This window comes from Canis lupus, chromosome 1 (genome assembly GCF_011100685.1).
Source record: "Canis lupus familiaris isolate Mischka breed German Shepherd chromosome 1, alternate assembly UU_Cfam_GSD_1.0, whole genome shotgun sequence".
NCBI classification, from domain to species: domain Eukaryota; kingdom Metazoa; phylum Chordata; class Mammalia; order Carnivora; family Canidae; genus Canis; species Canis lupus.
Window position 1 is genome coordinate 43,823,856 of NC_049222.1, and position 288,358 is coordinate 44,112,213.

Genomic DNA, 288,358 nt, shown 5'->3' on the forward strand with positions numbered 1-288,358 from the left:
TGGCCTTCTGTTAGCATTTGATTATAGGTGATAATAAAAGTAATTCGTTTTGCCACTGCATGTTGTGGACTACCAGCATCTTGCTTACCAGTGACATTATTGCTCCTAAATGTAATCAGATCAGAGAACTAATTACACATTCCCATTGTAAGTTTCTGTTCACCAGAAGAACTTCTGATGCCAATAACAGTATCAGTCAGTGTTCTGTCAAAGAGGCAAACATCCACAAATATCAGAGAACAAGGGATTTGTTATGGGAATGAGATCTCACACAATTGTGGAAGAAGTTGGAAAATAGGATTTTTAAAAGACCTTTCAGAGGAATTGGAGATTCACAAGATAGTCATGAACCAGCCCTTTTTTCTGTAGTCAGCCACATCCAGGTACCAGACTTGGACCGTAAAAGACACATGATGGAGTTCTGGCAGCATCATGTAAGCAACTCAGAGTTCCAAATAATTAACAATTTGCTTGCAGTTTTGACTATATGTACTGGCATTGTTCCATTGCTCACAATTATAAACTACTTAACATGTCATCATGTATCCATTTTGGCAGAAAGGAAGTTGCTTTGTGTAGAAAATATTTTTCAATTCTCATGTGGGAGTGAAATTATATAAATATTTATTTCAAAGGAAATGAGTAACCACAGATCAGTAGGTTCATTTCATTTCGCACTGGTATTTATTTCATTTTTTCCTTGCTGAGCTTAATTTAAAAAATCTTGTGTAGAGAAGTTCAGTGCAATTTAATCAGCAGGGAAATGCATTTATTATGGAGAAAGCATTAAGAAACAAAGAAAAAGACTGCTGGGAGAATTTATTTTAGTAATTCCACCCAGAGGGCTAAGGTTAAATATTCAATTTATACTCAACAGGGAGGAAGCAGTGAATAAAGGAGGTGGAGTGACTTAGTTAGCAAGATATTTTTGTGGTACAAATACTCCATGTGAAATAGTCATATTTGTTTGGAACTGGGACTGGAAAATACCAGCACAGAAAACAGAGCATTGGGGAAAAAAAATCTAGGTCCATTCTGCAGTTAGGAAAAGATAAACAGATCATCTTCAACCTGGTATTCTAAGATGTGAGCAAAATGTCATAAGAACAAAAAGAAGTGAACTCTTTGCCTAAGATAGATTGCAAAGAGTCTATCAAAGGGATAACATTAATTGGAACTTGGAGAATTAGTAAGCCTTTCCTTGCTACCACTTAAGGAGTGGACAGTGGTGTCCTAGGTATGGAGATCAGCAGGTTCAATATTATGGGGGTCATTGAAGATTCAGCAATGTGTTGGGAAGAGGGTAAATTAAGATTTAGAAACATTTTGCTGGTATGCAATAAATGGTATGATCTGGGAGATGAGCTGATGGTGTTGCAGAGAGGGGAGAAGGGATGAGAGGGCTGGTTCCATAATGATTTCTTAGGAGTGTCATGAAAAGGACTTTTGTAGACTAAACTAGGAGAGCTGGTTGGAGAAAAATTAATGAATATATCTAAAATAGTAAATGATCAAAATTTATAATATTTTAGGAAACTATAGCAACAAAGCAGAGAAAGGACAGGTTTTGGAAGAGAAAAAAATTGCTGGGGAAGATACAACTCTATCTGAAGCTTATGCAAGAATGAAAAATTGTGAAGATATATTAGAGAGAGGTGGGGGATGGGCATTTGGAGACATTTCAAAAGAAGGATGAGAGAGAGAATATTATGGCTTCTGAAGTTATAGAGAACTAGAGTTAAGTACAGAGTTATGGTACGTGAAAGATGTATAATTATATAAGACAGAAAAACCAGAATTAAATTAAGGTTATGTCACAAAAGGCTAACAGAATTGGAAGGCCAAGTATTTTGACTCTGAACTTCTCTTCAGAAGGAAGAAAGGAAGAAAAAAAAAGGAAAAAGAGAAAAGAAAGAAGGAAGGGAGAGAGAAAGAAAGAAAAAGAAAGGAAGAAAGAGAAAAAAAGAGAAAGGAAGAAAGAAAGAGACAAAGAAAGAATCAAATCATTGGAGAAATTTTGAGAATGTAAAATTGTCTTAAGTGTTAAGTGGTGATCACTGTTTCTGAAGGAATTGAGGAAAAGAAGCAGAACTTTTTTTCTGAAATGTATAAATGAAGGTATATCTCAAAAGAAATATACAAAGCAATTTGTAAAAGATATGATGCTTCTTTCACTTCAATTTAGAAGGATAATACAAACACAAATTCAACCATATATTTAAAGAAGTGCGCCTACTCTGAAACTATCCTTTCAATCTGACCAACTTGTTGATCCTTAATCATATTTTTTTCCATCACAGGATCAAATTACACACTGAACTTCTATTCAGTTATTTTCACTTAACATTATTTTGTTTATTCTCACCCATATCATAAAATATCCTTCAAAATAACATTTTAGTAATGTATAATATTTTATTTCATATGTGGATTATGATTTCTTGAACCTTTCTCAATTATTGGAACTTTGTGTTATCTCCTAGCTCTGGTATTATAAAAAACAGCTGATGAGCATCCAAATACAACAATCTAAAACCGTTTCTTAGAGGAATTTTCTTGAAGTGGAATTTCTGAGTCAAGGGATTAAATATATTTAAGTCTCTGGAAATATGATGTCCAATAGTCCTCCAAAAATACGTTAACACCTACAAGCCCTTTTGCAGTGTGTGAGAAGGCCTATATCACATGCATGCCAACTCTCAATATTAACATTTAAAAAATATTTATCAATTTGGAAAGCAAAATGGATATTTTCTTGATTTGTTTGTTGGAAATGCTTGTCATTTCTTAATATGCTTGTTTATCATTTATATTGATTGTATGTATTTTATCCAATTTTCTAAAAATTGCATCTAATGTGAGCACCAGAGACATTCACACATTATTTTATGTACATCAGTAGCACAATATTTTTGAAATATATTGAGAAGTGTTCTGCAGGGAGAAGAGTACATTTGTGTTTAAAACATTTCATTTTTTAAAAAGTTACTTAAATTTGAATAACCAGTGGGACAAATTTAGAAATAGTTACTCAAAATATTTGGAATACAGATGTTGTTTATTACTGAACTGCATATATATGGCATGTTGATTATATGATATGTAAATATTAAATAATTTTATGAGTATATTTTTTGATATAGACTATCCGTATTCTTAAAAGATAGATTTGAAATACAAAGCATATGTTAGCAAATTTAAAAATTTAAAAATACAACTTACTGGGGAAGTTAGGAAGGCAGAGTGGTAGGGGGACCCTGGGCTTCCCTCATCCCTTGAACACAGGTAGATCAGCATCAAATAATTTTGAACAATAAGGAAGTTGATCTGAGGATTAAGAGAACAATATGCACAACTGGAGGGAGAGAACATGGTGGATGCAAGGTTCAAAGACATGAATTGCAGAAGAGAAATGCCACGGTGCATGAAGAGGAGGGAATTCTTTTTGTGGAGAGAAGTCAGGGAAAGAGGGAGAGAGCAGAAGACAGCACTGGGTAGGGTTCATGCAAGATACTGTGGTGTGGGGATCCCCTGGGTCTCACTAGGAGAGAACATTCCCCCTCCTGAAGTACATTTAGAAGAGGATATATTGCCTCTCCAAGGACAAAAGGCCCACTAGGTGCCATTAAGCAGCTGTTCAATAGCAGAGGACAGGGTAGCATGCAGAAGGCAGAAACCTGATCACAGGTTTTCACTGTGCATCACCATAGACTCAGGGCATCCATACAGGTGTGTGACTGTTTTTCTGAGACAGAATGGTGCCAAGTGCTGTGAGGCTCTCCTTCAGTGGAGGGGAGCAGATCCACCCCTTGCTGAGTCCTTGAAGACTTGAAGTTGTGAATCCCAGCTGCTGGGCAGAGATAAAATGTAGGGGAACTATAGCACCAGGCATGTGATGGCTGGGGCACAGATACGTTAAGGACAGGGAACTGGTGAAAGACTGGGACACAGGTGTGGGAGATTGCTTGCTTTTCTGTGATGGCCTTCTGAACAGCAGCCCCTGTGAATCCATCTCTTTAGGGACAAGAGAGCATGGTGACACCGTCTTCCACATACCCTGCCCACCAGCACCGTCAGACTTCAGAGAAACACAGCTCTCCCAATGGAGGTTAGAGTCACTTACACCAAACCCCACACTCCTGAGCCCAGCAGGGGCATCTTTGCTAGGAAAGGTCTGACTGATTCAGTGCAGTGAGCCTCTCTCTTAGGAGACCAACACCAGGCTCCTGTGTGTAACAACTACACTGATCATAGTGTGCTTCAAAATGTCAGTTTCAGTTCTGGTGGAAATAGAATCAAGCTGGCTTGCTCCTTTGCTTGTTTGCTTGCTTACTTGCTTTTATTTTTTATTTATTTTATTTTATTTTATTTTATTTTTATTTTATTTTTGGAATTAGGCTTATTGTTTTTGTTCATTTGTTGGTCTTTTTGTTTCCTTTTCTTGTTCCTTAGATTGGGCTTTCTTTCTTTTTCTTTTTTTCTTTTTTTTTTTTTTTTTTTTGAATTGGGTTTATAGTTTTTTGTCTGTTTTTTTTTGTTCCTCTTCCTTTTCTCTTTTCTTGGATCAGGCTTTTTTTTTTTTTTTTTTTTTTTTTCAGGCTTATCTTAAAAAACAAAATCAAAGAACACTAGTTAAAGGTCCAAACACTCCCCAATGCAAGTAAGGAGGAACTCTGCAAAGGATGGACCTCTGGAAAAGAACAGTTAAAACACCACAGCGGAGTACACACAGCACACACCAGAAACACTTCCTGAAGTGCCTGAAGTGCCCTGGACAATGTATGACCCCTTCTTAATATAGTATTACTCTCAGGAATAGGAAACAAAACAAGTTTTTATAACATACAAAGGACAGAAACCTAGACATAATGACAAGGTGGAATTCTTCCCAAAAGAAATATCAAGAATAAATCACAGCCAGGCATTTGCTCAAAACAGATATAAGCAATATATCTGAACAAGAATTTAGAACAGTCATAAGAATACTAGCTGGGCTTGGAAGAGGCATAGTAGACACCAGAGAAACCTTGGCTGCAGAGATGAAAGACCTAGAAAAGAGGCTGAAATAAAACATGCTATAAATGAGATGAAAAATTGACTGGATGTAATCACAAAGATGGAAGAAGCAGAAGAACAAATAGGTGATATAGATGATAAAATTATGGAAAATAATGAAGCTGAGAAGAAGAGGGAAAGAAATCTATTGATTGTTATTATAGACTTAGGGAACCCAGCAATTCCACAAAGTGCAATAATATCTCTATCATAGGAGTTCCAGAAGAAGAAGAGCAGGGAAAAGGGGTAGAAAGTTTATCTGAACAAATTACAACTGAGAACTTCCCAAATCTGGGGAAAGAAACAGGCATTTAAGTCCAAGAGGCATAGAAAATTCCCTTCAAAATCAAGAAAAACAGCTCAACATCAAGACATATCATAGTGAAACTTGCAAGATACAAAGATAAAGAAAATGCTGAAAGCAGTTAGGGACAAAAGATCCTTAACCTATTAGGGTAGACACATAAGGTAAAAAGCAGATCTGTCCACAGAAACTTGACAGGTGAGAAGAGAGTGACATGATACATTTAATGTGTGAAATGGGAAAAATATGCAGCCAAGAATACTATCTCCACAAGGCTGTCATTCAGAATAGAAGGAGAGATAGAGTTTCCAATACAAGCAAAAACTAAAGGAGTTTGTGAAAACTAAACCAACTCTGTGAAAAATATTAAAGGGAACTCTTTGAGCCATAAAGAGAAACAAAAAGCAATAAAAGACTAATTTTTAGACCCAAAGACACTTCCAGATTGAAAATGAGGTGGGTGAAGAACTATCTATCATGCTAATGGACATCAAACAAAAGCTAGAGTAGACATTCTATATCAGAGAAACAAGATTTTAAACCAAAGACTGTAATAAGAGATGAAGAAGGGCACTACATCATAATAAAGAGATCTATCCAAGAAGAAGATCAAACAATTATAAATATTTATGCCCCCCCCCAAAAAAAATATTTATGCCCCCAACTTGGGAGCAGCCAAATATATGAATCAATTAATAACAAATTTAAGGAAATTCATTGGTAATAATTCATCGACTGATGAATGGATGAAGAAGATGTGATATATATATCTTCATAATATATATTATATATATAGATATATATATATATTTCGATGACTTATCACGTAGTCATCGAAATCTCTGAGTTTATTATGATACTGCAGCCTGTGTTGTTTCATCTAATCCATTGCTTAATTACTGTGTTGTTTTCCTATGAATGATTACATTGTAGTTAATATGTTAGCATGGCAATATTTTCAGATAGGTTTTTGTTTGTTGGCAGTTTGGGGGGGTTTGGGGGTGGTTGGTAATTTTTTGGAGTGTTTGCATGGAATCTCTTACTTTATAATGATGGAGCTGCTTTTTTTTGTCTTGTGATTTTTTTTTTTGAAGTGAGATTTAACTTTGTGTGTGAATAGTATATTATATCCATCTTGGGTGTCTTACTTGTACTGTATCACATCCTATACCTTCATTTAATTCTTAATAAAGTGTTTATTTGTTAAAAAAATATATTATGTAATATTACCCAGCCATTGAAGAGAATGAAATCTTGCCATTTATAATGACACAGATGGAATGAGAGATAAATATGCTAAGTGAAATAAATTAGTCAGAGAAAGACAAATACCTTTTGATTTCACTCATGTGGAATTTAAGAAACAAAACAGATGGACATAGTGGAAGGGAAAGAAAATTAAAATAAGATCAAAACAGGGAGGAAAACCAGAAGAAACTCTTAATTATAGGGAACAAACTGAAGGTTACTGGAGGGGAGATGGGTGGAGGTTGGGCTAAATGAGAGATGATTATTAAGGAGGGCATATGTTTTGATGAGCACTGGGTGTTGTATGTAAGTGTTGAATAAATTCTACTCCTGAAACCAATACTACACTATACGTTAACTAACTTGATTTTATTTATTTATTTTATTTTTATTTTTATTTTTTTAATATTTTTTTTTATTTATTCATTCATGAGAGACACAGAGAGAGAGAGAGGCAGAGACACAGGCAGAGGGAGAAGCAGGCTCCATGCACCGGAAGCCCGATGTGGGATTCGATCCCGCGTCTCCAGGATCGCGCCCTGGACCAAAGGCAGGCGCCAAACCGCTGCGCCACCCAGGGATCCCACTAACTTGATTTTAAATAAAATTTTGGAAGAAAAAAATAAAAATACAACTTCAATACTTTGTTTCTAAATTGCCAAATTGTATTAGCAAAAGATTTTTTAAAAGTAAGAGAAATAAGGTAAATGTGTCATAAATTCCTTTCCTAATGTAGGTGGAATCAAGAAATACAATTCTGTTCTTAACAGTGATAACAAATTATTTATAAAAACTTGAATGTTGATATTAATAGAGGTACTACAAGACTGTCTTCCAAAAAAAGCATATAAAATAAATTTAAAGCATATAAAAATAGCATATAAAATATAAAAAATATAAATATAAATATAAAATAGCATAAAGCATATAAAAAAAGCATATAAAATAAATTCACCTAAGTGAAACGTACAACATAGTATCTTAAAAACAAATAACAGGAAACAAAATAGAAAAATGTGAGTTAAAATAAATATGCATGCTATAAATTCCATAATTGCTAGAGCCAATGCTCATAAATTGAATTTAATATTATTTATTATGCTTCTCTATGGTATAGAGCTGTTGATTCACTATAGTCATTCGTTAGGAAAAAAAAAAAAAGGATGCCTGGGATGCTCAGTGGTTGAGCATCTGCCTTTGGCTCAGGTCATGATCTCGGGGGTCCTAGGATAGAGTCCTGCATCAGGCTCCCCACAGGGAGCCTGCTTCTCCCTCTGCCTATGTCTCAGCCTCTCTCTCTGTATCTCTCATGAGTAAATAAATAAAATCCTTAAAAATGATGATTAGTACACCTGAAACTAATGTAACATTGTGTGTCAACTATACTTCAGTTTAAAAAAATGTTATGTTTCTCAAACATGTTAGGTGCATTTCCAAAAAACACCAATCACAGCAGAGCTTATGTGGAAAATAGGGTTGGTACTAGACCTCAGAGAAATTTATATGCAGCTTTTTAACCTCTAAAAAACATTAACAATCCTAAACAATATCCTAGAACAGATTAAACGACATTTTAAGATCACATAAAGAAAAATATCTAGTGATTTTTGTTCTAATTTGTTAGAGTAAATGTAGAAGTATATCATTAAAAAGAAAGAAGAAAAACAATGAGACATTGTGCATCTTCTAGTGAAATGATGCTGTTCAAGTCCATTCAATTCTACATTTATCTCCTAGTGTATAGGAATTGCAGGAGACCAAAATCATGTTAACTTCTTGAGGCTCTATCAATGAAGTCTAGAATTTGGAAACTAGTATAGAACAATGGACCTGATTTCTTCAACAAAAAATTCACAAGAATAAAAGAAAAAAGAATGGAAGACATGAGACAATATCAAAGAATTTCAACCAAATACATTGAATAAACCTTGTACTTCAATTATGTCAATTATTAAAAATAATTATGAAACAATTGGAGAAATTCACTTATTGGGTATTTGATGATATTAATGAATTATCATTTTCTCTTTAATTATGAAATTGAATTATGTTTAAAATCTGACTATATTTTTAGAAATTCAGATTGAAATGTCTACGCATGTAATTATACAATGTTTGGGACAAGTTTCAAGATGACTTGGTGAGAGGGAAATTGGTAAAGATACAGATAAAGCAAAATTGGCCACATTTTGACAACTATTGAAGCTTGGTGATGAATGCATGAGGTGTCATTAAATTTTACTATACACTTTTGTATGTGTTTGAAATTTACCATTAAGAAACTAAAGAAAAGCAAAAGAAGGAAGAATATTGGAAATGGCATGAATGAGAGTGCAAACTATTGAATTGTGGAGACAAGAGGAATTTTACCAACTACACACAATGCATTTTGCTTCCAAAGAGAGCAATATTTAAATTGAGCCAAGAGAAGGAAACTGGGGTAAATAGACATTATGTATAGTATTCATATGCAGCTTGCTTCATTTAGCTATGTTGAAATACTTTTCACTCAGCTGCTGTTACTTGGTTGCCTCGATTTGCTCATTATGAATGAAATAATTCATGGTGCAGAAACACACTTTAGGAGAATAGACTGCATGTAAGAAAAAAGCAGAGATGATGACAATTAAATTTGTATATAATTAAAATGAATTGAATTGGGCAGAGAGAATCATCCATTTCACCTTGACAAAATATACAGCCCTTATTCAGTATAAAAATCACAAACACGCATATCTTGTGTCTTATCATACTAATATATAAATGCAGATTATGTCCCAACCAATTTATTTTTCAGATATATTCCTATATGTTTTTTGATATTAATATTCCTTCCAGTAGCTTTTTAAATCAAACATTTCAATTTTTGAGTTATAACTTAATTTCCATGATCTAGAGGCTGTCTTTATTTTTCCATATAAAGCTCATGTATTACATAATGCTTGAGACTTCACATGTAAGAAAATTCTTTGTCATTTTTATACACAAATTATAATTTGAACCTACCTAAATTCCTGACAATTACACTTTTCTCTCAAAATTTTACAATATTGTCTTATTGTCTTCTGAAACTTAAGGTCGAAAAACTTCATTTTTGTACCTGTGAAGGTATCTTTCCTAATAGTTTTAGAATTTAAAAAGTTCAGCAGGCTATACTGTACATATTGCTTTTATTCACCTTACTTGTTATAGGAAGAGACAGTTTGATCACTGAATTTTGTGATTAATGATTTCAACCAATTTTCTTTTCTAGGAATTAGTTGCAATTAGTTGCAAGTTGAATTTTCATGATTTGTAAAAATTTATGCCTTTCCTTTTGCGATTATTTATCACTTTGTTCTTTATAATATTTATTCAATTTTTTATTTTTAAAGATTTTTTTATTCTAAATTTTTTGAAAGGTCAAATGTGTTATTTATTTTCTGAAAGAAACATCTACAAATACTTGGACATTAATTTTACCATTTAGTTTCAATTCATAATACAAGTTAAACAGCATGATATTAACACAGAGATTACACAAATGCAAACAATACAAAAAGTTATGTTTTGTATTTATCATGCGATAGAAAGCATAACTTGTATGGTCTAATAATGGGTCACGATGCTAGTGGTGGAAATGCTTCTTTAATTGTTATATTGAGCATAGATATACAAAGGTATGGAATAAATGAATTTGGGCCCAGTATAGTATTGAATTATGTCACATGAGTATAGTTTAAAAAATCACTTTATCAGTGAGTCAGTACTGTAGGTTTGCTAGTGTGAATTTATTAATTGACATATTCATTAATACTGATTTCTCAATACCTCTAGCAACCTGTTTGCCAATCACTAAATTTTGACTGGGAACCTTAATGCCCAGGATCCTTCTATCTATTGTTATTGTTAGAGATTTCCCATGTATAGTAATAATTACAGTATTTCCTTTTTATTGAAAAGAATATCCAAGTGAGTTTATTTTTTAACAAAATACATTTCTTAAAAATATAACCTTAGTACAAAAATGAATTAATTATGGTTCAATAGGAATTTACATTCTCTTTTTCCCAGAACTTCATACTCTATGAATTCTCTAATACAACTATGAGTATTTTATATTATTTCAATTGACAATTCACTTAAAGAAAATTCTTAGAATGTATTCTTATCTGCTTTGGGAAATGAAGGCAGTGTGGGTCTTCTGAAATGGATGTCAAATAGGGGTAACAATGTCCCCAGTTCTACCTCAGACTTGGATACTAGAGATTTTTGTGTGTTTGTACCATTTGTGCTTTCATCCAGTTAGAATCTGAATTTAAATTTGGCTCCAGTAATATTGACTATGATTTAAGAGACAATAATGAATTTCTGAATCTACATTTCTTCTTTTTAGAAATGTTCGTAGTCATCATATATCACAACGCATAATGGAAAGACTAGCAAATAAGCACTTAATGAACACTTATTTATTATTTCTGTTGTCATGGTTATTTATCAATAAGTTTATTCCTAATATAGGAATAAAATTTTTGAAACTGCGTAACTCTTTCCATTCTCTGCTCCAAACTAATCCATGTTACTATAACTTGAGAATTCTATTTCACTGCCCTACTTTATAACATTTCTCTGTCTTTTCATTCCATCTGTTTCCAATATGTTTCTCACATTTCTTTTGCTCAATATGTTTGATAACTGTTGATAAATAATTTTAAATGATGCTGGAGCAACTACACACTAAATGTCAACAGAGACAAAATACAGCAATTGTTAAGGACAGGTTGCGTTCATACTCTTTCATCACTGGATCTGGAGTTGCAAGAACACTACTATAAAATAGTGTCTATTATAATTTTATTTAACAAGGACAATGAACAAAGTCATAGCAACATATCCTGTTTCAAACTTTTTAGCATTTAAATCAGGAAAAAATATTTCTTAATCAGGCCACGTTACCCAATTGGGAAGTAACCTAATGGGCAATTGCCTGGATATTTGATACAAAAACAGATTGCAAAGACTGAGAGTTGAACTGGGAAATGCAACAAGGTAATTTATTTGATTCGTGATTTTCTCCTTAACTATTAAAGAGCAAATTATTCTGATGTTAAGCACTTGGTGAAGCTAAGTGATGCTTCGCTGTACATTGTTTGAAAAGGTAAATCTACCTAAGTGGGCAAATGAGTCTTTGCTGAGCCCACAGGGTGACTTGAACATTCTCACTGCTTTCCTAGCAAGAGGGAGGGGCTTCACTCTGCTGTACCTAGAAATTCAGACATACCTCCTACCATGTGCCCAGTGCGCTCTGTGGATGTAGTCTCAAACTTGCTTAGAAGCTTAAAAGGTGAAAGATTACATTCATTTGTAACATCCAGAGCGTTATGCTTTATGATGTAATCAATAGATTTACCATGAATCAAACACTTGATAAGAAGTATAGCAGAGCTATTAAGACAACAGGCTTGGGGCTCAGATAACTATGGTTCAGTGTTGAGACCCAACCCTTACTAGTTGTTTAACCCTGGGCAAAATGCTCAACCCCTCAAGCTCTCATTTTCCTTACTTGTTAGGGACATCGACTCCTACTTCATTAGTTGATGGTGAAAGTCAAGTGAAAAGTAACAATGAAATTCTCATAGGTCTTGGCACAGAACAAGTGCCTCTAAATAACAAGCTCTGTTTTTTCTAGATGTTTTAAATGTTTAAATAACAAACAACACAATGTATTTATTATCCTCACAAAACAGTTTCATGTATTTTCACTTACTTGCAGGAGTTGAGAACTCCTACATCTCCAAATCACATTCCAAACAATGGGAATAAGAAATGTTACTCAATAAATAATAAATAAATAAATAAAAAATAAAAAAAGGAAAGAAATGTTTATTAGTGCTAATGATGTTTAGTATTTTTTGATTTTTTTAAAAAGGTAAAGCATCTTGCTGAAGACATGACATGACTGTAATTAAGACTCAGTCTTTTAAGCATTTATTTTTGTTCTCGTTCTAGAACAGGAGTAATAGAGACAGGCAAAATAATATTCCTAATTAAGTTAATTACGTTTAGTCAGTTCATCATAAGGTGCATACATTTATCTCTGCACTGCATGAACCTCAAGGTTACTTACTGGAAATTACATGATTCTGATTCACAATTAAGAAATTGGGAGCAAAATACATTTAAAGTTTGCCTAGACACATTTTGCTTTGATTTGATTTTAATAGATGTCTGGCAAGAATAAAGCCATGGTCCTCTATTCACGCAACAATTTCTAACAGTCAATAGGACCATTTTGATATATTTCATTATCCTTATAAATTGGAAGGAGATGTTTGGACCTGCATGGAAATGCTGATGGCAGAGAGCTCAACACATCTGCATTGACTCATTCAGCTTCATTCACCATTCAGACTGTAGGAACCACCTTTTACTGGCAGTCTTGCCACTTTAGTTTCCATTTAAATTGGCATATTTATTCTAGAGAGGCATAGCATGCTTGCTCTGAAACTTGATATTTATCCTGTTTGTATTCTAACGTTTTTCCATGGTACAGGTAGGAGTACCTTCAGTATCACAGAATAGTGTATCAATTGTAGAGATGTTTTCAAGGGAGAAAGAAATAAAGTGAAATCATATAAATAAAAATCTCATAATGGTTGGCATATAGGAAGACCCCCCAAATGACAGCTACTATTATTTGAAGATATTTTTATTATTTAAATGGCAAACAATACATCTATATTATTCTTGCCAAACAAGTAATCTAATATTTCATTGCACTCACAAATAATTCGTATATAATAAATTGCACAGATGCCCAAAGGGAAACATTACAGAGGATAAATTGACCATTGCCTTTTTCTTAGTCCTATTTGATAAAGAAATATGGGCCTTTAGGTTTGTTTTACTCTTTTTCTTTGTTTTGTTGGCTATAACCATACTAAAGGATTCCATTTTTTGAGCCTGACTTACTGAAGTGTAGTTCTTTACAAGATAAGACCAATTAACAAAGGAAAAGCTCATGAACAGATGCAACAATTCCTGACTGAATTTATAAACCATTTTTTTCTATATCATAAGGTTTGTTAATGAATCATTATTTATTGAGTGCCTTCAGAATGTTTATCTGTATCTTTGGCAATATATTTAATTCCAATTTGGCTATATGGTGCTGGAGTATGTTATGCAAAAGGAAATATTACTTTGGGTTAGGAGACATATTTTGGTCTTTCTCAGAGTTCTTTAGTTTCTTCCATTGTGAACCAGACGGAGCATATTTTCTATAAGACAAATGTGTTCTTTCATTTGTGGCCCAAGTCTAACGTATCATTAACTTCCTTTGAGCTATTATGTTGGTCTTTTCCAAAAGGAATAATTTATTACAAATAGGAGTAATTCATTCTTAATTAAGGTCATTAAATTACTAACATTTTAAATAGAAGTTAATAGATGCTTGAGTTGGCATTTTAAAAAGTGCACTATTAGTTGATTTTAAGTTAATGAACTCTATTAAAGAAGTGTAGCAGCAGCCAATTCAATTTAAATCTTTATTAGGGATTAATTCTTAGAGGGACTTGCCTAAATCTTCAGTTGCATGACCTGGAACATGTTGTTTAACCTTATGAACCTCATATTTCTTGTAAACAAATTGGTAAAAATAATAGTTTTCCTAAAATGGTAATTTTGAGTATTATACCAAATCAAATAATGTAAAGCGCTTTGCACAGGTGCCAAAATATACAGTCAATATATTATTTGCTGATGGCTAAAAAGTATCTTTAGTTTAGTCCTTTAAAAAATTTTCAGGTAATTCTCTGAGATAAATCTTACAATACTGCAAAAATAAGAAAGAGAAACAAAAAAACAAATAAATGTTATGGGAGCATGGGGTGGGGAAGGGATCTCTTCAAGCAGCTTCATGCTCTTTGATTACTTCAAGGCTCAGGGTAAGAGCAGGGGGTGGAAATAGAGTTCTATCTTGAGCTACATCATGTTTGAAGTGAGTTCCCATTGAACATTCTTACATACTGGAAACAAAAGCAACACAATAATGATAAAAATAGATCATAATGCAGATTCTAGTTATTACTGTGAAAAAAATATTTTTCAGTGATATCACTGGCTCAGACATGAAAGCTTCCATCGGTGAATCATCCTACATTTTGCTTTGTTAAGGATTAATCTTGCAGTTTTAACATACCATTGCCTATTTTTTTTTTTCTTCCAAAACTTCTTAGTGCAATTAAACTTTCAAGTTCCAGTGAAGGTGGCTGCAATTTCATTATTTTTATGTCTCATCAAATTATTTACCTTGCCGGCATTTACCACCCACTTTTCTTCTGGAATTTCAATTCAAATTCATTTTAAAGAACAAGTGAGTTGCCCTCACTGATGAGGAAAGAATGTTAGCAGGGAAACAGAAGAGAAAAACATGAAAAACTCATTAGAAGAAGAGCATTTGTTTCTGTAATGCCATTTTGGATGTGATAAATTTGATGGGAAAGCACTGATGAAATATACAGGCATATAAATCCAATTTGTAGAAGAAGTAATGGCCATTTCCCCAAGGATTCTGAACTCCCATCTGCTGAATTATGGTACCACATTTGTCTTGCCTCTGCCAGGAAATTCACTTGCAAATGTTTGAAATACATTGATTTCAAGGTAGTCTCCTTTATTTGAGGAGGAGTGTCTTCTATTTTATTACATTTATTTTTGGTCTCTCACTCTGAAGTGGATTGAGGATGGTCTCCCTGGATATGATGCACAACCATAAATTAAGCAAGATGTCCAAATTCTCACGTTTCTTATTCCGCTTTCTTTCCTCTCTTTGCTACCCATTTCTGACTATTACCACCGCATGCCCAAAGGACACCTCAAGAAACAGTTTAAAATTACTAATCTAGGTGTTGTTATGGTAGAGACATTTGGGTGGTTTTAAAATCAGTGTGACTTCACATAATACTTTACCGCTTTACAATATTTAATGTTTAAGTTGCATAATTCTTGTAATAATTTACAAGGTTGTTACTTATGCTAAAAAGAATGCAGCAAATTTGTGATAAAAATTACAGTGATTGTATTTTCATGCAAATTCAGTAAATTATAACATATCCAGATGACTTCTCCTAACCAAGAGCAGTTTGAGGTTGTCAAGGAAGATGTGTGGGGTATGTCAAAAAGATGATCTCTGGATTCAAAAAGACCCAACACAAATGTACATTTCTTCATTTGACAGCCCTGTAAAACAATTCTATGTTCAAGTGGCAACTCTATAAAATGTCAGTAATGACTTTATCACAGGATTAAATGGGGCAGAGTATAAATTACTTCTCCTTTGAGAAAATGGCAAAATCCATAGAATTACCTTCTTGGTTTTATCTGTGGTTTCTAGAACGGTGACAATTGAATCATTCCTGGTGATATGACCATATAAGCATTAACTCCAAGTCAACAGAACCCCTAGCGAGTTTCTTCACATTATAATCCAGGTTCTAGTTATCACTGGAAAAAGGGACACAAGTAACAGTGGGACTTAAATACATGTACAAATCCTTGCTTTATTAAAATATCCCACTAAAATAATAACATGGTGGGGGAAGGGAAAGAATGAGCCACAAGTCTAAGAGTACGGGACAAGGGACTATAGCAAATGAGAAATATCAGTGAACATTCAGAGGTTGGGAAGCAGCTGTGTTAGCAAGAGGCTTTGCAGAGTCAAGAAAGCAGAAACAAGATAACTTGTTTCAGGGCAGAATCTTTGGAGGCTGATGAGTTAGATGCTCTAGCAACCTCAGGATGTGGCAAGGAGTAAGGAAAAACTAGGATGTTTGTTGTGCATCTCCTTAAGGATCCCAAAGTTTTTCTTCACCTGTGCTTATAAGCCTTCTCTCCCATGACAGCAGCACATGTATTCTCTGCATAATTAGAACTAGAAAGAGTAAGGACACAGTGAAGTCAAGACTAATGTATCTTATTAGAAACAGAAATTAGATTAAAGCTTATATACTTTAGATCACTTTCACTGTTTCACTTCCTAAGGATATTGAAATATTCTTCCATGGGAGAACTGAATATATCTACAGAGATGGCTTTTTGGCAGAAGTCCAGTGAAACTTCTGGGTCCTTGCTCAGTCTCCTTCAGTTAAGCCTAGCAGTTAACAAGGTCTTTCTCTAGTACAGAGATTATAACTGACTTTTTAGTGCCCGAAGAAGAGAGAAAAGAACTCTAAGGAAACAGACAAAACTAATAGAAAGGAAAGCATCAAAGAAATGATAATATTCTCTGAAAGAAAAAAAAAGAAAGAAAATCTTGCATCCATTAAACAACTGCTAGTTGCTCTTTTTTGGTTGTTATTGTTTTTTGAAAAGAAAAAAAGAATTCTTAAACATCACCCTCATTATGCATACAAAAGTAGAAACAAATAAAGGTAAAAAAAAAAAAAGAAAGGTCCTTTTAGAAAGAACAAGCAGAACAGGTAAAAAAAAAAAAAAAAAAAAAAAAACCATGGAGAAAAAAACCCCCAAGAAAATTGAAGGATCATCCCATGAAGGCCCAACATCCAAATAATAGGAATTCTAGAAAGAGAATTTTTCTGTAATGGATATGTCTCATCTAGACCTTCTATATCCATCATTATTGCGGATGGACTACTACCCATGCAGAGTTACAAATGGCTGACTTCTTGAGAAGCCTTAACTCCATTTTCAGGCTTCAAGGCAGCATTGGTGTTTTGGGTTATTTCTCTATTAACAGGTGTCCAAGTGAACCCCAGCATAAAAGACAGAGCTTCTATTCCCATCATTATGGGTCAACAGGGTTTCATACAATGGAACTAAACCCAGTTTCCCTAGAGCTCATTGCCACGATCAACAGAAGTCAACAAGACTCCCAGAACCTAGCTTTTCCTTTCTCCCCAAATCCAAAGCTTCCTTGCTATGATCTGTTTTTAATCCATAAGGATTTATAAATACTACTATATCATTTTTTTCTTTTTTTATATTCACCACCTCTATGTCATCTCTTAGCTCTTACACTAATCCCAATAAAGTTCTCCTATCCCCTGTTCTGTTCCTTTTCCCCATCACTTCACAAAATCTGGAGCCTTTTCCACTCTGCCCTCTGACTATCATGGTCCATGATTGGCAAAATCTCATGTATGCTCTTTCTTAAATATGACATGCTAAATGCTCTCCCTGTATGATTCTTGTAAAATAAGATTTTATTTATTTATTTGAGAGAGAGAGAGATCATGAGGAGGGAGGAGGGGCAGAGGGAGAAGCAGGCTCCCTGTGGGGAGCCTGATGCGGGACTGGATCCTAGGATCCTGGGATCATGACCTGAGCCAAAGGCAGACACTCAACCAATGAGCCACCCAGGTGTCCCCATGGTTGATTTCAAACCATTATTCTTACCTCTTACCTAAAATTTTCTATCTTTGAACTTTATTTATTTATTTATTTATTTATTTATTTATTTATTTATTATTATTTTTTAAAAAGATTTTTATTTATTCACGACAGACAGAGAGAGAGGCAGAGACACAGGCAGAGAGAGAAGCAGGCTCCATGCAGGGAGCCTGATGTGGGAATCGATCCGGGTCTCCAGGATCACACCCCATGCCGAAGGCGGTGCTAAACCGCTGAGCCACCAGGGCTGCCCTGAACATTGTCTCTTTAGATTGTACCATCAACATGGTTAATATCATCTAAGAGGCCCTTGTTTTATTCATTATTACTATTTTTGTTCACTGTCATTCTTACATTACTCCTTTCTTCCTATTGATTTAAAGATACATCTAGATAATACTTCTAACAGCTTTGTCTCTTACTTCTTACGACTTCTCTCCTTTGAAAATATTCCTATTCATCCTATTCTAACTCTAGTGGTCAAATCCTAGAACTTGTCATTGTAACTTCAATCCCTTCATAATTACATAGACCTCTTGCTCACTACCACCACGTATCATTTCATCTGATTTCATCCAGTGCTCCAAAAATGCTTGAACCCAACTAGGATTTCTAATTCATTGATACTCCCTCATTTTCATTCCTTGACATTCTCTCTCTCTTCTTTACTCACCTAAATTCCATGATTCATCATTATAATCATTCCTATAACCTTACTTGTTCCTATTCTCCTCCCTGGATCTTTCTTGAGAAATCACAATGACAGCTGTATCAAACTTTCTTCCTGCATCATGCCTAGGGATGAATTAGCATGAAGATAAATTAGCAGAAGATAAATTCACTTTATTGTTCTCTTTTTCATCAGAACCAAAGAGGTACCTGAGTGGCTCAGTTAGCCAGACTTCCAACTCTTGGTTTTGGCTCGGGGTCATGATGTCTGGGTCATGGGATGGAGCCCCACTTCTGGCTCCCCACTCAGCAGGGAGTCTACTCAAGATTCTCCCTCTCCCTTCCCCCCCCCCCCACTCATGCACACTTTCTTTAAAAAAATAAATAAAATCTCTAAAAAAATCAAAACCAAAGATTCAGGTTATTCTTAAAAATTCTCAGGAATCATACCATGTTACTCCAGTATGGTTCATTTATTCTTACATTGTCCTAGAAAACATTTCACAACTTTCTTGCCCTCTGAACTTCTAATACCTCCACCTTTATCTTCATTATCAGATAATCACTTTGCTGCCTACTTTCCTTGGATAATGGAAGCAATCAATAGAGAATTTCTGCAGATTACTCTCTCTCCATCCTTCCACATCCTGTGTTCACTGATCCTATATTTTATTTCCAATTCATTCAACAGATTTATTAGGTACCTCTTAGTAAGTGAGGGCATAGAGATACAAACATGAACAGGCATGGTTCTAGCCTTCAGAAGAGTTCACAGCCTCATTGGTGGAACCAGCAGTCTTCCTGAAAAGGTGGATCCTCATTCTATCAGAGAAGAGATAACTTGATTACCTCTGTCTCTATTATTTGCTCAAGGTTTAGAACTAGCAAACTCCCTTTTTCAACTTTTATCCACCTGATGAAAGGAGAATTAGGTGGAGCATAATTATTCAAATTAGAAAGTATTAAGATCATCTTATAATCATAAAGGAAAAAAAAACATGGCACTGTTAATTACTGCAAATGATTAAGACTGCTGATTGAGAGATGAGTGCCTGCACTTAAGGGCTGGCCGTCCCATGATGATGGCATAGTGCCATCTGCTGGATGCCAATTCTGGATCATGATGTGATCTACCCAAAAAGTTTCAAGAGTTGTGTAATTATATTAACAGTTCTGCTTACGAATAATTTCTGATTTCTAAGCTACCCAAAGATTTAATCTTGTACAAGTGAGCAGAGATTCAATAGGAGAGAAGACATCCAGAGTCTCAAAATGAATGATTTTGAGAGCTGGAAGGGACTGTGGAGACCATCTGAGCCAAACAATATAGCCATATTACAGTTGATAAAACTGGGGTCCAGACACCTTGTATGACTGTTAAGACTCTCATGCTCCACTGAATGAGCTAGCTGACTAGACACTTTATATGACTTTTAAAGGTAATACTATGAGGGCTGGATGGAGCTGGATCTAGGAATCTTAATCAGTTATCTTTCTTCTACATCTATATTTTTTCCTTGTTTTCCAGTTAGCTGACGGATTATATAGTAGGCATTATTATTACATAGTATTATGTTATATAAATTGCATTTGTATTATATAAATTTTTATGGATGACGATGAGAGGTGTTCTAATCTAATTTTCTTCTTCATTTTACTGACAATAATTAGTTTAGAACACCTCCACTTTCCCTGACTCAGAGTCCAGTCATCTTCCTTTACTTAAATGTTGTTTTAAAAGATTATGTCAAGTGTAAAAATGGCTGGTTAATAAGAACACTAAACAAACAAACAAAAACTATGAGCTGATAGTTAAATTGCTACTTTAAATTTCTGGCAGTTTATATTAGCATTATATTTAGTTTTTTAAATAACAAATTATTATATTTTCAAAAAGCTGTGTTTTCTAACAAAAGCTAGAAAAAGCTTTGTTTTCCATTAATTTTTGGAAAAATTGCTTCTTGTTATTGCCAAATCCATGTTACAGTAACATTAAAAAACAGACAGATGCCTCTATATTTTTGTTGTTTAAGGACCAAGTTAATGAGATGGCTATCCTTAGAAATTTGGAAATATGCAGACACCTATCTTTCTTACTAGATCTTACTTGCAAATAGCCTGATGGAAATAGATTCAGATTCTATTTCAAATAATGCATCTTATGAGGCAATAAACATTATGAAAGGAAAATAAATGGAGTAATAACCATATATTTTATTTTATTTTTAACCATATATTTTAAACTAATATGTTTATATTAGTCAATAACTTGTAAAACATATATTCTTATTATTTTATACCATACTAATTATTTAATTTCAAACCAGTAACATCAATTTATTTATTCCACAATTGTTTTTGAATACCTTTCACATGTTGGGGACCTGCTGACAATGCTAGGTGCTACCATTACATAAATAAAAGTGCCCAACAAACTCACTGGGTAGGGATATAGCAGTATGTTGACCATAGGAAATCTCTTGATGTTTTCAGATTTTAGAAAACTTCCGAGTTGAAATGGGCCAGCTGTAGACCTCTAGAGCATGTCTGAGGTACAAAATGAATATGAGGGGAGTTTCCATCCCTCACTTTTTTCTCCTTTCTGCTTATCTCTAGCTATTGTTTTACCATATTAGTGACCAATAAAGGTTGTTTTCTCTAGATAAATCTGGATATAGTAATCCTATTGATAGCTTTCCTTCTATAAGATGGCAATTTTTGTTGTTGTCCAAGGTTTATTGAAGGTAGTATAGCACTGTAGCAGAAAGATGCAAATGGCTCCAACTGGTATCTTGAAATTCACCTCCACTGTGGGCTGAGAGACCTGCAAGCTGGACAGATGCCAAAGTTCAACACCTTCAACATCTCCTTGGTGTCACGATCTATTTCGAAGATCTCTTGATCTAGGACTGAGACCTCAGGAACACAATTACTTCTTTCTTCCCTCAACTCCATCTGCAGTTTGCTGGGGGTCTCTCTCACCCGGCCTCTGTGAATCAACCTGCTGCCTCATTGTGCAGCTTCTCACTGGCAGTAATGATGACCCCCATGCATACCGGCTTGTGGGTGTGGAAGTGGCTGCTCTGGCCCCTGTAGGACTTCTCAGTGATGACCTGTGACACCCTCTTCACGGTTTTGGTGCGCACATTGACAGGTCCCTGGTAAAAGAGCAATATAGATATTTTTATCTTCTGTAATGTTCTTTCAAGAGTCAGTGTGCTGCAGTATGTTACTCATTTTATTTTTAATTTTTTAAGAAAGATGTTATTTATCTGAGAGAGAGAGAGAGACTGGGAGTGGGAGAGAGTATGTGTGGGGGAAAGGGGCAAAGGGAGAAGCAGACTCCCTGATCCACAGGGGGCTGGATCCTAGACACTGAGATCATGATCTGAGCCAAAGGCAGGCCTTAACCCATTGAGCTACCCAGGAGACTCATTTTATTCATTAACTAGGAGCTCCATGAATACTTTTCTTGTGCCTGTTCTGCAAATTTATCCAAGATCAGATGTGTCCTTAACCAACCTTTTGCTTAAAATCTCCATTAAAATTTAAATGTTTCCTTCAAGTTGGTCCTCATAAGGTCACCTGTTAACTACTTACTGAGTTGGACACATAGCAGTTATAAAATTGTAAAGTAAGAGCTGGTTAAAAAGGGAAAGTAAAATCAAAATCAAAGGGTAAGGTAAACAACCATACTTAAATACACACAAGACTACTTTTTTTAAACTGTAAAATATTGAAATGATAATTTGCTAGGCAGACTTCTATATTTTGTTTTTATTGCTAAGTCAGTTCAAGATTCTAATAGAACGCCTCTTGACTGTAATAGAGATTAATGTGCAAACCTAATACTTAACTCCCCAGTGATAAGAAGGCAATTGAAAATAATGGTGGCTGAAAAAAATCACAGGCAGCTAATATCACTGACAACAATCAGAAGTTTTGTAAAATTGTATTTTTGTGAAGCAGACTGCTTGAAATATCCTCTAACAATATATATATTATTGAACTGATCAACTAAAAGAAAGATTCTTTAGATTAAATACAGATAATTCTTCAGTATAAGAGGGCGTGGAGTACAGTAGCTAAAAGCACAGACTTTTGAGCAAAATTATGAGATTTTGGTTCTGAGCTTTTACAGTTTCTGTGTGACCTAAATTGTTCTGTACCTCAGTTTCTCCATTAGTAAAAATTATAGAGTATTAATGCATATACTCCATGCTTCATAGCATTCTTGTGAAAACTAAGAATTGATTTACAGGAATCACTTACACTGATGATGCTTAGCAACTAGAAATCAATATAGGACAACAAGTTAAGTTATTAATGTGAATTGGAGCAAACAAAATATCCAATAGATTTATTTAATTTTATTCACCCTCAAATTTTTGCAGCAATATGGACTTTAGCAGCAATAAATGTTTCTATAAGTGAGATGATTTTAACAACACAAGCAACAAAAAACAAACAAAACCATACAGGTAAGCCTTAATGATTTTAAATTCAAAAAGCTTGGAATTTATTCCTGCCAGTGTGTGGCTTTCAGTAAGTCATTTGACATCTTAGTAAAATGTACCAAAAAATGCTGATCTTTGTAAGAGGCATGTTCTAAAGAGGACATTAAATGATAAAAAATATTAGAAAGTGATTTCATCACTATAGAAAAATGCAAATATCATTATTAAGACTATACAAATATTACTTTGGTTAAATATATAGAAATTCCTCACTCAAATAAGAGATGGCTCCATTTCAGAGATTACCTTCAATGCTATTTAAAAATAATGTCTTCCATTTGAAGATAGTGAATTGAATCTACCCTTACTCTTGTCTCCAACAAATTAAATGGAAATGGCAATGAAATATTTATAAAGAGATGGGGACATAGCAATCTGAGAATGAGACAAAGGTCATTAACACTCAGAGATTTTGATAAATTTCTGAAAGATAGAAGATGGAATCAAATGACAATCTAAAGGTGAGACAGCAACATGGAGCAAACACAGAGAATGGCACATGAAAGCTCTTTTTGTCTCTGGATAAGAAAATCCAGAGTTTGCACTCAGGGTTGGAGGGGAAAAAGGTGATATAATAATGATAATTAATCAAAGGGCTAACAACATAAATACTTCCAAAGTCTCTTACCCTTCCTATCTCAAGCATGCAGCTGAATCATTTTGCCCACTTTAACCGGTACAGAATAATCACAGAAGCAACTTTCTCAAATTATACTCTGTTAACTCCTCATATCAGAGTTATTAAAATTCAATATCAATATCAGACATATCAGTCTTAGTAAAAATTTAGATAGCTTATTCCATTCTGTACCTACTCAATTGAATTTCTGGGGCAGGACATTGGAATATGTATTTTGAACAAGTTTTTTAAGTGGCTTTTCTGCTTCCCACTATATTTTGAGAATCATCACACTAAAGACAATGAACCACCTGACTTGTAGTGGCAAGATTTTCTTTAAAATGTGTGACGAAAGCCTATAGTTGTTTTTTTATTTTGACCGAGATGGAGTCACAGGAACCAGAATTACCCTCGCATTTGGAAACCAAACAGAAAAAAACACCAAAATTTTTGACAAGTTTTTCAGAAATTGGGCATGGCAGTATAAGATCATTGAGAGAGGAAATGCAAAGGAAGTGACCCCTGTGATTGTCTTGGTTTCCTGCCCACTTTACCCACTACAGAGCAGGGAGGCAAACCAACATGGAGCCCAGTAAGAGAGCAAGAATCTTTATAGATCTGTCCAGGGTCGATTCTTGGTCTCATGTAGGGCCAGAATGAGTTTGTTTTCCTACCTGATAGGGAAAACATATTCATGGGGTTCTGGGTGGAATACTCAGTAGGTTTTCTTGCCTCAGTAGTGGGGAAAAATTAGCCCTCGACTTAAGGCTTCTCTGGTCTCATCTAACAATGTTATAAAAAAGACTTGAAAGGATCAGGCAAATTCCAAGTCACTTAACTGCATTTTAGAACAAAGAGGAAAAATATTCATAGTAATACAAAAATGTCAATCACTCAGGAGTTAAAATTCAAAATGTGTGGCATCCAATAAAAATATTACCGTGCATGCAAGACACAGGGAAAGTGCCAGGGTAATTCAGTGGGGAGAAAAGAAATTTTTTTTCAGCAAATGGTGCTGAAACTATTTATAGCCATATGTTAAAATGTCAATCTCAATCCTTTACCTCAAACTTTGTACAAAAATTAACCCCAAATGGATCATTGTCTAAAAACTATAAAATTTGTAGACAAAACCAGAAGGATATAGTGATTTGGTTTTGGCAAAGATTTCTTAAACGTGATGCAGATTGATTTAAAAGATAATACAATGGGCTTCATCACAATGAAATATTTTTATTCTTCGAAGGATCCTGTTTTGAAAACGAAAAGGCAAAGCTATCAACTGGGAGAAAATATTTGCAAAATATTTAGCCAACAAAGGAATTTTATCTAGAATATATACAAAACTATGATGATTCAATAAAACAGTCCAATTAAAATGAGCACAAGATTTGGAGGGTTTCATGTGTGTGTGTGTGTGTGCATGCTCATATGCACATTTACAAATGATGTTGAGCATTTTTTCAGGTATAACTATATTCTTAACAGCAAACCCCTAAAAAACGTACAACATCATTAATCATTCAGGAAATGCAAATTAAAACCACAATAATATACTTCTGTACTCTCAGTAGAATGGCTTCAATCAAGAAGTTTACTAACACCAAATCTTGGTGAAGATGTGGAACAAGTGGTTCTCATTCACTACTGGTGATAATGTGAAACGATACAACCACATTGCAAAATAGTTTGGAAGTTTCATAAAAAGTTAAAATTTCACCCAGCATATGCCCCAGGCATTCCACTTCTATGTATTTACTTAAGGGAGAAAAGAGCTTGCATCCATACAAAAATGTGTATTTGAAGTTCATAGTAGTTTTACTTTTAAAAGCCAAGACCTGGAAACAACCCAATGTCCAACAAGTGACAGAATGAATAAAAAACTGTGATATATCCATGTAATGAAATACTACTCAGCAGAAAAGGAATGGATCATGGATAAGTGCTACAAAATAGATGCAACCCACAACACTTATGCTGAGTAAAAGAAGCAAGACAAAAAGTAAAAACTGTTTGTTTGTTTGTTTGTTTAGAGGAGAGAGAGAGAGAGATAGCACTCATGTATGTGGGATGGGGAGGGGCAGAGGGAGAGGTAGAGAGAATATTAAACAGACTCCATGCTCGACGCAGAGCTCCATGCTGGGCTCAATCTCATGACCCTGAGATCATGACCTGAGCTAAAATCAAGGATCAGAAGCTTAACTGACTGAGCCACTCAGGAGCCCCAATATATGATTCTGTTTACATAAAATTATAGAACATAAAAACTAATCCATGGTATCAGAAATCCTATCAATGATTGACTGGGGCTGGGGTAGGGGTAGGCGATGCAATTGCAAAGGAATATGTGAAAACTATTGAGGTTGATTGATAGTCTTAATTATCTTGATTGTAGTGATCATTTCTATGAGATATTCATATGTCAAAACTCATCAAATTTCCCCTGTGGATATGTAAGTTATTGCATTTCCCCCTAGGTTCCTTTCTAAGGCCAATGTACTCGTCCCTAAGCAACTAAGAATATTGGTTGCTGAAAGGTTACTGCTGTATTCTTCCCAGGGAACTTCTCTCTGGAGCAGAAAAATGCATGGCTCAAAGTTTTAACACCTGGGAGAGGATGGCAGATAGCCAGTAACTGGTTTATACAGAAGTGGGATGTCTCAGCCATCTTACTTCAGCTAGGATCAAATACAACCACACATAAGGGTCAGCTCTTTTGTAGATCCAATCCTTCATTTTTCACTTTTTTATAGTTTCTCTCTTGAGACCACTTCCCAATTCTCCATGTAACTCCAAACTTCAGAGTCTATCACCATGGAACCCAAGCCAAGATATTTGTCTCAGGATTGGTGTAAGAAACAGATATTAAATAGAATTTTAGTTCTGCATCTTTTATAGGATGTCTGGCAATTATTGGTGGAAAATAGGGTATGAGTAGCTCTAGCGCATTGTCATAATATTTACCACTGGTAAAACGCAATGTGTAAATGGTGGAGGGGAATCACTGGCTGACACTCAGTATCTCTGGTGCTTGAGAGGTGTGATGGAAAGGGTTAACTATAAAGGCTATGAATTGGGAGGCAGTTACTGAGTATATTTGATTCATGGACTTCTTGAACAATGATGATGATTCACTGCTGGTCCAAGGCAAACTAAAAAATCCATAGTCTTTTTGCTATCGCTTAAGGAAAATCTCCTGTACCAGGATTGTGTCTGCCTCAATTTGGTACAACTCTGAAGGGTCATCCTAGCTCTGTAGCTCCTAGTAGGATGGGCTGAAGTCTCAGCTACCGCTGCATTGTCAGCTCCTGTTTCTGCTTGGTGTGGCCATGTTCACTTTCTTCCAACTGTATCTCCAAAGAGTATTCCCAAATGAGCCATCTGCATGTGACTTTCTGTAGTCTTTTTTTCCAAGGAACCCGATTCTAGGCCTGCCCATGCTCTTTAGAGCTAAACTGTCCCTTTTCCATCTACACCGAGTTCACCTTCTGTGTCCTTCAGTGTAGCCTTCCAATTCAGGAAGGTGGGCTCCTAGGGAAACAAAAAACAGGATTATATAACAGAAACAAAACTGGCCCAAGCCACCTCTATACAGCAACCAGGCTTCATTCTTAAACATGATTGATACTCAAAGATCTCTAGGCTCTTAAGGGCAGCAACAGTACAAAAACAAGGGAAGAGGAGGCTAAACATTCTAATTGGTATTTTTGGTCTAACAGCGATCTGTGTTTTAATCAGTTTTTCCCTTGATCACCTCTGAGATTGAGCAACTTTTTATATTCTTAAAGTCCACTTGTGTGTTCTCTTCTGTTACTCCCTTGTATATATTATTTGATAATGTGTTGACTGCACTACACATACCTAATTAACCCCAGAGAAAGAAGATTTTGCTTGTTTGTATTGTTCTTGTTTTTTGTTGTTGTTGTTGTTTCGTCTTTTTACTTATTTACCTTTAGAGCTCACTTGGTTTGTTTTTCTCTCTTTTGCTTTATTTTGAACCAATGTTCTTTCTTTAAGGTTGTGTTCTTCATGTTATCATAGCATAGGATGAAATTTTTGATGAGAAGTTCTGATGAGAGCAGTGCCTTTTTTTTTGGAGTTTCAACTAAAAGCAGATTTCCAATGAGTAAAACAATTCAACCTCTCTATGTAATTCTACTAAATGTCTTCCCTTGGCTGTTCTATTTGAGGTCCTTAGTACATAACCAAATCATAATTAATATCAGCGCATATGCTACATATGCCATAAAATGTTCTTCATTAGATACATCTGAGTCCATCAGTGGTATTTAAAAAAGAGAGAAGGAGAGAGAAACAGAAACAGAAACAGAAACAGAAAGAGGCATTTGGGTAGAGTTTATAGGTGTAGGATTGTAAAACAATTTAGAAGTAGTCATTTGGGTACAAAGGATGTGCAAAATAATGATGACTATTAAATATGTCAGATCTAGTCCCCAACTAAGTATTAAGGGAAAAATTCAGTATCTCTAGAAAGGATGGATGGTCCCCTATAATTTATCTAATCTTTATTCCTCATTCAATATCATTGGGGAAGCCATTCATGCAATGAGGGGTCAGTCTTTGTATCACCTTGGCCTGTGATACAAGGTCACAGGCAGATCACTTTTTTAGGCAGATCACTTAACTTCTCAGAATCTCAACTTCTTTGTCTTGGAAATGAGGTTAGCTGTAATACCTGCTTTCTGGAGTAGTTGCTTAGATTAAATTTGTGAGAACAATGCCTACAACATAATAATGCTCTGTGTGGTAAGATATTGTTATCATTTTTAAAATTGCTATGAGGTACATATACTAATGTTTAGATATCAATTTTTAAAGCCGTTTAGAATGTTTAATTTTGGTGTACATGAAAGGGGGTGTTAAAATTAGTGACAAGTTTCATAGAAATCTTGTTTGGTTTTATTTATTCCACAGCTTAGTAAAATTAATATAAATCTAACACACCTGCTGAAAATTAGCTTTAACTCTATACTTGTAAACAGCATCATCCCAATTATCTTAGATAGATTACCACATTTAAGTAATGTGTTTTCTAATAAGATTTGTTCATGTAGACATTGTATTAAACTGGTTAAGAGATTAATTGTCTAGAGTTTACTAGAGAATAGCACAACAGAGACTACTGTGGGTCTATGTTCATTATTTAAGCAAGTTCCAAATATGACTCAAAGCTTCTGTTAGGTTAGATTTAAAACTAGATCTAGATTTCAAGACATATTTTTAAAGATATTATTTTACCTAGTGAATTTTATTTGCCAAATTGTTTATTTCACTTGTTAAAATTGTTTGAAGTACTACTTTGAATATACTATATGTTATATATTATATATCTATTGTTGTATTTGGTTTGTAAATCTCTATGGTGTCATTTATATAAAAGAATGTAGTTCAAACAAATGGTTTTTCTTTTAATTTTATACGGAAACATCTATTTTTGTGGACAGATCTTTGATTTGGGGTTGACATCCTTTTTGCAGCACATAATGTCAACTGAAGCTCCAATTTTCTTTTGTTTGTGGTTTGTATGGAATTTTTGTTTAGGGTTTCTGGTTTTCTTATACTGTGTTGGTTTCTCTGTTGACCTTCAGCTTTCTAAAATATGCTTTTTATTTTATTTTTTAAATTTCACTTTATTTTCTTTAGTAACTCATATAATTTCAGCACACTCTAAAATGACTACTTGAGACATCCATCTCCACACCCTTTTTATGAGATTTAGTTGAAGCAAAATTCAGTGGTGGTAAATAGATGTTTCAGACAGCTGCATTTGCAAAAAGTTTGAAAATAATTAGAGAAAAAAAAAGCAGCCTTTGGAAAAAATCTGCCCTTATTCTTCTCTTGTTTCTAAATCTCTCTATTTTTCAAGAAGTCTTTCACATCTGGAGTTACCCTTGGAAACAAAACTTCCTGAACTTTTACTCAATAATTTATTTCCTATATGCCCCTACTTCAAAGACCACCTTGACCACACTTTCCATACTTCTCTCTTGAATCTTAGATCCAACTCACCATTAGCTGGTTAATAAAGGAGAAAAAAATGTTTGTTGACCTTCAATGGAAGGAAGAGGCAAGGGATGAAAGAAGTCTCTGAATACAAACCATGAACTCCTTGGTTATAGGTATATACACTGGAGAGAAAATTTTGAGCAAAAAGGTGATATTATTAATACATTGATAAAGCTTTGAATAACAGTATAAACTGAAGTATCTTTGCTCTGGTAACAGACTGAGCCTGAGGACTAATAGAATGGAAGAAGTGTTGCAAAGGAGGACAAATGGCTTTCCTGGACAATTTTATACTATGCAATTTTTCTATGAGGGTATTTGCCATTACTGTCACCTACTTCATAATTTTTTCTTCTGTCATCTCACTCACAGGAAACTCTAGTCTTTGACACAGAACTTCACAATATTGCCCATGTGACATACACTAGAGTTTAGTGCATTGAGAGATCAGTGCAAAAGGATCAGTAGTATAATTCTTTATCAGATCTAGATAGCATGTCAGCTAAAATGGCCTGGCTTTTTGGTAGATTGGCCAATAAATTCTTTCTCTTTTCTCTTCCTGTGACTTTTTTAGTATGTGTGGCCAACCAGAGGCTGTTAATAATGTCCCAAGAATTATATGTAGATTTTAGTGAGAAGCATAGACCCCACTTATGCTTATGGTTCAAAATGCACACCAAAATTGTAATTCCAGACATTATCTCAGCTAATTGTGTATTTGTGCTTTGTTTTCTATTTATGTTACTTGAATATAAATATCTCAGAAAAACTATCAGGATGATTGTTAATAAGAAAGCTCCAAATTGGAAGTTTCTATGTTTATGGCTTTCTTAAGTTATACTAAAAAAAATCAATTTTTTATTTCCAAGACTTTATGCAAGTTGTTAAATGTGAAAACATTCCATTTATTGTGTAAAAAGATTTGGTTTGTATATGCCAAATGTTGTTGTTTTTCCTTTTAAGCTTTTGTAATGTTTAAATATATACTTGGTTGGAGATTGTGTTATTCTTTGAGTCCAGAAATGTTCATTAGCATCTTTGCAGGGAGTATAAGTAACCCTGCCATATGCATGTATTTAGTTTCAAGTGGAGAGGGCAAGAACATTTTCAGTGGATTAAAATTATTCTCTATGTCTCAGAAAATCTATGGCAGTAATTATGAGAAGATAGCATAATTATGCAAACCACTTAATGGATTTTCAAAATGGCAGGACACTTATCATTTATTTATTTTAAATATTATGATGCATTAATAAAATGAAAAAGGAATGTTTATTAACAACAGCAAGGCAGTAGGGTACAGAGGCAAAAGGTAGTGGTGAAAAAAATGTAGGTGATGTTTTGGTCCTCAGTCTGCTCAGTCTTATTTAAATTTTTTTTGGACTCCAGGGTATAAGATATGACATTTATTGGTCTTTCCTAACATGGTTCCAAAATGGTTCTTTCCAGAACTTTCACTGTAAAAGGAAGAAAAGGGAAAAATAGAGTGATAGAGACCTAGTAAAGGATGTGTTGATTGTTGGCTTAAGGCTAAATATCTAAAATTAGCCCATTGGAGATTCAGAAAGAGAGTTAATTGGGTTATATTAAGGCCCAAATGAGATTGGACACCAGGTATCTTTTCTAAAAGATTGTAAAATACTCTACCTTCCATTTGTTGGGGAGAAAACATTTTTCTTTACCCTTCAAGATTGTTTTGGCTAGTCTAATAATTAAATTGACATGAAAGAGATTAACAGGAGAAAAACAAATTTAATTATGTACATATGGAGGTACCACAAGATTCTGAGGCTCCCAAGCAATCAGGCAGTTGAGGCTCATACTGTCATCCAAAGCTAAAGAGAAAGGATTAAGGGTTTGGGACTTCAAAGAGTAGGAAGACAATTCACAGGAAGATGAAGAAGAGTAAATATTTGGTAAACAATGTTTGCAGGGCCACTCAGAAGCAATGGGACATAGAAATTTTAGCAAATAGACTTTGCTGGGTTCCTCCCTGTTTACCACACCTAGCTCATATTATAACAGTAGTTATCTATATGATAGTTCTTTTCCTGGAGCAGGTTCTCTATCTAAATTCTTTTATTTTTTTATTCTTTTATTATTTTTTAAGATTTTATTTATTTATTCATGAGAGACACAGAGAGCGAGAGAGAGTGAGGCAGAGACACAGGCAGAGGGAGAAGCAGGTTCCATGCAGGGAGTCCGATGTGGGACTTGATCCCGGGACCCCAGGGTCACACCCTGGGCTGAAGGCGGTGCTAAACCGCTGAGCCACCCAGGGATCCCCTCTATCTAAATTCTTTTAGGCAGCTTGAATGAAGGTCAAGGGTTCTTCCTAAGCCTTTTCTTTTCTTTTCTTTTTTCTTTTCTTTTCTTTTCTTTTCTCTTTTCTTTTAATAATTGGCTTAAAATAATCCAATACCAAAGAGACATTTTGGGGTGGCAAATTTTGCTCCCCTATACTTTGATTTCATGCATTGGATTTATTGAGATAATCTGGGCTATGAAAGAATGATATCATCTCATCATCATTTAATCATCATGATTTTCCTTTATTGTTGATTATGTGCCATTCATAGCTCTTAGCACTTTGCAAGTATTAAAACATTTAATCTGGGGTGTCTGGGTGACTCAGTCAGTTAAGCGTCTGCCTTTGGCTCAGGTCATGATCCTGGGCTGGGATCAAGCCCTGCATCTGGCTCCCTGCTAAGCAGAGAATCTGCTTTTCCCTTTCTCTTCCCCTCTTCCTTTTCCCTTGCTCATGCTCTCTCTCTCTCTCTTTTTCTCTCTCAAATAAATAAAATATTTTAAAAAATTTGATCTTTACAAAAATGAGATAGTTGTGACACAGTGTCAATATTATTATTAATTTATTTTTTGTATAGTTAATTTATTTTCGATTAATTTTTATATAAGTCCTTCACAATGTATTTTAATATTTGAATTGACTTTACAATATCTTAAAATATACTTAGTAGACAATTTTTTAAAAAGATTTTATTTATTTATTCATGAGAGACATACAGAGAGAGAGAGAGAGAGGGAGGGAGGGAGGCAGAGACACAGGCAGAGGGACAAGCAGGCTCCATGCAGGTAGCCCGATGTGGGACTCGATTCCGGGTCTCCAGGATCAGGCCCTGGGCTGAAGGCAGGCGCTAAACTGCTGAGCCACCCAGGGATCCCCTACTTAGTAGACTTTTGATCACTTTTACTGATTTCACAGACCACTTTTAAAAATTTCACATTTTTGTTGTTTAGATCATGATTTTTATTAATTTCTGTTTTTTTGTGGGATATTTAATTGACAGGATTTTATTTATGAGGAAGCATGGAAAACTTCTGCATCATTGGTTATGTCTAAGAATGTCCTTGCACATGGATAGTAGCTCAATTTATTTTTTATTTTTATTTTTTAAAGATGCCATCTATTCGTGAGAGACACAGAGAGGAGGCAGAGACAGGCAGAGGGAGAAGCAGCTCCCACCTGCCCCAGTAGCTCATTTTAAAACTGAATTTTTATAATAAGTATTGCCTACTTGGAATGTGTTCTAACATTTGTCACAGTAGATGAGTCATCAGATAGCCGATGGAGTTTTTAATTTTTTTTGTCTCTAAGTTATTTGTAACTACCTGCATGTTTGTAAACATTTTTCTTAATTTTATAAATTCAGAACCAAACATGTTGACATGGATATGTTATCATTAGTGTTGCTTGGTGCTCAGTGAGTTCTATCTTGAAGTTGCAAGCATTCTTTCAGGCTTTCATGTTGATATGTTCCTTACATTATGAAGCCTTGCATAAAAATTAATGTTTTATTCTTTTATTGTTCTTCTATTTTTAGTTCCTAGCAGTGTACCTGATGTATTTGTTAAAGTCATTGAATTCTTGAATGAATTGTTCTAGCAGCTTGAGAGAATAATATTTAGTACTTTCAAATGGTAATGTGGGGTCTAAAGAACCATCAAGAAACTGAAATAAAAAATCAATTTAAGATGTTTATCTCTCCTGGCCACCTGGGTGGCTCAGTGATTGAGCATCTGCCTTAGGCTCAGGGTGTGATCCCGGGGTCCTGGGATCCAGTCCCATGTCAGGCCCCACAGGAAGTCTGCTTTTCCCTCTGCCTATGTCTCTGCCTCTCTCTGTGTCTCTCCTGAATAAACAATTAAAAAAAAAAGAGAAGTTTATTTCTCCTGTGAGAAGTATGTAGACCAGGTTAGAGTTATATTGTCAGAATGGTTGTCCATACATTATATATCATTAATAGTCAAAACTTCAACAATCATCAATCAATAGATTTTAACATCATCAGGAAGCCCTTGTAGCATTCATTTAGATGCTGCCAGGATTCTGACAATCATGTTTCTATTTCAAGTATTCTGGGCAGCTTTGTTAGAACTTAATTTGGACAAAAGGTGTTCAGCCTGCAAAAGCCTAAGCTAGCCTCTATAAGCTTTCATAAATGACAGAGAGATGCTGGAAAGAGATTATTATTTTACTGGACTTTGACCTAGAGCAGGAAGTTAGTTTCACAAAGGGAATTTCTAATGCTGTCAGATGATAAAATTGACAACTGGGTGCTTTGGTAGGACCTTTCAGTTGTTGTGGCTCGTCTGTTATTTGATAATGATGCTCTATCTAGTTAATTTCTCCTGTTGCTATTGTTACAATTTATCAACATTAAATAAACATATATCTTTTGCTTGTGACTGTTGACATTTTTTATTTTGTTAAACAATCATCTTTACTCTTGTGCCATCTGCTCATATTGGAGGAGGAAAGTGAACAGTGGGTGTAAGTGGGAAAGAAAGGCAGAGAGAAAAATAATATAAAGTGAAAACTACTGGGGGAGTTTTGAGGGGTGGGGGCACAAAAAATTGAGAACATAAATGACTGAGTAAATAGCCAAAGAGAAGATAAAGGTGTTTGTTTTGTATGGTAGACACTTAAAAAGTGCAAATGCACTTTTTAAAAAAGATTATCTATTTATTAGAGATACAGAGAGAGAGAGAGAGAGAGAGAGAGAGACAGGCAGAGGGAGAAGCAGGCTCCATGCTGGGAGCCTGACGTGGGACTTGATACCAGGTCTCCAGGATCAGGATCACACCCTGGGCTGAAGGTGGCACTAAACCACTAAGCCACCGGGGCTGCCCTGCAAATGCACTTTGAAGAAAGAAAAATCTTCAGATAATTACTAAATAAAATTGGTTCAATGAAACACTACTCTTATTATCAAAATAAAAACCATTCCTGCTGACCCATGTACATTTTAGGTCTAAGAAATATATCCTCAGTAAAGAACTATTAATTTATCTTATTTTCCCCATGCTAATCATATTATATGGGGAAAGTAATCACATGGTGGATCTTTTCTGGGGAGGCTGAGTTAATCATCAAGTGTTCTCTAACCTCTGCCTTACAGGTAAAATGATGGTGTAGCAAGAGAAGTAACACATGCCAGAGATATAGCATGTAGGGATTGAGTCTGGTAACATTGCTTAATTTCATTTCCTTTTAAACAAGTCTAATTTGTATATGAATACAGTGTGCAATTACTCCCGTGGTTGACATGGGGAAGGGAGGTATTCACACTCAGAACACTATTACTGTTATTAAAATTTGTATAAAAGAGAATTAAAATATCAGTTTGTCTTTTATAATCAGAAGGATTTATAACCTTTTTTAAAAAAAGATTTTATTTATTTATTCATAAGAGACACACACAGAGAAAGGCAGAGACACAGGCAGAGGGAGAAGCAGGTCCATGCAGGGAGCCCGACGTGGGACTCGATTCCCAGTCTCCAGGATCACGCCCTGGGCTGAAGTTGGCACTAAACCACTGAGCCACCCGGGCTTCCTGATTTATAACCTTTTAAAAATAGTATTCTTCTTACTGAATTTGGTCTTAAATACTTTAAAAATAATCACATACTTACATGTGTTAGGTCATTGATAATGGCATATTACTTTTATCCAAAAGAAGGGAAAATGAAATGCACTTTGATTTTTAGGAAATAGCACATGAGAGTATCATGGCAATATATGCTCCAAGATAGACCTGGAATTCCTAGAATCTGGGAGAGAGTTACTTTGTAAGTCCCCCAAATCTTGAGATATAAATCTATTGGAAGATAAGGGGAGGTGTAACAATGTAATCAGAGCACATAAAAAGAGGGCAGATGTTGCTGGGATTAAAGACCATGCACTGAGAGAAATAAAGAGACTCAAGATAACTGTACCTTCTGATGGAAGCTGGCCCAATTAAGAGGTGATGTGAATGCATATGGAGGAATAACAATATAGTCGACTGAACCCAGGTATCCTAAGTAGAACCCTACCATTCCTGAAACTAGTCAAGTATGGAGAGTTACCAAAATGGGGAACACCGAAGCAAGTTGGGAGTAGGGAGATGAAGAGTCAATTTTAGGTATGCTAAATTCTTGAGATGTGTATTATACAAGTAAGTGATGATTTCAAGAGGATAATTAATTGAATATAAGGAACTGGAATTCAGGGAGAGAGGATAAAAATATGTGAGTTTCTAGCATATAGATAAAATTTAATAAGTCTGGGACAAGGGTGAGTTGAATATGGTACTCATCCCCAGTGCAGAATTTAAGGGAATGGCACCAGTACCTCAGTAATCAAGATAAAGAGTCTTTTAACTTGTTATTTTAAAAATAAAAATAATATAAAAATCCATGATGAAAATAGCAAAAATAGCAAAATGTTAACGTGTCTCAATGGGACTGGTTGTGATTTACTTAAAGAATGAGTTTAGATAGAGAAGACAATTAATCCAAGGACTAAACTCTGAAGCATTTGAATTCTTTTTTTTTTTTAAATCACTGAAGACCTGAGAAGGAACCAAGAAGTCAGGACAGAAAGAACTGGATGTGTTTCTAACTGTGAGGTGAAGGCCCAGGAGGGAGGTAGCATTTACCTGTGTCAGGAGATGAGAGAGGTTGAGAAATGTTCTCTAGGTTACAAATAAAATAAGAAATCATTCATGACCTTGATGAGAACTGATTCAGTGGAGTACTGGGGTCAAAAGCTTAACTGGAATGAAAGAAAGAGAGCATTGGGAGAGGTCAGGATAACACTTAGAGTGTTGTTTTTATTTTGTAGGTTGCACAATGTGACTTTTTTTTTTTAAAGGTGTAAAACAATGATTTTGGGGACACCTGGGTGGCTCAGTGGTTAAGCATCTGCCTTCAGCTCAGGGCATGATCCTGCATTAGGCTCCCTGCAGGGAGCCTGCTTCTTGCTATGTCTATGTCTCTGCCTCTCTCTGTGTCTCTCATGAATAAACAAAATCTTAAAAAAAATTAAAAATGATGATTTTGTATATGTATACACTTTGAAATGATGATCATGATCAAGCTGATGTAACATATCGATTTCCTCACTAATTATCACTTTTTTGTGTATGCGTGGTGAGAACATTCAAGGTCCACTGCCTCAGCAAATTTCAAGTGTGCAATACAAGATTATTAATAGCAACCTCCATACTGTATACTACTAGGTCTCCAGAACTTATGCATCTTATAACTAAATGTTTGTACCCTTTAACTAACGTCGCCCCCATTCTCTCCTCAACCTCTAGAAGTCCCTGGAGACTGTTCAATTCTCTGGTCCTGTAGTTTGACTTTTGCAGATTCCACATATAAGCTTTGCTGTAAGGGATAACAGGGGAGGAATGACAACAAAAAGGGGATTTGAGATTAAAGAAGAGACTTCCTTCAATGATGGAGTTAACATTGTGTCAGTGAAATCACGAGACTTCTACAGGCAACACGGACAGTTGGTAATGTGGGGATATGGAATACAACTATGGGAGTAATAACCTTGAGTGGGTATTAGGGAATAGGGAGCTATTGTGCAGCAGAAGACCTGGCTTTATAAAGGAGCATGGGCCGTTCACTCATTGTAATAATAGGGAAGACAAAGTAATCCCTCAATCCTCACCAGAAATCCTTCTATATATCTTATTTACCAAGTTGAATATTTTAAGTCAACTTCTTTTTTCAAATGATCCATCCATCTGTCCTCCATACTCCATTTGACACAGTACAGAAGTCTATTTTTTATTAAAAATTAAGAAAAATAGAATCTATCAAATGTGAGCTCTCCTTGACTTTTAATCTCTGATCAAACATAATGGAGATAGTACTAATCCTTCTGTCCCCCTAAGAGAATCTACAGTGAAAGTTGTTTTTCCTTCTGAGGTCCATTTCTACCTATGCTATGGATTCCATCCCCTTTGGTCAGCACACACCTTGTTCCATCATGATTCCACTTCTTACCTGTATCTTTATGTTCCCAACTTTTCAAATCCCTCCCTTGCTCAGGTCAGTCCCACACAAAAGAAAATAAATACCTTCCTTAATCCTATATTACTTATAAAAAAATCCCTACATATTGCCTTTTTCCTTTGTAGCTGCTTCTTAAAGAATCTGCACTCATTATTTTCGTTTTTCATTTATTTTTTTAAAATTGAGGTATAACTGACTTCTAATATTATATGAGTTTCAAGTGTACAACACGCTGGTTCAATATTTGTATATATTGCAAAATTATCATCACAAAAAGTCTAGTTAACATTCATCACTGTATATAGTTACAAAAATTATTCTTTTTGTGATGAGGACTCTTAAAAATCTATTCTATTCTATTCTATTCTATTCTATTCTATTCTATTCTATTCTGTTCATCTGTTCTAGTAATTTATAAAATACACAATACCGTATTATTGATTGTAGTCTCCATGCTATACAATATATCCCTGCAACTTCTATGTTTTATAACTGGTAGTTTGTACCTTTTTGTATTGCGCCACCACACCATTCATACTTTGATCATTATCAGAGAAATTGTCATAATTATCATTTAATAATATTATTTGTTATTATTATTAATTAGTTAATAACAACACTATTAGTAGAATTGTGAACTACTTCAAGTATGCTGGAAAGTATAAATCAATAAAAGTAAGTTAACCCACAAAATAATACCCAAACTTAAGAATTCAATAACAAATGATAATCACCATTGTACCCCTCTTCACCTGTATTTCAGGCAAAAAACAGGCAACTCTTTTGAATTCATTATTTATCCATTTCATACACATTTTTTTTTATCTTTTAAGGCAAATCTGTGTATGCCCAGAAAATATTTTACTTTGCATGTCTCAACATTTTATATCAACTTTATCATACCCTGTGCATCCAACTGCAGCTTTTTCTTTTCTCTCAAGTTTGTGAGATTTGTCCTTGCAGATACATGTATCTTCTAGGTGTTCATTTTTACTGTCAAATAGCATTTTTTATAGGAATTCATGGATTGCATTCCAAATAAATGGATATTTGTGTCACTCCCATTTTTCTTTCAATCAAATATCTTGCAATGAATATGTTCAAATGTCTCCTCATAAACAAGTTGGGTGCTTCTCTAGTGCAATAGTTCTCAAAGTGTGATTTGGGGCCTGTGAGATCAAAGTTATTTTTATGAAATAATAAGGTATTATTATTTCTGCAGGGTAGAGTTTTCCATAGGCAACATGACATGTGCTATGAAAACAAATTGAATGTGGAGGCGAATATGAATACTATGGTTTTCTTCTAATAACACAGAAAGTAGAAAGATTTACAAAGATGTAGAACAATGCCTCCTTTTTACTGTTTTTGTTTTTTAAAAATGTAGCTATTTTATGAAAAATGTTATATATATTAATGTATGATTGGTTTACTTTTATTTTTTAAAATTGAATAATAATTGTTTAAAATTTTCTGTTTTTTTTTAAAGATTAAATTTGTTTATCTGGAAGAAAGATAAAGAGAACATGAGCAGGGGGAGGGTCAGAGGGAAAGGGAGAAGCAGACTCCCCTCCTGGTATGGGGCTCAATCCAAGGACCCTGAGATCATGAGTTGAGCCAAAGTCAGATGACTAACCAACTGAGCCATTGAAACACCCCTAAATCTTACGTTTTAATTTTTCATAAATTAAGGTTTTCCTTCCTTTGTGCTATTTCTTCAGAGTCACCCTCTACACAGTACAATCTCTAGCAACCATTGATTTGTTCTTCAATCTCTATTTCATCTTTTCAAGAATGTCCTGTAACTGCAATCACACATCATTTAACACATTAAATATTGACAAATATAATCCTTACAAACAAATGTTCTGTATGTCTATTATGCATAATAACCTGTAAGACTACAAAAAGCTTCTAATATAAAAACAGCCTGATAACTTTTGTTATGGTGTATAAATTTAATATTTGAATTGCTTTGCTTGAGGTATATGCATTACCACATCTCCTAGATGTTGCCTATTTCCTCTCAAAATCAGTATCATATGAGAAATAGTGCTGCTCCTAAGCCTTGGCAATATTTGGGATTGCTGCAGATGTTCAACTGCTGTCACTTTGTTGAGGGCAAACACGAGTCTACTTGTGGTTTGGATTAGCAGTTCTCTCATAATGAATATGATAGAATATTTTGTGATATACCTTTTGATCTTTATCTTCCTCTTCTGAGAACCGACTATATGTTAGATATAACAAAGTATTAAATTATGTGCTATAAAATTAATATTTTGATGTACAATTATCAGAACATTTTATATCTTAGAATAATTCTCTCTCACTATATGTGGACAGTCACTCTGTATGCCTTTTGGAACCATTTCCCAGGGTCCTTGCAGGAGTTTTATTATATTATTTCTATTATTATTATTATTATTTAAAATAACTTTTTTATTGGTGTTCAATTTACCAACATACAGAATAACACCCACTGCTCATCCCGTCAAGTGTCCCCCTCAGTGCCCAACACCCATTCACCCCCACCCCCCGCCCTCCTCCCCTTCCACCACCCCTAGTTCGTTTCCCAAAGTTAGGAGTCTTTATGTTCTGTCTCCCTTTCTGATATTTCCCACACATTTCTTCTCCCTTCCCTTCTAGTACCTTTCACTATTATTTATATTCCCCAAATGAATGAGAACATACACTGTTTGTCCTTCTCTGATTGACTTACTTCACTCAGCATAATACCCTCCAGTTCCATCCACGTTGAAGCAAATGGTGGGTATTTGTCATTTCTAATGGCTGAGTAATATTCCATTGTGTACATAAACCACATCTTCTTTATCCATTCATCCTTCGTTGGACACCGAGGCTCCTTCAACAGTTTGGCTATTGTGGCCATTGCTACTATAAACTTCGGGGTGCGGGTGTCCCGGCGTTCCATTGCATCTGTATCTTTGGGGTAAATCCTCAACGGTGCAATTGCTGGGTCATAGGGCAGGTCTATTTTTAACTCTTTGAGGAACCTCCACACAGTTTTCCAGAGTGGCTGCACCAGTTCACATTCCCACCAACAGTGTAAGAGGGTTCCCTTTTCTCTGCATCCTCTCCAACATTTGTGGTTTCCTGTCTTGTTAATTTTCCCCATTCTCACTGGTGTGAGGTGGTATCTCATTGTGGTTTTGATTTGTATTTCCCTGATGGCAAGTGATGCAGAGCATTTTCTCATGTGCGTGTTGGCCATGTCTCTGTCTTCCTCTGTGAGATTTCTGTTCATGTCTTTTGCCCATTTCATGATTGGATTGTTTGTTTCTTTGGTGTTGAGTTTAAGAAGTTCTTTATAGATCTTGGAAACTAGCCCTTTATCTGATAAATCATTTGCAAATGTCTTCTCCCATTCTGTAGGTTGTCTTTGAGTTTTGTTGACTGTATCCTTTGCTGTGCAAAAGCTTCTTATCTTGATGAAGTCCCAATAGTTCATTTTTGCTTTTGTTTCTTTTGCCTTCATGGATGTATCTTGCAAGAAGTTACTGTGGCCGAGTTCAAAAAGGGTGTTGCCTGTGTTCTTCTCTAGGATTTTGATGGAATCTTGTCTCACATTTAGATCTTTCATCCATTTTGAGTTTATCTTTGTGTATGGTGCAAGAGAGTGGTCTAGTTTCATTCTTCTGCATGTGGATGTCCAATTTTCCCAGCACCATTTATTGAAGAGACTGTCTTTCTTCCAATGGATAGTCTTTCCTCCTTTGTCGAATATTAGTTGCCCATAAAGTTGAGGGTCCACTTCTGGGTTCTCTATTCTGTTCCACTGATCTATGTGTCTGTTTTTGTGCCAGCACCACACTGTCTTGATGACCACAGCTTTGTAGTACAACCTGAAATCTGGCATGGTGATGCCCCCAGATATGGTTTTCTTTTTTAAAACTTCCCTGGCTATTCAGGGTCTCTTCTGATTCCACACAAATCTTAAAATAATTTGTTCTAACTCTCTGAAGAAAGTCCATGGTATTTTGATAGGGATTGCATTAAACGTGTAAATTGCCCTGGGTAACATTGACATTTTCACAATATTAATTCTGCCAATCCATGAGCATGGAATATTTTTCCATCTCTTTGTGTCTTCCTCAATTTCTTTCAGAAGTGTTCTATAGTTTTGAGGGTATAGATCCTTTACCTCTTTGGTTAGGCTTATTCCTAGGTATCTTATGCTTTTGGGTGCAATAATCAATGGGATTGACTCCTTAATTTCTCTTTTCATTCTCATTGTTAGTGTATAGAAATGCCATTGATTTCTGGGCATTGATTTTGTATCCTGCCACGCTACCAAATTGCTGTATGAGTTCTAGCAATCTTGGGGTGGAGACTTTTGGGTTTTCTATGTAGAGTATCATGTCATCGGCGAAGAGGGAGAGTTTGACTTCTTCTTTGCCAATCTGAATGCCTTTAATGTCTTTTTGTTGTCTGATTGCTGAGGCTAGGACTTCCAGTACTATGTTGAACAGCAGTGGTGAGAGTGGACATCCCTGTCTTATTCCTGATCTTAGGGGAAAGGCTCCCAGTGCTTCCCCATTGAGAATGATATTTGCTGTGGGCTTTTCGTAGATGGCTTTTAAGATGTGGAGGAATGTTCCCTCTCTCCCTACACTCTGAAGAGTTTTGATCAGGAATGGATGCTGTATTTTGTCAAATGCTTTCTCTGCATCTAATGAGAGGATCATATGGTTCTTGGTTTTTCTCTTGCTGATATGATGAATCACATTGATTGTTTTACGAGTGTTGAACCAGCCTTGTGTCCCGGGGATAAATCCTACTTGGTCATGGTGAATAATTTTCTTAAAGTACTGTTGGATCCTATTGGCTAGCATCTTTTTGAGAATTTTTGCATCTATGTTCATCAGGGATATTGGTCTGTAATTCTCCATTTTGGTGGGGTCTTTGTCTGGTTTTGGAATTAAGGTGATGCTGGCCTCATAGAACGAATTTGGAAGTACTCCATCTCTTTCTATCTTTCCAAACAGCTTCAGGAGAATAGGTATGGCTTCTTCTTTAAACGTTTGATAGAATTCGGGATCCCTGGGTGGCGCAGCGGTTTAGCGCCTGCCTTTGGCCCAGGGCGCGATCCTGGAGACCCGGGATCGAATCCCACATCGGGCTCCCGGTGCATGGAGCCTGTTTCTCCCTCTGCCTGTGTCTCTGCCTCTCTCGCTCTCTCTGTGTGACTATCATAAATAAATAAAAATTAAAAAAAAATAAAAAAATAAACGTTTGATAGAATTCCCCTGGGAAGCCATCTGGCCCTGGACTCTTGTGTCTTGAGAGGTTTTTGATGACTGCTTCAATTTCCTCCCTGGTTATTGGCCTGTTAAGGTTTTCTCTTTCTTCCTGTTCCAGTTTTGGTAGTTTGTGGCTTTCCAGGAATGCATTTCTTCTAGATTGCCTAATTTATTGGCGTATAGCTGTTCATAATATGTTCTTAAAATCGTTTGTATTTCCTTGGTGTTGGTAGTGATCTCTCCTTTCTCATTCATGATTTTATTAATTTGAGTCTTCTCTCTCTTCTTTTTAATAAGGCTGGCTAATGGTTTATCTATCTTATTCATTCTTTCAAAGAACGAACTCCTGGTTCTGTTGATCTGTTCCACAGTTCTTCTGGTCCTGATTTCATTGAGTTCTCCTCGAATCTTTATTAACTCTCTTCTTCTGCTGGGTGTAGGATCTATCTGCTGTTTTTTCTCTAGCTCCTTTATGTGTAAGGTTAGCTTTTGTATTTGAGTTCTTTCCAGTTTTTGAATGGATGCTTGTATTGCGATGTATTTCCCCCTTAGGACTGCTTTTGCTGCATCCCAAAGATTTTGAATGGTTGTATCTTCATTCTCATTAGTTTTCATGAATCTTTTTAATTCTTCCTTAATATCCTGGTTGACGTTTTCATCTTTTAGCAGGATGGTCCTTAACCTCCACGTGTTTGAGGTCCTTCCAAACTTCTTGTTGTGATTCAGTTCTAATTTCAAGGCATTATGGTCTGAGAATATGCAGGGTACGATCCCAATCTTTTGGTATCGGTTCAGACCCGATTTGTGACCCAGTATGTGGTCTATTCTGGAGAAACTTCCATGTGCACTTGAGAAGAATGTGTATTCAGTTGAGTTTGGATGTAAAGTTCTGTACATACCTGTGAAATCCATCTGGTCCAGTGTATCATTTAAAGCTCTCATTTCTTTGGAGATGTTGTGTTTAAAAGACCTATCGAGTGTAGAAAGTGCTAGATTGAAGTCACCAAGTATAAGTGTATTGTTATCTAAGTATTTCTTCACTTTGGTTATTAATTGATTGATATATCTGGCAGCTCCCACATTCGGGCATATATATTGAGGATTGTTAAGTCCTCTTGTTGGATAGATCCTTTAAGTATGATATAGTGTCCCTCTTCATCTCTCACTGCAGTCTTCGGGGTAAATTTTAGTTTATCTGATGTAAGGATGGCTACCCCTGCTTTCTTATGAGGACCATTCGAGTGGTAAATGGTTCTCCAACCTTTTATTTTCAGGTTGTAGGTGTCCTTCTGTCTAAAATGAGTCTCTTGTAGACAGAAAATGGATGGGTCCTTTTTTTATCCAATCTGAAACCCTGCGCCTTTTGATGGGGTCATTAAGCCCGTTCACGTTCAGAGTTACTATTGAGAGATATGAGTTTAGTGTCACCATGATATCTATTCAGTTCTTGTTTTTGTGGATTGTTCCACTGAACTTCTTCTTAAAGGGGAATTTTAAGAGTCCCCCTTAAAATTTCTTGCAGGGCTAGTTTGGAGGTCACATATTCTTTCAGTTTCTGCCTGTCTTGGAAGCTCTTTCTCTCTCCTTCCATTTTGAATGAGAGCCTTGCTGGATAAAGTATTCTTGGTTGCATGTTTTTCTCATTTAGGACCCTGAATATATCCTGCCAGCCCTTTCTGGCCTGCCAGGTCTCTGTGGAGAGGTCTGCTATTACCCTAATACTCCTCCTCATAAAAGTCAGGGATTTCTTGTCTCTTGCCGCTTTAAGGATCTTCTCTTTATCTTTGGAATTTGCAAGCTTGACTATTAAATGTTGAGGTGTTGAATGGTTTTTATTGATTTTAGGGGGGTATCTCTCTATTTCCTGGATCTGAATGCCTGTTTCCCTTCCCAGATTAGGAACGTTTTCAGCTAGGATTTGTTCAAATACATATTCTGGCCCCTGTCTCTTTCAGTGCCCTCAGGAACCCCAATTAAACGTAAGTTTTTCTTGCTCAGGCTATCGTTTATTTCCCTTAATCTATCTTCATGGTCTTTTAATTGTTTGTCTCTTTTTTTCCTCAGTTTCCCTCTTTGCCAACAACTTGTCTTCTAGGTCACTCACTCGTTCTTCTACCTCGTTAACCCTCGTCGTTAGGACTTCTAGTTTGGATTGCATCTCATTCAATTGATTTTTAATTTCTGCCTGATTAGCTCTAAATTCTGCAGTCATGAAGTCTCTTGAGTCCTTTATGCTTTTTTTCTAGAGCCACCAGTAGCTTTATAATCGTGCTTCTGAATTGGCTTTCTGACATTGAATTGTAATCCAGATTTTGTAACTCTGTGGGAGAGAGGACTGTTTCTGATTCTTTCTTTTGAGGTGAGGTTTTCCTTCTAGTCATTTTGCTCAGTGCAGAGTGGCCAAAAGCAAGTTGTATTGGGAAAAGGAGAAAAAGAGAGGAGAGAAAGAAAGAAAAGAGAAAAATAAAAAAGTAAAAAAGGAAGAAAAAAAGAAAAAAAAAGAGAAGAAAAAGAGAAAAAAAAAGACAAGAAAGGAAAAAAAGGGTGGGGGAAGGAAACAAATCAAAAAGCAAAAACAACAACAACAACAACAACAACAACAACAACAAAAACCACGGGGGAGTATCTTCTGATTCTGTATACTTTAAGTCCCTTGACTTCCCCTGGAACTTGTCCCTCTAGTTGGTCTTCTGGGGGAGGGGCCTGTTGTGCTGATTTTCAGGTGTTAGCACTCGGGGGAGCTTCTCTGCCCCCTGCCTGGTGCAGGGCTCAGTGGAGGTTGTTTACCCTGTGAGGCCCCCGGAGGAACAACCCCAGTGGCTATGGCACCTCTGGAAACCTGGGTTCAGTCCACGCAGTAACTCTGGAGCTCTCCGTCTGCAGGGCCTGGATGCTCCGGGGCAGGGCTGCTGATCTGCTCAGCTCGGGGCAGGAGCGTCCTTGCTGTCCTGCGCCTTGCAGGAGTTTTAAATTATGGAAGAATGCTCCCATATTGATAAATTTTCATTTATTTAAATCTATGATTTGTGCATATTGGTCTGCTATACTCAGAATCCAGTCCCAGGCATATTCTCTGGGCTCCTGAATGTATGAGTTGGCTAATTCCTGAAGTTCCTTCCAAGTACAGTCCAATTTCTCCCTTAGGAAAGCAGGAAACCTGACAGGTTATGGTGAAATATGACACTGTTATTGACAGTGATCAAGAAGAGAGGTAGGAGGCAGAACCTTGGGGTCAGAGGGCTCATGCTTTCCTGAAGTCATGAGGATCTCCATCACATTCAAGCAAGGGAAAGTGCTAGGCTTCTACAGCAAGTGTTACTCATTTCTGTTGACACAGAGCATTAAAGGGAGCCCTGGAATTCAAGAGTTTTAAGTGCAACGAGCCAATTGCTCCTATTCCAAGTGTCAGGGTCCCTTTTTTTTCCAGGCAGGATCCTAACCTTGGCATACGGATTCATGATGTTTCAGATTGTTGGAGCTCTAATGCTGGAACTCTAATGTTAAGTGCTATATCTACCCTTCAGGTTTCTCTGCCTGCCAGGTAGAGTAGGGGAGAATGTCTTTACAAGCTAAAAGGAGACATTCTGATTCTTACCCTTTGTTTTGCCTACTATTTATATTCAGTCATTAGTTGAATTTTTTCTCAAAAATTATCATTTGCACTTATGAATAAATACCCAATGACTAGTCGCAATTTACCCCATAGTTGTCATTTGCCAGATATATGGTAGCTGCTAATGCAGTATCTTGAGCTGGAATAGTATTCAGGTTCACTGCCCCCCCAAATTTTAACACTTGCAATGCTACTGGATGACAAGTGATCCAAACCTAAGTTCTATATTTACCATCTACTTTCTCAGGTCACCTTTTTTTTTAAAGAGAGACAGACAGTGAGAGAGAGCACACACATTCGAGCAGTGGGGAGGGGCAGAGGAAGAGGGAGAGAGAGAATCTTAATCAGGCTCCATGCTCAGCACCAAGTCCCACATGAGGCTCGATCTCACAACCCTGAGATCATGACCTGAACCAAGATCAAGAGTAGGACCATTGAGTCACCCAGGCACTCCTCAAGTCATTTCTATAACCAACTAACACAAATTATTTGTGTTTTTAATTATTTTTTAAAGATTTATTTATTTATTTATGATAAAAATACACACACACACACACACACACACACACACACACACACAGAGGCAGAGACACAGGAGGAGGGAGAAGCAGGCTCCATGCCGGCAGCCCGACTTGGGACTTGATCCCAGGACTCCAGGATTGCGCCCTGGGCCAAAGGGAGGCGCTAAACCGCTGAGCCACCCAGGGATTCCCCAACTAACACAAATTAATTTCCCTGGGAAGCATGTGAGTAATTTATTAGGGAATACTTTTAAGATGATGTCTTGGGGAAAGGAAGGAGGTAGGAGTGAGGAGTGAAAGAAATTCAGTTCCAAAGCAGTCCAAGTGAAAATTTCCTGTCTCCAGCTTAAGCTAGAACTGTCCTTCAGAATTGAGTGAGGAGGCCAGGCTTTTATATCAGTGTCAGCTAGTCACTGGCTGCAAGGTATCCTGGGAGAGTGGCATGTTCTTGGACTTGACAGCTTTTTTCAGCTGAGGCTATTCCCAAAGCCATGTGAGAGCAGAGAGCTGTCTATTCTTGGTTCACCCACAGTTGGATCAACATGGCTTTGGTTCCAAAAGGAGGATCTAAATGGTGCATCACAATGTCCACCACACAAAGCTTTCAGATTTTTCTGTTCTGTTAAGTTAGTATACCACTTTTCTTACCACTTTGCTTAGTGTCTAAAATTTTACCTATTCTTCTCTCCTCTACAATTATCTTTTTATGAGTTTATTCCTTAAAAAAATACCACTTAAATGCAATTTCAGTAGGGTGTCAGTAGTATACAGAAGTAAACACATGTATGTAATATATTCTAAAACCCCCAAATCTGAAGTAGCATCCTGAGTGGGGCAGCATGAAAGACACTGCTCCTATTTCTAACACATGTTGTCTCAGCTTTTATTTCTTTTGTTCAGATCTATGTACTTATCCAGAGGCCTTTCTAGGATATAGCATCACCTTGGGTACATAAACAGGATAGGAGCTGCGCTTGGCAGAGTCCAAGTATTTATCACATTTTCTAGCTTCTAAGGTTGTCAAAGGAAATTGTTACAGTGACAGAGAAAGGTATGCCCCTCTGAAACACAGGGGATGGGGCGGTCCATGATGTAGTATCCCGGAAAACCTTTCCTCCTTAACCATGTGGCCTCCTGTCATTAACACATTCACACACACTCAATCTCTCTCTCTGTCTCTCTCTCTCTCTTCAGGTACAGGAATGGATTTGGATCAACAGGTGCAGAGAAACACTGTTCTGCTATTTAACTGAACTTTCTACTACCTGTTCTGGCATTCTGGGGAAATATTTATTATATCCATATTCAATTTAAAAATGAGGAAGCTCTAAGGCATCACCACACTTATATTTTAGAAAGTAGGTCCTTATCATTTCTAATTTTCCCCCAAAGTAATACAGTTAGTATGAGCTATAAAATTTAGAGCTGGGTCTGCAGCCTATTGTGAGAAAAGTCCACTTGGCTTTAGGCTGCAGTGTATCATTTTGTCAAAAATGCAGCTCTTATACGTATGATCTTCTGTGCTGTGTACCTTCATTTCAGATGAGGGCTCTTACTCAGTTCCCAATTCAATTGTATCTGCTTCGCTATGCTGCTGACAAGCTGGGTGGAGATGGTTTTCCCCAGGATTCTTTTCCAGTCAAAGTACTATCTAGAAATGAAGGAACACTCTCTGAACTCCACATAGCTGGAGTTGATTGCAGAATGAAGCTGCTTGATTTCCTCCCTGGAGGGAAAGAACAAATAATGATGAAACTGTCACTCAAAAATAAAGTGTTAAAATATTTCAGTTTCCTTTATTCTACAAAAGAGATCATTAACCTTAGTGGTAAATTGGCTATTTCACTGGTAAGGATTTTCAGATGGGTAAACTGAAACCAATGGAGGTTAAATCATATGTCCAAATTCACACAATTATTCAGTGACAGAGCTGGGAGAAAAGCCCCAATATTGTGGTCTCTAGAATTGGTGTCTTTCTAATATTAATTGAGCAATTACTGTCTGATTGTTTGCTTGTTATGGTAGATTGAATGATTGGTCATATTCTAATCACTCCCACTTTTTCTTAGTAATTTTTTCTTGTCTGTTATACTGACTTGCCCATTGTAAGTTTCTGCAAGTGTTGAAATAAGGAGACTTGCTCCCTCCCATTGCTGCTACGACAGCCTATCTACCCTATCATGATCTTTTAGGATGTCTATGAACAGTTTTTTTGCTCATTAGCTTCCTGTTCTTTACCTGTATGCCATCTATTACTAATGAAACATGACTCCTATCTTTCAAGACCTTATCCCGCCAGTTCAGGTCCTACTATTACACGTGTTCATGGCTCTGTGTGATGTATATGACTTTTAGAAACATTTTATATTACTCAGCAGCATTAATCTCAAATAATAATTATGTTTTATATTGATTATTAATCATTTGATTGACTGGTATTGATTATTTGATTGATTTTTTTCTTCATGTCTTCTTTCTTTAAACCTCCCTGAAAAAGCGTTTTATTTATTTATTAAAAAAAGATTTATTTATTTATGATAGACACAGAGACAGAGAGAGAGAGAGAGAGAGGCAGAGACACAGGAGGAGGGAGAAGCAGGCTCCATGCCGGGAGCCCAACATGGGACTCGATCCCAGGACTCCAGGATCGCACCCTGGGCCAAAGGCAGGCGCTAAACTGCTGAGCCACCCAGGGATCACCTGAAAAAAAGTTTTAGATCTGTTTTTAAAACAGGTATTAAGAGGCACCTGGGTGGCTCAGTTGGTTAAGCATCTGCCTTTGGCTCAGGTCATGATCCCAGGTTCCTGGAACTGAGCCTCGTATTGGGCTCCCTGTTCAGTGGGGAGTCTGCTTCTCCCTATCCCTCTGCACCCCCCCCACTTATGCTATCTCTTTCTCAAATAAATAAATAAAATTCTAAATAAATTAAACAAAAAATAAAACAAGTATTAGAAGAATGGAGATGGCAACATAAGAGGCTCCTGAAGCTTCCTCCCTTAAATGCACTGGATATACAGTTATTCATGGTGCAATTTCCTCTGAGAGAAAACCAGACACTAGTTGAGTGACTCCTATGCATCAGGTGAATGAGAAACAACCCACACTGAAAAGAGTAGGAAAGGCTGAGACATTTTCACCATAAACCCCATCCCTGGCACAGTACCACACAAGTAGGAGAGGACCCTCGACTCCCAGCTTCTCTCTGAAGAGCAAAGCACTTGGGCCTCATACCTTGTGCCTCATCTTCAAAGGCTCCTACCTGAGGGACAGGCTTCCTAAACACCTAGCTCTGAAAGCCAACAGGGCTTGTGTCCATGTGGCCCACACGACTATAGTAAACAAAAAAGTAGTTTTTAAATGGGGATAGGAGTATACCCTCACTGCTATACACCTGGGCTCAACACAGATGGAACAGGCAAAAACATCCATTTTCTAGTTTCTCCCAAGAAAGGACTTAATCTCATATATTCTCAGCTATAACTTCTAATTCACTTGCATGAAGGCATTGACTGCAATCCTCCCCTTTGGAACACTGATGGGTCTTGGCACACCCTCAGCTACTGGGAGCCACTAAGAATAAGAATGGTGGCTCAGACAATCAATACGAGTCAAGAGACAAGCAGGAGCTTGGGCTAGGCTGATGAGGTTAATCTCCATCACAAAACCACCCTGTCAAAACTATAATGAGATTTCATCTCACATGGATTAGGATGCCTGTTATCAAAAAACAAAAGATGAATTCTGATGATGATGTAGAGAGAGGGCAACAGTTGTACACTGTTGGAGGAAATGTGAGCTGGTATAACCACTATGGAAAACAATATGGAAGTTCCTCTAGAAATTAAAGGAAGAACCACATGTGATCTAGCAATCTCACTTCTGGGTAGATATCTAAATCAAATGAAGTCATTAACTCTAAGAGATACCTGCACTCCCACATTCATTGAAGCAATATTCACAAAATACAATATTTAATATTCACAATAGCCATGATATGGAAACATGTACATGTCCATTGACTGATAATGCATGGATAAAGAAAATGAGAAAGAGAGAGGCTGGTTAAAAGAGACTAAATTTGGCAGTTCTTCATTGTATCATTGAAATTGCTAAGACAGTAGAACTTAAGTGATCTCACCAAAAAGAAAAAAAGATAAATACATGGCGGGATGGATGTGCTACTAAATCAATGGTGGGAATCCCTTCACGATATATACATATATCAAATCATCACGTTGCATACTTTAAATATATTACAACTTTGTCAACTATACCTCAATGAAACTGAAAAAGTAAACATGGGCAAAAAAAAAAAAGTGAAAACGTCGGCATTGTCAGTGCCTAGCACAGTTCATGGTATGCAGAAGGTGAGCAATAAACTTTTGTTATGTAAGCGAATGATCCTGTTGTCTTTGTTTTATTTCACATATGTTATGTTAATAACTTATATTTTTAGAATTCAGGCCCAAATATTTTTTAAAAGATTTTATTTATTTGTTTTAGAGAGGGAGAGAGAGCACGAGTGGAGGGACGAACAGAGGGAGAGGGAGAGAGAGAGAGCAAGAGAATCCCAAGCAGACTCCTTGATAAGCACAAAGTGGGACATGGGGCTCTCTCTTAGGACCATGAAATCATGATCTGAGCTGAAATTAAGAGTCAGAGGCTTCACTGACTGAGCCATGCAGGCATCCCCAGGCCCCAAGATTTTTGTATTTTTCATTCTTTATTATTTGTGTCTATAATTACTTCTTTTAAAAAACACTTTATCTAACATTCTGTTTCCCCAAATTCTTTGGGAATATTGTTCAATAATCAGGAGAGAATACACTCTAAGAAACACAATATGGATTAAATTAATGTCACAGCAATGTTTTGCTAACAGCTCAGATTCTATGCTCTTGGGTTGGAGTAGGCAGGAGGGAGGAACAAAGTGTGTGTCATTGAGGAAGCTGTATATCCTTATAGTGACATTGAAATAGTCACAATCATTACTTTAACAGTATTTTAGTACGCTTTCTGTGCCAGGAATTTTATTGTTAGCATATCTTATTTAATGCAGGCTAACAATAACCATCAAGTTTGATATTTTCACCCACAATTTGCAAATGACATGAGTTGCCTAAGTCCATGCCACTAAGAACCATATAGGTACTCATATCCTGGTCTATCTTGTGCCAAAGTTTCAGTGATTCAACATCTCATACACATTTTGAAACAACTTCTTAAAGTAGTATTTAACCAAAAATTATAAAAATATGAGTTAATTAGTAAATTCAGTAATAGAAGTAATCAGAAGTAATTGTATTCCACAGTCTATATAAACCAAATATTTTTCTTCTCTGTTTTATTTTCTTTCACTCATATTTCTTTCAGGTCCCTGAAGACTGTGGAATATAAGGCTCAGTGTAGAAAAATGAGGGTTAGTGTATGAGTCTACTTGCAAGTTTCTTCATGTCTTGCCTTTATAAATCACTCTCTCTAAAAGCTTTTTTCTCAAGGGAGACTGAGAATTTATAGACTTATTTTCCAGTATTTCTACTGAAAATGTCTTCTACAAGACTCTTGCTTTGTGAATGGCTTTATTGCCACTCAAAAGAAATACTTTTTGATAGAAAACATCACATTTGTATGGATCACAGTTACTTAAAGTCTTTGATTAGAATTTAAGAGCCTGTTCAGTAAAGAAATGAAAAATGAATACGAGAAATAAAATTACAATATTTTACTCTTCTTTGAAATTCTGGACTTTGTTTTTTTATGTATTTATATGTAATTGAAAATTTTCAGTCCTTCTTTCGGTCATTCATTCAGCAGGTATGCATTTGTTCACTTTCGTGTAGACACTGTCCTAGGTATTGGTTATATGATGGCACATGAGACACAGACACACAATCCCTGCCCTCAAGAAACTTCTGTTCAATGATGAGAGTTAAAGAATAAAAACATGTCTATATAAACATATATAGTGTGATTTTAACCATTAAAAAATAAAGTGTTTGATGACAAAGAATTACAGAGAAGGACCACTTGATTTAGAGTAGAAAGGGAATGAAGCTTCAGTGAAGACACTATTTAAACCTGGAGATTAGAAATTAAGAAGCAGTCGGGGCAAGGTCTGGAGAACACAGCATCTGAGATTTTACAAGTACAAATGACTTACAGTGGAGAGTGTCACATTCTAGGAAGAGGGAGCATGACTCATGCCTGGTGATAAAGAGGAATAAGGACATAGGTGAGGCTGTAGATGTTGACATGGTTCTAATAATGTAAGCTTAGGAGTTTAAGATAAAGGTTAGATTTTATGCAAGTGCATGGTGAAAATATCTAAGTGCTTGAGGCAAGTAATGGTATGACCTCACTTATTTTTCATAAAAATTAGTCTTATGGAGAAAATAAAATGAAAGCAAAAGGATAGGAAAGCAAATGGGTAAGGGGTAGAATTTTCCGGACGATGGTGATGGATGGTGGCCTTGGAGGAGGAAGGAAATGGATATGTTTGAGTTAGGGGGAGAACAATTCTACTAAACAACAGAGTAGAATTAGACTACAGAATTTTAGGCATGGTAGTACCTGATTAAGTGGCATTTAGGTACAAAGATGTTTCTAGTGCCTTTTAGAAAACATGAAATAAGCTATTACCCATGTCCTTAATATGTAATATGTGGTTGTTCTAGTGCTAATTATTTTGTTAATGGTATATATAGTCTCTTTCTCTCTGTCTCTGTCTTTCATTCTGTCCACACTTTTGTTCTGTGACCTGTGGCAGGGGACTGGGACTAAAAGGAATCAATAATTTCAATCACTCATTTTTGTTGCTGTGCTTTCTATATAGGGTGAAGAATTAAAGACAATGCTATGTAGACAAATAAAACCTAAATAGATTTCAATTACTCATCCTATTTCTGATTTCCATATTTAAAAGAAAGAAAGAGACAAAATGAAGAAAAAGCAAGGACTAGCAGTTTGTCTTTTAGTTGTAGTGGAGTGTAGTGAAATAGCCAAGCTGTAGTGGTGCCATGAAAAAGGAATTTAAATGCATTTAAGCCTTTCTTCTTCATTTATTATACTTTAGCACTAAAGAAAATTTGTTGTATTCAGTTGAATTTAATTTGTCTTTTATTTTCATTGTGACATAAGTAGAAATGTTTTTTTTATGAATTTATTTTTTATTGGTGTTCAATTTGCCAACATACAGAATAACACCCAGTACTCATCCCGTCAAGTGAGTAGAAATGTTTTTAAATAAAATGCAAGTAATCAACATATAAGTTTTTCTTCTAAAAACTGTAGTTGTTTTCATGAATTTTATTTCTACTAAAGATGCTCAGTTGGTATTTCTGGAGGCTCTTCTCATGTAAGACAGGTTTAGTCTTCAATTTCTGTGATTTCATTGGCATTGACAATGTGTGAAATCCAAGTAGAGTGTGAATATAAACACATTTGGCTTTTGTGTCAAAAGGGTAACATTTTCCCTTTAAAAATGTTTTGTGCTTTTTACCTGGACCTAACTTAATGGCTGTGTGTTAAATATTGTGAGACTGTTTCTGGCACATTAAAGAAAAACCCCAATAGGATATGATGCTGTTTTCAATTATTTGCTTAATATGTATTTAAAAACCTGAAATATGAGAACACTTATTCACAACTGATTCAACTGTGTGAGGAAATATCATATCAGATCCTAGACTGGGTTACTAATATAACAACAAAAGTTCATTAAGCCTGAATGGTTATTTCTGATCTGTCATCATTATAAGGTCATTATTTTGTATCTACTATTTTCTACCATTTTTGCAAAATGACAAAAATTCTCAATTTGTCTTATGTAACTTTTGGGTCATATTAAATTCAAAGACAGTGTTCTGTAAACCCTTCTCAATGATTATCTTACTATAGATGACTAAACTGGTAGGATATGAAACATGATACAAATCTTTTTGACTCCCAGTTAAAATTCAAATATATATATAATGGAATTTTATCAAATGTGGGTTTTTTGGTACAATAAAATGATCATATGCACATAATACTTATTTTATTAATGTGGTGAATAAATAACTTTTCAAATGATAGATCAACTGCATTCTTGGAATAAATTGAACTTGGCAGTGATTCATTAATTTGAATGCATTGTTAGATCTTATTTTCTAATATCACACATTGCTTAATAATTTTGCATAGCTGTTTTTGAATGAAAATGGATATAATTATAATTTCTAGCACTCTGGCTTTGGTTTATTTTTTGTTTATTTTTTTTAACGATTTTATTTATTTATTCATGAGACACACAGAGAGAGAGACACACACACGGGCGGAGGCAGAAGCAGGCTCCATTCAGGAACCCCAATGTGGGACTCGATCCAGGTCTCCAGGATCATGCCCTGGGCTGAAGGCAGTGCTAAACCGCTAGGCCACCGGGGCTGCCCGGCTTTGGTTTAAATACTACATTAGTTTTGTTTTTCTGCTCCCTAACTGATTTATATAAGATTAATTTTTTCCTAAGTGTTTAGTATAACTTACATAAAACTGTGGTAAGTTTGCTTGTTTCTTTTTGAGAGAGAGAGTGTGTGTATGTGAGCGGGGGTGGGATGGGGTGGGAAGGGCAGAAGAAGAGGGAGAGAGAAGCTTAAGCAGACTCCATGCGCAGCATGGAGCCCAGCTTGGAGCTCCATCTGATGACCCTGAGATCATGACCTGAGCCGAAATCAAAAGTTGGAAGCTTAAACAACTTAGCTACCCAGGTGCCCTCAAGCTCTCATATGTTTGAACTCCCCAGCATCTCCAGGACTTTTAGCATCACTTGGTTTATTTTTTCTTTCTTTCTTTTTTTTTTTTTTAAGATTTTATTTATTTATTTGACAGAGAGAGAGAGAGAAAGAGTGAGAGAGAGAGGGAGAGAGCATGCAGAGGGAAGAGGGAGAAACAGGCTTCCTGTAGATCAGGGAGCCTGACGCGGGGCTCTATCCCAGGACCACGAGATCATGGCCTGAGCCGAAGGTGGACGTTTAACTGACTGAGCCACCCAAGGCATCCCAACATCACTTGGTTTCCTCTTGTTTCATCTGTGTCATCTGCCTGCCACACACTCAGCCTCCATGGACATCCGTCATGATAAAGTTTATGGAGGCAGCTAAAATCAAGAGAATGCAAGCAAAGGGCTTGTTCCTCCCAAAGAATGTAGATGACGAAGACGACAAAGTGCCAGAAGATGAAAAAGACATGGAAGGAAAAGTGAATGCCATCCATCAGAAGAAAGGCAGACGGTGCCACAATTCCAGGAAGAAGTGATATTTTCTCAGGAATAAAAGGCTACAGCTGCCATCCCTTTAGAGAACGCACCTGTCACCCCAGGCCAAAGGCAGAATCCACTTTGGCAACGAGGCCAGTCATTCTAGCCGAAGTCACAGTTTTCTCTACTCCCGTTTAGTCTTTTTTAGTTTGTTTCCTTTTCTTCATTTCTAGCTTTTTATTTTTTGTCCCTTATTATGTCTTCCTGTGGTGACTATACCCACCAGTATTCCTTGTAACATAGCCTTCACTTATGAAACTTTTTTGTCTTTTTCTTCAGTTCTTTCTGGAATTGTGTGAGTCCCCTTTGCATCATCTCATTGTTCACTTATAACTCCAAGTACTTTGACTATACTTACTATTTGTTTTCTGTGATGTTTCTTCACTGATGCAATTGTTGTGTTTGAGTTTCCTTTTAAATTCAGGTTGAAATATTTCATTACAACTTTCTGTTTGTGATGACAGTTTTCTGGTGAGTTTTCTTTGACTTCCAAGAGGCTTTGCTTAATGTATTTATTTTTTCTTGAAATGTCTTTATATGAATGCTACTGTTTAATTTTTATGTCATCAATATTTGAATGGATTGGATTTTCTAGACTGGCTTTTAGCAGAAGGATCTATGAAAGATAGGAAGGAGTTGCTTGGCCCTGGTTGCTTGGCCCAAAGGATGCCTACTTTGCTGATAAAATGATGAATAATTTCTTTAATGTATATTGTTTTTTTTCTGTGGCCAGATTTTTTTCTGATCCTGTGATGCTGTGTTATTTCTGGAGGGCTTCTACCAATAGGTATTTCTTTCCTTCTCTTTACCTTTGACTCTTAAAGATGTTACCCCTATAGTCTAAGACAATCCTCTCTCTCTTGGAACTGGTGTTGACTTTGCTCTACCATCTTTGTCCTCTGCATACCTTTCATGCTTTGTTTCCTTCAATATTGCAAGGCTTTTTCTCTATCCTGATTGTTTTAGATCCGGAAAGTAGTGGAGTACTTTTGACTGGAGGGGATTTCTTGCTGATATTTCTTCGCTTTGCTCTCAATAGGGTATCTCAACAATTCCAGTTATTTTGATTGAGCTTGCTCACCAGCTTCCCCACTGTGGCTTCCCATGTCAATTTTGCTGGTTTTAATTGTTTGCCTCTAATCTGAATATAATTTAAAGTTGTGGACTATTTCTTTGTCATTTTCATTGAATTTAAATGTACTTGAGGTTTTATTAGTCTTCCATGTTTTTCTGTATAGACTTGCTCTCTTTTCTGTTTTCCAGTTTTGACTTTGAAGCAGTTAGTGGCCTAACTGTTGTCCTATTGTCTTTCTTTCTGGTCATTCTTAAATTATGTTTTGGTGGTCTATATTTTCATCAAATATCTCTAGTTTTTATCTATTTATCTATCACCTATCACTTTAGGGAAGGATATTTTTTATAATAAATTTATTTTTTATTGGTGTTCAATTTGCCAACATACAGAGTAACACCCAGTGCTCATCCCGTCAAGTGCCCCCCCAGTGCCCATCACCCATTCACCCCCATCCCCTGCCCTCCTCCCCTTCCACTACCCCTAGTTCCTTTCCCAAAGTTAGGAGTCTTTATGTTCTGTCTCCCTTTCTGATATTTCCCACACATTTCTTCTCCCTTCTTTAGGGAAGGATTGATTGAGCTTCTTTGTGTCTAAGAATTCACGTCTTTTATCCATTCTCAAAAATTTTCAACCGTTATTTCCTCAGACATTAGAGTATATTAGAAGAAAAAGCCTAGGATTGTCACAAAGTGGAACTTACACCTCTTTTCTCTTTTACTTAATCTTTGATTAAACGTTACATTTTCTTTCTCTTGTGTTTCTTAAATTGTTTTTTTTTTCATGTTATTTGCCTCTATATAATAAATTTTGGGATATTCCTTCAGATTGATTGTCTAGTTCACTAACTCTTTCCTAGGTGCCTTCAAATTTGCTACAAAGCACCTTTGTTGAGTATAAAATGTCATTTTTTTTTTATAACTTAACAAAATTCTATATGGTTTTTTCAAATGTTCTTGGTCAAATTGTATAGGTTTTTATTCCTTTCTTGTTTGTTAATTTTCTGCCTTAATACTTCAACATGTTAAATTTTATTATTTCATATTATTTATCTGATAATGTCAAAATATGCTGTATTTCTGAGTTACAATATGCTGTTTGTTATTTCTTCTGATTCTCTCAAGGTATATTCTGTATCTGTTTTGTGTTTTTTCCATTATGAGCTCATGTATATTTAAATATAATCTTTAAAGATTTTTGTTGCTTTTCCCTAATGCTTGGATGCACATTTTCCAAGGGTTTCTGTTGTTGTTTGTCTTTTGTTTTTTAACCACAAAGCTGGTAAGAATTCCTGCTCTTAATTTAAATAGTATTTGGCTTGTGTTAGAGATTTTTTTGGGGGGGAAATAATTTTTAACTATCATCCAGAGCCAATGCTGATGATAGTCAGTATGCTCATAGTCTTCTACTAGAGAGTATATTCTAATTTATTCACTAAGTTTGTCACCATTACTTGTCCTTTCTTTATACAGGGGTTCACAGACCAAAAGTTCTACTTCACGCTACCTTTGGCTATTTTTTCCGACTTCTTTAAATGGACCACTAAAACCAAACTCTAAGCATATATGACTGTTTAGATGTCCCAGTCAAGAATCCAGAAGGGCAAACAGCATTTTCTTTGAGTATTTCCTTCCCCCTTCCTTCCTTCCTTCCTTCCTTCCTTCCTTCCTTCCTTCCTTCCTTCCTTCCTTCCTTCCTCCTTCCTTCCTATTTCCCAAGTTGCACAGTATTTCTCATACTATTAAACTAAACTAGTGTTACATTTTAGAAGATTTTTGAATTATTTTATTCAGTAGTTTAGAGTCTTCCATACTGGAAAGATTTCTTTGGATAGAAATTTTACCTTAGTGTTGGAAACTCAACTCTATATTTACATGCTACCATTTTACTTTGATTCTTTAATAAGCTCATTTTTTGGTGAAATGAAGGAAGCATAAAATATATAAAACATGATTTCCTATGACATGCTTCTTCACTTATAATTTATATATTATCTTTTAGGAAAATTTTTAACACAGAGAGATAAACAGTAGGGCAGTTACGATATCTGCATTATACATAAGAATCCCAAACACTATGAAATAAGGCAACAAGATTGCAGACCAATAGAAAGTCAGTCGTTGGCAACTATGTAACGAATTCCCTCTCTTCCCACACTTGAGTTTGATGTCCTTTTATTATCCCTCTATGGTCAGTTTTAAGGCCTATTTATTCTGTTTGGATTTTGTATCTAACATTTTTTTTTCTATGTCCAACATTGTAGCAAAACTTATCTCTTATTCAAAACTGCTGACAGAAGCTAGTTTATACTTCTAGGCTTCTGTTATTTTAGAGGTTTAGCACTGAGAATAGAGTCTTACACAGTCTGGGGTGAAAGTAAGACGTCTCAATAATTGCTACTCTCAGCTTTTCACTTCTCATCTTGGAAATTGTAGGGTACTTAATTATGCTTTAATTGACACTGAAATATAAAAAAGCAAATAAAAAATTCATGATGACCTTTGAGAATAGGGCAGATAGAATGTGGTAAGTACATAGCATTGATTTCTAATCCAAATTGAAGGGTCATAGAGCACTGAAAATGGCTAATGTCATATATGGCTACAAATTATGACTTTTAAAAGAAAGCACACATCAAAGTAAGCTCTAGTGCTTTTTAAAAAATCTTGGTCTATGAACAATTATTAATATTAAATGGCAAATCAATGTAGGTAACAGCAAAGGACAGAACTATAGAGCCTCAAACATAGATTACATGTTTTTATAGTATGTGACAGAATTACTTTATGAGTTAGTGTTTCAAGGAGATTTTATGCCTACACAGATTCAAGGAGCTTATATAAAGAACATATATGAGTCTGACATTCTAAGTGAACACACATCAAAGACACAGGATTCCTGAAGCTACTTCTTGTCATAGGGCACATAGTGAACATGCTTTATCTGTATCCATACAAAAAAGATAAGCTAATTTTCAGATGTAGCTTAAAGGCAGGTTGTAAGGCTAGTACATCAGAACTTTCTCAGATTTTGCCTTCTCGACTTGTTCTCCTTCTCCTTGGAAAATGTAAAAATAACTTCAAATTAATTTCTTGTTTCACTTTGTTCTTGATACTTTTCTTTACATTTTAGAGATCTTGTGTCTATATTAATCTTAGCAAGATTTCCAACATAATTTTTATGCAGAAACTGGTTTGGTGACTGTTTCAAACCCTGGAAATTGTTTTATTTTGTTAATCTTTAATACTTAATGAAGAAATAAATGGGACTGTTTTTTTGAAGATTTTATTTATATATCCATGGAGACACAGAAAGGCAGAGACATAGGCAGAGGGAGAAGCAGGCTCCCTGTGGGGAGCCCGATGTAGAACTCAATCCTAGGACCCCAGGATCATTCCCTGAGCTGAAGGCAGACAGAACCACTGAGCCACCCAGGTATCCCTGGGACTGTTATTGTACAACATTTTCCACACTTTTCTTTCGCCCACCAGTCTCATCCCACTTGAAACCAATTTCCAGTGGGGTACATTCCTAATTCAGTTTCACACATTCATCACTGTGGATTTCATTTTATCATCCATTTCTTGTTAAAAGCAAACAGAAATAGGGGTGCCCAGGTGGCACAGTTGGTTAAGTGACCAACTCAGTTTCTGCTCAGATCATGATTTTGGGCTCCTTGCTCAGCGCCAAGCTTGAGATTCTCTCTCCCTCTCTGTCTGCCCTTCTCACTTGTGCTCTCTCTCAATTTCTAAAATAAAAAATAAATCTTTGAAAAAACAAACAAAACAGAAGTACCTCTATTGCCATCACCATACAATAAAATGATCATTCATTTCTTTAGTGATCAAATCCTTGCATGAACTGATTTCAACATAATTATTTATGGTGGCATCTCTTTTCCCTTCTGATACCCTTCTCTCCTTTATGATAGTGACCTTGGGCTTCTTAATATCTCTGAAGTATAGACAGATACTTGAAGCTGTGCTATTCCATTGATCTGATGTACCTTTAGTTAACTCCCTCTTTGCTTGGAATACTCCTAATCATGCATTCATATGGTTTCATTGTGAGAACTCTTGATTATCCAATATGATATTTATGTGGCACCCTGACTTTCCCTACAACACTTTTTTCAAGACATCATAATTCAGCATACCCTGCTTTTGTGTTACATATGATCTGTTATTTTGTCTCTCTTACTGTCTTATTGCACATTAGTGACATACTTTCCAGCACAAAATAGAAACATAGTACAAGCCTGATGATGGGATTGTCCTCATTGATGACTTTATACTATGAAATGAAGAGGTTATGGTTGATTTAACAATTACCGGGGTACCTGGGTGGCTTAGTGGTTGAGTTTCTGCACAATTTCGGTCCTCAATATCAGATTTCATGTAATATGAAAATGCCAGGTTGTCCAAAGACAGCCCAAACTTTGATCACTCTGTAAGCAAAAGACAGAGGAGATATCTTTGTATTTCTAATATCAGCCCTGAAGCAAGAGACTCTCTTCGTTGTTCATGGATTGAAGTGGAATGTAGAAATGATGGGGGAAAGATCCAGGGAAATAAAAGATAATATCTTTATATTATTTGTGCTATAGTTTATCTCAAAGAGAATTCTAGATAAGTGGTTTGATGTTTGTCTACAAATGTTAGTGAGTATTTGAAGAACTCAATCAGGAATTATAGTAGAGGTAGCATAAATTTGCTTAATTTTGATAAGCACCATCAAACATGTTAGTATTCATTCAAGGAATAGAATAAAAGAATCTAACAAGCAATCTATTGGACATCGGACATTTTATCCAATAGATTACCCTTGGTCTCAGTGTTCAGAGTCCCTGCATCCCTCCATTTGATGGAAGTCCTCCCGTCAGATTTGATCATAAATCTGGCAATTCTGCTATTGGAATATGATTGCTCCTGCCTTCATATGTTTTCTTCTTAGGGTGTTAGATGAAATGCCTGGGCAAGAAAGAGAGAGACTTCCCTGTATCAGTGTGTGGCTTTGTCTGTGCCAACTTGTATTAAAACATAGCTTATTCTTGGCAGAATTTGGTTTAGGGATTACTCTCATTATAATTTATCACTTGGTAAAAAGTTTGTGGGGAAGGACAGTGCAATTCTCAACTGTCTCTACCGCTTGAAGAATATCAATATTTAAACAAAGAATCTGACATTTACCAAATGACTAAATTGACTAAGGTAAATATAGATGAGAGTTAAAACAGTAAAATTTCTTTTGGTTCTGCTGAGATAAAAGCCTTTCTAATTAATTGTTGAAAATGACCATTATTTAATAACAGAATCTTACAGTAAGTAGATCTATGATCTTGGTTATTCTGTATTGTACAGCTGATGTATGCATACATATATGTATATATCTTCATGCATCCTTACACATGGTAATTGACTTTTTTTTTAAAGATTTTAATTTATCTTTTACAGATATCTTTGTCAAATCAATAGACCAACTGCTCTAGCTGTCCTGAACATTCTGTCTTCTGTTGCTGCAGTAAGTGGTGAAAGTTCTGTCCCCATCTATAGAGAGCGCTTTCAGTCTGCTTAGAAATCATCTTCTACCATTACAAAGGAGCACTTTATACTTTGTAAAATAGACTATTACATAAATTGTTAAAACAAACTACTATGCAGACAATATAAGGATATTCTTTGCACATTAGCAATTTTCCAGTTTGGAATTAGTGCCTGGAAACTTGAATATGTCCACTCTCTCTCTTCCTGGTTGCTATTACTATTATTGTCATTTAATGGCCATTTATATAAATATTGTGAAAACAGAATATACTTATTTGTAAAGCTAAGTATTTGCTATTCATTCATTCAGCAAATATTTACAGACATGTGATATGTAAAAGACAAACCTAAAGGTATAATAGTCTTTTACGGAGATAATTTTTACACTAATGAAAACAGCAACAAAAAAATTTATCCGAGGTTTTTCTGGAGAAAATGAAGAATTGAGTCTTAAACACATCTGTTTTTGACTAAGCAAATCCTTCTTGAAAAAGGAAAACATGAAATCATAAATACTAGTCAGTTTTTAAGCTAGAAAAAAAACAGATTTCATTAAAAGGAAAATTTGAAACAATTCTCACAAACCTAAAATATTATTTGTTTTTTTTTTACGACACTATATTGTGAATTACTTTTATTAAACTAATAAGTAACCATAGATTAACTACTCCTATGGCTGAATGGAGCATGTCTGTTAACCAAAAAGGTTGACATGGTCTGTTAAGTGTTAAATTTAACTCTGATAGATTAAATAATAGGTTGTTTATATTGGGAATTCAATGTTTAAAAAGTCCCTAGGCATTCTCTTGCTGTCAGATTGCTTTATTTCTGATATACAAGGTTAACCTTTAGAATTGTAATATTTTTCTAAAGGTGTGCTTTGTTTGGGAAAAAATTATATTGAGCCATAACATTATTTTCATAAAGTTTAGACAAAATCTTGAAGAAAGTAAAGCTGGAAGTTTATAACATTGAATTTTATTTATGCTTTGACAGGTGCCTGCAGGATACCAAGTCTAATTATCTAACATGGAGTTGGTTCAGTGTCTCTGATACTTCAAAAGCAAGCTGTTGTTAGACATCACTGTTTTTGAAGTTTTGAGTTATCTGAATAAAATTAATAGCTGAGTAAATAAGCAACTGAATTATAAAAAGTATAAACAGAGGAAGGTCTACAGGCAAATAGATGATTTCCATTGTTACTTCTCCCATTTTAGATATTATAGAGTCACATTATCTTGCATATTTAAACACATTCAATTAACCAAGCAAAAGTAGTTATTCTGTTTCTTCAAATGAGGTTTGTGGCTAATGCAAACAAAGTACCTATGATAATGTGTAACGATTATATAGTTAGACAAAGGTGCTATGAAGACTTCAAACTTAAAGGCAGTTCTAAGTTAGACAATGATGTGGACTAAATATATTCACTTGGATTTTTGTTTTTGCTTTGTGAAATTAAATTAAAATCACTTACATGTCCTTTTTTATTTATTTAGAAAAACACAATTGAGGTAAAGCTTCAGATGAATTTTAAAGGAGGAATTTTATTTTATACGTATGTCTTAAATAACTTGATGATCCTTATGACCCTCCAAAAAACCATAAGGCTAGAAACATTCAGAGGAGAATTTCAAGTTGTGAAAGTATATGCATGATTTGTATGTTTAAGTTAAAGGGAAAGGGCTGACTTTGATTATAAAGATTTTAGAAAACCACACAATTTACCCAAACTTAGTTTTTTGATACATTAAGTATATTAGTTACTGGTTGCTATATAACAAACCATCTAAACTTCAGTGGCTTAAACAGTATGCATGTATTATTGTTTATGGGTCTTTTGGTAAGTGATTGGGCTCTCCTTTATACTCTGCAGTTGCAGTTGACAGGCAGCTGGTCTTGGGTGTCCTAAATTGGGACAGCTTGGACCATGAGATCTCTCCATGTGATCATTCATTCTCCAGTGTTGGCCACAATTTGTTGTCATGGTGGTAGTAACAGGGTTCCAGGAGAGTGAGCAAAAGTGCCCAAGTCCTTTTAAGACCTAGGCTTGAAACTGGTACACTGCCACTTTCATGGCATTTGATATACCAAACCAAGTTAAATTCAAATCATGAGGAAATAAGTTCTACCTATTGATGGAACTACAAAGTCATATTTCAAAGAGCATGAATACAAAGAAGGATGACAAATCTGGCCATTTTTTTCAGTCAATCTACATGAAGATATTATTGAAAAATAACAAAATGAGAAAGATGAAAAACACATTGATCAATGTTTCTCAGACTTTAATGTGAAAAAGAACTGTCTTAGATATTCATTAAAATGCAAATCCCTGGGCCATCTCCTCTAATATGGTTCTAAGTCTGGATGTAGTCTAGAGATAGTCAGATAGTCAGTCTAGAGATAGGAGAATACCTCACTCCCCAATGATGCTCATGGAGATGGTCTAATGATGAGAAATAAGAAATTAAATAATGGAGGAAGAACTTTGATCCCATAATAATGAGGAGAAAATAATGAAGCAGGTAAAAACTCCTCAAAGATTATTCTTTTCATTTGATACTGTGTTAGTTTTTAGCGCTTAAAGGGCTTCTATGTACATTATCTAAGACCCAATAAGCCTGTGAATCAGGTAGGAATGGGATACATTTTCTTATAGCCATCCAATGGCATTTATGAGACTTAAACATCAGTTTTCTATCATAATAATACAGTGATTTTAGGCTTGTGATTCAGGTGAGCAAACAGAGATGGTGAAGCTAAGAAAGAATCTATTGTATTTATTCTAATTTTGACCCAGTGTGTGAGCATTTGAAACAGGAAAGATTGTGCTTATTGAAAATTAATTTAGAGGAATCGATTAATTTGAATTTTTCTAATTCAAAAATGTAGGGAAAAATTTACATGGCTAGCAATGTCAAATTGTACCTTTAAGAAAAATGGGTAGTGATATTGGCAAGCTATAATATTTTAAAAGTATAATTATTATTATTGAAAAGTTCATTATCACATTTTTGCCCAGTTTTTATGGCATTAAATAGTATTTTATTTTGCATTTAACACAAAAGATTTGAGTTGAGTATTTCATCATGTGGAGCTAAACTCAAGAACTACATTATGAGATATGCAGGCAAATTTCATGTAATTGGTGTATGAAGAGGTCACTAGAGCTATTCAAGGAGTCTCTTAAGAAAGTAAACATAAGCAAAAGTACATAGCAAAAAAATACCACACATAATTTGAAGTTGAAATATTGGTGAGGGCAGCCCCGGTGGCGCAGCGGTTTAGCGCCGCCTGCAGCCCAGGGCCTGATCCTGGAGACCTGGAATCGAGTCCCACAACAGGCTCCCTGCGTGGTGCCTGCTTCTTCCTCTGCCTGTGTCTCTGCCTCTCTTTCTAGCTGTGTCTCTATGAATAAATAAATAAAATCTTAAAAAAAAAAGAAATATTGTTGAGTTACTGAAGAATTCAACACTTTTTAATATTTAATTGTCAAAAGATATGTTCACTTGGTAAAAGTCTAAGGGTACACAAATTTAAGCTAATTTTTGTTGCCAAAAGCAAATGAAAAACTGCCAGTGCTAAAGAGCACTATCTTTTTCAAAGTTAGTAAGCTAACTAGTTTAAATGAATCAGGATTAAAAACTAACAGATTTTAAAGAAGATGTGACATAAAAGTCAGAGTATTTGAATGGCTAAATGAAAAAAAATTACAATGAAATTGATCTTCCTATTACTGAGGAGACAAATTGGAGATTTAAAAAGTGATTCATACTCCTGATAATGAGCTAAGGAAGAATAACTAAAAATTAAGATGAATAATGGGGAGAATATGCAAAGAGGGAAATCTTGTTGGCTCAAGACAATGTCAGAGACAGATGGTTTTTTTTCCTTAAGGGAACAGTAGAGGACTTATAGACTATTTTCAGGTAAAATACTATGCTTATTTAGGTATTTTTTGCTCATGTAACTGTAAATTTTGACAAGGTCTCTGAACCCTCTGCATCTCAGCATTTTACTTTCAGTTTGAAAATCCTGAGATCCCATTTTGATCAGAATTGTGTAAACTGCATTCTTCAGAGAAAATCTAATGATAAACTTATTGATGGGGCTTGACACATATTTCTCTGAGATTGGTTCAGTGGCCATTTTTTAACACCCTTGTTGAATTTTCCAGTCTCTCTATTATTTTAAAAGGCAGACCTCATCCTGTCTTGAGATGTTGTATTAGCTTGCTAGAGCTGCCATAATAAAGTACTACTGACAGGGTGGCTTAAACAGAAATTTGTTTTTCTGTTTCTATTTATTATTATTATTTTTTTCACAGTTCTGCAGGCTAGAAGTTCAGGATCAAGGTATCTGAGGGTTTGGTTTCTCCTGAGGTCTCTCTCCTGGGCTTGCAGATGGCTGCTTTCTTGCTGTGTCCTCACGTGATACTTCCTCTGTGTGTACACATCCTTGGTGTCTTTCTGTGTGTCCTGAGTTCTTTTTTTATTTATTTATTTATTTATTTATTTATTTATTTATTTATTTATTTATTTATTATAGTCACAGAGAGAGAGAGAGGCGCAGAGACATAGGCAGAGGGAGAAGCAGGCTCCATGCACCGGGAGCCCGATGTGGGATTCGATCCCGGGTCTCCAGGATCGCGCCCTGGGCCAAAGGCAGGCGCCAAACCGCTGCGCCACCCAGGGATCCCCTCCTGAGTTCTTTTTATAAGGACACCAGTCCAATTTGATCAGGCCCCACCCTACTGACCTCATTTCATCTTAATCACCTCTTTAAAGCCCTATCTTCAAAAACTATTTCATCTGAGGTACTGGGGATGTTAGGGCTTCAACATATAAATTCTGGGGGCACAATTTGGCTCCACCTTAACCAGCTTGGGATGCTATAACTATAGATTAGGTGGCACAAGCACTTACTTGTCACAGTAACAGAGACTGGAAAGTTCATGTTTAAGTTTCTGGCAGATTTCTCGGTGTCTAGAGAAAGCCTGCTTCCTGGTTTACAGACAGCAGCTGTCCTCTCTTGATTAAACACCTAGGAGGCAGGTTGTTAGGTCATATGGTAAGTGTACACTTAAGTTTATAAGTAACCACTACATTGCTTCCCAAAGTGGTTGCCCCATTTCCCATTTCCATCCTCCATGGGTTCCAGTTACTCCACATCTTCATCAACATTTAGTATGATAAGCCTTTTTAATTTTAGACATTCCAATATATATGTGGTGATATATCCTTATAGTTTTAATTTGGACATTTTAAAATTTCTCTTTTGCCAAATATACATATTTTTGGTTAGTGTCCATTCAAATCTTTTGTCCATTTAATCAGGTATTTTTTATTATTTTGTTTTCTTGTTATTGAGTTTTGGGAATTTTTCATATATATTGTGTAAGGCTTTTTTTCCCCTGAGATATATGTTTTGCAAATATTTTTCCCATTCTGGATCTCTCAACAGTATCTTTCAAAGAGCAGGTTTTTAATTTCATTAAAGTCCTAACATCAAATGTTTCATTTTATACCAACTGATTTTAATGTCTTATCTAAGAAATATTTGTTTAACTCAGGACCACAAAAATCAAATTTGAACCTATTTGCATGACCATATATGCTTCTCTAATGTAGACTTTGATTTGGTAAAATATATTGATTGATTTTCAGATATTGAGCAAGCCTTGTTCCCTGGGATAGAAGCACATAAATGATATTCCTTTGCTAACAAAAAGTTGTTTGAGTAAAATATAATGACATCTGTCCATGGAACTGAGGGCAGAATCAATTGTACCATGGTAAAAATGCAGTTGAACCATTATTTATTTATTAAATTACCTAAATTGGCAAAATTGGTCTGAATGTTTAAAGGAAACGATCCAATTAAATCACATTGCAGATGGACTGATTTCCTGGACAGGATCTCAGCAGAGAAACTTAATCTCAGCTAGCGTAGTATGCCTATTATCATGAAGTGTTTTCTTACAGATATTGATTATTTTTTTCTACTATCTGTCACTGAGTTAGAAATTAGGACTCTGTACCTTTGTACTCCTGTACCTAAATATATTTTCACTCCCTTATGTTCCCCAGAAAATGCAACAGTATGCCTCCAATAAATAGATAAATTTTCATTATCTTTTAGTTATTTAATTTCTCCTTTTGAAAGACCTAATTAATTAATTAATAGTTAATTATATTTGATTTATGAATCTAAGAAAATAGAAATAGTTAATTGGAAGTGTTGGCATATTGCACAAAAAAAGGTTTGACATAACTTATTTAGCTAATACAAAATGACTTAGTTTTAAGCATGCAAATGAACTGTGTGATGATGAAATATGAATTTGGAAAAAATTGGGTTTCAGAAAACTATATGCAATATTTAATAAAATATCATTTTCTTTGGAAAATATTTCCATAGACCTTATTAAGCAGCAGATATAGGAAAAATGATTACTGAACTGTAATTCATAAAATTAGGTGAGTGCACTTAACATAAACCAGTGTTTGATGGGGTTGGTAATTTGAAGAATTTCCAGAGTCATAACCCTACCTTAGAAGAAGAGGTTACCAAGAAACAGAAAAAGAGGATATACCCATCACCTTACTGATTGGACAGTTGAGACAGGCAACAACTTTCTCCAATGCAGTGCTGGAGACTGGATAGCCCTGACATCGTGAACAGACTCATGAACAAATATGCAAATTAGCTACATTGGTCAATGGCACCCAGCACTGCCAGAAATCTTGCAATGTCAGGTCTCTTTCACTTCCTCAAACTTCTCTCCAGCTTCCACACACAATGATACCTAAAGATCTTGCTTCATGCTTCCCTGAACAAAATAGGTAAATAAACAGTAAATTCCATGTTTCCTCATCTCTCAAATTTCTACATCCTAATCTATTTCTGTTATTTATTATTTTTCTTTCTGGTTTTCCTCTTATTTACACAGATAGGTATGGCCCCTTTTCTGGAAGGCACCAATCCCTTCCTTCCTTTATTGTTTATCATTCTCTTTCACATTAGAAAAAACTTCATAACTTTAATTATGCCCACTTGCTCCTGTGACTTCAACTTCTCTCTCTTTTTGAGAAGACATTTCCATAAGTATTCAATATTCAAGAATTCTTGACTCAGTTCCCACTTGCTAACTCCCATTGCTTCTCAAACTACAGATAAGCTTCTGAATTGATTTGTTTAATATGCCATATTAATTTTCTCTCTCCATTCAGTCCAGTTTTTCCAATGAAATACATTTCAGATATAAAATACAGAGAAATATATAATACATATGTTAGCATACACATTGATAATTAGTGCCTCATGGCTGACTGCTTTTCAACTACATTGCCACATATGCACTACCCTCTTTTGTTATTTTAAATTTATTCCCAGAATTCGAATAATTTCATTTGCATATTTCTGTGCCTATCTAGAAATTAGGACTATCTTAAAGACATAACCATAATATTGCTTTCAGATTCAGATCCCGTAAATGAAACTGTGGCATCTAACAGGAAACCGAGATTCTCCAACAATTGGAATGGTGCAGTAAGAAGGATTAAAATGATTTACAGAACCCTAAATCTCAAAGCCCCCTGTTATGCTGCATTGGGTTTCTTTACCCTAAGCTGAGATTCCTTTGTATCTCATTCACTCGGGTAGTTAAACACTAGACAGAGCTCTGTTATAGAAGACTAATAATCCCAATTTGTAAAGTCACTAGGCCAGATCTTAGCTCTCCCTGAGAATTAAACAGAATTAGAATGGAGAAGAAAAAGTTAATACACTCAGAGACTTGATAATTAATGTTAGACTATCTCTCAGGTTATTGATAGGAATGGGTTTTGGGTGGCTCACTTAAAGGAATTTGAACATATTTTAGTTGAGGGTAAATTTGTTGATAATGAGTTCTCCAACCAGAGAGGTTACATTCAATTTATTCAAATGGACATTGATTCTAAGTTTCTGAGTTATTATACAAAATTGAATCTATCGTGGCTCATGTGAAAAGAGACTGCCAGAAATTACTGGTATACAGGCAGGAATTAAAAATCTTCAGGGGATGGGAATATTGAAGCATGACATGCATCTCCTAATTATGTCCACTGAGAAGGCCCAAAAGAAATTCTTCTTGCCAAAAATTTAAGAAATATTTTGCTATTTGGTAAAGGAAACTTATTCTTTTTCTAATGGAAATACAGATGGGAGATAATGCTATTTTTTTTATTATTTAAACTTTGTTAGTTAACATACAAACAAAGTTTCTGGAGTAGAATTCAGTGATTCGTCACTTCCATACAACACCCTGTGTTCATCACAACACACATCTAATCCACGTCACCCGTCACCCATCTAGCCCATTCCCCACCCCCCCCCCTTCATCAACCCTCAGCTTACTCTCTATCATCAAGAGTCACTTATGGCTTGTTTCTCCTCTCTCCTTTTTTTCTTTTCCCTTTTTCCATATGTTCACCTGATTTCTTTCTTAACTTCCACATATAAATGAGAAATACCATATGATCACACTTATATGTGGATAATGCCCCAAAGAGAAAGGGGCCCTTCCGAGTAGTCTACTGTCCTATGAATTGTGAAGTTTTCCTTCTGGCTGGTGGGAACAAGAATTAATCTATTGCCTCAACTCCTTTTGGTTGTCTCTTTCCATAGGCTCAGGTAGCTTCCACATACACCTATGCTCAATAGGATTCCACTGATCTCAAGAGGGACCTTTTGCAGGTTCAAAGAGCTCTTTTTCTGTGGGTATTATTTCTCCTTCCCTGCCATCTGCCCTGTGAACTGTGGCCTCGGTCTCCCCAGACTCTCTGCAAAGTCTCTATCTTCTCCACTCAGAGTCTGAGGGGCTCTTTTCCCTATTCCCCCCATTCTTTGGCTTGGAAAGTCTCTCCAAGCAAAAACCAGGGCATGGAAGAGCCTGTCTCATCTGTTTACCATTTCTGAGAGATCACTGCCTGATGTTAGTGTCTTAAGACTTGTTTTGTATATTTTGTGAAGTTTTGTTGTTGTTTCGAGGAGGAGGGGAAATTTGTTCTTGTTACTCCAGGTCAGAGGCAGAAGTTTCTATGGTTTATTTAAAAGTATGTTGATTTCCAAATATATGGAATTTCCCAGAGGTCTTTCTGTTATTAGCTTCTCCTTTAATTATGTTTTCATCTTTGAATACTTCCTATTACTTCATTTATTTTAAATTCTTAAGCTCTATTTTATCGCCAAATTGTGAAATATGATGTCTTGGTAAATGTTCCATGTGCACTGAAAATAATGTATATTCTGCTCTTGTTGGCTGGCGTGTTCTATGAATGTCAATGTGTTAATGTTCTCTAGAAAAACATAGCCAACAGATGACAAATATAAATAAGATACATATATATCTATACAGAGATAGATAGATAGATGATAGGTAGATAGATACTAGAGAAATAAATATATATCAGCAGGAAGAGTCTGCATGGAGTTTACTTTGAAAACAGAGATTTAGATGATGTCACACATAGCTATTCAGAGTTTACAGTTTGCATCAGGAAACCATGAATCCTTGGAGGTGAGTAAGTGGTAGGGACCTCTCCAACTCTGCAATAGTTGGTCACCTTGCACCAAATGGTAGAGGGAGCCCAAACACCAGATTGCAATCAACTCTTCATCTCTTGTTCTCTTCCTCTACTAAACTCAGGTGGGGGTGAGGAGGCAGGCAGAAATTATCAAGAGAAAAGTAACAGAGTATCTATGGAGAGAAATAGAAATGACATTACCCATTTCTTCTACTCAAGGTTTATTTGTGATAAGCTTTGGGCTGAATAAGAGATTTGATGTAGATCAGACTATACTTTCTAATATCTGAAAAGGGAATTGTTACCAATATCTGAAAGTGACCTAGAAGCGATGAAATCTACTTGTGTTATCATCTAGGTTCAGGGAAAGTAAACCCAACAGGCTGGATTTGAAGATAAACTGAGACAAAAAATTGCTTGTATCATAATCCAATAGAGTCAATAAACCTGGAAATTGTTTATTTTTCCATTATATATTTAATAAATTTGCTATACCTTTATAATTTGATAGTGTTATTATTCTCTTACTATTATTAGGTTTTCAAAATCTTTTTCTGCTTATTGCTGGGAAGAAATAGAGAATAAGTAACAATCTCTGCTACAGTTACTATATTCCCATTAAAATACCAACCAAAGCTTAAGAAAATACACACAGTAATAAATATAATAATAATAATAATAATATAAAAATGAGGCTCAACAACAGTGTCTAAATGAAAATTGGCCACCAAATTTTTGCCAAAATCTGGGAGAACATAGCCATGGAGATAGATGAAGAAATACAATGAGTGAATGTACCATAAGCATTTTTCCCTCTGCCCCAGAGCAGTCCTCACAGTTTGAGAAAGGTCAGGAGATGGACTGGGGATTTCTCCCACTGTTGCCTAATGCCTTCAAGAATCAGAGAACTTGGATCTTCCCCTGCTTTGCTGCTTTATGTTGTTTTATGAAGTGACCAGAATTGGGTCCTGTACTTCTCAATCAGATGTCCAATCAGTATGTCATTTTTGGCATATAATAAGTGATTTTAAGTCCAGTGGGAAGTCAAGGAATTAGTTCACTCTATCTTGAAAATTCATCCCTGTAGTAAAGTTATTTGGATGAAGATGAATGAAACGTGTGGAAGCATTTCCTAAGACCTGTCTGTGACTTTGGCAGAAGGCATCCCTAGAGCTGCTAGTCAGACACCAGTCTAAACCAGATCATGCTTTTCTCCCTTTCTTTTTTTCTTTTTTCTTTCCTTTTATTTATTTTTTATTTTTTTTGCTTTTCTTTCTCCCTTTCTGCACCATCTTCTGTTTATTATTTACTATCAAGTATTATTATTTGGTATGCCATTATAAAAGCTATTTTAGGAAGAAGCAATCTTTTTTTGTCACCACACCTAGAAACTAACAATTTTAGAGGGCCTGAGATTAAAAATATTTGATAAAAACAGTGTATGTAGATTTTGAACTATGGTACAACTTCTAAATTGCATCATATAATATTTTTATTTGTATTTTTAAAAATATTTTTAAAGTATTAAAATTAAGGAAGTGTATTCATACTAATATAGCTGTTTCCTTTCCCTTTATTGGTCTTTATATTAAAATCTCACATATTAACTACAAGTAATACATGAATTTGCATGCTATTAAGAAGCCTTTCAGTTTTCATAACCAAGGGAGGTTAGACCATATCTCAGTTTTACATATTTATTTTACTTTGTTGTAAGATCTAAATATTTTCCTTATTAATTTTGCTACTCAAATTCAAATGTTGAACTAAATATTAAAGTAGACATAGAATATATTTATTTGATCTAGAATAAATAAGGTACTTTTCAATATATTACCTTAACTCACTGTCTACACATTTCAAGTTTTTACTTTCCAATATTAATGATGATCCCTGACTGAAATGAAGAATTCTCTGTTGGTTAATGTCTGTTTGCATTTGATGAGATAAGTTAGGTTAAGACATGAAAGTAAAAAGAGAAGGTTTACATAAAATTGTTATTGATTGGAGTGCCTAGGTGGCTCAGTCAATTAAGCCGCTGACTCTAAATTTCAGCTTGGGTCATGAGTCCTGAGACAGCCTGTGGAGGCTCTCTGCTGAGTGTGGAGCTGCTTAAGATTCTCTCTCCCTCTCCTTCCCCCACCCCACATTGCACGCTCTCTCTCCAAAAATGAAATAAAAAATAAAATAGTTACTAATATATTAATGATGATTTCGGTAATTAAGCAGACATAAAATGACCACCACTGGCTTATTAAAATCTATTTGTGAAAACTCTAATGTTATGATAAATTCACAGTGAGAGAGAGAGGGGCTATTACTCCATGAAGTCTATGCCCTGTTTTGAGAGTAAGATTTTTTATACATACCCAACCCTGCGACAGAAAGAAAGAAAAAGAAGAAAGAAAGAAAGAAAAAGAAAGAAAGAAAGAAAGAAAGAAAGAAAGAAAGAAAGAAAGAAAGAAAGAAAGAAAGACAGACAAGCAAGCTAAATTACAGGATAAAATTGAGTCTTTGCAAAGAATTATGTGGAAGCATCAACTGAAGGAAGAGACTGGAAATGAGGGGAACAGCGTCCACACCAGTGCAAACAGGAAGGTAGATTTGCCTGATAATTGCATTTAGGAGTCAAAGACTACTCCAAAATGGTGAATCTAGATGATTTGTGGAAAGATAATGTTATTGGTTGTTTTGAAAGATGAAGGCCTTGGGGCATTACTGACTGGTGTACCTTGGTGGCTCAGTCAGTTAAGGATCTGCTTTCAGCTGAGGTCATGATCCCAGAGTCCTGGGATCCAGCTCCATATTGGGATCTCTGCAACTTGGGGAGTCTGCTTCTTCCTCTCCCTCTGACCGCCACTCCCTCTGCTTATGAGCTCACTCACTCTATTTCTCTCCCTCTGTCAAATAAATAAATGAAGTCTAAAAAAAAAAAAAAAAACAAGGAAAGATGAAGGCCATATAAAAACAATCACCTGGTTTTAATTTGTTCTCTTCACCACATTTTAATGTGCATCATATTCACCTGGGAGGCTTGTCAAGCATTGGATTTCCTGGTTCAACACCCAGAGAGCTTATGCTATTAGGTCTTACCTCAACCATGGCAATCTGCATCTTTAATCAGCAACCCAAGACATCTAATGACAGTGGTACACAGACCTCACTTAGAGAAGTAGTATACATTCTGACAGAGTTCAAGGAAAGTCCAATGATCTGCTCTTTAAGTTACAAAGTTCATTTTGAGACTGGGTATTGGGAGGGTAGCTAAACAAATAATTTCATGGTTCTCTCCTATTCTTTTTTTTTTTAAGATTTTATTTATTCATTCATGAGAGACACACACACACAGAGAGAGAGAGAGAGAGAGAGAGAGAGGCAGAGACCACAGGCAGAGGGAGAAGCAGGCCCCATGCAGGGAACCTGATGTGGGACTCGACTCCGGGACTCCAGAATCATGCCCTGGGCCAAAGGCAGGCGCCAAACCTCTGAGCCACCCAGGGATTCCCGGTTCTCTCCTATTCTTATGTGTGTTTCCACAAGTCAATGTTGATCATTATTTAATAAATAATTTTAACTCATTCACATATTCAACTGCATTAACATAGATATGCAAATATTCCCTCATGTATCTACCCATATGTTTATAACCAGTTTTCCTCCATTAGTCCTAAATTTGTGACTTTCACTTTTCCTCTTTTTACCTAACTCTAGCCAATGGTTTCATAATTTTAATGGCCTTTTAAAAAAACTAGCTCCTAAATATATTTATCTTTTCTTCAAGTACTTCAGTACTTCAGATATATTTCCTTCAGATATTGCAGGAATCCAGGTAAAGATCATGTTATAGTCTTTTTTTTTTTAACCTGGTATTTGAATTAAATTTATTCAACAACCCAATTCATCTCTAACATAGGGGGTTTATACCAATGAAGTCTATTAACATATTAACAAGATATTTCAATGTTGGAGCCTAAACAAATAGCTGAAAAAATTTCAAAAAGAACTATTTCTCTGCTACGAGGCTCAAGTCAAACATTGCTAGGTTTAATTTTTCCTCCATGGCAGTAAAAGCATAATCCCTAAGGTCCTAGGTTCCATTATGTTTCCTTATCTATTTCAGATTATCATCCAATATCTCATTTCATAGTTATGGGAGTGAATTTATCTTTAACAAACCACATTTTCCATTTTTTTCTCCAATTTGCCAGTTAATAAAAAACAAATAAAAAAATTTTAATTTGCCATAACTTTATCTGTTGTTAGAATTTGGACTTAGTAAATTTAGTCTCTGCCGCTTTAGGTATTTGACAAAGAAAACTTCTGACAGAATCTTAAAGTTGAAAAATACAAATGGGAGGATGAGCTGGAATTCAAGTGGTTATCAACTAGCAAGAAAAAACAAAATCCTACACTAAATAATCAGGAACAGGTGAATAGCTTCCTACATTCAGAGAGCTCCCAAGTCTATTATAGGTAAAGAAGAAAGGTAAGTAAAGAGTCAGGGAAAGAGCAGTGTTTCTAGTTTTCTCTAATTCTGTGAATTGCAGCTGAGATAAGGCACTTGGATTGCATTATTAAGGAATCTTCATAAAGTAGTTCTTGCTTCACTTAATTACTCTGAGGACTTTCCAAAAGATGAATAACACACAACTTTATATGTGTTACACCACCTTCATTCAAATACTATTTACTGTACTGCAAGTACATGTGTGTATATCTTCTAGATGTTGGGGTATAAATGCTCTTGTGCAGCCTGCATTCTAATGGAACTTAAAATTTGTTGTGGACACTGAGATGCATGGAATTCTTCCTGTGTCATATGTTGTGTTCCCCATTTTCTATGGTTCTTTGTGTCTTTTCACCTTCTTTCATTCCTTCTGTTGGATCATCAGGTTTTCTCTCTTCCTTCATTTTCTCTTTACTGATTTTGAATATTTTTCTTGTTCTTTCAGTGATTATCCATATCCTAGTGTGACCTTCTGTGTGCTGCATTGCTTTACTTTTCCTTACTACAGGGATTTTGTCTTTCTCACCTTAATTTGCTGTATGCTCCTTCCTCAACTGTATAAAACTTCCTCTCATCCCCAGTTATTTATGTAAAGATGCTGAGTATAGTTAGAATGTCTAGTGCAGGTCCCATAGTACCTGGAGGAGTTGAACAGAGAAGCAGTGAAATGATTAGCAAGAAATTTACAGTATTTGTTAAGGAAATCACAAATTCTTTGGAAGACCATTAGTACAGGAGTCATTTGATCATATTCCTGTTTTGTTTTAAATAGCTTTGGTTGCTATGCCAATAATTTATATGAGTCATGCAATGTTAGAGAATCACAAACTAAGTTGCAATAATCTCTTTTTCACTGATGCTAAGCATGCTGAGGGCAGGGATTTGGTCTGGTTTGATCCCTTTTGTGTCCTCAGCCCCTAGAATGATGCCTGAACCACAGAAAATGCTAAGATTTTTGAATGAATGTTAAGTATTATAAATCATAGATAATATTGGCTTTTACTGTGAGTGTGGCAGTGAGGATGGACAGAAGAGGATGAGATTGATAGAAAACTAAGAATAAACATGATAATACCTTACAACTGATTGGATGTAGATGTTTCTCGAGAGAAAAGAGTTTAAAGGTAATTTCTTAATTCTTGTTTTGGACAATTTGCTAAATATGCTATTAAGTGACAGAGAAAATGCTAGAGGATGGGAAACAAGAAGAAATCGGTTTACTACAGTTTGTTGTAGCTGTTGTCAAGATGCCTGAAAGACATTCAATGGAGAGAACCAGCAAGCACAGATGCTCTATAAAAATAACCAGAGACTAGGATAAATCCAGGAGTGATGGAAACCAAGGGATAACTGTCGCTTGAGAAAGAAGGAATAATCAATTGTTTCAAGTGCTGTTCTGGGAGCAAATGATAAATAAAAAATGTTAAAAGTCCCTTTTAGATTTTCTAATTCACATGCAATTGCTTGGTGAAAACATTTTAGTCCTGAGAACATTTTACAGAATTGGAACTGTCTTTATGGCAGGTTGAGGAGTTAGCGGAAGGTGAAGAGTGGAGATAGTGAGTGTTGTGTGTCTGCCACACTCACACATACACACACACGTTTGCATGTGAAAGGAGAAGATAAGGTGGGAGAGGTCTGAAGTGTATTAGTTAGTGTTATGTCAGAAAGCAGCCAGAGGAAAGGGTCTAAAAGTGTTACAACAGAATTTGGACAACAATGGAAAAGTGACCTGCATTCAAAAACAGAAGATAAGATGAGTTTTAAATATGAGGAAGGTCACCAAATTATTTAGAACAGGAAACAGAAATGGAGGAATATAAACAGAAGTGGGGCTACTCCTTTCTAATGCCTTCCCTGTTTCCAATGAAGCAGAGTAAGACTTAGGTAATATTAGTTAAATTGCTTATACTCTGGGGGCACCTAGGGCTCAGTGAGTTAAGTGTCTGTCTTCAGCTGGCTCCAGTCATGATCTCAGGGTCCCGGATGGAGCCCTGTGTAGTGGCTCCCTGTTGAGTGGGGAGGCTGCCCCTCCTTCTGCCCTTCCCTGCGCTCATGCTCTCTATAGCACGCTCTCTCAAATAAATAAATAAATAAATAAATAAATAAATAAATAAATAAATAAATAAATAAAATATTTAAAAGAAATTGCTTATACTCTGTTATGCTTCACCCTCCAGGACAAAGATTCATGAGTGTGGGGTTTTATTTGTGTTTTTCTCCATGGATGTATATACCTGGCATACAGTATAAGCAAATAAATATTTTTCTGAATGAATATTTGTGAATCTATTGGAAAGTTTGGGATGGAAATTTAAGGGCATAGAAGTTTCGGGATAGCAGAGGAATAAAGACACCTAAGAATATATGGAACTTTTCAAACTGTAATTGAAAGTGGGAAAAACAAGGGATCAAATTATAGAGTTCTGTGATTCTCTCACACAGTTAAAATTGCCTTATGTACAAATAATACCTTAACAGAAAAACTGATTTCTCTTCAAGGATTTCTGCTCCATTACATTTTCCAAAATTAAAGGATACAACTGCAATGAAAAATTTGGACTTAATACTCTAATAAAATGATGCTTCACTAGGTTTTTAAATGTAAGTAGGTAAAGTTCAACTCTGCCCCACTGTCTTTTTGTTTGTTTAAAAAATATTGTAGTTATTTATTCATGAGAGACACAGAGAGAGGCAGAGACATAGGCAGAGGGAGAAGAAGGCTCCTTGCAGGGAGCCTGATGTAGGACTCAATCCCAGGACCCTGGGATCATGTCCTGAGCCAAAGGCAGAGACTTAACAACTGAGCCACCCAGGCGTACCTCCCTACCTTCTTTAAAGAAAATTTTATATAATGAAATTCCATGAGACTCTTCTTAAACAACATGAATAATGGAGATTCAAAGTAATCCTTATAGTTATTATTCATGAAGCAATCATGAATTTTCCAGTCCTGTCTATAATTCTCAAGGATTAGGATGTTTTGGCTCATGTGCATTTTAATGATATTCTTTTCTATCACACATATCCCATTTTAGCCAATAAAGGTAGATTCTGTGTTACATAAATAGAAAGATAAAAATTAAGCCTGAAATGCAGAGCTTTCTTCTTTTTTCTTCTAGTAGCTCCCTCAGTTTTATTATTAATGCAACAGGAATCCTTTCCAGTGAATGAGAGCAAATGGTATAACAGCTTGGTATTTTTTTAACACCCCAAATTTCCATTTAAATATTTAAAGTATCCTTCTTTGCAGCTTGAGTTAATATAATGCCTGTGGCACCAAAAGCTGTTCTACCTTAGGAATAGTAGGCATACTCTGACTCTTGATTCTCATTTGCAAAATAAAATTAATTGCACAACTGTCTGTCTCATGAGGTTCATATGGGGATGACAGAAGTGATACATTTTCCTTAACAAACACATATTGGATGTATATATAAGAGCTACATTAAAAAAAATCTGATTTGATTACTCAAAAATCCTCTGGTACCAAAATTATCATCCTATTTTATAGATGAGAAAGGTAAAAAAATAAAAATAAAGCAATTTTCACAAAGCTACACTGATCATAATTTGACTTAACCCAAATGTGAATCTACCTCCAGATTCTGTGCTTTACCTTACTATTGTTTTCCATGAGCTCTGACTTTGGGTCCTGTAATGTGGATACACTCTTCAAAATCAAGAAGGGTATTTTTTGGCTGCTTAAACTGTCTTTTGAGTAGGGAAAATAAGGGAAAGTTATGTCAGATTTTGAGAAAGATAAGGTGATAATAAAATCATATCAACAGATTAGAAGAAGTAAATAATGATATGTCATGTTTATTTTTCTTATTAGTTTTATTCATAAGTAGAACTCTTTTCATAATAGAACATATTGACTTTGGTGGCAGCAAGATAGCAGACCAGAGGCATAGTTAGAAATCACCCAAATTATCCTCTACTTAAATCAAGGCAATTAAAATAGCAAGCAAACAAAAAATTACAAGCTTAACATTTATAACACTGCAGAGTGATAATGTACCTGAAAAAAGTCAAAATACCAGTAACAAGAAAGAAGAAAATAACAAGGCTACAACTTCATCTGTAATCATTTTAAACTTAAATGTTCCAAACACACCAAGTAAAAGAGATGATCAGATCAGATATAAAAACAAGATCCAACTGCATGCCGTTTACAAAACCCACTTGAAAAATAAAGATTTAGATACATTTGAAGTAAAAGGATGGAGAAATATACACTATACAAACACTAATCAAAAGAAAAATGGAGTAGAAATTTTGGAATAAAGTAGACCTCTAAATATCCCTATCTGAGATAAATAAGTTTCTGACCTATATCATAATCATTCTGCCTAAAGGACTTGACTTTACGTAACAGAATATTTATGAATCTCCAGCTATCAACATGTTTAATGGTAAGAGAATTAATACTTTTCCTAAGATCCATCCTAAGATGTGGAACAAGAGAAAGGTGTTTTCTAACATCTCTCCTATTCAAACTAGCATTGGAATCTTAGCCAGTGCAATAAGGCAAAAATAAAAAGCATCAGATTGAAAAGAAAGAAATACTGTATGTAAACTATACTTTGCTAAAAAAAGAAATAAAACTCTCTTTATTCACAGACAACATACTGTATATGTAGAAAATTCAAAAGAATCTACACACACACAGACCCATGATTTTAGAATTAGCAAGTGAGTTTCGTAAGTTCCTAAGATACAAAGTTAATATTAAAAAGTCAATAACTTGTTTCTCAATATTAGCAATGAGCAACTGAATCTAAAATTTAAAAATCAATATTTTTTAAAGTAACAGAAAAAATGAAATAGTTAACTACAAATTTAGTGGATTATGTGCTGGAGAGATATATAGAGTAGAATCCTATATATTATCAAGATGCCATTTACCCCTGATTTGATCTATAAATTCAAAGCAATCTTTGTGGTAGATACTGACAGGGTGATTCTTTTCTTTTTCTTTTTTTTTAAATTTTTATTTATTTATGATAGTCACAGAGAGAGAGAGAGAGAGGCAGAGACACAGGCAGAGGGAGAAGCAGGCTCCATGCACCGGGAGCCTGACGTGGGATTCGATCCCGGGTCTCCAGGATCGCACCCTGGGCCAAAGGCAGGCGCCAAACAGCTGCGCCACCCAGGGATCCCCTGACAGGGTGATTCTAAAAGTACATTGGACAGACAATAGAAATAGAATAGCCATAATAATTCTGAGCTCACATGAACTGATCTCAGCATTCAAGCAGAATTCACATCACCTGATTTAAAATTTATTATAAAGCTGCCCTAATTGAGACAGTGTGGCATTGGAGAACACGGAGTTGATATATATATATCAGTATGTCAGAATAGAGAGATGGAAAACAGATACACAAGTATAGTCAACTGACTTTTGACAAAAGTGCAAAGACAGTGGAGACAGAAGTCAAGTGGTGCTATGACAATCAGACATCCATATGCAAAACAAAACAAAACAAAACTTTGACATATATCTCATATCATGTACCAAGATTAACCAAAAATGAATTATAAACCTAAAAGTAAAATGTAAAGCTACAAATGTCTAAAAGAAATTAAGGAGACAACCTACATGACCTTGGTTTTGGCACTTAGTTTTTACACACAACACCAAATGCATGATTCATTTTGAATGAGAAACAAGCCACCTCTTATAAGAATTGGGAAGAATAATGGATAAGCCTGTTTTTTAAACCAAGATTAAGAAATCTTTTGGCAGAGGAAGTAAAACTGTCAGTGTCAAAGTCTGGCAATTTATAGTGTGATACTGAAGAAACAGGGAGGCAACTTCAACAGTCAGCAGAAACATAGGATTTTGTTTTGCATACTCTTCAAAAGGGCATAGCTAAATTCAGTAAAACTTTCAAGAAAACATGGTTATGACAAAGGAGTAAGCAAGCAAGAAAAGCCTTTAGCTTGCCAAAAATTATTGCTGGTCGTTAATTTTCAAATATAGGGACAATTCGTAATATATGTGAATTTCTCATTCCCAGATTTTATACCGATTTTTAAAAAGATTTTATATATTTATTTGAGAGAGAGAGAGAGAAGGGGGAGAAGCAGAGGGAGAGGGTAAAGGAGGGGGAAAGAATCTCAAGCAGTCTCCACACTGAGCCGGGAGCCCTACTTAAGGGTAGATCCCTGAACCCTGAAATCATGACCTGAGCTGAAATCGAGAGTCAGATCGTTAACCGGCTAAGCCACCCAGGCGCCCCTTATAGAGATTTGTGATACAACAGTATAAATTACAATACTTTGTAATTTACTAAGTAGCTTTTTATTACAATACAATAAAAAGCTACTTAGAGTTGGCTTAGTATTTAATCTGATGGATCTAATATCTCCTACAGGAGTTTAACTTAGTAGATAGCAGACACTATCTGATGAATTTCATCTTACTGATCAGAGAATTCATTGCCATTATCACAGCAAATTGAATGCTTCCTCAAAGATAACATCTGTTGGTGCTTTTGTTTTTGAAGATTTTTATTTATTTATGAGAGACACACAGAGAGAGGCAGAGACACAGGTAGAGGGAGAAGCAGGCTCCCTGCGGGGATCCCGATGCGGGACTCGATCCCAGGACTCCAGAATCCTGACCTGAGCCAAAGGCAGATGTTCAACCACTGAGCCACCCAGGCATCCCTGTTGGTGCTTTTTTAAACCATATTTTTATCTCCATCTAATTCCTGATTCTAATATATCAAATTCTTAGAATTTTGAGTGTAAACTGGATATATAATTTGCATAAATATCAATAAGAGTAAAAAAAAAATGTTCATTCCTGTGACCTTAAATTAAAAAGAGAGAAGGATGGGAAGCCTGGGTGGCTCAACGTTTGAGTTTCTGTCTTCCGCCTAGGGTGTGATCCTGGAGTACCAGGATGGATCCCACATCAGGCTCTCGGCATGGAGCCTGCTTCTCTCACTGCCTATGTATCTGCCTCTCTCTCTCTCTTTCTCTGTGTGTGTTTCTCATGAATAAGTAAATAATTTTTTTTTAAAGTGAAGGAAATATTTTACTTATTCCGAGTTGTTTCCATTGATTTACTTTCATTATTGTTTTTATTTTATTGTCACCGTAGCAGACTGTTTAATTTGGTTGCTTTTGAATTCAATTTAATTAAGTCTGAAGCTCTGGCTGGGAATTGACTTTGATTCAGAAGGTCAAAGTATTTCTGCTTTGATAGTAACTAACATCCAGTGTATGCAAAAGAAAATTCTTTGCATAATTCGGTATTAAACTCAGAAACAATAAGAAAGATCAATGATTAGGGCTGAAAAAACAGCTTAAAAATATATGCAAAACAGATCAGAAAAACATAATCTCTGCCTAAGTGAATCTCAGTGAAGAAAACCATACCAGAACTTGGAAATGAGACTTTTAGTAAACTTTACAAATTAGGTAGAACAATCAGTTGTTTATTTAAACTTTATGCTCTACAGGAGAAATGTATCAAAATCTAAAATTTATATAACTCAGTGATGCTTGAAATGGTAAAGTTGAGACTCTAAATCAAATATGCTGTGTTTGAATGGCAACACAGTCTCTAGATACGTGACTTGGGCAAGTTTCTAAGCTTACTGAGGTAAGTTTTATTATCTGTAAAATAGGGATGATTATTCTGATTCACAATCCTTGGTGAAGTTTAAAGGAGGTAAAATATGTGAAATCTTTACTGGTAGAATAATCATGTAAATTATTGCCCAAATCAAAATGACTGTGAAAGGGAATGCTATTAATTAGTATGGTAGGAAGCTGGATGTAAACCAAGAGCCCTAATTATTTTTTTTAAGATTTTATTTATTTATTTGAAATTGAGTGAGAGAGAGAGAGAGAGAACAAGCAGGGCAGAAGGGTAAAGGGAGAAGCAGACTCCCCGCTGAGTGGGAGCCCCACAGGGGGCTTGATCCCAGGACCCCAAGATCATGACCTGAGCTGAAGGCAGACACTTAACCGACTGAGCCACCCAGGCACCCCAAGGGCCCTAACTATTTTAAATTACCTGTCTTGTAATTCCAACATCTGTGTCCTTTCTGGGCCTTTCTTTACACTAGGGTTTTCTCTTGCCAATAGGTTCTGTGTAGTTTTCTCTTTTCTTCAGGACTGTAAAGATGTTGTGCTCTCTTTTCATTTTCATAGTTTCTGATAAAACATCTGTGATCCTTTGGATTGCTGTTCCCTTTATATAATACATCATTTTTTTCCTCTCTAAATTTTTTTTAAAGATTTTCTCTTGATCATTATAAGCAATATGCTGTTAGGTTTACCCTTAGCTGCTTGAATTTAGAATTTTGAATCCCACAGATTTGGGAATAATTCAGCTATTACTTCTTCAAATAATTTTTCTGCCTCATTTTCTCTATTATCTCCATACGAGGCTACAATGATGCAAGGTGAAAAGTTCTCACAGGTTCTGTCCTTTTGTTTGAGAGCTTTTAGTAGTTTCTTCCTCATGTTGAATTTCTATTAATATATTTTAAATTTATTTACCTTTCCTCTATTTTCTCCATTCTGCTAATATATCCATTACTTAAAATTTTTAAAATTTCAGGAAATATTTTTTCAATTCTAAAATTTTCATTTGGTACTTTTTAATGTATTCTATTATTCTGGTGAGGTTTATTTTATTAATCATTATAGAATATTTTTCCTTATCTTTGAACATAGCTAGACTTGCTGCTTTTTAAGTCCATTACTGGTAAATTCAAGGTCTGTATCATCTTATGCTTGACATCTACTAATTGTCTTTTCCTTAAGAATGAGTAACATATTCTTTTTTCTTGTTATGTTAAGTAATTTTGGATTATAATCCTGGATATTATGGATGCTTTGTTTTTGAGATTGTAGGCTCTACTATATTGCTACAAAAAATGCTGATGACTTTTATTAGGCAATTAACTTTATCTGAAACTGAAAACATTTTGTCTTTGGTACATGGTGGGTCTACTTTCAATTTAGACTTCTTGCTATCTGCCTCACTCATCATGATTTAGGATTCAGTCAGAGAACTAGTCAGACTTATATACGGGATGCCAGAAAGAGTAAGAAAGAGAAAGGCCAGTTTTTGGAATTCATCTTTCAGATTTAGTTAGAATTCTCATCACTGTACACAGATCTCACACAGAAGTAGATAAAACCATACCTGAACCTGGAAGCCCAGAACAGATGTCTACCGTATCGTTTTGACTTATTTTTGGGAAAAGCACACAATGTATTTGTATAGGTTTTTATTTAATTTTTTTCTGTAAGAATAGCACAACAAAGACCCATTTAGCGTTTATCTATATTCAATGATTGTTAATTGTTTTTTTAATTTTATCTTTTTTCTAAATAATGTATATTTTTAATATTATTTGGGGGCACATGACTGGCTCAATTGGTTAGGTGCTCAACTCCTGATTTTAGCTCAGGTCATGATCTCAGGATCGTGAGATTGAGCCATTCATTGGGCTCCGAGCTCAGTGTGGAGTCTGCTTAAGATTTTCTCCCTCTGCCTCAGGCTTTCCCCCTGCTTGTGCTCTCTCTCTGTCTGCCTCTCAAAATAAATAAATAAAAAAAATATATATATTAATACTATTTTTCCTGAAATGTTGGAGAATAAGATGCTGTTATTATGATCTTTGACCTTTAAATATTTCAACACATATACCCTATGAAAAATTAATTATTTTGCACAGCTATCATCTACATAACTATTTGGGAAACTTTATATAGATATGATGCCATTTACAATACATAATAATTATATGATTACATAATACATAATCTATATTCATATTTCACCACCTGCCTGATTATGTCCTTTATGCTTATCTCTTCTGTCTTTGTTCCTGGATTATTCTAATACAACTATTAATAATAATACTTTGCTAAAAAATAAAAAAAATTCTGGACAAATACACAGTAAACTGAATACCTGGACTATGGTCTAATTAAGCCAAAAGATCTTTGGTTTAATTACTTCGCTTGGCTACGTCACACCTTAAATTATTTCCCCAACATTCACTGCATCCATTTTCCTGCAGCTAATATGCTTTACCTAATTCTCAGAACTTGATCTAACTGTAGTGTTTCTTCCTAGATCACCAAGATTAGACTCTCAAATCAGTACTTAATTCTACTTCTTAGATCTCCAAGTCTACGAAGTTCGGACCTTGTGAGCTCCATCTTCTCATGAAACTCAAACATCTATTTCTTAATAAGAATTATTTGATCATTATAAATGCTCTTGGAGCCCCTAATAGGGACCCTTATATCAATGTTTAAGTGGATGTGAATCATAAGCAGGAGTATTGAACAATAAATTTATAATGCAATATGCATTAAGATCTCTTGGTTCCCAAATTTATAGTCTGAAAATGGATACTTAATTGTAGCAAATATAACTTTGTTAAAATATTTTTTTTCCTGCTTAAGTACAAAGACTAAATCCTACATTATCATGGCTACCAGAATGTTATGGATTCAATCTACCTATCCTCTATAATTACTCAGGAAATTTGATTTAAACCAAGTCTTCATTCAGTCAAATCAAATACACTTTCAAGAGGCAAAATCAGTTCTGAAACCTCACTACATATGGGGGCCTTCAGATAATTAATGGCTACGTTTACTTAAAAAGAATTTTCAAGACAACCCTTATATGCACCTTGTATTATTCATCATAATACTGTGTTTACCTCTTATGTTTCTATGGATTACATTATTTTTTTGTTTACATGGTATGCCTTAGCATTTCAAACATTAGACATCATGTAGTACATTACACAAAAATTATTCTTAATGCAGATTAAATAATATGCTTGGGGTACAAAACTATTTGCTGGCAGTACAAAGATTAGAACTCAGATTTCCTGACTCCTAGCATGGGTCTGCTCTACCACACCAGATCATTGGGTCCCTGTTAAATGATTTACCAAAAAGAGCAAGTTGGGTCTGGGGAAGATTTCTTCTGCCATTAAGTCTTTTGGAAAACTAAATATTTTTTCAAACTTTTGAAACCCTGAAAACAAATTGGCCTCAATTATTAAAAAGGACACAGATCATGAGTCTGCAGATAGTTTCAAATTTAAAGTATCTTTTAATTTATCAGTTTATATATTATAAAGATATCTTTGTCTGATATGGCAATGTGTTTCTGTTCATGATTTCAATTGTCAGATTTTTTTCATGACTTTCTTCAACACTGTTTCTAGTAGAATTTTCCTTTTCCCATCAATCTGCCTTGCATTAATATAATTATCAGAAACAAAGTATGTTTTTAAAAAATTATTCTGACCTGAGAGTAAGAGTACAGTACTTCTCTTCCAGAATATGCCAACTGCTTTATACACATTCTTGTATTTAAGAAAAAGATCTGTCCTGTGATTTCTTTGTAAGATGAGTGATAGGTAGAATAAGCTATGATTAAGTTTAGTCTAATAACCTAATTAAGATCTACATCTCTACAAACTAGAATAGCAGAGTTATGATGTTACAGAATATGTATACTGCAGATCTTCCAAATAAAAAATAAAAAAGTTAACCAAGCTTTATTAGCCTCATCCATATATCTTTTAGGTAAGGAATCTTCCTAGCATTTGCTCCAATTTTAGCACAATGTGCATTCCTTCTTTCCATCTTTCCTTCCTTCCTTCTTCCCTTTCTTCCTTGCTTATTTCCTTCCTTCCCTCACTTAGCAAGTTCATCAGTGGCATTTACTTTACAAACACTAACAAATCTATTATTGTATATATTACTGTATGTTAGAACCCATGACAGACACTAGAGATATGAAAAAAAGTCAAACAGAATCCCATCCCTAGAGAAGAGATAGACAAGGAACTGACGATTACAACAGCAGAGGTTTTAAGAATTGTTCAGGGTGCCATGGGAACATATACAGGCATAATTAACCCTAGGGAAGGAAGCACAATTGGAAATAAGAGGTGATGCTTGAACAGTCTTGAAAGACAAGTAAGAAATTAGTCTGGTAAAGAAAGCAAGAGGATCGCTCATGGGGAAAACTTGTTTTATAAAAGCATGGACACAGAGAGAGCATGATGTACCTTGGGAATACAGTGAGGGGGTTTTGCAAAGAGATAAAATGAATAAAATAAACAGGTATTTTCAACATGAAGATATTCAAAGAATTTTGACTTTCTCTTAAGCAATGGAAAGTTAAAATAATCTGTCATAAAATAGGCTCATTTATTATCAAAATTAAGGGAGAAAAGAGCCAATGTTTACTTACAGATTTCTGATGCAGGCAACCAGAATGGTTTGGGATGAAAGATACTGTATTTAAGTTGTGTATATCAATTGTAAGTAAAACATAGCCTGTTCTGAGGAATTCTCTAGATGGAAAGTAAAGTACTTTACTTTCTGAGTACTTTTTTTTTTTAAGTAGTACTGGCCTCATTGTTATCCTTTCATGCCTTAACTGTGGCTCATTTGTCTTTTGGGTTTTACTGTATCATTCTTGCATAGAATAAAAATCGTTTCAAGAGTCTGAGTCTAAACATGAGCTATTTGAATTTTCAGTTGTCAGAGTTACAAGCAAGTGAAAGATGATCAAGATGGGAAGCACAGTTTGCTAATAATACTTATGACCGATTCATTATCGTAAATATGTATTTATGTATCATAAATATGTGCATGTGTGTGTGTGTGTGTGTGTGTGTGTGTGTGTGTGTGATTTGGGTGCTGGGGACACTGGTGAGAAATGATTTTTGGTTTCATGGTTCTGAAGTATACTGGGTGAGATACATATTAATCACATACATTAATATTGTCAATATTTATTTACAGATTCCATATTTGTGAATTTTCCTACTTGATAAATTTCTTGGTAGCCCTCAAATCCATACTCATTGCAATTTTGTATTTATTCATAGACGTGTGTGTGTGTGTGTGTGTGTGTGTGTGTGTAGAGCAGTGAGAAATGTTAGTGTTCTGATGTGCACATTCTAGGTTGAGGTAGAATAAAGCAACACTCTGCATTCTTGTTTCAGCTTTCCAACTGTAAATGAGTGCCCTTTTTTGTGGTCTACTTATTGCTATGTTTTTTGCATTTTTGTTCTTTTTATTGGTAATTTTGTTGTTTTTACAGTCCCCTAAGCCTAGTTATGAAGTACTAGTGTTCCTAAGCCCAAGAAAGTTGCAATATGTCTTACAGAGAAAATATATGTGAGAGATCGGCTTTATTTAGACATGACTTATAATGACGTTTGTCATGAGTTCAATGTTAATGAATCAATAATATATATTAAATGAGTTGCTATTAACCAGAAACACATAATAAAACAGTTATGTATTGATCAGGTGGGTAGTTGCACTAGAGGCTCACAAAAGAACCTAACCTTGTATTTTCCTTAGGAGCAATGGTTTTACTATTTGCTAATTCAGTGCCCACAGTAACTTCACAAAACATAGCTATCGTGGAGAATGAGAATCAACTTTGCATTAAAAATTACAAATAAGGTAAGTGCTTTTATTTTGTTTTCCTAACCTTTGGAGCTAAAAGGTTTAGCTGCTGATTAATTGCTGATTAAATTCTCTACTTTAGGATATTGTAGCCATATTATTTTTTGCTTTTAGATATTTGTTTCTCTGTTCCCTACACATTATTTTTCTTTCTGAAATTCTCATTTATATACTGTGGATTTTTATTTATGTGATTCATAATAGGTAAGTTTTGGCTCAGGGATAATTATTAGCGATGACTTTTTAAAACCATGTATTTGGGTGCATGGAAGTTCCTTTCAAGATCACCAAGGCAAAGCTGTAATTCTTGAGAAGAACACACTGAAACCCCCAGAGATGACGTAACTTTGAAGGTCAGTTTGTGGTTTTCCTAGGGCCAAACCTCATGCCTCTACATTGCACAAATCAATGGGTAGCACATCTTTCTGAGGTGCCAAACATCAGCCCTGACCAAGCCCAAGATCCTTGCTTCTGAAACCAGTGCTCTTCTTCTACGATAGGTGGTATGTGGAGCCACTCTACTGGGTTAATGCACATCACCCAGCTGTCATCCTCACACGAATCTGTAACATGCTATTCGACTTTCTTTGTGGAATCAGTACACAGATACATACATGCTGATGATTGTCAGTATGTAGAAAAAAATAGGGTTCTAAATTTCTGAACCACAAAATGAGCAGTCACAAATGAAAGAGCAAGTATGAGCATACCCTAAAAACCTGAAGCATTTCAAAAGTTCAACATGAATTTTAAATTTCTGCTTTCAGAAATTTTTGACTTTTAAATTTCATGCTTCAGCCATAGCAGTGATCAGAAAAATAAGCTATGCTTTTTGTCATGGTATGATGGGTGGTGATTTCCTGGAGTGCAAAAGATGATATTTTTCACAGATGAAACAATTATTTAAGCACTGAGTCCTATTTTTGTTTCAAATATTGTGCAATTAACTGTTAATCAGTTATGTATAATTCATGCCCTCTGAAAGAAGATAAAACATGGACACTAGAAGAATGTCGCAACAATTCACAGGTTTGATGTGCAGCAGGGAATTTAAATATCAATCCTGAAATGGAAAGCAAGCATTTGGACTTTTTCAAGTGCAAAAAGTAAGTGATTCATAAGGAAAAGAAAAAGTTATTTTAGGGAAAAAAATGAAAGCAGAAGAAAGGGGAGGAGTATGCTACATTCTTCAAGGTTAGAGAATACTGTTGAATATATATTTTTAAAAGGCCTAAAATTCAGTCTCAGAGAAAACATTCAACTAAGTCAATAATAATTACTGTAAGCTGGCAATTCCAAAAGCATTTCAGATTTAATGTGAAGCTGATAGTTTTCCTTTATCAGCTGGATTTTGCAAATGACATGCCGTCTTTGCAATGGTTCTTAAACTGCCAAATTGCAGGTGCCTCGAGCTCATCCTTATTGTTGTCTTTGAAGCCCAGTTCACATATGTGGCTGGAGTATTTGGCCGCTTGTATATCATTATTGAAGAATTGGAAAATACATAAAATCCTAACATCCAAAAAAAAAAATCCTAACATTCCTCAATTTGTTTGTATACTATTGTTTTATTTTTAGAGAGTATATTTAAATTAAAAGAATTTTTTGACCTGTCCCATAGAAACACTCCTAAGGAGAATGGATAAAGAGGATGTGAGATTATATATATATACACACACACACACATATACATATATGTATATATATTATTCAACCATAAAAAAGGATGACATCTTGTCATTTGCAAAAATATGGATGAAAATAGAGTATATTATACTAAGTGAAATAAATCAGATAGGGAAAGACAAATATCATATGATTTCACTTATATGTTGAAGCCAAGAAACAAGACAAATGAACAAACAAAACCCAGACCCATAAAGAACAGAGAACCAACTGTTGGTTACCAGAAGGGAGAGGAATGGGAGAATGGGCAAAATGAGGAAAAGAGAGTGGGATGTACAAACTTCCAGTTTTGGAATGAACAAGTCACAAAGATGAAAGATACAGCATAGAGAATATCATTGATGATATTGTTATAGTGTAATATGGTGACAGATGGTAGTTACACTGAACATAGCATAATGTTTAGGGTTGTCTAATCACTATTTTGTACATGTGAAACTAAGGTAACATTGTGTATTAACTGTACTTCAGTAAAATAAAAAAGAAATATATCAAGCACAAACATTCAATAATACCTAAATAAGCTCCAATTTATCAACTACTCTTTAAGAGGACATTCAGAGACAAAAGAAACTAAATTATCTAGAACTTATTTTCCCCTTAGAAATCACTTCTTTACCTTATTAATATAATTTGCCTGTATTTTGTTCTTCCTTTGTTCTTCCTAGATTATAATTGTTTTTTTCAAATTAATGTATTGTTGTGTGTTTTCATGTAGCTAGTGTTCTACTATAACAAGAAATTGAATAAAAATACAAAACTTCACATTGTTATTTATGGACAATAACCTAAGTTCTCTCTTTGGCATTGAATGCAATTAGATGCAATTACTTTTTTCAAGCAGGTATCATAGAACTAAAAACAAAAAACAAAAAGAACAAAACTTTATATTTTACACAAACCATTTATAATTCTTATAATAAGCTTTTCTACTGATACTCTATGGTCTCTTTGGCCTCTATATAATTGAAAAAGGACTTTTTAGTTTTTGAGAGAAAGAGAGAGAGCAAGCTGAGATGGGGACAGAGGGAGAGAGAGAGAATCTTAAGCAGGCTCCATTCCCAGCACGGAGCCTGACATGGGGCTCAATCTCATTACCCTGAGATCATGGCCTGAGGCAAAATCAAGATTCAGACTCTTAATGGACTGAGCCACCCAGCGACCCAGGAAAAGGGCTTTTGATGCTCATCTTTAGGCTATAAATTTTCCATGGGCAAGAACTGTCCAGATTACTGAATTTATACTTTTTCACTTTAATACTCAAAACTTAATAAATGTACAAGATTAAAAATTAAAGATCAAATTGGAGAGAAGGATAGATCTCTTAAAAATGTTTAAAACTATAGCACAAAACCCAATTACAAGTGGTTTAATCCATGAGGATGTTGATTTTTTGTCTCTTCATGATGATTAAAGCCAGGTGACTATAAGGGTTGGACTAACATCTCCACTGTCATTAATGTCTAGAGTCATTTTCTGATGTGCCATGTTCATTGGGTTGCTTTTGTATTAAAAAACCTTTTTGGGAGTGCCTGGGTGGCTTGGTCAGTTAAACCTCTGACTCTGGATTTTTACTCAGTTCATGGTCTCAGCATCATGACATTGTGAGATTGACCCCACGCCCACTGGGAATCTGTTTGGGATTCTCTCTCTCCCTCTGCATGTCCCCTCTCCCACCACCACTCTCTCTAAAGTAAATAAATAACATAAATAAAAAATAAATCTTTGAAAGTAATCTTTTTGGCCTATAGCTAAAAATTCTAGGTAATTTAGGATCAGATATTCTTCTAGATTATGTAATGTGAAATTTCAAGTTTCTTTATCCCACAAAGAAAGGCAACAAAATAATATTGACATACAAGAATTTGGGAAATAGAGAAATTTCCTAAATTCCCCTCCAGATGGATAATCCCTGCCTCCCAGCATAAAAAAAAAATTAGCCAGCCACAACTTGATTTATCAGTATAATTTTGATTCTACCTTATTCTCAAACAACAAGAGTGATGTTTTTAAGAACATGCCTTAAGCAGAGTGAGTTCTAAATTCCTTGGAATAGAGAATTAGCTCTAGCACATGCTGGTCTGGCCCCACCTCACATCTGACTGCATGCACGTCTGCTTTCTCTCAGCTCCATTTTGCTCCAGCTACTCCGGCTTCCCCACTTGGACATGTTGTATACACTCCTACCCTAGGATCCCCAGATGTTTGCTTGGTCTATGGTGTTCTTCCCCACTGATATCCTGCCCTCTCTCCTTGCCCTTCCTTCAGGTCCTTATCCAAATGATGCTTTCCAGAGAAACTCTGCCTCATTATCTTGTCTACAGTTGCAGCCTACCCAAACTCTATACTTCTATTTAAATTTTTTTTTTGTCACCTAAAGCAACACATATATTTTCTGAAGGCTGGGATTTTGGTTTCTTTGTTCAGTGTGATAACTCTGGCACTAAGAATAGTTCCTAATTTGGGAAATTCCCAGGGTTTAGGAAAATTGAGCTTTGTTTCAGGGTCGCAGGCAGAGTGCAAGGTGAAGGTGGCATAGCAACTGAAATTTGTTGCTAAGAGACTAAATATTTTGTACTATGTGTGGTTTTGCTTTCTCTCTCTTTCCAGATGGGACTACGTATTGATGTTTTACATTTTCCTCTCGGCTGTTGAATGTTGTGTGTGTTCAGTGAATGCTTATGTTTATCTTCAGATGGGAAAAATATCCAGACTTATCAGCAATTTCACTCACCCTCTTGGAGGCTGATTGATCTGGCTAGAGGGAAGGGAAAGCTAACCTTTGCCACCCAACCCAATTTCTGTCCCAGTCTACTCAAAAGAGGATCTAATCTGAGCATAGTTTCCTCAATTTATTTTAAATAAAATCAATGCAGGCTTTAGAAGAGGAGTTGCAGGTATTCTTATTATCTTTCAACTTGGTATAAACAGCAATACTGATATCCATAAGAATAGATTCCAACATAATGTTTACTGATGGTCAGACACCTGTCCACTTAACATACATCAATTTACTGAATGCTCACCACAATCTAATAAGATGTGTACTATGTTTACTCTCATTTTGTATATGAAAGCTTGCAACACAGAGAGTTATGGAATTTGCCTAAGGTCACAAAGAAATGCCAGAGCCAGGAATTACCCCGAAGCAGTCTGGCTCCAGATTGCTCTTAACCACTCTGAGACTATCATGCCTTTATTATTTCAGGTTGTAGCTCTTTTATGTGTGTGTGGGTGGGTGTGAAATTGTAAACTTTGTTTGGTTTTGGTAATAACTTCATGTTCTCATTTTATTATAGCTTTTGGTTCATCAAGAATGTATCTTAAATTTAGTAAATAACAGCATCTGTTTTTATGCTCATTTAAAAATTTATTAGCAAGATGCATATCCTACTATTGTACTTCTGGTGAAAAAATATCATATGATCTTTTTGTGTTAAACTTTTAACAAACACTAGATTCTGTTTGCTATTATGTTATTCAGAATTTTGCACGTGTATTCTGTTGGTATGTGATTTTTCTGTCTATATAACACTTTTTTAAAGGTCTGGATCAATATTGTGCTCAAATTTTCTTCTATACTCTGCTCTATAATCTAAAGAAGTTAAATTCCATGAGAAATATTTTTCCTTGACGTTTTGAAAGGTTTGCTTATGAAAATCATCTTATAATGACTGCTTGCCCAACCATCAGCCCTAAAATCTGGGAATATGATTACTTGATAATTCCTGGGGAAAATTCAGCATTTTCTCAAACTTACATTTCTATTTATATGCAAGTCTCTCAGTTGAATCCAGTTTATTCCCCTCTTTGTTTACTTAATTCAGTCTTGGGAAATCACCAGGTTTCTTGGCATTTGTTGTTAGTTCTGTGAGGGCAAGTTAAAAAACTTTCTCAGTGACTGATAGCATATTTTATCCAAAGTGTGTTTGGTAAGTGCATTAGGGGAAGAAAGAGGAATTGAAAGAGGCAGAGTAAAATGTCAACCACTTGAGCTCTTAGATAATTCTATGAGAAATTAAAATTTGTATAATATTTTCTGAATCATTGTTATTTATCAATCACCGAATCAGTCATTTCTTAGTTCATAAATTTCCACGTTGTGTTTTGTTTTATAATGAGTATATATATTTTCTCATAGTCAAATCCTCATTTTTATATAATTGTGTGACGTTATGCATATCTAGCAGAAGTATGAACAAAATATGACAACTCTAATAGCTAAATATTGGAATTTAAATGATGTTTTCTTTTTTAAAAAATATCTTATTGACTTATTCATGAAAGACACAGAGAGAGAAGCAGAGACATGGGCAGGGGGGAGAAGCAAACTCTCTATGGGGAGCCTGATATGAGACTTGATCCCAGAACCCCAGAATCACACTCTGAGCCCAAGGCAGACACTCAAACACTGAGCCACCCATGCATCCCAGCGATGTTTTCTATTATAAAAATGTAACATATTTACAATAATGTGTTAGAAAATTATTCAAAAGAGCAAGACTAAAAATTCAGTGATCCTATGAACTTATGATAAAACTGGTACCATTCATTAATAAGACTCTATAGATACGTATTTTTTTTCTTGGGTAAATATCTAATATATAGAATTGTTGGATAGAGTAGGTGTACTCTTCATTTTCTTAGAAACCATCAAACAATATTCTGAAGTGGTTGTACTGTTTTTCACTCACACTAACAATATTGCCCCTCACCCCTTCCCCTTCTTGGTATTATAGGTCTATTTAATTTTAGCTGTTCTAGTGAGATAAAGAAATATTTTGTTTTTATTTTATTTGCATTTCCCTGATAATTAAAGATACTGAACACCATTTCATGTGTTTAGTGGACATTTATCTATTCTACTTAATAAACAAAGTTTTTGACCATTTTTATTCAGTTTTGTCTTTCATACTTGTAGGGATTCTTTATATATGCTTACTATGAGTCCTTAGTTAGATTTAAGTATAGCTATTATATTCCCCCTATATGTGGATTGACTTTTCATTTTATTAACTATGATTTTCAGTGATCAAAAAATTTAATTTTGATGAAATTCATTTTGTGAATTTGTTTCTTTTTTGATGTGTCAGTTTTGCTAGGTAACAATTGTTAGTTTTTAAATTCAAACACTAATCTAATTATCGCTGTGAAAGTATTTTGCAGATATAAGAGAGATTATTCTAGAAAATCTAGAATGGGCCTGACTGAATTAGGAGGTCTTAGAAGCAGGGCTAATGTAAGAAAGAATGTAAGAAGAAAGGGAGAAAGAGTTATTTTTCTATGTTTTCTTTTAGAAATCGTATTGTTTTAGTTTAAACATTTTCATTTATGATCTATCTTGCAATAGTTTTTGTGTGTGTTATGAGATAATGGGTTAAGCTTATTTTTTCCTCATTTAGATATTCACTTTTTTCCAGTAACATTTATTGAATGTGTTTTCATTCTTGTTGAATTATCTTATCATCTTTATCAAAAATTAATTTATCAGGGGCTCCTGGATGGCTCAGTCAGTTAAGTGTCTGACTCTTGATTATTGCTCAGATCAGGCTTGATCTTATGACTCTGGCTCTGCAACTGCCTCTGCACTCAGAGTGGAGTCTGCTTAGGATTTGTTCCCTCTTTCTCTGTCCCTCCTCTCCACCCCTTTGCTGGCTCAACCTTTCCCCCTGTCAAAAAAAAATTAATTTATCAAATACATATGGGCCCATGTCTGGAGACACTACTTTTAAAATATTTCTATTATTTCAAGTCTTATTACAATTTCTATCATAATAATTACTATAGCCTTATAGTAAATCTTGAAGCCATTCTGTTTAAGATTTCTAAGTTTGGTTTTTCTTTTTTAAGGTCTTAGCCATTCTGGGTGCTTTGCATTTTTACATAAACTTTAGAGTCAACATGTCAAATTCTGCAAATGCATGATAACATCGGTTTATTTCTATACAAATTTAAGGAAGCAGTGTAATAATAATATTAATGATTTTATACATTTATCCTAAAATCTTTGATATCATTATTAATCTCTAATTAATACAAGTTGTGTCAATTCAATAACCTCATGTATACAGCTTTCATGACTTTTTTTTTTATGACTTTTCTTATAAAAAGCTCAAGTAGATTAATCAAGAAGAAATTGGTTTTGGTTTTGTTTTTGTTTTTTAATATTGGCAATCACCTTAGGACCAGCTTTCTTCATGTCCATTTGATCTTTTAAAACTAATTTTCCAACTACTTCTCATAATTTAAATCAAATTCACAGTATGAATTTTACCTCTTTAGTCATCTCTTTGGTATTAAAATTATGTTTGCCAGTTGGATGTCTTCAGGGATTTGCCTGAAAGGAATACATTAGTGAGAATGTCCAATATAACATCTACATTTTTTGCTTAAACTGGTTTTATTCTACTAGTGAGACAAAAGGATAAGTCTTTGTGGGATAAATGAAGAAATTCCACCCCAATTGATTTTTAATATTTAATGTTTTAGTACTTTCATGTAGAGTTGTTTCACCAAAAAAGAAATTACTTGAATTTTTATGGGGTAGTTTCATGCTTAATAGAATGTAGAAACTGTATCATTGGCATTATATCCATTTACTGGCCTCCTGAGATCATAGATAAATCACCCTTCTCAGCATCTCTTACAATTAGGTGTAGTTTTATGGCTTATGTCTGACCAAGGAGTTATAGGTAGAACTAATAAATGCCACCTCCATGTCTAACCATATAGTCTTCTGATCTCTGTCTTCTTTGCAGGCTGGATTGATATACATGTCCAGTGTGACCTGGAAACCATATGTTGAAGATGGCAAAGATTACATTATTGGCCTAGGGCCCTGCAAAGATAGTCCCTCTTTCTCTATCACTGCTACTTAGGCTTATGTGAGTAAAAAATAAATACCTATTGCGATACACCACTGAGACTTGGCAGTGTTATTTATAAAAGCAGTTAGAATTGTCTTGATTAGGGGATCCCGGGGTGGCTCAGCGGTTTAGTGCCTGCCTTCGGCCCAGGGCGTGATCTTGGAGTCCCGGGATCAAGTCCCCCATCAGGCTCCCTGCATGGAGCCTGCTTCTCCTTCTGCCTATGTCTCTGCTTCTCTCTCTCTCTCTCTCTCTCTCTGTCTCTCATGAATAAATAAATACTTTCAAAAAATCCTTATTAAAAAAATAATTGTCTTGATTAATATAAAAGTGTTATCTTAACGCAGAGTGCTGCCATGACAAAAATCTAAATGTATGCCATTGGCTTGGTAATTTGGTGGTGAGAAATACTGAAAGTGATGGTAAAAGTTAGATGGCATTGTTGGTGAGAAAGCAAAATGGAAGCACCAACCACCAACCAATCTCTACTTTCATCTTTACATAGAATTCTCTCTCTGTGTCCATATTTCCCCTTTTTATAAGAACACTAGCTATATTGGATCAGAGCACCCTGTTTCAGTAAACCTTTCACTTAACTAATTGCATCTACAATGACCCTATTTCCAACTAAGTCCACAGTCTGAGATCCTGGGGGTTAAACCTCCAACATATGAATTTTGTGGGAACACAATTCAACTCATAATATCTATCAAATCTGGAATTATAAGGGAATAGATTCAAATAGAATATTATAAGGAATTTTGGTTGATACTAGCTGAGCATAACAAGGAATATGAAGAAAAAGGTTGGCTAAAATAACAATTGGTTGGTGTAGGCAGACAGAATGTGGATAGAGTGATTACAGAAAAGTGGATTTCAGAGAGTTGGAAAACAACAAACAGTAGGAAATGAGATTAAAATAGCTTCCTACCTGAGCTTGAAGTTTCAAGATTGCTGCTATAAAGTGAAGGAAATGGAATAGGGAAAGGTGGCAAAAACCAATTTGGGCTTGATAATTATTTTTAGGAAAAAAACCAAAACACTTTTAATGTAGTTATTGGCACATGAAATAGATAAAAAATATACACATAAGAAGCCTATTAAGCCAGTGAAAAAATGAGACCAATTTTTAAAAGGATCTAGCCATTCAAGTTCTAAAACAACCCTTAGACACCAAACACAACAGTGGGAGCTAAGACATGGAGTTGCCATAGGTGTTCTGATGGTTAATCTTATGGGGTCAACTTGACTGAGTTAAGGGTGCCCAAATAGCTGATAAAAACGTTATATCTGGATGTCTGAAAGGCTGTTTCTGGGACATTAGCATTTGACATGGTAGATTGAAAAAGAAGACTGTCCTTTCCAGTGCGAGGGAGCATCATTTATTCTGTTGGGGGCCTGAACAGAACAAAAAAGTGGAGGGACGGTGAATTTTACATCCCTCTTCTTTAGTTTTTTCAGCCATCTTCTCCTGCTCTCAGACATCAGAAATCCTGGTCCTCTGGCCTTTGGATCCCATGACTTAAACCATCAGCCTTCTGGTTCTGAGGCCGTCAGAGTTGGACTGAACTTTACCACTAGTTTTCCTGCTTCTCCAGCTTACAGGTAATAAATTGATGCATATCTCACCCTCCATATTGTGTGAGCCAATTTCTATAATAAATCTCCTCATATACCTTCATGTATCCTATTGGTTCTGTTACTCTGGGGAGCCCTGACTAATACAGATTTTATCTCCAAACTGACACTGTTGCTCTGCTTTCAGAAGACTAGTCCAATATGCATGCGGTCAAACAGGTTCTGTTTGATATCCATCCCATTGTAAATGGAATCCCATTGCCATCTGTTCATTGTTGCAACTTCCTTTACCAAAGTGGATCCCTCAGGATGAGGTAATATTTTGTGGGATTTCACACTTGTAAATCAGATACTCTGTGAGCCCTTGGGTAGTGAGTTGTTCTGCTCCCAAAACGTGCCACTATATTCCATATATTAAATATGCATCAATATCAGCAAGGAAAAAATTGTTGCTCTATGTATTAACAATATTTATACCATCAAGAAAATAAATGCTTACAGTAATAGTAAGATTATGTATTATAAATGTTTCCTTCTTTCCCCATGATCACTTCTTTAATTAAAATCAGTTGACAGAACATTAACGCGAACACCAAAATGCATGCTCAGATTAATGAAAATAATAAAACATCTCACTGGTTGTTAATCAATGCATGAAATTAGAACAATATCAACATGATAATTTTAGCTTCTTAACATGCAGGAAATAGAAAAGATGTGATTTTTTTTTATTAACCACTTGAAAGACCATATCATAGAAAGAAACATGCTATGCCATCATTGACTACAAAATATATGTCTACTGGAGGGTTTCTTAAGAAGAATGTCACTTTGTCTAAATATCAATGTGTTTCTATAGCAGATTATCTTGTAAGTCACTCTCTAACTTTCAAAGATATTATGCATTGTTTCATAAATTATCACATAAAAGATTTTATGTTCATTTGTTGAAAACATTTAAAAAATTATTTCACAGACATATGTATTTTCTTGAAATATATTATAGAGAATTATTGTTTTATGAAATATAGCTTGGAAAATATTAGTCCATTAGTCCAATATAAAGCCTATTATCTAGTAATAAAAATGAGATTATTCGCTCTTTTTTTGTAGATATTTTTCACATTTAAGAAAGTTATTTAATTTAGTTTCCTTAAAAGGACATGGCTATTATAATAGCAACAAATCTATTTGACCTATCTTTTAAAGTGCTAAAATAAGATCTGAGAAAGTAAATTAAATAAAATGTAAATATCCCTAGTAAATTATTTTGATTTTATTGATACTGTTGTATTTTATTCTTAAAAACTATCAAATGTTTTTAAAACTTCATTGTTACACAGAAAAAAACATATTAAATTTTTATGCATAGAGTACAAAATTGCTTAGAGCTTCTGATCTTATTTTTTGATTTCAGAAATGTTATAGAAAAAACAATGGCATTTCTGACCATCTTCATTAAGTTGTAATTTACAGAAAATAAAATATACTGATTTAAAATACAGTTTGATAAGTGTGACCATGCATAAACAAGTCAGTCAAGATATACTGATACCCTTTTATATTCCTTACCAATTTGCCTCAGAACATACCATCCTCATCAAGAAACCACTGTTCTGATTTTTATCAGAACACTACATTTTAATATCTGGCTTCTTACACTCAATAAAATACCCATGAGATTCATCCATATTGTCATTATACATACATATATATATAATATATTTATATATGTATACACACAAATATGCACATATGCATATAAGCAATACATTCATTCTTGGTGAGTAGTGTTCCATTTTAGGAACACAACAAAATGATGTAAGCAGAGGGAGAAGCAGGCTCCCTGCAGGGACCTGATGCAGAACTCGATCCCAGGACCCCAGAATCATGACCTGAGCCACAGGCAGATGCTCAACCACTGAGCCACGCAGGTGCCCCTACAACAAAATTGTTTACCCACTTAATTGTTGATGGACATTTGGGTTCTAATTTTTAGTTATTTTATCCACTTTTTAATTATCATTAGTAAAGCTATTATAAACATTTATTGCTCAAGACTTTGTGTGGACATTAAATTCATTTTATAATAAACAAAAAAATCTGTTGTCCAAGCTAGATATACTGTTTTACACTCTCAGTGTCAACACATGTCTCAATTATTCTATGTCCTTGCAAATATTTGGTTTTGTCAGTCTTCTTGATTTTAACCCTTCACAAGAGTGTAGCTGGTATCTAACTATGAAAAATTTGGTCCTAGATAGAATGTTACAAAAAATGTAGGGTTTATTTTCATGAAAAAATAAAATTTTAGGATAAGAAACCATAGGACAAATTGGAATTAGATACTGTAAAGTAGATATGTGGGAAAAAGTCAACCACCAGGAGGAATATTTAAATAAAGATGAGATATCTATTAATTCAAAATAAGATATTTGTAATGAAATAACAGTTGTATTTATAATTATATATATATACTGACTTCTTAATTTGTTATCTTATAAGGTCACTCTGGAGAGCGAAAAGGATGTTAAAGAATAAATAAAATAATACAAATTAAACACATATTTGGGGATCCCTGGGTGGCGCAGCGGTTTGGCGCCTGCCTTTGGCCCAGGGCGCGATCCTGGAGACCCGGGATCGAATCCCACGTCGGGCTCCCGGTGCATGGAGCCTGCTTCTCCCTCTGCCTGTGTCTCTGCCTCTCTTTCTCTCTCTGTGACTATCATAAATAAATAAAACTTAAAAAAATATTTAAAAAAAAAAAAAAAAACAAAAAAAAAAAAACACATATTTGTTGACTAAAAATTTGGTTTAATTATATTGATGAATCTAAAATAATTTTGTGCAAACAAAATTTTAAAATTCGTTTTTGAAAAATAAATAACATCCATATACATTAAACAAGTTTATAAAAATTATTTCATTGATTATCTAATAATAATGATGTACATGTTTTAATATTTAAATTCTGTACTTGTGATTTAGGATATCTTGACATGTGGAAAGAGCAATTTAGATTCCTACATTTGATAAAATCAATTTATATTCTATACCAGGATCAGATGCATATAAGAATCCTTCCATTTTGTAACACCTAGATTTGACAAAACAATCAAAATAACCACAAATATAAATCATTATCTGATAAATTATTTAAAATATTTGCTAAAGAAAGCGTCTCTGAAAGAAGGCCAAAAGCAATTTCTGTGGAATTAAAATTGCATGTGACAAATTTATAGCTGAGAATATCTTCTAACAGAAAGTGTTCTTCACTGTGCAAGACTATTAACATCTATAGTGATAAGATTTTTATGAAGCATATTACAGCCCAGTGAGATAAGCTGATTGATATCAACAATTCCAAATATAATTATCATAAATCTGACTTTAAATAAATGTACATATACCTTCAAACAACTAAGAAATAATAAGAGCATGGGAAACAAAAAAGTCTTTAGAAATAACCAGAGATATGGCTTTAAAGGCAGATATGAAAAACAATAATCAAAATGTGCATATATGGGACACTTGGGTGGCTCAGTGGTTGAGCATCTGCCTTTGGCTCAGGGTGTGATCCTGCATCCTGCAATTGAGTCCCACATCAGATTCCCTCTGAGGAGCCTGCTTCTCTCACTGCCTATGTCTCTGCTTCTCTATCTCTCTCATGAATAAATAAATAAATCTTTTTAAAAACGTGCATACATATCCCAAACATAATTTGTTTATGTTATATTTCATGCTCAAATTATCAATATAAAATGATTATAAAATGTTTTTAAGAAAATTATATATACTACTTTCATGTTTTAGAAAGGATTTTATGAGTTTTTTTTGGATTTTATGTTTTAAAATAGTTTTTGAACAGTATTCTCAAAGAACCATTTAAAATTGTCAAGCAAAAAAATAAAATAAAATAAAATTGTCAAGCAATAATAAAGATGTTGGCAACTCTCCAACTTGTCCTTATTTGGAGAGTGGATGTTATAGTTATTTGGTGATATAAATTCTGAGATAAATCTATAATTCACTACAACCCTGCTCAGGATTCTCATAGAAATTTTTGCGGAACTCAAACTGATTTTTAAATTTATATAGAAAGCTAAAAACATTGTTTTGTCATATACTATTGTAAATCCATGTGCATAAAGCTATGTGACTTTATAAAGTATAAACTGATAGAGCAATTCTGGATAGGAAAATAGATCAAGTCTAGAAATAGAAATATGAATACCTAGATATATGATGCCTGACAAAGCTGCCATTACATACCAGTGAGAAAGAACAGAATGGACAATAGATACATCTGACACATGAGAAAATAGATGTTTGTGTTACTTTACACCATCCTGAAAAATCAATTTCATGTTACTCAGAGACTTTAATGTGCTAAGCAAACCTTAAAAGTTTTGAAGCAAATTTGGGGGGTGGTGTCACTATAATTTCAGGGTAGGGAGAAAATTCTTAAGCCATATATTATTATACACAAGCCGTAAAGGAAAATATCAATGCATCTTTTCTAACAGGAAATATTCATAAAAGTTTCTGTTCATCAAAAAAGATGACATAAAAATTAAAAAGAGCAAAAGAGTGGGAGAAAGTACTTTCAGTTCAGTGTAGTTTCTGAATATTAAAAAAAGGAATCATCCTACTCTTCAATTAGAAAAAGACTCAATGTTATGAATAGATAATTTCCTGAAAGGGGAAAACGCAGTACAGATGAAGAGCACATGACTAAAGGCTGACAAATTTAAAAAATGCCTCAGAAGGGAGCAAGGGACAGGTGCGCTGTGCTCTAGTTGAAGTGTAAACTGGTAAAGCAATTCTGGAGAGAAGTCTGGCAATACTTAATGAAATTAATGGTGTATATACCATATGAAGCAGGTGTCCTATTCTAAGATCTGTAACTCAGAAGAACTGTCACACATCACAAGAGGGTTAGAGAAGAGTACATTTCTCAGAGCATTACTGATCACAGTGGCATCAGTAGACAAGCTAAATGGCCACCTGTATTAGGGTGTGGGGGGTGCTGAAACAAAGTTACACAGACTGGGTGGCTTAAATCACAGAAATATATTGTCTAATAGCTCTGGAGGCCAGAAGTCTGAACTCAAGGTGTCAGCTGGGCTGGCTGGCTCCTCAGGAGGACGCTGAGGGAAATCTGTTCTATCCCTTCCTCTAGCATCTAGTGTAAGCGGGTAGTCTGCAGCATACCTTGGCTTGTAGGAGCATCACCTCACCTCTTACTTTATCTTCACTTGGTGTTCTCCCATGTGTATAGCTGTCACTGCATCCAAATCTCCCCTTCTTACAAGGGTATCAAACATACTGGGTTCTAATGCTAGTCTATGCTAACGATCTCACCTTAACTTGGTTAAATCTGCAACAACCCTATTTCTCAATGAAGTCACATACTGTGGTCGTGGGGGGCTAGGACTTCAGCATTTCTTTTTTTGGGGGGTGACATAATTTAACCCATAACATTCCCAGTAAGGATATCAGTGGCTAAAACATAGAGGATGCTTTAAAGGAGTGCATAAGGAGTGGAAAGGAATGCATGTCCAGAATAAGAGTGAAGAGGATAATAAAATAAAATGAAACATTTGAACTGGGTTAAAAGTGAAATATAATGAAATATGAAAAGGAAGCAAATAAAACAGATCTTGGGTTTAGAGAATTGATTACAACTATGTGTCATATGCTGAGTAATAGTATTAATTTAATTCTGTGCTCCAGAATTCTGAAGATAAAACCAAATACATTTAGATATCAGGAGATTCATGCAAACAGTTTTGTCTCTATCTTTTCTGGAAAAACTCAAACGTCTTTCTTCCTCTGTGGCAATAAAAATGCTGTGCAGAGTAGCAGGAACCTTTGAGAAGGGGCTTGTGTTCTTGCTGGAAGTAGCCTTCAATGGGACTTCACTCAGCTCAGCCATTAGCTTGAAGTAAGAATTTGAGCTTCTGACTCTATTTCAGGGTGTCCAGCAGGATAGGTGAGGCAATGCAAGTCAAGGAAAATGTTGATCTTAACCAGAATATACCATGTTGAAGGTGTATTCTTAAACTTGCATCCATGTGTGGTAATTTTTTAAACTCATTAATCCAAGCCCTTTACCTACAATTTTAACCATATTAGTACTACTTTCAATTCAGAGGTCATCCAGGAATCTCTCTCTTTTGGTCTCAAATTTTGTTTATTTCATTTGCAGACTTTTTTTTTCACTACTGTGTGTTGTATATATAAGGAGTGGTTACAGTTACTAGAGTTATTGGAAATAACATCTTTGTTTTAGAATATAATATTTTGCTCATTTGTTATAATGCATTTTATTTCTCATTGTTAAACCTGACCCTCTCTCATCTGCATGTCTTTAAACTTCATAATGCCATTTTCGAGCAAAAACAATTTATACTTCAGTTCACTAAGTGCTGTAGATTTTCTGTCTAGAATGGCTACAGTAGTTGTGACTTCCAGAACAGTACACAAAAGTGTCTCTTTTCTTACACCTCCTCTTATGACACCTGCTTCCTATTTGTTATTACTTTTTAAAATACGTGAAAATTTCTACCTGTCCCCAGTAATTATTGTAAGATATTGCAACACACACACATACACACACACACACACAGTCACTTTTGGAGTCCTTAATATGTTTTCTTCCAAGTAGACTTTTCATTTTGCCCAAGGATTGTTACATAAATGGTATTTTATTAGCAGGTCAGCTCTCTTTAGATTTTGTGAAAGCCAGAAAAGAGTCTTTAAGCTTATTACTTTGGGAGTGATTTAACCAAAATTACCTATCTTCTTCTAGAGATGAGTGATGAATCACAGAGGTGATATAATTCTAAATCTCATCAAAGCAAAACCACATACTTTTATATTTAGAAATAAATGAATCACTAGGAAAAGGAGGAGTAATATGTTATTAGAATAAAAAAGACAACAGAATCAAAGTTTCTTTTCCTCTCGTAGTGACAAAATTCAAACTATAACCTTTGCAAAGAATTTACAGAATACATTTAATTTAGATGTGGATTACATCAGAAATCCATAAAAATTAAGTCAGTAGAGTTATTAAATGAATACATGAATACATGAAAGCTTGTCTTTCATTACAGCAAAGAAGAGCACACATATTCTTTTCTAGTTGCAACTGACTTTTTTCCCCCTAATTCATAGCTCCTCTAAGAAATGGCAATTGTTTTAGACTGCACTAAATAGACTCAATTTGCTTACAGAATTTACTTGAAGTAGTTCAACCACACAATTTGTTTCATAGGTAGAAGATGAAGAGGTGTGATGCAAGCAAAGCTTTGATGTGTGCTTGTGTGTTTGTACTTCCCTTCGCTTGTCTTTGCTATAGCCATGAGAAGGGTGATCTGGGGAGGTACTTAGCCATTTAGCCTGACTCCCAAACAAGATGTGCAGCAGACTGTGATGGCCACACTGTCAAGCACCCCCTGGATCAGCCCCCACCCCCTCCCAGCTAACTCACACATCGGATCCACAGACACATAAGAAAAGTGTTCTTGCTATTTGCCCTGGGAATTTGGGGCTGTGTATCTGAAACAATAACTGTCAGCTCTAGGCCGCATTAGAAATTTTGGATATTTTTGATTGCCAGATGTAGATTGAGTTCTTTATGGAATTCCTGGTTTTTCTTCATCTCAGAAAAACATTCATTATTTCTCTGATTATTATTTCTATGTCATTACTTGTGTTCTCTTCTTAGGGAAACTCAAGCAGATTTGTGTTGAATTTTTATTCTCTGTCTTGAGATTTGTGTCTTTTCATTGGCCACATTTTCATCTGAATTCCGAATGGAATCCTTATATATTTCCTCAACCTCATTGAATCAGTTTTCTGTAAGCCAGTTTGAATAAAGTTTTAAACCCTTTGTTGTACATTTTCTTTTTCAGTTATACACTCCGGCTTTGCTTTTATTAATATTTTATTCCTCACTTTTGTTTTTCCTTAGTTCGGACTGAGAACACAAGTTATCTTACACATTTTTCTATTTTCCACAATAAATTCCTATTAATGCACCCTAGTGGTCTCAATGATTTCTATTGAATTCCTCTTTAGATCATAAGCTGAACATGAATTGTTAGTCAGCTCCCCATAGTCAAATGCAGATGTTCATTTTTTTGTGTGTATCTGCTACCCTGAGGAGGAAACTCCTAATTTCTGCTCTGCTCTTAATTCTGGCCCATAATGCCCTTTTATGTCTCCAAATACATGAGCATGCAGGGAGGAAAACCTAGCATTCTGAACAGCAGTTTTCAATACTAGCCTATTAATAAAGCACTTGATAAATTTTTCTCCTAAAATTCGCACTTGTCTGTTAGTTACAGATGCTCTAGCTTCCTGAAACACATTAGTTATCTAACAAATGTTGTTTTTATATAAATGAATAAATACATATGCCAGTGGGTTTCCAATTTAACTTATGAAAGGAAACGTCATTTTATTTTTAAAGTTTCTTTGATTCTTTAATGGTCATTTCTTTTGGGAAAACTGTGATATATATTTCCCCTGCACCCATTCCTACAAATTTGTTAAGAACAGGCTATCAATATCTCTATTTCTTACTTAGTTTACTTCCCTAGTTCTTATCCCATATAAGCTGGAAAAAATGTGCATTTAATAAAGCAGAGCATATCATGCATGAAGCTCTTTTAAGAGAGCTCTATTTAAGAGCTCTTCGAGTGTCAAATTAGAATTTTGCTTTAGTTGTGTTAGATATTCCTATTTAAAAAGAAGTACAATTTTTAAAGAAAGCTAAACTGAAAATCTTGGCTAACAGAAAAATGTAGATATCATCAGATTCTCCTCTATATCTGTTCTTAAGTCTATTCTACCCTGGTCCATACCCCCCAAAACTGACTTGAAATAAAAAATGAAAGATAGGGAACATATGTGTTTATGGGAGGAGAAGGCCTTTAAGAGTGACCTAGCTTTGAAGATATTTTTCTTTTCCCAAATTAAACATTTAATTTTTAATGAGGAAATTAAGGGAAAAGTTTAATTAACTTCCTCAAAGCCACAAAATGGAATACATTATCAATTCATACATGTGGAAAAAATACCTTCACTTTTAACTTAATATTGAAATGTCTGCAAAACCTTTCAGGGTGAAACAAATTGCAGACACTTGGGAAAACATATTTAAACTGCATAAAGGATAGGTATGGCTAGAGGTATAGGTCTAAGAGTCAAAAGGAAGAGAACTTTGAACTCCTCCCATGAGATTGGCCAGGAGGAAATGAGACAGTTCTGTTAGCAACAGTCAAAAATGTCTACAGCAAGACATTGAAAAAGACCAAATAGGAAGGACCTAGGAATTCACATGTCAGAGTGAAAGTCACAAGCAAGAGCCACACCATGAACATTTAGGGGAAAAAGAGGTCACAGGACATAGGAGCCAGAGGCTATGGAAATGTGAGAAAGCCCGTGTAATCCTGGAAAAGTTCTGCTATTACAGGGATCTTTTCAGTGAGAGATAAATGAAACTTTCCATCCATGCTACTCATCCATGCTGGACCTTAGTGTTAATACTTGTCAAATGCCATAGGAAATATAGAAAAGAGGAAGATTAAGAAGATATCACTGGATTCTAATAATTGTAATATATCTGCAATCATTATATGACCACGTTCTGCAGTGGAGTCTAATGAAAGATATCAAGGAGTTGAAGGGTGAGTGATAACAATTAATCTCTAATCTCTAAGGCAATGTACTAGTACTTTGTATTACATATTAGACAAGATAGGTAACATATCTAATGCAACCCTATAGTCCTACAGTGTAGTCATTCAAGGAAAGTTGGTTTTCTGAATGTTGAATAAGAGTGGAGGTAAAGAGGATAAGTTCGGGGTGCCTGGGTGGCTCAGTCAGAGTCTGACTCCTGGTTTCAGCTTAGGTCATGGTCTCAGAGTTGCAGGATCAAGCTTCACGTTGGGCTCTGTACTCAGTGCAAAGTCTGCTTGTCCCTCTCTCTCTCCCTCTGTACCTTCCTGCACTCTCTCCTGTCTCCTGAATAAAATCTTAAAAAAAAAAAAAAAAAGGAGTATAAACTCTACTTTCTATGTGTCTCTGTGAAAGAAAGGAGTGGAGTCAAAGCCAACCATGAGGAAGGGACAGGATCATTGCATTTAATTCTTAAAAATCAATATTTGTTTAAAAAATTTTAAAAGGTATTTTCTATTGAGTGCATTAGTTTGTCTACCCATCAGAAATGGAGAACTTCCAAGTAAAGTTTTTAAAATATGATAATAATTACTGAAATAAAATAAATTTTTATTGCCTTTGAAATGTACACGTTAGAATACAAATGATTCTGTTATATAAGCTGTTACCCCCCTAGAACCAATAAATTCCATAAATTCTTATTGTGGAAAATCAAAAGGCAAAATAATAATGCAACTATAAATTTTATGTCACGAACAGTGTGTGATAATTTTATTTAATATACCTGCTAACAACTTACTATTTTGAATACAGGGGGGTTAACTATTTATTTTGTTGTTTAATACATTATTTAATGCAATAGTTTCCTTTCCATGGAGTTTGCTCTTTGGAGCACTTAATAATAGGAAGTATTTAATCATCTCAAAGCAATATTGGGTGGTAGCCAAGACTGTGAATTATATGAATTTATAAGATTTATAAGTCACATTTCCTTCAAAACCCTCACATTAACATTTTTAAATTAATAACAAGGATGGAATAGAAAATAATGCATTGAAGGATTAAGTTCTGGAAAATTTAGAAGGAATTGTAAGTGCAGTTACCAACAAAAGAAATAAAACATCCCTTAGACATCAGCAAGCAGCCGCCCATGTCTCTCACAGATGAAATTGCACAGCAATAGAGCTTTTTATCTATATTTTTCACTGTGCACATTTTTTCCTTTGGGAAAATTGTTCCTGTTTTTTCTTCTTGACTCAAGTCTCTCACCTCTCCCATAACATACTAGTCATTAGACACCGAATGTCTGAAAACAGTACACATGGAGTTGTTTCCTCCAGTCCTCAGAGGTATGCCTAGAATATTTTATATAACAGGTAGTTGGCAGAGTGCAGGGCAGACATTATTTCTGGCAAAAAGAGATAGAGTGTCATGACTGAAATTCGCCATCCAGAATTGCCTGACATTAGCTTCATCTGTTCACCACGCGTTGGCTCTGACTATCCCTCTACTCAATGGATACTCATTTAATCAACCTTCATCCTTCAACCTTGATCCTTTAATATCAATTGATAGACTAAATTATCAGAAAATAAACAAACAAAAAGGCAGGAAACAGGACAATGAATAAAGGAGTGGTAGCATATGCCTTTGTATTCTAGAAAATGTAGTCCTGAGATACAAAATATCTGCTCAAGTGAGGTAGCAAAGAAGAACCTTGTTAACAATGCACATGGAAATTAATGTTTTTCATGAATTCTGATGGTTCAGATAGAGATTCATGCATTAAAGGATTTATTTTATTCCAGTACAATCCTAATAGAAAGACCTACTTAGATCCTAGAAAGTGTCACATCTCTGTGAAGTTCAAAGAGTACAGAATAAAACAATACAGACACTCTGGCTCCTGAAACATTCTCTTTAGCTAGAACTCTCTTCATCTAAGCAACGGTAAACTAAAACAAAACAAAACAAACAAAAAAAAAACTGCATTTATGCCAAATAACTATAAAATGAAGAAACAGAGTTATCAACCCAAAGAAAGAGAGGAAGGGCATACGACAGGCATGGTTTAGTTGCAAGCAACAAAAGTACAACTCATACAATATTAAACAGAAAGAAGGAAGGTATTGGTTCATGTATCCAAAATGCAGATAATTCTTATTTTTCATTCAACAGATATTTGTGTGTACCTTTTTATTTTCTATTCCAGACTTGATCAGAGAATAAAAGAGATTTCCTTACTTTGTGGACATTGGAATTTAGGAAGGAAGGTAAATAAGTCTTTATAGAGAAACTCCTAGATGTATATGCATATAGTTACATGCTGTAATCTGCACTTACGGCCACTGGACTGTGCTTATCAGAGCTATCTCCTCTCTGTGTACTGGCATCCTTCTCTAGTGGAGTTTTGCCATGTGTGGAAAAAAACAATTGCCATCTGTGGGATTACAACCCTGTAGCACTGGAATCAAAGGGGAAAAATAGATTCCTCTGTAGTGCATTGTGGAAAAATCTCAGGAAGGAATTTCGATGGACATGACTGAGTCCATATGCAAACAAAACTGGTTAAAAGCTTTAAAAAATGAAACATAAAGCAGAAAAATAAAAACTTAAAATACTAGCAAAATGTAAATGCATAGTAAACAGGTTAGTAGCTGGGATGAACTATCTAAGCCTAGCAGCAATGGGGAAAATCATAAAGAAAAATATGTATACAATGGAATATTACTCAGCTATTAGAAATGACAAATACGGGCAGCCCTGGTGGCGCAGCGGTTTAGGGCCACTTGCAGCCCGGGGTGTGATCCTGGAGACCCTGGATCAAGTCCCACATCAGGCTCTCTGTATGATGCCTGCTTCTCCCTCTGCCTGTGTCTCTGCCTCTCTTGCGCTCTCTCTGAATAAATAAATCTTTAAAAAAAAAAAAAAAAAAAAGAAATGACAAATACCCACCATTTGCTTCAACGTGGATGGAACTGGAGGGTATTATGCTGAGTGAAGTAAGTCAGTCGGAGAAGGACAAACGTTATATGTTCTCATTCATTTGGGGAATATAAATAATAGTGAAAGGGAATATAAGGGAAGGGAGAAGAAATGTGTGGGAAATATCAGAAATGGAGACAGAACGTAAAGACTGCTAACTCTGGGAAACGAACTAGGGGTGGTAGAAGGGGAGGAGGGCGGGGGGTGGGAGTGAATGGGTGATGGGCACTGGGGGTTATTCTGTATGTTAGTAAATTGAACACCAATAAAAAATAAATTAAAAAAAATAAAGACAAAAAAAAAGAAAAATATGGATAATGTTTTTAATCCTTCAAAATTAAAAATAGAAGACTAGACTCAAATGTAAGTATAAACTTGGGAAATATAGAAAAAATAATACAGAATGTTTATTAAGAAAAAAACATTAAAAACCCAAAATAAAAGGAATAACAATTTAAAAATTTTTAGAAAAAAAAGATGTTAGAAAGAAAATGCAAACCACCAATAAGCTTATGGAAAAATGTGGACACCACAAAAAAAAAATGTGAACAAATAATCAGGAGCATAAAATAAAAATAATCAGGAGCATAAAATAAAATAAAATAAAAATAATAAAATAAAATAAAATAATAATAATAAAATAAAATAAAATAAAAAAAAATAATAAAAATAATCAAGACAATCTGGTATTGGCATAAAAACAGACATTGAAAAATGAAAGAAAGTAAAATCCAGAAACAGACCTACACATATATGGTCAAATAATTCTTGTTTTTTTGTTTTTTTTTTTAAGATTTTATTTGTTCATGAGAGACACCAAGAGAGACAGAGACACAGTGAAGAGAAGCAGGCTCCTTGCAGAGAGCCCGATGAGAGACTCAATCCCAGGACCCCGGGATCATGCCCTGAGCCAAAGGCAGACGCTCCTCCACTGATCCACCCAAGCATCCCTGGCCACGTAATTCTGACGCACATGCCAAGTTAACTCAATGGGAAAAGGGCAATCTTTTCAACAAATGGTGCTACAACAATTGTGCATCTATAGGCAAAAAAGAAAGAACACATGATCCCTAATCTTCCAGCACACACAACAATTAAGGTGAATCAAAGACTCAAATATAACAGCTAAAACCATAAAACTTCTAGAAAGAATCAAAGAAAAATCTTTGTAATATTGGATTAGGCCCAAACTCTTTAGGCAGGACATGAAAAGCACGGCCCATAAAAGAACTGTTGACTTTGCATTCATTTTAATATTCTATTGTTATTTCCTTCCTTATTTTGTGTCTATTTCTTCTGTTTTCTCCCACAGGAATCCTAACCAAATATACCTTGACAGTTTGTAGATATCTTTCCTTATCTCTTACTTTCTTTGCTGTATTTTCCTTTTATTTGTCTTGTGTGCTATATTTGCATGTGATTTTCTCATATCCCGCATCATGGATATTTCCGAGAACATTAATTACATGTATCTTAATGTCAATTTCTATTTTAATAATATTTTCCTGTAATTTAAAAAAAAAATTCTGCTGCTATGCTCTTGAAATAGTTGTTGATTTTTCATTTGTTTACTTTTTGGGGCCCAACACTCTGCAGCCTTAGATTAGCAGAATGCCTACAGGATTTTTTGGTGGCTTCCTTCTGTGGTATAAGTATAAGCAGATTCCTGCCTCTATTTTAAATTATCATTTGTCAGGAGCTCAGCTGAGCTAGAAGACAGCTGAGCTGCTGGGTGTTGTAGCAGCTGATCAGTGCAACAATGAGTCAAAAATGGAGAGTCAGTGTTTGTGGTTTTAAGGATCATCACCAAATTATATGGCCCACCAAGCTAATTTCCTGTTTGCTTATTAATTTTTATAATGGCAATATGTTCATTAACTTGTTTTAAATATTTTTAGCATTTTTATTGACATGATCATTTGGATGAGTGTGAACATGTATTTGAGAGATGTGTCCCTGTATCTCATTGCTCACTGTAGTTATCTCTGCAGAGTGGAAGGAAAGAGGTAATGCCTTTCAATTGATAGTTCAGACACTTCTACATTATTTGACTGCCCTTCAGTTTTGGTGTAATAATTTTGCAATTAAAAAAAAGTAAGAAAAATCATCAGCAAGGTCAAACGTTACTGGAAGGTTAAATAAGATTAAGTGCTGATTTATTTTTTTACTTAGCAAAAAGTAGGTCATTGGTAACCTTGACAACAATGATTTTAGTGACTAAGTTTAATAAAGTCAAATGAGAACTTTTTAAATTGTTAGGCAGTTAAGTCTAATTTATTAACTCAAAGTATTTTAATATTGATTAAAACGATTCACAAGAAAGATTCCTAAATAAGCAAAATTTTAAGATGATGAATATAAAGACAGCAGGGTGATCATATAGATCTTATGTTTTTCTAGATAGTACACACTAATATATGAAGGAACTTTCTGATAAATTATATTTTAAATATCTGCATTTAATATTTAATCATTACATTTAATATTAATGGCTATCAGATATGAACATTTTTATGACTCTTTAATTTTAAGTGCATAATACATTCTTTTTGAAATGAATTTTGAATATTTAACGGAACTTAATATTTGAAAATTAAACTTACATTATCATACTGCTGATCCTGAATCATCAGTTTCTATGAGCTTACATACTAACTGTGTGAAATAGGTATTTTCAGCTTAAAACAGATCATATAATTAATTATTTGGAATGATCTTAGTATAAGAGTGAGAGACTACACTATATTTTCTTTAGTATTGTTTAATTGTTAATATTTGAGCAACACTTAGCAAGTCATGCAATTAATTTGTTGACGTGTAAGAGTAATTATATCAGCACTTCTCATCCAGATATTTTTTTTTTCTTTCTATGGGGTAACTATTGTTTGTAAGATTCCTGTCAAAGAAAGAAAAACAGTTGGATTTAATGAACCAGTGGAATAGAAAGATATGTTTATTAACTGGAAGGATTCAGAGATTTGAAGTCAATACAAGTCAATTTATTTTAAATGATATAAACAGACTAATGGGAAAGAAGTAAGCCAAATGAATATCTCAACATTTTCCATCTAGGGAAATAAATTTTGGCAGAATATGAATATCCAGAGAAAATACAGATGTAAAGAAGAGTAGGCTTCACTAACCTACAGTCATATTTCACCTGCTGTCCAATTGTCCTTGATGAAGATTAGATTGGTTTCAAACTATCTCCTCAGGACCTCTGGGGTGGCGGGTTTTGAGGATTGACAAACTGGCTTTAACCAAAACAACTAAACTTTATTATTCCTGGTAGGTTTCCAATGAATAAAGTTTTCACTGCCAAATTGTTTTAAATACCAAAAATAATAAAATTGAGAATATTTTTCCTATTGCCACTCTTTTTTTCATTTTCTTCTTACACAATTACCCTACTTTGTAGCATTTTTAATATTTCTCATACATAAAATGGTATTTTGTTATTTTATTAGAAGTTATGCTGATTTAAAATTCTTTTTCATGTCTTGTATTTATATATCATTTACTATACTCTATCAAACCATCTATTTATTTTGTATATTTTTTTAATTGGAGTTCGATTTGCCAACATACAGTATAACACCCAGTGCTCATCCCGTCAAGTGCCCCCCTCAGTGCCCATCACCCAGGCACCCCATCCCCCCACCCACCTCCCTTTCCACTACCCCTTACTTGTTTCCCAGAGTTAGGTGTCTCCCATGTTCTGTCACCCTCACTGATATTTCCCACTCATTTTCTCTCCTTTCCCCTTTATTGCCTTTCACTATTTTTTATATTCCCCACATAAATGAGACCATATAATGTTTGTCCTCTGACTGACTTACTTCACTCAGCATAATACCCTCCAGTTCTAACCATGTTGAAGCAAATGGTGGGTATTTGTCATTTCTAATGACTAGTATTCCATTGTATATATAGACCACAGCTTCTTTATCCTTTCGTCTTCCAATGGGCACTGAGGCTCCCTCGACAGTCTGGCTACTGTGGACATTGCTGCTATAAACATTGGGGTGCATCTGTATCTTTGGGGTAAATCCCCAGCAGTGCAATTGCTGGGTCATAGGGTAGCCCTATTTTTAACTGTTTGAGGAACCTCCTCATGGTTTTCCAGAGTGGCTGCACCAGTTCACAACCCACCAACAGTGCAAGAGGGTTCCCCTTTATCCACATCATCTCCAACATTTGTTGTTTCCTATCTTGTTAATTTTGACCATTCTTACTAATGTGAGGTGGTATCTCATTGTGGTTTTGGTTTGTGTTTCCCTGATGGCAAGTGATGCAGAGCATTTTCTCATGTGCTTGTTGGCCACGTCTATGTTTTCCTCTGTGAGATTACTGTTCATGTATTTTGCCCATTTCATGATTGGATTATTTGTTTCTTTGCTGTTGAGTTTCATAAATTCTTTATAGATCTTGATACTAGCCCTTTATCTGGTGTGTAATTTGCAAATATCTTTTCATATTCTGTAGGTTGTCTTTTACTTTTGTTGACTGTTTCTTTGCTGTGAAGAAGCTTTTTATCTTGATGAAGTCCCAATAATTCATTGTTGCTTTTGTTTCCCTTGCCTTTTTTTTTTTGCCCTTGCCTTCATAGATGTATCTTACAAGAAGTTGCTGTGGTCAAGTTCAAAAAGTGTGTTGCCTGTGTTCTCCTCTAGGATTTTGATGGATCCTTGTCTCACATTTAGATCTTTCATCCATTTTGAGTTTATCTTTGTGTATGGTATAAGAGAATGGTCTAGTTTCATTCTTGTGCATGTGGATGTCCAATTTTCCCAGCACCATTTATTGAAGAGATTGGATTTTTTCCAGTGGATAGTCTTTCCTGCTTTGTTGAATATTAGTTGATCATAGAGTTGAGGGCCCCTCTCTGGATTCTCTATTCTGTTCCATTGATCTATATGTCTGTTTTTGTGCCAGTACCACACTGTCTTGATGACCACAGCTTTGTAGTACAACCTGAAATCTGGCATTGTGCTGCCCCCGGCTCTGGTTTTCTTTTTCAATATTCCCTTGGCTATTCGGGGTCTTTTCTGATTCCACACAAATCTGAAGATGATTTGTTCCAACTGTCTGAAGAAAGCCCATGGTATTTTGATAGGGATTGCATTGAACGTGTAAATTGCCCTGGATAACATTGACATTTCACACTATTAATCCTTCCAATCCCTGAGCATGGAATATTTTCCCATCTCTTTGTGTCTTCCTCAATTTCTTTCAGAAGTGTTCTGTAGTTTTTAGGGTATAGATCCTTTACCTCTTTGGTTAGATTTATTCCTAGGTATCTTATGCTTTTGGGTGCAATTGTAAATGGGATTGATCCTTTAATTTCTCTTTCTTCAGTCTCATTGTTAGTGTATAGAAATGCCACTGATTTATGGGCATTGATTTTGTATCCTGCCACATTGCCGAATGGCTATATGAGTTCTAGCAATCTTGGGGTGGAGTCTTTTGGGTTTTCTATGTACAGTATCATGTCATCCGTGAAGAGGGAGAGTTTGACTTCTTCTTTGCTAATTTGAATGCCTTTTATTTCTTTTTGTTGCCTGAAGGCGGAGGCTAGGACTTGTAGTACTATGTTGAATGGCAGTGGTGAGAGTGGACATCTCTGCCGTGTTCCTGATCTTAGGGGAAAGGATCCCAGTGTTTCCCCACTGAGAATGATATTTGCTGTGGGCTTTTTGGAGATGGCTTTTAAGATGCTGAGGAATGTTCCATCTCTACACTCTGAAGAGTTTTGATCAGGAATGGATGCTGAATTTGTCAAATGCTTTCTCTGCATCTATTGAGAGGATCATATGGTTCTCGTTTGTTCTCTTGTTGATATGATCTATCATGTTGATTGCTTTACAAGTGTTGAACCAGCCTTGCATCCCAGGGACAAATCCCACTTGGTCATGGTGAATAATCTTCTTAATGTACTGTTGGATTTTATTGGCTAGTATCTTGTTGAGAATTTTTGCATCTGTGTTCATCAGGGATATAGGTTTATAATTCTCCTTTTTGGTGGGGTCTTTGGTTTTGGAATTAAGGTGATGGTGGCCTCATAGAATGAGCTTGGAAGTATTCCATCCCTTTCTATCTTTTGGAACAGGTTTAGTGGAATAGGTATTCTTTCTTCTTTAAACATTTGATAGAATTCCCCTGGGAAGCATCTGGCCCTGGACTTTTGTGTCTTGGGAGGTTTTTGATGACTGCTTCAATTTCCTCCCTGGTTATCGGCCTGTTCGAGTTTTCTATTTTTCCCGTTCCAGGTTTGGTAGTTTGTGGTTTTCCAGAAATGCGTCCATTTCTTCTAGATTGCCTAATTTATTGGCATATAGTGCTCATAATATGTGTTTAAAATCTTTTGTATTTCCTTGGTGTTGGTTGTGATCTCTCCTTTTTCATTTGTGATTTTATTAATTTGAGTCTTTTTGTTTTTAATAAGGCTGGCTAATGGTTTATCTATCTTATTAATTCTTTCAAAGAACCAACTCCTGGTTTTGTTGATCTGTTCTACAGTTCTTCTGCTCTCTATTTCATTGAGTTCTGCTCCAATGTTTATTAACTCTCTTATTCTTCTGGGTGTAGGTTTTATTTGCTGTTCTTTCTCCAGTTCCTTTAGGTGTAAGGTTAGCTTGTGTATGTGAGTTTTTTCCATTTTTTTGAAGGATGCTTGTATTGCAATGTATTTCCCTCTCAGGACTGCTTTTGCTGTATCCCAAAGGTTTTTAATGGTTGTATCTTCATTCTCATTAGTTTCCATGAATCTTTTTAATTCTTCTCTAGTTTCCTGGTTGACCCTTTCATCTTTTAGCAGGATGCCCTTTAACCTCCACGTTTGAGACTCTTCCAAACTTCTTCTTATGATTGAGTTCAAGTTTCAAAGCATTATGGTCTCAAAATATGCAGGGGACAATCCCAATCTTTTGGTATCCGTTGAAACCTGATTTGTGACCCAGTATGTGGTCTATTCTGGAGAAAGTTCCATGTGCACTTGAGAAGAATGTGTATTCAGTGCATTTGGATGTAAAGTTCTGTAAATATCTGTGAAATCCATCTGGTCCAGTGTATCATTTAAAGCTCTTGTTTCTTTGGAGATGTTGTGCTTAGAATATCTGTCATTTGTAGAAAGTGCTTTGTTGAAGTCTCCCAGTATTACTGTATTATTATCTAAGAATGTCTTAACTTTGGTTATTAATTGATTGATATACTTGGCAGCTCCCACATTAGGGGCATAAATAGTCATGATTGTTAGGTCCCCTTGTCGGATAGATCCTTTAAATATGATATAATGTCCCTCTTCATCTCTTACTACAGTCTTTGGGATAAACTTTAATTTATCTGATATGAGGATTGCTACCCCTGCTTTCTGTTGAGGACCATTTGAATGGTAAATGGTTCTCCAACCTTTCATTTTCAGGCTGTAGGTGTCCTTATGTCTCAAATTATTCTCTTGTAGACAGCAAATAGATGGGTCTTTCTTTTTTATCCAGTCTGAAACCATGTGCCTTTTGATGAGATCATTAAGCCCATTCACGTTCAGAGTTACTATTGAAAGATATGAATTTAGTGTCATCATAATACCTATTCAGTCCCTGTTTTTGTGGATTATTTCTTTGGGCTTCCTCTTTCTTTTACAGCATCCCCCTTAATATTTCTTGCAGAGCTGGTTTGGTGGTCACATATTCTTTCAGTTTCTGCCTATCTTGGAAGCTCTTTATCTCTCCTTCCATTCTGATCAAAAGCCTTGTTGGATAGATAGCCTCCTGGCTGCATCTTCTTCTCATTTAGGACCCTGAAATTATTCTGCCAGCCCTTTCTGGCCTGCTAGGTCTCTGTGGAGAGGTCTGCTGTTAATCTAATATTTCTCCCCATATAAGTTAGGGATCTCTTGTCTCCTGCTGCTAAGGATTTTCTCTTTATCTTTGGAATTTGCAAGTTTCACTATTAAATGTTGAGGTGTTGAATGGTTTTTATTTTTTATTTTTTAGGGTGGATCTCTCTATCTCCTGGATCTGAATGCCTGTTTCCCTCCCCAAGTTAGGGAAGTTCTCAGCTATGATATGTTCAAATATGCTTTCTGGTCCTCTGTCCCTCTTGGAGCCCTCTGGAACCCCAATTAAACATAGATTTTTTCCTTCTGAGGCTGTCATTTGTTCCCGTTAACCTTTCCTCATGGTCTTTTAATTGTTTTTCTCTTTTTTCCTCAGCTTCCTTCCTTGCCATCAACTTGTCTTCTATGTCACTCACTCTTTCTTCTACCTCATTAACCTTCATCATTAGGACTTCCAGTTTGGATTGCATCTCATTCAATTGATTTTTAATTTCAGCCTGATTAGATCTAAATATTGCAGTCATGAAGTCTCTTGAATCCTTTATGGTTTTTTCTAGAGCCACCAGTAGCTTTATAATTGTGCTTCTGAATTGGCTGTCTGACATATAATTATAATCCAAATTCTGTAACTCTTGGCAGAGAATATTGTTTCTGATTCTTTCTTTTGTGGTGAGTTCTCCTTTCGACTCATTTTGCTCAGTGTAGAGTGGCTAAAAAAGAGTTGTACTTATTAGAAGTGCAAACTCTTCTCTCTGTAGCATTCCAGCTGTTCTCTCTTTAAATCTCAGGTTGACTTCATAGGTTTTCAGGATGATCTGAAAGTTATCTAGGTAAGTTGTTGACGGGTGACCTGGGGACCCCATTCCTCTGCCATCTTGCCCCCTCCTCAATCCATCTATTAATTTCTGTACTGGCAACCCATCATTTTGATCATTATAACTTTAAAGTATGCTTTTATATCTGCCAAAGCAAGTAACAATTAGTCAGGGTTCAACTGGAGAGGCAGAACCCATAAGGAGACATGTATTAAGAGATTTATTACAAAGAATTGGCTAATGTGATTGTGGAGGCTGGGTAGGCAAGTCTGAAACATGTCAACATGCCACCAGAGGGTCAGACTGCGTTTGGGGTGCACATGGAAGCTGCTGCCCATACGTAGAGTTTCACCTTTATCAGTGGAGAATCAGCCCTACTTTTTTTTTTTTTATTTAAAGACCCTATCCATTTATTCATCAGATACACACACACAGAAAGAGAGAGAGAGAGAGAGAGGCAGAGACAGAGACAGAGGCAGAGGCAGAGGGAGAAGCAGGCTCCATGCAGGGAGCCCAACGTGGGACTCGGTCCCGGGTCTCCAGGATCAGGCTCTGGGCCGAAGGCGGCACTAAACTGCTGAGCCACCCTGGCTGCCCCAGCCCTACTCTTAAAGTCATTTAACCAGGTGAGTCAGGCCCACCCAAATTTTCTAGAATTGCTTATCTAAAAATACTCTTCCTTACTTAAAGTCAATTGATTATGGACTTTAAATTACAGAATACCTTCATAGCAATACCTAGGTTAGTGCTTGCTTAGGCAAACTGACACATCAAAATAGCATCTCACCTTCCCTTGTCCAGTACTATTGACTCATTCCTTCCTTACTCCAAATAGATTGCACAGTGGCTGAAATATTACAGTAGAAGATGTTATAAAATTAATTAAAGTGTTCATTATTGTTAAAAATTATTATGGCTTTTGTAACTAAGAAATAAAAAATAGTCACTGGAAACAAATACAAATTTAATAACAGTTTTTTTTTTAAGATTTTATTTATTTATTCATGAGAGGCACAGAAAGAGAGGCAGAGACATAGTCAGAAGGATAAGCAGACTTCCTGCAGGGGAGCCCAATGTGGGACTTGATCCCAAGACCCTGGTATCATGCCTTGAGCCAAAGGCAGACAGACACTCAACCACTGAACCACCCAGGTGCCCCAATAACAATTATTATAGTAAAAATAAGCTAAAATTATTTTGTTACTAAATCAAGTGTCAAAGTATTTGGAGGTATTTATGTCAAATTGTGGGACTAAGAATTTGTTTTTTTTAAGATTTATTTATCATTGAGAGAGAGGGGATGGGGGGAAAGGCAGAGGGTGAGGGAGAGAGAATCCAAGTAAAGTATAGAATGTAGAGTCCTTCCAGGGGCCTGATCTCATGACCCTGAGACCAGAAATTGAGTTGAAACCAAGAGTCCAACACTTAACCTATTGTGCCACCTAGGTGCCTCAGACTAATAATTTCAACAATATTGACTATTCATTGATGTTTTCCTGGAAAGTTTCTTTTTTTTTTTTTTTTTTAGATGTTATTTATTTATTCATGAGAGACACAGAGAAGGGAGGGCAAAGACACAGGTAGAGGGAGGAGAGGGAGAAGCAGGTTCCATGCAGGGATCCTGATGTGGGACTTGATCTCGGGACTCCAGGACCATGCCCTGGGTTGAAGGCAGACGCTAAACCACCGAGCCACCCCAGGATCCCTTTCTGGAAAGTTTTTAATGTAGAAACTCTCTCCAGTAGAAAACAGTATGAAAAAATAAAACACTTTACACCTAAAGTATGCCAATTAATTAGATATTTGGAATTTCTATTAAATACTGATTTTTTTTAAAGTTTAGGAAGAAATAGATTCTTGTCATTCTTTTGAAGAAAAGAAACACTGTTGCATATCCATGCATAAATCAGTGCAATTACAAAGATTATTTTAAAAAAATATATATGTGTATGTATTTATATATATATTTGTAAAGATTGTAAAGATTGTTTAAAATATACATGAGTCTCTTCAATAAATGGTGCTGGGAAAATTGGACATCCACATGCAGAAGAATGAAACTAGACCACTCTCTTTCACCATACACAAAGATAAACTCAAAATGGATGAAAAATCTAAATGTGAAACAAGATTCCATCAAAATCCTAGAGAAGGACACAGGCAACACCCTTTTTGAACTCGGCTACAGTAACTTCTTGCAAGATACATCCACGAAGGCAAAAGAAACAAAAGCAAAAATGAACTATTGGAACTTCATCAAGATAAGAAGCTTTTGCAGAGCAAAGGATACAGTCAACAAAACTAAAAGACAACCTACAGAATGGGAGAAGATATTTGCAAATGATGTATCAGATAAAGGGCTAGTTTCCAAGATCTATAAAGAACTTATTAAACTCAACACCAAAGAAACAAACAATCCAATCATGAAATGTGCAAAGACATGAAGAGAAATCTCACAGAGGAAGACATAGACATGGCCAACATGCATATGAGAAAATGCTCTACATCACTTGCCATCAGGGAAATACAAATCAAAACCACAATGAGATACCACCTCACACCGGTGAGAATGGGGCAAATTAACAAGGCAGGAAACAACAAATGTTGGAGAGGATGCGGAGAAAAGGGAACCCTCTTACACTGTTGGTGGGAATGTGAACTGGTGCAGCCACTCTGGAAAACGGTGTGGAGGTTCCTCAAAGAGTTAAAAATATACCTGCCCTACGACCCAGCAATTGCACTGTTGGGGATTTACCCCAAAGATACAGATGCAGTGAAACGCCGGGACACCTGCACCCCGATGTTTATAGCAGCAATGGCCACGATAGCCAAACTGTGGAAGGAGCCTTGGTGTCCAACGAAAGATGAATGGATAAAGAAGATGTGGTTTATGTATACAATGGAATATTACTCAGGTATTAGAAATGACAAATACCCACCATTTGCTTCAACGTGGATGGAACTGGAGGGTATTATGCTGAGTGAAGTAAGTCAATCGGAGAAGGACAAACATTATATGTTCTCATTCATTTGGGGAATATAAATAATAGTGAAAGGGAATATAAGGGAAGGGAGAAGAAATGTGTGGGAAATATCAGAAAGGGAGACAGAACGTAAAGACTGCTAACTCTGGGAAACGAACTAGGGGTGGTGGAAGGGGAGGAGGGCAGGGGGTGGGAATGAATGGGTGACGGGCACTGGGGGTTATTCTGTATGTTAGTAAATTGAACACCAATAAAAAATAAATTAAAAAAATATACATGTATATATTCATATATATTTCTTTTTTTATTTCTGTATATGTATAGACAAAAACACATACACTTCATTGGTATTTGTCTTAAATCTTAAAAATGAGATTTCAAATCATAAAATCAGTGGATATGTCATATTTAATTAATAGAATTAAAACTGAAATCTTAGTGTCAAAGTTACATTTGTTAGAGGGCTGTATTTGCTAAATAAATTATTATATCCTAAATTAATGATTGTATCTATACCAAGAGTAGCGTTGTCTACTGGCAATAATGACTCTTAAAGGGACGCCTGGATGGCTTAGTGGTTAAGCTCTGCTTTCGGCTCAAGGCATGATCCTGGAGTTCAGGGATCGAGTCCCTGTGGGCAGCCTGCTTCTCCCTTTGCCTATGTCTCCGCCTCTCTCTCTCTCTGTCTCTTATGAATAAATAAATAAAATATTTTTAAAAAATGACTCTTAGATATGTTTTGTTTTGCCATATTGTTAGGCCCAGTCTATTTGAAATACCAGCAAATTATGAAGGTCACATAGGAATACTACCACTTTAATATGTATCGTCACATATCCACTATAGTTCTCATGTTTATAGTCATTATATTTCCTCTGAAAATACTGAGTACTGAGTACTTCTCCAAAGACAAAGGGTAGTGTTTATTAATATTAACAATAATAATAATAATTAATTGATAAAGCAACCACTAAATATGTCATTATATGCTAAACAATGTTCTAAGTGATTTCCTCTGTTAATTAACTTAACCCTCAAGAAACAAACCTCTATGAGGCAAGGTGAGTATACTGAGCCACAGCAAAGTTAAATAACTTGATGAAGGACATGTATCTTGTAAGTGGAGAAGGTTGATGTCAATACTGGCTGTCTGTCTCCAGAGTTGATGTAATTAAACACCATACTGAACTTTTCTCAGAGGCTAAACAGTAGCAAGTGGAGATCCATTTGTGGGTTAAAGAATCATTTCTAATCTTTTAAATAAAATACAGTAAACTAGAATAAAATGGAGTAAATCAGAACAAACTTCATACAGAAAGGCTATGTTGTATTCTTTCAGTCGTGTGCATGTTTAAGTGGATTATTACACAAACGCATTTCTTCTTTCCTTACGTCTTATTCCTCCACAGCAGCCAGAATAATCCTGGTAAAAGGTAATTCATTACAATCATTAGAATGGCTATAATTAAACAAACAAACAAAAAATAAAATAAGACACCAAAATGAGAAAACGAGTTGGTGATGATGTGGAGAAACTGAAGCCCTTGTGTGCTGTTGGTTGGAATGTAAAATGGTGCAGACCTTAAGGAAAATAGTTCCTCAAGAAAGTTAAAAGTAGAAATTACAGTGTGATCCAAATTCCACTTCTGGGTATGTATCCAAAATAATTGAAAGCTGGGTCTCAAAGAAATACTCTCAAAGAGCACAGCCATATTTAAAGAATCACTATTCACATTCACCAAAAGGTGGAAGCACTATGAACGTCTGTGGATGGATGAAAGAGTAAACAAAATGGGAAGTAAGCAAAAGGTGAAAGAAGCCAATCAAAGAGACAAACACTATGTGATTCCACTTATGTAAGGAATCTAGAAGGGTCTTACTCAAAGAAAGTAGATGAGGGTTGCCAGGGGCTGTAAGGCATGGGAGAATAAGAAGTTACTGTTTAATGGATACAGAGTTTCTGTTTTGCAAGGTACAAAAGTTCTGAAGATTGGTTGCACAACAGTGTGAATATGCTTACCACTACTGAACTGTACGCTTAAAAGTGATTAAGATGGTAATTTTTATGTGTATTCCAACCACAATTTAAAAAGTTTTTAAATAGTTTGATACCTAGAAATGGCAGTTCTCAAATAAATCCTTACTAAGCAAACAAACAAACAAACAAACAAACAAATAATTTGGGACAGTTGATTCTCCGCTCAGAGCCCTTCAATGATTTTCCATCTCCATTAGGGTGTGTCTTTAGTGTGTCTTTACAATGGCCCTAAAGGGTTTATTGGTGTTCTAATCTCATGCTGTATCTCCCCTCCACCAGATTATTCTGCTCCAATTATGTTCATTTCTTTCTTGACTATTTCTTGAACATTTCAGGCACTTTTCTACTTGAAGATCTGAATACATGTTATTCTTCCCCTCCCTCAACACCTCGAAATGTATTCAAGGGGGGTGTTAGCAAACTAGGGGAAAAGACAACAATAGTAAACTGAGAATCATTAATTATAAATTCCAGCAGAAAGCCAATAGATTAGTCTTCTGTAAAATGGAGGACTTTTGGATATCATATATACTCACACTATACTGCTTGTACTAGCATCCAACAAAAAGTCAGAAGAATAAATTAATAGAGATTAGGTGGTAACTAACATTCAATGCCAATGACATATTATATTAAAGAAGATGGCTTCCCTTTTGCTCTAGTGTGTCACTCCAACAAAAATTCTATCTTATGTGCTCAATTATAATCCACTACATCCAAAGTGATGTATCCCAGTACAAAAACTCATAAGTGACTGATTGATTGCTATCTAATATATCTTGCTACGAGAATATTCATACTCTAGTATCTACTATTCAGGGAAAGATTTCCATATTTTATTCAGTAAGTTTGTACATTACCCATAAACATAGATGTATATCTATAAACCTTCCAAAATGCCTCTGATATCTAAATAGGATATACATTTAGTTTTAGAAACTATATTTCCTTATACAATCATTGCAAAATATTCTTTAATATTTGCTTTAGTATTTCTAAGCTGAGTTATTGCAAAATTTTCAGCTCCCATAGTCACTTCCCACTTCAAAGCTATAAACAAAGTGAGTAATATTTGAATGATTTCTAAGTCCAAAGATTTTTTTTAATGCCCTATGACCGTCCGGATTATTAGCAGGCCAGCAACAGAATTTCTTTTTTATCCTAAGCAGCTTAGAAAGCATTATATTTTTGGTTGTATACTTGTCTTAGCATTGATAGTTACATTGTGTTCATTCAATTGATAGCCCATAGTTAAAACTCTAAAGATAGGAAACAATGGATTTACTTCAAGTATATCCCCAAAGAAATAAGGCTTTTCAAAACATGTTTAGTGAAAAGCTGTCATTTTTCTCACAGAGGAAGAAAATAGATCTATTTTGAATCTATGAAAGGTGTGGGGGGCAATAAAAGAAGAAAAAAGTGAATATTTATTTCAATCTTTACAGATACATTTAATTTTGTGGTCTTACATTTTCTTTTCTGTTCTTTTGCCTACAGAACATGAATTTGAAGACTTCTCTATTGTAATGAGCTTGTTATGTTTCTAGCTAATGTATGGCAATTATCTCTTGGTTTTAATGTCCCATGGTACAATTTTACAGTGGAGAGTGAACACCTGCTTCTAAATCCATAAATCATATCCATTAAATAGAGTTCAGAATGTGATCCTTATATAAAATGACATTAAAACATTGTATTATGTTCAATATATCCTTCAAGTTAATATATCTTCTATGAAATTAGAATTTTGTCATATTTTAAGCTATAAGTGTTAACTGTTATAGTCTAAAATCTCTAAAATGTATATTTAGCTTCATATGAAAACATTCTTAAGGAGTATAATCCAAAGAAAACCTCTTCAGAAACACATGAAGAAGGCAAACACATCACCTTCTTTCTTATTCAATAAAAATCATGAAATAAATTAGAACAATCATTAGGTAAACAGAATTAAAATAATATTTTATAAAATAATATTAAATATTACTTATAAAAATTGAGTATTATGATCCCTAATCTTGCCCATTTGTACTTAGCTTCATATAGAAGTACTTCCCATGACATTTAATCCAGAGAACAACCCACCTATGCAGACAAAAACAAAGATGCACAGTTCACCCTTTGCTGCCCTGTCCTCCTCATTACTAGACCTTTAAGAAACAAAGGGATAATGAGATCATTAGATAATTAGATTATTGGTATTATGGCATTTAGTAAATATTAGATACTACTTTATGATATAGAATATGATAATTCTACACACAGAGAATATTTTGTATATGCATACACAAAGACTTACCAGTTACAAAAACAAAAGCAAAACCCTAAATGTCTATCAATAAGAAAATAATCAACAACCTAAAGTATAGTCACATTCATACAGTGCAATACTATAAATTTCAAATAAAATGAACTACTGTTAAGTAGATAAATCTCATGAATGTTTTGTTAAGCTAAAAAAAAAGCATATTGTAGAAGCAAAAGCCATCAATATAAAGCTTAAAAGTAAGCAAACAAATAATACAGTTTTGGCTTTCTATTGCTGTGTAACAAACCACCATAAAACTTATTGGCTAAAAAACAGCTATTTAGTCTACGCAACTCATCATATTTTACATAAAAGGTTACAGTTATACGTGTGCAATTTACTTTCCTATAACCAATAAATTGCGGATCTGGAATAAACATGGAATTTTAACTATAACTGTAAACCTCTTTTTCTTCTTAAGATTTTATTTATTTATTTGGCAGAGAGAGAGATAGAGCACAAGCAAGGGGAGCTGCGGAGGAAGAGAGAGAAGTAGGGAGCCTGGGGTTTAATCCCAGGGCCTTGGGATCATGACCTGATCACCACTTAAGCGACTGATCCATTCAGGTGCCCCTGTAACTGCAAGCTTCTGTTTTATTTTTTTAAGTCTAAAACAATATTAGAAACTAAGTGCTATTGGGATCCCTGGGTGGCTCAGCGGTTTGGCCAGCCTCCTTTGGCCCAGGGTGCGATCCTGGAGTCCCGTGATCGAGTCCCGCGTCGGGCTCCCGGCATGGAGCCTGCTTCTCCCTCTGCCTGTCTCTGCCTCTCTCTCTCTCTCTCTCTTTGTGTCTCTCTCTCTCTCTCTTTGTGTCTCTCTCTCTCTCTCTTTGTGTCTATCATAAATAAATAAATCTTAAAAAGAAACTAAGTGCTATTATATTATTTTTTATATTTTATATGTACTCAAATTAATTCAAAGTAAAAATCTGGCTAAAATTGATTAATTAAGGACCTACTAATAGAACATATAATTCACAGATTTACATTTCAGTAAGGTCACTTGGAGACCAAAAATAGACATAGCTAATATAATAAATCATCATAATAAGAATGACAGGATATGAAGTAGGTTTCTTTTCTTTTTTAAAATTTTTTAGTCACCATGCTGCACATTAGCTCTCTAGAATGTATTCATCTATTAACTGGAAGTTTGTACCATTTGACCAACATCTCCCACTTCCTCTACTCCTATCCCTGGTAAGCAACAGTCTATTATCTGTTTCTATGAGTTGGATTTCTTAGGTTCCACTTACATGAAATTATATAGTTTTTTGGTCTTTCTCTGTCTGACTTATTTCACTTAGTATAATGCCCTTAAGGGCCATCCATGTTGTGGCAAATGGTAGGATTAACTTTTTTAATGGTTAAATAATATTCATATAGAATATATTATATATTTTAACATATTTATATATTATATATCACTTTTTAAAATTCATTCATCTATCAATGGATACATAGTTGTTTCCATGTCTTGGCTATGTGAATAATGCTGTAGGAAGCATGAGATTGCAGATATCTCTTTGATACAGTAATTTAATTTCCTTCTGGTAGGTAAGTGGAAGTTGGGTAGCTGGTTTATGTGGTAGTTCTATTTTTAACTTTTTGAGGAAGCTTCATACTATTTTCCATATTTACTGTATGTTCCCACCAACAGTTCCCTTTTCTCTAAATTTCATCAAAATATCATTGTACCACTTCTCTTTTTGATAATAGCTATCTCAACAAGTGTGAGATGATACTCATTGTGGTTTTGATTTACATTTCCCTAATAATTAGTGATGTTGAGCCATCACCCCTTGGTCACTTGTATGCCTTCTTTGGAAATATATCTATTCAAGTCCTATACCCATTTTAAAATCAGATTTCTTGTTTTTCTACTGTTGAGTTGAAGGAGCTCTTTATATATTTTGGATATTAACCCTGTATCAGACATATGATTTGCAAATATTTTCTCCCATTCTATAGGTTGCCTTTGCATTTTGTTGAATGTTTCTTTTGCTATACAGAAATGTTTAGTTTGATGTAGTCCCACTTATTTATTTTTGCCTTTGTTGCTTGTGCTTTGATTTCATATCCAAAAATTGTTGCCAAGACCAATATCAGGGAGATTTTCCCCTATGTTTTCTACCAGGGGTTTTATGGTTTCAGGTCTTATATATAAGTCTTTAGTCCAGTTCCTATTAATTTTTAAGAATGTTATAAGAGAGGGGTCCAATTTCATTCTTTTGCATGTAGTTATTCACTTTTCCCAACACTTTTTACCAAAGAGACTATCCCTTTCTCATTGAGTACTCTTGGCTCTCATATCAAATATTAGTTGATCATATAGTAGATCTTGGTTCTTTTCCATTGGTCTATGTACCTGCTTTTATGCCAGTACCATAACTATTCTGATTACTATAGCTTAGTAATATAGTATGTGATGAGGAAGAGTGGTGCCCTTATTATTTTCAAGATTACTTTGGCTATTCAGAGTCCTTTGGGGTTCTTTACAAATTTTAAGACTGTTTTCTATTTCTGCAGAAAATGCCATTGGACTATTTTCTATTTCTTCAAAAAATGCTGTTGGACTTTTGATAAGGAATGCATTGAATCTATAGATATATAGCCTTTTTAATAATATTAATTTTTCTGATACATGAACTCAGACATCTTCCCTTTTTTGTGTGTCTTCGATTTTTTTTTTCATTTAAGTCTTACAGATTACAGTTTATAGATCTACATTTGCTTGGTTAAATTTATTCCTAAGTATAATTTTTTGGGGGGATGCTGTTTCAAATGAAATTTCTTTTTTTAATCAGGTATTTCATTGTTAGTGTATACTTACACACCAAATATTTATATGTTGGTTTGTATCCTGCAACTCTACTCAGTTCATTTATAAATTTAAAAATAAAATCAAATATAAACATAATAGTATAATGACAGAGTATAAAGTAGATTTTTTATTTTTTTTACAATTGAAAACCAATGAAATTGAATTAGTAACCTTTTGTTTAAATTTGCATTGCTTTGGTTACTAACTAGATTGAGTATTTTTATTAGATTATTGTTAATCACCTATTTATAAGTTTTTTTATGCCATTGTTTTTCTTATTGCATTTTTGGGGATCACTATGCTTTTGTCTCTATCCTTCCATCCTCTTGCTATTTTTGTTGCAGATTTCACTTCTACGTATGTACATTCAAACAATACATTGCTATTCAATTTTAAGCAGGCATTTTCAAAAGAAATTGAAAAATAAAAAAAGTATTTCATGTTTCCCCATGATTTCAGCATTGCATTCAGCAGTGCTTATGTTTATCTGATATTATTTTCCTTTTTAAAAACTTATTTTAGAGGCGCCTTGGTGATTCAGTTGGTTAAGCATCCACTTGCCTTCGGCTCAGGTCATGATCTCAGGATCCTGGGATTCAGCCCCCACCCAAATCATCAGGACTAGCTCCATGCTCAGCAGTGAGACTGCTTCTCCCTCTGCCTCTGCCTGCAGCTCCCCCCTGCTTGTATTCTCTCTCTCTCTCTCTCTCTGTCAAATAAATAGATAAAATCTTTAAAAAATAAACAAACCCAACCCATACTTTATTTAACATTTTTGTGAAGCTTACTGGTGACAAATTCTCACTGATTTTTGTGTCTGAGAAAGTTGAAATTGCCTTAATTCCTGAATGACAGTCTTGCTGATGAAAGAACTAAGGGTGACACCTTTGTTTAGAACTTCACAAATTTTATTCCATTTTTTTTCCTACCTGCAGAGTTTCTGATGGAATGATTACTATCATTTTTCATTTTAATTCTTTCCTATGGAAGTTTCTTTTTTTGTTACTTAGGGTTTTCACTTTTTCACAGGTTTTCGGCAATTACATTATATTGTGTTTTGTTTTGGTTTTCTGTCGTTTTCTTTGTTTCCCCAGTGCTGTTTGTGAGCCTCCATCAATGGATTCACTGGTTCATATTCAATTTGGAGAAATTCTGGCTATTATTTCTTCAAATATTTTCTATTCTCCCCTTTCTCCTTTATTTCTAGAACTCCAAACAAAAGTGTGTTATGCTGTTCGATGTTGAATCACAGGAGAGTAAGACTGTTTCTTTTCCATTACCATCTTTCTGACATAGTTTTATTTTTATTTCTGTATCTTCAAGTTCACTAAATTATCTTTGACTATTTCTAATCTATCTTTCTGACCCATTGAATTTCTCAGTACATTTCATTTTTTTCTTCTGCTTATCATTTTAGCTTTTATTTCCTTCTTTATCATGAATGTTTTCTTTTAAATACTTGAAAATATTTATAATAACTGCTTTAACATTTTTGTTCATAAATTCCATCCCCTCTATCATTTCTCGATTATTCTAAATGTGTTTGTTTCCTGAACATTATTACATTTGCTTGTTTCTTTGTCAGTCTAGTGAATTTTGAATGGATGCTACATGTTGCAATTTCTAAATCTACAGTATTTTAATTAGGATTTTATTGTCTTCCTGTAAAAGGTGTTAGTTTTTGTTCTATTAGCCAGTTAAATTGCTTTTATTTTTTCTTTTTGGAGATTGCTTTAAAAATATTTATTAGTGTGGATCTAGAATAGCCTTTATTCTAGAGATAGCTCTAGCCACTACTGAGATGTAGCACTTATGTGTCCCTACTGCATGCCACAAGTGAATATTGAAGACTCTCTTTTTAGTTGCTAGGAATTAAAAATAATTCCCAGTCCTGCTTAAGATTTGGGAACCATTCAAGTTACATTTCCCAAAGTAGCCTCACCTTCTGAAGTTTCACCCAATTCATGCACATTTTAATAGACATCAAACATGCAAGAGGCCTTGATGTAAATTTTTTTCTGTATTACTCTTCCTCTCTGGAACTCTGTCCTGCAACTTTCAGCAGCCTGCACTTCATGAATGTCACTGTATTTCTCCTGAACTCCACTGTGAGTCCATTATATTTTAGCCTCCATTCCCTTCACTGCTCTCTAGTCCTAAATGAGAATTTAGACCCAAAATGGACAATGTTAAGGTTCATCTCATTTGTTTCTCCTCTCTTTGAAATCATAGTCTTTTGCTGCCTGTTGTCCAGTGTTTGAAAATACTTATTTCATACATTTGGCAATTTTTCTAGGTGTCCAAGTTATTAAGTAAGTCTATCTCTGTTGGTCCATCAGAATCAACAAAAATTCTGAAATTGTGTTTCTTTTTAGAAAACATGTTTCAAAAAATATTATATATTCTGAAATCCATTTGGGGTTATGTTTTCAAACTTGAGGTGCAAATTTATTTACTTCTGCATATTGAGTATCTAGATAACAATATTTGAAAGGCAAAATTTTAAAGGATTTAGTTTTATAATTTCTGTTCTAATTGCTTTGGTGTTCAATTTGATTTTAAGATTTGGTTAAGTTTTCTCTTTTGTAAATAGAGTTTTGTATGTATTTTTATTTTGGACATAGAGTTAATAGTTGATAAGAGAAATTGCCGCTTTGAAATGCTGCTATATGAAAGCAGTATAACTAGTAGTTAACTGAGTTTTAATTATTATTGAAGTGAGTGGAATCTGATTCTTTCACTTACTAATTTTAGAAAACTATACAAGTTGCTTAAATTCATTATCCCTCATATTGCTTATCTCTAAAATGAGGATAATACAAGTACTTACTTCATAGTGTTAAATTATTCAATCAAATAATATACATGCTGCACATAGCAGAGTGTTCTATAGTCAGCAGGGATGCCATGTTGCATAATCTGAGATATCATTCACTTTGAATGTTTTTTTAATCATTCAATTAATGTTGGTCTTTTTTTTTTTTTTTTTATGGATGAATCTTAAATACTTTATTGAGCAGGGACACCTGAGTGGCTCAGCGGTTGAGTGTCTGCCTTTGGCTCAGGGCATAATCCTGGGGTCCGGGATCGAGTTCCGCATGGGGCTCCCTATGGGGAGCCTGCCTTTCCCTCTGACTATGTCCCTGCCTCTTTCTCTCTGTCTCTCTGTCTCTCGTGAATAAGTAAAATCTTAAAAAAAGTACTTTATTGAGCATAAGAAGCCAGACAAAACAGAATTCATAGTGTATGCTTTCATTCACATGAGGTTGAAAATCAGGCAAAATCAACATGCATTGTTTGAGAATGCTTAATAAGTTGGGAAAACCATAAAGAAAGACAAGGGCAAAAATATTATAAAAGTTAGAATAATGAGTCTATCTAGAATAATAGGAGAGAGGGAGGGGTATAACTCTGGAGAGACATGGTATCAGGGGCTTCTGGAGTGAGGGTCTTGTTCTCTTTCTTATTTTGGATGGGAATTATATGAGTGATCATTTTATAACAATTTGTTAAACTGTTTATGCATTTTCTGTTTTGCTATATTTTCTAATAAAATTTTAAGTAAAATTACGTGCACCCATTTTTATATACGTGCATGCATACATATACATTTAAATCCTTATATTTGTAAAAAGACGCATCTGATGCATAAATAAAATAGTTGCCTATAGATGGAAAGGGAATGGAATTTGAGGGGCTAGTATGGAAACAAGACTTCTCTTTGCATAATTTTCTGTACAGTTTTGCCTTTTGAATCATGGTATATGCAATACCTGTTAAAAATTTAAATCTAAAAAGTGCAGTCCCTGAAATTGGGAACATAATGAACAACTCAAAACATTATATGTTCTCATTCATTTGGGGAATATAAATAATAGTGAAAGGGAAAATAAGGGAAGGGAGAAGAAATGTGTGGGAAATATCAGAAAGGGAGACAGAACGTAAAGACTGCTAACTCTGGGAAACGAACTAGGGGTGGTAGAAGGGGAGGAGTGCGGGGGGTGGGAGTGAATGGGTGACGGGCACTGGGTATTATTCTGTATGTTAGTAAATTGAACACCAATAAAAATAAATAAATAAATAAATAAATAAAAAATAAAAACTGATAAGTAGGGCATGCCTGGGTGGCTCAGCAGTTGGGTGTCTGCCTGCCGCTCAGGCCATGATCCCAGGGTCCTGGGATCGGATCCCACATTGAGCTCCCTGTGGGGAGCCTGCTTCTCCCTCTGCCTCTGTCTCTGCCTCTCTCTATGTGTCTTCCGTGAATAATAATAATAATAAAACCCTCATAAGTAAAGGAGAAGAAGGAAGTTTTTATTTATCCTGTCTTTTCTATATAACCAAATGGTTGGCAAGGGGAAATTTCTCTCTATAAAAATATTCCAGCTAATAAATAAAGAAGGAATGATAACACTAATATCATTTTGTAACCCCTTGTGAATTGATAGAATTAGTCAACAATCATCAACATCTGCTCATATCACAAAAAGTAGAGATATCCAGACAATATGATTCCTAATGGAAGCACACAGTCATTACTTTTGAAGCTTTCCCCCCAAAAAATGGAATCTGAATTTGATCATGCCTCTAGAGATCTATGCCTCTAGATCTAACTAGTAATTTATAGGAAATACAGAAGATGAAAGAAAATGTTAAACAGTATTGATGTGAAAAACCAGACCATAGGAAACTCTACAGAAAAAACAATCTGGTTTCTTCAACAAATAATTGCAAATGGAGGAGGGGAGTAAGTGGTAGAGGAGGGGCTGATAGATTGAAAAAGATGTAAGAGACATAGCCACCAGTCACAAAGTGTGAACTTTGTATGATTTGAACCAACTGTAATATTCCTTTGTAAACTTTTTTTTGTCTTTAGAATGCATCCCCCTAACCAAGCGCAATGTTGGTCTTTATTAAATTTATTTTTTTTTCTTTTTAGCAACATTTGAGGGGATATACCTCTGTAAAAAATAAACACATACTTTAAATTTGACCATTTCTAACATCTACTTACCTTTGCTAGTTGTGGGTTTCATTCTCTCAATTTACTTTTAACATTAAAAGTTTTTTTTTTTGTCCTAAAAACTCTCTCTACTTCATCATCTAAGTTTTATTATTTTCAAAAATGGCAATATTATCACAGGGCTTTTCTTCATCTTGTACATTATATATATGTTCCTGTAAAGTTACATTATAACTCAAATGTTTGAAACTATTGAAAAGCTTACAAGTAAATAAAATCATAAAGTGATTATTTAGACAAGTAAAGTTTTTCCATAACTTAAATTGATGCCCACTTAGCATTTTTCTATATTTCTCCCTGGTTAATATAAATAACTGCCTCAGAGAAGAAGACTGATTACTTACAAGGGAAAGGCAATTAGATATATAACTAATTTATCAACCATAACACTGGAAGCAGAGCACAATATAATACACGAGAAAAAAAGTTAAAACTGTAAAGCCAATGAGAAGGAATGCCACAAAAAGAGTGCACCCAGTTGTCTCAGATATTGGTTTTAAGTTAAAATTGATCATTACATATGGTAACATAGAGTCATAGATGACCTTGATAAGCAATTTTGATGGAGTGATTAGAAAAAAACATTATTTGCTTCTATTAAAGTATAATTAAAAAAGAGATATAGTACATAAATGTATGAAACTTATTTAATAGTGTTTTATACTAAGAGATGAAGAAATATGAACTTTAGCTAGAATGAAATGTGTACTAAAGAAAGTATGTGTGTGTGTGTGTGTGTTTTCCAGATGAGGAAAATAACAGCATATCTATATCTTAATAGTTTGATCTTGTGAAGAGAGAAAAATTGATACAGGGTAGTCAGGAAAAATAAAGTGGAAAAACATCCTTGATGTTGTTTGTGTAAAACTGTTGATACTAGACTGTGGAAATGTTCTAATTATTTCACATTTCTCAGTGACATAGGATGAAAGGTCTCTGATTGTGGATGAGGATGGGGAAAGAAATACTGGGAAAGTATGGAAAAGTTATCTATTGGAGTATAAATGAATGGCCTGAGAAAATATAGTAGGATCATAGAGGGCAGCATAAAGTCTCACTGAAGACTAGTAATAATGAATTCAAAGTGAAATCAGACAACATAGCTGAATGTTTTCTCCCACCATGTTCCAACTATGTGAAATGGGCTACAGACAATTCAGCTGTGGGGGTATATAAAGAGAAGGCTTTCATGAAAGATGCACTTTTAGCAATCAAGTGCAAACATGGGTAAAGCATGCATGAAAGGAGTGATTGGCTAAGTGATTTTTTTAAGCTAAGAAATAACACAAGAGCAAATATTAGAGGTGTGAGAGGTAGTGAAAATGTCATAGGGTCAATGTATTAAAGATAATGGTGAGTTTGTTGCAGTCCTATAAATAGGATGCATACATTTATAATGACAAGGTCAAGGGATGATCACAGGAGTGAATAACTAAGGTGGAATGGAGGTCATGATCACTGGAGATGACACAGGACTGAAGGTTAAGAGTATGGTAAGGAATCAGAAAAATGGATATTGGAGTCATTTTAAGAACTGTAACAATAGTCATGCTGGAAAGAGTGACAGGGATCCAAAAGTTAAACATCTTCAAGGAGTAAAGTAAGGTGGTAGGTAGTACAGTCTGATGACATGAAGATTACTGTTTTACAGAGACAAAAGGAAGAATGGACAGTAGAGGCAATCAGAAGCTAAAAGAACGTTGACATCACCTCCAGATCCCATCTTCAGGCATGAGGTACAGGGCAAATTTGAGAAAGAAAACCACTACCACTTGAGATTAACATGAAGATTGAATGCTCATTTAAATACACACACACACACACACACACACACATCTCATCATGTTCTTGGCCACAAAAAGTCTCAATAAATTCCAACAAACTCAAAATATACAAGCCATGCTGTCTAACTACAATGCAATAAAATTGGAGAATAATATCACCAAATTTATCTTCAAGTTTCTCATATATTTTGAAACTAGAAATTACATTTTAAATCGAAGGTTAGAAAATAAATTGTTATAATTAATCTAATATCTGGACCCGAACTAAATCAAATCATCATATATAAAAGCAAGTGATATTGGGGATCCCTGGGTAGCTCAGCGGTTTGGCACATGCCTTCAGCCCAGGGTTTGATCCTGGAGTTCCGGGATCCAGTTCCACATCAGGCTCCCTACATGGAGCCTGCTTCTCCCTCTGCCTGTGCCTCTGCCTCTCTCTGTATGTGTGTCTCTCATGAACAAATAAATAAAATCTTAAAAAAAAAGCAAGTGATATGGAGCAAACATTATACTTAGAAGAAAACATACCTATAAATGTACATATTAAAGTAGAAGAATGAATAACTATTTCCTAAAAACATAAGTGCCCTGGTAGGCCCTTACACTTCTTACATAAATCTCACATTATGGATATTCAGCCCATTTTATTAAAAAGCCTAAGACTTGGAGAGACTTAATAATCTCCCACTCATACTGCAAGAGAATATTGGAACCCATGCTGAATTGAATTACTAATACTGTTCCCCACCAAACTACCATTCTTCTTTTTTTTCTGAGAATGATTTTATCTTGAACCGAAAATCCAGCCTCTACCCCAGTATTCAGACATCAATTCTAATAGCTTATGTGTATGTGTATATATGGTGGATCTGATTGTAGTTCTCTCCTTCGTACTCCCTGCCCCAAACTGACCTGTGATGGGAAATGGATGGCTCCAATCTAATTGAAGATCTTTGGTTTGCTTAACATTGAAAAAAACTAGATGATGTCTGAAATTTCTTCAGAGAAAGTAAGTCAGAACTTTGTGTCTGATCAGTCTGAGCTGTCATTGCCAGAGAGTTCAAATTTCTTGGTCTCCCATTGACTAGAATATTACAAAACCTGGACTAATTTACCACTTCCTTATCTAAAGTGCATTGTTGTTACTTCCCTAGTTGTCTTGTTCCCTACAGAGCACTGTGGATTTTATGATGCATTTTATTTTCAGAGAAACAGTATTTTCATAGTTTGAAATCATTACATAGTAAGGAAAAACCTGATGCTTGTTCCAGTAAATGATAAATGCATTTGGCTCAGAAAACTCAATTTTCTCTTTTCTTATTTCTCCTTCTCTACAAAACTTTAACTGTAATTAGGAAATGTATTTCTTCCTGATTGTTCTATTTTTTTCTTTTTGTAGTTGAACCCATAAATAAGAAGTAAAAGCAAGACAAAAACAGCAAAATGGTTTAAATAAAAAGGAAAAGGGCAAGTTTAGAATATGCTTATCAAAAATTTAGAAGCTAAAAATAGGGCTGTTGTTCTCCTAGATGTATTTTAATTGGTGTTAGCATTTAGACAAATCAGGTAAAAACAGCTAATAGCAGAAAACCATGACTTTTTTTGTGGAAAACATGCACTTTTCAGAATTACACATGTTTACAATGAAATAACTAAACCAAAATTAATGAAGGCTGACAATTTCTTCATATAATTACTGAATATAAAACTTAGAAAACCCAAGTCATCGTATTTCAAAAATTCCAATTCCCAAATATTTGGAACGTTTCAGACCAAACATTAAGTTTAATAATTTTGCTTTCATTGATTATTTATAAAAACTTCTACAAGTGATTAAGAAACTATATTTTACCATGAAAATGACATCAAGAGATACTGAATGACTTTTGAATTTTATATATTTTTATAGTTGTTTTGCAGTGAATTATTTTCCCTTAATGCTTTTCAGCAAAGATCTCAAACAAAAATATCTTTGTTTACTTACATGATTTCTGTTTTAGTTATTTAGAAGTTTTTGTGCTTATTACCTAAGGTTTTTTCTAATTGTGTAAACAGGCAAAAATAATATGTAACATAGTTTAAAAGTTTTGAAAAAGTAGCAAGTTGACTATAAGTATTTTCCTTTTTTTTTATTAAGATTTTATTTATTTATTCATGGGAGACACAGAGAGGGGCAGAGACACAGGCAGAGGGGGAAGCAGGTTCCATGCAGGGAGCCTGATGTGGGACTCGATCCTGGGACTCCAGGACCATGCTCGCCCTGGGCTGAAGGCAGGCATTAAACCGCTGAGCCATCCAGGGATCCTCTAGAAGTCTCTTCCTACTCATGAACATCAGTCTCCTAGTATCCACCCCGGAGGCAACCACTAATGCACTTTCTGAGGGATCACTATAGAAATATGTGAAATAAATTGTTTTGATAGCACACTTATCTGTGTGTTAATTTTTTCACTTAATAAAATAAGCTGAAGATCATTTTATATTCAAAGAGTGACTATTTACTTCCTTATATATGATGTAATGTGAAGTAAGTATATACCATATTCAAAAATGGTCCCTATTTTTTGCATTAATACAATCAGTACATTCTATACATGTATAAATATATAAATACATATAATTAGTATTTATATTCCCAGAAAATATACATTTAATTCTAGAAAATGTGTGTATGCATAGAATAAATCAATACATTATATACATATATAATATGAACATGTATGTATATAATATAATCAAAAATTATAAATGAATATGCCTGTATATGTCTGTGTATGGTATACATAATACATACATATGTGTTTGTATATATGTATCCATATACATGTAAAGAGAATGAAAGACTTAAAATTCTCAGTGTAAATTTTATCATTGATAAAATATTATTTAACACTAAAACATAAATAATTAAATAACAAAGCAGGGGTTTGTATGAAACTTGCCCAAATACATGGTTTGGTAGTCTGATACTACACAAAACTGGCCAACACATTAGCACGGACTTCTACTTCTCATCCCAATTCTTATCCAGTACTATAGGATTATGGAAAGCTTTCTGAAAGTTAGTTTATTCGTAGGTAATTTTTTGGCCCTTCACCAGATTTGATTAAGAAAATCAAATGAAGAGAGTTTTGATGAAAACATTTCTAGAACACTGTTTTCAAACGTGTGATCTCAGACCATTTGTATGAGAATCACTTTAAACTACTTACTAAATAATTTTTTAAAGATTTTATTTATTTGAGAGACAGAATGAGAGAGAGAGAGAGAGAGAGAGAGAGAGAGCACATGAGCGGGGGCAGAAGGAGGGGGAGAAGTAGGCTCCTTTGTAGCCTAACATGGGGCTCAATCCCAGGACCCCAGGATCATAACCTGAGCTGAAGGCAGATGCTTAACTAACTGAGCCATCTAGGTGTCCCATTAAAATTTTTTCAGTTATGATAGGAAAGAAGCAGTCTCACATTTGCCCCAACCCACAGGTGTTTGTTACTCTTGAGATGGCCTTATCAATTGAAACACATTTTTTTGTGAGTGTGTGTTTCAACTTTTTAGTTAAATTTTAGTTAGTTAACATATAGTGTAATATTGGTTTCAGGACTAATATTTAGTGATTCATCACTTACATATAACAACCAGTGCTCATCATAAGTGTCCTCCTTAATCCCCATCACCCATTTACCTCTGCCCACATCCCCTCCAGCAACCCTCAGTTTGTTCTCTGTAGTTAAGAGTCTCTTATGGTTTACCTCCCTCTCTTTTTTCTCTTCCTTCCTCTATGTTCATCATATATTTTACATATTAGTGAAATCATATGGTATTTGTCTTTCTTTGACAGACTTATTTTCCTTGGCATAATACACTCTGGCTCCAACCACACTGTTGGAAATGGCAAGATTTCATTTCTTTTGATGGCCAAGTATTATTCCATTGTGTACCATATCTTCTTTATCCATTCATCAGTTGATGTACTTTTGGGCTCTTTCCATAATTTGGCTAGTGTTGATAACACTGCTGAAAGCGTTGGGGTGCATGTGTCCCTTTGAATCAGTACTTTTGTATCAGTTGGGTAAATATCTATAGCTCTAGGATCACTACATATAACTTTCTTCAGCATGTGATGCAGCATCCACGTGAAAACAGTAGACTTCATTAAACCCAGGGACATTGTGATTATTTATATAGAAGAGTGATGTAAGGTTCACATTTATCGTCACAAACAAAATACCTCTACTGTCCCTGGAAAGCTTCAATCTGCTCCTCATGAGACATGACTGAAAATCAAAGACTAACTTTGGGGTGAAGACCTTCATCGAGGAGCTAAAATCCTCTGATTATTAGCCAGAAGAAAACCTGACACGTCTTCTGACCAGTGTGCCAACAGTAGGTAAAGGTATGAGTCCTGGAAACAGATTGTCTGAATCTTGCTATCTCAGCTATGAACTCTGCAATCTAAGAAGTGCAATTTGTTTTTTTGAGCTTAGATTTTCTAAACAGCAAATGGGTTTGAGAAGTATAGGAATCAAATAGACCAATTGTGACAATCAAATGAATTAATACATAAAGCACCCAAAAGATTGCCTGACACATAGTTAATGCAAAAAGAAAAGCAGTATTATGATGATTAAATTGATAATGAAATGTGTTAGAATCCTATAGATATGAAAGACCAGGCTTTATGTAGCCAGAAACACAGAATCTATTTGTATGTTGAAACAAAGATAAAATAATATATGAAGGAAAATGAAAATATCTACATAAATATTTTGTCAACAAGAGTTGAAAATTAGAATGAAGAATTGAAATTGGTCAAAATGTAACAAAATACAATTAGAAAAATAGGAAACATTGATCTTAAAAATGAGTTTATTTGATTGCTTGCCAAGACATCCTGTGAATTTGCTTTTCACCTGGCAAATGCTGCAAAATACGGCATAGTAATTAGGTATAAAGATAAGTGTATATATAATTGTATAAAATGCATATATGACCTCCTTATCCACATGAAGATATGTTTTAATATTTTCAGATAAAGAATAATTATGAGTTATTATTTTGTAACATTGAGTATAAGAACTATTTTTAGTATAAATTACAATTTATGCCCAACACTTATTTTTGGGCTTTACATTTTTTTCAAGATTAAAGAAGTCATTATTTATATATTAATAGCACGATTTTAACATAATGATTTCTGAGTGTAAGTTCTCACTCTGAAATTTGCAAAAATAAGAATTTGACATTCTATGATTTATTCTTATTATTCATGACCCTCTTTCAGACCATTATCTATTTGCTTGATCTGCCCTTCAGTGGAGATAAAATTATCAATCTTTTCTCTGGGGTTTTCTACATTTCATCTGCATTTATCTGTGCCTTGAATGGTTCATTACATGGACCTGAATTGGTTTCCTAAATGTGCCAGTAAGTATAAAAGAGAAAGGTTATATTGTGCTCTTCTGATCTTTTGGAAGCTTTTCTTTTCTTTTTCCCTTTTTAAAATTTTTTGGCCAAGGTTACAAAGTTGTAAAATTGTAAGGAAAACATACGAAATAATTGCATTTTGTTTTTGAGATGAAAAGGACGGCAGTTTTGAAAATTCTTGAATTAATTCTGGAATGCATTTGCCTTGAATTTGCCTGTGATCAGCTGCAGAAACTTCTTTAGATTAGATTTAGAAATTTTCAGAAACAAGAAAACATAACAAAAACTCATCAAAGAGGAAATCTTTTTGTGATCAACGAGCTCAAATTTGTATTTAAAAGAGCAAAATGAATCCCATTTTAATTTTTTCTCTAAATAGCTAAAAGGAATTTCTAGCAACTTAAAATCTACTATTAATTTATCTTTTTTTGAAAGCCGATTTCTGTTTCTTTGTTATTCCACCTTGAAAAACAATCTAAGAAAAATAACATTTTTATTTCTTTTGACATTATAAAACCTCTAGAGATATCTTTAATAAAACATCAAGGGCAGTATTTATCAAAAGACTAATAGGTAAACATGTTTTCAAAACATAAATAATAAATGAAAATGCATAATATTAATTATTTGTATTTGAACTTAAAAATAAGTCTTATAATTGCTATGTTACTACATAATTAGTACTTTGTAAATAATTAATTGCATCATTCATATATCTGTAGTATACTAAAAAGGTATAATTTCTTCCATAATTTCTTCATAATTTTAAAATAATCTCTGTACTAAAATTATGATTGCATAGTCACAATTTCTTAAAACTTGTATTAAAATGCATTTCAGAAAAAAATTATAAGGTGAAAAATATTTTCTAAATGCAATGAGAATTATTTAGAGTAAACAACTCTATTTTTGTTTATTCATGAAGCCAGTAGACTTAAAAGTATATATAGCAAAATTTTCAGGTTATGATAATGTTTTTTGAGATCAGGAGAAAAGAATCTCCAGCCTCTTTAACCAGGCTGTGCTTTTCATGCGCAGGGCCCTGGACAAACATTTTGTTGGGAGGGGCTTCTCTATATAAACAATTTAGCCAAAAAAAAGTATTATAAAGGTCATGGCCTCATGTAAGATGCAAGATATTTATCCATGAAGACTAGGAAAATGGGAAAAGAAGAAGTACTTACTTGAGTGTTAATTTTTCACTGCATGCACATGAAGACTCTCCAGTCTGTAGGTATCATCTCTTCCTGCTCATCTCTAAGAACCGATTCCTCCTTTATTTCAAAACCACCATTCTTATCTAGTCTGATGTCTTTCATCATTAAGTAAAAGATAATAATGCTATTATAATTGGCAATGTCACGGCTCTTTGGAACCTGTTGAAATTAAACAGCATAGATGTTGTTGTCTCTGCAGTTCCCTAATACTATTTTATGCTGGGTACATTATTACTCAAGACACTGAAATATGCACATGAAGCCAATGAATGTTGGTTTCTAATGACTCTCTCTCAAAAGCTGATACCTTACCTTGCTTTGATGTTGATAGTTAAAAATGCAAATCTAAACTGGTATGGAGAAAAATGTGAATGAGAATTCATTTTCTGGTCATGGCAAATTTACCATTCAGAATTTTATAGCATAAACATTGAACAAAACATCTTCCAATTCTATCTTATCTTGAACTTTCTGGTATTTTGTTTGTTTGTTGCATTGCTACAATGTAATCTCTTTACATTATTCCCTTACTTCTGCCTTCCACATGCCACCATCAGCTAAGAGGATAGACAAGAGACCCATGGGCAGAGCAAGAAGACCAGTCCCATTCATGCAAGAAATATCTATTCTTTCTTAGGTGTTGCTTCAGGCTGACTGGGAGAACACAGCCTCACCATGCCAGTCAGAGGCAAAAAAGGACTAATTAGAAAGGCTGCTAGTATTGTGGAGCAAAACCAACAAAGCAACTGGCATTCGATTTAAATAAATAAAAGTTAGGGGATCCCTGGGTGGCTCAGCAGTTTGGTGCCTGCCTTTGGCCCAGGGCGCAATCCTGGAGTCGCGGGATCGAGTCCCACGTCGGGCTCCCCGCATGGAGCCTGCTTCTCCCTCCTCCTGTGTCTCTGCCTCTCTCTGTCTCTCTGTCTATAATAAATAAATAAATAAATAAATAAATAAATAAATAAATAAATGTTCCACGGTGTCTTCTGATATAAAATCAATCTATGAAAAATCAAAAAATGTTTTGGCAACAGTAATCAACCATAAACTGAAAAGTCATATACCATTCCAACAATAAAAACTTTAAGTTCTATGATAATTACTTTAACCAGGAAAATATTAATACTATCTAACAAAAGTTTAACACTTCTAATAAAGTATTTACGAAATAAACTGATGAAATGAACTTCCATTTTTTTAAGTAATCTCTGTGCCCAACATGGGGCTGGAACTCATGACCCTGAAATCAAGAGTCACATGCTTTACCTACTCAGCCAGCCAGGTGCCCCCAAAATTCCATCTTTTGAACAAGATTTGCTGCTAGAAAGGTACCAATTATTCTCAAACTAATCTTTAATCTGCAATTCCATAATCTCTAAACGAAATCCCAGTTGGTTTTTGAAGGACTCCACACACCTATAATAAAATACAATGTGGAAGAATAAAGGTCCACAAATAGCTAGGTAAATTTTAACAAGTAGAAATAGGGATAACTTACCTTAGTAAATATTGCAACATTCTAGAAAGTCAGAGTAATGTATGTGGAAAGAAACACACAGGGGATCCCTGGGTGGCTCAGCAGTTTAGTGCCTGCCTTTGGCCCAGGGCGCGATTCTGGAGTCCCGGGATCGAGTCCCACGTCGGGCTCCGGGCATGGAGCCTGCTTCTCCCTCTGCCTGTGTCTCTGCCTCCCTCTCTCTCTCTCTACGTCTATCATAAATAAATAAATAAATCTTAAAAAAAAAAGAAAGAAAGAAAGAAAGAAACACACAAAGGAAAACTAGACCAAGATGCATATATGTAAGCAAGCACAAACACCCAACCCTACGGTATACAAAATAGTATCACAATTTAATTGGAAAGTTCAAATCGTATAATTGGGAAGCTTTTTCACTTTATGTAAAAAAGTCAAATGACCTCAAGGGAAAGATGGGCTTGGCATAGATGAAAAGAATAAATGTGAAACACATTAAAACACAGAGCATAAGAAAAACCTAAAAGACTGTTTTTATCTCGAATGGACTGCAGGTAATCATCAAGAAATAGCAAGAGTGCCTGCGTGGCTCAGTCACCTAAGCATCTGCTTGTCTGCCTTTGGCTCAGGTCATGATCCCAGCATCTTGGAATCAAATTCTGCTTAGGGTTTCCTGCTCAGGAGAGCCTCCTTCCCCCTCTTCCCTGTCCCTCTCTTGTGATCTCTCTCTCTCTCTCACTCTCAATCTCTCTGTCAAATAAATAAAATCTTAAAAAAAAAAAAAAAAGAAAAAGCAATATCAGTAGAAAGGAGGGCAATTTAAGGAAAACGTCAAAGGCTATAAATCTATAAAGGTATATTCAGACTCATTCAAAATCCAAGATGCAAACTAAAGCAATACAAAGCTATCATTGTACATCTATTTGCAGATGATGAAGCTGTGATAACTTCTCCAATTAAATAGTATTCAGAGGTTAGCTTCTACATTATTCTTTTGTATTGTCATTTTTCTTACTTCCTTTTCATAGTAAGTATAATTACATTCATTATGACTAGCATTTTAACACCTTTTGTGAATTAGTACTTATCAGTTGCCCCTCTCTACCCTGTAACTTAAAGATAAAACTTTTTCATGAAATTGGTAAAAGTAACTAACTGTCAAACAAATATTCCAGTGAATAACTGGTCTGGATATGCCCTTTGAGAATACTGTCTTGGTCATCCTTCATTTCCCTGTGCTTCATGCACTTTGACACCTTTAGACTTTCTCCCAAATAATTAATTCACCAGACTAGCTTGATCACAATAGAATCAAGAATTCTGCTCAATTCATGGGAAGTCAATGAATTAACTTGCTCTCCATAATTAGTATTAAATATAATAAGTCTGTTTGATATGTTTAATCTGCTTTTAGGGACCTATGGGTGACAATATTGCTGACTTGGGAACTCCTCCAGTTGACAAAAATAAATTGTAATCCAGACATGCCTAGGGAGAAGAAACAATCAGGTGTTTATTTAATAATTTTTATTTTTTCAAAGGAAATGAGGATTGTATTATAAACCTCTTAATATGAGGCATTTTTAATAATGGGAAATATTAATGTCAACTACGATAAACGTTGATGCCTTTATTTAAACTTGACATTAAAAATGATAGTGAGACATATTCTTTACCATGGCTAAGAAAGGAGTACTTATTGAAAAGGAATGATTTTGAATTAAATTCCCTTGAAGAAAACAATAAACAGTTAAACAGGTAAAAATTATGAGGCTCATTTATTTCCCAGGTGAGCCAAAGCAATTAGATAGCTCCTTCTTTCGATTGCCTATAGGATATAACAAATCACCTAAATGATTACTTGTTTGGAAAAGCATGTACTCTTTTTCTTTCTCCCTCTATTTGAGAAATTCACTTTTTCCAATTTTTGGGGTCAAATTTCAGTTATATTAAACAAAATTACTCCTAACTGTGAGTAGAGAAGACTCTCCAGCAACACTTCCTGCACTCAGCACTACCTCTAATGGATGGACATTGTTCAGTTAGGAGCAGTAATAAAAAGAATTTATGAATGAGGTTGCCATGTAAAAAGACAGCAAATACCAAGGAATGCTGAGGATCATAAGCAATTTCCTTTTATAGTAGAATGGCCAAAATTTATTTTATAGTCCTTGAAGAAATGTATGAGGAAGTAAACTCTTCCTGTTTTATTTTCCCTATAAGAGGATTCCCTCTGCAGGTGTTTTAAGAACAGATGAACGGAAGAGAAATAAACATGGATTCCTTTAGCCAACATTCATCAAGTACTGTTTTTTGTTGCTTTTGTTGTTTTTTGTTTTGTTTTGCTTTGTTTTTGGTCTTCCACTCTTTTTCTGCCTTTCCTGGTTTTAACCGAGTTTTTAATATAACTCTATCTTCTTTTCTATCCTAGCATTTCAATTTTACTTCTCTGTAAATTGTTTTAGTAGTTACCCAAGTTTGTAGCATCCACTCACAACTTATACCGTTCATTTCAAAAAACACTATACCACTTCACAGAGAGTTCTAGTACCTACGACAAGAGCATTCCCAGTTCCACTCTCATTCCTTGTAACAGTGTTGTCATTCATTTCACTTATCCATAAGCTATAATTACCAAATACATTGTTCCTATTATTATTTCAAATGAATGTTACATCAGTTAAAAATATGAGAAGTAAGAGAGTTTATTTTACCTTAATGTACTCCTCCTTGAGTGCTCTTCCTTTGGGTAAGTAGCTCTGAGTTTCTGACCTATATTATTTCTTTCTGAACATCTGTTAACATTTCTTGCAAGGCAAGTCTCCTGGTGACGCATTCCCTCAATTTTTCTTTGAGAATTTTTTTTTAATTTCTCTTTTCTTTTGAAGGATAGTATCCAGGATACAGAATTATAGTTGGTGATTATTTTTTTCTTTCAACACATTGAATATTTTACTTCAATTGCCTTTGACTTGCATGAAGTCTGAAATCTCTTCAGTTTCTGAAGAGAAGTCTGATGTAACTCTTATTTTTGCTCCTCTGTAGGAAATAGAAAGTGATAAAAATAATTGACCTATCTTCGTGTTTTATGGACTTTGCTCTGTTCACCTAGCTCTGGCAGCATCAAGTGGCTCTGTGGAGTTCTGGAGAGTGGAGGGAGGTAGGTCTGAAGTCCTGCTAAGTTCCTGGGAGTTGATTTCCCCATGGTCCAGCAGCCTTGCAGCCCCTTCCCCACAGGATGAATCTAAGAGACTCAGGATGTGGGGATTCTCTCTGCACCCTGTCCCACCCTGACTAACAAAACACATTACACTTGCTAGCCATATTTCTAGGTGGAAAGGGGGGTAATTGGATTCTCTGTGAACCTTTTTTGGTTTGTGGGAGAGTTTTGGTTGGGTTTCTGGTTTTGGTTCAGCCAAACAGGTCTGCTTTTCATTTTTAAATTGGGAGGGGGATATGTGATAGATGTTCACCTTTTAAATGTAAATGTTTAAAAGTAGGGAATTTCAGTGTTTCCACAGCTGACATTGATGTGGACCTCATTTCCTCCCCCTCTTGCATCCTCCTCTATTTCCTCTTTTCATACTCTTGTATTGATTCTAATAAATGGTTGCTTTAAAAAAAATAGGGACACCTTGTTGGCTCAGTCAGTTAAGCAGTTGTCTTTGATTCAGGGCGTGATCCCAGAATCCTGGAATTGAGCCCCATAGCAGGCTCCCTGCTCCACAGGGAGCCTGCTTCTCTCTCACCCTCTGCTGTTTCCCCTGCTTGTGCTCTCTAATTCTGTCTCTGTGTCAAATAAATAAATAAAAATCTTAAAAAATATAAAAATAAGATACAATTTATCCAAAAATGCAGAAAAGGAGGGTTAAAAAATGTGATTAAAAAAAGAAAACAGCAAAATGTATAATACAAATAAATCTAAATATATAAGTAACAATTATTAGAAATATAAATTAAATAAGTCCTTAAGTTAAAAAATGGAAACTACCATTTTGTTCAGAAACAAAAATTCAGTTACAGTCTGTTTGCAACAAAACCATCTAGATGACAACCACCTGAGAATCAATACATACTTGCTCACTAGCAGCTGCAAGTCCAACCACAGAGAAAGTTTTAGTGGGCAGTCACCCCTAAAATGCTGACATAGCCCTAGTGATATATATTTTACTAAAACAAAAGCAAGAGGAATTAGGACATCTGATTTTACTATAATTATTAGGGGAATTGAATCATTATCCAAAAGTTTTCATGGAGATAACACAAAGCCAAGAGAGCTTTATACTCAGTTTTACCAATCATTCAAGGAAAAGAAAAAATCTGTACTACAAAAATCTTTTTAAAAAGAGAAAAAAATGAAGATGCCCTAACTCAGGTTACAACATCTAACATAGCTTTCACTCCAAAATAAGATTGAATACAATATATGAAAGGAAAATTGTAATACAAATTAAGAAAAATTAAATAAAATATTAGATAAGCCCAATAACATAAAAAAATATAATACACAATAAAAAGTTGTGGTTTATTCCTAGAATGCATAAGTTTAAATATTAGATATGTTTAATTTAATGCATGACATTAATAAATTGAAGAGGAAAAATCAATATAATTATCCCACATATGCAGAAAAGAACCAGTTCAATAGCATTTACTGTTGAGTAAGTATAAACATAAAAATTTGAGGGAATTCTCTTAAACTGATAAAAGGTATTTCTAAAACAAAAATTAAATAAAATAAAAATACTTTGCCCTTACTACTATCATGAACTATTGTGATGTAAGTGTATATGGTGAGGAAAGAATGCATAGGAAGATAAAAGACAGCAAAAAGGAAATTAAAAAAATAAAAGCCTACAGTTTAAAAAAAACACAAAATAAACACACTGCTATGTTAATCCTGTTAAATTATAGTTATTAAAAATTTTTGTTTAATATCTTTTTAAGGGAGAAGGTATCTCAATGGCCACCATTGAATGGAGCAATACGTACTATTTCCGTGTTTTTGTTTGTGTGTACCACTTATCATGGCATCAGGGAACCTGTCAAAAGAGATAATACATTATTGCATTATCTTAATATTGCATTATTAAGAGGCGGTATAGTCACTTTTAATTCAAAAGTTCCATAGAGATAGTCTGTCTATCTATCTCTAGATGTAAAGTTGAATTACATCTTTATCTCTGGTCCAGGGAAGCTTGATTGCTCTGGCTTTTGCCTCTTGGCCCTGAAAAGAAGAGCGGTGGAATTTGTAATGTGCTGATTAAAGTCCTAATTACCAGAGTGACTCCAGAGTTAGTTCTTTCCCTAAGGCCTAACTGCTTAGACAGGGCTGTTTTGATTAGATGACCAAGATGATATATAAGGATCCCCCAGGAGCAGCTTCTCTAAGCTATCTGAAGCAGATTTCCTTTGGGCCTCTCAAAAGTCAGATTCAGGACAAAAATGCCATTGGGCCCATGTAGAATTCTAATGTGGCAGAAGCAGGAGCTATGGGATGCTCTCCCTGCACTAGCCTCCTCTTGCACTAAGTTCTTTGCCTTTAAATAAAACCTTTATGTGACTATACTCTGAGGAGCCTAGTAAGTCATTTCAAATATACACACTATGGAAAACAATCTAAGTACCTACGCACTGTCGGGAATATATCCCCTTTGTTGTGAGCATATACATGCTGCTTTTGTATGTCCCAAATTCCAACAGTTAAGTAGATGAAATTCTTTCACTATAGAGCGGAAGAATATTTCACTGAAGGGATTTTTTTCCAGTACTAATTAAAATAAGAGGTTCATCAAAAGAATGGAATTATCAGTTTAAAATGAGTGTGCCATTAAGAAGAAAACAAGAGGCTCTTGGATGGCTCAGTCCCTTAGACTCTTGATCTCGGCTCTGATCTTGGTCGCAGAATCATGAGTTCCAGCCAGATATGGACATGGAGCCTACTTTAAAAAAAGAAAGAAAAAGAAAGAAAGAAAGAAAGAAAGAAAGAAAGAAAGAAAGAAAGAAAGAAAGAAAGAAAGAACAGTGATAGCATTTATGATACAAATTGTATTCTATCTACTTGAAATCAAAAAGCATTAGTAAAATAAAAGTGACACTATATTGATGCCAAATAGGTAAACTTATTTTGGGAAAATAATAACACACATCATATAGCATTAATGTCAATTTTGATATTATTGTTTTGGGATTTTTTTATGCAATTCACAAATATATTTTTGAATTTTGGAGTCATTTATGTGCTTTAAACTTAAGAATTTATGTATAACTTTATGTAAGTGCATACTTAAATATCATTCTGATAATAACTTTTGCTTTCACTAGAGCCAGAAAAATCCTTTTTTCATTAAAATACTTATTATATTGCTCACATTTGAGAAAGTGCTTTATAATATTTGCCTATCCCCTATTAAGATTTTTTCCTTTATTATATTTTATGAACATTTTGAGATCATTTCCCTGACACCAAATGTAAATATTTGAATATTTAGAGTTATTCAAACTAAGAAGCCAATTTTATGTTCTGAAATTCTAAGATTTTTTAAGGAAATCATAGTGGAACTTTCTAATAAATAAGGAAATAATAATATGATTCAGGAACAGAAGGTCACAAATTATCTTTCCTGCTGAGGTACATTGTGAAAAGCATCCTATAGTCTACATAAAATTAGAACAAATATTTATTTAAAAAAAATAGAATTGAAAGAGTTTATTCCTCTCTCCTATGAGGTCTCTTAACTTTGCAGGGTAAATGAATGTTTTCAAGAAACTACAAATGGTTTCTTAGTCTTTACAATTTATTGTAGAATTCTAATGTGGCAGAAGCAATGAAAAAAACAGTCTTGGATTATAAGAATAAGTTTCCATCAATTTCTGGAACATATTTATTTAGTGTACCTTACAAAAATCAGCATTTCTTTTTAAACCAGATGACTTTTTTATTTGCTTTTTTTTTTTTTTTTCACTCTTGCAGAAAAAGTGGTACAGTGTTGTAAGGACTTCAAAGCAGGGCTGTGTTCCGTTAATCACACCTCTGAATTATAAGAAAAACAGAACCAAGCAAAGCAAAAATATAAGAATTTGCAGATTACCTTCCATTATAAGGCAAGCAAGTGTTGCATCTAAGAATGAAAAACACAGATATCTGGAGTAACTTCAGGTTTGAGGAAGATACATCCAGTAGATATACTCTTCCTTATATCTCCTTCTAAGTACCACTACAACCCTGGATATTATACATTATTTAAACATAAAATGTCTCATGGTGGAGAAAAGAAGGCAGACCAGCTAGGAAACTTGGGATCCAAGGACTGACACGGTGTGAGATCCATGAGTTTCCTGATTGCCTCAGATATCCCAGACTGGAGGTTAAGAAGTCAGCAACTCAGTGACACCAAAGGAAACAAAAAGAGCTCTCACAAACGTGTGCTCTTTCCAAAAAAAAAAAAAAAAAGATTAGGAAAGGGCAGCCTTTTAGAAAGAAAAGGTTTTGATAGTAATGGAACTAGTCTAGCCACACACTAGCATCCCTACCCCACCAGCAAATGCTTAGAGGAGAGCTGTGCTTCCACCCAGGACTAGCTATGTAGAGACCCTTGACCTCCTACTGGAGGGTGTCAGAGGAAGCCCTACGGGGAGCTGGGACTCTGATCTCCACTGGATGCCAATGAAGTCCATTCTATGATATCACGTTCCCCAGTCTGGGGTCATGATCTCCTGCTGCATCAACTCCCAAGAAGCCTGATGCAGCCCCTTGTCTCCTAATAATTCAGTTGAGAGAGACACAGAGAAGTGGAGTGACTTATTTGTTATTTGTGAGATTCGAAACCTCTGTACACTGAATTTGAACCTTGACCACACTATCAACCTAATATGACACACCTTTAAGTTCTGATTTTGTAGTGCTCCTTGGAAACAGGTTGTTTGTTTTTATCTTCCCTGCAGAGGGGGAGAGACAGAAAAAAAAAACAACAACAACAACCCACAAATGTTATGTGAGTATTGCCATGATGAATTATAACTTGGCCCTACCCTGTTATTAATAATGCTAAGGCTCTTCATCACATGTAGTTTTCTTTTTCATAGCTCTTTTGGATATGGGAGGAACTGCTGCCACTATGGTTCTTTTCCTTTTTGCCTACTCTTCAATCTTTTGATTTAGAGTGCCAGCTATGGACCTCGGGGTGAATCTATTGATTTAGAGACTCTAATAGAGTTGCAAACTAATAAATTGGATTGTCTGGATTATTGGAAGCTTGTAGGGCATGCCCAGCTTACTACCTTCAGACCTGTGGCCCAGGCTATACAGAGGCTATCGTGATGAAAGGTACAGTCCAGTTAATACAAGGAGCTTCTAGCAGGCTGGCTCCTTCCAGGCTCGCAGATGGTTCGTTTGTTTCTCTTATGTGTTTTATTTGTATGCAGTTCCTGCTAAATTTAGGTCGTGGCTGTAACTATTCCCTAGCTGATTCAAGCAGTCCCTTTTCCAATCTTGGGCATATTATCTGCCTGGCAAAGATTCTAACATCCTGATTTCCTGGGTAGTTCTTATGTAGATGTCCCCGATGATGGGAATCAAGTGAGGGCAGGGGCATTACATTAGCCAGGATCTCTTTCTTGCCTTGAAACTCCCCAAATAGATTGTGATCAGAGCATTTCTTCACCATGCCCTTCTTTTTTTTTTTAATAAAATAATTTTTATTGGTGTTCAATTTACCGACATACAGAATAACACCCAGTGCTCATCCCGTCAAGTGTCCCACCATGCCTTCTTAATTAAAGACCTGCCAACTGCCTTTCTGTTTGCCTGCAAATATTTCAGTCCATGAGACACTGGGTGGTATATTTGTACTACAAGTAGCCTTTTCATCTTTCCAAATCTTTGAAATTCTTGGTATCCTCCTCATCTTTCCTGAGCTCTTCGTTCCTTTTCTAATTTTCTCCTCTTCCTCCTTTTGCTGATACAAAATATTTCTTCTATCAGTGCGATAATTATTGGCACATTTTATAAGAGTCCATCATCCCTGTCCAACTAAGTATTATTATACTTTCTTCTGAAAATGAATTATTTATAAACCAGTAGAAGACATAAGCTTAGGTTATCATATTCTGCACTTGACCCTGCATTCAATTACTTGGGTCTACATTCTTTTCAGGAAAGGCCATAGCTATAGCTCAATTCAGTAGAGAAATAAGACACTCTCTGAAGACATTCTAGAACAGGATCTTTCTCCTAGATGTAGCCTTATGCAGAGTAGATACTTTGAGGATTTAGCAGGATTCACAAAGTCTAGTATGCAATAGTACTAATAAGGGTTGGATTTCCTACAGCTATATAATCTCAGTGTTCTTGCCAGGGCAGACTGGCACTACTGCAATTTCTGCTTTCACATCCAGCCCTGTGCCCTGACTCTGAGAAGTCCAAGTGCCTCAGGAGGTCAGAATCAAAATAATGAATCACAAAAGCCTGTTAACCTCAGGCAAATTGATACTCATTTAGTTAAATGCCACAGAAGCAATTAAGATGAGAAAGCTTCACATCCTAGACTCTACCTAGGCTCTAAGCTTGCCGATCTGATTCAAAAGCATTTTAATGAATGTCACTTCCTGCAATACCAGATCATGCTGATTTGGCAAGAAGAACCCAGAGTCAACTGTTAGTCACAACTTCCATCTCAACCTTACCCTTATTTTGTCTTCTGGAATTAAGTTTCTTTACCTGAGAATTGCGACAGATCACAAGAACCCAGCAGAGGCCAGGACTAATTGTATCTGCAAATGAATAACTGAATGGGAGTGGAAGAAGTCTTGCCATTGTCACTTCTTCACTCACACGTGACATATTCTAGATGCTGGACACACGGAACCATATATTGCTCACTAGTTCAGTGAATATACTATGTCCTCGAAGACAACCCTTTCACTCTGCTGTTGCCTTATCTGAGCTCTCTTCCAACTATTCTATCACTCTACCAAATTCCGGCTAGTATTTCATCAGTTACAAAATGTTGAGAGCTTGCAAATTCAGAGGCATAGAAATGTAGAAAAGGTAATTGGTGTGAGCGAGCATCTCAGGTTTAAAGTTTGGTAGAATTTAGACATATATGCCTGATAGTGTTAAACTTTACATCTTAATGATCCTGCTAGATGGGGGTTGAGAGGACAACCAGAGAGCAAAGTGGTAATGTACATGTCAAGATAAAATCAACAGAATAGCCATGTTGGTGCCATTTACTAGATTTATAGATTTGCAATCTGAGCAGATTCGAGAACAGAATTCAATATTTCTGTTTGTATATGTGGCATTTATGATGTGAGACAATTTGAGATGTTAAGCTGGCGACAGAATGTGTAAGTTGGTAAATAAGAAAAGTCTGAGCTGAAGAAAATTCTTTTTATCCATTCATTATTAAATATTTTTGGAACTACTCTAAATAAAAATGTTGAATGTAAGAATAAGAGTGGCAAGTATGAAATTCAATTTCAGAGAACTTGCTAGAAAAGTGGATAAACAAAGTTTAGGTAGACTTTAAGGCAGTGATAGGCCAAGTTAGGTGATAGAAAATGAAAAGTAAGAAAAGAGAGAATTAAACACTGAGAATCAGCAAGGTAGATTATAAATGACTACACACAGAGAGGAAGGTAAACCACCAAAACAGAGAAGGACAAGGTCCTGAAAGACAGCAGGTCTATACTCTATTGTGAAGCAAGTAGAGGACATAAAACAAAGTATGTAAAGTGGTTTTATAAATATAAGGAATTTAAAGGAAAAGTGTAAGTGAAAGAAAGCTGTTGAAAAAAGAAAGTTATATATAGAAAACATCTGTAGAATGAACGATAAAGGAAATCAATAAGGCATCAAAGAAACAAATAACAGATTGAAGCCAGTAGTAAGGCCTTCGAGCAGACTACTATGATTATCGAAAGTCTAACAATACAAGGAAGGGAAAGATAGCAACCAACGACCTTGGAGGCAACTTATTTTTGACGATTAATGGAGGAGGAAAGGAAAGAGTGGAGAGGGAACAAAATAGCACATCGAAGGTATCAAGAGGTGCTGACAATTAGATTATTATGCTGATGAAGCTGATAGAAATTTCATTCTGGTTTGTTTTGCACAGAAAACAGTAATTCAATTTCATAGTCACTTCTTTTCAAAAAATGACCCTTGTGGGTTTGTGTTCTGAGACTCAAGGGGAACTAACTACATAGGAATCTACAGGTTGTCCAGTGAAAGCTATTGTCACAATTAGGAAATCAAGTCAAAACACAAAGAAATGTTTATTTAAATTTAGTTGCCAATGGAATGTGTAAGTTACATGGTATGCACATATAAACAATGGCCACATCTATTCATCTTTATTCACTTTTGTACAGTATTGGCAAGGTTTTTGACTCTTTTGAAGCATGTACAGACAAGCATTGAGTACTTAATACAGATTTTTTTTATTGGAGTTCAATTTGCCAGCATATAGCATAACACCCAGTGCTCATCCCAAGTGCCTCCTCAGTGCCTGTCACCCAGTCACCTCATCCCCCCGCCCACCTCCCTTTCCACTACCATTTGTTTGTTTCCCAGAGTTAGGTGTCTTTCATGTTTTGTCACCCTCACTGATATTGTCACTCATTTTCTTTCCTTTCCCTTTATTCCCTCTCATTAATTTTTATATTCCCCAAATGAATGAGACCATATAATGTTTGTCCTTCTCCGATTGACTTATTTCACTCAGCATAATACCCTCCAGTTCCATCTGGAGGGTATTAAAAAAAATAAAATTTTTGCTTTTCTTGTAACAGCCCTTTCTCACATGCTTCCCTATTTTATTAAATAATATACATACTACACAAGTATATTTTTATGTAAAATTGGGGGCCCCACTTCAATCCCCATCCTACTTTCTGCCTTATCCTCCTGAGTTAGTGCTGTATTAATTTATTGTGTACCGTCATGCACCACTGTTTCAAAATGAGAGGTTTCAGATTCTCATAAAACAAGATATTCAAATATATAATTATTATATCATTCAGATTAGCCAAAAAAATACATCCCCTGTCATTATTTATTTTTTTGGAATGTTCTTAACATAGACAAAGCCCCGCCACAAATATGGATGATGTGATATGAATGTACTACATTCTAGCTGAATATAGTAATATACGATATTAATTTAGCAAACAAAATTGTGGTTAAACATGTAAAACTCTGAAATGACATGCTTGATGTCTTAAAAAAACTATTTTTTATTATTTTTCAACTAGTTAGTATAAGAAAAATATACTGTTAAATGATAAAATTACACTTCCAATTTTTTTCTGAACTTAAATGTTAAAAAGTAACTCAATGATGTTGAAATAGAAGTTTTCACATATTAAACACTTTATATGTAAATAGAAGACATAGCACAAAATATTAACTACTTTATGTCTCAATATGCAATATCATAGTCATAGTAGTTTGAGAGGATTTTACAAGAAATGTATTTGTATGTTTTAGTGTTATACTCAAATGGTAATCTCAGTACTACCAAGAACACCTGACGTGTTATCAAAAAATGTAAAAGCACAAAAGAAATGATTCTTATATGTATGTCAACAAGCAAAAAGTTTTCCACCTGAATCATATACACAAGTTTCACTTTATTATAAAATATTTCAATATGAGAAACTTACTCCGTTATTCTTTTTATTTTTGAAATATTGAGAAAAATGCTTTAAAAAGGAATAATGCTTTAATTTGTAATTACTCCTTATATAGCAGTTAATATAAAACATATATATAAGTATACATTCGTAGGTATGCATAGGCATACATTCATATATAAAAACACATACATAAGCACTAGAAATATTCAGGCACACGTATACATTTAATCCTCACAACAATTCTGAAGTTGGTGAGCATATACATAGAGAAAGCAGGGCATAAACAGATTAAATAACTTGTCCAAGGTCATATAGCTAATAAATAAGCTGAGTTTCATCCTGAGACAATTTGGCTCCAGACACCTTGCTCTTTTCCCACTTTCTTCAAAGAATTCTTTTAAAAAATGCATTCTTTGAAGAATCAAATTGTTACTTAATTTCAAGTCTCAATCAAAGATTCTGGAAAAGGTGTCTTCGTCTGTGTGTGCTTCAAAAGAATCAGCAGACTCACCAATTCTGTAGAGGAAGCAAACACAATGAAATAGATACGGCCATTACTTATTGTGCACACCATGTCATTTTTCTTATTGATCGGCAACTCAATTTAATGAAGTAGTGCTTCTGAGGTGAAATGATCTAAATGTTCCACCTTTTCCCCATCTTTATCTCATTCATTTCTCTGAGGGAAACGCTGTGATGATATTGTACTAGATCAACTTATTGGTCTTCTATTGGAACTGTTTTGGTTCCCCCCACTTCTCAAAATTCCTTTCCTTGCATGGTTCAGAGTGCAGTTGGCCACAAAGAAATCCTTCAAAAGATCTGTAGGATAGAAATGAAGGAACTATAGCTTCTGGGAAGGTCAGTGTGTTGCCAGGCACTGTTGGAGCTCATGTACATAGTTACTCATTTGTTGGGGCACCATTTGGTGGAGGCAGCAGTCTAGTCCAGCAGCTATGGAATTCATTCTTCAATGTTTCCAGTCCTGCACTGTGTGTGAAGCTCCGTTAAGAAGGATTCCAAGTTTTTCTGCAGGTCATCTACACTGTTAAGTTTGAGGGCCGTGAGAGGTCTTCATGGGTTACACTAGGTCCTTGTGGAATCCAGTGTAAGTTGATGGATTCCACTGTGTGCTCACTTTTCTCCCTCATAACTCACTCTTCTTCCCAGTTGCTAGCTCAGTTGCCTGAGAGACTTCAAACCCTTTTTTTTTTTTTTTAAGATTTTATTTGTTTATTCATGAGAGACATACACACACAGAGGCAGAGACACAGGGAGAGGGAGAAGCAGGCTCCATGCAGGGAGCCCAACATGGGACTCCATCCCAGGACTCCAGGTTCAGGCCCTGGGCTGAAGGCGGGCTAAACTGCTGAGCCACCCGGGCTGCCTGAGACTTCAGACCCTTCACCAGACATATACAGGCAAGAGCCTTCCATGGCTTCTTCACCAGCTGCTACAACTGTGGAATGTCTAATCCATAGTGAATCTGTCATTTGACACTACTCACAGTAATGCTGCTTTTCTGATCAAACTCTGAAACCAGGCAGCCCGGGTAGCTCAATGGTTTAGCGCCGCCTTTGGCCCGGGGCCTGATCCTGGAGACTCGGGATCAGTCCCATGTCGGGCTCCCTGCATGGAGCCTGCTTCTCCCTCTCCCTGTGTCTCTGCCTCTCTCTCTTTCTCTCTGTGTGTCTGTCACAAATAAATAAATAAAATCTTAAAAAAACAACAACTCTGAAATAAGTAATGCCAGAAATTCTGTTCCAGGGGAATGGAACCTTAAAAATGCTTTCTTTGATTTAGATTTGGGTTGTGTGGAATTGTTCCTCTAATATGATTTAATTTAACGGTATTGACAACTCATCTGCCAGTGAAAAGGGGACACTGGTAGTCCATCGTATGGACTGGCAGAAGTGTTTGAGTCACAACATGTAGACATCTGTAGCCAGTATCTATAGATATCAATGCTTTGGATAACTAAGCAATTGCTGCCAAAGAATGTTTTTATTGAAAATTAACTAGTAAAGCTGGTTATTTGTTTCTAAGTGAGAAATTTATAGTCTCAGCTCAAGGTCCAAATAAAAAGGAAACTATAAGAAAGTTTCTTTTACTACCCTGAAAGAAACCCTTATACCTTGTAGCCACAGGACTGCAATTGATGACACTAAACTCAAAGTCCAAACCTGTGATTGGCTGAATCACAATGCAAATTGAATTCACAATCACCTGGGTCCCCTTTGTTAAACTTAAGGCATTGATTGGGAAACAAAGAGATTCTGAAACGTTAATGGAAACAGATAAGTCTCCATAGGACCCCAAACCTCTAAATTCTGCCCAGCTTTCTTTGCCAGAAGAAGCAGCCACTTGAGGAAGTTCAGCTTCCCTTGCCTGAGGAAACTTTAATGTCCTCCCCTGAGAGAGCTGCCCTGGAAGGGAGACCGATCCGCCTTAAGACCTGCTCCTACCACCTGTCACTACTTCTAGACTGACAAACAGTTCCAAGTTCATCAGATCCCAGGAGGTAAGTTCAAAGTATGTAAGTGGGATCCAAGGAGATGCCTTACATGTCAGGAGAATCCTTCAGCAAAGCCTCCATCCGTTGCTAAATAGGAAGCCATATATGCCAGCAGGGTATTCCAACAGCATTGTCCTTCACCAAAAAATTATTTGATGAAGTATGGCAATGGACTCTTGATGAATTCTTTTATTTATTTATTTATTTATTTATTTATTTATTTATTTATTTATTATTTATTTATTTATTTATTTTAGAATAGTTTTGGTTTTTGAAAAAATTTCAGAGGACAGTACTGAGATTTTCCAATTACCCTGCCCTCACACATTCACAGACTCCCCTTATTATTAGCATCAATCATTAAAATGGCATATTTTTTGAAATAAAGGTCAAACCTACAGTGACACCTCATAATCACCCAAAGGCTATAGGTTACCTTAGGGTTCACTATTGGTACTGTAGGGTTCACTGTATATACTATGGGGCTGGACAAATGTATGCTGACATGTCTCTACCATTATTTTATATTTTTCAGGCTGACTTGTGCATCATATGAAGAAGCATGGGGTGTCTGTTTATTCCATGATTGTAGTTGTTAACTTTGTTTCCCTTGGTAGATGGCATCTGCTAGGTTTATCCACGCCATGTTCTTTCTCTGCAATTAATATTTAATCTCTGGAGGGCTACCTAGAGTCACAGCATATAATATTTTCACCTAACAGTTTTAACCTCCATCAGTGATGCCTGCCTGAATCTTTTATTACTATAGTGTGGGAATAAAAATGACTTTCAAACTCTATTATTCCATTTACACTTGCTACTGGGTATGTCTCTGTTAAAATGAGCTTTTCCTTCTTCTGTGTGTACATTTATGTGTATATATGTATCTACATGTGTGTACACATATACATATGCTTGCACATACACATGCACTTGACATAAGTATGGATTAATGAATTTTTATTTTATTGAATTATAATTCAGTAATGTTTATAATTCATACTAATGTTCACTTTTCCCTGATTTGGCTGTCAGAACCTCTTTAAGCAGCCTGTTGTGTCATTTTGACTCTTTCTTATCATTTTTGGGGTCCTTACTAACCGTAGCACAACAGGATGTTGAAGGTTTGTGGTGTACATTTTATTTTGCTTCAGTTATGGTCAAAGCCATTTTTTCAATGATCCCTGGTTCCTTTTCATGATATTATGTCATTTAGAAACAGATCTGAGTACTAAGAACCCTTTCTCTGAGATATACCAATTTTTTTCTCCTAGTTTGGCATTTGCCTTTTGAATTTTCTCATGACACTCGTTTTCTTATTCTATGCCAAGTGTTTTGTTAGTATAAGGGAATTAATCTTTTATCTTACTAGATCCAGATGTTGAGCCCTAGGAAGTCTTTCCCAAGAAACAAGTTATAGAATGTTTCACTTATATTTTCCAGTAGCACTTATATTCCTTTTTTTTTTTCTTAACATTTAGATCTATAATCCATTTGGAATTTACTCTTGTGTATGGCATGAAAAAAAGGTCACATTTCTTTCTTTTGCAGTTGGCTTTCTAGTTGTCCCAACATTTTATTAAAAGTTTACCTTTGCCCTAATGACTTGATATGCCAATTTCTATAAATAAATAAATTCCTATAAATATATATATAAATTTCTATAAATAAATTTCTATATCTTCCATCTCTATGTTCTTTCTTTCATTCCAAAGGCCTGCTTATCTATTCTGTTACCATACTTCTTAAGTAGAAATAATATTATAATATTTAATATTGATGTAATATAATGTATTAAGTATATAATATATATTTGACACATTAAAGATATATTTCTCTTGATAGCACTTTATCATCAACTATTCTCACGTGCTTATTTTTTCCATTTTATTCCCCATATTGCCAACTTCTTTAGGTCAGAAAACAAAAATGAAACCAAAACCTCAGGGAAAACTTAAAGCACAAAAAATCTCTTTTAATTGGCTTATTAAAGTGGTAGACCCTGCCCATTTTATCTACTATTGAATTTTTGGGGCCAATATATTCTGCAGTGCATACCCCATACACATTTATTGACTAAACAAAACTATGTCACCCTGTACCTGGATTTTTTTCTCTCTCCACTTAGCTACTGTTAAGTAAATGGATACCATATGAATTATAATTTTTTATTGTTTAGCCATTTATAGAAAAAGAAATAATGTATCAATATAATTATTGACATTGTTAATCATATTCTGCCTGCATTTATGAAATGTAAATAGTCAATGAAGAGTGTGAAAAGACAGAAAAAGAAGTCAGTTGAAAAGAAAACTGTTTTAAAAAGGAGATTTGATTAGTTCAATTTATGTTAAAGCTAAATCCATTAAGCTGAAAAGATGAAAATGCTTCAGAGCATGGGAAGTAGAACTGGTAAATTACAGTGGTGAATTGTGCACTACAACGAAATGATCTAATAAAGTAGTAATTTGCCATATTATTATGATCTACAAAGACAATTTAATAAAAACAATTTGGTTCATATTGCTTCTAGCCTAGTTGAATAGTTTCAAAATCATAATTTTTAAAAAAGAGTATAATACTTTTTTATCATGAAACTACATGTTTACAAATTAAAATTTATGCTGCTGAAATTGTTATTAAAACTACCTTGGTAATGACCATTATCATAAAGTCATCTACTCAAATGCCACATTAAATTAAAACACAGTTATAGTCTCACCATTATTTTAATCTTTCTTTGTATGCCCTTCTGTTTTTTCAAATGGATTTTTTTTCTAAAATAATCAATGAAGGAACTCTATTTTTCCTGTACTGAAATTTTTGAAATAGCTAAAGCTATAAGATCTATTTTTATACATTCTTTCATGAGATTAAAGGATTAGTTTAAAAAGGAGAGATTCTTGTATTCTAAAATCTCTGTACTGTTAGAATTGTTTAAAAAGTATCAGAGCCAAAAATAGCTTAAAGCTATTAATGTTATTCTGTCTTAGGGAAAATGGGGCAATTAAACTTGCAAAAACTTCTCCAATTTGGGGCGCCTGAGTGGCTCAGGGGTTGAGCATCTGCCTTCAGCCCAGGGTGTGATCCTGGGGTCCCAGGATTGAGTCCCACATCAGGTCCCTACATGGATCTTGCTTCTCTCTCTGCCTATGTCTCTGCCTCTCTCTTTCTCTGTCTCTCATGAATAAATAAATAAAATCTTAAAAAAAAAAACCTTCTCCAATTTCATGAAATTTTAGTATTAACTCAAATTTTCATTTTTAAACTATAGGATGACTAATGTTTGGAAGAGTTACTTGAGTATGACAGAGATAATCTTTCCATGAAATTTACCTTTCTAAAACTATTTTATTAAGTGTGATACTTTTCCAAAAATATCTGCAGGAAATATATGTAATGGTGAAATGTTGAACACATCTCTTTAGTTCACTCTAAGTCAATTCTGCTAAATCATTTATATTTATTTCTATTTCAATTTACATTTATATTTATAATGGAGATCCTAGCTATTGCAGTAAGACATGAAAGAGAAAAAGTTTAGGTTTCTGAAAATGCAAGCATATGGAAAAAATGGAATTCTTTTCCATTGCTGGGAAAAAAATTAATTTTAGCTCTGACATATAAACTACTTGAGAAACATTATTCCCGTATGTACAGGAGAAATCTGGACAAATAGAAAATTAACTTTTTCTTTTTTTGACCCATCAGAGAACTGAGGTCCTAGGGCAAACCACCACCTGGAAAGCTAGAGAGAGAAATTCAAGGAGAAACAGTTAAGATCTGCTTACTTAGAACAAAGGCTACTGTAGCAATAAACTGGTAGTACATTTCAATGGATATTTTGTAAAATTGTGATAGAATATAAATAACATAAAAGTTACATTTTTAACCCTTTTAAAGGATACAGTTGCTGATATTCAGTACATTCACATTGTTGTGCAACCATCACACTATCCATTTTCAGAACATTTTCATCTCCTCAAACTGAAACTCTATACCCATCAAAAGCAAATCTTCATTTACCTCTCACCCCAGTCCCTGGAAGCCACCATTCTATTTTTTTGTCTCATGATTTTAACTTTAGTATCTTGTATGAGTGGAATTATATAATATTTGTCCTTTTGTTTCTGGTTTATATCATGAGCATGTCTTCAAGGTACACGTATGTTGGAGCATATGTCAGAATTTCCTTCCTTCTTAAGATTGAATAAATTCTATACCATGTTTGTTTATCTGTTCATTCATCCATGGACATTTGGGTTGCTTCTTTGAGCTATTGTGAATACTGCAGCTATGTGCATTGTATACAAGTGGCTGTTGGAGTCCTTACTTTCAATTCTTTGTGGTATATGTGCAGAAATAGAATTGCTGAATTACAGTAGTGCCATGTTTGATTTTTTGAAGAAACACTATAATATTTTCCACAGTGGTTGTACCATTTTATATTCCCACTAGCAATGCACAAAGGTTCTAATTTCTCCATATCCTCACCAATGTTAACTGTTGTTTGTTTTGGATTTATCTGTCTTATAATACACCAATTTATAAAACACACCAAGGAGCCTGAAGTGGTTTCAGATTGTGGTTTAATTTGCATTTCTCTGATGATTAGTGGTGTTGAGAGCATTTTTTTCATTGTTTACTGGCCATCTGTATATCTTCTTTGAAGAAATGCCATTTGCCCATTTTTAATTAGATGTTTAGTTTTTTAATATTGATCAATGGTAATTGTTAAAGACTGAGTGTAAACTAGTAGGAGATTGAGACCTCCCGGGGGCTGAAGTCTTAGGGAGTCCTCCACAAGTTGGTGTGCTTTCCCTAGAAAGTTCACCAGGTTCTCATGGTAAAAACCACAGAAAGATCCCCAGTGGCTTAGGGAGAAGGAAGTGAAGAGTGATCTTTGTGAAATATGCCAAGAGCCTTCACCATAACAAAACCCTACAGTCCAGAATCAGGTCAGAACCTTATTCCAATTCAGGTAAGAGAATTCCTCCCATTCAAACTCTCCAGTAGCCTTTTTCTCTCACCTAAAGGAGAAAAAGAAAAGTCAACAGGGGTCAAGGTTACAAGGAAATAGGTTATAATGTTGTAGTCAGGGAAGAGAATTAGGAATCAGGGAGAAAGAAAAAAAGCTGTCCTCTGGGGACACAGTTGTGAAGTCACAGCCCAGATACACAGGCTGATTAAGAAACTAATGATTTAATTGAAAGATTATAGGACACTCTTCCTCTCTTAATAAACTTCACCATCCCATTAACAAATCTCTAGCATATCAGTTGATTTTACCTGAAATAGTTAAAAGACAAAGATTCTCTCTAAGGAGGAGTGCTTAGGGAATCTCAAAACTAAGGAATAGTTGGAAGAAAGGCAGGCAGGGACAAGAGGTCCCCACTCTAAGTGGAAACCACCCTTGAAAGGATTTTACAACAGCCTGGAAGGAGCCCTCTACCCTTTCCCAAGTGATAGAGGACAAAAACCTGACTGGATGATCATTGCATGGAGGTTAATCAGATTAAAACAGCCCACCAACAAGCCCATAAAAACCCCTAAGCTTAGAAACCCTCTCAGGTCCCCACCCTCTTTGGGAGCTTTGTACTATCTCTCAATAAACTTTGCTTCACTATCACTCAATAAATCTTGATTGCTGCCCACCTAGTGTTAGGTCTGCCTCTTCATTCTTTGAAGCAGTGTGATCAAGAACTGCAGGCACTGAAGGAAAAGAAATCCTGCAACACTAGAAGGGAAGACAAAAACAAGAACACTAGCAGAATTCTAAGCTTATGGTGGATATAGCTACTAGGAACATTAAATCCAGCCCAACTCCTAGCCAAATTAATGTAAGTCTCACACAAGATTTATTTACTTCACTTTTTATTACTAGCTACAACATGTTTGGCTATCAACAATTACAACCCATGAAAAAAAGCAAGAAGAAAACAGAAGTATGAAGATACAAAGCAAACATCAAAAGAAGACTCAGAAATCAGACAGACTTTAGAATCTTCAGACAAGGAATTTAAAACAAATATGATTAATATGTTAAAGGCTTTAAGAAGAAAGTAGAGATCATGCAAGAAGAGGTGGGTTATGTTGGGGCCAGGCGGGAAGGGAAACTCCTCAAGATGGCAGATACGCCAAAATGGCTGAGGTTCCTGTCACCACCTCCACTTGGGACGCCAATGGACCAATGACCTGCTGACAGCTTGAGCAGACCCTTACACCTCTCCTTTGGACTTCCCCAACCGAACCCAATGCCCTCCAAACCCCAGAGGAGGAAGTCACCGTTGACTGGTCGAATTGCAATCCTTCCTTTGCATAGTGAGGGTCACTCTGACTGGTTGGATTGCAATCCTTCCTTTGCATATGAGCCAGCCAATAGGAAACCGTTCTGCCTTACAACGTTATGTAAACCCCCTACCACCTTGTCTTGGCGGGACTTCCTCGACTCACTCTCTTTCCCCCGTGAGTCGTGGAACCTCGCCCGAGGGTGCCTGCAATAAAATCTGTTCTTGGACCCTCGCTTGCCTTGGCGGTCTCATTTCCATCTAGTTACTAAAAAACTTAACAGGTTACAGAAGCAGAAAGATAGAAACTTTAAGAAAGAATAAAAAGGAAGTATATGATATCAATTGAAAACACTATAATAGAAATGAAGAATACCCTTGATGGATTTATCAGTAGACTAAACATAACAAAGAAAACAGTGAGCTTGAAAATTGGTCAATGGAATCTTTCCATGCTGAAACGCAGAGAGAAAATAGAATGAAAAATAAAGAGAACATCAAAGAATTATAGGATAATATTTAAAAGATGTAATATATGTGTAATTGGAATACCAGAAACAGAGGAGACAATGGCTCAGAAAATATATCTGAAGCTATAATGGCCAAGAACTTCCTAAAATGGCACAATCACTTTTGAAAACAGTCTGGGGATCCCTGGGTGGCGCAGCGGTTTGGCGCCAGCCTTTGGCCCAGGGCGCGATCCTGGAGACCTGGGATCGAATCCCACGTCGGGCTTCCGGCATGGAGCCTGCTTCTCCCTCTGCCTGTGTCTCTGCCCCTTTCTCTCTCTCTCTGTGTGACTATCATAAATAAATAAAAATTTATTAAAAAAAAAAAAAAGGAAAACAGTCTGATAGTTCCTCAGAACACTGAACATAGAGTTACCACATGACCAAGTAATTCTATTCCTTGGGTACACTCAAAAGAAATAATAATAAAAGTCTACACAGACATTTGTACATAAATGTTCAGGCAGCATTATTCATGAAAAAGAAAAAAGTAAAAGCAACCCAAGTATCTATGAACTGATAAATGAATAAACAAAATGTTGTACAACCATATAATAGAATATTATTTGGCACTAAAAAGCAATGAAGTTCTCCTATAATGCTTCATGAATTAATCTGAAACCACTATGCTGAGTAAAAGAAACCAGGCACACACACAGAGAATATGATTCCACTTAAATAAAATAACCAGAATAAGTAAATCCATAAGATAAAAAGTAGCTAGATGTTTGCTTACGGCTGGAGAGGGAGAGGATTAGGCCACATTCTACAGTTAGATTGTGGCAATTGTGTCACAGTTGTGTAAGTATACTGAAAGCACTAAATTTATATTTTGAAAGAGTGCTTTTTATGATATATGAATTATATCATAATACAGCTATTTTTAAAAGATGCTGAAAAAATATAACACTATTATAATAGCATAATTAACACATGTAAACATGTCCAAATCTATGAAAATCATAATTAGAATTAATAGTTTATCTTACTTGCTAGATAAAAACATATGAAATGAAACAACAGCAATGAATATAAAGATAATACGATTTATTTTTTTTTAGATTTTATTTATTTGAGAGAGAGAGAGTGCATGAGCATGAGTAGGGGAAGGGAGAAAGGGATGGGAGAAGACTTCCCAGTAAGCAGGGAGCCCAAAGTGAGGCTTGATCCTAGGACCCCAGGATCATGACCTGAGCTGAAGGCAGATGCTTAACTGACTGAGCTACCCAGGTGCCCCAAGATAATGCAATTTACACAATTATGACATTTATGATAGTAACAAATAGAGTAGCTAACAATTACCTAATAGGAGGGTGCAAAAATATTATAGTTAGAAATAATGAATTATTATTTAAAGCCATTAAGTTATTCTATAAAAATGGAGAAATAAACTGTTTTCTTGAAAGGAAGTCTAGCATAAAGATGCCAATTAATCATAAACTACTCCCTACAGTGAATGAAATTCTAATTAAAATTTGAATAGGATCTCTTAATGAAAACTGACAAAATTGATTTAAAAATATGCATAGAAGGGCAAATCCAAAAATCAGTAAGATATTCTTGAACTAGAAGAAGCAGACAAGGGAATTTACACTTGTGTATATTTATAAATCAGTACATTTTAGAAGGACACAAGACAGATAAATAGAACACTAGAACACAAAGTGAGAAGCAAAAACATGAACATAGGAAATCTGAGAGCAAATTCTACAGGTCATTGGCAAAATGATGGGGATAGTATAATCAGTTATCTATGTGAGAAAGAAAAGGAAACTGGGTTTCTTTTTGAGACACTACTCAAACGGAATTAGGAGATGAAAATCTACAAATATGAAAGACAGATCTGTACAAGTTTTCTGAAGCCCAGTTAGGAGAGTGTCTTCATAAACTCTGGAGTGGCAAAAATACTTAAACAAGACCCAAACATCATTAAAACAAATTAACTAACTCATTTCCATTTGATTAAAAGTAAGAACTTCTTTTGATCACAAGATAGCTTCAGAGAGTGTAAAAACAAGGCACAGGTTTGCAGAAGATATTTGAAACATTTATATAGCAGAAAAGATTAGCATCTTCAATACATAAAATATCCCGCCAGTCTGTATGAAGAAGGTAAACAACCCAGTGGAAAAATGAACCAAAGACATGATCCAGAAGAGGAAACAGAAATGACTTACAAATAAATGAAAATATGTATGACCTCATTATTTATTAGGGAAATGGACACTATTACCATACTGAAATATACCATTAGATCCATCAGATGTCCATCAGACATCAAAATTAAATCTATTTCAAATTTTATATGAGGCAATGGTAATTCCCATTCACTATTGGTCACAGTATACATTAGTATACCCACTTGGGAAAACTGGTGAAATCTAATAAATTTACCTCAGTTACCTTCATGTACCAGCAGTTCCAATTCTGTACATATATCCTAGAACTCGAGTTCCATAGGACTATGAACTTCTTTGTACATGTATATTACATCAGGGGTTCATATATAAAAATGTTCATAACAATATTGTTTTCAAGAACAGAAAGTGTAAAAGGACCAAAAGGTTCATCAGCAGAAGAATGTTGTTTAAAGAGTAGAATGCTAGATTACAGTGAAAAATAACTACATCCATATCATTAATAAAAATAATTCTCAAATTATCAGTGTTTATGCAGAACATAAAACTAAAAGCATGGAAAAACATAAACAATAATAAAAATTTTATTACTTACCAATACATACCTTGATAGTAAAATCATAAGCAAAATGGAGAATGATTAGCGTAATAATATTCAAAGTATTTTTTTCCTCTGTGGGCAAGATAAATACATTTTATTGGCTCAAGTAGAAAGGAGAGTCTACTATAAGCTCTATTTTCTCTTTTTTCCTTTTTTTAGAAAGAGAGAGTGTGCAAGCATGAGCCGAGTGAAGGGTAGAGGGAGAGGGAGCGAAAAAATCTCAAGCAGGCTCCATGCTAAGTGCAGAGCCTGAGGCAGGGCTGAACCCTGAGCTGAAATCAAGGGTCAGACACTTAACAGACTGAGCCACATAGGTGCCCCTTTATTATTTCTTATGCTCTGTGGTACAGACTTTATGTATTTATGTATTTATTTATGTATTTATTTATTTATTTATTTATTTATTTATTTATTTATTCATGACAGACAGACAGACACACACACACACACACACACACACAGAGGCAGAGATACAGGCAGAGGGAGAAGCAGGCTCCATGCGGGGAGCCGGACGTGGGACTCCTGAGTCTCCAGGATCACATCCTGGGCCGAAGGCGGCCCTAAACCACTGGGCCACCGGGGCTGCCCGACACATTTATTTTTATCTTATAAACTCTATGTTGCACACACTCATAACATTTACTTAATAAATACATTTTACTGTTTTTAAGTGGGGAGAAAAAACACAATGTGGATGCATTTATGATTTGAGCCAGAGGGTGAAGGGAATATAATATAGTTTGTTACTACTTCAGGCACTCTGAGAGAAAAGTATTTGGGAGCAGTATTTTAAAATCTTCATTTTTAAAATAGATTTTTAAGAGTGCTTAGTGAGGGAGAGATTATATTTACTAAACCAATGTTAATTTCATATAACTGTTCTGCAGAGAATGTCCTTAACTTTCTTTATTAAAATCTTTACATTAGCATCCATGAAAACCAGAATATTGTTTCCTCCTGTTTATCAGACCACAGTTCTATGCTAAGAGGCAATAAATAAGCTACCATGTATCCCAGTAATTGATACAGTTTGGGAGAGCCCTACATCTTTAAAGCCAACAAAAATGAGAATGTTTCTTCTTCCCCTCATCACATTTACAACTAATGGTAATTAAATGACAGGTAAGTAATATATATGATTATACTGAGTAAATATCTGTCTGCCATTTCACTGCCTCAGCCCATATTATGATGAAACTTTGTCTTTTATGTTTGTCTTTTATGTACTCCTTAAAGATACATCTAATTTTACAGATCAAGAGCTGAAAACAGTAATGCCTGGATTCATAAGACTGCTAAAATAATTTTATTACCTCTATAAAACCATGACTTCTTTCTTCTCTATTAAGAGGTTAAGCATGGCAGCAAAAATAAGAATGCTATTTTTTTAAAGAAACTGAAAATATTTCACACCATGAAATCGTTAATTAGTTTTGAAAGCTTCAATGTGATTTAGGGTTGGTAAAATATTTTTTTGTATTAACAAAAAAAGTGAACTTTTGTATATTTTCTGGTAATATATTTTGTATTTTCTGGTAATTTTGTATATTTTCTGGTAATTCTAAAGTAGGAAAATTTTAGTGTAAACTAATATAAAAGTTTCAGTATAAAGTTCATCTCCTGCCCCACTCACACCTGACTTAGGGAAAGAATCATACCAAAGCAAAGTGAAGTGTGGTGGTAACTGCAAGTTTCTTCCTTTTTCTAGTCTTCATTGCCTCTTCTGCTTACTCTTACTATTCCTGGAATACTTCACAGTTGGGTTTTGGGAAGATATGGGGAGTGTTTGAAAAGATAAGAATCTCAAGTAGCTTTTGAGGGTGTAAATAGGTATCAAGACTCTTGGTGTATCATATATTTAAATATTGCTTACTCCTCATAAGGACAGCTTTCTCAACTTCTTTGGAGGACTGCCAGTCATAGTGCCAAGCTATCAACAATACTCCTTGCAAAGTCATTTTCTAAGCCTTTGACTTCTAGTAGTCCATCTTCCCTATCTATTGGGTTAACCATTTTTTTTCAGTGATTCCTTGCAAATGAATCTCCTTTTGAACAGAATTAGATCCATATCCCTTCAGAAGGACTACATTTGGTCTATGGAAAGCATAGTTCCTTTCTTATCTGAGTACAGTCTTACCTTAGTGGTGAGAACAAATTAGTTTAAACATTTATCTGGTCCCATCTAACAATTCTGAGAGTAAGATCAGAATGTTCCATAAAGTTCCTGGTCTACCTCAGTACATCCTCAAACAGTGCTCAAGGATATTTATAAGAATACAAATATGTACAGTACCCAACAAGATAAAATCTAAAATGTCTATCTAGCACCTATTCAAAAGCCATGGGAAAAAGCACAGGGATATATCCCATAACAAGGATAAAAGGTGATCAAATTATACTGACAAAAAATTGATGAATATGTAAAATTAGTAGACAAAAATATTAAGTTATTGTAACTATATTCCATATATTCAGAATGTTAAGACATGGAGGATATTTAAAAAGCACCAAACCTAACTTCTAGAAATAAAAACTAAAAGATTTGTGAGAAAAAAGGCCCTGGATGAGGAGCACCTGGTTGGTTAATTAGTAGAGCATGAGAATCTTGATCCTTGGGTCATAAGTCTCATCCCCATGTTGGGTGTAGAGTTTACAGGGAAAAAAAAAAAAAAAAAAAAAACAACCCAAAACAAAACACCTCTGTACGAGAGTAACTGATTTGACATGCACAAGAAATGATTAGTGGGCCTAAGATATAGCAATAAAAATTATCTAAAATGAATTACAGAGAGGATTGAAATAAAAGTGAGAAAATAATATCAGTGAATTCTTGATAGTTCAAGTGGCCTAAAGTATGTGTAATTATTTTCAAAAAGGAGAAGGGAAAATAAAGGAGAAGTTGGAAAAATAATTTGGAGAGATAATGAGTGAAGTTTTTCAAATTTAATGAGAACAATAAAGCTATAGACCCAAAAGGTCAATAAACCATAAATACCATGAAGAATGTTAGAGCAGAGGCAACCATAAATTAATAGCTCAAAACAAATGACAAAAATAAAATCTTAAAAATAGACAGAAAAAACAACATATTATGTACAGGGGAATGAAGATAAGAATTATAGTAGATTTCTTTATAAAAATAATTCAAATGAGAAGAAATTGGACAATTATACTTAAACTATTGAAAGAATATAACTATCAACATAGAATTCTATACAGCTTAAAACACCTGTCAAAAATGGAGGCAAAAACAAGACTGGATAAACAAAAGTTAAAAAAATTAATCACTGACAAACCTTTAGTCTGAAGTTAAATAACAATGGAAGTATGAATCTATAAAGAGGAATGAAGAGCACTGGAAATGATAACAATGTAAGTAAATATATAAGAGTTTTACATTATTTAAATAAAAATAATAATATCACATGGTATTTGTAATATATTTAAAAGTAAACTGTATAATGAAATGACATAAAGGTTGGAGGGGAAGGTGGGAAATATGCTAGTAAAAAGTCCTTATAAAGTTAATGAAGTAACATAAAATCACCTGAAAGTGAACCATGATAAGTTAAAGAAAAAACTGTAAAACCTAAAGCAATACTACCTAAAATAATATAGCAGTTTTAACTAGTAAAAGAACAAATGGGATACATGAATCATAAAAAAATCTAATCCATAAGAAGGCAGAAAAAGAAAATAGAACAGATCAGGAAAATAGAAAACAAATAGAATGATTATAAATTTAACACTAACCATATCAATTATCATATTAAATGTAAATAGTCTAAACACCTCAATTAAAAGCCAGTGATTTTTTATTTTTTATTTATTTTTTTTAAAGATTTATTTAATTTATTTATTTATGATAGTCACACAGAGAGAGAGAGAGAGAGGCAGAGACACAGGCAGAGGGAGAAGCAGGCCCCATGCACCAGGAGCCCGACGTGGGATTTGATCCCGGGTCTCCAGGATCGCGCCCTGGGCCAAAGGCAGGCGCTAAACTGCTGAGCCACCCAGGGATCCCTTTAGATTATATATGTATAATGTATTAATATGTATATTAAGAACAAGAACCAGTTACACGCTGCCTATAAGAATCATACTTTAAATATAAAGACTAAATAAATTAAAAGTAAAAGGATGCAAAAATTCACACCATGTTAACACTAAGCAAAAGAAAATTGGAATGGCTAAATCATCATAAAGCCAATTAGACTTCAAAGCAAAAAATACTTCAAGGGATAAAGAAAGTAATTTTATAATGACAATGAGGGTCAACTCACCAGAAGGAAATAAAAATTCTAAATATTTATGTGCCTGAAAAGCAGAACTTCAAAATACAATAAGCAAAAATAAGAAGAAGAAGAAAAAAAAGGGAAGGCAAGAACAAATTCATAATTGTAATCAGAGATTTTTTTAAAATTTTATTTATTTATGCATGAGAGACATAGAGACAGAGACACAAGCAGGCTTCATGCAGGGAGCCTGACATGGGACTCGATCCTCGGTCTCCAGGATCCCACCCTGGGCTGAAGGTGACACTAAACCGCTGAGCTGCCCATAATCAGAGATCTTAATATTTCTTTTTCAACTTATAGAAACAACAGACAAATATCAGGAAGAAAACAAAGAATTTATTTTTTTTAAAAGATTTTATTTATTTATTTATTTATGAGAAACAGAAAGAGGCAGAGACACAGGCAGAGGGAGAAGCAGGCTCCATGCAGGGAGCCCGACACGGGACTCGATCCTGCTCTCCAGGATCACGCCCGGGACTGAAGGCAGCGCTAAACCGCTGAGCCAACCAGGCTGCCCAGAAAGCAGAATTTAAACAACACTATCAAAAACTGGATCTAAGTGACATTTACAGAGCGCTTCACACAGTGGTGACGGACCATACATTCTTTCCAAGAGCACTTGAAACATTTGCCAGTACAAAACCTTAGTTTTGAGCCATAAAACAAATCTCAAGAAGCGTGAAGTTATTCAAGTTGTACAAAGCATGTTCTGTCATCCCGCAGAATTAAATTGGAAATTAATGACAGAAGAGACCCTGAAAAATCCTCAAGTATTTAGAAACTAAATGTCATATGTCTAAAACACTCATAAAAATAAAAGAGAAATCAGGAAATATTTTCAACTGAGTAAAAATGAAAATGCAATTTATCAAAATCCGTGCTATGATGCTAAAATAAAATTTAGTGAAAAATTTCACTAAATAGCATTAAATGACTATATTAGAAAGTCTCAAATCAATTAAAACTTCCATGAGAAACCTAACAGAAATCATTCTTACCTTAAGTTATGTAAATATTTCTTAGAAATGACACCAGGAACAAGATCCATAAGAGACAACATTAATGTGGACTTTGTCAGAACAAAAAAAAAATCTTTTCTTGAAAAGACTCCATTAAGAAAATAAAGTGACAGTTTTATTTGGAGAAAATCCTGCAAATTTCATATCCGATAAAGGACTTGTGTACAGAATATCTAAGGAACTCACAAATATTAACAGTAAGAAAATAAACAATCTCACTGTAGGGGCACCTGGGTGGCTCAGTGGTTGAGCATCTGCCTTTGGCTCAGGGCATGATCCCAGGGTCCTGGGATGGAATCCTGCATCGCGCTCCCCACAGGGAGCCTGCTTCTCCCTCTGCCTATCTATGTCTCTGCCTCTCACTGTGTGTCTCTCATGAACAAATAAATAAAATCTTAAAACAAAAGAAGGTAAACAGTGTTTTAAAATTAAAAATAAGCAAAAGATTTGAAAAGACAGTTCCGAAGTGAAGGTAAACCGATGGCAAATACACATATGAAAAAGGCTCAGCATCATTATTACAACGGAAACTACAATGAGAGTCCACTGAACGCCTATCAGAGTAGCCCTGATTATAAAGCCTGACAGTAACAATGTCCGTGAGGATGTGGATGGACTGGAACTCTGTGCATTGCTGATGAGAACATAACATAGTATGACACTTTGGAAAACTGTCAGTTTCTTAAAAAAATTAAACATGTTGTTGCAGGATTACAGTGTTCTTGTCTCACAGACTGGAAGAATGAATCTCGCGGACATAGAAGGGTGAAGTGAAATGAAAGTTTATTAAGTGAAGGTGAGAGCAAAAATAAAAGAAAAAGCTCTCTGGAGTGAAGAGGGTCTCAACTGGGTTGCCCCTGAGGACTTTCAGTGGCAGTCTTTTACTGAGAACTGACTGGGAAGCTTGTGACCTTGAGATTCGTGTGCTGTCTTGGTTGTCCCCTTGTGTCCTATTCACTTCTGTCTCAGCATCTCCACCTGCCAGGAATAGTTCTGGAACATAGTCAGGGTCCTCCCATCTCTCTTGCCTATACCTGAACCCCTTCCCTATTCATAGGACAGGATCTGGGCAGAAAGAGCTATATTGGGGTAGTAAAATAGCAATGGCCTCAAGTTCTTTAGGTTTTATGCTTCAGAACTTTTAATAATTTCTTAAACTTATCATCAAACTATTAAAGTATGTGCAAAATGAAAAACCATAGCATTATACCAAAAAATACCCAGAAACTTCTCAATGTCCCTCAATTTTCATCAATTTCAGCTACTGCTAATAGTTTGATGCATTATTCTTGCTCATTTTTCTCTTGTGTTTATACAAATATATGCAGGCAATGAAAAGTAATTTTGATTATTAAAATTGTTAAATTTTAAAATCTCATTTTAAAAATTACAATGTCAACAATATTTAATAAGCTTAAGGATCACCTGGGTACTTTCTAAGAAATACTATTGATACATGGTTTAAGATGGAGTAGCTTACTGGGGCGCCTGAGTGCCTCAGTTAGTTAAGTGTCTGCCTTCGGCCCAGATCATGATCTTGGGGTCCTGGGATCAAGCCCCACATCAGGCCCTACATCGGGTGCCCTGCTCAGTGGGAAGTCTGCTTCTCTCTCTGCCCCACCCCCAGCTCATGCTCTCTCTCTCAAATAAATAAATCTTAAAAAAAAGAAAGGTAGGGTAGCTTACTAAGAATTGATGTTTTTATAATATTGTGTCTTCTTATCTATGAACAAGCTATATTTTAATATAATAATATTAATAATATCCATCTTAAAATCAGACACATTTTAAAAAGTGAAAGTGAGAAGAAATTTTTGAAATCTGTATCAGTAAATATAGACAAGGGGATACTATACCTAATGCTATAAGAAAAATTAAAAACCTCTAGAAAAAAGGACAAAGTATATTCAAAAGTAAAATTTTAAATAGGCTGAGTGGTGGCCCCTATTCAGTTCTAATTCCTGGGAACTATGAATGTTAGTTTGTCATAAAGTTCTGCAGATATGATTAAGATGAGGATTTTAAAATGAGATGATCCTGGATTAACCAAGTGGAGGCTTAATGCCTGCACAGTTCCTATGTAAGACATCACAGTGACACAGTCACAGCCAGTGAATGCTGGCCACCAGAAGCTGAGAAGGCAAAGAACAGATTCATCTCTCCAGCCTCTAAAGGCAGTGTGGCCCTACCAATACCTTGATTTTGACTTAGTGAAACTGATTTCAGACTTCTGGTCTCCAGAATTGCAAGAAAATCAATTTCTATTGTTTTATGTCACCAAGTTTGTAGTGGTTTGTTATAGCAGCCTCAGGAGACTAATACAAGTGGATAATGAACATTTAAAAAATTTCTACTGCATTAGTTATCAAAAATATATTTTAAAAGATACAGTTTAACTCCAAAATTTTAAAAATTCAAATAAATGATGATAGCAAGTTAACATGAAAATGGTTATCTCTGGATGGGTCAATTCCTGTATTTCTGTTTTAATATAATTTTCTAAAGCAAAAAGGCTTCCACATAGATGGCATGGGATGTAGTAGCAAATACTCTGGAAAGATAAATAGAGCAAGCTTGTTGAGTTTACCCCTAATTTAGCAAAACGTTATCTTTTATGTCTAAACTAATCCCATTTAGATACATAAAAATGTCAATATTCCCTATGTCCACTTTGCCCATACCCCTTAGGGAATCTAAGGCAACTGTAGGGTACTGATCAATGATTCATAAATTTAAAAATCCAAATGAACTTCACAGACATGGCTATCATTGGCGCTTCCACATAGCTGGCAGATGTATTCATTAGTGCATTTTTTACAATAATGATTTTAACATCTAACTGCTTCAACTAACAAGAATTTTTTTCTAAGTAAATAATCAGACATTTGAACAAAGATCTATATGTAAAAAAATAAGACATATGCAATTTAATATAGTGAAAATCTAGATACTCCTTGGCTGTCCAACACACTCAAGGAATGGGTATATAAACTATGGTGTAAACAAACCGTGAAATTTCATGCAATTATTAAAAACTATACTTGCAGAGAATGTTTAATCAGGTATATGGGAAAATATCAATAAAATATTGTATTAAGGGATCCCTGGGTGGTTCAGTGGTTTAGTGCCTGCCTTTGGCCCAAGGCGTGATCCTGGAGTCCCAGGATCAAGTCCCACATCAGGCTCCCTGCTTCTCCCTCTGCCTATGTCTCTGCCTGTGTCTCTACTCCCCCAGCTCTCTGTGTCTATCATGAATAAACAAATAAAATCTTTAAAAAAAAAAGAGAAAAAATATTGTATTAAAAGAACAGAATCATTACAACTTACCTTATTGAGTGGTCGTCTAGCACTTTTAAAAGTATTATTATTTCTTTTTAGGCTCATAACAACACTATTAGGTAGGTATATTTTTTTAAATTTCCAGTTGAATGAAGAAGAAATCAAGCTACAGAAAAGTCAAGTAATTTGCTCAAAGTTACAAAGCCAGAATTAGGTTGATTCTATAGGTTAGGCTGTTAACCAACATGCTGTAACAGACAAACAATAAAATAAAGCCCAACTCCTTTTTTTAAATTTATTTATTTATGATAGACATAGAGAGAGAGAGAGAGAGAGAGAGAGGCAGAGACACAGGAGGAGGGAGAAGCAGGCTCCATTCCGGGAGCCTGATGCAGGACTTGATCCCGGGACTCCAGAATCGCACCCTGGGCCAAAGGCAGGCGCTAAACCGCTGAGCCACCCAGGGATCCGAAAGGCCAACTTTTTATCAAGAAGTCCTCCCTAACTTCCAATACCCAGTAGCCTTGTCAGTTTCAATGACATCACCTCAGTGTCAGCTTAATCTTAACCAATCATCCTCCAGGACTTGAACGGGAGCTTAAGTGAATCATGTTGTCAATGGCTTCATGCCCAGTGCCAGGCATACCTATGCACTAGAATATACAGTGTGTCAGAATTATGGGTTCACACTTATGTATATTTACCAAAATGATACTTAAAAATATGTTCAGAAAATTTCAAAATCATAAAATAAAATATAATATTTTGGAAATAAAAGGGAACTCAAGAGCAGGAAATCTGCAGCAGAAAATGTACTGTAGCAGAGCAGGTCTCCAGTCGTTTCTAGGATCCAAATAGGTATGAGTTCCTAGGGCCTCACTTAATGCTTCCTGCGTCCTTCACAGAAACTTTTCATCATTTGTACAATGCTTATTGCTTTATTAAAAACATGCAAACATCACAGACAATGACTTTGAAGTGATAAATATGTTTAATACTTTGACACTGGAGGCTCTTTCCAGATGCAGAGTAAATGATGCCTGGAGGCCTTTCATTATTTTTGGAGTTTAATAACAAAGAGTCTGGCAACCAGTAATCTGGGAATAAGTAAGGCATCTACACCCACAATTTATTGTGTTTTCTCTTCTCCTGGCATGTGGGTCTCACATTTCTTGCAAGGAGGAGTGTTAGGAAGTGGTTTGCAGGTTGCTCTGTTGATCACAATGAATTGCATTATCTTAGTTTTGTAAAAATTATTAAATCTACTTCCTAGTCAGTATCTGTTTTTTTTGTCACATATTCTAGTAAGATCTCGGTCTTTCTGTTTCTGTGTCTGCAAGGTGTGTGCATGCGTGCGCAGGCTGGTGAGCATGTTCATGAGTATATATATGACTCTATATATGTACTGAACACCATAATCAAGTTGTCTAGTGAATTTTATCAGCCTGATTTTGGAGTTTACTGAAAATTTCATATCTCAGAAGTGCCCAGCTTAGGACCTTGAAATATACAAACACTATCTGTAGTGATAAAAAGCCCTGAGGCATAGCACAATGCTTTTCAAAACTTCATATGTGCATGAATCACTTGGGAAACTTGCTAGAATGCAAATTCTGATTCAATAGGTCTCAGTACCTGAGATTCTGCTTTTCTTCCAAGTTGTCAGGTGATGCCAATGCTGCTTGTCCACAAATCACACTCAGATTAGCAAAGACAAAGTGGAAATCACATAGAATTGATCTGAGCCCAGGTCTGAGCCTAAATCTCTGCTCAGCACTTATTGGATATGTAACTTCTCTATATTTTAAAAAACTCTTTTGCTGTGTGAAATAGAAAGTAAAAACTAACATAATGGGTTGCTGCTGTGGCATAATGGCATTGTGTCTGTATAAGCACCTGCTAAATAGTCTGTGTAGAATGGATGTCAGGTGTTTGAACCTCTCTTAATGCTAGGACCATGAAAGGTCTATGAAGAATGTGATGATCAAATGTCCAAGAAAGCAATTTTTAGAATGCTATGAAATATATATTTTTAAAATCAGCTTAACACTCTCTAAGAAATAAAAAATCCTGAGGTTGCAATGACAATTTTATGTCATAGGTCTCACTCTGAGAAATTTTTAGCAATAGTACTTTCTGCAAATAGTTTCAGGCTGGGAATAGTATCAGAGAAATGATTTGTATGCACATAAGCATTCAAAGAAAAATAAGAGTATTGAATACTATATAACACTAATGCTAAAATGAGCTGCTGTCATCAGTATGCAAAGTTTCTGGTGGCATAATTGGTATTGCCTATGGCCACCTTCAGCCTAAATATGTAGCAGAAAAAAAGAGTCTTGAAATTTTGTTCTGATTCATGAATCTTAAATCAGCAGGGTTAGAGAAAGTCTAAGTCTCTGATCCAATTTACTTATTTAATAAATAAGGAAATTGGGCCCAGAGGATTTCATGGTTTTTTTTTTTTTTTTTTCAATGTTACACTGATAGCCATAATGGGAGCCAGAAATGGCTGTTAAGTGAACGGATAAGCCAATCTAATAGTTTGGGGTATTATAATTTACAAATAGGAACAGATTCTCCTATCTATTCCTAACAAAACGGTCAGTGTGATCTATTTTAACCTTAGATTACATCATGTCACTCTCCTTGAGCCACCCATTAGATATCTATATTATTCAGACAAAAACAAGCAAGGAAGTAAGGAAGAAAGAAAGGAGAGAAAAGTCTTAGACTTAAGTCTCTGCATGATGTGGCTGGGATACTCATCTGATGCACCTCTGCTCTTCTTCTGTCTCCACACTGCCCTACTGAGGCCAAACTGTTCCTTGACCATGTCAGGTAACACCCAGCACATCCAGCTCACTGTGTCCTCTGCTTGGACACTTCCCCCACATGGCTATATGGCTAGTTCTCTGCTCCCAGTGCTGTCTCAGCAATCCTCTTCCCTTGAGATATTTCGTGGCTTCCCTCTCTGAAATTCATCACCCCTTCCTCTGATGATTTTGTATGATCTCAACTGCTTTAGCTTTTTTATTCCCCCATTCTTGGCATATTTATTGTCTGACATACATTTTCTGCTATTTAGTCCTCGAGTAAACGTAGGACTGAATACATTCTTATTTATTGTTTTTCTTTCCCCTTAGATTCTAAGTTCCATAAGGGAAGTATTTTCATTTTTTACTGTTTTATTTATTACTCTATCCCTAATATTTAGCAATTTGTTCAGCACATATTACTTAATAAGCACTTGTTGAATTAATAAATATATTCTACATCTGTTTTGAATTTCTTTATTTTACTTTTTATGACTCTTTGTAATTCTCATTTTTCTATTCATATTATTCTCTTCCAGTTATTATATATATGTAAAATATATATACATTTATATATGTATATATGTTTATATCATACTATATATATTAGATTATTGAAATTTTTCTACTGCATATTTGCTTGACTTTTTGTTAAATACCATCATGTATAATATTTCTTACCAGCAAACTGCCAGACTTTTATCGTGATATTTGTATTTGTTTAAAAATGACTCAAGAGGGCAGCCCGGGTGGTTCAGCGGTTTAGCGTCACCTTCAGCCCAGGGTGTGGTCCTGGAGACCCAGGATCGAGTCCCACATCCGGCTCCCTGTATAGAACCTGCTTTTCTCTCTGCTGTGTCTCTGCCTCTTTCTCTGTGTATATCATAAATAAATAAATAAATAAATAAATAAATAAATAAATAAATAAAATCTTTTAAAAAAATGACTTAAGAATTGATTTGAGAATACAGTCTTTTTAGATGCTGGAAGTGAGAGAGCTGTGGAGAAATCAACATACAGAAAATTAAGAAAAGTAGATGAAAAGAAAATTAATCTGATCATATTTAATATCCTATAAAGTGAAACTATCTAAAAGAGGAGGCTCACAGAGTAGAGGCTCACCTGCTACATTCGCTGTGATGTTCAACCCTTCTCTTTCTTCACTGTATATTACTGACAGCTGTGATGATAGATGTGAAATAAAACATCAGTTCATTTTATAACTTCTTGAGTTATCTCAAAATTCTTCACAATCATCATATTGGATTCTCTCTTCCTTTGACAAAATAGCCACAAACATGAGATTTGTTTTTAACAGATATGTTATTTCAACTGAGCAAATATTTGTCAAATTAAAACCAAGTTTTCAGCAGTTTGAAGACCAACAATTGCCTGCCCCAAACAAGGAAATTAAACAATGATTTTTTAAATAATCAGCATTTTACTGAGTACTGGGGAAAACTGTTTTTTCTAAGAATGTGTAGATTCATGGTTCACATTATTGTCAGAGCTGGAAAGAGAGCAACAATTTTTTTGAATCAATTTTGTTTTGATAAGAAAATGCATGCTGGGAGAGATGTGGCAATTTGATCAAGGTCATATTGATAATCAGGAAGAGAGTCAAGGAAAAAGCATGGGGAAACTGAAAGTCAGTTGTATCTCTTTAGAATATAACTTCTTGCCCCGAGTTGGGCTCCTTACTCTGCAGGGAGTCTGCTTCCTCCTCTCCTTCTGCCTCTCACACCTGTGGTGCTTGCTCACTCTTATGCATGCTCGCTCTCCCTCTCTCTCTCAAATAAGTAAAATCTTTTTTTTTTTTTTTAAAGAATATAACTTGCTAAGAACTAGTTCTGCTTCTGCTCTTGACCTCTATAAGGTATCCACACCAAAGCAGTCAGAATCAGCTCTTTAAAATGAGTATCAGCGCATGTCACTTTTCTGATGAACCCCTGAAAATGGCTTCCCATCTCAGCATAAAAGCTAGTCTGAAAAGGCCAGTAAGTCTCTACAGAATCCAGTCTCTTTGTCATCCTCCAATTTCATCTCTTACTCTTATAGCCATGGCTCATATTTCTTCAGCTGTATTCAGCTTTTATCTGACTGTAGGTCTCATCCAGAAAGTCTTCCACCACATAGTCACATGACTAACATCCCTTCAAGTGTTAGTTCAAATATCACTTTCTCAACAGATCTTGTCATGACCACATTTCAAACTACAACCATGTCTTTGTTGCAGCTAGCACTTCTCATTCCTTCTATGTGCCTTTATTTTTTCATGGCTTATACCATACTCTAACATCATTCAATACTAACCTGTTTATTGTATTTGTTGTTTTTCTCTCTCCTCCTTTGCTATACTGAGCAAATTAGGGAGTTTTGTTCTCTAGTATATCCCAAGCCCCAGAACAGGCCCAACCACCAAATAAATATTTGATGAATCAGTAAATGCATGAATGATGACAACAGTTGTCTTAATCTTAATGTAAAATTGAGCTTAATAATATTGAAGGCTAGAAAACCAGAAGTTAAATCAGCACACTATTATAAATTTTCTCTAAAATACTTAAGAGGAAGCACATTGTTCATATTACAGTAACTAGCATAGTGTCATAGAATACTTGACTGTCCAATGCAGTTTCTGGGGATTTAGAAAAGTGTAACAGGACTTAACTTTCGATTGATGAGACTACAATTTAGCCATATGAGTTAGAAACTGATAATGCTTATCGAAGTGTCTTTAATGGTTAATGTTTCACTACAAATGCCCCTCCAGATGTTAGCTTTTCAGGCACGGGTTAGTGGGAATGGGAACTGGTTTAGTATCTAGGACCACTAGTTTTCTCTAATTTGAAGTCATTTTGTGCAGTTTGAAGCTCGGAAAGCACTTCCACATGGAGTAAACCATGTAATGTTCACTAATTTGTGAGATAACCAGAGAAGGATCATACCTTTCCATAAACCACTTCGTCCACACTGGACCACCAGGCACTCTGTGAAAAGTCACCCAGTGATTCTACACACATCTTAGACTATGAGTCAGTGGAAAATAGTTCACAAGCAATTCTGGACTGGCAAGGTCTAGCTGCCATTTCTCCACTAATTAAGTGCTATTTATTTTTCCACAAATAACTCAAATGTTACCTCATTTTTTCATTTATTACTTCTTTCTCAATATTCCGATGGCACTTTGTAGTTCTAATATCAGAGACAGTAGGTTTAGAGATACATTAGGTCAGGTTTTACTTATACTCAACTCTGTTTGTTTCTCCCATTAGAATGTGATCTTCTTGAGGCTCCGGAACACATAATGGAAAGAGCAGAGGCTTTAGAACACAACAGACCTAGACTAAAAATACCAGCTCTACCACACATTAAATAAGTAATCATTATTAGTAGGTTCTTGAAGGTCTCTGAGCTTTGGTTTCTTATTTGGAAAAAGTAAATTCTCTACCATCTCCACAAGACTGTTGTAAGACTTAAAGAATGTATTTATGTAAAACAGCTGGCCTGTTCATTACCAGGTGCTAATATAGTGCTCACGGAGTACCAGGCAATGTTTTAAGTACTTTGCATTTGTTCATTTTAATCCCCATAATATCTTCATAAGTTAATACTTTTATTTACTTCACGTTACAGATGAGAAAATTGGTGCATAGAGAGGTTAAGTAAATTTCATAAAGTCATTCAGGCAAAAAGCAATTTTGCAACTTGGATTCATATGTTCATGTTCTTACTACTGAATGAAAGCATGGCCCACTACCTTCTACCAATTAAATACATTAGAGTGTTTATAGCTTAAAATAAACTCGATTCATTTAACTATTTCCTAACTAAGGTATAGTGTTTTTTTACTAATTCTACTTGAAATTCACATGATTCTGACTCTCAAGAAAGCCAAAACAATTTTTAAAATAATATTTTATTTTATCTCTTTTCTAAAACCTTGCCATCAAAATAGGTTTAAAAGCCACTTATGACTTTCAAGGATTATTAGACAGCCACTAAATTTGTATGCAAAATGGCAATGCAAGAGAAATTGGTTTTGTTTTTTTCAATCAAGAACTTAAGCTCTTCTGAAATTTCCTAGGGGAAAAACACAATATTTGAAATCTCCTTATGAGGAAAGTTCATAATCTTCACAGTGGCAATCCTCGCATGCTGGCTGTGAAAAATCCAATAATTAGTGTTATGGTCAAATTTATTTTGAAGAGACTAAAAAGAAGAAATTATAGGAAAAGAAAAGGTAAATCTTAAAACAATCTTTACCAGATAGCAATTTCAAAGTTAAAAAAATTCATCTGTTTTTGCCTGTTCACTTCAATTGGTAATTATTTTGGGGGGAGTACTGAAATCTCAGTTAGAAACAACTTTTTCTAGGAATAGTTTATGATCATACCTCTGAGACAAATAGTATGTTTTTCTCATTTCTTTTCTCCTCTTAAGTTGTTATTTTTCCCCCGAAATATTGTAACCCACTTGTTAGAAGTGGTATGATATCAATATTATTAAGTTCGGTATTGAACACATTTGGTAATATAGCACTTCACACTTAACAAAGAACATTACAACCAATAGACTTGTTTTTTTAAAAAAGATTTTATTTATTTATTCATGAGAAAGAGAGAGAGAGAGAGAGAGAGAGAGAGGCAGAGACACAGGCAGAGGGAGAAGCAGGCTCCATGCAGGGAGCCTGATGTGGTACTCGATCCTGGGTCTCCAGGATCAGGCCCTAGGCTGAAGGCAGCACTAAACTGCTGAGCTACCCAGTCTGCCCCAAATAGACTTATTTAATGATACAACCTGATTTGGAGAGGTTGATATTATTCCCATAATCTTTGCAGAGGAAGAACATTTACTTTTTGGTTGAGTGACATCTTAGGAAGCAATTAAGTGAATCAAGTTTACTTTAATCTATACATTTTCAAGTGTATTTAATTGGTAGAAAGATGATATATTGGACCATGCTCTCATTCAGTAATAAGAACATGAAGATTCTAATTCTACTCGTACTATCTTTGACCATAGGACCTTGAGCATGCCACTTGCCCACATTGTGTTTCTCTTCTCCTAAGGAAGCAGAATAGCAGGACAGTAACAGCCCAAAACCTGAATTAACTCTGTGTGGATCTGAATCCAGGTTGCAAGATTGCCAGACTATTACCTCTTTCCTTCTCAAGCTGTCACAAGTCTACCATTAGCATTGCCTTAACCCTCATGCGGGGATGGGTCCCAGAATACACTAGAGGTCTTGCAGAATGCTCTATCTCCTTGCTGGAGCTCAACCAGTCAGCTGAAGAATCCAGCTAGATGAATTTGAAATGCTGGGTCTACATAGCTCACAGGTTCCACCCAGAGCCTCTCTGGATTTGTCCCTTCTTTAATTCCAGACTTGGATGTAATTCTAACCAGTGTTGGCATGAGATAGATCTTCCTGAGCAGATTTGAGAGAGATCGTGTATATAACTCAAAGGTGAGGAGGTGAATCACACAGCTGATGGGAAGCAGGAAACTTGACAAGAGGCAGATGAAATCTCTCTTTCTTGGACTGTGCTTCTATGTGCTTTCTCCTCGTAAATCTTTGAAAGACATCTCAGATTCCATGGCGGACAGAAATACCAACAAAGCAACCTGCTCATCTTACATCTCATCTTAAATCACGTTACATCACTCTTTTAATTAGCTCAATTTTTGTCTCTTAATAACTCTCCTCTCCTTAGGTTTGACCTTCCAAAATAGAATATCATAGCTTTAATCCCTGTCTCAGGCCCTGCATTCTAAAGGACCAAGTAAGATATAAAATCATGAATATCAGAAGGAAAACCAAGGCACTAGTATATGGGTCAGATGCTGAGAAATGCCTTTAGACTGAGCCTTAAGAATTGGGGCAACAAGACTCCTTAAATCTCATACATTTCCCATTCAAATTTGCTACTATAGATCAGTTAGGGATTTGGAACCAAAGCTATAGTTAAGAATATTGAGGTCACGTATCTAAATTGTCTCTGTGCCCATGCTCTTGATACATACTGTAGGAATTAATTGTACTATGAAAATCTTATAATCAGTGAGGAGTTGAGTTGGCATGCAAACCCTAGTCTTCTGATGTCTTCATTATTTGACAACTCTTGATCTAATCTTAAGAGTTTACCAAATAAGGAAAACAAAGATTATCTCTGGCAAAAAATCTATTTTTAATAATGTCAAAATAGTACCAGTATATTCTTGATTAAATACCCACACATTTTTCATAATATATTCTGAGTTTTCCAGAATTAAATATCAAGTTATGGAAATTTATTTTTTAAAGTGTCCAAATATATTTTCTAATGTGTTGGGAAATAAAAGTTCATTTATTACTTGGCTAGCAATTAACAAAGTAGCAAGATGATGTTCCCTGAGAAAAATGCTTATTCTCCTAGGAAAATAGTGATCATTATTTGGTCATAAAAATAAGTTACCACCAGAGCAAGGTTTAAAGCCATACCATATGATCAATTACCCTTAGCGACCACACTTCTGGAGGCCAGCAAATCAGTGACAGTCTATATTTCTGAAATTGGCTGAATTGGCAACTTCCTCCCTTGAGTGAATACCCTTCTGAAAGTAAGCAATCAGTCATAGCCTCTCTTGAGTAGCTTTCCCTTGCTTAGCAAACAATAAATTCAATACTTTGTTTTAGATACCAAGTGGACACTTGATCCCTTGGCAGTTTGAGTTCAGGTTCTTGGTATCTCTTTTCTTCCTTTTTTCTTAGTTTTCTATCAGTCTTTTATTGATCACAGTGGTAAATATTTTCAGTATCCTAGCATATAATTTCCATGGGCATGGAGTCCTAAAATATTTCACTTTCATTTTTTACCTTAACTCTAGTACTCTCAACTATTATCCTTTTCAGAATATCTCTTGGATCCATGAAGACAGAAATTGCTTACTTTAGGCTAATTATATCTTTAGCCTCTCATAAGGTCAGAAGGAGAGAATTAAAAAATATAGTGTGTTTACCATGTGCCAGACTCTCTTTTGTAATACTTGGCTTTTTAAAATAGTGGAACATTTTCCTGTCATAAATGACCCCCAAATTAAAGTAATTTGAATATGTATCTTTTATATTTCCATGAGTATTTTGTCTTAGACCTGCGTCTTTTAATAGTTCATGAGTCAATCCAATTCTTGAAATTTATACCAAGAATTTTTCATTATTTGAAGAATATTTGATTTCTTATGTAAATAGCTGGAATGGATTAATTAGCACAATCAGTGACTTTATGGCTTTTTTTTGGTACTTATGAAGGTAACTTATGGGCAATTATTAGTGAAAGAGAGAAACATATTAATATCTAATAAAAAAAAACAAAGATTGTAATAGTTGGTCAGGCCTGGAATAAATCTTAGAGAATATCTCATTCAATCTCTTCCTTTTAGAAAAGTATACTGAAGCTAAGAAAATTAATTTTTTTAAAAGCTCATATAAGTATTAGGTAACAGAAGGGATGCCTGGGTGGCTCAGTAGTTGAGCATCTGCCTTTGGCTCAGGACATGATCGCAGGGTCCAGGGATCGAGTCCTGCATCAGGCTCCCTGCAGGGAATCTGCTTCTCCCTCTGCCTATATCTCTGCTTCTCTCAGTGTGTCTCTCAGGGATAAAAAAAATAAAATCTTTAAAAAAATTAATAGGTAACAGGACCAGAGCTGGAAAGTGTCATCTTACTTTGAGTCTTGTGTGTTGGTCATCAGATCATGTCAATTGTCATTGACAATACCATTTGTTCTGAAACTGAAATAAACTATCATTTTTCCTCATTGCGCTTCCTCTTCTTATATAAATGATTTTGTCATGTTACTTCAACTCTTAGAACCACATTTTCTTATATAAAGTAAAAAAAATAGACAAGATGAATAAGGCCCCCTTCCCCCAAATAGTAATTGGAATGTATTTTTCTCAATGTCTGTCTAAGATAATTTCTTTTCCAACTCCACAGTATTAGCTTCCAAGCTCTGCCAAAGCAAAGTGCCACAAACTTGATGGCTTAAAACAAAGAAAAATTATTTTATCACACTTCGGAGGGCTAAGTCTGAAATCAAGGAGTTGCCAGGATCATGCTCTCTCTGAAGGCTCTAGGGGAGAATGAGTTTTATGCCTACCTCGTAGCTCCTGGTGTCCCCCACAATCCTTGGCTTGCTGATGCCTCACTTCAATCTCTGCCTGTGTTTTTACATGGCTTTCTCCCTCTGTGCCTCTGTGTTGTTTCCCTCTTCTTAGAAGGACACCACTCATATTGGATTAAGGCCCCATTCATTGCCAATATAATCTCAACTCCTATCTTAATTACATCTGCAAAAAACCCTATTCTCAAGTAAGTTTTCATTCCATTTTCATTCATAGTAATAAGTCTTCACTATATCTTTTTTGGATTAACAATTCAACACAAAACATAACATGATGTTATTTTGAAATGATTGTTGTGATTGATGTTCTGTGACTTTTCCTGATATTACTGATATATGGTTCTATGATACAGAGCATAGAAAGAATAAACATAAATAGAATTGAATAGGTATTGCCACAGTAATAAAATTATTCATTTATTTTTAGTGGATTGTTGGAACTTTATTTGTACTCTAATGATACTGATCTAGAAATGCTGTCTTAGTTTACCATTTATATATATTTTTAAATTTTTAAAAAGATTTTTATTTATTTATGTGAAAGAGAGAGAGTGAGCAGGAGGTAGACAGAGAAAGAATCCAAAGTAGACTCTGGAGTAAATACGGAGCCTGATTCAGGGCTCGATGTTGACCTGAACAGAAACAGAGTCAGGTGTTTAACCGACTGAACCACACAGGTACCCCTACCATTTATAATTTAATACAAATTTGCTTTTGGATATGGGCTAGTGTATTTAATTTCTGTCATATTTTCAGTTGGCAGCACTTAGAAATCATAAAAACTGAAACTGCAGTCAACTACACAACAGATCATTCTTTAAATATTCATTGTCTGCAATACTTTCAAGAATTCTCACTTAGCTAAGAAAAGTATTGCACTCCAGTTGCTGAATTTCAAAGCTGTTCTAAAAATTAAGGAAAAGAACTTATTGTGTGAAAGAATGTGTTCTTCTTGTGAAAGTATTTTGATGTATGCCATCTTGAATTTCTAATTATGCATTGTGAATATTTTCAAACAAAAAGCACCACACAAACTCTATAGTGAATGAAAACAATGAAACAGAATGCCAATTGAATGTAGTAAAGCAGCAACCAATAATGTATCATACTAGCATTGCTTAAATTCTTAGTATGACTATGTTTCTTGAGGTTCTTTTCACAAATATAATGGATTATCAGAATATTAAGAAGCCTGCTAACTTTCCTGTAGACCCCAACATCTGCATGTGAAATGTCCTATCTTATGTAACACAAATAAAATAAAACAAAAATCTTTGCTATATATAGAGCTTTCTTTAACTCAAACTGAAACAAGAAAATAATTTTTTAAGAAAATAATTTTATCTGTAGCTTTACCTTTATACAAATTCTAGGCTAAAAATGACCATAACCTTCCTTCTAATTTTATTCTATTCTTCCAATGAGTTTATGTGTTTATATTATGACTCAGTTTACATATATTACTTGTTTGATGCCAGAAGAGAGTTTTCTTCCTTTTATTTTTTTTAAGATTATATTTATCTATTCGTGAGAGACACAGAGAGAGAGAGAGAGAGAGAGAGGCAGAGACACAGGCAGAGACACAGGCAGAGGGAGAAGCAGGCTCCATGCAGGAAGCCCGACATGGGACTCAATCCCTGGTCTCCAAGATCACGACCTGAGCCAAAGGCAGGCGCTTAACCACTGAGCCACCCAGGCATCCCATTTTCTTCCGTTTTGTTCATAAATTATATGTTCTTTCTCTGGGGCGATTTGCCTTAGCTTTATCTCACCTTGGCTTTATCCACTCATCCACTTCTACCCAGTCAGATCTGAAATCCTGGCATTTCTTACACATTCTTTTGCATTCTTACTCCTATTTTTGTGATTTTAATAAATTCTGCTCGCTTCATGCATATAATATTATAAAGACTTCTTGGCATTTCCCTAAACTTCAAGTTCTGTCATCAGGTCTTATCTCTACTCTGGTAGCAAATGAATTGTATTATGATGTCAAATTTTCACTGGGATCCTTTCTCATTACTAATCCTTTGATGACACTAATTTGCTTACATCCTATAACCAAAGATGTTAAACTGGCATATTAAAGCTTTCAAAATATGGCCTCATGTTGCCTTTATGAATTGTCTTTTTATGAATTCCCATAAGTAATGAACTGGTTATTTGAGTCTAAATATATTATAAACACTCTGAATTGCATGCATTGCTTAACAGGGTCCCATTACCTGGAAGTATTGTAATCATCTAAGTTTCTCATTTTAAAAAATATACTGCATTACCATGACTGGTATACAAAAAAGTAAGGACAACAACATGGTTTTCTGGCAATATAGTGGAAGATTTATTTTGGAGAAATATTTTACCAAAAATATAAGGTCAAACCATGTGAATGAATATATATTTTATTTTATATTTAATATTTTATTAAAATATATTTTTTATTTTATATATATTTCATTATAATAGAACTGGGTTTTCAATAAAACATATTTAAAGAACATCACTAGAGACACAAGAAGGAAAACAGCTAAAGACAAACAAACACAAAAACCAAAAAAACTCATAAGTAAGAAGAGTTGGGGCTTCCCCTGGAGACAAGATGTTCCAGTTCTGGATTTGAGACCTAATATTGGGTCCACAGAAAATGAGAAAGCTGAACCTCAGGATGTTGCTCCAAGACTGGAAGTGGTCTGAAGTGGTCCCCTGGGTCATGCCATAAGCAAAACTATCCTCTTTGTGAGAATGCAATCCCAAATTAGGCCCCTGGGGTAATATTAATAAAATATAAACCCATAAAAGATAAGATACAGTAAACAAGTGTCAACAGTGTACCTCTAAGCTCTTTAGAAACAAATTGTTGTTGATTGAATGTAAAATATCTGTGATTACAATGTTTAATGAATAATAATATAATAAATTTGAACAAGGTGCAGGTTCAACATGGAGATTTGGAGAGCTGGAAAGAATACAACATCCATCGTTATAATGCCAAAAATACTGGGAAAACTGCAAAGTGGTGGCTTTTCTCGAACTTATCAGAGAAACACGTTCTCAGGGCAAACAACTAACTGGAAATCTGGTGAGAGAAAAAGGCCTCCAGGGAGAAACAAGACCCAAGCATTTATTTAGCTAGGACAGATGCCACTAAATGCTGTATAAACTGGCAAGATCACCTATAACTTTTTTTTTACCGTTTTTTAAAAAAAATTCCAGAATAGTTAACATACAATGTAATATTGGTTTCAACTGTTTAACAAATTGCTAAAGGCGAGTGTAAATGTGAATGAGTAAAAAACCCTGAGGGAGGAGGTGTGCAGACATGGGGAGTCTGCATCCTCTGGCAAGCCAGCAAGCTCTTGCAGGGGGGATGGGGAGACCTGGAGAGAGCTCTGTCTCTGCCCAACTCTCCACCCCTGCAAGTACTGAATGCAGGGGGGAACAGCAGACACTGCTTCATCTGCCCAGACTCTTTTTCCTATCCTCCTTAGGGCACAAAGACCTTAATAAGGCTTTAAAAAACTTCATGACTATTTTAGGATAAAACACAACAGAGTATCTTTGTCAGCTTGTTGATTCAAAGATTCGTTAAGATACAAAAAGATGATAGATAGATAGATACATAGATAGATAGATAGCTCACAGAAAAATAGATACCTAACAAAGATCTTGTACTCAAACAATATAAAGACTCAAGGGATCCCTGGGTGGCACAGCGGTTTGGCGCCTGCCTTTGGCCCAGGGCACGATCCTGGAGACCCGGGATCGAATCCCACATCGGGCTCTGGGTGCATGGAGCCTGCTTCTCCCTCTGCCTGTGTCTCTGACTCTCTCTCTCTCTCTGTGACTATCATAAATAAAAAACAAAACAAAAAAAAAACGCCAAATTATCCTTTCTTACTTTTCTTTGAATCATTTACATGTATCAAATATAATCTTTCAATTCCACTGTTTTATCAACTGTGAATGATTGGTAAGTTTTTACACTAAAGCCATTTTTCTTAGACAAAAATGATACCCCTGCTTTTCTTCCAGATAATACATCTTTTCCATACTTCAATATCAATATCATTTTCATATACATATGTACGTGTTGTTTATTAATAACACTCCAGTTTCATATTTCTGTCCAATCAGTCCTTATTTCTGATGTTACTTTGTGCAGTCACTATTTATTTGGATTTTCTCTGAAATGGATCAGTGATTTTGCTCCTCATTCCATTCCTGATTTCAACTACCTTCCTCCTTAAGAGCATTTTTTTTTTTTTTAACGGTTTCTTTAGTGACTAGATTAGTCTGCTTGGGTTGCCATAACTGAATACCACTGATTGTTTTGCTTAAGCAACAGAAATGTATTTTCTCACAGATCTGGAAAAGTCCAAGATCAAAGTACCATCAGGGTTGGTTTCTGGTGAAAGCTGCTTCCTGGCTTGTGAAAGGCTGGCTTCTTGCTGTGTCTCCCACCCTCTTCTCTGTGTGCTTATGGAAAGAGAAAGAGCAAGCAAACTTTGGTGTCTCTTTCTCTTCCTACAAGGACACCGGTCCTATCAAATTAGGGACCCACCATTATGATCTTATTTAAACTTAATTATCTCTCTAACAGCTCCGTCTCCAAATACAGGCACACTGTGGGGCTAGGGCTTTGATATATAAATTTGGGGAGCAAACAGTTCAAACCTAACAGTGAGATACATTAGGAACACACCCAGTGTTAGTTTTCTGGAAAAAGAAGTATTTATTTGCCTTTTTAAGAATGATAACGGAGTTGCATATAAAATTCTAAGTTGATATTTCTTTTCTTTCAGCACTAAAATACTATAATTAAACTCATACTCTTACAAATTAAACTGCGTTTTGGAATTAAACTTGGCAACTAATTCCATTTGAATCTGTGACTGACAATCCTCCTCCTCCCCTTTTATCTGTTTATTTTTAATTTTTGAGGTAACTTTTTTTTAAAGATTTTATTTATTCATGAAAGACACACACAGAGAGGCAGAGACATAGTCAGAGGGAGAAGCAGGTTCCCTGTGGGAAGCCTGATGAGGGACTCGATCCCAGGATCCTGGGATCACACCCTGAGCTGAAGGTAGATGCTCAACTGCTGAGCCACCGGGCATCCCTTGAGGTAACCTTTTTAAAAACTTTTGATTTTGAGATTTACAATTTACATGCTGTTGTAGAAAATAATGCAGAGCAATCCTAGTATACCCTCTACCTACCCCAGGCAGAGTGGGGGGGGGGGCGTTTTGCATAATTATAGAGCAATAGTACAAGAGGAAATTGACACTGATACACTTCATCAGCCTTATTCAGAATTCAGCCATTTCACATGCACTCAGTTTTGCGTGTATTTGTTCCATGCGATTTTACCATCTGTGTAGCTCCTGTCCATCAGCACAGCCAAAGGCTGGACGGTTTCAGTATAACCACAGTCTTCTACCCACATCCCTCAGCAGCTACTAGTCTCTATTGATGGTTCTTAATCTCAATAATTTTGCCATTTCATGAATGTAATTCAGAACGGAATCATAGAACATATCACCTTTTGAAACTGACTTTTTTTACATGGCATATTTTCCTTGCAATCCCTCCAAATTATTGTGTATTTCAATGGTCTGTTCCTTTTTATAATTGAGTGGTGTTGCATTTTTTTTTTTTTTAGATTTTACTTATTTATTCATGAGAGACACAGAGAGAGGCAGAGATACAGGCAGAGAGAGAAGCAGGCTCCATGCAGGGAGCCCCATGCGGGACTCGATCCTGGGACTCCAGGATCACGCCCTGGGCCAAAGGCAGATGCTCAACCAGTGAGCCACTCAGGGATCCCTGTTCCATGGTTGTTTAAGCAGTCATCCTTTGAAGGATATTTTGGTTGTTTCTGGTATTTAATTATTTTTCTGGTATTTAACTGTTTCATTTATTTTTACTATATTTCATGGTATTTATTCTGGTATTTATTTTTTTTAATTAACTATATTTTTAAGCTATTTTGTTGAAAGAAAGCCTGAGCAAGGGGAGGGACAGAGACAGACGGACCCCCTTTCCGCTGAGCAGGGACCCCCATGCTGGGCTCCATCCCTGGGTCCTGGGTTCATGACCAGAGTTGAAAGCAGATGCTTAACCCATCCAGGTGCCCCTCTGGTGTTTAACTATTAAAATGAAGTTGTCATTAACATTTGTGTATAGGATTTTGTGTGAACTTAATTTCTCTGGGGTAAATGCCCAAGAATGCATGTGCTGGATTACATGCTAAGTGCAGGTTTAAATTTTTCAAGGAGGTGACTGGCTACTCTTGTCCAGAGTATCTATCTGCACTGTGTCACATGGCCACATTCTCTCATATTTTTTTTTCTTCCATATTTTGACTTCTATCATCGCTTTTTAAGAAATTCATTGCAGTCTTGTTATGTTTGCTTTATAGTCAATCTGCCTTTTATTTCTGGCCTTTAACTTTTTTCTTCTTGTCATTATGATTGTAACCCACAAGTCTATTCGTTTATTGTACTTAAGATTTATTGTGTTTCCTGCATATGAAAATTAATGTAAACGATCAACTCTGGAAAAATTTCAGCCAATTCATATTTAATACTTTCCTTCTCCTAAATCTGTCAGGTGTATATTAGATCGTCATCTTTTTTTTTTTTTCTCCTCCTCTGTGTCTTATTTTTTATACCAGAGTTCTCTGCACCTATTTGGTTTTCTCCAAGGACATATGATTGTTTATCTCCTGTGTGCTAATAGCTAAATGAATAATTTAAGACACAAAAGTCTCGAGGGACTGCTTTTGACCATGTTTAGTGTTAGAAAGCTCAAGAAATCTCAAGCCAGTTTCTGATACAAACAACAAAGGTGGCACATTGTATTGTTAATCACTCAGCTTTGAAAACAGCTTAGTCATTAGGACAAACAGGAAAATTAGTGGAAGCAGTAAGGCCACAGAAGTTGGTGCCAGAATGAAAAAACAAAACGTCCTTGTTCTGAAAAAACAAAGCATTTAATCATCTTGAGAAAGATGATTAGATATCCTGATGCGTGCCCACAATTCCCTGCATCCTTTCAGATGACCATACTTGATTAATTTCATTTCCTCTTCATCAACTCTTAACATTTTCATGCTAGATGTTTTCAATTTGATTTTTATTGCAAGTCTTTGGCTATAGGTTTAAATATATCCAAATAAAAACGTTTTACACCTTACCTAATTCTTAACATATCTCCTACTTCAACTTGAACTTCCTATTTAATTGAATTACCTTTTATGCCTAAAATAACAAACTGTGGGTCCTTTAAGATACACTTACATTCTGCACACATGTATTTGGGGGGGGGGGTTCCAAACATACAGTCACATCATGTTTGATCCAAAGTGAAATATTATTTGAATACCAGCAAGTTTGTTTACTTGTGAAATACATCATTTGAGATCCCGTTTCTTAGAAGACACTGTGAGCATGCAATTGGAATACAGATGAAGGGTTGACATTGCTTTGCTTTCCAGTGATTTCCGATACAAATTAACTGGATGAATATGAAAGCAGACTACTACATGAAACCAACATGGCTCTTCTGCAAGTTTAACCTCCTCTGGGGTCTGTTCCACTTCTGCTCCCAGGAAATACTCAGGATTGGCCAGTGCTACCCAAAGAAAGAGGTTTGTAGCATGTTTGCTCTGGGGCACTGTTCATTGTGCTATGACACCCCAAATATGCCCTTTCTTAGATACTTTCTTTAAGCAGTTCTAGTATAGCAGAGGAGAGTCTGACAAAGAGCATTCCTATTTGCTTTTAGCTATGAGTTTCAAGAGTGGAGCTTTGAGTTTCAAGAGTGGAGCTGGGAGGAATATACAAAAGTTATTTCCTTAATTGTCTCAGTTCTGAGGACTAGAGAGTTAGGAAGAGGAGCTATCACTTAGTGCACATTCATGGGGGTAGGAAAACTATCACACTACAGCACTTGGAAGTGTTTATCACCCCAGACACTATAGCGAACTTTTATGAGAATCTGATTAAGTTTTAATGGCTAGATGAGATAAAGTCTCAAGCTTTGTCATTGTAATTCATGGTTGTTTTTTTTTTTTATCTTTTGAGTATTTTTAATTAACAAAGATATTTTACCATTTAAATTGTGTCAGCGAATTAACATTTCCTTGACAGAATAAAAATAATACTTTAAATGACATTCCAAATTTCATAACTCTACATGCACAATACTGTATATGTGTATTAAATTAGAACAGAACTGAGAAAAATTCATTGTGGGATGTTGAAGGACTCTGTAAAAAAGCATCAAAAACTCTAAAAATGAAAGTGATAGGGTAAGTTTTGATGTAGACTATTGAGAAGGAGGTTAAATTTCTTTAGTAAAGGAACAATAAAATAATACATATATTTTCACTGATAACAAATGAGAACTTATTGCTAATGAGCAACCAGGAGTTTAATGTTATATTACTGAGAATTATTTTGACAAAGGAATAAAGAACATAATGTTCAGGACAGAATATAGAGAGAAAATTTTCTACAACAATCTTCAGAAAAAATATATTTATCCTTATGAGGACAAAAGTAAACACATATAAGTAGTATGGGCTATTTCAAATGTTTCACATAGTCTGGGATATGTAAGAAATGGAAATATAATAGATTAGGAGTGCCTGTATGTCTCAGTCGGTTAAATGTTCAACTCTTGATTTCAGCTCAGGTCATGGTCTCTGGGTCCTGGGATGGATCCTCACATCAGGGTTCCATACTCAGCAGGGGGTCTGTTTGGGATTCTCTCTCTCCCTCTCCTTCTGCCCTTGCCTCTCACCTAGCTTGTGCTATCTCTCTAAAATAAAAAATATATCTTTTTTTTTAAAGAAATAGATTAGATTTAAGAATATGTCAAAAATCTGTGTACTAGCACATATATTTATCTATATTTTGAGGAATATTGCTGTTGGATATTGTGCCCACTAGTCTATTTGCCATATATAATAGAATGGCAGCAATGGAAAACTATACATCTAAAATTAATAATTTAAAGAAGATTGCAAAAATATTTAGGAATAATTAGCTGGACTATCTTGATAATTATCAACTTATTTTTAAAAGAAGTTATCAAAGAATGAAAACACATTTTTAGGGTTTTATATTTTTAAAATACTTGTAGAAAGGGGGCTAAAATATGATTTTAACTTATATGCATTTGGCAATGAACCTGAAATAATATTTTATGGCAGAACTTCAGCAATTTTTTTAAGACCTAAAAGCAAATTAATTAAAACCAAGTGCTTTAGTGGGCTCTAATCACAGTTATTCATGAATATGAGTCTACTTAGACATATGGGGTCAGTGGCAGGCCCTCTGTGAAATATGGTACAATTCACTTTATCATGGGCTTATTTGCAGTTAATATATTTCTTTTCTCTGTCACGATGCAAACGGATATTAACAATAGTGACTGATTTGTATTGTGTTTGAGTATTTACAATGCACTCTCTAATTTCATTATCTCTTAGTCTTTACAACACAATTGTAACACAGGTAGATCAATGAGACTGCCTACCATTGCTTTTATTTTTCCTGATGTAAAAAGTAAAACTCTGAAATTATGTGACTTGTCGAAGAGCATATAATTAATTAATGGAAGAGCCTAAATTCTAGTTACAATAGTCAATCCCTTAATTCATTTTCATTCTGTGCCTTCTATAAGATAGAGCTTCTCAGAAAAATAAAAACTTTTTTCAGATTTTTTTCTTCCCAATTATTAATACCTGTTGATGTGGTTTTTTGACTTGGAGATTTACGAAAAAAATCTGGTCTTTATTATATGCATTCATTTGCAAAATAATTGACTACTAAACAAAGAAGGAAGTGATTTTTTTTTTCTCAAAGCAAACATAAACCTAACTGACACCTACCTACCATTATTTGTAAAGTACCTCCTTAAAAAATTTTAACGTCATGTAAATCTGTATCTTGCTGCTGTTAAAGTTTATAGGTTAACTTAATGAATACCCTGAGAGGGACAACCTAGAAGAGATAAATTATGTCAGCAGTGTGAAGCACATGTGATAATGTCAATTTTCTTTTTTTTTTTTTTAATTTTTTTTTTATTATTTATTTATGATAGGCACACAGTGAGAGAGAGAGGCAGAGACACAGGCAGAGGGAGAAGCAGGCTCCATGCACCAGGAGCCCGACGTGGGATTCGATCCTGGGTCTCCAGGATCGCGCCCTGGGCCAAAGGCAGGCGCTAAACCGCTGCGCCACCCAGGGATCCCTAATGTCAATTTTCCTTTGCACTTTTATTTTATATATATAATCATCACAGGTTATTCCAGGTCAAACACTGATCTCTCAAGTATATTCAAAGGCTTGGAATGAAGACATAGAGTATCTAGTCCAGTGGTCTGCAGGTTCAGTGGCCTCATGTGTTGGATAGTCTAATCCCCTTTGACCATCACACAAGGGTGAACAAGTTAGAGCCAGATGGAAATGTTTACATTTTCTTTGTTTATTTCAAAAGTCATCTGCATGGTGACATTTCCAACTGTTAGTTTTGTGGGCAGCCTGTCTGTGACATTCAAGTACCACTGGGCCAACCCAGTCCCAAAACTTCCATGGTAATCACATCCAGAACTCCTGCCTTTCACAATTTTCAATAACACCAGGCCAAGCTGCTCTTTGCCATTTCCATATGGCAAGTCTTTTGCATATTAACTGGGTGCGTTATACTTTTAACTTTCTGATAGACACAATTATAATAGATAGTTAATATTCTGAGGAAAAAAATACATAAATTCTTGAGGACCAAACCCACTGAACAAGAGACTAACAAGAGGGTAGAAAAAGTCTTTACTTAGCGCTTCTTCTGCTGACTTCTAACGATTTACTCAAGGATTTTGTAGGTTCAAAATCTTCTGTGCCATAAATGCCACATTCATCTTTCTAGATAGAATGAAATTTGGAGAGAACAATGGATTTTTAAAAAGATATTACTGGAGCACCTGGGTGGCTCAGTCGGTTAAGCATCTGACTCTTGGTTTGGGCTCCTCATGATCTTGCAGTTGTGGGATCAAGCCCCACATAAGGCTCCACACTCAGTGTGGAGTCTGCTTCAGATTCTTTGTCTCTCTCCCTGCCTATCTGCCTCTCTCCTTGCTCACTCACTCATTCTCTCTCTTTATAAAATAAATAGAATAAATAAAATCTTAAACTTTTAAAAAAGACACTATGAAGTTGACACTGTCTAAATAAAAAGAATCATACAGAAAAACTGTAAATCCAGAGATTTTTTTTAAAAACCTAATTTTCAAAAAAAATTAAAAATACAAATAAAAACCTCATTTTTTGGATGGTTCAAAGAATTATTTTTGTTCTAATGACTGTAACAGTGCAGTATAGTTATAGCCCATCAGTCCTGTTGCTGTGATTATTCAGAGCATTTTGCCTGTAGCATGGCCTGTCTATGGTAATCCATCATTAAGTTACCAGAAGAGCCATACTAAACGCAATGCTGAAAGAAACAACCACCTTATTCAAAACACTTCACCATATTTCCTTGCCTAAAGTTACTTCTTTGCCCTTCTCCCCTATACTCAGAATTTGGTCTTTTAAGATAACACACCTCTAATGCATTCATAGGCAGAAGTGCTATAGGAAGGCAGAGTAGGAGGGGCTGTCAGAATGCTGAAATTAGAGGGAGCCACAGTTTTAATAGAAAGGTCAGAGGATATATCTCTTAGAATGTTATATTTGGGCCAATACTCGAAGGAAGTGAATTCTATGGGACAAACTTCACCAGGTCTCACATGTTTACCTATTTCTGGAGGAATCTGGGGATTGAAAATCTCTTCTATGCAGATTAATGCAACTTCAGTGTGTACTTCAATGCCCTGATAAAAAATAGCTGCCAAAGTTTATTTACAATTTTAATAAGGTACCCAGAAATTTTTTTCTATATTTTGTTAAATATATTTTAGGGTTCAATAGTCTGTAGCATAGATCTGAAGTGAGGTAGCAAATATAAATTATAAATGTTCAGAGCCCAGAGATTTTACCTGCTATCAACAATTTTTAACTATCGCTTATCCAATGTTTTATTAAATAGAACTTTATCAGCAGGAGATCTAGTTCTTCTAGCATTCATTAATAAATCATAATCAGGTGACTCAAGAATATAATATTAGAGTTTTTAACAGGAGGCAAAAAAGTGTATGTTAAATGGAAATTTGAAGTTTATGTGATTTACAGTATTTTATTTCTTTGACAATATCTCAGTCTGGCTTATATAGTGTTTGCCCTATTTTTAACTAAAATATTCCATTTTAAATTCATGCCAGATGTATACACTCCCAAGTTCTACTCAACTCTGTGTTATTTTTTTTTTAATGAGAAGTTTATTTTTAAGACAGTTTTAAGTTTGCAAGAAAATTGAGCAGGCAATAGAGAGTTCTCATAGTCCACTTTTTCCTGTCTCAGTTTCCCTATTCTTAGCATCCTGCACTGGTATAGTAGCTTTGTTGAAATTGATGGACCAATAATTGATCCATTATTTTTAAGTTTAGTTCCCAAGTTACATGAGTGTTTCTTCTTTGTGCTGTAGAGTTTTATGGGTTTTTCCAAATGCATAATGTCATGTGTCCTCTGTTACAATATCAAGCAGAATAGATTCAGTGCCCTAAAAATCTCCCATGCTACACATAGTCATCTATTTTTCCCCTGTCCTTAAACCATCGGCAAAAGTTGATCTCTTTACTGTCTAATAGTTTTATCTTTATGTCATACAATTGGAATCATAGAGTGCGTAGCATTTTCAGACTGGCTTCTTTCACTTAGCAGTATGCATAAAGATTCCTACATGTCTTTTCGTGGCTTGAAAACTCATCTGAAACCTTTATTATATTGTGTCTTCCAAACCAGACATATCATATATCTCTCAAATTATTTAGGTTTCCTTTGATATATTTCATCAGAATTTTCAGGATAATATTCTGCACATGCTTTGTTAGATTTATAGCTAAGTACTCCGTTTTCTTTGGATTAATTATAAGTGATTTAGTGTTTTTAATTTTGGTTTTACATGTTGGATGTTAGTGTATAGAATGGAGATTTATTGTTGTGCATTGCTCTTGTATCCTGCAACCAATCTGAACTTTCTGTTAACAGATGATGTCAGATTGAAAATGAATTTTATGTTATACTATATATCAAAATTAAGTCAAAATAGGTTGTATTCTTAAATATATCCACTGAAACTAGAAAACTCTAAAAGAAGTCAGAGTTAAAAACAAAATCTTTGTGACCTTGAGATAGGACAAATTTCTTAGATATAAAATTGGAAACATAGGGACGCCTGGGTGGTTCAGTGGTTAAACGTCTGCCTTTGGCTCAGGGCGTGATCCTGGAGTCCCAGGATGAGTCCCGCGTGGGGCTCCCTGCATGAAGCTTGCTTCTCCCTCTGCCTGTGTCTCTGCCTCTCTCTCTGGATTTCTCATGAATAAATAAATAAAATTCTTTAAAAAAATTGGAAACATATTAAAATGAAATATCAAAAGTTTGGACTTCACAAAATTAGAAGTTTTTTTTTTTTATTTTTTTATTTTTTTTTTTTATTTTTTTTTTTTTAGAAGTTTTTTGCTTTGAAAGACACCCCTCAGAAAAAAAAAAAAGCAAGAGTCTGGAAAACCATTGGCAAAGAATATATATGACAAAGGACTTCCATCCAGAATATAAAGATAATTCTTACAATTTAACCATAAATAAACCAAAAAAATTTAAAGAAAAAATGTATCAGTAGACACTTCACCAAAGATGTACAAATGGCAAATAAGTACATAAAAAGATGCTGAGGATCATTTATCACAGAAACACAAATTAATATCACAATGAGTTGCCATTAAATATATGCTAAAATGATTAAAAAATAGAAGACTGACAAAACTCATTCATTAGTGAGGTGAAGTTATAGCTCTTATACATTGGAGCAGGGATTTAGCTGATACAGTTACTTTGAAAATGATTTGACAGCTTGTTAAAAACTTAAAGGTACACTTACCTTACTACTCAGTAAATCAAGTTTTAGGTTTCTAATCAAGAGAAATGAAAACATATATGCACACAAAGGTCTGAATGTGAATGTTCATAAATAGCATTAATCATATTAGGCTCCTAGTTAATGGAGGAACATTATATGGAATATGTAAATGATGGCATACTATGTAACATTAAAAAAGGCATGAATCACTGAGTCAAATAAAAATATGAATAAGCATCAAAAACTTGCTATGATAAAGAAACCACACATGAAAGAGCACAAGTTGTATTATTCTCTACGTATAAAATATATAGAAAAGGCAAAAACTATGGAAGCTGAAGCAAAAAGCAGATTGGTGGCTGCTTAGGACTAAAAGTGGATATGAGGATTTACTATGGTCCATCAAGGCGGAAGTTTGGGGAGGTAATGGACATGCTTTAAAACTGAATTTAGTGGTGGTGGTATAATTCCATAAATCTACTAAAATCACTGAAATGTATACTTCAAATAGGTAATTTTATGATATAGAAATTAAAAATCAATAAGGCTGTGAAAATAAGCAATATATTATTCAGGGGTACATCTATAGAAGATAAATATTATTTAAAAATGCTCAATAAGTGATGAAACAAAATTCATTATAGTGGTGAATTCTTTTTATTTTTAAGATTTTATTTATTTATTCATGAGAGAGACACACATATATATATAGAGAGAGAGAGGCAGAGGGAGAAGCAGGCTCCATGCAGGAACCCCAACATGGGACTTGATCCAGGGTCTCCAGGATCACACCCTGGGCTGAAGGCGGCGCTAAACCGCTGAGCCACCAGGGCTGCCCTGTAGTGGTGAATTCTGAAGGAAGAAGAGCAGAGAATAAAATCATGAGGTATAACAAAGGATTTGTTAGATACTGTTATGATAAATTATATTAATCTGGTTGATGAGTCTATCGGTATTAATTAAAAAAATTAAGCGCATGTGTTTGTGTGAGCTATGTTATTTTTGACACTAAAGCATTAAATTAAATTGTACTACATATTATAATAAAGGTATATACAAACTATTTAAGAAGCTCCTAGAATAAAACAACCGACTTTTTCTAAAATATAGGAGTTTGGGTTAAATATTTTGATATAAAAAAGATATGTATGATATGTAACATTTTATCATGCAAGGATTCTCTAATATCCCTTTCCCTCAATTTACCTTTTCACAGATGGTTAAATATTTATGTCTTTCTGTCTTTCTTTCAGCATATAAATCAGAACATGAAAAGTAATAGAGCTATATAATTTTGTTATGCGGTATTTCCAGAAATGCGCTTCATACATTTGTTCTATCAAGTATACACTGATTGATTGAAAGTCAATTAAAGAAAGCTAAATAGATATCTTTTTTTCTGCAAGGTGTCTCATAGTACACAGTAAGTGGATATCAAGAACACAGAAATGAGGGTGGGTAGTAAGTTTTAGTCACAAGCTCAACCTCTTCTCAAAGAGTGTCTCACAGAACAAATGCTCTCAAAACAGATTAGATATACACTGTCTGACAAACTTCCACAATTTGCACTTCTCAGGCTTTGCAAATTGAAGTTTCAGACATTTCTGTCATTATTAACTAAAAACTTTTGGTGGAAAGATTAATCTCTGGCTATCAGGTTTATAAAGATTTTTTTTCTCCTCTAACCCTTTTCTCAATTTAATTTACCTTGTAAATATCTAGTTTACCTTCATTATTGGTGTTCTTGTTTTACTTCTAATCTGACAATATGTAGGCATTAAACTAAAAATGACAAATTACATTTTCAGTACCTACTAACAACTTTAATGATGATTCATTTTTCATAAAAAAATTCCCAATTAGTGGTTGACTGGCTATCACAGAGATTTTATCTGAACAGAATCTCCAGATATGAAAAATAGCTGCTCCAGTCAAAATCTTATGTCGGTCATGAATTTTTAAGGAAGATTATCTAGTAAGTGGACGAAGGTTCTTTCAGCTCTGGTAGATATTTTATTAATAGGTCTGTGTTCTCCTACATCCTGTGGCTGTCCATATGCCTCTGTACACACAGTCCAGTGTGTGCACTCACACTTACATACTTTTTTCTTCCTTCATTCACAACACATCTCCTGAAATAGCACTGATGTTTGTGGTTGATAGATTTTTTCATATTTCAAGTTATTAATGATCATTTGACTGAGAATGCATTAAATTTTGTAGAATTGATACTGTTTTACAGGACCTTTACCAATAAATTGCCACTATAAACATTAAAGAGCAGTGAGCACTGGAAACACATAATTCAAAACAGAAAATTTGAGTTATCTTTTCACTTTCATGAGGTGCAATCTTATACTAAAAATCTTAGTTATTTGATTTGAGGGATTTAAATATATGTCTCTTCCTAAGCCTTTGATAAGTTCTTCACACAATAGATAATAAGTACCCATTTGTGCTAATTCTGAATTACTCTTTGTCACATTCCCAGGTAGACTGCCAGGGCTCCTTCAGATGGAACAGCATGTTTTGAACTGGTTTCAGCAAAACTTCTAATTGATTTTGATATGAATTATGTCTCCTCTAATTTGAATCCCAATCAAATAGAAAATGTTATATTGAATTTGAATACCATTAAGTTGAATTTAGTTGTAATGGATTTCAAGACTGTTGATTAGATATTGAGTAATTCTGAGGGTGTTCATTGATGAATTTACAGTTTAATAGATTGGGATTTTGTTGAACCTAAGTATGTTTATATATGTTTCAACTCTTCTATTTTTGTATATTATATTCCATGATAAAGTAAGAAAAAAAAAGAGAAAACCCAAACCCTCAGGAAGGACATGAGATGTCTAACTCATATTCTTAAACATAATTAAGCCACATCTATCTGAAAAATAATATTGCAGAAACATAATAACTAGTGAAATTTTAGATGATGGATATATTAATATCCTGTAATTCTTGAGGCATGAAGTGTCAAGAAGTGAACTGAAACTTATATTCTGAATCCTGGATACCTTCTTCTTAATGTTTTTACATTAAGAACAGTTGGAAAACTATGGGATGCAGAAAGGACTGAGCATTGCTTCTTTCACTTCCACTTCCAACTCTCAGCTACTTACCCCCCTTGAGGCAGAAGCTGTGAAAAATGCATGGTACTGATTATAAATGAGGTAGATGGCTCTGTTGGGAATCTGAAGAGGGAGCTGGCATGGATTCCTCTTCTTCATAGTCCGGAAGATTTTACAAATTGCTGTGAGAAAGGCCAGGAGAGCTTGGAGTAGCGCAATAAGGGGGTTGTGGATGCTCAGAATTTTGGTTTCTTGGATTAATGAATCTAGGAATAAATTTAACCAAGGAGGTAAAAGACCTCTATTCTGTAAGCTATAAAACAGTACTCTGTAAACTATAAAACATTGATGAAAGAAATTGAAGACAACACAAACAAATGGAAAGTTATTCCATGCTTATGAATTAGAACAAATATTGTAAAAATGTCCATATTATCCAAAGCAATCTACAGATTTAATGCAATCCTGATCAAAATACCAACAGTATTTTTCACATAACTAGGACAAATAATCCTAAAACTTATATGGAACCCCAAAAGCCCAACCCCACAAAGTTGAAGAAAACTTGAAAAAGAAAAACAAAACTTGAGGTATGATAATCCCAGATTTCTGGATATACTATAAAGCTGTAGTCATCAAAATAGTATGATACTGGCACAAAAATAGATACCTAGAGCAATGGAACAAAATAGAAAGCCCAGAAATAAACTCATTATATGGTCAATTAATCTTCAACAAAAGAGGCAAAAACATGCAATAAAAAACGGCAGCTTGAACAAACGGTGTTGGGAAAACTGGTCAACTCCATGCAAAAGAATGAAACTAGACTACCTTCTTACATCACACACAAATATGAGCTCTAAATGGATTAAGGGCCTAATGTGAGACCTGATACCATAAAAATCCTAGAAGAAGACACAGGCAGTAATTTCTCTGATAATGGTGGTAGCAACATTTTTCTAGATAAATGCCCCGAGGCAAGGGAAACAAAAGCAAAAATAACTATTGGGACAACACCAGAATAAAATGCTTCTGCACAGCAAAGAAAACTATCAACAAAACTAAAGGATATTCTACTGAATGGGAGAAGATATTTGCAAATGATTTATCTGATAATGATATATCAGTATATAAAGAACTTGGGCAGCCCCGGTGGTGCAGCGGTTTAGCGCCGCCTGCAGCCCAGGGCGTGATCCTAGAGACCCAGGATCGAGTCCCACGTTGGGCTCCCTGCATGGAGCCTGCTTCTCCCTCTGCCTGTGTCTCTGCCTCTCTCTCTCTCTCTCTCTCTCTCTCTCTGTCTGTCTCTATGAATAAATAAAATAAAAAAATTTAAAAAAAATACATAAAGAACTTATACAACTCAACACCAAAACCACAAATAACCCAATTAAAAAACGAGAAGACATGAACAGACATCCAAAGAAGACATACAGATGGCCAACAAATACATGAAAAAATACTCATATCACTCATCATTAGGGAAATGCAAATCAAAACCATAGTGAGATAACACCTTACATCTGTCAGAATGGCTAAAATAAAAAAACTGAAAAAAAAGGTGTTGGCAAGGATGTGGAAAAAAAGGAACCCTCATGTACTCTTGGTGGGCATGTGAGAAAGACTCTATGGACTTTCTTTAAAAAATTAAAAATAGAACTATCATATGATCCAGTAATTCCAATAGTAGGTATTTACACAAAGAATAAAAAACTATTAATGCAAAAGGATATATGCACTCCAATGTTGTTTATAGCAGCAATGTCCACAATAGCCAAAATATGGAAAGAGCCCAGATGTCCAAAGGCAGAGGAATGGATAAAGAAGGTATGAGATATATATAGATAGATGATAGATAGATAATAGATGATAGATAGATGGTAGATATAATGGAATATTACTCAGCCATCAAAAAGAATGAAATCTTGCCATTTGCAATGACGTGGATGTAAGTAGAGGGTATTGTGCTAAGTGAAATAAGTCAGAGAAAGCAGATACCATATGATTTCAATCATATGTGGAATTTAAGAACCAAAACAGATGAACATAGGGGAAGGGAAGGACAAATAAGATTAAAAACAGAGAGGAAGGTGAACCATAAGAAACTCTTAGTTCCTGGAGGGGAGGTAAGTGGGGGGGTGGGGTAACTGGGTGATGGGCATTAAGGAGGGCACTTGATGTAATGAGTACTGGGTGTTATATAAGACTGATGAATCACTAAATTCTACTCCTGAAACTAATAATATGCTACATGTTAACTAATTTGAATTTAATAAAAAGAATTTTTAAAGGAAGAAATGTTCGTTTGACTTGAATACCAGTTAGTTCCATCATTGAAAATAACCTGGCATTGCTAAATATTTTTAGAAGAAATTTAATAAATAAATCAATATTTTTGGAAGAAATATTTTAGTGTCAATTTTCTTCCTCCTCCTCTAATCTTATTTCCTAAGGGGGAAGTAGCTGAGCAGATATTTTAGAATACTAACGTGAAAGTAATAGCAATAATATCTGTGCATAATATTCATGACTATAAAAAAATGTCACACACAAAACTTTACATTTGGCACAGCGGTTTGGCGCCTGCCTTTGGCCCAGGGCGTGATCCTGGAGATCTGGGATCGAATCCCACATCGGGCTCCCGGTGCATGCGGAGCCTGCTTCTCCCTCTGCCTATGTCTCTGCCTCTCTCTCTCTCTCTGTGACTATCATAAATAAATAAATAAATTTAAAAAAATAAATAAATAAAACTAAGAGAACATTTAATTGAAACTGAATCATTTTGTATTTCCTTTACTTGCTTGCCAATGGGATTATCTAGCCACACCTCAAAAAAACATAATCTTTTTTGTGGAATCCATCCGATCTAAAGTCAATTTCACAGTTCAGTCAAGGTTAGCATTAAGAAATGGTAACAAAGTGATTGATATAAGAACTTCTGTGTAACATTACTCTCTGGCTGCCTCTATTTGTTATGGACTCAATCATCTGTATTCCTCTTTCTGTCAGATGTTCAGGATGTAAGCAGAAACTTCACTATGACAAATAGAAATAAAAATCCTATTGGTGAAGCTTTCAGGAAAGAATTGTGACTTTCATTTCTGGGAACTTAACAGTCAAAAAAACAACAAACTAAATACTTTCCTTCAAAATTCCTCTAGCAAGCAGTGGGTATAGTTGTGACATGCAGCAAAGTACAGAACTGTAAACACAGAATTGTTGAATCCTCTAACAGGATTGGATTTACAGAGCACATAACTCAAATCCATTAAAATAACTACTAATTTCCACAACATTATGAGCCCTGCAAAAACATTTGCCTCCAAGGTGATAGTCTCATGCAGAGAGGACCACTGACCAAAGCATTAAACGGCTGTTAGTTTCACACTACTCATGAAATATACAGATTTTTGATTACAAGTGATGGCTTGGCATTAATTAATTAAAACAAAACGTAACTTATTTTCAGTTTGCTGCATCTTAGGAAGAGTCGACTCTTGATATATACAGACTGGAGTGACCTAACATAAGAAAACTTACAATGAAAGAAAAAAAGAAATGCTCATTTGGATTCAATGCTTGTTTAGGAAAGGATTCATTATCCTATCTCATGTCTAAGGAACCTGGCATGCCCAGAGATCAATCAAATGTCTGGGAAAAAACGAATACACAATAGACACAGGACAGATTATAAATAAAGAAAAGATATTTCTCTAGTCTTTTCAAAATGAGACTTTAATGCTAAGAAAGACTCTTATATTAACACTGGTAAGGATGGATCCAGCCTCTCTGCTTAGAATCCTTTTTTTTCCCCATAAACTCCAGGGAAAAAAGATTTTCAAGGGAATTGATGTGGCCACTCAGTAGATCTTCATAAACTGGACAGAGGCCTCGTTTACATGGAAAGATGTGAACATCTGAGCTGGAGTCTCAGGAGATGCAGAAGGAGACAGCTGGAGAGAAAAATATGACTCCCATGTGGGAATTGCTATGTATTTCTTCCTATTGAGAAAGAAACAACATTTTTCTCAATCTCTCAGGAGTTTCCCCTATAGAATTGGATAATGTGAACAGACATCCTGAATTAGTCAGAACAACTCTGAATTTTGGGATTTGTTTTGCTTCTTTTAATATACATTTTACTTGTCACTGGGTTCCTACATCTTGTCTTTCCCTTTTGTCTCCTTCATGTTTTCTTTTTATTTTTACTTTCACTCTTTTAATATGTATTATGACTTGTCAAATCAGTCTTCCAACTTCTCATAGCTCTATTTTACATCAGGATGTCTATAGCTGGCTTTCATCCAGTTTTCCCAATTGTTCCTGTTTCTCTGGATTCACCAATTCAACTTGACTGCGTTCTTTCCAACTCTAATATAGTCAAAGAACCCACTAAGGACACTTTCTTCTCAAGTCACAACACAAGGCTTTTCAGGCTTCCTCTTACTTGCATGTTGTAGGATTTCAAAAACCAGGTCTTTTGAGGTTTACTCTTCTATATTTATATATTTTGTTGAAATATAATTATGAGACCCCTCTTCCCTAATCTTCATGATGAGCCCCGTTACTTATCCATTTGTCTACCCTAGACTCACTTCTTCTCAGTAGATAGTCCACAACCCACTTCTTTTCTTTCCCAGATTTTATTCAAGCTCTCAACTTCTCTCAGACATAAAGTTTCTCTTCCTCTACCTTCATCTCTTTATGATAATTCATACTGACCTCAGAATGATATTTGTAAATCATAGTCTTATTACTCCCCTGTGTAAAAATATTAAAGAAATCTTTATATTCAGAGCACATCTTTATACTGCTGCATTTTACCCAAGCTACTTTAAGATCTGATACTTACCAAATTCCTGCCTTAAATATTTCATATATATATTTTTACATATATGTATAAAATGTATTTTATATAAATATAAATATATATTTTAATACAAAACTTCTTAAATATCAGGAATACCTTAATTTTCTCATGACTTTTTCATATCTCTGCCTAGAATGCTCTGCTGCCCTTGACTATATTCTCTCTCTACACTTCTATTCACTTTAAATCCTACTTCAAATATACCTTCTCTGTTAAGTCTTTCATTAGGCCCCAGAAAGATTTACAATTGCCTCTGCATGCCATACAGAAATGCAGTAATTACCAAACACAGCTTAAATTTGATTCAACTGTGAGTTTTAAAAATTACATTGCCAAACATTCTGTTTTAAAAAGAGCAAGTTCACATTAGGAATTTCCTGTAGCTAAATTCATGCTTCTGACAATCCTAAAGGAGCTGGAAATTTGGAATTCGATGTTATAATTATCCAATTATCTGATTAATCTACCAGACTATGTCTTTCTCAAAATATGGATAAAATGTTAGCAAGTTTGTATTGCCATTCTAAAACATTTTCAATTTACTGTTAATTTAAAATAAATCTAAGATCTGGGTTGGATTTCCAGTGTGATACTGGTATTTTAATTAATGGCATTATCCACACCTCTGAAATGAAAGTTCCTACACAAGGAACAAGATGTGTTCTATCAATAAACTATTTCTCCAAATAATTCAAATGCATGTTTTTTAGCTGGTAGATAATTTCAAAGACCTGGAAGTCCTTCAAAGGATATCAAGGAAACATGATTTTCAGAGGGAAAGTTGAAAAGCTGAGAAGCTGAGAAAGGCCAATGAAGAATGATCTCTTTTACACTAAGTCTGATGGTAGATCCCAAAAATAATTAAGTTTGAGGTGGTTCACTGATTTTCTAGGTGGTTAATAGAACAGGAATCTAGAGAACAGTTTTGCTGCCTCTTTTGACTATTTCCCCTCCATAAAAACACACACTGATGTGCATATCTAAGGAGCTTTTTGTTAAAAGTTGTGTTACTGGGATCCCTGGGTGGCGCAGCGGTTTAGCGCCTGCCTTTGGCCCAGGGCGCGATCCTGGAGACCCGGGATCGAATCCCACATCGGGCTCCCGGTGCATGGAGCCTGCTTCTCCCTCTGCCTGTGTCTCTGCCTCTCTCTCTCTCTCTCTCTATGTGACTATCATAAATAAATAAAAATTAAAAAAAAAAGTTGTGTTACTAATTGTATTACTAGTTGAATATAATGAAGAACATAGAACTGATAATCAGGAGACATGAATTCTAGTCCTAGATCTGCTATTTACCACTTCTGTGACCCTGACCAAGTTAATGACACTTAATTTTCTTGGTTTTCTTTATCTCTCAAATCAGAAGATGAGGTTTGCCCTCTCTTTACAGAAGTATTGTGAGGAACAAATATTACAATGGCTTTAAATTATTTTGAAAATGCCAGTGTGTGGCATCAATGTGAGGACTTATTTTTTTCCGTGCCTGGTTTGTTCTTATCATCTTCTCCCAACCTTTCCCTCCTAAGTTCCCTCTGTTTGATTAAAGATATCACTCTTCCCCTGACCTTCAGGCTAAAAACATGAGTCATTGATAGTCCTGCTTCTCCTTCATCTCCTGCATCAATTCACCCTGTACCCCTTTCAATTAGGCCTAAGCAGTATCTATCAAGTTATTTCCCTCTTGCTCCTTCCACTCCCAGCCAGAACTCTTACGGGACTCATTATTTCCCTGAAAGGCTGCTGGCTTTCTGGCAGTAGTTTTTCTTATTCCAGTTCTCATACTGTATGTGCTTATGGGATGTTCCAGTAACCAATCTCCTTACATGCCATCAATCACACCCTCTATAGGCCAATGCTTCTGCATTAACTCACACTATTCAGTCAGCTTGGGAAGACTGTGCTCTTCTGCTCCATAGGAAGGCCCTTCATCTCTTAAGCCCTATTTCAAATCCCTTCTCTAAGCTTCCTTCTAGCTCTCCAGTTATAGCAGATCTCTGTCTTCTACCGTCTTTCAAATATTCTCTGTATTCATCATTGGTGTATAAAACCACAGCTTAAAATAGCAAATATTCATTCTCTTACACATTTTTCTGAGAGTTTAGAATTGAAGAGCATCTTGGGTGACTGCTTTTACCTCAAAGTCTCTCTTAAAATTAGTCAAGTAGAGGAGGCTGGGAAGATGCAGAGGAAGAGGACCCTAAGCTTATCTTGTCCCATGGTACAACTATATAACATTCATATCAGTGTGAAGAACCCAGAAAATGACCTAAACACTAGCTAAGCAAACTCCACAACTTAATGTAGAGAATAAGCCACATGAAAGAGCATAGGAAGAGTGAAGACATGGTGGAGATAGTAACAGACTGTGGCCGCCCTAGGGCAGGGAGAGAGCAGTGGCCACAGACAAGGGTGAGAAACAGACTCTCACACTCTACAGCCTAAATGGGGAAGATGGATCCCCATAGCACTTGGCTTTAAAAGTGAGAGAGTTAAGAGTGCCTGTGTGGCACAGCTAGTTGGGCACCTGTGTCTGTTTTGGCTCAGGTCATAATCTCAGGGTCCTGAGATCAAGCCCCCACATGCAGGTCTCAGCATGGAGTATGCTTGAGGATTGTCTCCCTCTGCCCTTCCCACTCATTCTTTCTCTCTCTCAAAGTAAATAAATATATCTCTTTTAAAAATTAAAAAAAAAAAAAAAAGCTAGAGGGGCTGAATTCCATTAGTTTTTCCAACTGGAGAGACTTAAAGCCTGGAACTTTAAGAATCTGGAGGTTCAGTTCTGGGAGACCCTGTAAGGCAATAGGAAGTTGAATGTCTGCTCTTAAAGAGATAACATGACAAACAAACAGATAATGGAGATACAGTGTAGAAGTAGCAATTTGAAAAATGCCTGGGGCACATGAGAGGGAGAGTTATTTACTCATCTCAGAGCATGTCCTAGAGGGGTAGGGGCCACAAGAAGACCCCTCTAGCAACAAAGGAACTGGCAGGTGCCATTTCCCTCCCCAACCTCCCAGGATAAGTACACTGCAATCTATGGGAAATGGTACAGTGCTAACACTCACTATCTAACTTGCTTAAACCAAATCCTGTCCCCTCATCCTACTTGCCTCAGTCTTGGTGTGGGTCTCCTATCCTAGAAGTCTAGCACAAACTTTGCAACACCATGTTTCCAACCCTCCTGTTTTGCAGGGTCTTGGTTCTGGTAATAACAGCAACAATGAGCCCTGAAGAAGCCCAAGGCACACCTTGTTAAAATTGTGTGTCCTGTCCACCCAGTTCCTGGTCCCAGTGGCTACAGTTGCAGGTCTCATTTTGTAAGCAGACCAGTGCACACCTTGTTAAAAACACCCTACCATGGCAGGGAACCAAATACTGCCTACAACAGGCAAAGAGAATGTGTACAGATGAATGGACTGAAGGAAAAAATGAACAAGATACTACAGTAGGGCACCTGCAACACATATAGGAAACATCCCTGAAGTGCTAGGTTCTGGTGAACAGGGGACAACAATGCTCTGTAGGGTTTTGCATAAGATTATTAGTTTCAAGAGTAGGAAACTAACACAGAAACAGCCATAGAGTGTTAGACAAAATGAGAAGACAGAGGAATAGGTCCAAAATGAAAGACTAGGACAAAACCACAGGAAGAGATATAAGCAAAATAAATATAAGTAATACGCCTGGTAGAGAATTTAAAGCAATGATCATAAAACTTGAGAAAAGTGCGGAGAACATCAGTGAGATCCTTAAAAAAGGGATAAAAAAGAACCTATCAGACATGAAGAACACAATAAATGAGATTTTAAAAAATACACTAGATGGAAAAAATAGCAGGCTAGAGGAAGCAGAGAAATGATTTGGTGACTTGGAGGGCAGAATAATGGAAAGTAATCAAGCTGAACAAGTGAGGGAAAAAATATGCAAAATTAGAATAGGCATAGAAACTCAGTAACTCCACCAAGTGTAATAACAGTTACATTATAGGGATCCCAGTGGGGAAAACAAAAACAGTAAGATACGTATATCTGTAAAAACCAGTCAAGGGATTCACAAAATAAAAGAAGGTAAAATATGACACCATCTCTCTAAAACCTGGTGGAGAGAGGAGTAAACAATGGGTTCAAACTGAAGGAACTGTCAACTTATTGCTATTGTTTATAGCAAAACAGGCCTTCCTCAAGAAGCAAGAAAAATCTCAAATAAACAACCTAACCTTATACCTAAAGGAGCTAAGAAAAAACAAAACCTAGAGTCAGCAGAAGGAAGGAAATAATAAATATTAGAGCAGAAATAAATGATACAGAAACCAAAAAAACAATGGAACATAGCAATGAAACCAGGAGCTGGTTCTTAAAAAGATCACAAAACTGATAAACTTCTAGCCAGACTCATTCAAAGAGAGAAAGAGAGACAGAGAGAGGGAGAGAGAGAGACAGAGAGAGAGAGAATTCAAACAAAATCACAAGTGAAAGAGGAGAAATGACAACTGACACCACAAAAATAGAAGCAATTGTAAAAGAATATTATGAAAAATCATATGTCAATAAATTGGACAACCTAGAAGAAATAAATTCCTAGAAACATAACCTACCAGAACTGAAGCAGGAAAAATTGGAAAAATTTGAACAGATGTTACCAGCAATGAAATTGAATCACTAATGAAAAAATTCCTAACAAATAAAAGTTCAGGACCAAACAGCTTAGCAGGTGAATTCTACAAATTATTTGAAGAAGAGCTAATACGTGTTCTTCTCAAACTATTCCAATAAACAAACAAACAAACAAACAAATAAATAGAAGAAAGAAAGAAACAAAGAAAGAAGAAAGAAGAAAAAAGAAAAGGAAGACTTCCAAATTCATTCTCTGAGACCAGCATTACCCTGATACCCAAACCAGACAAGGACACCACAAAAAAAGAGAAATAGAGACCAATATCTCCGATGAACATAGACACAAAAGTCCTTAACAAAACACTGTAAAACTGAATCCAACAACACATTAAAAAATCACTCACCACAATCAAGTGGATTTATTCCTGGCAGGAAAGTGTGATTCAATATCCACAAAACAATCAATATGATATGTCACATCAATAAGAGAAGGATAAAAATCATATGATCACTTCAACAGATGCAGACAAAGCATTTGACAAAGTACAACATCCATTCATGATTAAAACCCTCAACAAAGAAGTTTAGAGGGAACCTACATCAATGTAATGAAAGTCTAATAGGAAGACACAGGGTTCCCCTCCCTTCACACTAATCACGTTCCTGTGTGCTCACACTTGTGCACCAAGATCATTAGATTACAAAGGTTATGTTACAAGTTGTATAACCAACTCTACTACAATATAGAGGGAAAAAAACAAGAGTTATCTGGATACATGAATTCTAGTCTAAAATCTTCTGTTTACCAGAAACTAGCACTTCAGGAATGTTTCCTATGTGTGTTACATGTACCCTGCTCTTGTGTCTTGTTCATTTTTTCCTTCAGTCCATGCATCTCTACACACTCTCTTTGCCTATTGTAAACAGTATTTGGTTCCTGGCCATGGTGGGGCACAGTTTTATGGAAAACTAACAGCTAACATCAAGATCAATGGGGAAAAATTGAGAGCTTTTGCTCTAAGGTCAGAAATAAGACAAGGATGTCCACTCTCATCACTTTTATTCAACGTAGTATTGGAAATTCTAGTCACTACAATCAGGAAACATAAAGAAATAAAAGGCATCCAAACTGGTAAGCAAGTGAGCCCAGATAAACTGATCCAAAAGAAAGTGTGAGTGCTAAAGATGGAAGTTATAGTCTTTTTATCAATCTCAGAAGTGACATACTATCACTTTTTCCGTATAAGCTTGGTCACACAGATCAAACTTAGCGTGATGTGGGAGGAGGTTATTTGAGGCGAAGATACCAAGGACCTGAATCTTTGAGATATTGGAGGCAGGCTACATTTTCCTATACAATAATCTTCATTATAGCACCTAAATAAAATGTTATTTTATGAGTTGCTTTACATAAGTTCATGTGTATCTCCTTCAAGAATTTTTTTTTAGAGGGAGGATGGGGGAGGGACAGAGGAAGAGAGAGAGAAAGAATCTTAAGCAGGCTCCACATCCACACTGAGCCCAGTGAGGGTCTCCATCTCACAACCCTGAGGTACTGATCTGAGTTGATATCAAGAGTCAGTCGCTTAAGAGCCATCCAGGTGCCCTGTTCAAGGAATTATTTATAGCTTCGTTAAGACAGTTGAATTCTTTGCTTTGACTGAAGGCTAATGATCATATGCTGAAACTGTACGTATTACTTGTATCCTAAACTTGAAAACTCATATTCCAAACATATGTCAATGTCAATAAGATAGTTGTAAATGATAAGTGAGTGGCATTAGTATCATTCCATCACCATTACTAAAATGTAGTTAAGAATATGTGCCCGAAAATCTACTGATAGTGGTTGAATATGCATAGTTGTTTTTATAGGAAGAATGTGGTGCATGGCAGGAAAAATACCAATCTCAGTTTCAAAGGACTTATATTCCAAGATGAACTCATTTTTTGACTATAAACAGTTTGTGCATTGCCTTCTACCTTCATCACAATGAGGCAGATTTACCCTAAATCTAAAATAAAGGCACACCTGGGTGGCTCAGTGGCTGACATTTGCCTTTGGCTCAGAGCGTGATCCCAGAGTACCCGGATGGAATCCCACATGGGGCTTCCTGCATGGAGCCTGCTTCTCCTTCTGCCTGTGTCTCTGCCTCTCTTTCTCTGTGTCTCTCATGAATAAATAAATAAAATCTTTAAAAAATCCAAAATAAAGACAAAGTTTTTCTTGAATAACTGAAATTTCTAATAAAGATTAGAATAGACTATGTGTAAGTGCAATGAAAAGATTTATTCAAGATGATACTAAGTAAAATTAAATGATTATATATTTATCACTTGAGACTTTTTAAAATAAAAGTTGGAGAAGATTGCTTTCCTCTATTTCTTCTCCAGACTTTCATGTTTCACCTAAAGCTCCCCCCAAAATATTCTGTGACATCCTGTTTAATAGGTATCTGCTGTTCCATCAAGGACATAGATTTCATTTGGAAGCTAGAAGTTAGGAAAATTGAAGGTAGGCTACTATTATGGGGGCTAATAGTTGTTTCTTACTTCATCTAAGGAAACTCTTCTACACATTAGATTAATGTAGGATAACTTTTGAAATACAATATCACGTCCCCCAAAGACCAATTAAATCAGAATCCTTAGAAACAGAATCCTGGTGTCATCACTTTTGAAAGATCCACAATAAATTCTAAAATGCATCATTATTGAGAACTACCAGGGGATGAAATAAGAAATGTCAAAGAAGGACATTCAGCAAGCAAATAAACAAATAAAAAAACCATAATTTCATTTTATGCTCAGCAAGTCACAGAATTAGTTTTTTTAAACTCAAAGAGAACAATTAGATTGAATGTGAATCACTGAGTTCATGGAGTTGTTAATATGCAAATGAAATGCTCTCCTCTAGAATAGTAAATCCAGGGCCATAATACACTTTTTGTCATGCTTTTAATATCAATGTTTTTCGTGCTTAAAATACACATAATTATAAATATTGGACTCAATTTCTAGAATGAATCTCTTATCATTTCATTGTATATTTTTCAATTAAGAGAAAGCCATATCTATTTCTCTGAAACAAATTAACAAAATAAACAGAAAATCTTGGACTGGAATTCATGTATCCAGATTGATAATTCTGGGTTTTTCCTACTACATTGCAGGAAAATCAGTTATACAACTTGTAATATGTTTGTAATCTAACGATTTTGGTGCATAAGTGTGAGCACACAGGAATGTGGTTAGCATGCAGGCAGGGGAACTCTGTCTTCCTACAGATACCTGGACTGTCAACCAAGAATATGCCAAGGACCTGATGAATCCCCTTATAATTAACCATGTCTAGGAATTGCCCCCCAGACTAAGCTAACTCCTCATTGGACTCTCATCTTCTCAGCCACTGACATTGAAATTATGTCTCTGAAAAAATCAAGTTTACTTTGTATTTGTTAAAGAATGCAAAGGAAAGATTTCCTGCCATTTTGTTTAAAAGGGACTGTATTGCCCCTTTGGGCCTGCATGAAAAAAAAAATAAAAGGGACTGTATTTTTGTACCAGTGAACAGATATTTTTAATTACTAAAAATAATTATAAAAAAAAAACTAGAGGACACTTGATTTTCTGGTGGGAGGGGAGCAGATTCTCATCTACTATCATTTATGATATTTATATAATTGATAGCAAACTAGAAATTTAAAAACATGAAAAGATACTTCAAAGTTTAACAAAGTTTAAGAAAACACAACCTTCTAGGAAGGGTGACCTTAATATCAAATGCCAAGTCTTTGACTCCATATAAATTGCTCTATTCATTAAAATGTTAAAGCATGGTACATCATAAAGATGAAAGCCAAGTTTCTTTTCATTACCAATACTCTCCTGTTGAGAATTTGGAAACTTATATTTTAATCAATTCATTTGATCTTCTCAAATTACATTATCCCCTAAGTGAACTAGATGAAAAATAAATTATATTAAAATTAATGTTCTTCCTCATTTTTTCAAATATGAACTACAATAATTTCTCTTAGTTTTAAATGATATTTTTGATAATAAATTTCCCTTTTAAGCTCTCTTCTGATACATAGAATCCTACTTTATTAATATTGGAACAAGGTTTGATATGAGCCAAATTTGGTCTTATAACGGGAGAAATAGCTAGGATATGTTGCATACCTTTGAACAAGTTTTGTGAGTAAGTATGCACGGTTTTTATAATATTTTGTTTCCTCTTTTACTGTGAGGAAAGATTTATTAGAATGTATTTGGTAAATAGAATGTACGATTTTACTGAACATGTGCTTGTGTACATCATAACCATGGGAACTCTTCACTGAGAGTTTGAGATTTAGGGGAGGTCTTTCTTCTGGCAACAGGGAGCTCCTCAACCTTGGGACTCATACCTAACCCAGTAGATGATGGTCAGCAAACATCTATTACATTGAAATTTGAGATATAAGAACAAAATGGTGAGGCCTTTCATTCCCTCCCAACTGTACAATCACACAAATGTAGTAACACAATGCTATATACTAAAAACCCTCTTCCAGTAAGAGTTCATTGCCTAAGGTTTTATTGGTAGGTCAAGGTACAGTATACGGAGGCAAATTCTGACCATAAATTTGGTTAAGCTACTTATATCGGATTTTCCTTCAAATTTTTTTCAGAGATAAAGAAGTTATAGTTGTTTTGATTATGCCACTCTGTTGACATGGTGATAATTGGTCCAAATTAATATAATGCTTAGAAATATTTTTATATTACTTAGGAAATAAAACCTACAAGATAGACACAAAAGTGGTCTGATCTTATAACTTTCAAACTGATCCTATTAGCTGATGCCAAAGGAAGATTGACTAAATATGCTAAAACATTTAAAATAGTTCTGTTGGTGATAGCTATTGGCTTTACTCAACTGACTCAGAAAGGAAGAATATGATGGTGAATACAATTCTAGTTATTCCCTTATTTGATTGAACTTGCAACAGTACATTTCTTTTTTTTTTCTTCAAGATTTTATTTATTCATGAGAGACACAGAGAGAGAGGCACACAGGCAGAAGGAGAAGCAGGCTCCATCAAGGAACCTGATGTGGGACTCATGCCCTGAGCCGAAGGTAGAGGCCCAATCGCTGAGCCACCCAAGTGTCCCTCAATAGTAAATTTCAAAGAGATAAATATTTATAACACTTATTACCTACATAAAATCAGCAGAAATTAATAGGTTTGCATAAATGGCAGAAAGCTCAGTTTAATTATTGTTGCCATCTTGTTCTATATGGAGGAGGGTTCATTTAGGTAGAAGTTTGAATTTGCATAACACCCAAAGTAGTGTTGCAAACACAATAATGATATAGAAATTGTCAAATTCCATTGAAAAGTTTCTATTATTAATTTGTTATTCTGTTAATGCTATTAACTCTCATTAATCTGTTATTAATGTGTTCACTGGCAGATGATAAAAAAAAAAACATTCCAGCTATTTTAAGAAAAAGCAATGTTTATCAAATTATTGGAAGAATCATAGGAGGAGGTTATAGGCTAAATTTCCAGAAAGAATTCCCAGAACAGTCCTGGGAATTGGGCTAGCCAGAGAATGACAGTCACGAAGCTGGACCAAGAAGAAGCCACTGTCACATTTGTTGGCTTCAGATTACAACAGTTTAGCTGAACTGCCAGAGTAAATCTGTAGCTATCAGAATTACTGATATCCACTAGATGAGGAAACTGTTACCTTACACACTGGGGTGTCACTTCTACTTCAGGGACCATGGAAGGGCATTGGATCAACAGAGGGCAAAACAAATATAAATCTCTTTTGCAAGTTTTTTGAGGAAATATAGTTTTTATTTTCACAACCTCTGATGTACAGGAACATCCTAGAAAGATGATGGAATACATGTATAGTGAACCAATCTACTACATATGCAGCATTGAAAGTTAAATCCATGTTGGGCGCCTGGGTGGCACAGTGGTAGAGCATCTGTCTTCAGCTGGTGATCCTGGGGTCCTGGGACCAAGTCCCACATTGGGCTCCTTGTGGGAAGCCTGCTTCTTCCTCTGCCTTTGTTTCTGCTTCTCTCTCTGTTTCTCAAGAATAAATAATAAAATATTTAAAAAATGAAAGTTAAATACATGTAATTAACAATGTATACATAAAAGAATATAAGATGATCATGAAACATTCAATTTTGATTAAGGAAAGAAAACATGGTTTCATTTTTAATTTGGTAAATTGTTTGTATTATAATTGTTTCCTCAGAATAAATTATTCTAATACTTTTTAAACAAATGATAGCCAATGTTTATTGTACAAGCTGTAGCATTATTAATTGCACATTATCACCAATGTGATATCACATATGTGCTGACAAAGTTGGTGGCAAATTTTGTTACAAAACTGTGATTTTTTTTTTCATATAGAAAACTCTTTCAGAAGTGGCAGTTAGCTAAAATATATGATGCTGTGGAAATAATCCTTATTATTATTGCAAGTAAACTTTGTTAAGATTTGGCAATAAGATGAAGATGATATTTCTTGGCAGGAGCTCAAATTGTAATTATAGCATGACTTTTCCTAAATGAGTTTGCATTTTTGAAACACCATTCAGTATCCCACCAGGATGTAAATCTAAGATTATGGGAAGTTTATCAAGGTAGAATATTACTTTAGAATGCAAAATTAATTTGGATAGTCAGGAAAAATAGAATGATCAGATGACAGATTTCTGGATCTGAATGCAAAGTCATTTATTGTTAGAGTTCTGTGATGAAAATAAGAAGAAGTAAACATATTTATAATTTTGAATAATTCTTGATAAGTGGGGGGGAATTTATTGCTTAGCCTGATATTTTCTGTATCACGTGTTTATAAATATCCAGGTAACGTAACAAAAGATCTTGCTTATCTGATTACATTACCAAAATTAAGGCTCAGATGAAAATGTTTGTAATTTACTGAAATAAGCAGATTTCCAGGATTTTCAATATTTGCATGGCTGTGTACAACTAGACTAACAGGACAATGTATAGTAAGGACTTAGCAGTTCAGGATAATTGAAGTTTAAACATTCCATCAATATTGAGTAACTTCTCAAATGAAAGCTTCCATGAAAATTGAAACTTTTTAAGTAATGAAATTATAATTTTATACTGATTTTACAGTATAATTAATTTTTTTACTAATTTTAATATGCAAATACCTTTAAAGTTATTACGTAAGGGGAGGTTAGGCTGGATATTCTTTTTTTTTTTAATTTTTATTTATTTATGATAGTCACAGAGAGAGAGAGAGGCGCAGAGACATAGGCAGAGGGAGAAGCAGGCTCCATACACCAGGAACCTGATGTGGGATTCGATCCCGGGTCTCCAGGATTGCGCCCTGGGCCAAAGGCAGGCGCCAAACCGCTGCACCACCCAGGGATCCCGCTGGATATTCTTTAAAATAGTTTCCAAAAGGGGCACCTGGGAGGTGCTGTCCATGAGGCCATCAACTCTTGGTTTTGGCTCAGGTTGTGATCTCAAGGTTTTGTGATTGAACCCCCTTATGGGATCTGCACTTAGGGCGCAGTCTGCTTAAGTTTCTCTCTTCTTCTCCCTTCGTCCCTCCCCCATTTTCTCTCTAAAACAAAATAAATAAATCTTAAAAAAAATAGCTTCCAAGATACTGATATTTCAGCTTCAATTGGCCATGTAAGACCTAGTTGCTTAGCAAAATATACATCTACTATTTTATTTGCTTTTACAAATCTTTATCAGGTTACCAGGAATATTTATCTTTGGCCTAAAAATTAAAAATAATATCTTTTCCATTATTGCAATAATTTTATTTCCCTGATATGGATAATTATATCACAGTTATGTTAACATTAAGAGAATCTGGCAGAGAAAATATTGGAATGCTATGTATCACTTTTGCATTTCTGCTGTAAATCCAAAATTATTTCAAAATAACTGTTAAAAGATGATATTCTTCCAAGTCAAACAGATTTATTTTTTTATTTTTATTTTTATTTTTTTTAATTTATTTTTTAATTGGTGTTCAATTTACCAACAACAGAATAACCCCCAGTGCCCGTCACCCATTCACTCCCACCCCCCGCCCTCCTCCCCTTCCACCACCCCTAGTTCATTTCCCAGAGTTAGCAGTCTTTATGTTCTGTCTCCCTTTCTGATATTTCCCACACATTTCTTCTCCCTTCCCTTCTATTCCCTTTCACTATTATTTATATTCCCCAAATGAATGAGAACATATAATGTTTGTCCTTCTCCGACTGACTTATTTCACTCAGCATAATACCCTCCAGTTCCATCCACATTGAAGCAAATGGTGGGTACTTGTCATTTCTAATGGCTGAGGAATATTCTATTGTATACATAAACCACATCTTCTTTATCCATTCATCTTTCGATGGACACCGAGGCTCCTTCCACAGTTTGGCTATCATGGCCATTGCTGCTATAAACATCGGGGTGCAGGTGTCCCGGCGTTTCATTGCATCTGAATCTTTGGGGTAAATCCCCAACAGTGCAATTGCTGGGTCGTAGGGCAGGTCTATTTTTAACTCTTTGAGGAACCTCCACACAGTTTTCCAGAGTGGCTGCACCAGTTCACATTCCCACCAACAGTGTAAGAGGGTTCCTTTTTCTCCGCATCCTCTCCAACATTTGTGGTTTCCTGCCTTGTTAATTTTCCCCATTCTCACTGGTGTGAGGTGGTATCTTTGTGGTTTTGATTTGTAGTTCCCTGATGGCAAGTGATGCAGAGCATTTTCTCATGTGCATGTTGGCCATGTCTATGTCTTCCTCTGTGAGATTTCTCTTCATGTCTTTTGCCCATTTCATGATTGGATTGTTTGTTTCTTTGCTGTTGAGTTTAATAAGTTCTTTATAGATCTTGGAAACTAGCCCTTTATCTGATACGTCATTTGCAAATATCTTCTCCCATTCTGTAGGTTGTCTTTGAGTTTTGTTGACTGTATCCTTTGCTGTGCAAAAGCTTCTTATCTTGATGAAGTCCCAATAGTTCATTTTTACTTTTGTTTTTTTTGCCTTGGTGGATGTATATTGCAAGAAGTAACTGTGACCGAGTTCAAAAAGGGTGTTGCCTGTGTTCTCCTCTAGGATTTTGATGGGATCTTGTCTCACATTTAGATCTTTCATCCATTTTGAGTTTATCTTTGTGTATGGTGAAAGCAGATTTAATTGTAAGCTAAGAAAGTAATTTTATTTGCACATTTAATTAGATTAATAGCATCTAAATGGTTACTTTTTGATTTTTTTATGTATCTAAGTGTTTATATCACGTGCACAGATGATTATTATAGTTGATTATTTTCTTCATTATTTTATATAACCACAGTTATTTCTTAAACTGCAAGCCAATTGCACTTTGAAACAAATGGGAAATTGAACATCAGTTCTCAGGGCATTTTGTGTTCTTAACAAAACTTTATATTCAAGTTTCAATGCCTGTGGACATACTCCTCTCTGACCCCCCGCCCCCCCCCCCCGCCCCCGCCCGGGGACAAGGTGTGGGTAGGAATAAGAGGAAAGTTTTCATTCCTTGGTGTTGGTGCAAGAGACAGAGGAGTTAAGGGAACAATCACCATTGCAATCCTATTCCACTTGTCTTCATTTAAGTTATCTGAGAAAATACTGAGTCTCTGAGATTTATAGGCAGGAAGGGATTTACTAGAGAGTGTTTTGGGGGAACAAAACCTATAAATGAATACATCAGGACTGGGAAAAGGTAGGAGTTGAAATGGGTGCAAAAGTGAGTCCCTTGGTCTGCTGTGATAATATGTCTAATCCGGTATTGCTAAATCAAACACTTAATAAGCCCTTGAATACTAATGCTGGCTTAGATGCTATCATGGAGACTCCACTCCTGTACCTGTTGTGTTTGCACCAGGGTAATCTGACCAAGGTGACTTAATGCCTCTATCAGGCCATTCAGTCTACTTGGTTGTTGGATGCCTCTTCTGTGGTAGATGCTTTCTGGGGGTCAATTAACATGTGATAAAATATCTTCACACTTTGTGACTATATAGTTATATGTCTATCTTTGTGCTACTTACCCAGAGCTTTCTGCTCTTGTTCTTCCAGTCTATTTCTTCCTAGTACCCTAACCAATTCATCTCTACTCTTGGGTTACTAGTGTTCTTAACATGAACCACTTGTCCTTCCATATAATGTGAACTTTAAGATACACTGCCCAAAGCAATGCCTTTGGGAGGATTTCCCACACCACTGTTTTTCAAGGTATCCCTGAAATGGGCTGTCATGTAGCATGGTCCATTTTTGGCTTGGGTCTACATACCAAGATGACCCCCTGTGATTTAAACTTGGGTTATTTCCAACTCCCACAGATTATTAGAAGCCTTCTCTAGTCCTCCCTATATCACACACACACACACACACACATACACACACACACATCAACACCAAAACAACCATAGTGGGAGCTTAGGGAAAAATGATGCCAAGGTAGAAGATATGAGATTCTATGTTTTCAGATAACACAGTTTATGTGATTCTGGATATACCACTTCCATTTTAAGATCGACTGTTTTTAAATCTGTCCAATCTTATGACTTGATGAGTTGGACAGAACCTAACTCATGATGGCAGCTTTTCATTCGATATACCACAAAAAGTACCCCATCTCCACCAGGGCATGGCAGCATAGTTAACATTCTATTTGGCCTTCTTGAAAGAATTAAATAAATGTAGATTGCTATTATCTGTGTATGTAGTGAGATTTGGTTGCAGAGCTAGTAGCTGATTGAACTCAAAGAAAACTTACCTGGGCATCATTTGTTTATGAGCAAAGGTAAAGAATTTCAAAGAATCATGACACAAAGTAGGTTAACAACTGCTGACCTCGTTAACCTCAACAAAACATGGAGGTAATTGAAGCCAGGTAAATGGATAGAATGAGTGTCAAGTAAGGAAAAGAGAGGGCCAAATAATAGCATTATTTTAACAAAAGAAAGGGGAATAAGAACTTGAGGAAGACTGAAGGCAAAGAACAATAAAAACCAGGGGAATGTGGTCTCAAAAAATAAAGAAAACAACCAAGAAGGAATTATTTTAAGAAGGAATATTTATAATTTCAAAAACATTAGACAGATATTAAGAGCTAAGAAGAATGTATATAATGATTATTAAATATGTGAATGCACATAAAGGTTATTTACTCTGTATGGTATGAGATTTGAGATCACATTAAATGCTGATTGGGAAAATCTAAAATAGAAGGCTTTGTTGAAAATAAGAGAATGGCAGCAAATGAAAGTTTCCACTTGTTTCTAGTTAACTCATCAATGCAAAGAAAATTTCTTTTTAAAAAAATTTATAGTTAAATAGAACTTAGAAGTCTATTTTCCCATAATGATATAGAAGGGATTTCAGGGATTTGAAAGGGATTCAGACTAAATGTCTTTCTGTAAGTCTTCTCCCAAACCCAATATTCTTTAATTTTATGATCACTGAAGTAATTGTATTTTTCTATTTGTTTAGTTGACTTAATTTAGCTACTTGAATGATAAGTTGTAAATTTATGAAGAGTAGGCAAATAATTTCCAGTTCTGGCAAAATGATACGCTAAGATGATTTGGTCATGTTTTTCAACTCAATCAACTGGAGATGTTGGTTGAAATTGAATATGCAAATTATACTTAATTCTCTAATACTGGCCTGAGTTATGTACACACATGATTTCATATCATTTAGTATTAGCACATACCTTAGCAGATATTATTAATAGTGATGCTACTATGATTCATCAGATGTCTCCAATTGATAAAATGCATTTCAAGCAGGTTTTCTTATTTAATTTTACAGTAACTGAATTATTTCTAATTTATAGCCAATTCCTATAAAATCAATATCTCATATTCTTACGTGCTGAAGAACATATATTTATTCTAATTAAAATGCTTTTAAGCTGCTCTTTCATTATTATTATGGTTCTAAGATTTAATTCAGTTACTTATTTTTTACTACTAGTAAGCTATTCATATTGTTCCCAAACTTTGTATACATGAGAGAAAAAATAATCTTGATACTGCCAAATCTAGTGGATTTCTAGTCATTGGAAAGTAGCTATTTACAAAGTTGATTTACTAGTTTTGAGAATAAAAGAACCAGAGAACACATTTTGTTTGTAAGTACATTCTCATCAGCCTTACATATTTTTTAAATATTTTATTTTTAAGTAATCTTTACACACGAGTGGGACTTGAACCCACAACCCCAAGATCAAAAGTTGCAAGCTCAATTGACTGGGCCAGCTGGGCTCCCCCCATCAGCCTTATACTCTAACTAAATAAATATTACCAATTTTTTTAATTTTTATTTATTTATGATAGTCACACACAGAATGAGAGAAAGAGAGAGAGAGGCAGAGACATAGGCAGAGGGAGAAGCAGGCTCCATGCACCGGGAGCCCGACGTGGGATTCGATCCCAGGTCTCCAGGATCGCGCCCTGGGCCAAAGGCAGGCGCCAAACCGCTGCGCCACCCAGGGATCCCAATATTACCAATTTTTGAACATTATCATAGTTTAGTGATATGCAGAGAATCCAAAATATGACCCCCTTTTAATTATTTTCTGAATTATTTTCATTGATCCATTGCTCATAATGTTTCATAGTTTTCTTGTGTATATAATCCCTCTTGAATTATTGAAACTTTACTGTTTCTAATTATTGAAACTTTACTGTTTCTAATTCAAGTATAATAACAGTAATGTCCTAAGTATGTTTCCAAGCAGCCTAAGAAGATGGCAGTGTGGCTGAATTATCTGCCTTTTTACCCTAATGCCATTTTTTTATTAGTTCCTCATCACCAGTCAGACTTCTTTTCAGATACCTAAAACTGTTGTCAAACTGAAGCAATGACTCAACTCCCTACCCGTCACGGTAAATACTCAAGGTATCTGTCATAATAAACATATGTATGCACACACATATGCGCACACACACACACACACACAAACACATCAAAAACAAAGTTGGGGAGAGGTGAAAGGACAAGTGCTTGCAGTATACTTCTAGACTGTTTTTAAATATTTAATAATTGTTGAATTATTTACTCTTATTCTTACCTTAAGAAAATACATAATCTCAGTTGATTATATGAAAATGCAATGGATACAGATAGGGATATACTGAAGAACTTATGCAAAACTGGAGGTAATCACACCATTTTTGTAAATCTAAACGAAAACAAGTCATTTCTAATATGTTTCCTCTAAATAAATCAGGGAATTGATGGATTGAGTATAGCTGACACATGGTGTTACATTTGTTTCACATGTACAACATAGTGATTCAGCAACTTTGTATGTTGTGCTATGCTGACTACAATCATAGCTGCCATCTGTCACCACTCAATGCTATTATACCATTAACTATATTCCCACCAACAGTGTAAGATCATTCCCCTTTCTCCACATCCTCACCAACATTTGTTGTTTCCTGTCAATTTTAGTTATTCTAACTGGTGTAAAGTGGTACCTCATTGTGGTTTTGATTTGTATTTCCCTGATGACAAGTGATGTGGAGCATTTTTTCATGTGTCTATTGGCCATTGGTATGTCTTCTTTGGAGAAATGTCTGTTCATGTCTTCTGTCCATTTCTTGACTGAATTATTTGTTAGTTTCTAATAGGAAAAATGTGATCGGGAAAGAGATGAAGAGAAAAGAGAAGGAAATACATGAGACATGGCCTTGGGAGAAAAATCAGTATTACTAATATTTTGAAATCTGTCTTTTCTGATTCTTGAGCATAAGGAGCTAACCCAATTGCAAATTACAATTTTCAACTTTATTTCAAATTATACACCCAACACGCATTGATAACTACAGAAAATACATTGTCTCTTAGGAATAGATAGGGATTGGAAAAAATAGAGCCCAACTAATCAAGCCCTGAGAGATCTGGAATTGACTTTAAGTGAGGTCCATGTGGATAATTGTGTGTTTTGGTATACATCATAGGGATACTTGGGCATTTAAAAAAAGTTATTCATGTCCACAGTTACCATGACTATTTTCATTAGGGAACCCCACAGGGTCTGTTCTCAATCTCTAAATTTTCTTGGAATTTCCAAGAGCTATTTTCCTCAGAGCCTTCAAAACTAAATTGTAAAATACTGGATTGTAAAATCCACATAGTGTGTTTGTGGTAATCAGGCATTGAAATATACTTATATTTCTTAGTTTAAAACGAGTCATTAAAATTTTATGGTTATGGGATACCTGGGTGGCTCAGTGGTTGAGAGTCTGCCTTCAGCTCAGGGCGTGATCCTGGGGCCCTGGGATCGAGTCCTACATCAGGATCCCCGCAGGGTACCTTCTTTTCCCTCTGCCTCTCTGCCTTTTTCTCTGTGTCTCTCATGAATGAATAAACACAATCTTTTACAAATTTTGTATGGTTATGTATTTAAAATATGGTCATTAAATGTGCTTTTTGAACATGTCAGAGAAACAAGTCATTTTTCTTTTATTTAATGATACTTAACAATATTCAGCAAATTCCAGAAAGTATTGAAATGATTGTATTCATTTTCACATTTACTTTTTATAAATTCAGTTCATTTAGATGTGACTTCTCCATGTTAACACAACTTCCTAATTTATGAGATAACATGGCCCAGGGCAAAGATCTGGCCTTAGAGAGATGTGATCTAAAAATTGCCCAAGTTCCATAGAGAGAAACTTTTAGGTGAGCTATATACCACATCTGAGCTTTGGTTTTATCACCTGTAAAATGAAAATAATATGTATATTTACCAGAAAAGTTTCTGGTAAGCAGAGATAATTCTATAACTTGACAGACACATAATTAGTCTGCAATAACACAGTATTGCATAAATAGTGGATGGTATTGTCTCTAATCCTTTTTTCCTTAAATCACTTTACATTATCCTACTATATTGATAGAACTAATGCAATTTATTATATTTTCCTTTATCAAATTTAATAATTACAAACCCATCTAGGCAGGACTAGCACCTTTTCTTCCTCCTTCACCCTGAGAAACAAAACAAAGTGTCCTAAGAATAAATACAATTTGCATTCAGATTCTTTGGAGAATAATCTAGTTTGCCAGGCTTGTTTATGTTACTTCAGAAAGTTGTTTTCCTCCAAATCCTTTACACTGTACCCTGTGCTTTAAAATTTGACTCCTCTATCTCTTGCAAGTATAGTAGAAATACAGATCAAATATCTCATTTATTGTACTTTCTTTTTCATTTATTGTACTTTATAGTGATGCTAGGCACTGCCTCATTTTTATTTCCTTATAGATATATGCTATTGTGAAGAACAGCCAATTTCTTCTCTCAAGTTCTCTTTATTAAAATATCTCTAAAATTCCTGAAATGTATATTGACTATTGTCTGAATATTGGATTTCCATTCTATATTGCCCGAAGGTTACTGACAATGATACAGACCTTCTTGACTTAATACTTTGATAAACTCATAATAAACTGAAAATATCTCAAGTTGAAAATGCACTTAATGCACCAAACCTACCAAACATCACAGCTTAGCCTGGTCTGCATTAAACATTCTCAAAACATTTACATTAGCTTACCGTTGGGCAAATCATCTAACATAAAGCCTATTGTATAGTAACATGTTGAATATCTCATGTAATTGATGAAATAGTTTACTGAAAGAAAAAACACAAAACAAAACACAATAGTTGTATGGGTGTATAAGGGTTGTAAGTGTATCCATTGTTTATGATGTGGCTAACTGGGAGCTGCCAGTGCCCAGCATCATACACTAGCCCCAGAAAAGATCCAAATTCAAAATAGGAGTATGGTTTCTACTAAATGCATGGCTTTTGCACCATCAGAAATTCAAAAGACTGTAAGTTGAACCACTGTAAGGCAGGGACTGTGCACATTTTTCTATTCCAAAAAATTACCTCCTCATTTCCTACAGTGCTATATACTTTAAGATTGTGTTCACTTATGTTATTTCCAAGTGAATTTTAAGTGTGTATATGATTTTAATTATTCTCCAACTCCCATCAATTCAGAACACCACAGAATTTCCATAGTACAGAGTTACAGTCTGCACCAGTGCTGATGGAGTGCTGCTAAATGGGGTCACAGAGGAATTGACAAGTGAAGTGACTTCACACAAGTAATTATTTCTTAATTTAGACCCCAAATAAGAACATTGTTCCTCACGCCAAAAGGGCCTTTAAAAAAACTGGGCCTGCTAGCAGCCCAGTGTGAAGAGTAATTGCTGATTGTTACAGATCAATAACATCCAATTTAGAAAGACTGTAGAATTCCATAACTGTAATTTTGTAAAGCTTTTTTGAGGAAAGCAAAATATTTTCAGCAATTAATGAATTAAAACTCAATAGACTAGAAAAGCAGAAATTAATAAGGAACAAGTCAGAACTAGAAGCAAATATATTTGATTTACATATACACCCCAGGAAAGATTCAACCTGAGATAGAGCTAGGAAGCAGTGAAGACACGTTCATGAGTCCAGTCCTTTGTTTTTTTTTTTAATTTAAATTAAATTAACCAACATATATTACATCATTACATTCAGAGATAATGTTCAGTAATTCATCGGTTTTGTATAAAACACCCAGTGCTCATCACATCATGTGCCCTCCTTAATGCCCATCACCCAGTTAGCCCATCTCCCCAAACCCTTTCCTCCAGCAATGCTGTTTGTTCTCTACTGTTAAGAGTCTCTCATGGTTTGTCTCCTCTCTGACGACTTCGCATTCTATTTTCCCTCTCTTCCCCTATGATTCTCTGCACTGTTTCTTTTATTCCACATGTGAATGAAACCATGATAATTGTCTTTCTCTGAATGACTTATTTTGCTCAGCATAATGCCCCCCAGTTCCATCTACATTGATGTAAATGTTAAGTATTCATCCTTTCTGATGGCTGAGTAATATTCCATTGGACCCACTCCTTTGATTAGCTTGTTATATCTAACTAAGTAAAGTTCAGGAAGTATTTAAACCTTAGAAATAGCATAGCAACTATTTTACATGTTATGGTGCAAATAATTTTCTTGGAAACATGTCTCATTTTTCTGTCTCCTCCTTTGGTTCATCATACATTCTCTATTTTAGTGCTTCTGCTGATTATTTAACATATTCTAGGTTTAAGCATGTTTACTATTTCATTGGTCTTCTCTAAAGGTCAAGATTCTTGGATATGCATACATCCTTCTCAGAAGATGTCATAAAATCTTTTCATATCTATAAATTCTCCAATTGTTCTCTATATCTTGCAAAACCTGATTCATCCAAACAATCTAGAAGTCAGTAGATGTAGAGGAAGAATAAGATCATTTGAGAGATTTGTGTACTGTATAACAATGAGATTGTACAGTGAGGTATATGCCCAAAGTGTGGAATGTTTCTTATTAATTTAAGCATGGGCTGAAGGGATAGGAAAAATTATTGAAGCTTGCTAAGATTTTAAATTTTAAGTTATTTTGCTTACTTTTCCTTTATAGTTGCAAATAAGATGAGAGTAGATACCCAGTAATGATACAAAAGAAATAATCAAGAAGTATTTTAACTTTTAAAAATATAGAATACCTTGAAAATAGTTTCAGAGCATTTAACATTACTACCATAATAGAGAAAGTTCCAGAAGTCATCGTTATAATTTTAAGTGAGAGGTAGAAAGGGTATAATCAAGATTTTTAATATCTATTTATATAACTGAAGCCAAGAGTTCAAATTTTCTTATGCTGTTTAATTGTTTCCGTTTGTACCATAAAATTTGAGCTAGGAAGATAATGCTGTATTCCTTTGACAGTATACATCTCAGAGATAATGATCAACCAATGCTAAAAATTTTTTAAATGAATAAAGCCTTTCTTATTTAGGTAAATATGTTTCTTTTTAAGATTAATTTACTCATGAGAAAGAGAGAGAGAGAGAGAGCACACCCACAGAGAGGCAGAGAGAAACAAAGGAGAGAAGCAGACTCCCCACTAAGCATGGGCTCCAGTGTAGGCCTCCATCCCACGACCCATGAGACCATGACATGAGCCAAAATCAAGAGTCAGACACAACCCACTGAGCCACCCAGGTACCCCTAAATAAGTGTGTTTTAATCAAGAAAGATTTTCATCAAAAAAGGCTCTTGTCTTTGTTTCCTGTCAGACCCTAAGAATTTCTGGGTACATAGCAAAATACTAATTATTGAACTGATAGCTACAATTGAATAAAGTGGCCTCTACAAAAATATATGAGTAAATGTAGAGGTAGCCAGCAAAGAGTGGCAAATCATGTGTCCATAGCATAATTAGTACACAATTAGATTTCAGTGTGTTCCCTAAGTGGATTGATAATCTGAAGTTAAATTATATAATTGTCAAGTACCATGCTAATAAAATCAGCCACTATGAGACAAAAAGGTTCAATTCCCAGTGCCTAATGTATCATCATACTAAGCCGGCTGTCTTTTTAGTGTATATCAGATCTCTTTAGATACATATTTATCATACAGTATTTAATAGTAGTAATTTGCCTGTAATCTATTTCTCACCACTGTCCCAGATTATCTTCTATCAATGAATTATGCAACTTTATCTCACTTATCTTTCTTTCAAAATTTTTCATGAATAATTTCAGATACTGAGTTGAAGGGAAATCTTCTTAAACTGAAATTAGATAATAAAAACTGATGAATGGCAATGTGTCAAGTGTGAGATAATAATAATGCTAGAAATGTAAAAATAATCCCACATGTCCGTGACAGTGTTTTGTAACATCATTTAAAAAAAAATTTCAACTATATACAAAAAAACATACTTAATCATTTCAATTTACCTTTGGGACACCACATACAGTCAAGAGTATATGCACATCGATTTCTACTATTCATGTTTTTAATTTTAAAATGATGAGTGTTACCTGTAAGTTACCTTAGGATACAATTATTTTCATTTTAATATTTAATAAATATCCATAGCAACTGAACTATTATATTAAAAGCATACTTTTACAATGTTGTCTCTATAAAAACAATGAAAATTCAGTCACAGAAAACTAAAAGAGTAAGATCAAATATTCCATTTGTTTTTTTTTTTTATAATAAATTTATTTTTTATTAGTGTTCAATTTGCCAACATACAGAATAATACCCAGTGCTCATCCCGTCAAGTGCCCCCCTCAGTGCCCGTCACCCATTCACCCCCACCTCCCGCCCTCCTCCCCTTTCACCACCCCTAGTTCGTTTCCCAGAGTTAGGAGTCTTCATGTTCTGTCTCCCTTTCTGATATTTCCCACACATTTCTTCTCCCTTCCCTTCTATTCCCTTTCACTATTATTTATATTCCCCAAATGAATGAGACCATATAATGTTTGTCCTTCTCCGATTGACTTATTTCACTCAGCATAATACCCTCCAGTTCCATCCACGTCGAAGCGAATGGTGGGTATTTGTCATTTCTAATGGCTGAGTAATATTCCATTGTATACATAGACCACATCTTCTTTATCCATTCATCTTTCGATGGACACCGAGGCTCCTTCCACAGTTTAGCTATTGTGGACATTGATGCTGATCCATGGAAACTAAGTCACTGAATATATCTCACCAGGCCACCTTACTAAGAGTATGAAGTGCCTTGTCCTACTGAGACCATTTTTTTATAAGTCTTAACAGGATGCTAAGACCCTGGTATGTTGATGTGGACCTCTTAAGTGATGTGCGTGTGACCTCAGAACTTGTAAGAAATCAGAAACTCAGCCCCATCCCACTTCATTTATTAAAAATCCCTAGGTAATTCATACACACACAGAAAAGTTTGAGAAGCACTGGTCCAGGATGCTGGCTGGGGGTGGGGGGAGGTATCTTGTTTTTTAGCTTTGCTTTGTTTTCAAAACACCCAGTTAATCTTTATTCACAACTGCCCCAACTTGGAAACAACCCATACATCTGCAGTATGTAAATGGATAAGTAAATTGTGATACATCCAGACGATGGAATATTATCCAGTGCTAAAAAAATGAATATCATGCCTTGGAAAAACAAAGAGAAATCTTAAATGTACAGAGCGAATTGAAGGAAGCCAGTCTGAAAAAGCTATATACAGTATGAGTCCAGCTATATGACATTCTGGAAAAGGCAAAACTGGAGCCAGTAAAAAGATCAGTGGTTGCTAGGGGTGAGGGTGAAGGGGGAGAGAAGAACAGACAGAGCATGGAGAAGCTTTAAGAGAGTGATGGATAATGAGGGGTACATGTCATTTTACATTTGTTCAACACCAAGAATGGAGCCTAATGTAGTCTATGGACTTTGGATCATGATGATGTGTCAGAGCAGGTTCATCCTTGATATTTTCTTTTTATTTTTTTTCAAGATTTTATTTATTTATTCACGAGGGACACACACACACACAGTGAGAGAGAGAGAGAGAGAGAGAGAGAGAGAGGCAGAGACACAGGCAGAGGGAGAAGCAGGCTCCATGCAGTAAGCCTGATGTGGGACTTGATCCAGGGTCTCCAGGATCACATCCTGGGCTGAAGGTGGCTCTAAACCGCTGAACCACCAGGGCTGCCCAATATTTTCTTTTTGAAGTGCCATTCTGGTAAGTGATGTTGGTAATGAGGGAAGCTATGTTTGTATGGAGGAATGGGGTATATGGGAAATCTAGCTTTACATTTTGTTGTATATCTAAAACTGCTTTTGGAAAGTTTTTAAAAAAATACCCAAATGATGCAAGGTTTCAGAACTGAGCTAATTCAATTTCTCAAAGTGATTTCTGATCTTCAAAGATGAGGATATCAGATGGTATTTTTCATAGACCAGTTTCATAGACTCAGGGTAGGAAATGATGAAAAGAAGTATAACTAGAAGATGTTTTTGTCCTGGCTTACTTTCTTTATCAATGTCTTCTTTAATATCCTTCCAGAATGTGAAGTAGGACCAAGCCAGCTGAGAGCACAGACAGTCCTGGGTGAATAGACAAGAGTATCAGGCAATTTTTGCAAAAGAACATGCTATAGAAATTAATTACTGTAGATTGCAATGACAGCTAATTTTGAGGAAATCATACACAACGATGGAATTTAAGTTTTCTGAGGGAAAAAAATGCTGTCCTTGAGCCATCAAGCTTTGGGAAATATATGCCCTCAATGTGTGGAGAATTATTCTGGACAAATAAAATTAATGCAAATGACTTGAGATCTGGGGCAAATGAGTGCATTTAGATATAAGTGCAAAGCTTGCATTTGGAGAAAAGCCTCTCTGATGGAATCATACCAGGACACCTTTAATTTTACTAATACTATTTACATATTAAATCACTCGATCATCACTATGTTTACTGCATATTTACTTATGGAATTAAGGCTCTCATATGAACCTGACACACTTTTTTTTTTCTGCTTTACTAGTTATTTACCTCTGTTGAAAAAATAATAGGCCATTGGAATCTTCTAAGGTATATTCTGCATAAGTGGGTAAACCATTTTCAACAGTTCTTCTCACACCAAAACCTGTCTGCTTAAAGGAATGGAAGGTGTTCTTCCTGAACTTTTTCAGGAGCATAGTTATAACAACAGATTTAAAAAAAAAAAAAAAAAAAAAAAGAACTTGTTGTTTCAGGGATAAGAAGGAAAGCAGGCAGGCTTGGCAGAGAAAACTCCATGGCATCAAAGGATGTGGATTCCATTTCAGGTGACTTTGTATGAGTTCACTGGAGAAGACAGAAGATGGGGTCTCTGTACCAGGAAAATTATATGTTTGATGAGGGCAAGACCATTGCAGGATGTACCAAGAAGGGTCAGCAAAATTAGGACAAAGCTAGGAAAGAAATTTAGAACAAGTCAGAACATAGGTAACAACCTAGCCAAATGGTTTTATTTTTTTATATTAGAGTGTTACTGAACACTCTTTATAATTTTATAGATGATCATGACAGTATGGAGGATATATACATGTGTATGTGTTTCTAGGTGTATGGGTATATATATATGTAATGACTATATAGAAAGAAAATTATAATTTTGGGGGGACCTATGTATTCTGGCAACACATATGGCTTCATTATCACTAATATACCAGAAAATACATGAAGGAATAAGATCACATACAAACAATGCAAGTTCCCACCTATTACATAATTTATGTTCCCACTGAGTGTGAGACCTCTGAAGAGTTGAGATTGAAGTGTGTATAGAAAGAATGAACAGAAGAGAAGGTTGGGGTTATGAGGTGGTGGGGGAATGAAACTGTGTTTACAAATACTTCAAATAGGAAATGTCCCTTTAAATGAATCTTCAGAGATGAGTGTTAACCAGGGAAATGAGAGAAGGGGGGGGGGGCAGGACCATATCAGAGGAGAGAATTCCAGATAGCTGGAGACTTGGAAAAGTTAATGCCCTTCTATAAAATAAACAAAAGTTTTGCTTTTTTATTTTCAGGATAAGGTTTGCAACCACCAAAGAGAAAGAATTTCTGTAACTTTAATCTTTTTAATATTGCTTTTCTGGTGTGAAGTAAATAAATAACAAGCTTTTCACAGTTTGACTTCCCTCTTTTCAAAGATAGGGAGAGGAAAAAGGTCATCCAGCTAATAAACAGAAAAATTAGACAAGCCTTTTCTGTTGTGGCTCATTTGGGACACTTTTATATGGTCCACTTAAAATTTTAGAGTTAACCAGCTCTAATTGGTATCTCTACAAGAGTTTTGCCTCTCCTTCATATGTGTTTAATGTCAGTGGCATTAACAGACAAGTAACTAATATCCAGAAAAGGCCTGATTAACTGGACGTCTTTTCAAATGTGCAGACTCCTTGAAAAGCCATTTATATGGTTCACTTTATTTCTCCCAAGATGTGAGTTGGAATGGAAGCAAGGCTACTGCTTCTCCCTGGAGATCGATTTTTCTAAGCCTGTTAGTTCAGATCAGTCAATGTGATTTTCCTTCCTGCCAAATCAAAGGCCCACCTGTTCAAAGTCACACTGAGTAAGAAAGATGTTCTTTGTGCTGCCTAAAGGACTCCACGTAAATAAGAAAAATAATCATGTTCTCACCATTTGTGAAATGTTTCTGTCATTCGAAAGAAAAAGAATAGGATCATAGCTTCAAGTACAGCTCCACTAAAGACTTTTTCAATTTAGCTAGGTCACCCTTTTTAGTGGACAGAAAAGTCTAGATGAGAAATAGTGCTTTTTTCTAATGAAATACGAAGACCACTCAACTTAAAATCACAGGAAAACATAAATGGAAAACAATAAATGCAAAATCTTCCTGGATGAACAACTACAAAAATGTAACCCCTCTTATCCACCGGAAGTACTACAAACCTGTAGAAGTGAGACAAATTAGAAATGAGACAATGTTGTTCTATTTCTTTTGGTTACTCCACAGCCTACCACTGCCTGGGTAGAAAGGATAGTTATATAATCCTGAAATTGCCCCAGTCATGAGAATCATACTAATAGAACAAAGGAGGCCTAAAATATCAGAATGGCAAATATATCTTATTCAAAGTTTCATTTTTCTCTTGACATCAGAAAAGTCTGGCTTTTTCTTTTGCCAAAGAGCCACCTGAAATAAGAAACACTTCTCCAAATGGAGAGGATCATAGGTAGAATTCACCATTGGTCTTGAGGGCTGCTTTTATCTAGTGTGTTTTTGTTAAGCTGAAGAATTTCCTGGAAAGGGGTTAATGCAATAAGGATTTTTTAAATTCAAAATATGTATGGGATTCATAACACTGCCTCTTATTAAAAGCAGCATAATATTTTGAATAGTTCTCTTAAGGTTTACTTGATTTATTATAAGAGAAACAAAATTTGACATATCTATGTTGCTACACATAACAGGAATATGACTGTCTTTCCTTTCTGAAGGAATAAACACTATCACTTTGTTTTGTGAGTCTATTAATGAACCTAAATTATTAGAGCAATGTAAGGAAGTGGGAACCCAACCTTTAGGCCAGACTATTAGAGTCTGAGGTTGATGTCACTCTAAAAGTAGGAATATTGAAGGCCATCTTACAAAATAAGTGTTAAGGACTAGTCTGTAGTAAGATTGTAATATACTTTTCTGTAGCTGCAACCATTTTGGGGTTGGTTAGCTGTTTGGTCATTGCAATAGTTTAAAAAACACAGCCAAAAAATAAAAACAAAAAAATAAAAAACACAGCCATCAGCATTTCCCTGCCATCCTGTTTTAACCTTTCAGCGTTCAGAGAGAGAGAGATCATTTGCAGTCACAGATGAATTATGTTTAGCCATACACAAGGCAGAGCAAAACTGAATCTGATTTTTTCCTGACTGGGAAAAATGTCACAATTTTCAATGTTTCATGCCAGTGGATTCTCACTCTCATCTGAATGTACATTTCATTTTCATTAATGATGCTGTGCTTGAGTGGAAAGAGCAAGAGTCTAGAGTCAGGGGACCTGAACTAAGTCCTTTGCTCATCGATGAGAACCAGGCACCATTCCTACGATTCAGTTACCACATCAGTCAAATACAGGAATGGAATAGATGATTTTCAGATTGCTTTAAACTCTAAAATTCTATAATGTTATGATCATCATTATCGTTGCTGTTATCATTTATGAGCCCTGCACCATCTTCTATGGGATATCATAGAAGGCAAGCCATGTAGAACACTTTCAGTCTAGAGTGCTGTGGTATAAAATGTATAATGCTTTTGAGGATTTGGGGAAAAGAGATGATTTCTTAACTGAAACTGTGACCTCAGCTATAGTTATAAAATGATGCTTGAACTTCTTAGAGACTGATGATGGGTTTTTTTCTGGCTTAGAACACACAATGATTGATTCAGGGAAAGGCACGTAGCTCAAATTGGAGCAATGGGAATAAAACATAGCAGGAGGAAGGGAACTATGGATTGTCCACAATATGAAAGTGTAATATGAGGTCTATTCCCTAGGAAAGAGTAGTTTTTCCTAATTACCTTATACATAAAGGTTAAATTTACATTGAGAGTTTAAATGGCTTGTTTTTCAGAAGAAATTCGCTACTTATAGCTAACATGTAATAATGTCTGTTTTTGTTTGCTACAGCTATAGTAACAACGTTCTATAATACCACAGAAATTTATTTTCTCAGTTCCTGGAGACTGGAAGCCCACGACGACAGTGTTGGTAGGGTTGGTTCCTTCTGAGGGTCAAAAGAAAGATGTCCAGTCCAGGCCTCTTTCCTTGACTTATAGACATCTCTTCTCCCTGTGTCTTCACATAGTCTTTCCTCTATGTTTGCTTGTACCCAAATTTCATATAAGGACACCAGTCATATTGGATTAGAATCCACCCTAATGATCTTGTTTTAACCTAATTACCTCTAAAGACCTATCTCTAAATACAGTTACTTTCTGAAGTACTGGGGTTAGAACTTCATCATACGAACATCTGGGGGCACACAATTTGTCCATACAGTGTCTAACAAGTGTAATGCCCCTTTCAAAGAATTTTACATATATTAACCCATTGAATTTCACAACAACCTTGTAAGTTCTATTATTGCCAAAAGAGGTTACATGATTTGCTCAACAACAAATGACAAAACAAGGATTCTAACTCAGGCCATCTGGTTCCTACATATATGCTTTCAACCACAGTTTGGCAAATACTAGGTAAAAACTCCTTAATCCCATTTTTTTCTTCGAAGGTATAAAAGAAGACTACTTTTTTTCCATATTCCCCTGGAGTTAGTTTGGAACTATATGATAAAGGTTTGGCCAGTAGAATGTGAGCTCAAATGACAAATGCTGCCTCTAGACCTGACAACTAACATACCTCAACTTTCTTCTTCTCTCTTTACTCCTCAGTTTACTGAACTGAACATAGCAGTAAGGAACCAGAGGAAGTCAGGGAGGATGGTGGACTAACAAGAAGGAATGACCTGGGATGCTGAAGAGGTTATTAAACAACCAAATGAATTGTAATATTAATGAGAAGTAGAGTTTTATTGTGTTAAGCTACTAAAATGCTAGGGTCCATTGCTGTATCAGCTGTATCAATTACCCTGACAAATAAAAGTGCATGTCTACAGGAAAACTACTATGACTTTTAGTTTTGCCACCTAAGAATTATTCTTCTAGCAGTCTTTATTTTTATGGTACATAAGGAGTTGAATACATGGTTATGAAGGATATAGACACTTTGGCTACTGATTGCATAGAGTGCATCTTTCTAGGACCAAGGGAGCTCTCCTATGAATTTTTTTATTGCTGAATATCCTTTCCATAATATTTCTGAACATCTTTGTAATTGTGACATGTGAATGAAGTAAGCTGTTAGTTGATAATTAATAAAATCTGAAAACCATGATGGGCAACCTTACTTTTTGTCCTCCATTATGGGTGTTTTCAAATTTTCACCATTAAAATTATACTGAGATGATTGAAACCTTTTCTCTTCGGTATATATTATTCTCTTTTAACATATTCCAGAAAAGTGGAGATTTGCCCAATACTCCAAGAGATTACCAGAAATATCTGCATTCTGCTTCACCTTCCTGTTTATGTTTTATGATGTTATCAGTTAGTTTCACATGTGTTTTCTTTACTGGTTAAGGAAATATCCTTCTATCCCTAGTTTTTATACATTGGTGTTGAATTTTGTCAAACCATTTTACTCTGTCTATGATATGATCATATGCTTTTTTTCATATTCAGTCTAATAACATGATGAAGCCCATTGGTAATTTTATCAGTATTGAACCAGTCTTGCATTTCTGGAGTGAACAACACTGGTGGTGATGAGTTATCCTTTACAGTATATTGAGTTCTTTAATATTTTGTTAAGGAATTTTTTTCTGATGATGAAAGATATCAGTGTATAGTTTTCCTTTCTTGTAATATCTTGTGATTTTTGAAAGCCAGACATTGTTTAGATAAAAGAGACTGAGGTAAATAGTCCTCCAATAATGAACACTTATGTCAATTTGGTTAAGAGTTGTCCTGTGTTTAGTAATTGTTGTACCTAGAGGTACCAGAGGCTCCAGTTTTGTCTAGTGTTTTTGTTTTAATCCTTTCTTTTGGCCCTGGGTCTTCCTTAAGTACTTCTCAGAGGGCCTATGTTTATAGCTCTTACACCTGTAATTCAATGTTCATTTGTTTGTTTTTTTGTTTGTTTGTTTGTTTTTGTCCTGGAGTCCTGTTGATGGTATCCTAAGGAGTGGGAGATGGGGAGTTCTCAAATCTTCCAATGAAATCTTAGTCATTTATTGGATATAAATCAGGGTGTTAGCTTTGCAAGCGTCTCCCAGCACTATAGATCTTTTTGGCCCTGCCCCCTACGTCCTTTCCTGGCTGTAGCATTCCCCATCTGTTTCCTAACATGTCTGCCTCATTGACTATGTTTCTCCCACTCCTTTAGGTAAGAAAGAAAAACAAGAAGAAGCAAGGGCAGGGAGGACCCCCTTTCCTCCAGTTAGGATAAGGTTTCAGAATTGCCTTCTGGTAAGGTCCTTTCTCCAGAGGAGAAGGTCCTAAGTGTTTCTTCCCCTCCCCTGTCAGGGCCACAGAGGATCATAATGGGATTCTCACCTGGAAAGCCTAAGAGAGCCCTGGAGATAAAACCAAAACAAAATCCAGAGCCCCTTAAAACTACAGTCCCAGTTTTCCTGCTTTTATGCTGCCCTCCCTCAGCCTAAGCTACTCACACATTTGTTTTGTTACCATTGGCTTCTGCTTCAGGTAAGTGGATTTTGGTTGCTGTATGTCTGTGGATGCACCTCTCTAGATTGAAAGTGGTGATTAACCCTGTGACCTCCATTCTCTCATAGGCTTAATAAAAGTTATCAATTTTCAGTTTTTTCAGGTTATATTTGTTGTACAGATAAGAGTAATGAGTCCCACGCTCTCTACATGTCAGAGATGAAGCTGGACAATAGCTGTCTTTTTAAGTTTAGTAAATGTTTAAAGGTTTCACATTTGTTTCTGGAGAAGATTCAAGTGTTTAATAGATAAATGTACAGAGTTGAGGTTTAATAGGACCTTAAATAATACAAGTTCTAATTCTCAATTATATTTCTTGCATTGGAAGATATTTTAACCATAGAATGGTATTAGTTAAAAATGCATAGGCAGGCATTATTTTATTCTTTTGAATTCTGTGAAAGGCAGCACAATATGATGAAATTTCCTGTTGCAGCCTCACATTAAAAAAAAAAAAAAAAGAAAACATACTTCCAGGAGCTTGATATATGTTTGTTCCACTAAACACTATATTTTATGCTTTCTCTTGGAAATTCCACTAAACACTATATTTTATGCTTTCTCTTGGAAATTTTGTACTAAACTGTGCATTCATGTGATTGAGATTACATATGGGAAATAGATTTGTTTAATGCATAATCAGATGAATTGTCTTTTAAAAAAATTATAATGATATAAAACTAATAAAGAAAAATAAAACTGTAAAAAAGTGTATTTTGGATTCTCTACAAATATATAGCAGAAAAACAATTGCTCATAGTTTGCTATTATTTATAATATTTATTATTCACTCTTCATATATTTTAGGTAAGAGCACTCTAAAATATGTCCTACTCTTTTCACATGTTATCAAAGCAGAAGCTTCTCCAGATGTTATGATATTTGTGTTGGCATGATTTAATGCTTAAATTATCATTTATGTAGCTACTCTTTATTATCAAATATATAGATTACTTATAATTATTTCACTATGTTTTATCCATTTACTAATATATTTTTAAAATTTGTCTTCCAGATTTACTGAGGCAAATAACATTATTGGATTCACAGAAATAAATTTAGTAATTTTCCATTTGCATTAGCAATATACTACCTAAAGCCACTTTTTTTTTCTATGCATGGGGTAATATTTTTTAGTGTTTTACTTGTGATCATCACAGGAACCATACAATGTTGATTTTGTTGTACTTTCCACTTAGAAATGAAGAAATTGTGGTACATATGTATAAAGTAAATTGCTTAAAGTTAGAAGCTAACTTTTGATGTGGAGCAAAATTTGGAGCAAGGCAATTTGGTTCTGGTTTCTGGATGCCTCTCCATGAAGCTTTATTTGCTTTTCCATTTTACCACATTTTGATCATTTAAAAAATTTGCTAATCAAAAAAGTTAAAGTAGCATGAGCTTTATTCAGTAAGTATTTTCTAAGCAATCACTGTGTCCTAGACAGTGTTCTAATTACTTCAATGTACAACATCAATGTACAAACCAGACATAGATCTCTGCCTCCATGAAGTTTACATTGTAGGAGAGGAAAAGAAAATGCAAGTTTTGTGATTAATGAGTAAGGTATATAATATGTTAAAATGCAATAAGTACTATCTATAAAAAAGACATTAGGATAGGTTCAGGGAATAAGGACTTAAAGGGTGGGAGATTGAATTACTAACAGAATAAGAAAGCTTTAAACAGAGAAAGGCATGAGCAGGCTGGCCAAGGAGGTAGCTAGATTCAGAGAAATAGCTAGCAAGGTAAGGTTCTAAAACTGGAGTATGCCTGTTGTATTGGAAAATAGCAAGGAGGCCAGAGGTGAGACAGGTAGAGAAAAGTAGGAGACACCTACAGATGTTGGGATATTAATGCGAGTTATGTACTGTTAAAATTTGGCTTTTACTTTGAGTGAAATAGGTTAGGAATGATTGCAGGGCTCTTAGCAAAGATCCAACTTACTGATTTTTTTTTGCATATTTTCAATTACTAATGAAGTTAGCTATTTTGTTCTTTAATACCATTTATTTTCATGCTTTATAAATTACATATAGAAATGTTTTATTTATTTTGGTCACTTTGAGTAACCAAATAACTCTTTGAGTAACTCTTTGCCCAAATATAAAGCAATTCTGGGTAAGTAACGCTGAAAATGTAAAAGCAACTTAGTGATACAATATAGAGTAATTGACAGATTCGGGAAGAGCTGAATAACCAGGGTTCTTGATGGAGAAGAAATAAAATAGTTCTGAGGGTCAAAACCAGAGAGCAGAAACATCATGTGACATAGCTCCAAGTGCCTCCCAAGTCCCTTCAAATCTCAGAAGAGAATTTGATTTGTTTGCATTTGACCTTTTTTTTTTTTTTTTTTTTTTTAATTGGGGTTTGGTGTACTATGGTAACTTACCACAATCATGGCAATGGAAATGAGGTCACTTTGCCAAAAGAAGATACATGAGGTAGACAAAACCTAGTGTTTAATAAAAGATTAAGTTTTAAGAAATATTTATATATTAAGTGTATTAATCATTCCTTTGGCATATTTGTTACAGCACACCAATTATTTTATAGCTTACATTAATGCACTCCTTTTTAGATGGATATACAAAATGTGTGTACTATATCATCTCACAATGAACTGGGATGATTTTGGAAAATACTGTCTTATCAAAAGCTTTGATTAAAGTTGAGAAGTTTTCTTCATGAGTCTTTGAAAGTGATGTACAAAGATGGACTTACATCTGTATTATCATATGATGATGACTAAGAAGTCTGTGTTGCACTTTCTGCCCTTGGTAGCTAATAAATTTTGTGACCTAGTTGTTGAAATGTTTTCAACACATCTCTGTATTATTATTAAGTCTGGAATTTTTCCATATGCTTTATATTTTACAAAGCACTTCAACTTATTTCATCTTGTGAACAAAAGTCACTTGATGCAGGTGGGCAGTTATTTCCATGGCTATTCAGTAAATAAGGAGAGTGAAGCACAGAGAAAGCAAATTAAGGTGTACCCGTTTTTCTGTGAGAGCCCAGTCCAGATCCAGATCCACATTCCCAGGTCATTTGATTATCCCAAAGACCTATCCTTTAAGGAATTTTTCTCTAAAACAGTACATTACTTAAGTAAATTTTAATTGAAGCATACTTTTACTTGAACTATAAATAGGAATACTCTTTACTAATATATTAATATTGATATATTGATATATTCAAATAAAAGCATATACAATTTAAAAAATCATCTTTATTTCAGAACACAAATTAAACAACCAGAGTTTTTATAGAACTCCTTTTCTGTGAATCACCACTTCCTTTCAGAGTGTATCTATCTGTGAGAAACCTTGAAGCTCATAATAAATTGGCTCCAACTTTCAGTTTTCTAGGGTACTCATTAATATCACAAAAAACACAGCTGGGTAATTGTTTTATAGTTGGCTGTGCAACATAAGGCCACTGACTTGCTGAGTGTTATATGTCTGATCACAATCATATCTGATCACAAACAACAAATGTGTCCAATTGGGTAGAGAGTTTTGCCAGAATCCCAAGATTCCTTATTAATTAAAACTTAGCAATTTAGGCTTACAACTAGGGAATATAATTTTGCAATAAACAAATATAAAATTCCCATAAACAGGTCAATAAAAGAAAATTTATTTACTTTTTTGAATAATTTTATTTATTTTGTATGTTTTTTATTGGACTTTGATTTGCTAACATATGATACCCAGTGCTCATCCCGTCAAATGCCCCCATCAGTGCCTGTCACCCAATCACCCCATCTCCCTGCCCACCTCCCCTTTCACAACCCCTTGTTCATTTCACAGAATTAGGAGTCTCTCATGTTCTGTCCCACTCTCTGATATTTCGCACTCATTTTTTTCTCCTTTCCCCTTTAATCCCTTTCACTATTTTTATATTCCTCAAATGAATGAAACCATATAATGTTTTTTCTTCTCTGATTGATTTACTTCACTCAGCATAATACCCTCCAGTTCCATCCACATTGAAGCAAATGGTGGGTATTTGTCATTTCTAATGGCTGAGTAATATTCCATTGTATACATAGACCACATCGTATATATACCATTCATCTTTCAATGGACATTGAGGCTCCTTCACAGTTTGGCTATTATGGACATTGCTGCTATAAACATCGGGGTGCAGGTGTCCCGGCTTTTCACTGCATCTATATCTTTGGGGCAAATCCCCAACAGCGCAATTGCTGGGTCGTAGGGCAGGTCTATTTTTAACTCTTTGAGGAACCTCCACACAGTTTTCCAGAGTGGCTGTACCAGTTCACATTCCCACCAACAGTGCAGGAGGGTTTCCCTTTCTCCGCATCCTCTCCAACATTTGTTGTTTCCTGCCTTGTTAATTTTCCCCATTCTCACTGGTGTGAGGTGGTATCTCATTGTGGTTTTGATTTGTATTTCCCTGACGGCAAGTGATGCGGAGCATTTTCTCATGTGCTTGTTGGCCATGTGTATGTCTTCTTTGGTGAAATTCATGACCAAGTGGGATTTATCCCCGGGAGTAAGGTTGGATCAACACTCCTAAAACAATCAACGTGATAGATCACATCAACAGGAGAAAACACAAGAACCATATGATCCTCTCAATAGATGCAGAGAAAGCATTTGACAAATTACAGCATCCATTCCTGATCAAAACTCTTCAGAGTGTAGAGATAGAGGGAACATACCTCAGCATCTTAAAAGCCATCTATAAAAAGCCCACAGCAAATATCATTTTCAATGGGGAAACACTGGGAGCCTTTCCCCTAAGATCAGGAACATGACAAGGATGTCTACTCTCACCACTGCTATTCAACATAGTACTAGAAGTCCTAGCCTCAGCCTGAAGGAAACAAAAAGAAATAAAGGCATTCAAATTGGCAAAGAAGAAGTCAAACTCTCCCTTTCAGATTACATGATACTGTACATAGAAAACCCAAAAGACTCCACCCCAAGATTGCTAGAACTCATACAGCAATTTGGTAGCGTGGCAGGACACAGAATCAATGCCCAGAAATCAGTGACATTTCTATACACTAACAATGAGACTGCAGAAAGAGAAATTAAGGAGTCAATCCCATTTACAATTGCACCCCAAAGCATAGGATATCTAGGAATAAACCTAACCAAAGAGGTAAAGGATCTATACCCTAAAAACTACAGAACACTTCTGAAAGCAATTGAGGAAGACACAAGGAGATGGAAAAATATTCCATGTTCATGGATTGGAAGAATTAATATCATAATTGTAATGTCAATGCTACCCAGGGCAATTCACACATTTAATGCAATCCCTATCAAATACCCATCGACTTTCTTCAGAGAATTGGAACAAATCATCTTAAGATTTGTGTGGAATCAGAAAAGACCCTGAATAGCCAGGGAAATATTGAAAAAGAAAACCAGAGCCAGAGGCATCACAATGCCAGATTTCAGGTTGTACTACAAAGCTGTGACCATCAAGACAGTGTGGTACTGGCACAAAAACAGATACAGAGATCAATGGAACAGAATAGAGAATCCAGAACTGGGCCCTCAACTCTATGGCCAACAAATATTCGACAAAAGCAGGAAAGACTATCCACTGGAAAAAGTCCAGTCTCTTCAATAAATGGTGCTGGGAAAATTGGACAGCCACATACAGAAGAATGAAACTAGACCATTCTATTACACCATACACAAAGATAAACTCAAAATGGATGGAAGATCTAAATGTGAGATGAGAATCCATCAAAATCCTAGAGGAGAGCACAAGCAACACCCTTTTGAACTTGGCCACAGTTAACTTCTTGCAAGATACATCTATGAAGGCTAGGGATACAAAAGCAAAAATGAAGTATTGGGATTTCATCAAGATAAAAAGCTTCTGCACAAGAAGCTTCTGCTTCTGCTTCTGCAGAAGAAGCAGTCAACAAAACTAAAAGACAACCTGCAGAATGGGAGAAGATATTTGCAAAAACATATCAGATAAAGGACTAGTATCCAAGATCTATAAAGAACTTATTAAACTCAACAGCCAAAACCAAACAATCCAATCAATGAAATGGGCAATAGACATGAAAATTTATTTAACTTCAATCAGAAAAAGAACACAGACACTAATTATTTTTACCTTTAATAAATAGATAAGACTCAGAAAAATTGCATTTTGTCAGGTGAACCTTGTCTTAGTCAAATCTGGTGCATTTTGAAAACAAATGTATAAGATGTATAATAACTATCATTGAATAAGCAAATAATGGGCTTCTTTGTTACACTTAGGTTATGGCTTTCTTTTATTTTATTGAAGTATAATTAGCATATAGCATGATTTTATTTTTAGGTGTACAAAATAACGATTCAATATTTGTATATATTGCAAAATAATCACCTAAATAAGTTTAGCTACCATCCATCACTGCACATATTTACAAAATTTACTTTCTTATGATGAGAAATTTTAAGATATTCCCTTAGCAACTTTCAAATGTGCAATACAATATTATAGCTATAGTCTCCATGCTGTACTTTACAACTCCATGACTTATTTGTCTTATAACTGGAGGTTTATACCTTTAACTCTCTTTACCCATGTGCCCACATCCAATCAAGAATCTGTTCTCTGTATGAGCCTGTTTCTTTTTGCTTTTTAAATTGCAGATATAGGGATCCCTGGGTGACGCAGCGGTTTGGCGCCTGCCTTTGGCCCAGGGCGCGATCCTGGAGACCCGGGATGGAATCCCACTTTGGGCTCCCGGTGCATGGAGCCTGCTTCTCCCTCTGCCTATGTCTCTGCCTCTCTCTCTCTGTGTGACTATCATAAAAAAAATTAAATTGCAGATATAAGTGAAAGCATATGGTATTAGTTTCTCTGTCTGACTTATTTCATGTTGCATAATGCCCTCAGGGTCTGTTCATGTTGTCACAAATGGAAATATTTTTATCTTTTTTATTGCTGAGCAATATATCTAGCTATATCTATCTCCATCTATCTATTTCTATATCTATTACATTTTCTTTATCCATTCATCCATCAATGAACACTTAAGTTGTTTCCATGTCTTGGCTATCATAAATAATGTGGTAATGAATGTGGAGGTGTAAATTAGTTTTTTAAATTTTATACCCAGAAGTGGAATATGATAATTCTATTTTTAATATTTTGAGGAATGTTCATACTATTTTCCATAATGATTGCAGCAGTTTACATCCCCACCAACAGTGCATAAGTGCTCTTTTTTCTGCACATCCTTGCTAACATTTGTTGTTTCTTATCTTTTCAATAATAGTTATTCTAACAGGTGATATATTATTGTGGTTTTGATATGCATTTCCCTCGTTATTAGCGATGTTGAATATCTTTCCATGTACCTATTGTTCATATGTATGCCTTCTTTGGAAAAATGTCTATTCAGATCTTCTACTCATTTTTTAAAACAGATTGTTATTATCATTATTATTATTTTTTGCTATTGAGTTTTATTAGTTCTTTATATACATTGATTTTAAATTATCATTATTAAGATACCCTCCAAAAATAAGTCACAGTGTTGTACAGGTGTTTAGTTATTGCCTAATTTAGTCATTTAAGCTCACATACCTATATAGGTTACTCAGATTTTGGTTAGGTCAATTTTCTGACATATAATTTGAAAACAGAGATAGGTCACTGAAAAGAAAGAAGGTACCACTACATGGAAGGGGAACCTAACATTATAATGTAATGGCATGTGTTATTTTTTTCTAATATTAAACACAACTATTTAAAATAAAATGTCTAAAATATTAGTAGGGTCTGCTCTTTTTTGTCCATATCCTAATGGCTTCAGTTCAGACAAGACTCAAAATTTTGACATCTCCTTTCATGTCTTTATTTCCTTCATCTTTCCAAGTGCACATTCCAATTTTTTCTCTCTCCACACCGTCTCTAATATGTTACATATATAGCCTGTTTTTCATGATTATATTGGGTTAATAAAGTCACAAAAGTTGGGAAATACTGTTATCCAAAATATCCAAAGAATTCTTAAAACTCAACCATAAGAAAAAAAAAAACAACTTGATTTAAAAATTTGTCAAACACCTTAAGACACTTCACCAAAAAAGATATACAGATGACAAGTAAGCATATGAAACAATACTCCAGATAATGTGACATCAGGAAAATGCAAATTAAAAGAACAATGACTTACCCCTCACACCTATTAGAATTTCCAAAATATGGACTCTCAACACTAAATGCTATAGAGAATATGAAACAATAGGAACTCTCATTCATTATTTGTGAGAATGCAAAATGATACAACACATTTGGAAGGCAATGTGGTTCTTAAACATATTCTTACTGTATGAATCTTGCAGTGGGTAAATGCATAATTAAATGGTGATACATTCATACAATGGAATATCATTCAGAGCTAAAAAGATGTGAACCATTAAGCCATGGAAAGACATAGAGGAGACTTGAATGCATCTTGCTAAGTGAAGCAAGCCAATCTGAAATGTCTACATACTGTTTGATTCCAACTCGATGACATTCTGGAAACAACAAAACTATGGACACAGTAAAAGGATTAGTGATTGGTAAGGGTTACAAAGTGAGGAATGAATAGGCAGACCACAGAGGATTTTTCAGACAGTGAAAATACTCTGAGTGATGCCATAATGATTAAGACACATCATTATACATTTGTCCAAATGCATACAATATGGAACACCAAGACTGACCCCTGATGTAAACTATGGGCTTTGGGTGATAATAATGTGTCACTGTAAGTGCATCAATTGCAATGAATGTACCACTCTGGGGGCAGTTGTTGATAATGTGGGGGGCTCTGCATATGTGAGGGCAGAGATATATGGGAAATTGCTATACCTTCACTACAATTTTGCTATGAAACTAAAACTATTCTAAAAATATAAAATTTTTAATTTAAAAACAAAAAGTAAAGGATAGCAAACTATACATCATGTAAATAATAACCATAAGTAGAATCTGAGGCAAGGACTCTTACTAGTAATAAAGTGGAACAGGACATAAATATAAAAAGATTGATTCCTCATCTTCATCTTCCTCCTCATCTTCTTAAATGTCTATAATAGAAGCAAAAATTGACAGAATAAATAAGTTTAAAATGTCACAAATATATTTGCATATTTTACCGCTTATCTTTTGGTAATTGATAGATTAAGTAGACAAGAGAAAGCAGTAAAAAAAAGAATGCTATCATAACCAAACTTGACTAAATAACATTCATAGAACTCCACACTTACAAATGCAAAAAACATCTTTTTCAGGTCCAAATGGATTATTCACCAAGATAGACTGCATATTGATGTATAAGGCAAGAATTAATGAATATCAAAATACTGAAATTATACAAAATATGTTATCAGACAACAATGGAATTAAATTATGAAGCAATAAAAATAAGATATAAATAAAATACCCAGATTTTAGAAATAAAATCATATTTCAAATGAAATCTATGAGTCAAGGAAGAAACTGCAAAAAAGTATTTCAAACTGGTAATGGAATCACATTTATATGATACAGCTAAAGAACATGCTTAGAAATTTCAATGGTTATTTTGAAGAAGAAAAGATTAATTTCAAGAACTTAAGCTCTCAACTGTAAAAGCTAGAAAAAGGAGACAAAATTTTATCTGAAAAAATGTAAGGGAAAAATACAAAACATATCCCAAAATAGAGGTAAATAATGAAGCCAAACTACTTCTTTAAGGTCAATAGTAAAATTGATAAACACTTACCAAAACTGGTGAAGACAAAAGGAGAAAAACTTAAATAATCATATAAAACAGTAAAATAAGGACATCACTATAGACATTAAAAGGATACTAAGGGTTCTACTCCTTAGGAAATGAGAAATATAAAAATGTCACTTCCACTCAATGAGAAAAAGCCAGGCATTCTACAAAATAGCTTTTTTGAGTTCGGAAAGCTGAAGTCATAAGACAACAGGTTGAACTGAATTTCAAGGAGGAAAAATCCCATCTAAGGAGAAAGGAGAAACTATCATTAGTAGAGCATAAAAGAAGGAAGTGGCCTCCATAAAAGCATGTAAAAAGAAATCAGCTACAATTCACTGATTCTTAGACCAAGTGTAGGTTAGCATGCCAATTTCAAATGGTTCTCTAGACACAAGGTAATTAACATTCAGTTCCAATCTCCAATCCACAAGGGCACCATGAGAAAATTTGAGGGCACAGAGGCAGAAGAGTGAGGACAGGTCTCATGGAGGGTGAGGAATGCAGGTGATTGCAGCATATGGAGAAGACACAAAGCTATGTCAGCCTCCCTGAATCCTTCCCTCTCCTTTCTGATGAATCAACAGCTTCTTGTTCCTACAAAGTCTGAAAAAGGAGTAGAAGAACAATTGCAATCTGTCTGTCTCTAGGCAAAGATCTGTCAACATAGGCAAAAATACATTGTTTTAGAGACGCAAAAACAAAACCATCTACCACTGAGAGTGTAGAGAAAGAAAACTCTGAGGCCCAGGATTCTTCACTAATACCAAAAAACATCTATTGCTTCTAAGGGATGAATAAGAAAACCCTTCCTAAGATCAATTGTAGGTAAAAGAGTTTATTTCCTAATGCAAAAAGAGGAAGGGATGCAGAGAAAAGAGCATAGGGCCAGCCTAGAAAGCACTGAACTAGTGATTTACAGTGGTATGGGGAGAGGAGGAGAGGCAGGGCCACTGAGAAATATTCTCTCTGAGACACAAACAAACAGGCATATAGGCATAATCAAAATTGAAAAGAGGAGCTGCAACATTGAAAAAAATCTTTCTAGAAACCCCAGAGCTCACTCAAAACACAAGTTAACAACCTACCAGTAAACCTGTAACACACTGAAGATAAATGAAACTGAAGCCAAGCTTACCTCTTGATTGGATTGATTCACTCTTCCACCGTCTTTCATCTATTTGGGGAATATACAATATTCATTACATGTATCAGTGACATTTGATCAAAAATTATGAGACACATAAGCACAAAACAAGAAGGAACCCCCACCTAATTTTGGTAATCATTTTGCAATATATATGTGTGTCAAATTATTACATGTGCACCTTAACTTACATATGTTAAATATCAATAACATTTCAGTAAAGCTGAGGGAACAGAGAAAAGAAAAATACAACACAAACTAAATAATAAATCAGTCAATAGAAACAGACTCTGAGAATACCTAGATGTTGGAATGATCACATAGGAATAGTAAGAGAACTGTTAATATGATAAATTATCTAACTGAGTAAATGGACAATGGTTGGAGGATTTCAGCAGAGACAGAAATGTTGCATCAAATGGAAATTCTACCAAAAAAAAAAAAAAGATATATGAAAGCTGAATAAGTCCTTTAATCCTGTTAACAATAGAGGGAATAGAGTTGAGAAAGACCAGTGATCTTAAAGATAGGTTAATAGAAATTATCCCAAACTGAAAGACAAAGAGAAAAAAAGAGTAAACACTTCAAACTTTATCTGAAGAATAAAGTAAAACGTAAGTTCATTGACAATGAGTTCAGGAATAATAAAGTACGCCAAACCCTAGTGTTATCATTTTTTGTTATAAGTTGTTATGTGTCATAATTAGAAACCTCAAATCCCAGTACCTCAGAATATGACCTTACTTGAAAATAGAGTTGTAGTACCTGTAATTAAGATAAGTTCATTTAGTTACCATTGTTTTTTTATTTACAGTTCTGCCTGAAAGGTCCTTAGAAGATCTATTACAGACTCTTTTATATTTTGGTGGGGTGGGGGGGCAATATTACATGAAGAGCCAGTACATTTCTATGACAAGTCTTTCTGCACACCACTTAGAATTGCAGGTTCAGATATTACTGAAATAACAGTTTTGTAATTTTGTGGACTTTTTTTTTCATTTGCTGAAAAGATTTAAAACTCCAGAGAAGCTTTTGACTATTAAGTATGTTTTTAATGGGAAGAAAACAAAGAATACTTTGTGGACTGTCAAGAGTGAACAAACATTGTAGTTATAAGGTTAATATGTCATTTTACAGGGTGAACTTTCTCTAGAATCCTGGCAGTGGAGTGACGAAAAGAGTGGGAAGCTGTCACAAAAGAACAATGAATAAGAACAAAAGCTAAACAAATAAGAATACCCACCCCCATCTTTCCCTCAGAGCAGCCTACCTAGTTATATGAACACCATCAGAAAGACTTAAAGATATGCAAGGAACATTGACAGCTTTTCAGAAATTACAAAAGGAGAAATGCTCATCATAATCCATTAAACTCTCTTCAGTTTTTCATTTTGTTTCATCTTTCCTCTGATAGAATAAGGGCCACTTCAGTTCAACAGAGCAAAATGATTGGGCAAAAAAATCTACAATCATTGTGAACCCAGCACAGAATAATCTTTGCTCTTCATTGTATATGTCCTTAAATAGACATAATGAATAGATGCAGATTGAGTGCATGACTGAGAGACAATAATGCAGAACATTACAAGCAGAACACTGATATGAAGGAAGCATAAATTTGGTCAAATTATCATGGAAAACATGAAGAACACAATGGGTGAATGATGAAAATAGGTAATTCAAAAGGAATGACAATTTAAATGGCCAGCTGATATGTGGAAGCATACTAACTAATGGCAATCAGGTAAATTTAATAGAAAAATATGGCATGATATTTCATCCATTTGCTAAGCCATAATCTTTGACTGTGAGACTATTGATGTGATCTCAGGGAAAATAATACTGTCTCCAATGTAAGGAGAGAAGCCACTTTGAGGGGCAATATAAAAAGTTCACTAAAATAGAAAATGAGCATACTCTATAATTCCCAAATTCCTGTCTCTATTATAAGAGGGACATTTCCACTTTTACACAAGATGGTACATATTATTAGGGCTTCCTTTTAGTCTTATAATTTAGATGCCCATCACAGGAGGAATGGCTAATTAAAACTCTCAATGTCCATATTACGAGTTTCTACTCAGAAGAAATGAAAATAAAGCATAATTCTTACTATCAAAATAGAATAGATAATTAACATGATATTAAGTGAGAAAAACAGATTTTGCACTTCAGTAGCTGGTAATATAGAGGGCAGATTAGTCCAGGAAAGCCTCCACATACAGAATATTTAGAAATGCTGGGTTAATTGCCAAAAACAAAAAACATTTTTTTAAAGATTTTATTTATTTATTCATGAGAGACAGAGACAGAGAGAGAGAGACAGACAGAGAGAGAGAGAGAGAGAGAGACAAAGAGGCAGAAACACAGGCAGAAGGAGAAGCAGGCTCCATGCAGAGAGCCTGATGTGGGACTGGATCCCAGGACTCCAGGATCACACCCTGGGCTGAAAGCAGGTGCTAAATCATTGAGATACCCAGGAATCCTCCAAAACATATATTTAAATGCATAACAGAGTCCCAAAGAAGGTAAACAAATTACCTAGGTCAAAAACAAAAGCAAGAAGCAAAACAAAACAAATAAGAAATAAAAACAAAGAATGCAAAACAAGAAAGTCACACACCAGAGTGCTAAACTTATACAGAAATGCAATTTCTCTGTGTGATTTTTGGATATGCATAGGTAAAGTCCTGATTAAATGGTAAAGCAAAAGACATAAGGAGAAGCTAAAATAAGGTGTCTGAAATGTAATCTTCACATGAATCCAGGACAAAGATAAAACATTCTCAATAAAAACTGTTCTCAAAAGTAACTGTTTTTGAAAGAGGGGAACTTACCTGTTTCAGACTATGATTCTTTAGGAATCAAAACACTAGCCTTATAGTTACACAGATTCATCTCAAATGTTTACTACCTTCTTGGTTTATAAAATACTAAGCTACAAATTAACTCTGACTCAAAATCTGACAGCATCCCAGACACTAAGAACCTACAAAACCGAATCCTCTGTAGCTGACACTAATACCAGAACTCACCGTTTCCACAAATAAATAACAAAGCCCTCAAAGCTACTTTGAATGAGTGCTAGCAAAGGAAAATATAACACAAAATAAAAATTTCACTGGCCAATACCTTCTCAATAGGAAGAGGAAGAACCAAAAACAGTGGATAACAAGTAAAAAGTGCTAAGGGAAAATAGTTGTCAACCTAAAGTTGTATACCTAGCAAAACTATCTTTTCAGAGTAAGATATTTTCAAACTAAAATTTAGTGCTTTCTACTAACACATCTTCTGTAAAACAAACAATAACCTTTAAAAAAGAACAATATGAACGTTAGTAATCCAATAAGAAATGCTTTTGTGATTTTTCAAAGACTTTATTTATTTATTCATGAGAGGCACAGAGAAAGAGACACAGACACAGGCAAGGGGAGAAGCAGGCTTCTTGAGGGGAGCTCAATGTGGGACTCAATTCCGGGACTCTGGGACCACACACTGAGCTGGAGGCAGACACTCAATCACTGACCCACCCAGGCGTCCCCAATCAGAAATGGTTAACAGAAATATTAGTACTCGAGTGAGTTAATCTAAACAAATTTCAACTGTATAAAAACATTAACAGCAAATTTTTAATTCAATGAAAACAAATAATATGAATATAAATAGCTAAAAACAATAATTTGTTATATGGAAAATCATTATGAATTTTGGGAATAAGGTAAAGATATTGATTACAATTAGAATGTGGTTAAATATGCCAATTAACTTTTTAAGGATAATGACCAAAACTAGAAACTACATCCAACTTTAAATTATAAAAGGTAAAAAAGGTAAAAAAAAAAAATTAGATAAAAATTTAGAGAATCTCAACTTAAGAAAACAAGAAAACCAGATGGGAGAAACTTAAGATACTTTGAAAAAGGATTAATAAAATACACAGTATAAAATGATAGAAATAAGGCTACAATTGTGTGTGATTTCAATAAATAAGAGTGGACTCAACTTGCTAACTAATGTAACATATTCATGTCTATTATAATTATTTAAAACATATATATCTATAATAAGGACAAATAAAGCCTTTTTTTGTGTGAGCTGGTGTCCCTTCGGCCTTCAGGGAGCATCAGTGGAGGCAGTTGGATGCGTGACATCTTGGCTCCTTGGGCCAAGGCAGGGCAGGTGCAGGAATTTCCAGGAAAAATGGAAGGTCTTAGAGTTTGTCTGGGTGAATCCTTGCCCTGTGACCAGCCCCATGTCACTGACTCGCAGAGATGATGGTCACTAACCTGCTGACCACTCACTCACCGTGGGCCCTGGCCTTGCTTCTGGATACTAGGCTCTCCTTCTGCAGAGGACCCTAGGCTGAGCAGGAAGCTCCTGCCTGAGGCCGGGGGTGGGTGGGGACATCTGAAAAGCTTGGAAAATTATATTCCAGGTGAATACCAAACTAGAGGAAGCATGTTTGGAAAATAGATTTTTTTCTCTATAGGATCAAAAGGCATCATAAGAGATAAAAGAGCAATTATATGAGGATGGAAAATTCAATACACTAGGATAATTCTAAATTTGTATTCTCTTCATAGTTTCAAAGTAATAGAAGCAAGAATTGACAGTTATAAGAAGCATTTGAAAAATGCACATAGAAAATGATCTTGTTTCTTCTCTTAGTAAATTATAAACCAATTAAACAGTATGCTGTGGAATATTTGAAGATACTAACAAAATTTATTACACATGGAGTCATACACAGGGAGTTATAATCCATGACTTTCAAAATCCATTTTTTTCCAACCCAAAGGGAAAGTATATATATAAAATTGGTCATGTACAATACTGTAAAGCAAATTTCAACAAATTTCAGAGTTAGCCTCAGCCTAAGAACCTTAATTAACCCCTTATTTGTAAATCTCTTATTTAAATTCAACTAAACTGGAATATTTAAGACATATAACTTCTAGAGCACCATCACCCATTTCTATTTTTTTAAATAATAAATTTATTTTTTTATTGGTGTTCAATTTGCCAACATACAGAATAACACCCAGTGCTCATCCCATCAAGTGCCCCCCTCAGTGCCCATCACCCATTCACCTCCACCCCCCCCCCCCGCCCTCCTCCCCTTCCACCACCCCTAGTTCGTTTCCCAGAGTTAGGAGTCTTTATGTTCTGTCTCCCTTTCTGATATTTCCTATTTCTTCTCCCTTCCCTTCTATTCCCTTTCACTATTATTTATATTCCCCAAATGAATGAGAACATATAATGTTTGTCCTTCTCCGATTGACTTACTTCACTCAGCATAATACCCTCCAGTTCCATACACATTGAAGCAAATGGTGGGTATTTGTCATTTCTAATGGCTGAGTAATATTCCATTGTATACATAAACCACATCTTTTTTATCCATTCATCTTTCGATGGACACCGAGGCTCCTTCCACAGTTTGGCTATTGTGGACATTGCTGCTATAAACATCGGAGTGCAGGTGTCCCGGCATTTCATTGCATCTGTATCTTTGGGGTAAATCCCCAACAGCATCACCCATTTCTAAATAATCAACTAGTCCATGAAGAAATAGTCGTTAGAGTTAGGAAATAATTAGAATGGGATAAAGTGAATATATCATACATCAAAACATATGGGAAGCAGCTAAAGTGGTATTTAGATATTGAGAAACTGAAATGAATTAATGAAAATGAAAAAATTAATGAGATTAGAATTCAACTTTAGTAGGTAAAATATATCCAATGAAGTAGAAGAAATAATATAACCAGAAAAAGAATGACAATAATGAAGGAGAAAATACATATGTAATATAGGAATACAAAAGCCAAAATTCTAATACCCACCTGGATCTCCACAGATGTAGTTAGTGAAGTTATCTTTATCAATAAAAATGATGAAGCATATAATATTATGGATAAATTTCTGAAATATATGTGGAATGAAAGAAGCCAGCTATGACAGATAGAGTACATACCCACTAGATAACTTTATAGGAAATTCTTGAACAAGCAATATATGTATATTTTATTTTATTCTTAAAGATTTTATTTATTTATTCATGAGACACACACACACACACAGAGAGAGAGAGAGAGGCAGAGGGATAAGCAGGCTCCATGCAGGGAGCCTGACATGGGACTCGATCCTGGGTCTCCAGGATCAGGCCCTGGACTGAAGGTGGCGCTAAACTGCTGAGCCACCAGGGCTGCCCATATGCATATTTTAATAAAGGAGGAAGGGACAGAAGAGAGGGAGAGAGAGAGAGAGAATCTTCTTCTTTTTTTTTTTTTAAGATTTTATTTATTTATTCATGAGAAACACAGAGAGAGAGTGCGAGGCAGAGACACAGGAAGAAAGAGAAGCAGGCTCCATGCAGGGAGCCTGATGTGCGACTCGATCTTGGGACTCCAGGATCATGCCCTGGGCCGAAGGCAGGTGCTAAACCACTGAGCCACCTAGGGATCCCAAAAGAAAATCTTAAGCAAGCTCCATACCCAGTGTGGAGCCTGATTTGGGGCTCAGTCTCACAACCCTGAAATCATGACCAGATCCGAAATCAAAAGTCAAACATTCAAACTACTGAGCCATCCAGGTGCCTCATTAAACAGGCAGTATTAAATCAGGTTGGCATTAGCCTTAGCCAGTGGTAGGGAGTGATTTTTCCCATAAGCACAAGTGAACATGTTTGATTCTTTTTCACTCCTCTGAGGTTTCAAATTATCTCTACTTATATTTTCATTTTATTGCACCTATATATTTGATCTTACTGGCATCTCTGACTCTCTCAGGGCTTTTTGTACTCATCAAATATGATGGGATTAAATTAGTTATAAAATACCGTAACAATTAAGGACAAAATGAGCATATGGTATGATTAGAAAGAGTGTGACAAAGGAGACTATAATGACAGTGTACAAATTATAAGGCCCTCTGTGGCAGACAGAGGTGATATTTTCTCCTCAGGAGAGAATCTTTGTTCATAACTATCAAAATTTATAATTGGAAATGTCACAATTAAGGAGTTTATGTAGTCAACTACATAAAAATAACTAAGTTTTCTGATTACATTAAAATTAACATTGTGCTTATAACTAACAATGCTGTATTGTACAATTAAATGTTTGTTAAGACGATCTCATAGTAAGTGCTCTTAACACAGTGGAAAAAATGAATTAACAATTCCTTGAACGTAGCTATTTCTATTTCATTTTCAAGCATTGATTGAGGGATCCCTGGGTGGCTTAGCGGTTTAGCACCTGCCTGGGCCCAGGACATGATCCTCGAGTCCCAGGATCGAGACCCACATCGGGGTCCCTGCATGGAGCCTGCTTCTCCCCTGCCTGTGTCTCTGCCTCTGCCTCTCTCTCTGTCTCATGAATAAATAAAATCTTACTGCTTGAGGTGCATATAAATTGTCACTAAACTTTGGTCAGATTACTTTCCATGGACAGTTTTACTTTTAAAAAGTATTTTAATAAAAGTATCTTTCTTATATTCATAAATGACATTTTAATTGGTTTAATGAATTTATTGACTTACAAACTGATCTTATAGGCAAAAGGAAAAGATGTGAATAAAGTGAAAATCACCCTTAATCCACAGAGATAAATGGTAATAACATTTTGGTAAATAGTCTCCCCAGATTTTCTAGGAACAAATGAATGCACACATATATTCCCGTAATGTTTAAATAAATATAGATCATAATGTGTATGCTATTTTGTAACTTGATTTTTCAGATAACATTATACTGCAAACATCTTTCCAAATTGATAGGTCTGAATATAGCACAAAGTCCAAATGTGTGAGTTTATAATTTTTATTTGGCAAATATTAGTTATTTAACAGTCTTCACAGTATAGTTTACACTGCAATGAATTTCCATTTACATTGTGCCTTTTAGCCAATTACTTGTTTGGAGAAAGTTCCAGAGTTAATATTACTATATATGCTATACACTGAACAGAAGTATTTCAAAACTTCCTTAAATTAGGGCCTACCAAAGTGGGTGTCATTAATTCTTGTTCTGTTTTAATGAGAGTATGAGATGTTTTTCATTATTGTGACAATTAGCATTCTTGTACACTCAAATTTTACATTCAAGCCCTTTGCCTATTTTGTTCAAGTTTACCTGATGGCTTATGGGTGATGTTCATATTTAAGATATCAGGATGTTATATTGAACTGGTCATTTGTAAGATGTGATATAATTAATTTGTAGGCAATTTTCTCTTCTCTTTTGAATTTTTTCATAGAAACTTGCATGCATTGTTCTTCATCATCTCCATTCATCATTTACTTGTCATGCTATCATTTTCATGCTATCATTGTTTCTTTCATGGCTTCTGGATTTGGAACAGTGATATGGTCAAAAGCCAATAATAACAATCCTGTCTTTAGTTAATACTTTGACATTACATTCATCATGGATTTTCACGTTTTTACTTTTAAATTATTTAATGTAATATATTAAAATATGCTTAAAGTACTATAATTATTACAGGTTTTTTTTGGTATTTAATTGTGCACAAAAACTAAGTGAGACATTTTCTTGCCCCTTCAGCTCATTCTAGTCCTAGGTCTGACACTCAAAATTGGAAAGTTAATACTTGTGGGATTTTTTAGAGGTTTTGTGATTTTAATTTTCACATTTCGTTGTATACTGCATCTGGAATCTTGTGATAGAAAAGGAGTAAAAAAAAAGATGTTTATATCTTTCCCCCCATCGTTATCCTACTAATACGGAAGTTAATTTAAAATACCATTCCTAATATGTAGCAAATTGTCTTTTTTTTTCTTTAGAGAAAAGAAAAAGACTTTTTAGAACAGCTGCATTTAATACTTTATTAGTGATTGCTTTAATATTTTCTTAAAGAATAGCACCTTCTATGTATTTTCCAATCTGTTTTATTGCTCTTCATTGAACATTTCAAACATATAAAATAATGTGTATTATTATTCACATAACAATAAGAGGACACAAATGTGCCCATCACACAGGTTGTAGATGACTATCTGAAACAACTGATGATTTCATCCCTCCTGGCAATGGCATTGAGCTCCCTACTCCAAAATATTGCCACTATCATAGAGGTGTATTTGACATTTACTTAAATTTAGCTTTGCTGTCATATTTAAATACTTAAAGTTTTGTACATTGGATTTTGCACTTAAAAACAACTATTTTTTGAATTAAGTGACATTCCTTTTGCTCAATTTTGTATTTGTGGCATCAATCCTGTTGAAGTGGTAGTCATTCATTTTTCTATTAAATAGTACTTTAACACATGAAATACTACATAATAGTTATTCAGTTCCCTTTCAATGACTAATTCAGTTGTTCTCTAATTTAGTATCATTGTTATCACACTTCTAAGCCACCTAAGAAGTCTAGTTCTGTAATCTGAAAGTCAATTCTTTCCTTAAAATCAACACCTGGAAGAGTAGGCTCACCTTCTAGATTTATGTGAAGTTCTTGGAAGGCATTTCCCTGAAATAACTATCCATTAAGGAGCAGAAATTTCAAACAGACAATCCAATAATCTTTACCAGATCCTTGATTGAAAAAATATGTATCTCTATATATGTTCTTTTGGGGAAACTGAAAATGGTGTTGCAAAACAACATTTTCTAAACAGTCTAAAATTAAGTGTGCTTGAAAATATTTATCATTTGATAATTTTATAATTATTGATAATTTCTTACTCAATAAATCCACAGGATCTTACCAACAGTCAGACTATGTCTTAGAATATGTTCTAATCAATTGAAGCTAGGTGGTCTCAACAGCTTTTTTTTTTTTTTTTTTTTTTAAGTAGAGCAATCCCCTGATGAGCACCTACAGTCAATTTATGTTGCCAATGCCTGGCAGGAGGAAAGAACTGCCTGTGAACCTCTCCAGGTCCACCTCCAATGATATGGCCTCAGCCACTTTCTATGTTTTTATTAGACAGAACATTGAGAATGTTCCTGCTTGTCCCATTCATACTGTGCTCCTTTGCCCATTCACTTGTTTACAATGAAATTGAAACGTTACTTTTAACTCAGCAAAAGGAGGAGCAGAAGACAAAGACAAAATGGTGAGTACTGAATTGGAGATCTGGAGGTCTGAGTTGTATTCTGTGTGTGCCATGACCTGTTATTTTGACAATGAAGTTTGCTGAGGCTAAGTTTGCTCATTTGCAAAATAAGATTATGCTAAAAGAACTCAGCGTTTGTTTTCAGAGCTAAAAGAATTGACAATTTAAGTCACAAAGAGAAAACCAGAATCAGTAAACAAAATTTTGTTCTGCTGATCTTGAGTCCCATTTGATCAGTGCTCAAGATCTCAATTCTTTTATACTGACACAGTTGGAAAACAGACATCGAATCTGATTATCTTCTGAATGTCCAAGCATTTTCTGCAGTTTGAAATGAAAAGACATTTGACACACTGCAATATTTTATATCGATATTGATTTTTGTTTTTAATAAACTGAAGACCTCTCTTAAGTTTGCAAAAGTCAACAGTTTGATAATTCACTATAATCCTCCTCTAAACTGATTTCTTAGAAAATTGTGTTCCAGTTGGTTGGAAGTGTTATTTGAGGCCACAGAAAAATTCATTGAAGCCTGTGAAACTGACCAATCATTGCTAAATATTCTCCAGGATAGAACAGAAAAGGGGGGTGGATTTGGGATCTATCCTTTTTAAACACTATTCATAAATGTGTGTTAATGCACAAATTCACACATACACACTTTATTACTTTATTTCAACCATTTCTCTCTTTTTTTAAAAGATTTTATTTATTTATTCAAGCGAGACACAGAGAGAAAGGCAGAGCATAAACAGAGGGAGAAGTAGGCTCCCTGCAGGTAACCTGACATCGGACTGGAGCCCAAGACCCCAGGATCATGCCCTGAGTCAAAGGCAGACGCTCAACCAATGAGCCACCCAGGTGCCCCTATCTCAAACATTTCAAGTTAGATGAAGAAATGCAATTTTATTCTGAACAAATTAAAGTGTGTATGTCTACTAATATTATATCATATAAATTCAATTCTATTTATATTACAGAGATATCCTTAATAGAGGAATTCACATCTTCCCCCTCCCTCCAATATGTACCAAACCCCAAGTCTTCCATTAATAATACCTATGAGGTAATAGTGCCAAATGGTGTGTCATAGTTTGGTAATTATAGAATGACAATCCCTTTAGAAATTTTTAGGCCAAACTGAAACAATTGTGAACAATTTTTGAAAGTAAAGGTATACACAGCATTTATTGATATTATTTTATTTATTTATTTATCATAAATGTGTAGATATTATATATGCATATACAAATATATATTTGCATATGCATATTATATACACATTTTTACATAATCATTTTTACATATCCATTACATAATCATCCTGGGTTATTCACGTGTTCTTCAAAATTACAAATCAGCCTGCACGGTTCACCAAGAAACATTTTTGCCCAGAAAAAGCTTTACTGAAAATTGAGTTTGCATGACTTTCAACTGACAATTATTGGCTAACTTTGCCATACAGACAATGGAAAGAAATTGGCACCATAGAGCAATTTTTGATACAGGAGAGAAAAGTGTCACAGAAAAGCAAGATAACAGGGCATTTTCAAAAGTGGGTTTTCTCTTCTTATAGGGAAATATTTAAATGATTTATGAAGTGAAATCTTACTATTTCTCCCCCTCTCAACTCTTGAGTTCATCCAGTGTTAACAGATTGGCATATGTCGTTCTACATCCTGACCTTTGTTTACACAAACATATACTAGCACACACACACACACACATCACTTATGTATTGTTTGGCTTTTGTTCAGTGATCTATTATTATATTAGTGCTAGAATCAGAAAGCATTCCAACAGTTATGGAAATTCACTGGCAATAGAACTCAGTAGTTGGGGAAAGATTAGGGAAGCATGTAGGAGGTAAAAGTAAAAGGAATAAAAAGCAAACAAGTGTAGGAGGCAGAGAGGATAGACAATGTTGGTGACTGAGTCAATGCTGTTTACATTTCAAACAGAAGTAATAAAAGAAGATGAGCAGAGTTGATAAAACATGACTGTTCTGTTTAGGATCTGTTTATAGGAATGACCAGGAAAGTAAGTTAAAGAGGTATTTAAATAGTATAGGAAACATGTAAGTGCTAAAATTCATAAATAGTGAATTCATGTTTAACTGATAATGCATGGGGCTTGACATAATTTGACAAATGATTAAAAAATTTTAATTTAGGGGATCCCTGGGTGGCTTAGCGTTTTAGCGCCTGCCTTTGGCCCAGGGCGCAGTCCTGGAGTCCCGGGATCGAGTCCCGCATCAGGCTCCTGGCATGGAGCCTGCTTCTCCCTCCTCCTGTGTCTCTGCCTCTCTCTCTCTTTCTATGTCTATCATAAATAAATAAATAAATATTTAAAATTTTTTTAATTTAAATTCAATTAGCCAGTGTATATTAAATCTCCATTTTATTTGCCAGTGTATATTAAATCTCCATTTTATTTGCCATAGGATGTAAGGAGAGGGCTGCTTCAACTAAATGAAAATGTAAGGCTTAGAACACAATATACTTAATTTTATTGCTCAACTTTGAGTTAAAAATATCAATATTAATCAATTGAGGCTAGAGAACAATCTGCCTTTTAACAACTATATGATTTTGTTCTACTGAAACAAATCACTTTCTCACTTTCTACTAATTCTATAGAAAATTTCATTAAAAAAGAAGTGTTTTGAAACCAAAGCCATTATATTCCGTGTCTCCTTGCAAATATGTAAACCATATTTCAATTAAAATGGGTTGTACATTTGGGTCCATAGATTTTCATCTGGGGAAACATAAATACAGGGCTAGTTTTTAGTTCAGTGAGAAAAACATTTCTATTGTTTTAGCTCTGGGCTATTTTAGGTAACTTTATTACCACAGAATATACGTAATACAAATGGAGTCCAGTTCTTGATAATTAGATATCTAATTATCTGTTCCTCATGCCTATGGCACTCCTTGCAAATTCAGAAAAGACATCTCTAGGAGGACAAAATGCCATAAAATAATAACTTAGCAACTGGAAGTTATCTTGTATAAACTGGGGAAAGGCAGTCTTTATTTTCTTGAGGAATAGTTGACATATAGCATTATATTAGTTTCAGGTGTACAACATAATGATTTGATATTTGTATACACCATGAAATGATCACCACAATAAGTCTAGTTAACCACACAATTTTTCTGAAGAGTTTGAGGACAGGTGTTAAATCTTTGAATGGTAGAATTTACTGGTGAAACTTTCTGGTCTTGGAGTTTTGCTTGTTGGAAATCTTTTCATTACTGAACCAATCTCTACTAATAATCAGTTAATTGAGATATTCTATTTATGAGTCAGTCTTGGAAGATTGTATGTTTCTAGAAATTTACTCATTTCTTCTAGGTCATCCAATCTGTTGGCATATAATTGTTCATAGTAGTTTATTATGATCATTTGTATTTCTTTGGTATCAGTAGTGGCTTCTCTTTCATTTCTGATTTTATTTATTTGAGCTTTCTCTCTTAGTGAATGTAGATAAAAGTTTATCAATTTTGTTTATCTTTTCAGAGAACCGACTCTTAGTTTCATTGATCTTTTCTATCATCATTTTAGTCTCTATTTCATTTATTTCTATTCTTATCTTTATTTTCTTTCCTTCTACTCAGTCTGAGGCTGATCAAACAATAAAGGTTACTAGTTTAACATGAATTTCTTCAAATTAAAGAAAGAAAACTTATGCAGTGGAATTTGAACTAATCTTCTTTAAAAAAATATGGATCCATTTTAACTTAATTTCATAGGAAGACCTGGTCTTTAAATATAATAGCTACCTCATCTACTTCAAAAGACTATTCAAAGAATCAATTAAGAGAACATCAGAGTATATTTTTGAAAAGTGGAAAGACTTCATAAACTGAGAGTACCATACAAAATAAGGTATTTTTCATAGTTACATGAACAGTTTTTGTTTCATTCATTTTTTTTCATTCATTTTAAAGTCACTCAGTAAAAGGAAATCCAGATAAAATGAAAATGAGCTCATTTTATATTGCTAATTTGCTAAAAATAATGTACATGTGCCTAACAATGATTTGATTTATTAAGAATTGGAAAGACTTTCCATGAACAAGTACAAATAGAGACTAGTTCTTTATCAAGGAGAAATGAAAAAGATTATCACTCTTGCCACAGATATTTTGCAACTGATATTTCTTGCAACCAAAGAGATAATTTCAGCAGTGCCCACTGTTTCAGGCATATCTGGTGAACTGTGAGGCAGACAATGTTAGCTTATTCTTTACAGTCAGCTTTGATTTTTGCTCTGCTTATTTTAATTCAGTTTTTTTGAAGTTGTAGTAAATGGTCTAAAACATCCACTTAGCTTGCTAATATGTCTTTCTACATATATATATATATATAAATTATATATATAGAAATAAATTATATATATTTATATATCTATATCATCCATATCTATATATCTATATATAGACAGAAAGAGTGAGAGAGGTAGAATGACACTGGATATGTTAGAATCCAGCTGTATGGGTTTACAGACAACACAATGAAAAAAAAAACAGAATTGTTGAAAATAAAGAAAAAGAAGAAATCACATCCACAATTATATCCAGAAGACACTAAACAAAAGGAAACTATGCACAATATTCTTATGAGTTATTATGTTAGAAAAATATAGCTCAAATCCGTAACACCCTTAATACTACATGCTATAAAGTGCCACTTTGTTATTTTTCCCTCATTGAAATGAACCATTAAATCTAGCTTTATTTGACTGTCAGTGTTTTTCTTTTGGTTTTAGGTGAAGAGTACCAACAATATCTTTTAAAATTTAGTAGTTAAGGCTAATGATATTATCAATGATATATTTTAAGCACTTTAACATCAGCAAGCTGGTTAGAGTAAAGGATATGTGTAAAAGTAGGAAAACCAGAAATTAAATAGAAATTAGGACATCTGAACTTTTTCATAAAATTTATCTATCAAATCTAGTCTTTGCATAAAGAAAATGTTGATAAATTACTAAAATACACATTAGGAACATAGTCAATTTTAACTTCATCAACATTATTTGGTTTCGTGGCTTAAAATGAAAATACTGCCATTTTGAAAACTTTGATCAAAGATATTTTAGAGATAAGAGTAATAACTAAGTTCAAATCATCTAATTTGAGGACTTTCTGGAAGCTTTGGGATTCCATTTATTTTCTCTTTTGTTTTCTTCAACATTTCTGTAACTCAACAAATGCTTTACCAGCAGAATAAAAGGGCATGGCATTTATCCCTGTTTATACAGACTAAATTATTTTTTTCTTCTTAAATTTGAGGTAAGAATCCATATTAAATAAATTCTACAGGACTTCGGTTGTATGGTAAAGGGTAGTAAAATAGACATGATTATTCTAGGTATTGTGTGTTTTTATAAATTACTTTACATGCAGTCATTTTTCACATTCCTTCCTAAGCCCTCAAGAAATAAAATTAGTATAAAGTTTACTTTAATCTTTCTAAATTTAACAAATAGGCAAAATTTTCATATATTAATTAATATCCTCAGGATTAAATACAGTCAGTTCTGCAATACTATGACACATATTCCTAAGGATTTCTGCCCTCTCCAAAATCAACAATAAGACTTTGGGAATGTATAAGGAAAAATGTGGTTAGGAGCACAACACTCAAAAACTTTGTGAGATTTGATATATATAAAGAGAGAGAGGGAGGAAGGGGAGCTAATAAAAACAGCAAAGTTTTACATATTAAACTGTTTAAAAATATATAAATACTGCAATAAATATGACACTTTACCTGGAAAAAGACTGGAAGTGGTCCTCAGAAGGATTATAGTTTGTGAATTTTTGCGAAGTGATAATAGTGAGTTATCTGAAATAAGATGCAAATTCCTGACCCCAGATGAGAATGGGTAACATGCATGATAAATTGAGGTAGCAAACAGATGGTAGAGGAGGGTTATGTGTGTTTTATGGGTTTTGATGCTATTGGGTTCAGCAAGGTATGGTGTTCTAGTTTACCTAGTGTTTCTGGCAGAAATCATGTATAAACAAACATCAAATTCATGTTATGCTCAAATTGTTCCTTAATATATGAGTCACATTTGAACAAATTTCTGTTTTCAAAACAGGAGTTAGGCAAACTGACTATAACACCTTTCTATTTCGATTTCAGAATCATAAGGTTTGAAAGCTAATGAAAACCTTCATCTTTCATATCATTTTCTTGCTTTGCTTCTTTGTATGACTCATTCTACAACAGAAGAGCAATTGCAATCTTTCCAATTTGTATTTAAGCTCTGGTGATATAACAGATCTACGCTCAGTAATAAAGCACTTTAGCACTTTGGTTACCAGTATTTCTCTGGCCTTGAACCTCCTGTCTTGCTCCTGAATACATGATTTCACATTACACCCAGTTCTAGCAATTGGCATCTTTCCCCATATTTTGAAGCACACACAAAATCATAATGATACTAAAGATCAGTGTAGGCAAGAAACAAAATGTCTCCAGGCAGATGATACAAAATTGTGTTTTGGGGGAAAAAGGAAATACTACTTTGGGATGAGAAGGACATGCATCTTCATTAATATAGGAAAAGAAAGTTAACTGTAAGATGATTTCATTCACTTATCACACACAAAAGACGGAATTTATCTAAAATCAGGCCTGTTCTCTAATTATTGAAGGAATGAGATATCATAGATCAACTGTAATAAAACTATGTCATCGTGATCATTGTAATAAACAATAATAAATAGCCTATGTATATTTTACTGAGATTTAGATTTCTCTTAAAAGAAGCAGAAGACCAATAACTGGAAATAAGTATTTCAAATGTTACCAGTGATTACTCTGAGTTGACTTATGTAAGTTTAATTTTTTGAAAATTTTCTGACTTCTTAATTTTGGCTTTGGAGTTTATCTATCTCTACCTTATCTTGATTAAAAATTAAAACAATTAAAATACTTAAAATATGTGAAGCTCAGAATCTTCCACTAAGAACAATTTTGCCTAATCACTGTCTTGGTTCCGTGGCTCTTTGCCAGGATCCCATGATCAATGCATTGCACTTGCACTCTGTCTCCATTTCCTATGGACTCAAATTGGAAAGTGAGAAGGTCAGCACTTACAGCCACTTGGATGAGAATCAAAAAATGATACTGGATATCATATAAAGTGTTTTTTTCATAAGGCCACTGAGGAAAATATCATGATCAGATAATGTGTTACATTAAATTGCATAAATTGTTATTACAATGCCTATAATGGTTGGTGCCATTACTTTGAGGGTTTTTTTTTTTAAAGATTTATTTATTTATGATAGACATAGAGAGAGAGAGAGAGGCAGAGACACAGGAGGAGGGAGAAGCAGGCTCCATGCAGGGAGCCCGACGTGGGGCTCGATCCTGGGACTCCAGGATCGCGCCCTGGGCCGAAGGCAGGCGCTGAGCCGCTGAGCCACCCAGGGATCCCCTGAGGGTTTTAATTTAAAAGTTCAGTTTTAATTTCATAAGTTTTTGTTATATTATATAATCCTTTGATCATTTCCTGCTTATTAGCAAGTTTTCTCATAATTTACATTGTGTATACTTGTCCTATATTTACTTTAATTCTCTTTAAAGTTCACTCTCAGATTCTGAGTTCTGCTCCTTGGGACATGCATGCCAGCTGAATTTTCTAAAAACATAATATTCTAATCAAGTTTTTATCTATTTTAAACTTAATTCAGGCACTGATCATAACTTCTCTCCTGAAACTAATAAACAAGTGAAAAAGGAAAGTTTATTGCATTATGCTGAATATCAATCCCAGGTATTTTCTGAGAACCTTAAGTTATGTAACAAAACTCTCGTTAGAAAACTATCAACTGATTCAAGAGAATATCTTCAGTTTTACAATGAGGATCAAATCAGTACCCTCCCTTAGAAAAGTGCTATTGATTCGTGCTTCGTCATTCAGCAATACCTTTTTAAATTCTTCATGTGTATGTGATGTCCAAAATATTCCCTTTCACTTTGAGGTCATTCAGATGATCTAAAAATGTGATGCCACGAGACAGCCAATAATAGAATACACAAGTAAAAGACATTTCTCATGCACTTTGAAACCCAAAAACTTTTGGGAAAATTTTGGGTTCATAGTACTTCAGCTATATTAAGATTTCACAAAAGAAAAATCTTTTTACAAGTTTTATGTTCTTTCAAAATACTAGGAAGGGAAGCAAGAAGTTTATGAAGTGAGCTAAGAAATGAGGAATGATTTAGCTTGGTGATGTTGCCAGAGGATAATGATGAATGCTAAGGAGGCTGCAGACTGCAACTGAGAATATAATATGACTAGGATTTTATAAAAGAAGAATTAAGGAGGCACTCAAGGAATTAAAAATGTATGTAGAACATCTGGGCTATCTTTTTCTCTTAAGAGTCCATTTTAATTAAGAATTAGAGCTGTATAGAAATTTTAAGCAATTATGCCCAGCAAACTTAAAGAAAAAAGTCAGTCTCAAAATTTTTTCCTTTGAAGAAAGAAAAAAACCTTGAAAAATAGAAAGAGGAAGAAAAAATACTTGACAAAAATTTTTTAAATGAAATAAAATAAGTCCATCTACCTTGCTTGAATTTCTAGTTCAAGCCATCCACAGTGATTATTTCTAAATCACATTTACAACAAATTGGTTAATAGACTAAGAGTTTGAAACCATTTGGAAGGCTCACTGCTTGGCACTTTCAAAAGACTTAATACTTCAGTTCTAACCCTTTCCCTGGTAATATGAGAATTTCGGAAACAATATTCCCTTGTGGAAAAACTAATCCCTACACAACAAATATGAAGTGATCATTATATTGCAAAAAAAGTCACATTTAAATAAAAGCAACTGTAAATAAGAGTTTTTGGTCTGTTCTTACCTTTTTGCTGGAATGAGTTTCAACAGTACCTCTTGCATAGAAATTCTAGGATTTTAGACTCAACCTGCACATAAATTGGCACACACTTTTTCACTGTCATTAAATTGGCAGTATGAGATATCTCTCTTCTTAATGTGGTCAGTATAAGATACAGTTATAGCCCTTGTCAAACTGCAAACCATCCACTGTCTCCTTTAGACCTTGTCAACATTAATGACAAATACAAAAAAAAATTATTCTCTCTATTTAAAGAAATGTGTTTCTGGACTAGATAATAAGACTTAGGCCTTCTTTGTGTGCAAATCATGTAACCTGTCTGTGCCTCAATTTCCTTACCAGCAAATTGATATTGATGTGAAAATTAAATAGTTTGATTCCTATAAAGTGCTTAGAACAATGTTTGACACTAATTCAGCCCTCAACAAATGCTAGTGATTATAAACCAGACTTACAAGATAGTATAAAAAGACATTACTTTGGGAAAGATATGCTATATATTAATAACATGTGACTTATTCTGTAAAGGTTGTTTTTTTTGAGATGATTGATATCTCAAGTACAAAAAAGATGCACCTCCAAGAATAAAAGAATTTTAAATATACTTTTTATTTTTTTAATTAAAATATAATTGGCATATAACATAAGAGTTATTTTCCTGGTTACCAGTATTGCCAAGCATTGGTAATATATAATGAAGTACTTTAAAAAATACTAGATTGGGTAGCTCAGTCAGTTAAGCATCTGCCCTCAGCTCAGGTCATGATTTCAGGGTCCTGGTATCAAGCCCCAAGTGGTCCTCTCTACTCAGAAGAGAGTCTGCTTCTCCCTTTGTCCCTCCCTCACTCATGCTCTCTATCTCTTTCAAATAAATAAATAAAATCTTTTTAAAAAAAATACTAGATTGCATTCTGTAGGATGAATTTGAAATTTTTAAAGTGAAAAATTTCAGCACTGTTTCTATAAAGAAGTATAACAACATCTTTACCCTGGGAAGAAATAGGTATTCCATAGTTTATATGCACTATTCCATGGTATTAGGAATTAACTCTGAATGGAAAAAAAAAAAAAAAGAATAATGAATGAATGAATTCATTACAATGAATTTCAATAAAATGTTAAAAAAATACCTTTCCTCTAGTTGCTTCCATGAAGATGCTCTCCATTGCTGCTTTCTGTCTTAGGCATCAGGGGTGGGAGACTTCACCCCCATCTCAAGTTGCATCAAGAGGCCAAGCTACTGGGGTGTTCACACACACTGCTATCCCTCAGAGCTGTCTCTCTAGTCTAAATCAGCATGTTTGTAGGGGGAGGAGGCGGCCCCTATGCAATACCATCTGAAGAACAACTGAAACTTGAAATTAAATGGAATGAGCTCTCACTGGATTTTAACAATAAAAGTATATTTGAACATTGAAAAGTCCTTCAGCTTTATTTTATATCAGCAAGGCTGGCAAAATATTGACAGAATTTCTAAATTTTACATTAAAAATAACCTCTTTGAGTGAAAAAAAAATCTCACTTTGACTCAAAATTTTTTATTATAACAGTATTCAGAGAAGCCATGGACTCTGGCTTCTACCTCTTTGTATCCATGATCCAAAATTGCTTCCAGGCATGAAGCTGGGACATTCATTGAACTCACTTCATTTGGTTTACTTACTTCAAGGATCATAGTCATGTTCTCCCTTGGCCCAGTGTCTGACAACAGGTATTTTATATTTTCCAGCTTTCTGTTTCTGTTGGGAAGTTAAGCTCCATGACTATAGCTCCATCGTGGTCAGAATTAGAAATCTGGATAAAAAAAATAGGAATGTGAAACAACTGAAACAAAGCAAACAAAATTCACTCAAGTTAAAAATAAAAGGACACCAAACAAAAATGTTAGAAATATACTAAAAAATGTATTTTTCCATCTCCCCACTCAACCTTATATCTTAGGCAGCATGTATTTTTTTTTAATTTTTTATTTATTTATGATAGTCACAGAGAGAGAGAGGCAGAGACACAGGCAGAGGGAGAAGCAGGCTCCATGCACCGGGAGCCCGATGTGGCATTCGATCCCGGGTCTCCAGGATCGCGCCCTAGGCCAAAGGCAGGCGCTAAACCGCTGCGCCACCCAGGGATCCCCGGCAGCATGTATTATTAAAAGAAATTCATAGAAAAGAGCATCTTTCAGGTCCAGAACACTCGAAAAGCGAGGGTGTCATAGTACACGAGTCAGGAAAATTAGCACCATTTGGGGACTCCTGGGTAGCTCAGTGGTTGAGTGTCTGCCTTCAGCTCAGAGTTTGATCCCAGGGTCCTAGAACTGAGTTCTGCATCAGGTCCCTGCAGGGTATCTCTCATGGGTAAGTAAATAAAATCTTTAAAAAAAAATGGTACTACTTTTGGAGGACAAAATCACAAGGAAATATTTCTTCTTATATTTTTTAAAAATTGTCATAATATAAATATTGTAATATAAGATAATAAATATCATAATATAAAATTTTAAAATCTTATTATGGATTATACTCTATATTTTATTTCACTGTATATATAAATGTTTGACTCTCAATTGTATTTTTACCTGATTTCCTAATCTAATGGGATCAGATTAATTTTTGGTAAAGTGTGTGCCTTATCCTCAGCATTGATATGATCATAGCAAACAATGATTGAGTCCATATCCCATTTTGGATGCATTGCATTATCACTCTTTATTTCTCCCAATATAATGGGCCACATGCTTCACATAAATAAAATAAAACTGACATTTTAAAAAATTACCTTCCTGAAAAGCCAGGATATATCAAAAGAATTTTACTTCTTTACTTAAGTTTAATTTGAAGTAAAATTAGTTTCAAGTTGACTTGTCTCAAAGTGATAATAAATAAAGAACAAAAAGCCTGAAATAGAGCAATAAGCAATAGGATGAGACAAGTTTGAGGCACATATAGAACACAAAATAGGTATCCTCAGGAAGTGATTGGAAACAGTGAAGTCCAGTGAGAGAGGCAGTGTACTGTGGTGGTTGAAATCACAAGCTGAATGTCAAATAAATTTAGACTACCATTTCAGCATCGCCAACCTAATAACTCTAAGACCAGAGACAATCAGTGTTACCTAATTTATCCTTTCTTTCTTATTTTGTGAAATAGTATAGTTGGGATTATTAAATGAAATAATGTTTCCAAAGCATTTAACAATCATTGGATCATGGTGGATGCTAAATAAAAGGTGTGTATTACATTTTGACAGGGATGGTGATGATAATAATTTGTTGCTCATATTGGTGCTATTTAGAATATAATCAAACACTTTCAGTTCAGAATACTTTGTGACAATACGGAGTAAAAATAGTATGGAATTTTGGAGTAATGATTACTTTAATTGTATTAATTCAGAGGAAGATTAAGGCTAGAGGTAAAAATGTAAAGGTCATAATTAAATTAAATATCTGGAGTTACTACTCAAGTAAGTGTGTTAAATTTGATTTAAAACATGATCAAGAATGAAATCTTGAGAATAGTTACATTTAAAGTGAAGAAAGAATTCCCATAGAATATAATAGAAGATATTATTATTTTAAGAAGCCAAGAAAAAATAATTTATTAATTAAATGAAGACCATAAAGCCAAGTGGTAAAGATATCTCAAGAGAGTGAAGACTGGGAGTAAATCTTTGAATTTGACATTAAGAGATCTGATTAATTATCATAGAAGCCAATGCGATTGAGTGAGGATAAAGGAAAAGAAGGTAATTTGGTTGAGAATTTAATAAAAGGTGTAAAAAAGAGGACAGCAAATGTAGGTTAATTTTAAAAACACCCTTCTTATTTAGCCCTATTCTATATGTAAGAAAAATACAAGTGCAGAGAGATTATTACACTTAGCCAGGATCATAATTCATAAGTAGTAAAACCAGCATTAAAGTATAGTTATTTTCAGAGTGAATGAAATTGCAACCTTCAATAATATTATTTCAAGCTAAATTTAACAAAATCAATTTATCTACATCTAATGAAAACCAAATTATTTTCTTCTAGTTTATACACAAAATTCTGATCTATTGTTCTAGACATTATGTCTAGTAGAAAGTGAATGATTTTCAAGGGGAGAAATTGTTATAAGAGCCTATCAAAATATCACTTAGACACAGCAAATAATTAGGTCAGGAGATTGTTACACCTCAGGTGAAACAAACAAACAAACCTTTAGTAAATATGGAACCTGGCATCACTGGCCAAAGAGAACTGTTTCTATAATTCTTAATATTGTAACACGTTGGTTTTGAATTTGCCTGGTGACAACAACTAAATTGCACCTGTTGTTTTGGGAGATCATAAAATAAATTACTCTCAGCTTCTGTTTATCTCCACCTTTCCTCTAGCCCCCAAAGTAGTGATTTATCCAACCATAGTAATTATGATGATAAGATAATTTCCTCAGAATTGATCCCAGAGATTATATGATTATATCTTACAGATGGTTGGGAGGGGTCATTCATTGGCTAAATCATTTTAGGATTAATCTAATGCATCAGGCGTGTGCCAGACCAAACAGTTATTACTCTCCAAAGCACAAATGTGCCAGAACCCGACTTACCTCTAAGATTCTTTTTCCCCAGGACAGTCACTAAATTGGGAGTATACTACATTATTAGAAATGAGAAATAAAGGAAGACAATGAGATATAGGTAGGAAACTTCTATTTTCTCAGAAAGTTTTATAGAAAACAGTTTAGAAATTATTGATTTGAGATACTCAGGCCTTTCACATCCTTTAAGGGACTAGTAGAGCCCAGGATTAAAACTTTAGTGTCTAAGAGAATGTACTTAGTCAATTAATAATTTGTATCTAAAATTAAATATATGAGGCTCCTAGATGGTTCAATGAGCTAAACGCTGGGCTCTAGGTTTCAGCTCAGGTCAGGATATCAGGATCATGAAATTGAGCCATAAGTTAGGTTCCTCATCAAATATGGAGCCTGATTAAAATTCTTTCCCTCTTCCTCTGCCCCTACCACCACTGCTTGTGTGCTCTTGCATATACACACAGGCTCTCTCTCTCTCTCCTTTCTTTCTCTAAAAAAAGAAAAGAAAAGACAAACAAAATTAAGAAATATGTATTAAGGTTAACTTACACATATGTAGAATGGTATGACATACAAACCATTTCATGTATGCAGGATATTATTAGATCCTGTCAATTGTAATAAAAAAATCTATCCCTCCCAAAGATACCAGTCCTAAATAAACTGGCACATTTTCCAAAGTCATTAAAGGAAAAATTCAATCTCTAAATTCATCTGACAAATATAGTTGAATATCTAGGCTCCTGACTGGCTCAGTCAGAGGAAAATGCAGCTCTTAGTCTCAGGAACATGAGTTTGAGCCTCATGTTAGGTGTGGAGATTATATAAACAAACAACAAACAAAAATATGTAGTTGAGTGCCAATACTTAATGCCAGACTTTATCTCATGCAGTAAGGATCCAATGTTAAACAAAATGGACAAGTTGCCTGATATTATAGGGTTTATATTGTAGTTTGCAGACTGGGAAAGAAGAAAAAAATATAAGTACTAGAACATCAGAGGGAGATAAGGACTATTGGGAAATACAGGAGGACAATGGGGATAAGAAGTAAGACTAATTAGTCATTAGTGAGAGGAGGAATGAATGGAGAGGAGAAAATGGGGTTGTTTTTGGAAAAGCCTTATGAGCTTAAAGTTAAGGATCATAAATTTAAAGTGAAATACTTTAAATGGAATACTTTTTTTTAAAGTGAAATACTTTAAATGGAATACTTTTTTTAAGATTTATTTATTTATTTGAGAGAGAGTGCATGCACAAAGGGAGGGGCAGAGGGACAGAATCTTTTTTTTTTAAGATTTTATTTATTTACTTATGAGAGAGAGAGAGAGAGAGAGAGAGAGTCAGAGACACAGGCAGAGGGAGGAGCAGGCTCCATGCAGGGAGCCCAACGTGGGACTCGATCCTGCGTCTCCAGGATCATGGAGGGACAGAATCTTAAGCAGACTGCACTGAGATAGAGCCCAGTGTGGGTCTTGATCCCAAAACGGATGACATCACAACCTGAGCCAAAACTAAAAGTCAGACACTCGATCCCGGATTTCTAGGATCTCTCCCCGGGCTGCAGGTGGCGCTAAACCTCTGCGCCACTGGGGCTGCCCATAAGATAAAATTCTATCCCTTTGAAGATTTTCAAAGCTTTTCCATGTCTTTCTTTGCAGAAATTTACTTTTTTTTTTTTTTCATTATTTAGGGCCTTTGATCCCTGATCTTTATGTAAGATTCTTCCAGGATGATGGTCTCATTGCTATAAAAATACAGATATCTTGATATTGTCTATTGCCTTTAGAAAATAAAAACAGAAACTAATGGCAATACACAAAATCATGTGATTAAACATGTTTTAATATCCTCGTGTATTTTTTATCGCCAGATGTAAGTGAAAAAAAAGTTTGATAAATACACTATTTTCTACAAGTGTCATAATACAGAAATCAGTTTTTCTTAACATTGTCTCTATATTTAGCATAAAAAATCATTCTGAATCTGCAAAAAATTAGATTCCACAGGGTTTATCTGCTTTTCCCTGATTAAATGTAGCATTTAAGGTTGCTTTGTTCAGATACAATTTCCCCTTTCAGAATCTTCACTTTTCCTTGCTGTTTTCCCCCAAAGAAGCAGGAAAGGTGAACAACAGCATTCTATGTCCCTCAAGCCAGATGATCATGATAAAATGTTTCTGACATTTGTGTGCAACATCAAGTATCATTGAATTAGGAACACACAGAATGTGGGGCAGATTGCATGGTTGGTCCCAAACTTTGATGCCATTTGCCATGTAAGTTTGCAGTTCTCTGTACTGAAGAACTAGCACAGATTTCCCTACTCCTTGACTTTGGGCTCAGTCATATTGCCTGTACTGAAGACAAAGGTACAAGACATTTTTGGTGCCATTTCAGTTCTAAACAAAGTTAAAGAATGCTAGTTTTTGTTTGTGTCCTCATGCCTCCATTACCACCATGTGAAAAGTCTCTCTTGGGCATCTACTGCTGTTGAATTGCACTGCAACAAACCACTAGGAGTTGGCACTCTGGCTTCTGCTCTTGGGAAATCATCCCAGTGGTACTGGAGCCCCCAGTCACCACTGTGTCCCCAAGACACAAAGGAGAGCATAGAATGCTGGGAATGAGGTTGAGAGCCAAGAGAAGAAATAGAGTAGAATTTCCACACTCTGAAATACTTCTATAAGGAATTTCACAGAAGGGTACATGCAGCATCAAATTACATAAAATTCATCCATTAAAAGCATCCCCACCTTGTATAAATTCCTTGAATCCCTTGCAGATCATTTCCATCTCCACAGTGTTTCTTTAATTAGAAAAGTTGTAGTTTGGGCCAGCTAAATGACAACTCTCTCTCTTGACCCTTCAATTGGCCTCTGGCTTATTTTTGCCTTGTTTCAACCAAGATCAACAATAACACTAGGAAATAACCTGGTTCTCTCCATAAAGTATCTTCTGTATGATTGCTTGTTGTCTATCATTGTTGATTATAGCTTTGTTGCTTCTAGTTTGACAAGTTGTCTAATGACTACCAGAAAGTAGTACTATATAAGATTGTTAGAAATTGAATTCTCTTTGTTCTGTTTTCATAACAGTATGACCTGAATAAAATATAATGGTGAAGAAATATCTCCTTCTGACCTGTAGCTATTCCACACTATTAAGCATTAATGATTAAATGACCATGTTCTGAGGCCACTTTTTCTGAGGGGGCATTTAATGGACATTTAAAAAAAATGTATCCAAGTGCTAGAAAAGTAGCATTTAATGCCAAATTTGAAATGACTCATATTCCTTCTTGTCCTCATGGACCTAGTCCGCAGAGAATTCAGGGGGAAGAAATATAATTTGCTTGCCCAGATAGAGGCATGTAGAACTGCAGATATTTTGAGCAACGGCCAATATTTAAAGGGAAATGCTCCAGAGAGAACCTCATGCCCTAGCCAGTACTCTACCCACTCAGTAGAAGATTCTATTCCCTATTCTCTTTCACTGGTATTAAAGGAAAGATACTCAAAAACACTGGGGCTTCCCTTCCCTTCCTCAATCGGCAAAACACCAAAAGCTACAGAAGGTAGTAATTTGCAGTGAGCCTCACCACTGAACTCTTGCATTGCTAATCCCCAGTCCTGAACAGGTCTTTATGTATAGATGAGAAGCTTTTGTATAAAATGTTCAAATAGGAATACTCTGTTCAATAAGTAAAGGATAATTGGTTTCATTATGCATTCAATATGCGGGTATAATATATCAACAGAGATCCTTGCAAAGAACAGCATTTTTTTGTTTAGTACGAAATGTAAAAGTTATCTTCAGGTTCTTCTGACTCATTCCTCCGAATCATGCTCAGTTTTTATTTTGTCATGCAAGCTAAAGTTTCTGAATTACTTCCATTTAAAAAGCATCCATTTATCACTCCTCTAGCCTGTATATTTCCCCAACTAAGGAAAGTCATTTGACCACATTACTGTGGACTAATGATGTGTCAAATTTTCTAGTTAAAATGAAGCCATTTGTCATCTTTATGAATGTGATCAATCATCACATTCTTATTTTTAATCTAGTTTAGAAAGCCTTTTTAATAACTTTACATTCATATGATTTGTGATTTTTTTAGAGGCACTATTTAGCAGGGATTTTGGTTCAAGATTGGTTTGCAATGCTATTTATTTTTAAATATATATTTTAAAAGGGGAAGTAAGAAAAATGGCTATATCGTATTGTCATGTGGTTTTAAGACAAATCACAATTGTCGTTCTCCATATTCATAGAGAGTTGTGTAATAATTATATTAATAGTTAACATTTATGAAAGTTATTAGATAGTATATAACCTGCTACTAGTTTTAAATGGAATAATTCATATAATGCTGACAACTACCTCATGAGGTAGGCATTAATATTACCTACATTTATCAAACGAGGAAACAAATTCAAAAAAATTCAGGGATTTTTCCCAACTTCTTACAGCAAGTTACTAACAGAGACAGGATGATTTTAATCCATGCATTTGTCTCTAGAATCTATATTCATTGCTTCTACAGAACTAGAAAGAAAATTAAATCTAGCCTGGAAGCCAAGAAATGAGTGGAGGTAATACCAGACCCAGAGAAAAAGTAAGAATATTACTAAGGCAAAGAAGGCAGCTGAAAACGAGGAATTATGAGGTTATCTACAACTAACTTTAAATTGATAATATATATTTACTGAAAACTTTCTTTTAAGAACAAAGACAATGCTTTCCAAATTGCTGTTGCAAGATATTTTTAAAACACACACCATATCCATACTCATATGTGATGATCCCTCCATACTATATGATAAAAAGACAATATGTTGACCCTTTTACCATGATAATATGATTAGGAGAAGGAGCTGTTAAAAACATCCATGAATTTCCATACAGTAGAGACATTTGTGGATGTATGAAAACAAAATTGGTGCAAAGAGTGTGTTAATCAATTTGCATAGAATAATATATAGAAAAAAAAGAATAATATATAGACAAGGGGTAAAGAAAGAGCCTGTATTTAGGTCAGGAAGCCAGGTGCCAATTCCCAGATCCACTGCAACATAGTCATTTTAAACAAATTATTTCACCTCTCAGTGTCTTTGGTTTCCTTTTTCTTTTTTAATACATTTTTAAATTTAAGTGCAATTAGTCAACATATAGTACATCATTAGTTTCAGATATAGTGTTCCATAATTCATCAATTGTAGCTAACACTCAGTGCTTATCACATCATGTGCTCTCTTTAATGCCCATCACCCAATTACCCCATCTCCCTACACAACACTCCTCCAGAGACTCTCAATTCGTTTCCTATAGGTAAGAGTCTCTCATGGTTTGTCTCCCTCTCTGATGACTTCCTATTCAGTTTTCCCTCCCTTCTCCTATGATCCTCTATGCTGTTTCTTCTATTCCACATGTGAATGAAACCATATGATAATTGTCTTTCTCTGAGTGACTTATATCTCTCAGCATAATACCCTCCAGTTCCACCCATGTTGATGTATATGGTAATCATCCTTTCTGATGGCTGAGTAATATTCCGTTATACAAATATATATACTAAATCTTCTTTATCCCTTCATCTGTTGATGGACATCTGAGCTCTGTCCTTGGTTTGGCTATTGTGGACACTGCTGTTGTAAACATTGGGGTGCAGTTGTCCCTCCAGATCACTACATTTGTATCTTTGGGGTAAATACCTATTATTGCAATTTCCTGGGTCATAGGGAAGTTCTATTTTTAACTTCTTGAAGAATCTCCATTTTCCAGATATTTTTCTTAATTTAAGATATGAGGGATGGTAATGATGATTTCTAAGGTTTCTTTCACTTTAAATAATATGTAATTAATCTTCAAGTATTTGAAATTAGTTTTTTAGATACAAGGTTGTCATCTATTCTTCAGGATGTGTAGATAGATACCTCATGACATGAGACTCCTGATCTAATTTAAAAAATCTATATTAACTTAATAAAGAGACTACAATTCCTAAATAAAAATTGACCTAGGAAGTAAATGTTCCCAAAGCAACATTAATTCATTTGTAATAAGTTGTTCCATTTGATGAAAATGAGTTTAATAGTGATTAGAGGAAATGTGACTCTCCAAGGAAAGATTTATGTAAGATTGCTTTCCCAGTGTACAGTAAAATATGATCTATAGTACAAAATATGTCTTTCTTTGCATTTCTTTCTCTTTTTTATCACTTGCATTCTTTAGCTTCCATGTCTGCCAAATATTGTTGCTTCAAATACAGATGCCCTCTCAGCAGAGTACTGGGACCCAGGAGTAAAAAAAGCTGTACCTCTATAACTGGTATCATTATACTTCTCAGATCCTTAGTTTTCCTGGTTCTTAAAGGAGTTTGATACTTAATGTAAAGCCTAATTCAGTATAGATAGAAGAAGTATATCATGCATCATGACTTGATGCATGAGAAGATTTTTGAAAACTAAGTGTTGAAATATTCATTTGTTTATCCGTTCCTTTACTCAAGCATTAAAAACGGCATTTAGGGCAGCCTGGGTAGCTCAGCGGTTTAGCGCCGCCTTCAGCCCAGGGCGTGATACTAGAGACCCCAGATCAAGTCCCACATCAGGCTCCCTGCATGCAGCCTGCTTTTCCCTCGCCTGTGTCTCTGTCTCTGTCTTTGTCTTTGTCTCTGTCTCTTTCTCTCTGTGTCTCTCACGAATAAATAAATAAAATCTTTAAAAAAACCCCAGCATTTATTGAGCACTTACTATTTGTGAGATACTATACTATATTATACTATACCAGATACTATACTATACTATACTATACTATACTATACTATACTATGCTATACTATACCAGATAACGAGATACTATACAACTCCTGATCATGGTGATCTCTCTCTCCACTGAATTAGGGAGACCAACTTCATTTAAATGCAGTGTAACAAATGTGAATAGAAGCAGGTAAAATACTTAGCATAAACAAAAAAAAATTGTGCTTATTTCGGGAAGAAAGTTAAAGAGATCTTTCTGGAAACGTTAAATCTGAGTTTGATTTTGAGATGCAAAGAAATCTTCCTAGGCAAGAAGGAATAAAGGTTTTTATGGAGAGGCAAGGACTATGAAATTGCAGAATTCATAGATATGTGATCACTTCCTGATTTTTGAAATTACCAGGTGGATGGGCCACAGCAGAGGATGGAGGTGTGATCAGTTTTTGCCTTATGGGTGATGAAGACTCAAAGGTTTTGGCACATGAGCATTGTAATGTGGTATGCACTATAGAAAAGTCACTGCAAAGGGAATGTAGAATAGATATAATAGAATATTTGTTTTTTTTTAATTTTTACTTATTTATGATAGTCAGAGAGAGAGAGAGAGAGAGAGAGAGAGACAGGCAGAGGGAGAAGCAGGCTCCATGCACCGGGAGCCCGACGTAGGATTCGATCCTGGGTCTCCAGGATCGCGCCCTGGGCCAAAGGCAGGCGCCAAACCGCTGCGCCACCCAGGGATCCCTGTTTTGTTTTTAAACACAAAAGAATATATATTAATTTGGATTACATTTATTAAATATTTTTTTTACTTCTTGTTATCTTTAATAACCTCAGCCAGGTGCTGAGGTAAGTAAACGAGAGGAATGAGCTGAGGATTTAATGAGGAAATGGAAACGTAAGTGATGGCTAGAGAATGCAGTATGCTTCTGTGGAAGCATGGAGCTGAGCACACACACGTACCTGGCAGGGCAGCCATAACACTCAGAAAAGGAAGTTGGGAG

The 288,358-nt window shown here is 35.0% G+C and overlaps 1 pseudogene; it reads right to left on the reverse strand.

The window, feature by feature from the left end:
- Positions 1-21,365: 21,365 nt before the first annotated feature.
- LOC111097878 lies at positions 21,366-209,079 on the reverse strand (annotated as a pseudogene).
- Between the last annotated feature and the right edge of the window lie 79,279 nt (positions 209,080-288,358).